The 224,778-nt window shown below is 41.8% G+C and overlaps 15 protein-coding genes across 17 annotated transcripts; 11 read left to right on the top strand and 4 right to left on the bottom strand.

Annotated features, from left to right (window-relative positions):
- The first annotated feature begins 4,670 nt into the window (after positions 1-4,670).
- Positions 4,671-6,974, top strand: LOC147233001 (odorant receptor 131-2-like). Its single transcript, XM_086149075.1, has 2 exons — positions 4,671-4,826; positions 6,186-6,974. The coding sequence occupies exons 1-2, from the start codon at positions 4,671-4,673 to the stop codon at positions 6,972-6,974; spliced, it is 945 nt and encodes a 314-aa protein (XP_086005201.1).
- Positions 6,975-10,865: 3,891 nt separating this feature from the next.
- LOC147233000 (odorant receptor 131-2-like) lies at positions 10,866-12,752 on the top strand. The gene is made up of 2 exons (XM_086149074.1): positions 10,866-11,042; positions 11,919-12,752. The coding sequence occupies exons 1-2, from the start codon at positions 10,866-10,868 to the stop codon at positions 12,750-12,752; spliced, it is 1,011 nt and encodes a 336-aa protein (XP_086005200.1).
- Positions 12,753-16,952: 4,200 nt separating this feature from the next.
- LOC147232999 (odorant receptor 131-2-like) lies at positions 16,953-18,299 on the top strand. Its single transcript, XM_086149072.1, has 2 exons — positions 16,953-17,069; positions 17,487-18,299. Exons 1-2 carry the CDS (start codon positions 16,953-16,955, stop codon positions 18,297-18,299), a joined length of 930 nt encoding a protein of 309 aa, XP_086005198.1.
- Positions 18,300-20,748: 2,449 nt separating this feature from the next.
- Positions 20,749-24,856, top strand: LOC147232998 (odorant receptor 131-2-like). The gene is made up of 6 exons (XM_086149071.1): positions 20,749-20,782; positions 21,817-22,030; positions 22,360-22,498; positions 23,149-23,574; positions 23,664-23,879; positions 24,671-24,856. Exons 1-6 carry the CDS (start codon positions 20,749-20,751, stop codon positions 24,854-24,856), a joined length of 1,215 nt encoding a protein of 404 aa, XP_086005197.1.
- A 600-nt stretch (positions 24,857-25,456) lies between these two features.
- Positions 25,457-32,748, top strand: LOC147232997 (odorant receptor 131-2-like). The gene is made up of 6 exons (XM_086149070.1): positions 25,457-25,533; positions 26,928-26,967; positions 28,775-28,977; positions 29,567-29,707; positions 30,817-31,078; positions 31,723-32,748. Exons 1-6 carry the CDS (start codon positions 25,457-25,459, stop codon positions 32,074-32,076), a joined length of 1,077 nt encoding a protein of 358 aa, XP_086005196.1. The 3' UTR covers positions 32,077-32,748.
- A 1,294-nt stretch (positions 32,749-34,042) lies between these two features.
- Positions 34,043-49,766, top strand: LOC147232996 (delayed-rectifier potassium channel regulatory subunit KCNS2). The gene is made up of 10 exons (XM_086150190.1): positions 34,043-34,296; positions 39,233-39,406; positions 39,595-39,728; positions 40,113-40,277; positions 40,591-40,762; positions 42,228-42,311; positions 43,167-43,328; positions 46,787-46,870; positions 47,821-47,913; positions 48,028-49,766. The coding sequence occupies exons 2-10, from the start codon at positions 39,239-39,241 to the stop codon at positions 48,460-48,462; spliced, it is 1,497 nt and encodes a 498-aa protein (XP_086006316.1). The 5' UTR covers positions 34,043-34,296; positions 39,233-39,238; the 3' UTR covers positions 48,463-49,766.
- A 1,128-nt stretch (positions 49,767-50,894) lies between these two features.
- On the bottom strand, positions 50,895-72,310 carry LOC147232995 (serine/threonine-protein kinase 4-like). The gene is made up of 11 exons (XM_086150191.1): positions 71,955-72,310; positions 69,040-69,117; positions 67,299-67,427; positions 66,987-67,101; positions 66,543-66,707; positions 65,790-65,957; positions 65,539-65,676; positions 64,473-64,604; positions 63,517-63,688; positions 56,137-56,285; positions 50,895-53,035 (listed from the first exon to the last, which is right to left on the bottom strand). The coding sequence occupies exons 1-11, from the start codon at positions 71,996-71,998 to the stop codon at positions 52,880-52,882; spliced, it is 1,446 nt and encodes a 481-aa protein (XP_086006317.1). The 5' UTR covers positions 71,999-72,310; the 3' UTR covers positions 50,895-52,879.
- Positions 72,311-73,595: 1,285 nt separating this feature from the next.
- Positions 73,596-76,865, bottom strand: cox6c (cytochrome c oxidase subunit 6C). Its single transcript, XM_086148885.1, has 4 exons — positions 76,777-76,865; positions 74,948-75,062; positions 74,053-74,185; positions 73,596-73,719 (listed from the first exon to the last, which is right to left on the bottom strand). Exons 2-3 carry the CDS (start codon positions 75,050-75,052, stop codon positions 74,060-74,062), a joined length of 231 nt encoding a protein of 76 aa, XP_086005011.1. The 5' UTR covers positions 75,053-75,062; positions 76,777-76,865; the 3' UTR covers positions 73,596-73,719; positions 74,053-74,059.
- A 1,130-nt stretch (positions 76,866-77,995) lies between these two features.
- Positions 77,996-127,084, bottom strand: angpt4 (angiopoietin 4). The gene is made up of 10 exons (XM_086150188.1): positions 126,486-127,084; positions 89,786-89,941; positions 89,138-89,259; positions 84,821-84,905; positions 84,019-84,166; positions 83,515-83,627; positions 83,110-83,211; positions 82,862-83,028; positions 82,233-82,366; positions 77,996-82,054 (listed from the first exon to the last, which is right to left on the bottom strand). The coding sequence occupies exons 1-10, from the start codon at positions 126,837-126,839 to the stop codon at positions 81,894-81,896; spliced, it is 1,542 nt and encodes a 513-aa protein (XP_086006314.1). The 5' UTR covers positions 126,840-127,084; the 3' UTR covers positions 77,996-81,893.
- An 8,632-nt stretch (positions 127,085-135,716) lies between these two features.
- LOC147232992 (uncharacterized) lies at positions 135,717-139,090 on the top strand. Its single transcript, XM_086148884.1, has 3 exons — positions 135,717-135,970; positions 136,082-136,312; positions 136,419-139,090. Exon 3 carries the CDS (start codon positions 136,592-136,594, stop codon positions 138,473-138,475), a length of 1,884 nt encoding a protein of 627 aa, XP_086005010.1. The 5' UTR covers positions 135,717-135,970; positions 136,082-136,312; positions 136,419-136,591; the 3' UTR covers positions 138,476-139,090.
- Positions 139,091-153,210: 14,120 nt separating this feature from the next.
- cand2 (cullin-associated and neddylation-dissociated 2 (putative)) lies at positions 153,211-172,854 on the bottom strand. Its single transcript, XM_086150187.1, has 24 exons — positions 172,691-172,854; positions 171,523-171,666; positions 171,204-171,358; positions 170,472-170,595; positions 169,942-169,999; positions 168,482-168,680; positions 168,302-168,407; positions 168,055-168,194; positions 164,404-164,720; positions 163,663-163,804; positions 163,396-163,514; positions 162,679-162,834; positions 162,031-162,252; positions 161,740-161,946; positions 160,752-160,939; positions 160,332-160,497; positions 160,116-160,256; positions 159,546-159,685; positions 155,495-155,670; positions 155,173-155,268; positions 154,179-154,348; positions 153,937-154,101; positions 153,692-153,799; positions 153,211-153,577 (listed from the first exon to the last, which is right to left on the bottom strand). Exons 1-24 carry the CDS (start codon positions 172,756-172,758, stop codon positions 153,353-153,355), a joined length of 3,732 nt encoding a protein of 1,243 aa, XP_086006313.1. The 5' UTR covers positions 172,759-172,854; the 3' UTR covers positions 153,211-153,352.
- Positions 172,855-173,667: 813 nt separating this feature from the next.
- Positions 173,668-178,512, top strand: sec13 (SEC13 homolog, nuclear pore and COPII coat complex component). Its single transcript, XM_086150186.1, has 9 exons — positions 173,668-173,809; positions 173,991-174,035; positions 174,574-174,689; positions 174,845-174,996; positions 175,517-175,650; positions 175,749-175,882; positions 176,011-176,131; positions 177,191-177,337; positions 177,812-178,512. The coding sequence occupies exons 1-9, from the start codon at positions 173,807-173,809 to the stop codon at positions 177,920-177,922; spliced, it is 963 nt and encodes a 320-aa protein (XP_086006312.1). The 5' UTR covers positions 173,668-173,806; the 3' UTR covers positions 177,923-178,512.
- A 1,780-nt stretch (positions 178,513-180,292) lies between these two features.
- On the top strand, positions 180,293-195,559 carry LOC147232989 (keratin, type II cytoskeletal 8). The gene is made up of 10 exons (XM_086148883.1): positions 180,293-180,707; positions 185,522-185,730; positions 185,906-185,966; positions 186,576-186,671; positions 190,768-190,932; positions 191,850-191,975; positions 192,926-193,069; positions 193,148-193,224; positions 193,306-193,352; positions 194,329-195,559. The coding sequence occupies exons 1-10, from the start codon at positions 180,408-180,410 to the stop codon at positions 194,433-194,435; spliced, it is 1,332 nt and encodes a 443-aa protein (XP_086005009.1). The 5' UTR covers positions 180,293-180,407; the 3' UTR covers positions 194,436-195,559.
- A 315-nt stretch (positions 195,560-195,874) lies between these two features.
- On the top strand, positions 195,875-214,053 carry rbl1 (retinoblastoma-like 1 (p107)). The gene is made up of 22 exons (XM_086150185.1): positions 195,875-196,118; positions 199,672-199,805; positions 200,622-200,825; positions 200,979-201,043; positions 201,189-201,317; positions 201,484-201,647; positions 201,778-201,842; positions 205,570-205,732; positions 206,226-206,392; positions 206,474-206,586; positions 207,048-207,151; positions 207,561-207,698; positions 208,267-208,431; positions 208,759-208,903; positions 208,983-209,213; positions 209,622-209,812; positions 210,309-210,485; positions 211,033-211,104; positions 211,194-211,281; positions 211,735-211,883; positions 212,358-212,522; positions 212,623-214,053. Exons 1-22 carry the CDS (start codon positions 195,957-195,959, stop codon positions 212,812-212,814), a joined length of 3,183 nt encoding a protein of 1,060 aa, XP_086006311.1. The 5' UTR covers positions 195,875-195,956; the 3' UTR covers positions 212,815-214,053.
- Positions 214,054-215,374: 1,321 nt separating this feature from the next.
- Positions 215,375-224,261, top strand: tmem74b (transmembrane protein 74B). 3 transcript variants are annotated; one of them, XM_086150175.1, is made up of 4 exons: positions 215,490-215,538; positions 215,670-215,804; positions 216,807-217,058; positions 217,808-224,261. In XM_086150175.1, the coding sequence occupies exons 3-4, from the start codon at positions 216,873-216,875 to the stop codon at positions 218,351-218,353; spliced, it is 732 nt and encodes a 243-aa protein (XP_086006301.1). In that variant the 5' UTR covers positions 215,490-215,538; positions 215,670-215,804; positions 216,807-216,872; the 3' UTR covers positions 218,354-224,261. The 3 variants fall into 3 exon arrangements, with proteins under 3 accessions (XP_086006299.1, XP_086006301.1, XP_086006300.1); XM_086150173.1 differs by lacking the exon at positions 215,670-215,804 and having other exon boundaries at positions 215,375-215,538; XM_086150174.1 differs by lacking the exons at positions 215,490-215,538; positions 215,670-215,804 and having other exon boundaries at positions 216,122-217,058.
- Positions 224,262-224,778: the final 517 nt, after the last annotated feature.

The following is a 224,778-nucleotide window of genomic DNA, read 5'->3' as shown; positions in this document are numbered from 1 at the left end:
GAACAACTTTATTTATCTCGAAGGAAATTGTTGTGCCAGGGTTTCAGTAAAAACATAACATAAACATAAAAACACAACATGTGGAAACAGCCATGTGCGGAGTGTTTCCACATGATGAGTGTTAAGATTGCTGCGGGTGTTACTGCAGGTCACTCTGTGTGTGTGATACTTACACAGTATTAACAAAAATAGGTTAAGTGTAGAGTTTACAATAGAAAGTACACACTGGCTATTGGGAGGAAATTGCAAAATATCTGACAATGACAGAATAATGAGGGGATAGTTTTACTGATTGCGAGATTATTTTTTCGCTTCGCTGGATCTTTTTTCAACATCAACATCTTTTTTTTACAGCCAAAGGAGCAAGCATAGACCTGAAAAAAAAAAAAAACGATTCTCCTCCATGATTGACAGTACAGTTGCTATTATGCATGTTGACTTGCATGGGACCCATGATTGAAGACGCCTTGATGTACTTTTTTAATGTAATTATTCAGATTCTGCCCCGTTTCATCAGCCCAGTTGTTTACAGGCTGCGAGACCAGACCTTCAGGCGATACACGAGAAGGTACCTGCTCGGAACAGTGAGCATAGGCAACCATCTAGCAGATGTTGCTATAGAAACCATAAGATCTGTCTTGATAGGGCCTTGAAAGTCTCATATTCACATAAATACAAAGAAAACACAATACTTGGTGATTTTGGACCTAATGGTTAAGTTCAATTGTCTGGAGTGTGAGGCCAACTGAAGCCTCCGTCCCCTCATCCCTACAGCAGCTCCCTCCAGATGGACTGGTTACCCCTTGAGACCAAAAACCAACTGCAGAATCATCATCTTCTTCTTCTTCTTCTTCTTCTTCTTCTTCTTCTTCTTCTTCTTCTTCTTCTTCTTCTCCTTTTGGCTTTTCCCTTCAGGGGCTGCAACCGCAAATCAATATTCTCCATCTAACCCTATTCTCTGTATCCTCCTCTCTCACACCAACTACCTTCATATCCTTTCTCACTATGTCTATAAATCTTTTCTTGGGTCTTCCTCGAGACCTCCTGCCTGGCAGCTCCAATTCCAGCATCCGTCTACCAGTGGAACTGTTTGTAGGCCATACAGCGTCACTGGTCTCACCACTGTCTTGTACACCTTTCCTTTAATTCTGGCCGATAGTCTTCTATCACATCGTACCCCTGACACTTTTCTCCACCCATTCCAACCTGCTTGAACCCATCTCTGTTACCTCTTTTCCACACTCTCCGTTGCTCTGGACTATTCACCCCAAGTACCTGAAATCCTCCAACTTCTTGATCTCCACTCCCCGTTCAATCCGAGTTCCTCTCATTCACAAACACATACTCTGTCTTTCTGCGACTAACTTTCATTCCTCTCCTTTCCAGCACATATCTCCACCTCTCCAGATTATTCTCTACCTGTTCTCTCCACACTACACTACACTACACTACACTACACTACTCACACAACGTCATCTGCAAATATCATGGTCCATTTTTAAAGCTGAAGATTATTATTATTCCTAGTCATCGTGGTGACCATTTAGGGTCTTAAATGGTAACTTACTTATGCAAGTCACAATCCAATACTTTGGTCAATGTTCAGGGTTAAAGTCCTTGCAGCGTTTTAATGAGAGCCATTTACAACACCGCTGTAGCATCAGTAGTGTTTTATGCCATCACATTGTGGGGAGGCACAGAGAGGGACTGAGGGTGACCAAACAACACACTCCTGCATGCCTTATGACAGCAGCAGTCATTAATACTGCCTTGACTCCACTCTCAATCAACCACACACAACACACACACTATTATTTGTATTTCTAATGATTGGTTATTATTTATGCTTCAAAATGATAACAGTCCAGTTGACATATATGGAATAACATGCACAGCATCATGTCGATGTAACAATTGTCATATGTATATCTTTTTATTGATTTTGGCTTTTCTATATTAGTTATCTTCCTTCCTACGCTGCTGAAACTAAACCATATTCTTCCTAAAGCACGTACAAAGACCATGTTATTTCAAAGTAATTTGTTAAATTAGTAGTCAATGATACTCAAAAACATTTCTTTAAAAATTTGTTGCGTAATGGTCCTGGAGCTTAATTAAATTCATCCATCCATCCATTATCTATTCTGCTTATGTGGCATTCAGGGTCGCCTATCCAATCCCTATCCAATCCCTTCAGATTTGGCAGAGTACTTTCTGCCTCATCTTATGGCTCTTCTCTGCAGTTTATTGTCAGATCAATAGGAAAATAATTCTAGCACACAAGTTACACTGACTGTAGAGAGTCATGGTTGTTGCTGCCCTGGTTTCTCAGGTTCTCGGGTTTCTGACCCGGATTTTATAGGGAAATGCGTAAATAAATGTTGACAAAAGGTTTGAATCATACAGAAAAATACTTTTATGACTCAAATCAGTGGACAAATATGAAAATGTATTTAATATTATCAATTATTTTTTTCATTTTCATGATGACAGGCTCTGTCTCACCTGCATACCCTGATCACATGCCACTTAGACTGAATAACCATTCATTCTCTCTTTCACACATCTATGCAATTTGAGATTTCAGATTGAGCTGCTGCATGGTTCTGGACTGTGGGAGGAAACTGCAGAGCACGGAGGAAACCCCCCGACAACCCATGCCCTCCCCCAATAGGGAGAGGGCATGCAAACTCCACAAAGAAAGGCCTCCTGTCAGTCGAAAGGAGGGCCTTTTTGCTGTGAGGCAGAAGCACAAACCACTGCACCACTTGTGTAATATCAGCATTTAAAAAAAAAAGAAAGAAAAAGCATCATGATGGATCCCGAGCTCTGCAATTAATGCAGATGTAGCTGGGACCCACTGATATCATGGCGATCAGACTTTTTAATTCCTCTCCATTCAGCCGCCGGCAACCATAACAACCTATCTTTAACTTAAAAACAAACAAAAATGTGCAATATCTCATTTCTGTGCAATATTCAGAAACTGTGCATTATTTCATCTCATAACAGCTACACTGTGCAATATTTCATCTCATCCCATAACTGCTACATTATAATGTTAAGACACTTATAGGTTTATCACTGCTAACTAAGACACTTTATAGTTTCACTGAAACACTTTATAGTTTATAGTTTATTTTATTTCTAATTCTGCCTTTCTTTTATTATTTATTACTGTTTTATATTCTGTAACTCTGGCACTGCAATTTCCTTCGGGATTAATAAAGTTGTTCTTATTCTTATTCTTATTCTTATCATGACATCATGTAAAACATGTCCTCAACTTCCTTCTGCAAAATAAAATCTAGAACCACAAAAAAAAATCTGGCTTATAAACTTGATACTTTAGATTGATTTGAAAACCTCACTGGAAATGTGCCTGTGTTATTTTCTAAGAAGTTATGAAAATGTCCATACACTTTCAGCCAGTGTTAGATTAAGTAAGTAAGAGATTAAAAGTTGGTTCCTTAATCCAGAACTCCACCTCTTTAACCAACAAGCCCAGTCATGTTTACAGCACAGGACCCGTAAGTCAACTAGTCGAGCTAAAAATTTATGTCCGACTAATCTCAACTGTTTTTAATCAAATTTACATGCACCACTGGCGTAAACACACTCTGTGAGGTAGGTACAGTCTTCTTCTTCTTTTCCTTCCACCTGCGAGTTAACTTCCTTCATCTCACCACATTCTTTGTATCCTCTTCTCTCACACCAACTTATGTCATGTCATCTTTCACTCCATCCATAAATCCCCACTTTGGTCTTCCTCTGGGCCTCCTGCCTGGTAGTTCCAACCACAGCATCCTGTTACCAATATATTCACTATCCCTCCTCTGTGTACACCATCTCTGTCTGGCCTCTCTGACTTTATCCCAAAAACATCTAACATGTGCTGCCCCTTTTGATGGACCCATTCTTGATCCTCTCCATTCTCATTGTTCCCAAAAAGAACCCCAACATCTCCAGCTCTGCCTTCATTAACACACATGTATACACATGTTTTGCTGCAACTAACCTTCATCCCTCTCCTTTCCAGGGCATACCTCCACCTGCTCCCTGCTCTCACTACAGATCTCAGTGCAATCTGCAAGCGTCACAGTCCATGGAGATTCCAGTCTAACCTCATCTGTCAACGTGTTCATCACCGCTGTAAACCAGAAAGGACTTAGAGCTGATCCCTAACCCGGTCCCACCTTCACTTGTTCTCCACTGTCACATCTGCAGCACACCTCACCACTGTCTAACAGCTCTCGTACATGTAGGTAGGTAAAGTCTCCTCATTATAATACTGACACTTAATTGGACTGATGTTGAAGATTATAGCTGGGAATGTGTATGTGACAATTATTTTTCATTATTATTGTTGTTGTCATTATTATTATTATCATCAACATTAGTATTATTGTTCATTATCATCATCAGTATATAGTGTGGTTAGCAAATATGAACAGACTGTGATTTAGTTCATTTAATGGAATACTAACCTGCAATTGTGAGTTGGGAAAAAGGCATAGTGTTTTTTTGTGACGTGTGAGCAGCATACAACGGGGTAAGTAAAGAAATCAGCTCAGTCAGAGCTGAATAGTTTAAGCTCAGCGCATGTAGATTATAATTATTATATTTATTAATTTCTTATCTGTGACAGAATGATTGCTGTTGTTCCAGACATGAATGTATCATCTGTTAATGGCACCTCAACTGTTGTTGAGAACCAGCGGGACGTTTTTGCCACAGCTTTGGCCAAGAACTTGATTGTCACAATTCTCTGTATCTCCATCAACTACATCAATGCTATCCTGATCCACACCTTCAGAAAGCACCAGGTAATGAATTCCTATATTACTGCATGTTGTTAAATGATAAAATAAGTCAATGAGGCTAAAGTAGAAAAGGTGGATTCTATTTGAATTTTTCTTCTGCAACTAATCCGAATTAAATTACTACATGAATAAAAATAACAGACTAAATTATATGAAAACCCAAGCTTTCCCTCTCCATTGGTCAGTTGTTTTATTTTTCTATGTCAACCATGTGTCTTAATATGTTGGACTGGTGCAGAACATGTACAGGATTCTGGCTGTGGGACACCCTTCTTGTTTGCAGGGGTGATGGACATGCTGACAGATGAAGTATGAAAGGAAAGGAATGAAGGTTAATTACAGCAAGACAGAATATATGTGTGTGAATGAGAGGAGCCCGGGTTGTACGGTGAGGCTACTGGGAATGTAGATCAGGAAGTTGGAGTATTTCAAGTACTTATGGTCTGGAGGTCGCAGAGATGAAGATGTTGAGGTTCTCTTTGGGAATGACCAGAATGGATAGGGTCAGGAATGGGTGTATGAGAGGGACAGCCCATGTCAGATGTTTTGGAGAGCAGGTTAGAGAAGCCAGACTGAGATAGTTTGATCATGTATAGAGGAGGGATAGTGAGTATATTGATAGACGGTTGCTGGAATTGGAGCTGCCAAGCAGGAGGTCTAGAGTTTGACCAAAGAGAAGATTTATGGATGTAGTGAGAGAGGATATGAAGGTAGTCGGTGTGAGAGAGGAGGATACAGAGAATAGGGTTAGATGGAGAGAGTGGATTCACTGTGGCGACCCCTGAAGGGAAAAGCCAAAATGAAAAGTAGAAGGTATCAGTCATCTTTTGTATTGTGTACTTAATTGTGTCACAATATACCGGTTTTAATCCATCCATCCATTATTTAATGCTTATCCTGCACTTCGGGTCACAAGGATACTGGAGCCTATCCCAACTGCAAATGGACGAGAGGCATCGTCCAGCCTGGCTGCCGGTCAAATGCAGAACACTAGTTTTACTAACCGAGGTATTCTGACTGAATTCTGATCAATGGCTTGAAATAATTCAGAAAACAAGGATCAACTATAAATCACTATCTGCTATCAGTGGTTTATTGACAAAACATCAGTCTGATGATGTCCGGGTGATGTTGTAGATAATCCTGCATTAGTACCAATGCAAAGAGCATACTTTGGTCAAGCATCCTCTGATTAATTTTTTTGTCCTGGTAATTAAGAAAACTTGATATTTTTGCAGTCTGGAGGGAAAATGTCCTTTTTTCCTATTTAGTAAATAACTATAATTAACTAAATAATGCTATGGATAACTTGACACAGATGTGTATACTGTGGTAACTGTCTTTACTTACATATTCCTCCAGATCTTCAACGCAAACGCTCGCTACATTCTGTTCATCCACCTGGTGATCAACGACATGATGCAGCTCTTCCTGTCCACGCTTCTCCATGTCATTAGCTACGCAGTGTTTGTGATCAGTGTACCTCTCTGCCTTGCCTTGCTGGTTATTGCGATCCTCACCACCCTCAACACACCCCTGAACCTGGGCTCCATGGCAGTGGAGTGTTACATCGCCATCTGCTTCCCCCTTCGACACGGACAGATCTGCACGGTCAGGAAAACCTACATTCTGATGGGTCTGATCTGGTTGGCAAGCTCCGTCTCCATCTTGCCCGATCTGATGATCCTCTTGGTCACCGAGCCGCTGCAATTCTTTCACACTAAAGTCTTTTGCGCGCGGGAGTATGTGTTCAGAAATGACTACAGCATTAGAAAGCGCAATGTATCCCATATCGTCTGTCTTGTCCTGGTTTGGCTCACGCTCTTTTACACTTACATCAATATTGCATTTGTTGCTAAGGATGCACAAATAGATCTGAGAAAAACCAGAAACACAATTCTCCTTCATGGTTTCCAGTTGCTGTTGTGCATGCTGACTTACATAAGACCCATGTTTGAAGACGGCTTGATCTACTTTATGCCCAGACAAGTGGTAGTTTTTTTCTCCTATGTCACTATCCAGATCTTGCCACGTTTTGTCAGTCCAATCGTCTACGGTCTTAGAGACAAGACCTTCAGAATGTACATGAAAAGATACCTGTACAGTGAGCTTCAGCAACAACCTCGAAAACGTCACGGTAACAACAACTAGGCCTGCTTTTGAAAACCTGTGAGAGATTCTTACGATACTTGTTTTGGTGGGTTCACAAATATTTTATGGTTACAGTTGTACGCGACCCATAATCGCTGAACTGTTAATTGATTATTTGATGCAGTTGCAACAATATTCAAAATAAAGGTACAGTAAGACCTACATATATGTTAAAAGCTTGGATTGCAATCCCAAAATGTCTTCATCGCCTCCCTTCCAAACAAAAGTGATACTATAGAAAATAAAAAGAATATTGTGATAATAATAATCTGTAAGATGCTGGATTAATATCAAACAAAAAGGCAAATAAAATGTGGTAATAAAAAACAACTTGTTTTTTAAGAATCACATTTAACAGGAAATGTTTGTCAATAAATGACATAAGAAACTGACATATTAGGTTTTCAGAAGTAGAATGTCAAAATGACATACTTGAGGGAATTTGTTATAGAATGTCTTATGAGAAGAGGGGAAATAAACTACCAGACACTTTTTTCCTGCCATGAGTTTCTGTCTCCATGGAGACAGTTCCTGCCATCCTGCTTTTATATATTATGTGCATATTGTTATCTTTCCATCTTTCTTTGCAGCTGTAACACAATTAATTTCACTGTGAGAAGACTAACTATATTTTATGTATTGATTATGTGGTTTCGTAAACACAGAGGCAACTTGTTCGAGAATAACATTAGATTATTGAATTCAATTTTACAATCTGTAGTTTCCTGCATTAAATTGATAAAAGTTTGATCCATTTCAATCAGTTGAGATTTACTTCTTTATGTGAGCATAAAATTCTCTGAAATGTAGTTATTTATAAAAGCAGGTTTTAGAATGAACCTTGAAGGTGCTACTACAGTTGCTAGTAGAATGCGGTTTTGTTCTGGCCTCACAAGATGTAAAAAGGGGCCGGGTGCTTATCTTACGAAAAAGACAACAGGGGGGTTCTTTACGCTGAATGTTCCATTCATTTATCCATTCGCTGACCCAGGGGGTCAGGAGGATCATTTGATCCCTATACCTTTGGTGACTGCCATGGAATGTGGTCTGTCCAGTATGCTCATAATATGGCAGCTTCCTGCTGGGAGTTGAATGCAGTTTGTCCGAGGAGCTGCTCTGGGGGGGGGGGGGGGTGAATCATGGATACATGGATTACACATAAACAATGGTAATTGTAACTTCATTGCTTTTGACTGTGATATTCCACTTGAAAGCTTGAATGTTCTTGTTTTTTTTTTTGTGAATATTCTGCATTGCTTGATGCTGGATAACCACATACTTATCGTTTTTGTTGAGTTCAATTTAGTAAGAGACATGAAAATAAGGGAATGGAAAATATACAAAGTAGAAACTTTGCTTTTTTCGGATGGTCAGTTTATTTTTTGATACAACATTGTAACAAAAACACAAACAAAATTCAAACTTTTTTTAAAACTGTGCTCGGTCTGAGCAGACCTGGCACTCCCACTGCACTTCTTTTGTGCATTTGCCACACGTAAACTTGTAGCAGTGCACACATTGAATAGTAGCAGGGTTCTTTTTGCACCGGTGCTGGACTTGGCGTTTCTTCCTTTTGCCGAGTTCAGCTGGTGTGGCGGCCTATTTGCGAAGACAGCTCTCCTCTCCTCCTTTGATACAGCACATGGCCATTCAGGGCTGCCTTGTCAACCATGTTATAGAACACAGTGACCGGCCATCTTCGTGTTCCTGCCCGTACGCTGTAGTCGCGCACCATCTGATCCATGGCATCGACACCGGATTTTGTGGAATTGTACTGGATGATGGCGCTTGGCTTTCTTTTGCGGCTGTCCTCAGTCTGAACCACACCGTGCATACTGCTCATAATGTAGACAGTCTTCTTCTGGCTGGCTGCATACACTGTCAGGGTGGCGTCAGTCGTTGAAAAAGCCTGAGTGCTGCACTCGTTGAATTTCATCTCTTGAGCCGAAGGGGGAGTGTCCCAAGGAGGGTAGTTTACCGGCTGATCAACGTTTTTGCAAGTGAAATGGAGGGGAAAAAATTATCCTTTGTGACAGTTCTCCCCTGGTCCAGAAATGGTCCGATCAACTTCATTACCACACTCTCGGACAGTCTCTCCTCTTTGGGACGAACAGGTTCTTTGCCAACATATGGAAAGACGTCGCAGATATATTTTGATGTCAAGTCGCAAGCCACCCAGAACTTGACGCCAAACTTATCTGGTTTTGTAGTAATATGTTGCAGAAAAGGGCAACATGTCTTTGATGGGTAAAGCTGTTCATCAATTGTGATGTGACGACCAGGTCTGTAGAATGTGAAGACCACAAGAAGACCAAGGCCTCACCCACATTTCACACCTTGCATTGTACTCCCAGCAAGTGGCTGCCTGCCATTAGTGATCCCTGTTCGGTTCTTAAAAGAGTACCCAAAAACTCCAGTCTTGCTAGTGCTAATCTATAATACTGAGAGAAATCGAACGATTAAAGAAGCATTACTTCATACCAAAACTTGCATAACTATAATCCCAGCAATATATGGTAGCTCAATGCACCACTTCTCATTAACACCTCTAAAAACATGAAATTGTGCTTAAACGCTTTGCACCACGCTAGCGCTAGTATGAAACGCTAACCGTGAAGTACATACTAATTCAATGATAAACGCCTAGCATACGATCACTAGCATACTAATGCCATAGAAAATTATAAAAATTACCATACATTGACGTCCATCAGAGAACACCAAACTTTTCCGTCACAAATAACAATTTGATTGCAGTCACATGCAGATTGGCTTCCCCAAAACAAAGGAACATCAACATATCACATTCATGAACGGTAAACTTGCAGTTTTGTGTGAGCCAAACATCACTACCTGTCCCTCTGTGTTCCTATCCTAGATGCCAAATCTGCTCATCACTTCTTCATCACCTCTATTGCCTGCACCAATATGTCCACTGAACTTACACCAATTACTACTCTCTTATCTCAGGGGATATTCTGCTTCGCTTCATCTCACTCATTCCAGAACTTCTCTTTCTCCTCTATCTCACATCCCACCTGTAGGGCATAGCCACTGACAACATTGAAGATCACACCTTCAATTTCCAGTTTCAGACTCATAAGTCTATTTGACATTCTTTTCACCTCTAGAACGTTCCTGACAAACTCCTCATTCAGGATAACTCCTATTCCATTTCTCTTCTTATCAGTACCATAATACTGCCCAAATGAAAAGCTGCCTTATCAGTGACAATGTGGATGTGATATGAAATTATTTTGCTTCTGCAATTAAGAATTATGTGTTTATTGCAGTTTATTTTTTAGATTTATTTAAACCCTTAGCAGAAAAACAGACATGTGTTATTTTTTGAAGAAATTATGAAAATATCCAAAGGGCCTCTCTCAGGCATTGCTAAAAGTACATTGTAAAATGTGCTTAACTGTGCATCTCCGCCCCTTTCACCACCCAGCCTGTCACGTTTACAGTTACAGAACCCAGAAAACATTTTTTCCCAAGTAATCCCAACTGTTTTCAGTCACGGCATATATAAACTCTGTGTGTAAAACATAGCAGATGATTGCCCTGACGGAGTGTGAGGTAGGTACAGTTTCTTCATTATTAATACTGAGATTGAAGTTGACTAATGCAGACAGCTAGACATGTGCTTATTATTATGCCATTCATTATCAATGCATAGTTGTTGTTTTGTTTTTTTTTTACCAAATTTGAACAGACCTATTTTGATTGAAAAAATGCTAACTTGGATTGTGGCAAGGAATTTTTCTCGTGATGTTTGAGGAACGTATACCAGGGTTATTGGGGGAACTACTTCAATATTTGTCGAACACTCAAAGATGAGGACATGCATATAGATAATTATAGTTATACCCAGTTCTTTTCTGAGGCAGAATGAATGCTGTCGTTCCAGACATGAATAATGGCACTGTTAATGGCACTGCACCTGTCAAATGGAATGAGAGGGATCTTTTCACCCCAGCTTTGGTCAAGAACTTGATCGTCACGATCCTCTGCATCTCCATCAACTACATCAATGCAACTCTGGTCCACACCTTCAGAAAGCACCAGGTCTCAAATTTCTAATTTAGTGCAGTATCGTATTTCATTTTATTACTTCAAAAATTAAATTCAGGAGAAAATACCTTCTTCTCAAATTATCTTAATCACTGAAATCACTGACATGATATACACGCCTTCGAGTAATGTTCTAAGGTCATATTTGACCCAAATATTGTGAATCAGATTTTTATTTTGCAAGTAGCGATTATCATGGCCTTGGAGGAAAAAGACCTCCCTCACCAGGGGTTTAAGCACAAAGACTGCTTTTTCAAAACATATTCACTCCCTGTATTTGTATGTAGAATAATAGTTTTTGGATTTACATAAGCAAAAAAAAACACCATGATCATTGCAAATGCATTGATATATTTTTCACATTTCAGTATTAGATGATATTTGCCATTCTGACTTCCGTCACGCTCAAAATAATTTTTGCCAGGACAGTTGTTTCAATATGACAATCGTGTAAAATGTAATTCAGCATAAGAAACAGCTTTTGCAGTATATATGGGTTTAATGACACGTTGTTTGTGGACCTGAAGAAGGTATAAGATTGTGTCTCACTGAGTGTTCTGTAAAGAAGGGGGCGCAGGGCACGAGGTCATGATAATGAGCCACTGGGGTCACTGTAACAATGCTTTGAGAGGTTTTTCCGCAATCCTAGCATTATGTCAAGCATGTTTCTGTTCTTGGTCTCCATGAACAGAAGCAAAAGCCGCCTCAGAGGCCAGGACTTGTATTTTATCATTATTATGATGGTGTGCTCTCCATACACACTGCAATATGACAATATTCCTGCTTTTTTTTTGTTCATCATGAAAATCATGTTGATCACAAAAATCTGATATTGTGACAGCACAGGGATTTCTGATTTCTTTCCACCAGATCTTCAACACAAACACTCGCTACATTCTGTTCATCCACCTGGTGGTGAACGACATGATGCAGCTCTTCCTGTCCACGCTCCTCCATGTCATCAGCTACACACTGCATGTGATCAGTGTACCCTTCTGCCTCATCCTTATGGTCACCACCGTCCTTACCACCCTCAACACACCCCTGAACCTGGGCTCCATGGCCGTGGAGTGTTACATCGCCATCTGCTTCCCCCTCCGATACGGACAGCTCTGTACAGTCAGGAAAACCTACGTTCTAATGGGTCTGATCTGGCTTGTTAGCGCCGCCTCCGTCCTGCCTGATATCATCATCCTGATTCTCACTGAACCACTCCAGTTCTTTCACTCTAGGATCTTTTGCGTCAGAGAATATGTGTTCAGAAGTGTATACAGCATGAAAAAACGCGACATATCCCATATAATCTTTCTTGTCCTGGTTTGGCTCACGCTCTTTTTCACCTATTTCAAGATTATTTTCACCGCCAAGGGAGCAAGCATGCACAAGGATGCACAAATAGATCTGAGAAAAACTAGAAACACAATTCTCCTCCATGGTTTCCAGTTGCTGTTATGCATGCTGACTTACATAAGACCCATGTTTGAAGACGCCTTGATGTACTTTTTTAACGAACGGGACATCTTATTTGGCTCCTACGTCATCATTCAGATTTTGCCACGTTTTATTAGCCCAATTGTTTATGGGCTTCGAGATCAGACCTTCCGGAGATACATGAGAAGGTACTTGCTCTGTACGATGAACTTGAGCAAAAATGCAACAGATGTCACCATGAAAATCTCCAAATGTGGTGTGAAAAATCATTGAAAATTTCTGTCAGACATTTCAGAAGATCACTGAATCTCTTGTGCCTATTGCGCAATTCTTTCTTGTATTAAGTTACTGTGAAGAACATTTTGTCGTCTGTGCATTCATAAAATAAATCAAAATAAAACAGAACAATTAAGACGACAAATATTATGGCTCCTTGAAGTTCCTGCGAAATGGACATCATCAACTTCCAAAATTAGCTTGAAAGATGCGAACGGTCATTACTGTTTAGAAGAAGAATCATATCATTGATAGATAGCTCTGATGAAGCAACTGAATGATTTTTATGGTGTTCTCTAAATAAAATATATCTTTTTTATTCATTACCATTATTTTTGTTATAGCAGTTGGAAAGCAGGAACAACAATTTCTTATTTCTGACTGTCACAATCAGCAAGAGATAGATGCGTGGTAGACGTGAGGTAAAGGAGGAGGATCAGTTGTTCCTGTGCTTTGTTGACTAACAGTGGTGAGACTAACTACAGCCCATTGGAGAATTCCCGCCCATAGGGTTGTTCACTCTCTTCTGCAGGGAGTCACATCAACTATAAGCCTATAAGATACTTATGATTGCAGGATTCATTTAATTGTCCATGAAAGAGATCTGTTTGTCATCGTTGCCTATTACTAATTTGTAATCCAGTAAGTAACTTGCTTTTGCGCCGACAACTTGAATGATAGCTGAATCTGTGCTTTGGGGGCTAACCCCGCAACATTATTAGTTCTTTCTTCAGACGACAGTGCTAGGATAGTTAGCATGCAAAATGTTGGTTTCGGTCTTTATGGCTACACAGATCAGGCCAGCGATGCTGGAAGGAGCTCCTCAATGTGTATGGGGATCTGGTGTTAAGAAAATCACAAAAAATAATCATTAACTATCCAAAAATATATCAAGTGAAACATACTGTTCACAAAAAAGAAGTTGTAGACCTGGAGTCAGTCCTCGGAGGAAAGCTCAGCGGTCAGTGTCTGGTTGTTGTGCATCAACCAATGGGGCCCTCTCATTTATTCATTCATTGCGTTGAACTCGGCCTGCAGGAGCCAATCCAAAGCATGTTACATTTTACAACTGCCCTGTAGGCCAACCACCTGCACACCAAGACATTTTAGCCGGATGGAATGCAGTGGCTTCTGACTTGGAGCGTCTGACTCCCATCCTGACTACTTCACACTTGGCTTCAAACACCCTAGGGCCTTTTGAGGATGACACGGTGAAGAGATAAGAATGTCACCCAGGTAGGCAAATATGAAAATGTTCAGAAAGTCAGGGAGTACGTCATTTATCGGGCCTTGAAACATAGCTGGGGCATTGCAAAGCCCAAAGGGCATGACTAGGTACTCAAAGGGTCCACTGAGGGTCTTGAAGGCTGTCATTTGCCTGGCAGATCCAAACAAGTTGGTAAGAGTTGGTTGACAGATAGACAGATGACAGACAGATTACGGTCAATTCAGTCTGCCATCACATTTGCTCCTGCAGATGTATCTGGTCCGCTGTCCCGGCCACGCTGCAGCGAACCTCCGAATCTAATGAATCTCCGAATCTTTGCGAATCTCAGAATCTTTGATAATGTTTGGAGACGGATTATAGCTCCTGTCTATTCGCCTGGACAGAAGATTTGGCCGTCATCTAGTGACGTTCCTTTGAAAACTATCTCCCGGAGATTGGCCCCGAGATTCATCAGTCCGTATCAAGTAGAGCCCGTAATCAGCCCCTCTGTGGTTTGCCTCCGCCTGCCTCCTTGCCTCCGCATTCACCCAACCTTCCATGTATCCCAGGTCCTACCTCCCCTTGCCAGTACCCTGTGCCCTCCTTCCGAGCCCCCTCTGCCCATCCGGGACGTTGGGGGGTGCTCTGCGTACACCGTCCGTTGGATTGTTGACTCCCATTGCCGGGGAGTCGGGGATGGCAGTATGTTCTGGATTGGAAGGGCCATGGCCCTGAAGCCCACTCTTGGGTGCCTTGTTCCTCCATTTTGGATCCATCTCTAATATCGGACTATCACTCTTCCCTTCTGTCTTGTTCCACCGGGCTGCCTGGTGGCGCTGGTTAAGCTGGGAGGTAATGTTGGGATCCGGGGTTATCGGTGTTCGCGGTTCTCCATCAGAGGCTCTTGTGAAGCAGCAGCCGTGCAGGAGGGTGGACTCCAGCAAGTGTGCCGTGCATCACCAGGCCTGAGAGGAGCCTGCTATCAGCCCTTCGGTGCCAGATTGTCGGTCTACTGCTCACCTTTTCCTTGCAAGTCCCTCGTTTCAGAGATCTACGTCTCACCAGCTTCCCCGCAAGTTCTTGAGACTTCCATGACTCCAGAATCAACCCAGATCCAATGCAGTCCCCCATTTGAGTCCTCGTAAACAATCCCACTGAAGCGCCTTACCTCCTCAGTGTTCTTGCATTCGCCGAAAAACGTGACATTCACAGACTGACTGCCTATGTTAATATTTTGCATCTCCCAGGCCATTGCTACTTTTTGATAAAACAGAAAAAAATATGTGTGTCATATATGGCATGGGATTTTTCTGTGCACCATGAAAATACTTGGTCTGAAAATGAATTAAAAAAAATTCATACAGAGACATTTAATTTAAAACAATTTTGGCAAATCTTCACTTTGGATTTATTAAATGATCATTTAGCTTCTGCGTTGTTGACAGCAGCCACTGTCTCTGGCATGTTTTTCTTTTTCTCCTCTAAAGGTCAACTTGGGCAATGACATAATCAATTAAGCATGTAATGCAGTTCAAAGCGTTTATAAAAATACCACTCTTTGGGAGGCCACAATGCAGTAAACAGTTTGCTGTCGTCCTGCCAGATTGTTTACTCCTCATGACTGCAATGTAATTATAAAGAAAAGATATCATATTTAAATATATTTAACAGTTTTGCAAATATTTGGAAGATGTCCCTTTATTTAGAGGACTCTTCATGTAATCTGATATTTGGTTAGAGAGTGATTTGAACTGAACTTTGCAGAAGCAGTGATTTTCTTAGGACCACTGTAGTTATTTGTCCTGCACTACATTTAAGGTAAAGTTTCACTTGTATTGACACTTTCACTTGCTTTTTCATTCAATGTGTTATTTTTTCTATCATTTGCATGTGTTGTACCAAAATCGTAATTAACACAGCTTTAAAATTCAGATAATGTGGACATTATAGACCAGTATTCCGATTACATTGCTACTATATATTTTATTCTTATAATTTTTCTCAATATTGATAATATGCATTTCTATAGAAAATATTGCTAAAATCTGGGTAGAAAAAAGGAGAGCTAGGAATGATGGAAGGATACTGTATAAAACCAAAATTGCATAAATTCCAGATGGTAAATATAATATTTTTCTTGTTATACTTAATTTAAGTGGGAATACTCCATGGCAGATGTAAGACCAAACTCAGCTTAAGCTGAAACAACAGCCAAATCGCAATCATAAAAGAAGCTTGATTTTTTAAAAATACAAATTAGTTTGGAGTTTTAGAGAAATGTGATGGACAGTCCATATAAGCATTTTTATATGGATTCTCAGTTTTCCAAATTGTCTGGCATTCTTTTGTACTATCATGGTTTCTTCATCATGTTGAAATGCCTCGGGAAAATGTTCTGTCAAAAAGCTGACTGAAATATGTACATTAATGTATTCCAGCAATCTGTTTTCTCTCCATCGGTCAAATATGAGATCAAATGTTGGTCCCGGAGGAAACGCCACTCTTACTCAGGTTTGGTGTTCTCTTATTGTAAATCATCTTCAGCAAAAAGTGAAAAGTTCTAGTGACAGCATGAATTCCTAATGACGAAACATGACCATTTTTTTTTTCAGACAACAGTTGTGTGGAGCTTTCTGAAGTAAACAGTGACAAACAAATCAATCATAAATAAATTTTTCATCAACATCTTTATATATGTAGTTATCTAGATGTTAAAATATGTCCTTAAAAAAGGCCTTTTGTAATACATTACTAAATAGTCATTTGCATTTTAATAACTACACTTGCAAGATTGGCATCTGGATATTCTTTGAAGTATCTATTCTTTTATACAACTTTTTTTACAACAAAGGGATTTTTTTAATGTTTTTAAATGTAATTTTAAAAAATATTAAAAAACATTAAAAAAAACAAGAGTTGGAAGCGTTGTATTGTGATCCTGCACCTGTTTATTTCCTTCTCTTTGGCGCCCTCTGCTGGTGAGCCAGTTCATGCTGGTCAGAGACACATTAACCGCTGCTGTAATGAAGAACCTGATCGTGGTTCTGCTGTGGCTCGTCCTCAGTTACATCAATGTCACCTTGGTCGTTACCTTCTTTAAACACCAGGTATGCATCATCCTCACACACAAACACACACACACACACATACGCGCACAATTTGGTACGCTGAGAAAGGAGTGAACACAACAGTCACATCTTTGATTTTCTGCGCATCAAAAGGTTGGCGATTGAGGTGTTGAATCTTTATCATTTACATAATGGGCCTGAAAATGTACCAACTTCAGTCTTACTCAAATCTTTAACCCTAGATAAGCAGCAGAGGATGGAGTCCATAAGGGACATTAAAATCATTCACTAATAATCTATCGTTTTGAATGGAGGTGTTTACCCTGTGTGTGACTGGTGCTTTGTTACTTTTTTATTTTTTAATAGCCTCTTGGTTGCTGATGTGTAAATGCAATAAACACCGCCTTTTGCAAACCGTCACAGACTATGCTGATACGCTTCTTTTGCCTCCTGCAGACTTTTTATGAAGACCCTCGCTACATCCTCTTCATCCACATGGTGATCAATGACGCCATCCAGCTCTCGGTCACCATTACGCTCTTCATCCTCAGTTATATCTTTTACAAAATCAATGTGTCCCTCTGCTGCATTTTCATCCTGGTTGCCGTCTTCACCACCAGAAACACCCCCGTAAACCTGGCCAGCATGGCCATTGAGCGCTATATTGCCATCTGTGACCCACTGCGCCACCCACAGATCTGCACCGTGCGGAGGACTTACATGGTGATCGGAGTGATTTGGTTTATATGCGTGGCTCCGGATATTACCGACCTGTTTGTTACCTTGGCGATGGAGTCCCTGAGCTTCTTTCGCGGGTCAGTGTTCTGTCTGAGATCCAACGTGTTCAAAGATCCTGTCCTGGCCATGAAACGGCAGGCCTTCGACATCATCTACTTCTCCTGTGTCTTCCTCACGCTGGTCTTTACCTACCTGCGGATCCTGTTCGCGGCCCGATCACTTTCCACCAATAGAGCCTCAGCCAAGCGAGCCAGGAACACCATCCTGCTCCACGGCGCCCAGCTGCTGATGTGCATGCTGTCCTATATCTCCCCCAGCGTGGAGATCATCCTGCGCCTCGTATTCCCCGGCAGGATCCTGGAAATCAGATATGCAAACTACCTCATCGTCTACTTCTTGCCCCGCTTCCTCAGTCCCATCATTTACGGAATCCGCGATAAGAAGTTCAGGAGGCATGTCAAGATGCACCTGCTGAGTCATCTCTGCGGGCCGGAGACGCAGACAGTGGTGAATATTAAAGCAGCAGTATGAAGTTTAAGTAATCTCTACTCAAACTAAGGTCTGAGCAGCTAGTTGATTTACAAGTACAATTTACAGTAGTTCAAAATTGCTGCAAAATAATATATGATATCTGTAATCCCTATTTATCGTATTATCATGAGAAATTGCACACCAAATGGCAAATAATCAACCTAACATTAGATTGTAAAAAACATCAGGACATTATTTGAAGAATTGGTGCAAAAATGACACAAAAAACATCTGGAAAAACAATGTTAGAAATAATAAAAATCACACAAATGTGTGTAATGAGTCCTTTTATTTTATTTTTTGTTAAGTTTGAGAGCCGTTAACAGTTTCAAAACATCAGATGTCATGGCAACTATATTGAAAGCGATACATGAAACTGAGAGCTGAAATGAAACAAAAGCTGTAAAAATTAAAGAGAAAGAAGACGGAAAAAAATGCAGGGGCCTGTTTGTGTCTAAATTCATATCGAGGCGTATAAACTTGTTTTTACAAAGCACAGAAGGATGACTCTGTTAATGTATTTACAGTGCTTTGGCCTTTATGCCTTGTAAAGGGGTGAAATTGGATTTTAAGACCGCCTGTATCATCCATAAAAAATCGTGTTGCATCGCTGACCAAGATGATTTGCTACAATATCTTCAAGTGAAAGACTCACGGAGGTAAGGACCTCTTTATGTTACATTACATTACATTACATTACAGTCATTTTGCAGACGCTTTTAACCAAAGCGACTTACAAGATATGCAATTCAGTCATCGAGGATCCAAAGTACCAGTAGTATCTCTTGATCAAAAACTTATGAAACATCAAAATCACTTGTCCTAGTCCTAGTTTTACCATTTACCATAAATCTGCAAACCTACAACAATATATTAAAAACACCCAGTTCACCAGGGAAGAGACACAAGAGGAGAAGGAGGAGGAGGAAGAAGAAAAAGAAGACGAAGAGTTTGAGTTTAAAGATTCCCTTCATTCAAACGCCGGTATATGGAGTACATTCAACAAGAACAAGTAAAGATACTCAGTATACTCAACTCGCCATGGTTCTTTACAGAACACAAAACACCTCCTTTATTCATCAGAAACCTCTATCTTGTTGAAACTTATTGTTAAAGTGGCAATATGATTTGACCTGTTGGCCATGAGTCGTGACTTGCTCAAACAGATATCAGAGATCAATGCTCTCTTGTTTCTGTCTCTTCCGCCACTGATGTTCAAAGAGCCTATCCTGAGAAATGGGATGAATGGGGGAAGCGAGACAGCAGGGCGAGAGGCTGGACAAGGGTGCTGACCGATTTGATAAACTTATCAGTGTCACTAAAGTAAACAGAGACATCTAAGAAGTCATTAATGTCCTCTAAGGAGTAAAGATCATTCCGTAGCTTATTGCTTCTGCTAACCGAAACAGCGTCCGACTATGAACCACATTCCATGTCATCACCTTCGCCTAACTGGCTTCCTGTCTCACCTATATCTGCGGTAGCTGCATCATCTGTGCAACCCAAAAAGCTTGGGAACTTCACTTTCCCAGCTGTTCTCAGAGAGGAAGTGGTCTAACGGCAGTAGACCGGAGACGGGGATCCATGTCGAGGGTACAGAAAGGGGGGCATCTGCACGAAGGTATTGCCAAAGACCACTTCACTAGCAATCAGCTGGTGGACGAGCACTTCCGACTTCAGGAAGGCAGCCATGGCTCAGTTCATTCTGGACGCGTATATCAGATTTTCATGTCTGACGTGCTCACTGACTGCAAACAGTATTCGCTCCACGGATATTGTGCTGTCAAGGCAGGATTTCTGTACTTCTTTGCCGAAGAGACGAGGGGGGGGGAGCTCTGTGGACGCCATGTTTCTGGTCCCAAACAATCGAATAAAGCAATCAAACAGTCACAAATGTGAACAGAAAACCACAGACAGAAAAGGAAAAAAAAAAATTATGGTGAAAAATGAAGATTCTTTCAATCTCCGCCTCCCTCTTGCGCACTGCACGGGTAGAAGAAGAGGATCAGGAAATAACTTTGAACCTACAGACAACACTGACTCAGTTCTGAGCCCTGAACCCAAACCCCGGTCATAGTTTATTATGAAACTGTCATATTAGATCTTTATCACCATGGTAACTAGTTGGGCAGGACAGGGAAAACTCCAAGGCTGTGTAGAATTTGTAACAGAAATATCTGGCCCGGCTGACACGAGGCCTCCATACATGACCCATGACGTCACAGATGCATCTCCATGACAACTTCATGAAAACAGTCACACACACGCACAAACACACGCATATACACATACAAGAATACACGCACATGCACACTCACACACACACACACACACACACACACACACACACACACACACACACACACACACACACACACACACACACACACACACACAGTCATGCGCACACACACACACACACAAACAAAAATCCTCATATATAAGAAGAATGGGAGGCTGCTGCAGAATCAGTGGCTGCACAGGTGAGGGGCCGCTTTCTTCTCCCAATACTATCAATCATTTGTTTATTTACAATTCCTGTATTGTCATTATTGAATGATCTGATTGAATGAAACTAGTTTAAGCATTTGGTTTGGAAAAAACACTGTTGTCATCAAAAATTTATTTCCTGTGGTTTGATCATAGGGTTTTAAAGCTCCCTCATCAGAGGGAGCCTTGGACAAGCCGTGCAGGACAGTCATGTGACGACAGCTGGACGCGTCAGGGTTGAGGACGTTTCAAGGTCAGAGGGTTGAATGTATGTTGTATGATGTATGTTGAGTGGTAAAAAGTGTAAAATTGTTTGTGTGTGTTTGTGTGTGTGTGTGTGTGTGGAAAAATGATCATAAATAAGTACAGAGGAGGGATGGTGAATATATTGGAATTATGAATATGCTGGAATTGGAGTTGCCGTGCAGGAGGTTTCGAGGAAGACCAAAGAGAAGATTTATAGACATAGTGATAGAGGATATGAAGTTAGTAGGTGTGAGAAAGGAGGATGCAGAGAATAGGGTTAGATGGAGAAGGTTTAATCACTGTGGCAACCCCTGAAGGGAAAAGCCGAAAGGAGAAGGAGAAGACCCAGGCTGTTAGTCTAATAAATTCAGTGTTGGAAGAAATGTTCAAGTCCGGTTAAAAAATACTATGATCTCCCATGAGTACTTTGGGCGTTTTTCTGCACAGATAAGCAAGAATGCTCTCCATGTCATCATCACAAATCCAGCGTTTTATCACCTCGCAAGTGTCATATGTGAAATAATCTGTGCAGAGCTTTGTAATACTCGTACACTATCAAGCACTCCAGGACACAAACATATCACATTTTCAATATAACCAACATATTTACACTCAAGGAATTCAACTTCTCGAGTGAAGTATTGCATCATGTAATGAAATGCAGTAGCTGATGAAAATTTACACAAATGAATTCTTTATACTACTGTTAATAACCTGTGTGTGTGTAGTAACATCATAAACCTGTGACAAATAAGATTTTATTTCCTTTTTGTCCCCTCAGGGGAGAAGATGGGATCATCAGCGGTGCAAAACTCCACCACCTTCGGCCTTTCTGAGCTGATCGGCAACAGCAACTCTTCGCCAACCTACAGCGCCGTAGCCTTTCTAAAAGATGGCTTCTCCACCGCCTTGACCAAGAACATCGTGGCCATGCTGGTGTGGCTGACCCTCAGCATCATCAACAGCAGCATGGTGCATACCTTCCTGCGACACAGGTACCACACACACCGACCCCTACCCAGACAGCGATATAGAATTATAATGTCTAAATAATGATTTGTTGTTTGTTCTTCACATTTTTAGGTAAATTGTCGTTCTTGTTTTCATCCTTTTTTTCATCCTTTCATTAAATCAGCAAAATGCTTAAATCAGAAATCATGCTAAAGAGCAGCAGCAAAACAGGAAACAAAAGTGTGTGCATTGTATAAACACACTTTTGTGTATATGAAAGGAAAACTAATTATTCAGCACTGGACTGAGGCTGATATTTGTATTTATGTTTCAATTCTTGCCCTAAATCGTGCTTCACCACGTCTGATTCCAGTCTGTTCTACGAGAACCCACGTTACATCATGTTCATCTGCATGGTGATTAACGACGCCCTGCAGCTCAGCCTGGTAACGGTGCTCTACGTGGTCAGCTACATCTTCAGGAAAATCCATGCCTCCGTTTGCTGCTTGCTGGTAAAGCATCAACTTAATTACTTTGCAATTGGATGCCAAAAAAAAAAACAATTTACAAGCGCAGGTTGGAACTCAGGGAAAGATTCATCCAGATACAGCGTTTCATTTTTTCATGCCACTTATCCTAATGTTCATCCTGGCTTTTTGTTGGAGAGGTCAAAGTGGGTTCAAATTATTCTAATTGTTTTTCTAATCTTTCAGAATTTTTTTTTCCACCTCTGTAAATTTCCAATTTTAAGATTTCTCACAGATTGTTACATGACGTAATGCATTTTTCAGGTGAATCTCCATGTGTTTTTTTTTTTTAATTTGGGGAAAATTCTGATGTAAATGGTTAAATTAGCTTCTAAATTGAGATGGTCATGCTGTTCCATGTCGTCCAGATCAGAGCTGTGCAATTATTGCACGTGTCAGTGGGGAAAGAACATTTTCGACCGTAGCTCTAATACTTTTTAATAATAATGATTTACCTCAGTAGGCAGTCCCCCTCTCCGTCCACTTAAATGGTCTTAATACGTTTTAAATTCCTTAGTTTTCGACACAGCATCATTTTTATTGAATTCATCGATTGATTTATTATGGATTCTGTTTGAGTTGATCTTCCCTTTAAAATCAAGAAAGTGAAATAATATAATTTGAAATTGTATTAGATCATGAGCGCTGTCTTCACCACCCGATCAACCCCATTCATCCTGGCCGGCATGGCACTGGAGCGCTACATTTCCATTTGCTTCCCCCTCCACTACAGCCAGATGTGCACCGTCCCACGCTCCCTTCTCCTCATCTGCGTCATCTTCATCCTCTCGGCCTCCCCGCCCGTTACCGACCTCCTCATCACCGTCATCAAGGAACCCCCGAGTTTCTTCCATACCTCTATTTTCTGCGACCACACGCTCCTGTTCCGTGATCGGTCCATCTACTACAAGAACTGTGTTTTCGACGGCACCTACTTGTCCTTCGTGGCGCTAACGCTGCTTTACACCTACTGCAAGATCATGCTGACAGCCCACGCTGCCTCTATGGGTCTGGCCTCCATCAAGAGAGCCAGGAACACCGTCATGCTTCACGGGCTGCAGGTACCTCAATCCCGTCTGTGCCACTCTGAATATTACAGCAAAAATAAGCAATGAAACTTCAGAAGAGCGTTTGTGTGCTTCTTTTCCAGTTACTGCTCTGCATGCTGGCCTTCGTTGTTCCCACCTTGCAGGCCACACTCATCTCCCTCTTCCCGCGACTCAGTTTGGAGATCCGCTACATCTTCTTCCTGCTGGTTTACATCATCCCACGTTTCCTGAGCCCTGCCATCTACGGCTTCCGCGACGAGCAGTTCAGGAAGTACTGGACCCGCTACCTAGCGTGCCAGAGCCACAGCAATGCACGTGTGAGAGCGGTATGATGTCCCAGGCAGAAGTGTTAGCATTACACAGCTAATGGCTACAATTACTGCAAATATCTACAGGAGGGCTTGCTGCCCAGGAGCATTTATTTATCCATGAAAGCAACCTTCTGTACGTCGCAGATTCAATGTGAAGGATCAGTCAAGGTCGAGAGTTAAAAGAGCCAAATAAGATCGAAATAACTGGTTGGAGAGACAAACGAGTGAGGGTATGAAACCTCTGATTCACATGACTCTCAGAGAGAGAGCAGGGTCACCATCACTTGAAAAAAAAATGTAAAAAATCTTTGAAGCATGAAAATTGCCAGACAAAAGTCACTTGTGCACACGAGGTTCTCAGAGGTTGTAAAGCGCTAAGAAAGTAACTTTGAAAATCTATTTTAAACTCCGCCAATGCAGGAATCTGCTCCAACCACATTATATATTGTTATATGATTCCACAGGGGGGACTCATAAATGAAAACATAAATGATATCCCACCTCAGCAAACAGTCTGATCAAAGCGGAAAGTCCAGATTACCAAGATAACGTGCACCAGAATTCTGTGACGCTTGCTCATTTTCAAAACACATGTCGCAACAAGAGCCTTGTTTTTATGCACATATCCAGACTGGTTTTATTTATTCTAGTTTGAATATCACATTAGAAATTCACATTAGAAACATTATCACATTATCACATTAGAAATTCTGGAGTTGCCCCTGGTGAGAGGCGCCAGGGAGGTGTGGGCACCTCAGGCTACAGTTCTTTGATCGACCTTGCGGTCGTATCGTCAGACTTGCGGCCGCCTGTCCTGGACACTCAGGCGAAGAGAAGGGCGGAGCCGTCAGCTGATGGGGAACAATGCCGGTCGGACCCGGCAGACCCAAACGTCATGTGAGGGTCTGCTGGGATTCAACAAGGGATTCAAGCTGAATTCCCTCTCAAAAACCCTAAAACCCGCTGGTGGACCCCAGAGGTGATGTATGGTCATGTATGGTTGCTGAGGCAAAAACTCAGGCGTGGGGGGAGTTCGGGGAGAACATGGAGAACGACTTCCAGTGGGCGTCGAGGAGATTCTGGTCCACCATCTCGGGAGGGGGAAGCAGTGCTCCGTCAACACTGTGTGCAGAGAGGGTGGGGCGCTGCTGACCTCAACTCGAGACATTGTAGATCGGTAGCAGGAATACTTCCAAGACCTCCTCAACCCCGTTGAAATGCCTTCCAACGAGGAAGCAGAGCCGGGGGACTCTGGAGCGCAGACGGCTATATCCGGGGCTGAAGTTGCTGAAGCAGTCAAAAACTCCTCAGTTGCAGGACCCTGGGGGTGGATGAGGTTCACCCTGGGTTGCTCAAGGCCCTGGATGCTGTAGGGCTGTCCTGGCTGACTGCATGGATGTCAGGGATAGTGGTGATCCCCCTTTTCAAAAGTGGGTTCAGAGGGTGTGCTCCAACTACAGGGGGATCAGACTTCTCAACCTCCCTGGTAAGGTCTATTCAGCAGTGCTGGAGAAGAGGGTCCATTGGGTCATTGAACCTTGGATTATGGAAGAGTAGTGTGATTTTTGTCCTGGTCGTGGAACATGGTGCTCAACAGGAAACAGGTGGAACGCCCACTCCAGGTCGGGGAAGAAGTCCTGCCCCGAGTGGAGGAGTTCAAGTATCTTGGGGTCTTGTTCACAAGTGAGGGAAGGTTGGAGCGGGAGATGAGCAGGCGGTTCGGTGCGGCGACTGCAGCGATGCAGACTCTGACGTCCGTCGTGGTGAAGAGGGAGCTGAGTTTCATCCACGGGGTGGTCGGACCCTCCCTTGGAGATAGCGTGAGAAGTTCGGTCATTTGGGAGGAGCTTGGAGTAGAGCCACTGCACCGCCGCAAAGAGAGGAGTCAGATGAGATGGCTCAAGCATCTGGTCAGGATGCCTCCTGAACGCCTCCCGATGGAGGTATTCTGGGCATGTCTATTTAAGAGGAGGCCACGGGGAAGACCCTGGACATGCCGGAGAGAATATGTCTCCAGGCTGGCCTGGGAATGCCTTGGGGTCCCCCCAGAGAAGCTGGACCATGTTGCTGGGGGAGAGGGAGGTCTGGGCATCACTGCTCCGACTGCTGTCCCCACCACCTGACTCAAGATAAACGGGGGGAAGATGGATGGATAGATGGACAATTAGAAATGTCTGATTTGGGGTTTGAGTTAAAGAAAATGAACTGGGCAGGAGACAGCGGTCAATGCCCTCCTCACTGTAAGAAGTTCCCTAGTCCATTTTGACTTTCTGAGTGGGTTTTCCATAATCTCCAGCCCACGTACTCTCCAGGCTCCAGTCTAAAAAACAGTCAACAGGTCACTGAAGACTCAAGAAACAGAAGAAATTTGCTGTTTGAGTGAAGGCCAGTAAATTATTGAATGTCTCTATATTGACAGCTGACCCTGTGTTTGACAGCTGACTTGTCCAACCCCCCTCACCCTTCCACACACACACACACACACACACACACACACACACACACACCTGCAAAAGCACACAAACAACGCACACAATCTCACAATGTGGAGCTTTGACATTACAGGGGCATGCAGACATTAACCTGACATTTCTTAGTTGGGGAGCATAAAAACAACAAAAAGTCATTGGCATAAATAATTTATGAGAATGGAGTGCAATCATTTTTGTTAGAAAAATACATACATATATATATATATGTAAAATATGTGCGTGTGCGTGTTTATATAAAGATGACTTTATATTGTGACCTATTTTTGTTCTGAAAAGTGATCGCAAAGTCATCGAAAACTATTCGATTTTGTGAGTCAATTCCTTTTCCTGATGGTTTGAAATGTTTTGAGGGAAAGTGTGTGTGTGTGTATGTGGGTGGGGGGATGAAAGAGTCCCTCTGAAACCCCCAAAAGCATTAATAGACAATAAATGTACACTCTTAATGGTGACATTTGACTTTGCATGCCTTCCCATATCTCTCCCCCCTCCACCCCAAAATCTCTCCTCCCGACACGGAAAGCTCTATAAGTGCCCCTCTTCCCGTTTTTCCTGTGACTTACAGCCGCCACCTCAATCTTCTCTCCAGCCTGCGTGGTCTCAGAGTAAGTTTCACTTTCCCTCCTCGATAAATCCTTCTTTTCTTCTCTATGATGGAGCCTTCCCCTCCCTTCGCTTTTTGTGGTCGGTTAAAAACTGATCTTATTTTATGTGAGATGAGAGACACTACATATGAAAAAAGTCAAAGCTGCTTAAAGTTGCATTTAGTGTTCAATTTGCTTATAACCAAATTGAATACATATATGTATACATATATATTCAGATTTGAAAAGGAAGTTTAATTTTTATTTTTCTGAAGAAATTTGTTACAGGAAGTCAAGTGTTTATGGTAAATGGATTTCAATGGGTTTGTATTTTGTTGTACACATAAATGTATTGGAAATAATCGTCAGGAAAATACTATACAATTGATAGAAGCATAAAAGAGGTTTGTTTATTTGGTCATTTTATGAATGAGAATCTATTTAATTTTGAAGTTGTGTTTTATTTTGTTAAATTGGTTTATTACTGTACTACATTAATAGTATTATTACACTTGCCTTACCTGGTTATTTCACTGAAGAAAAAAGTAGCATCACAAGAGTGAACGTCAAAAGGGAGTTGAATTATAATTTAGAGAAACAGAGGCAAAAATATGAATTTCCAAGCTTTATTTGTATTTGAATATATCAGATATTTCAAAAGGTTTGTCTTGAATACACTTCTTCTGACTTATTCTTTTAATTAGTTGTTCTTCTTGAAATGTTCACACTTCATGGATTTCTTTGTTTTTACCAATCTATCCATCTCCTGCCAACTCAGGGTCGCAGGGGATGCTGGAGACTATCCCCGCTCTCATCGGGCGAGAGGCAGGGTACACCCTGGACTGATCGCCAGTCAATTGCAGGGCCACATATATAGACATACATTCACTCAGTCACTCATTCAGGGCAATTTTTCCCAATATTTTCCCAAATAACCTGATGCATGTTTTTGGGCTGTGGGCGGAAACCAGAGAACGCGGAGAAAGAACATGCAAACTCAACATAGAAAGGTCGGATATATGTACCGAAAAAAAAAAAAAAAATTAGGCTATTGATTTCAAAACTGTGCAACTCTGTGTTTAGCCCTCAACATACACTCAGTGAGGATATTTGGTCGCCAAATGAGCAACACACACTTATTTGCTGTTTGTGGCCAGGATGAAGAGCATGAAGCAGCAGGCAGTGACGCTCAGCTTAACAGTGTAGGTCAACATCTGCAGCACCACAGACATAGTCAGCATTATCATGTCGCTGATCAACAGGTGGATGTACAGCACGTACCTGCAGTCCGCGTGACCACACACACACACACACACACACACACAGGGTTGTGCACATTCTATCTATCTATCTATCTATCTATCTATCTATCTATCTATCTATCTATCTATCTATCTATCTATCTATCTATCTATCTATCTATCTATCTATCTATCTATCTATCTGTGAGGCAAATGCCACTGTGCCACCTTGTTTTTTTACTCAACCAATGTACCGGGTAAATAGAAATGTGATTTAATTTAGGGATTGAAATCTTTTGCTTAAAAATCAATATTCTAATCTTTGCTTCTTGTCCTACTGAACAAATGTACATAAGAAAGTGAATAATAACGATGTGCTGCAAATATTTTCAGGATTGTGATTTTGATTCTTTTGTAATGCATTAATCACTGGTTCACTTATTTTCACTGGTTCAATTATTTTATTCATACGTGGTAAAATAATTACTATTCAAATATTGACTGAAAATGTTAGCATTGTTTTGATGAATAATCAGGGATACCCCCCCTTTTTTCCTCCCATATTTCCCTCATTGTATTTCTTCTAGCTCCGTGAAATCTGGGTCGCTGGCGACTGCAGCAGCGGAGCAGGACTCGGGTGCGAGATGAACTCCAGCGTACGTCAGGACAGCTTCAGTGACGCTTTCACCAAAACCTTCTTCACTGTGATCATCTGCTTGGCAATCAACTCTGTCAACGGGGCCTTGGTCTTCACCTACTTCAAAACTCCGACCTTCCAGCAGGACCCCAGGTGGTGAAGGGGATGAGGTCATCCCAGTTTTATCTTTCATCTTCTAGCTAATTTTTTGTTGCTTTTTTTACTCACTTCTTCCTGCTTTTCAGAGTGATTTCCGAATTTCTTTTCCTCTGTGTTAGAAAATCTTCTGATGAGTTTATTTGATCAGTTTATCATCAGTTTATCAGTCATTTTTTTAGTAACATTTTTGTAAGTTACTTTACTGAACAAGATATTTTATTTGAACAACTCATTCAGGAAAGATCTCAAGCACTTTATATTTGTTTTAGAAAAAAATAGATAGATAGATAGATAGATAGATAGATAGATAGATAGATAGATAGATAGATAGATAGATAGATAGATAGATAGATAGATAGATAGATAGATAGATAGATAGATAGATAGATAGATAGATAGATAGATAGATAGATAGATAGATAGATAGATAGATAGATAGATAGATAGATAGATAGATGTACACAACATAAATATAATTCTGGCCAGAATTTGCAATTGTTATAATCATATCTCCTCCCCCCCTCGTGTGTGTGTGCATGTGTGTGTGTGTGTGTGTGCGTGTCTGTGTGCACGCGGACTGCAGGTACGTGCTGTACATCCACCTGGTGATCAACGACATGATAATGCTGACTATGTCTGTGGTGCTGCAGATGTTGACCTACACTGTTAAGCTGAGCGTCACTGCCTGCTGCTTCATGCTCTTCCTCCTGGCCACAAACAGCAAGTAAGTGTGTGTTGCTCATTTGGCAACCAAATATCCTCACTGAGTGTATTTTGAGGACTAACGAGAGAGCTGCAACAATTTGCTGGATGTTGTTCAGAGTCAGTTTATAAACCCAAGTCACATGTTTGAGGCTGTCCAATGTTCTGCGCTTTTTCCACAATTTTCTGGCACTTTGTTTCCAAAAGTAGTCATACTGTATATACTGTTTATACTCTTTATATATTGTCATATTGCAAAGGTGCAACTTATTAATGCAAGCCCTACCTGATTATATATATTGTTAACACTGTTTATTGTTTATTCCCAGTTTCTCTATTTTTTGATAACTTTTCTTGGACTGATTGAATGATTAAAGGAATATTCTATTCTATTCTATTCTATTCTATTCTATTCTATTCTATTCTATATGTTAACTGGCAGATTCATAGTAAAATTAATTACTTGGTTATTTACAGACTTTCAACAGGTAAGAGAAATATATAAACCATTGCATGTGTAAATTAAAATACATAAAATTTCATAAAATACGGTCTGTAAGTTGACTCGTGCTGGCATTAATAAATGTGTTTTGTTCAAAGCAGGGGCAAGGTCTAAAACTACTGCATGTAATATGTTATCTAAGAGGTTGATTTAAAGAAAAAATAAATAAAAAAAAAAGAAAGAATCCAGCACAATAAAGAAATTTATAGCTTACCCAATACATATATCAACATAAGCCGTAGCAGCTAGCTGGTAAAGATGGCGCCTACATGATTCATTTGTTAAGACACATAAATCAGTCCAAAATGGCTTCAGGCAGGAAGGACAGGGAAATCCTCAAGAATGACGACGCTCTTAGTAGTTCTGAGAGTTTACAAACCCCAATATTCACTAGGTTGCAAAAGTATGTTCCGAACAAGAGACATTACCCTTAAATTGTAAGGTCTGCACAGCAGAGACAAAGTTCTGTCAGACAGACAGAAAATAACTGATAGCAATGGCAGCTTCAGTTGATATTCTCTACAAAAATCACTGATGATGCAATTAGCTTGTGTTTAATGGCTAATAGTTTCAAATTAAATATTGTCCACTTCGTTGATGATTCTTACTTGTTCTCCTTCCCGTTTCAGGATCAGCCCACTAAACCTGGCCGGCATGGCGGTGGAGCGCTACATCGCCGTGTGCTGGCCTCTTGATCACGTCCAGATCTGCACGGTGCATCGGGTCTATGCCCTCATCGCCCTCATCTGGGCCGTGTCCTGCATCCCCTCCGTCTGCGACATCATCATCTTCGTGACCCAGCCCCGGTCAGAATTCTCAACGAAACTCATTTGCTACATCAGCACCATGTACAACACGCCGTACCACAACACCCAGCGGATTGTCATCCAGGTCTGTCCACCTTTTCACAGAAAATTTCATATAGAGTTAAAAAGTGTTTCTAACCTGACAGAAAAATTTCCTATCACTTGCTGAAGATTTTCTTTTTTTATCAAGTGTACTTATTTTTCACTTCATCCATCCATCTTCTGCCGTGTATCCTGCACTCGTGGGGGATGCTGGAGCCTATCTCAGCTCAGTCAGTCACAGGGCCACACATTTAAATATTCAGTGCAATTTTCCAAATTTTTGGACTGCTGGAGGAAATCGGAGAACCCGGGGGAGAACATGCGAACTCCACACAGAAAGGTTGTCTGAATCAAACCAGGGTCCAGGAGGCTGAAGCACTAAGCACTGCACCACCGTGCCACCCTTAGTTTTCACTCTTAACCTCAAAATCGCACAAGCACTTCATGAAGTTCTTAAATTGTGCAATACGGAGGAATCTCTATGGTGGAAGCATTTGCTCGTTCTCGTTCGGCGTTTTCTTCTTCTTCACGTTCGATTCCTTTTTATTGTTGTTGTCAATCAACAAAGTATTAATAACATGTAAGGAAGGAAAGTGAAGGATGCTCTTTCTCCTCCTCTTCCACCATGACCCCCAGGTCCTCCTTTTCTTCTTTGTCTCACTGACGGTAATCGTCACCTACCTCAAGGTGGTTTTCTCCGCCCAAGCGGCGTCCTCCTCAGAGCAGGCTTTGAGCAGAATCGCCCAGAGGACCATCCTTCTGCATGGCGTCCAGCTGCTCATCTGCATGATGTCCTTCACCGCACCAATCCTCAACCTGACCCTCATTCGTAAGTGGTCTTTGCATCGGACCACGATCACGTTCAGCACCTTCATGCTGACCAACGTGCTCCCCCGCCTGCTCAGCTCGCTCATCTATGGCCTTCGTGACAAGACGTTCAACAGGCACATCCGGACGCACCTCCACTGCAGACACTACTGTCCTCGCGTAAAGAGTCGGAAACCGATAAGAAAGGTTTCTGCCAAGAATATGTCATTGTGAGTCGGCCTGAAACAACGGGCTGGAATACTTTACTGGATTTTTTTGCCGAGTACTACAACATTTTGCAACATGTTTAGAAAAACAGCACTAGAGGAAAGGGAGAATGCATTTATATTGTATTTCATATTTTAGCTTCTAACTAAAATGTAGCTTAAAAGCAGAAGGTAAAATGAACATCTCGAAGCTAAACGAAGGAACTACGAGGTGAATTGAAGTGAACATATGTGTATTTCATCTTTTAAGAGGAATGTAGCACACTTTACGTTCATTACTTTCAAGGGTTGAAATATAATACTTTTTTTTAAAAAGTAAAGGGACAAATTTCATCATAACTATTCTATTCTAACTTTTTACCAAATTTCAACTGTCTTGTTTAAAGCTAACTTTTAGGCCCTTTGTTAATATTTAAGGAAATTTCTTGTTTGTTTGCTATTTCTCCTTCATTTTTTTATGATACACAGTTGATTTTATGGTACAATGGTATAAAGGATGCAATTTCCTCTTGATTTATTACACTTATCATTACCATTACCATTGTTGTTGTTGTTAATAACGATAAAAATTATTGTTAATAATAATGTAAATTAAAAAACTGTTTTCAAACAATCCCCTTGATATGTGAAATGAAAATATTAATTGACCAAAAAATGCACTTCCACATTTTGTATCTATTTCTAATAATTTGTGTCTATTTCTTGTATTTGCAAGTGTTATTTGCAGTGCTTATGTCCTCTATTGTAAGTCGCTTTGGATAAAAGCGTCTGCCAAATGTAATGTAATGTAATCCCTGTGTAACAAAATAAAATTGACTCAATGTCAGAAAGAGTGGCCTACATTTGCATCCATTGTCCAGAAAATAATTTATGTTCAAAGGAAATATCAAGTTAAGACATGCAACTGATCTCCGATAAATTTGTGTTTATGACGATCAAACCACATGGAGGTGCAACAGGAGCCTCTGGCCACTAGAGGGCGACGGTGTCACAGAGACGCTGCTTTTCAGAGGCGCGTTATTTCATGTAAAATCAGCGCTTAATTATTTTCTTGCGCCCCCCAGGAAGAAGAAAACATTTCGGGTCCCTCCCTCTACTCTCAGTTGCAACTATAAATATCATCAGTTGTCTATAAAATTGTTATCTGTACATCTCTGCGTAGCATTGTATCCTTAGCAACTTTAAAGAAAAAAAGAAAGAAATATTGATCAACTTGCAACAAAGAATAACTTTATTAACAAAGTTTCTTAGTCTGTAACAGAAAAGATTTAAAGTGTATCAATTTAACTGAAATGTAAAACAAAAAAATCCTTATTTAAATTATAAACATTTTTGGACCGACTGAACCATTTGATACTGAAAAAAAAAAGTTAAATCAAGTTAATAAATGGAAAATAAGCATGTTCCCCAGGGTTACACCTGCCCCCTCAGGCATTGCACTATACTCCACTACTTGAGAAGGAATGTGTTAAATTGACCTTCCAAGGTCTGAACTGTAATATTTATCATCCTAAATTTCTTTTTTTTTTTAAACATATCAAGCACTTCATTGTTTGCTTAAGGACTATTACCTATTCATATTTCATATTTGAATACTTTCTCCTATGAAGTCACTTCTTACCACAGTTAAGCCACTGCCATGCTGTTTCCTGGCTCCCTCAATCATTTAAAATTATTTTTGCCTTAAAAAAGCGAATATGGAAAATCCACAAATTTGACATTTTATCTACGATAGCAAAGGGCTAAAAAAATAAATCAAACAGAAGGAACTAATTTTCCTCTTCCTATTTTGATCATTTAAATTCTTCAAATTGAGATGAGCCTATCTTTAAATCCCATACATGAGCTTAACATAAATGAAATAAGAAAACAAAAGTATTGACCCTATAATGGGTGACGACTGACCCGAATATGAGAGGCAATAAGATGAAAATCAACCTTCTTCGGGAACCTTTTCCGGAGTTTGACGGAAACAGCCGAAGTGTCCGGATAGGGACGAGAGAGGAGAGGCTCCTCCACGCAGACGGAGGAGGAGGAGGAGGAGGAAGAGGAGGAGGTTCACGCTCAAACTTTGGGAGGAAATAACCCTCTTCATCCTTTCTTGACGCTCCGATGGACGACGGTGATTATTTAAATTAAAAAAAAAGAAAGAAAAAATATGTAAATAAAAGCAGCGGACGCATCATGGGGTGAGAACGTGGACGATGGATCGGTGATCGATGCGAAAGTGAGTGCGGATTTAAATTCGATGTATTTATCAGAATAATCTGAGACAGAATGCATTTTTTAATTTGAATTTTACTGCTTTTACTGCTTACTTTTATTGGTTTGGGGAAGTTTGCGGCCGTTTTCCTTCAGCCGCTGAAGGTTGTTGTGGAAGCTGCCATTCACTGTTTAATTATAGATCAGCTGTCTGAGCGCACACATGCACAGTCAAAGAGAGAAAACCCATGCTCGCAAAATCAATGTAAAACAAGGGTGCATCATTTTAAGAGACAGGAATTTAGAAATGACATCATTCGGGGTAAGTGTTAGTGCACATTTTAAATCACGGTGATGCAAATGTGCTAAAATGGTCTTATAATTCAGTGGTATATGAAGTTGGAACCATGGGGGTCAGGGGGGTCACAGGAAACTATTTGAAAGGAGACGTCAATTGTTCAAATATAATGTCATCGTTTTACTTACATGTATTCAAATTCAAAGCTCTACAGGCTTCTACTTGAAAACAATTCCATTTTTGCATTTTTCAGTTATTTCTGTGTCTATAGATTTTTTCATCATGTGTCGCTTTTTGCCTGTATTCTTACAATATAGCTGGGTATTGAGTGTTAAGTGTATGTCGGATTCCAAGTCCCATTATTCCTGCGGGTTGAGCCGATACAAACAGCGCACGTGAAATGTCTTTCCCATCATTACTGATGAGGGTCGCCAACGGGCTGCAGAAACCACTGGCATCTTGGAGACATAGATTGTGAACTGTAGGAACTCCAGCAGGTGTTTAACTGCACTGTGGGAACGCCTGAGGAGGAAGACTCAAGACATGAATGAAGGCCACTCTTCCCAACTCTGTATCCAGTTCTTTTCTATGGGACAGAGATACAAAAATTTTAAAAAAGTTTAAAAATAAAAAAAAAGATGGAAGAAAAAGAATGATGTCCGTAGGTGTGAATTAAAGAATGAGTGGCTGGATATCTCTAGACTGTCTCGGAAAATAAGAATATTGTGATCTTCTGTAATGCAATTAAAAAAACAAGAATTACTTTGTCATTATATTCTAATATTTTAGGATAGGATTTGTGAGTTTTCTTAAGATGTAAGCCATAATCAGCAATATTAAAATAATAAAAGGCTTGCAATATTTCGTTTGATTTGTTATGAATCCAGAATGTATGACATTTTTGTTTTGCGATTGCATTACAGAAGATAAAGAACTTTATCACAATACTCTAATTTTCTGAGACAGTCCTGTATATGATTGACAGGTGACTTGTACAGGTTAAACCCCGTCCCTTGTCCCAGTGTCAGCTGGGATTGTCTCAAGCGCAGGATAAGGGTATAGAACATGAATGAATGAAAACAACTGAAGGTAGATTGTCAAAATGTATTAGTCATCTGACCCTGAATGCAGCAGGAAGACAGTGAAGTATCCTGCCTCGCAATCAACACCATTAACTCCCCATGAATTTCACACCTGTGTGTGATCCGCTGCGCCATTTCCATCGCAGTTATAGAACACCCTAACCTCATTACATCATCTTAGTGAGCACTTACCACCGCTCCAGATGGAGCGTCCATCCTTTGGGGGCCAGGGTACCATCATGCCAAGGAGAACCTGAAAAACTCAGAAGGAAAGTGATTATGCAACACTTTGAGGTACTTGTTGCTAAGTGATATTAATCTAATAGAGAAAAGAGAAAATGATGATCCTGTTTTGAGAAAAATAGTCTTTAGTATTTTATGTTCTAACTTATCATAAAACTGTCAATGTAACGAGAACATTTCAAGAATATATGAGGAAAGGAGAAAAATTTGGAATGCCAAATATTTTAGAGATGACCTGAAAACTATATTTATTATGTAATTTAAGTAATTGCAGAAGCACAGGGACTCGGAATTGAAAAAAAGAAAAAACATTCATGAATACAATGTAATTTTAATGGTTTCTTGGCAAGGATTGTAATTTTTATCGAAAGAAAGGAGGAAAGATGGTTGTATTAAAAGGTGAGCCGAGAACTGCCATCTGTCTGTCTAAAGAAGTGTTTCCTTACATTACATTACATTACAGTCATTTGGCCAACGCTTTTATCCAAAGCGAATTACAAAAGACTGGTGACTGGTGAGCGGTTTATATCCAGATCCAGCAGTGTTATTGTCAGCAGTGTGTGTGCTGGATGTACACGTGTTAGAGGCTGTTTCTGGCTTCATCCCTGTGTGTGTGTGTGTGTGTGTGTGTGTGTGTGTGTGTGTGCGCGCATGCGTGCATTGTGTGTTTAGCTGAGCGGTTAATATGCTTTGCAAAATGGAACAATCTGTAGTATTTTCACAAAATATGAAAATGAAAGATGTGATCCGGCCTCCAAATATCAAGACACAGAATGACGCCCTCTTAGCTTCTAGCTAACTCCAGTCCATTAGCTTTAGTTTAGCTTCTGGTTGTTTCGTTGCGCTTCTTAATTTGACTTTTTTTCTTTCTTTTAGCTTTGTTATAATTCAGGGCAATTTCTTTAAGATATTTGTTATACTGTCAATTTATCCTCTGCTTTTTTTAGCTTCTGGCTTTTTCTTTAAGTTTAATTTTAGGTTTTAGCTGCCTCTTTTAGCTTTTAGAGGTTTCTTCCTGCTGTCTCAGCTTCTTGTTCTTTTGTTTAGCTTTGAGATGTATAAATTATAATTTTAGTATCTGTCGTTACGCCACATATTAGCTTCTAAGCATTTGTTTTACTTTCATACTACCACTTGTGTTAGCATATAGAGCTTCCATTTGCTCTTTTAACCGCAAGATTTTTATTTCAGCCTCATATTATCATCTGTTTGTTTTTTCTGTGTACATTTTAGCTTTAGATTTTATGTTGTGGCTTCATGTAAGCTCACTATCGCACCACTTTTAGCTCAGTTGTTGTTTAAGGTAGTTTATTTCAGCTCCTATCAGTTTTGTACATTACTTTGTTTTATTTTTTCAGCTTTCGTTCAGCCACATGACGACTCAACACTAATTTTACCTTCATTGTAATTGCCAGTTTTCTTTTGTTTTGAATTATCTTAGCTTACATTTTAAAAGCTGAAACAGAATACCGCAAAATTGAGAAAAAATGCAAATTCTAACAAATTGATCCAAAAAATAACCAATCAAGTGACAAAAAATGTTGTATTTAAAATTTGGTCCTGATGCCCTTTTAAAGGCCTTTCATTCGCATGTCATATATATATTACCAGAAAGACGATAAATCTGGATTGGCTGAGGTGGGATTTTGGGTCTCGTTCACACCCTCAAGGGCATGTTCCTGCATTCGTATTCAGGCTGTAAAGATAACAACGGTATCCTGGCTCTTTGTTGGACTGCTTTTTGTAACTGTGCTTTAGAACCTCAGCACATTGAGCAAATGTCTAGCAATTTCGCTTTATTCGCCGCTATGACGGTTGATTTTATGCTGCATTGCAACAAAGACGCTCAAACAAATGGCAAAAAACGTTTGAGTGATGAAATGAATCCAGGCCTCTTGTTGCCAGAAAGTTCTGCTGACTCAGAGGACGCAGGAGAAAGGAGACCTTAGTCACTTCAAAAGTTCAATGTCAGCGGCTCGTAAAAAGATACGGTAGCTGTTATTCTAGATTTTGGATTTTGTCGCCAACGGGCACAAAACAGCTATTTTGGGCATTTTTTCATCAATAAATCTTGTCTAGAAACCAGATGAGTTTGTTTTCCTTCTGAAAGACGATGCAGGCGCTGATATTAATGCCCTCTGGGTGGAGGTTTGGTGAAAGAAGGCTGATGTCACATGACTCCTCTCTCAAAAGAAAGGAGTCAAATACACTTTTGTTCCTCATCAATAACTTTCTATTTCAAGATATCAAATAGGGATTAAAAAACAGTTTTACATCCCATAAAGTTCAAATCAGAAACTAAAAAAAAGGATTTAAAAGTCAAGTTAACTAAAGAGAGTTGCTGTTCTCAGTGTGTGGTTTGTTTGACCTTGTGTTGACCTTGGAGTTCTTGAAAACTGTCCTGAAATCATTGGGAAAATTGCTAGAAATCCATATAAAAACAAACAAAACAAGCAAAAATGTCTGCTTTCTGTCTCTTGATACACTGTGTGTGTGGACATGTGTGCGTGTATGTGTGCCTGTGTATGTGCCTGTGTGTGTGTGTGTGTGTGTGTGTGTGTGTGTGTGTGTGCTTGTGGGATTGATAGAAGTCCCTAACCTGTTTTTATAGCTAGTCTTAGTTGCTGTTTATCTTGTGCTAAAGGCCCTTCCAGGGACGGGCAGGGAAATTAACTCCATTACTACTGCCATGCCTCACCCTCCCAACACACACACAAACATATATATTCAGTAAATCCCCACTGAATAAACATGGAAATTAAACCTATTCATCATTCACTGCAGCAGCACAAAGACCTGACCTCCATCACCTGAAGCTCGCTGACGTACCGGGTGGTTCCCCTGATACCACTTCCTGTTGGCAGAAATATTTCAACCCAACTGCAGTCCCAATCGGAGTCACATACAGACATCGTGTTCACACTGATACACAAACAATGTCACTTTTACTGACACTTCAATTAAACACCTGGCCTTATCATTTTAACAAATGCAAAACCAAATAAAGTAAGATAGCCTTCTTCCTTTTTAATATACCAGCACAATTATATGTATTTTCAAATCAACTGCTGAATATAACTCCTTCCTAGTTGTACCACATCCACAGAATGTGGTCAGTTTGGTGTATTTTCTTTATATTTTAAAAGATTTAGGATTTTTTTCCCAAAGCTTTTTAAGGTTTCTATTAAAATAGAGGGACTTTTTCGTTTTGTTTTTTTTTAATTTATTTTTTATTTTACCTTTTAATTTTTTCAGATTTTTTTCCCTTATCTTCACCACTGACTTGCTCCTTAGGACAAACCTCTCTCACACACACTGATATTTGTTATGGTCTGCAGCCTAGGATGGTGAAGGAGCAGGGGGCCGGCTGGATCCAGGACCTGGACAAGGGTCTGGTCCGAATCAATGTTGGGGGCTTGAAGAGGAGTCTGTGTTACAGCACTTTGATGAAGTTTCCCGACACCAGACTGGGGAAGCTGCTGGCCTGCGACTCGGAGGAAGACATCCTGCAGGTCAGGGTCAGAACTGGTTCAGGGAAAAGTCAGAGACAGTAAATATCTTCTCTTAATTATTTCTTTATAACTTCTTCTCTCTCATTTCCTGTCCCATCACAATCTCCTTTCCGTCCTCCCTGCACTCCTCCCCTTTCTTTCTCACCTATTTCTCCCGTGTCTCGTCCTTCTCTTATCCCCCCCCCCAGGTGTGTGACGACTACGATGTGCAACAGAAGGAGTTTTATTTTGACAGGAACCCCAGCTTATTTCCTTACGTCCTTCAGTTTTACCAGACGGGGAAACTCCACATCATGGAGGAGCTCTGCGTCTTTTCGTTCAGGTGTGTCCGGGAGAGACCCGCTTCGATTGGCTGCTTTTAGGTTGGCGCTTCCTGGAGAAGATAAAAAGAAAGTTTACCCAGAACTTAAGGAAAGGAATTATATCAACAAAAAGAAGTTGAAAACCTGGGAAGAAAAGTTAACCATGAGAAATGACCTAAAAGTCACCAATTTATAATTTTGATTAATCAAGCCAAAATGTACACATACATTTTATACATTTTTTTTTCAATCCGTTACTTTTGTGTCAGCCCATCTGCAGAAACTGAAAAGCGCATTAGGTCCTTGTGTCGGGGTCACAGTGTTTGTCTTTACCCCAAGGTGTCACCACAACACATAATGCATCTGGGAATCAGCTTTAAGAATGAGGTGACTTTGTCTTTCAGCCAGGAGATTGAATACTGGGGCATCAATGAGTTCTTCCTGGACAGTTGCTGTAGTTACCGTTACCACGACCGCAAGCTGGAGAGCAGCCGCCATCGCAGCTGGGATGACGAGAGCGATGTCAGCAGCATCGACACGTCCGTCGACGAGATCTCGGACCTAAACAGGTGTGGCATATGATCTCCAAATGGAAATCTGTTCTTTATTGATGGATGTTAAAATCCTGAATATATGAAGGAATTTGCTGATATATATCTACCAGTGTCTTTAATTGTAAAATAATGAATTGGTACACTTTAGAACAAAAACAGTGTTATTAATTTAAATATGAAAAAACAAGAAGTGTATATAGCCATAAATTACAAGACAAAAAATCAATCAATATTTAACAATACCGATCAGGTCTTTGCATCCGCTGGTGCAGAACGTGTGTCTGTGGTTCGGGCTCTTAATATTCTCTGCCTTCCTCTTCCTTTGTAGAGATATTCAGCGGTTCCAGGAGGTCCGCTACGGGAACCTCAAGAAGTGTCTGTGGCTGACACTTGAGAACCCAGGGTACTCCATCCCCAGCAAGCTGTTCAGCCTGCTGTCCATCAGCGTGGTCCTGACATCCATCGCTACCATGTGTATCAACAGCATCCCTGAATATCAGGTGACCGTATAATGACATGATGCTATGAGGACATCAAAAAGAATTGAAGAACATAGCTTAGATTGTTTTGTGTCTATAAGTGAGTGTAAGAACATTTCCGTTACATGTAATTGCACAGAGATTGGTCTTTGTGCCTCATGAAACAGCTGACCTTGATTTTTGACTTTGGTAATGCTCACCCCAAAATTCAGACACTGCCAAGAGTTTGAAAGTCTCTCTGATGCTGACTTTTCTTCTCTGACATCCTGAAATTGAGCCCATGCTCTCTGGCTGTCTGCCACCGAAGTGTTCCTCAAATGGAGGTCAGACGAAGGTCAAAGCCGAAATAAGGAAATCCTTCTGGATGTTTTCTTCAGTCTGATCAGATGTGGCAGGAAGGGGATGAGGATGGGGAGGGAAACAAAGGAGAATTGTAAAAGACAACCATTCAGCTGCTTTTTTTTTTTTTTTTTTAAAGCCATAAATAGACTAGATATGATAGGATGCACAGGGGTACCAGTCAAAGTAGGATTTTTTTTTCCTGAATGTGCTGTTTGCAAGTGAAGCATAAATTGCAACATCAAATATATTGTTTTATTAAAAAAGGCACTTTTTTGTCATTTTCAAGGATTTCATCTCCTAATTTTATGCTTTTATTAACACTTTTTTTCTGCTTCTTTTTGCATGCCAGTTTTTACTTCTGACACTCTTGAATAGAATAAAACGGTTGTATCGTGCATTGATATTCTTGCATGGCTCTCAATTTCTTTTTTTTTTTTTTATAAATGATTTGGGCAAAGAAATTCAAGCCCATCTACATTTTTATGCAGATGACACGATTGTCTGTACAAAATCTGCTCCCTCAGCAGCAGAGGCCATAGAAGAAATTCAGACTGTACTTCAGTCATCAAGAGCTTCGAAGGATCTAAAATTGATTTTTATATGCCCAGAAAATGCCCAGAACACCTTGATAGCCTGTTTATGTCATCGCTAGAAGCCTCAATCTGCATACGTCTAAGAGATTGCTCTGACAGCGATAGGCCATCAAGTGTTATCCTGCTATGCTCCCTGGTCATGCAATAATCTCCAAAAAGCTGTTAAACTAAAAAATGCATATTGATTAATTATTTGAATTGTATCATTACAAATGCAATGAAGCAGGAACGTCATGGCTTCTCTTGAGAGGCCACCATGCTTGAATATCTGAAATTCTGTTTTACTGAAAAACTATGTATTATGTATTTGTATCATACGGTAGATTTGAATTTGTGTGGTCGCTACCTTCACCAGGTTTCTCTTGTTAAAGCGATTTCTGACCTCAATGGGACTTTGAGATCCAGAAATAAATAAAAATAAGTGTGCAGATTAACAGAAAAGCACAACAATTTAAGAGTATGTCAAAATGATTTCAAAGAATTAAGGCAATAATATGTTGAACTAGCAATTTACTGATCTGTCCTCACCATGCCTCTTTCTGCTACCACAGTCATTTGACTCGGAGGGGAAGCAACTAGATGATCCGAACATCCAGGTCTTGGAGGTTTTCTGCACTTGCTGGTTCACGTTTGAGGTGAGAGTCACACACAGTGTGTGTGTGTGTGTGTGTGTGTGTAAAACAAATCACAAACTGATGGTGAATATCAATTAAATGAAAATGTGTAGGCCATTGCACGATTGACTGACCGGATGTGTATTCTATGAATGATGGATGGATATATGTATATGTATTCTGCAAGCGGGGACTGATTGCAATGGAATGATTGCCATTTATTCACATGGTTATACGATATATAGAGACGACCAACCATCCAAACACAGAGAGAGCATGGAAACACAGAAAGGCCCTCATAATCAAACCAGGGACCTTGTGAAACTGAGGTTCTTACAACTGTGACACTGTTCCCGAAATACCGTATATACAATATATATATATATATGTATATATTTATATAAAATATGCTTAAAACTTAACCTCAGAATCCTAGTGATGTAAACATTTGTCATTTGTCAAAAGAAATTTTAAAAGTTTTGAAGTTTCAAAAACTGACTTAGAAGCTAGCAAACAAAAGAAAGATTTATTGAAATGACAAATGACAAAAAAACATTAGAAATCATTAGTAGCCTTGAAATTCAGAGAAAATAAAATAGAAAAAAATGTTGAATCTTGAAAAGTATCGGAATTAATTAGTTGAACAACAAAATTATGTTGAGAACTTCCTGAAAAATTTGTATATGAAATAAAAATCCAAGAAACAACCAAACAAAAACAAAAGACATTGTTCTAAATGATGCTTCAATGTGACATAGAATTATCAGGATTTGAAGAAATCAAAACAAATGCACTTTCCAGCTTGAGAACAGATTGGTTTGTTTTGTGCGTTGACGCCTCTCAGTGACACATCGGGAATCTCCTCTATGTCCAAAGGTGGTCACACGACTGCTGTTGGCGCCTAACAAGAAAAAGTTCTTCCGTCACCCGCTGAACATCATTGACATGGTGTCTGTGCTCCCCATCTACATCACGCTGCTATTTGACCTGGCCGTTGGCTCCGAGTCCGAGCTTGGGGACCTGGGACGGATCATACAGGTTAGACAATTCCCCACAGTATTTTACTAAGTAAAGGTTTCAGAATTGATCATTTTTGATCTGTCAAGAAACAAGAAAAAAATGGTGTTCGTTTTTTAGTAAAATCATCAATTTCAGGAGTCAAACTTAGCCAAACATGTCCAGGAGGGTCACTGAGTATCTTGGTGGACATAGCTGGGAGTGCAACACAGCACAGATGTAATGCTTTGTTTAAAGAAAAACAATATCTAATTAATTAAAGTGATGATTTTGTTAATATTAGTAGTGTTTTAAAGAGAATTTCAAGAAAAAATTGGAATTGAATTTGACTAGAAAATGTAGTGTTCATTTTTATATAAACAGCACTTATTCTGAGAAGGATATAGGCAGGGCTTGAGGATGATGTCATAGATGAGTGACACTAGTTTTGTTTTTTTTTGGCGCAATTCTTGTTCTGGACATTTGGTCCTATTAAAGATGAATGTCATACTAATTTTGTGGCGAGCTAAGGGTTTTGTAAAGTAACAGTCAGAATCAAGGATAACTGCTCTCAGGATAATGCTCTTTAGAAGGGGGTATTAATTCAACAACCAACAAACAGGGCAAACCCAGGGGAGCTCTTTCTCAGCTCTAACAGTTGGACTGAAGGTGCACATCCCTGTTATGACAACTAACGCTGCAGGTTAGTGTCATACATCAAGCACACCATTGTACAACTATTCACAATGTAGTTCTTTCACACAGAACCATGAGAAACTCCCAACGGTCATCATAACTCTCAAGTGATTCTGCCGGCCAGTCCCCCCAACACACATTACATCGCCCCACCAAGCAGGTTAGCTGTCCTCAGCAGCCTTAGCATTCATAACAAAGTCCTTAAAGCAGGTCGGGATCCTACAGTGTCAGCGAAGTCGATTCGGTGCCTTCCGAGAAGGCTTAGAAGTGATGGCGGCTTCTAGTGGCTAGTATCCAGTCTCTCCTTCTGGTTGGATTCTCCCTCTGCCACATGTGGACTCACTTGGCAGTCCTCCCTTTGTGCCCCCCAATGGAGCTGGCTTCTTCGGCGCTGGCACCGGGCAGTAGCGTGCAAAAAGGCCTGACTCCCCAAAAGCACTGCTCTGTCAGGTGTTTGCCAGCTATACTCAGTCTCCACTGTCAAAAGTCTCAAAAGTCGGGTATCCTTGGTGGGCATAAGTCTGGAGATCTGCTGTATAAGTCCCCAAGTTCTCCCCCGTTCTCCTCTGACAGTCGGAGACCTCAGAGAAGAGATGGTCACCAAACCGCTGGTGCAGGGCCCCTTCAATGGCCTGAAAGCGGAACCATTTTGGAGGCTGGAGGTCAGTAACTATTTGGCAGGCCTTACCCTACAGGGCCAGGGCAACCTGGGTTGCTCTTTCCTCAGGGGACCACTTATAGACCACTTATTATGTCACCATCCACACCCGGATAGGTATGTCTGTGGGGGCTCTTCTGCATTGTAGCGTGGCAGCTTCATCACACCTCGCTTGGGATTGACTTGTAGTTGTGGGGCTGATGACATGTTCCTGGCTATGGTCATGTCTGCTGCCAGTGATGATGACGGGCATTTTCCTGCCGTTATGGGAAAAGTTCTATAAAAGAGTTGTTACTCTTCACGCCGCTGCCGTTCATCCTCGGGTCGCCTCCGCTGATCTTCGCGCTGCCGCCAATCATCATGCCGCCACTGCCGATCCTTGGGCAAGCTGTCGATCCTCGCACCACCGCTGTAGCCGATCATCCTCGCATTATCCCCACCTCCAATGCACTTCTGATTCTCATGCCACTCACAAACTTCTGTGCCTCAATGCTTCACTTAAGCAAAGCCAACTCTAGTTCTGGCGGTTGCGTCATATTCTCCATTTCTCCGCATAGGGTTGTCACTTTGAAATTCCACTTCTGACACCCATGTGGCGAGCTCGGGTTTTTGCAAAGTAACAATCAGAATCAAGGATAACTGCTCTCAAGATAATACTCCTTAATTCAACAAGCATGCTGAGAAGTTTTCATGCCACAGATGCCACAGATCATGGCCCAAATGGCTGACAGACAATCCCCTGTACAACCTCTGCGCCCCTGTGCAGGAAGGTGGCCAACCAGGCCAGTGCGTTCCAGGACCTGAATGACATCGCCACCAGGACTGGCCATGTATGATCTGAGCAAGGAGTGCGAAGTCTCAGCTGATGCACAGTCGTATGACCATGCTTTTCCAAGAGGTGGAGGGAGGCTGGCATATATTGCGGTCTCACATCAACAGAGCAGAGATATGCATAGGTCAAGAAGGAAGCCTCAGGCTTGACCTGAGCATGTGAAAGCTTCTGCAGCTTCCCCATCCACAAGCACTTCCAGATGGAAAAAAATCATAAGCCTCTCCTGAGCCTCCAAGGCTCCCAGCCACTGGCTTAAATATGCTATTCTTACTCGATCATACATGTCACAGCGAAGAGGCTGTGGGCAGTAGATACGCTGTTGAGGGCTCCTGAGAAGAGTGGAGAAACACTAGATGAGAAATAGACTATACTGAGCCAACAGCTAAATGAGTTGGTCTCAACTGCCAAACATACAGTAAGGAGAGAAAGAACAGTAAGGAGCTCCTGATGCCATCTGAATACCCAGATTGACCATGGCAAAAGGTGGGAGCAGATTTGTTCCCACTGGGGAGGGAAAACTACCTGCTGGTTGTGGAATATGCTTCAATATATGTGGAGATTGCCCTGCTAACCCCTGCAAGATCAAAAATCAATCTCTGCACAGCATGGCATCCGGCAAACTTTAGTGACAATGGGCTACAATTCTTGGGAATGGCCTTTGCAGCATTTGCAAAGTCCTACAGATTCGGGTATGTCACAAAGAGGCCATAGGACTATGGGGAAGCTGAGCATGCAGTCAATACTGTGAGAGATCTTATTAAAAAATAGCTGACCCATACCTCGCTCTGCTGCTGTACAGAAAAACCCCACAACAAAACGGGTAGAGTCCAGCACAAGTACTCATGGGGAGGAGGCTTCGCAATACCTTTCCAAAGCTACCTCTGTAGACTCCTATTCTTCCTGACAGCTAGGAAGTGATTCACAAGGAAAGGGAAAAGAGAATGTGTGATGTTTATGTGTCTGGGTACTGAGTCTTGACAAACTTGGTCTGGGGAAAAAAAGTATGGACAACAGTTCAAGTTGCCACAGGTATTGTGGTTGAGTCACTTTATACGTTTGTATATCGTGGAGGGACCCCACAGGACTGTCAGGTGAAACCACTGACATCTCATCCCTTTGGAGTCATAGCTGGAGCATCATAGCAAGGTGCAGAACAAAGTTGGCTGTGTCCCGGGAAGGAGCTCTGCAGAACCACCACAGCAGACCACCCAGAACCAACACCCACTCCTTGAACCATGACTGGGGGCGCTGTAGTGAAAACCAACGGCGATTTGAATGATAGAATTAATTTGAAGTTGTGACTTGTGTCTCCAGGTCTTCAGGCTGATGAGAATCTTCAGGGTGTTGAAACTGGCGAGACACTCAACTGGTCTGCGTTCCTTGGGAGCGACGTTGCGGGTGAGTTGTTCTTGTTGCTACGTAGCTACCTCCTAGTGGTTCTTTGACAAAGAATGTAAATATCTAAGAATTAGACAAGCAGAAATAATAACAACAACAACAACAACAACAATGACGCATCACTTGATCGATTCACCATCCATGGGGGGAGGGGGTGTTTGAACCTATCCTAGCTGTCATTGGGGGGGAGTCAGGGTTCACCCTGGACCAGGCAAGCACTGCTCACAGGGCCACAAAGAACCATTCACTCTTTCATTCACATGTCTAAGCAATGAATCCATTGAGACCACTGCATGTTTCAATGCTGTGGGATGAAACCAGAGAACCCATCCATCCATTCATCCATCCATCCATCCATCCATCCATCCATCCATTCATCCATCATCTTGCACATATCTTACTCAGGGTCGTGGGGGATGCTGGAGCTGATTCCAGCCACCATTGGGCGAGAGGCAGGGCTCAGCCTGGACTGGTTGCCAGCCAATCGCAGGGCCACATACTGTATACAGACAAACAACCATTCACTCTCTCAGTCACACATTTGGGCAATTTTCCCAATTTTTCCAATTAACCCTCTGCATGTTTTTGGACTGTGGGAGGAAACTCGAGAACCCATTGGGGTTAATGAAAAGTAATCCATCTCATAATTACCTGATAATTAGCATGGAATTAAAAGAAGCTCACGATAAAATAATCTCAGAAACATCAGGGGAACACTTAATTCTTATACAAAATAACTCATAGAAAACAAAGTCTTTACAAAATAGTTGTAATGGCCTGATTTTTGAAAATTATTTTTGAAAGTTTTGCCAAGCTTTCAAAAATAAACAATATCAGATTCTGCTACTGACATTATGCTAATGAAGGAAATGTAATTTTCTTTAACCCTTCATCTGACGATCAGTCGGACTAAACAGCTTGTCATCTTCATCATGTCTGACTTCCCACAGCACAGTTACCGCGAGGTTGGCATCCTGCTGCTCTACCTGGCTGTCGGAGTGTCTGTCTTCTCCGGGATCGCCTACACCGCCGAGTACGAGGAGGTAACCTCTGACCCATAGACCCCCCCCCCCATCTGATTTCTGGAATGAGACGACCAAAAAAGAAAATGTTTGTGTAAGGTAGAAAAGGAAGCTTTGTCTCTTGTGTCCATCCAGGATGTGGGTCTTGACACCATCCCGGCGTGCTGGTGGTGGGGGACGGTCAGCATGACCACAGTGGGCTATGGCGACGTGGTTCCTGTCACAGTGGCAGGCAAGCTAGCGGCCAGCGGCTGCATCCTTGGCGGCACCCTGGTGGTGGCGCTGCCCATCACTATCATCTTCAACAAGTTCTCCCACTTCTACCGGCGACAGAAAGCGCTGGAGGCGTCGGTGAGAAACAACAACGGCAGGCGGCGGGAGGAAGAGGAGGAGGAGGACGACGATGAGAGGTCAGATGGGGACAGCCGGTGTCTTGATGATGACAATGTTGACGACATGGAGGAGGAGGAGGATGATGTACAGTATGAAGATGAAGGTGGTGTCATCAACTACAGCTACGTGGAACATCCTTCCTTCTCATACAGCATGAGGGAGAAGGAGCTGCTCTGAGAGCTTTAGGTTTGGATTCGGAAAGATTATGCCACCTGATGTCCGACACAAAAAACACATTAATCAAACGGACGCCACAGACAAGAGGCTCATCCAGTAACCGTAGTCCTCCTCGAGTTTGACTCCAAGGAAATAGCTTGTTAACCAAATTGTAGCGCCATTGGCTGATTCATGTTTACTAGCACACCCATACATTTTCTCTGAATCTTCCTGCAAAGCCAAGTATTTTTGATTTGTGTTTGGATATAGTAAAGGGCTTGGAGGAAACAAAAATAAAAAGCATGGAACCTGAGGTTCCTGATAGCAATGGAAAGAGGTCCTGCAACTCAAGTTCAAGAGGCAATCCATCACTAGGTGACTTCATCCTGAGGGGAGTGGACTTTTATGCGATGTAGTGCATTATTTACTGGGCTTCCAAGACTCTTCCAAGACATTTGGACCTTCCCTATCCCCCTTTCCCTGTTTACTGTCTTCCACGGTCCTCAAACACTTTACGGGTTTTACTTTCCATTTTATTTGGGCAAAGTTTAAACACACACGTGCCTCGGCTTCTCTGATCACACCTTGGAAAAATTATTTCTACCATTAGTTGTTACAAATGTTTCATTGTAACTTCATGATTGATAGATGGATAGACAAAAAAATATATATTGCTTGTCATTTAGGATAGTAATTTTTTTTCAACGTGGGATCAGTGGTGCTGATCGGAGCTGTACTCAATTGTTGGATGAAAGTTTGATCATTAGCTATCAATAGATATTCCTATACAAGGATCATCAGGGGTCCAGTCCATCCAAAGCATGAAAAAGAACTTCAGGCGGGGTAATGAAGAGCAGTGTTTCTATGCCATAGTGTATTTACAGAGACATGAAGCGAAATGTCCCACCCGTTCAAGGCTCATTTTGAATGAGGGTTTCTGAAACTGTAAAAATTTTAAGAAGCATGCACTTAAAAAAATAAAAATATAATGGATCAAAGAAGTTGTACTTTTGAAGGGGCAAAAAGAGGAAGTATGTAAAGTACAGCTCTCTCAGAAAGGTGACAAGGCTGCGCTGGCCTCTAGAGGTTGGAGTGATGACCACGCCCAATGTTAGTGGGTCCACGGGTTTTGAGATGAGATGAGAACAACTTTATTAATCCCGAAGGAAATTGTTTTAAAAGGTCCCTTTCAATGTGCATTCGTATGCTTCTGTGGATGATGAGTCCCGACTCTGAAAAGGAGTCTTCTACAGCTCCGCCCACACCTGGGTCAGACCTTCTTTGTTTACATATTCCTTTCATTAAAACTCTTGTTTTTGTTGAATGTTGACTGTAACGCCAGTTATGTTGTGCTGCCTGTTTGCTCTGGAAGCAGCCATAGTCTGAAGGGTCTCAGCTGTCAAACTGTCATTTCGCATCAGTCAGCCCGCTTTTAGAAGATTTGTACTTTACTGTTTTTTTAAACCCACCTCTTCTTTCACTCTCTCTCTTTCATCATCTTGTCTCCTGGCAGATTAGAAGCTTCTAGAAGACCCCCTTTGTCACCATGACGATCAAATGAAAAACAGATCACAGAACAGTTTGGGATAAAAGAAAATACAGATTTGAAGAAACATTAAATTGCTGATTAAAATAGGTCACAACTAAAATTCAAATAGACTCAAAAGGAGTAAGAAAGTGGCACTTCCAAAAATGATGATGAAAATGGTTGGACAATTATATGTAATATCCCCCCGAAAATTTGAAAAATTAAGCAATACCTTGTTTTGGTGATTCCCTGGGAAAAAAAAAACCTTGACATTTAATGTCAGTATTTAAAAAAGCAGAGCAGTTGTATATTTTTCAAAACTGGTCCAAGTCACTGTATTAGAACTATTAGCTGACGTCATTGACGGTTAAATATAATCCATTTTCTTAGCCTCGCTCAGACAATTCATATAAACATGACTGATTGGAAACAGATAATAAAAAAATAAATGAAATAAAAAAAGGAAATAAAGGCGCCGGTTTTAGAGCAGGGGCCCCCGGGCTATACTGGACTAAGCTTTTACTTTATTAGATCAGAGAGGATCCAACGCATGGATAAATCTTGAGTGATATAAACATAAATCATCTTTGCTTTTGTCCGGAACATTGGAGACACTGCACTGGAATATCAATGGATTTGGGGAAGAAAAAAAAACTCCTGACCTCCACATGAAGGTTGTTGTTTTTTTAAGCTGTGCAAGGCGCACAAAGTGCTTCTGAGGTGCTTAATAATAATTTAAACATTTGGCCAAAGTACAAGGAAGCACAGGAGAAGTGAAGGGGTTTGAGAGATAAAGAGAAAGGATTTGATTGGAGGATTTATGAGTGATGTTCATCCCATTTAGACTAAACCTTCTGAATTATGAAGGGGAAACAATTAAGATCATTCAAGCATACATACAAAAAAAAACATTTCCACATATATATTTCTTTCCAGCATTTTATTATGTTTCTTCAGACAAGCTGACACACACACACACACACACACACACACACACACACGCACATGCACATGCACACACACACGTACAAACACACACACACACACACACACACACAGGTAACAACAGCGAGCGTCTGACTTCACACTTTAAGGCCCACACGCTTGCAACTAGCAACCGAACACCAAGGATGAGGGCGTAACGGCAAAGAGCGAGGGCAGAGAACTTGACCTTATACCTGAATCTCAGCCCATGTTTCAGCCAATGAGGTGCTAAGAGGGACAGTTATTCAGAAATGAAGTTCTTTTGTTGGGATCATTAGAAAATCGGGTGAAAAAGACATCTTCAATGTAACAACCAACGCTAAGTCCAGATTCCAGGGCCCCTCTGGGCTTTCTTAGATCAGAAGGGGGGTTACTTTCACTGAGCAACAAAAAACAAGTATATCGCTTTAACATTTGCCAGAAGTGAGTTTGGAGGTCTTCTCCAGCCCTCCTCAGCTGGTTGGATAACCTCTCTTTTCCAAGTGTTTAGGGTGGGAACCCTGCTAATGTTCCCTTTTTTTTAACATACAAATATAAATATAAATGCGGGGAGGACTGCATTCAAAATTATCATCAACTTCCAACTGATATTTTCAGGTTTGAAAATCTTAAAGTCACCGCTTGGAACCAGGTGACCCCTACTGTGTTTACAAGGAAAAAAAATTAAAAAGAAAGCTTCTGATGTGACAGAAAAACACTTTTTTTGGGGGGGGGGGCAAATAATGACAATGCACAAATGCAACCTGTGGCGCAAATATTTAGGCGACTCTTTTGATTTTACACCTGAAGGAGTTTCCATGGGCTGAGGAGGAAGCCTGTGAGCTGAGCCAGCATGACCAGCTCAAGAGAAACACCGGCGGCGGCCGGGATGTCAGGACAGAGGTTGGAAGAACGGCGGTGTTTCATGGCAACAGGAGAGCAGATGAGTGGACGAGCTGGGGGGGGGGGGAGAATTTTCCCTCCATTGTGAATTCAGTGCTGGGAAAGGAAAGGATGCTGCGTTCAGGCGCCTTTCACCCCCACCCCTTTCAATGGCCTTCCATTATTCCTTACATATTTAAAAGTAACTTCTTGTGTTACGTAACAAGTAATGATCTAAAAATTCCTTGTGATTTCCAGCTATCTAAAATTTTAAATCATTTTTAATAATTTTAGCACCCTCATTTCCAGTGTATTTCTAGGCTAGGAGCATCTGAGAGGATCCAGTGATATAACTAAAAAAAAAAGGGATCAGAACCAAAACACAAAACAAAAGAAGATTCAGTAAAAGGTTTCAGTAAAAAAAAAAAAAAAAAAAAGAAAAAAGAAAAAACAATCCGCTCAATGAGGTCAAGAGTTTGAGGACGTGAACGGATGAACGCCCGGCCCTACCTGAGATAGTTCTGTGCTTTTCTTGGATACGTGACGTATCGGCTCGGTTTATCAGCTGATTTACTGATACCAGACGTCGGATCGCAAGCTGTCAAGTTAACCAGTGGCTCGGCAGCTGCTTCCTGTTCAACCTGGAGAAATCAGTACAAACGACTGAATTCCTTTTGCCTCTTTCGTTGCCATTGACTGTGAGAGCAGATCGATCCATCTGCCCGTGATGATAAATTTTTGTCCTTATTTACCCGTCAGGAAAAAAAAATAGTAAAACGATAGCACATGATGCATCCTGTGCGTTCACGCACTTGTGCTCCTTTTGAGGTGCAGAAGGAGCGCGACAAGGGGAGCAGCTCCAGCAGGACCAAGACAGAGTACCAAAAAACTATCCAGTACCTCGAGATACTGGAAAAAAAAACTGACCACAAAACAATCCTCCTGACGCCAGGCTTCTCCAGAACAGGAGTTCGTGAAAGTTCCTCCAACAAGAAAAAGGAAAAAAATGAGCAGTGTGTTAGTTCTAACCAAAGAGTCACAGGACAAAACCTGAGGTCCTGATCATTAGTTGTACTGTCGGCGTTTTTTGGCTTCGATGGCTTCCAGTATGGGCTGCCTCTTGGCCTGGTACCGCTGCCGGATTTCCATGATCTCCTGCTCCATCTGGGGATCCAGGGAAGCCAGGTGTAGACGTAGCTTCTCCACCGTCCAGGTTCCCACCTGCGAGTGGAGAGAGGGCAGGTGGGGTGACGGATATGTCAAAACTGTATTTAGCAACCATTTCTACAGTGTCATTTGTTTCAAATGTCGTCCTGCCTGTAGAGGGAGACAAAACCAAACTACCGCTTTTTATTACCTGGTTTAGATACTGTGTGTTGTGTATGTACACAATACATACACACACACACACACACACACACACACACACACATACACACACACATTGATACTTCTGTAGATTGTAAGGTAAGATTTGACTGATTGCATGAGCAACTTCTGTCTATTATTAATGTTAGTGTTTTACTTATAAGTTTTTAGTATATTTCTTGTTGATGATTTAGGAAACTGACTCACTGACTTTAATTCTAAATCCAGGTGGGTGATTTCTTAGTAATTTCACCTGACTATTTCTTTAGTTTTATTAGATGATGAGAACCTTTCTGGTTAAATGCTTTCCCCTTTAGATGACCTACAGTCCCTTAACCCCTGTCCATCCAGTTTGTCCTTTACACCAGAGAAGTGATCCCAATGCTGGTCCTGATTTCATTGGACCTCTTTATCCGCCTTCTCCGTACATCTGAGGACACAGATGGGAAAAGCAGCGGGGGACTCTTGGGCTCCACTTGGGTCGATACGGTCCATTACCCATGTGGATAGTGATCTGGCCGCCAGGTCTCCCTTCACAGATGCCGCCTATGTCCATTAAGGACATCGGCTAACAATACCTGATGACTGGATCTATTTTAGTAGCTTTCAGCGTCCGTGTCTATTGACATACATTCAATTTCTGGTGCTAAGGGGATGCTGTGTCGGCCTCCTCTTCTGCCCCAAGGGATTCCCTTCTCAGTCTTTACCATTATCCCTCCACACCGACGCTATTTATTACCCCCTCCACACCCTGATCGATGCAGATAGAGTAACAGCGGCATCCTGCTGCTGCATCACCTAGAGCATTACGCCACCGGCATCCCGGCACAAATCTATTTCGTGCAAATGTCAACAAAAGTCAATTAAGGTTACTTTTTTGCAGGCATTATGGAGGAATGTATTATTCCCTAAATATTATTATCAATATTAATAATAATAATAAGCAGATGATTTCTTCTGGAATGTTGGGGACCTGTTACTTGGACTGTCTAGATAATGATGGTGTTTGGCTATTTCTGTCACCCTGGTTACTGGAAACCCAACCAGATGCTGTGCTACACACTTGCACTTTGTTTTAGAAACACTTCTGGGATTTGTGCAGGTGTCATTTACTGATATCTGGAGGAAAAGAAATGACTTTCACTCCAGAAAACATCTGGATAACACACTTAGTAATATGGAATAACAATTTGTCAAAACCCACCATTGTAGGCAATGTCATTGGCCTGTGCCGGGATGGTAAACGTAAGACTAATATTTATTAGTAAGAAGTTCTATTATCCCAGGAGATTTAAGGAGGAAAAAGGTACACACACGCACACACACACACACACACACACACACACACACACACACACACATTTTGTGATCGTGTTACAGCGTTTGATGTTTTTTGGTTGAAGATTTGCCCTATTTTTGTCATATAAAGAGAAAAGCGGAGAAGACAACGTGTGCACAAAATAAAGATATAAATGAAATGGGAGGATAAAAATAGAAAATAGAAAAAGAGCGGAGAAGCAATGAAACAGGGTGGAGGTTTCATCAATAATGAACCACTCAGCTTTTTTCTCTCCACATTTGAACCGCAGCTGGGTCACATGATCATGCTTCAAAATGACCCCAACCCAAGGAGTAAAAGCCCACTTGGTAATGCCGGCGGCTGAACATAAGCTCTTGAGCATCTACACGCAATATGATCAAAAAAAGTAAAAAAAAAAACCTGTGGAGGAATAGTTGAAAACACTAGTTTAAAATAGAAACAAACGCAAGTCTGCACTCCTGCTGAGGGATGGGTCTCCTCCAGAGGAAAATAAGTTTACACCAGGGGGCATGCTGTGGAGGTGGGACACCTCCTGATTGAATCTTTTCATTTGATCAGGAGTTTAAGGACAAAAGAAAAAAAAATAGGGTGGGTGGCTCTTAGCGCTTCTGACTCTCAGCAAGAGGGTCCCAATCGGGGGCCTTTCTATATTAAGTTTGCATGTTCTTCACATGTCTGCATGGCTTTCCTTCTGGTTTCATCCCACAGTCCATAAACATGTAGCAGGATGACTGGAGACCCTAAATTGCCTTGACGTGTGAATAAGAGGGTGAGTGGTTGTGTATCTATATTGACTGGCATTGAATGAGGACTGGCCAAGGCTAGCCTCCGCTCCATCATCCCTGCCACCTTGACTGAAGGATATGGGGTGTGGATGATGAATGAATGAATGAATAAATGAAGCATTATGTGAATAATTATTAGGTTTCTTTGTAATCGCCCTAACCCTATCACAACAATAACAAAATCCACTTTCATAAAGCAGCGTCTTGAAACACATGAATTGGCTTCTAAGGAAAAACAAGCTAGTAAATTTTTTATCAAGCCATTAGACTCTGCATCTCCTCCTTTCCTGGTTTCTGAGGTAGAGATTCAGCTTTCAATCTTCATTTAAGTTGCTGTTGGCTTCACGCTCATCATTGAAGTAAACAGGATGGGCGAAGAGAGCTAGCATGAAATGTTGCAGGGATGGGAGCGATTGGAGACAAAAACAACAAAACAAACAAAAAATAAATAAAAAAAAAACAAAACAAACAAGTAACTCAAGTCAATATGTCGTTTTCCAGACACATGTAAACACTTATGTGTTTATAATGGGTTGTCCGCTTGGCTGTGAAAGCCAACGAAAGAGCTTCTCTCTGCAGCAGCAGCATGGGGGGGGGGGGGTGGGGTTGGGGGTGCGGATAAGAGATATAACCCTGTATCTAAAAAGGTCATATTTTTAATATTTAATTCCCGCAGCAGCCATTTAGCTCAGCTTTAACATCCCCCGCAACAAATAACCCTGCGCGTGCGCCTCCTGATGTATTTTTTCCACTTGGGGCGCAAAGGTTATATGATCGATACTCGTAAATATACCTTAATCGATACTTAAAACAGACAGGCGCACACACACACAAAAACAGAAACTGACCGATTCTAGGTCCATGTCAGAGGGAAGTCCACGGCCGTCGCCGTTGTTGACTCTTGGCCCCCCATCGGGTTGATTGTTGGCCTCCTGCTCCTTCCCCTCAAAGTATTCCAGGAAGGACGGCTTGGTTGGCTGCATTGTCTCGTCTCTCCCTGAAATAAGGCAGATTTAAGTGAGACAAGCATCGGAAGTGTGAAACAAAATCAAAACAAACAAAAATAAAACAGTTTGAAATATTGGTCAGAATTTTAAAAGTAAGACAGCACCTTTTCACAGTAATCTAGTAAGACTAGCTCTGGAACATTGCAAGACACAGGCCTGATGATCCTTAGCTTAGCCCAGAGGACATCGCTAGTGCTAGCCTAGCTCTGTGGCATTACAATACAAGCTGCATCACTTAAAACACACCGATGTCTGTAGTCTATTCACTGTATTATTGCAAAAGGATCAAAATGATGCAGAATTCAAAATATTGGAACGCTGATTCTTGGTAAATATGGATTCCTGTTTTGTCCCATCCCAAGGCACTATAACAAGACAATGAATTTCAAAACAGTTGTGTTCAAGGAGGAGTTAAGATGAACTGAGCGTAAAACTTGGCAAAAATGTAGTATTGTTTTTCAGGACTTTTTTTCTCATTTAGCTTTGATTTTGAAGTTCCGATAACCCAGACACACTTTTTCAAATCTGCTTTTCACTTTTTCTCCATGTTCCAGCATTTCTCTTATAGCCAGAGTCTTGAACATTTTTAATGGTTGTGTTTACTTTTTGTTGGTGTTTTGCCATGTCAGGCACTTCTGAGATACTTTTCTATATGAAAAGGTGCGATTCATAAATATGCATGGAGTGTGAGCTACGTGTGGGCATGCGTACTGTATGTCTGCAGCTTGTGACAAAATCCCATTAGAGTGTGCAGAAAACATGGAAATGCCCAGAGATAATGAGCGGTCAGGCAGATATTTGTTTATGTTTTTCCAATTGCTCCAGATACATCAGGTTGGCTTATTTTTGGACTTGTCACCTCCATAATCATCCGCTCCTGCCATAGACACACATGCGCGCACACGCACGCACGCACACACACACACAAAGACTAACAAGAGGCAGAGATAGGAAAATCTGGAACCTCCAAGGCAGTTGAGCTGAAGTTGAGGTTTCAGCTCAACTGCCTAGTTATTTTTGCTTTGCAAGAAAAATATGATTATTTGCATTTTTCCCTGGCCAGCCAATCCTCGCTCTTTCTCTTGTCTGGCTGGGTTTTGGAAAATCTGATATCACCATGAAAATGCTTTATGAGCGTAATTAAGTTAAATTAAGGGGCCGGCGATCTGGTTTTCTAAGTGTAACAGAGTTTAAGTGTCCATTAAAGGAAGACTCATTCATATTGGGATGCAGCAGACTGCGGCGCTTAAGATGTACTGCTCTTGTAATGAGCCGCTAATGTAAATTTATCGTTCCAAGAAATTATAAATAATATCTTTCATTTGTTTTTAAAAATAGGAACCCTCAAGAGTGAGACAGGGAGGGGATGAGCAGTATAACTAATCAAATTGAAAGCTGTGACGCTACAAAAAGTCAAAGGACCAAGAAACTCACCTGAAAGATGAAAACAATTACACAGTAGTGGTGTTGGAAGTAACGAAAGTATGAAATAAAGGAAATGAGGGTGAATAGACTTGAATTCTGAATAAGGTCAAAGGTCAGAGCTTCAAAACTATCCTAAATACCTATTCGTTTTAGTTGTTGTGAGACTTGACCAGTTATCTGCACAGTCGGACTCTTTGCACCTTTCGAGGTATGGGTTGCTATAGCAGCCAACGGCATTTGGGCCAATGGGCTCATGCAGAGATTACTAGGAGTGAATGTGTGAGAGTCTGTTTGTGTGTGGGTGTGTGTGGTTATTGCTTTGGTTATTATTGCTGCACATACTGGAATGCAGGACGAAATTTATTTGAACAAACAAATAAGACTGTAGTAAACAAATTGATTCATAATAAAAGTTAAGGCCTCAAACTTTTCTGTGATGGATTGTGGATGAGGCCCCCTCATTACAGGCAACGGGCCCTGCTGCGTTGCCAGGTAACACTGTGATGCTACTAGTAACTTTGTAAAGGCAGCGATCCCGAGAGGTCAGGAGTTATTTTTAGAAGAAATAGCGATTGAAGGGCAATGAAAAATTGTGCCCTTGACTTGTACTGGTTGATCAGCAGGTGGACAATCTGTCTCCAAAGACAGGAACACTGGCTGAGGTTCAAAATCAAAGGCTTTTCTCAAAGTTGGGACCAAAAGAAAGTTTGATCACATTGAAGATCGTTTCCATGATAGAAGTATAAATATTGAGAGAATGTTTTTGGGGGAAAAAAGGTGGAGTCCTTATTTTAGCTGATGCAACTATATTAGAGCTGCTCAGGGCTTATTTGAACAGGTTCTGGTTGAACAATTAGATTGCCCATTCGGGTCTGCATCCCCTCATTCCTTTGAATTACCCAAATTTGTCTGAGCTTTAATTTTCCGCATGAACAGAAGAACGGAAAAAAATAAATAAATAAATCGAAGCTGAACACAGGATTAGTAAGTGCTACACGGGTAGGTAGTTAAACATACCATGGGAGGTTGAAAGACAGAACTTTTTACTTTCCACGTCAGACTTGACAGGAGTACAGCAATTGTGGCAAGCACTTAAGACAAACTCTGGAAAAAACAGATGTCTGACCTTACATGGTAGGCTTTTAATTTTAAATGTCTCACTCTGAATTTTTTATCACACCCAATAAGAATGGCTTAAACAGCTCAAGTCTCTCAGCCAGATCTGTAAACATGTCTTAGACTGAAGTCGCTCTCGAGTTGACGCGAGGAGTCAAAATAGGAGAACCAAGTCCAACTTCCCATTGAATGAATAGTTTATCAAACATGACGTTTTTTTTTTCTTTCTTTTGTTTTCAAGGGTTTCAGATGTAAGAAATACAGTACATGAGATGTAACCGATCAACGGATGCTACAGAAAACTCAAGGTTGTGGATTGGAGTTTGCAAATGACTGATTAGGAGCTGAGTCACTGCCACGCCTGGCTTCCCACTCACCAAGAAATTTCATTTAGGCTTCTTTGTTCCTGCCAGTGTGACAACAGATGGTCAAGGCTGCACTGGCGGGGGAAATAGAAAAGAAGTGGGTGGGCCGCAGTCATTTTACTGGAAGCCGCATGAGTGTTTGTTTTTTGTTTTTTTTTTTACTTTATTTTGACATCAGATCTTGGCACGTGAGTGTTTCGACGAATCCTCGCCTTGCTCATGAGCTCATGCGATTAAAATCAAGGGGAACACAGGGATTCGAGTTTAGCATCTGTCAGTTAGTGACCAATCAGATCCCATGGCACAAATGATCTGATTTGTCTTCAACGCTGGAGCGTTTCACAACTGAACATTTAGGGAAGGTAACACTTCCTTAATATATTACATTTTCATCAATTAACACAAACAGTAAATATGAACTCTTCTTTTAGAGAGCTGCTTTAAAATTCAGATATAAACAAATGTCACATGCACATTGTGCATGTGACCTTCAACCAACTTGAACTCTAAGACCTTACTGTCAAGGCAGAAATAGAAAGTGCAACCATTGAACTTGCTTCATTTTGAGTTTTAAAATAGATTATGCTACTTCATTCATTCAATTGTGAATCGTCAATCAAGCATTTCTGCATATTTGAATCAATCATTTTCTGCACCTCTAACACACAAGTACGCAACCACACACACACACACACACACACACACACCAGCTGATCGCCATGCACTGTTTCCTCCTTGCATCACATATTTGAAATTTAACACATAATAAAAAAAAAAAACTTCAAAACAATGTTACTTCTATGAGAAGAATCCTTTTTGTCTTTACATTTTACGCCCTGATTTTCCTTCAAGTACATGGAGCCTCAGCATAAATATCACAAGTGTGTTTATTTTAGGGGAAGAAAAACATATCAAAACATTTGAATTAAATAAAAAGTATAGGATTAAATAAGTTACGATGCGACACACGGCAGATCGAGATTGCAAGTGATATTGGATATTAGGATCAGTCGCTCCAAAATCAGCTCATCGAGGGGTGGGGGGGTGAGGGGTCAGACTGTTCCTGTGAAATCTCCAACGTACCAGAAAATGGTTTGTAAAGATGAACCCAGCTCATGTGACTGATATTTCTAAAAAAGTAAAATAGGGACATTTGACATTGGGTAATCAGTATCCACCCACAAACCCCGGTATTTCCTCCAGAAAAAGTGTCATATTTATTCTTTAAACAAACTGAATCACTAAACACAGGATACACTGCAATAGCAATACCATAAATATTTCTTCTTCTTTTTTTTTTTTTTTTTTTTGCAGAGTCTGATCTTCTTGCCCAGGGGTCCCCAAACTTTTTCCTGCGAGGGCCAAATAAGTTTTCCCTTCTCTGGCGGGGGGCCGGGCCAGTTTGTAACAAAAAGTGTGACGATCGCAGGGGTGTCTGAACGTAAACATTTAGTGTTTTCCAGAAAGCAAAACATACCCAAAAATCAACCCTTTCTGGGATCTTGAGAGGAGAAAAAAAACCCAGAAAATACATAATAACATTATTAATGAAATAAATAACACTATTTATGACATAAATAATAACAAAATAACCCTTTCCTAGTTTTTCACAGATAAGAAGACCAAGGAATACTAACTTTCTTGTAGACACAACTGTTTGCAGCTCTCGTATCAAATTCACTGTGAAAACCAGAAAGCAAGCGGGCAATGAAACCGAACTGATACCAACATCTACCAGGTTAAATACCCTGCCTTCTGAATCTATTTTACTCTTACCTAATCTTTTACAGCTATTCCGTGTTATTTGACAGGGATGTGTCCAGGATTTTTTTTTTTTGAGGGAGGGGTTTCAGATAAGGCACAGACTGCAGAAGGGTGGATTAGAATGTTATGTTCTATGTATGTACAAATCACAATTACGTGGCCAGAATGAAAAAAAAAAAAATCATAATGTATCTCTTGTATTGTTCAGGGGCCCGGCCAAATGTGGAGACCGGCCGTAGTTTGGGGACCAGCGTTCTTGCCCAAACTGCTTGAATGGCAGGATGTGTAATGAAATTATTTCTGATATGACACATTAGGGGGAAAAAACCATGGGCTGGTCAAACTTCTTTTGAGCACATGGGCCAGATGTGAGAAAATTATGAATAGATTATCTCGACTCTGACACTGCATTTTAAAAGCTTTATTATTGAAAAAAAGAAATACAGTGGACATTTGTTTAGTTTGCACCCCCGTCCTGTCCTTTGTCAACAAATGGTGAATCACTCCTTCCAGAGTATGAGTAATGATTTCCTTATTTTTTTTTCCATGATTGCAAGTGATGTCATTTAAACAGTTCACTTAACCGTCCAAGATATTTGACTTTCACTTTTAACAAAACCTCATTTTTGGCTAAGATCACAGCTGTTTACGCCAGAACTTCTGCCCTTCAAATACGAGGCTGTGAATCCAAAGGGTTTTAAAGCCCTGGTATGGATCGGGGTGACATAAAGGACTTTTTTTAAAAGGAGCTCCAAACACATAGCACACTCCTACTACTTCTCCGTGAGTGCCAAGAAGGTGAGAACATCCTACTGTGCTGATGATGAAGAGGAGTAACAGCAAGCAAACAGACCCGACCGGACAAAGAAGAACAAAAGGTAACAGCCTCAATCTTGGTGTATCTGAAACTACCAGACACACTTCAGGTGGTCGGCTGCTGCTCACACTGACCAGACACCAGCTCCACGATCTCTGTAACATCTGATTCTCCCTTCTTTATGAAACTTAAATAAAAAATACAGCGGCGCGAGATGAGTCCCTTCAGTAAGTATCTTAAAGCATGAAAATTTTTGTGTCTGTTCCTTCTTCAAAAACACAGACCTGTTGCCTGGTCATGTATTTTAAGGACAAAATGTGACCTTTTCACGAGCTGAGTTCTTTCAACAGGACACACTGAATGTTTATGTTTTATTTTGTAGTTTTCTGCAGTGACCTTTAGTTTAGTTAATTTTTTAAGTCCTTTTTTGCGATTTTCTTCAGATTCAGGTGCAGGCATTCAGGCATTGCTAGGACAGTGAAAGTCAACTCCTGGGAGTGAAGGTTAGCCGGTTCAAATTAAAAGGCTTTTATTTTTCTGTGCCATTAGTGACGATCAATATCTATCTGATCTAATAACTTTATCTTTATCTCATTAGCTTTGGATCCGTATGGACCCCCAGCTTGATATGAGGGCATCAAAAGTCTGGGCTTTACGTAATGGCTCTCTCTCTCAAACACAAACACATGCACGCTCAACTGAATGATATTAGAATACTAATGTGATCATGAAACCTAAATGTTCCAGTGTTAATTCAGTTTGAACTGCCAGCAGTGGATCCATACTAACCTAATATCCAACGTCAGACCGGAGGCTCACCGTGTGTGTGTGTACGTGAGCGCACGTATGAGTTATGAGTTTGTTTGTGATTTATGGGAGGGTGTGTCGGATACGCGGATGAGAGACGAGGGGCGGCGTGAAGAAGGACATTGTGACATCAGACTATAGAGTAATGAGAATGATACGCAAACTGGAGAGGACACAGGGAAGGGAGACGTAGTACAGAGCGACAGCAGAGACAGAGAGGGGGACTAAGGACAAAGGGAGGCAGGGATCAGAGATGAAGACTGGAGAGATCCGGTAATCAGTGATCCACAACAGAGGGATGAGGACAGACATTCAATTGAACGTGTAGCTCAGCGGTAGAAAACATGCTTCGCACATATGAGGGTTCAATCCCTGGCATCTCCGCTGTCTGTCGCATTGGATAAAAGCGTTGCCAAATGACTGTATTCTATTAAGAAGCTACTGGTGCGGGGCAGAGAGACATGGTCAACAACGACACAGCAATATAGGACAGTTGATGGTAGGACAGCGGAATGCAAAAAAGAAGGAGCAGAAACGGAAGAAAAAACAAAGGACTGAGTAGCTTTGCTTAAGAAACACACACATAAAGATAAGACACTGAATTTAGTCAGTGTAAGAGGTGATCAATAAAATACTTGATATAAGAGTGTGCCTCCCCATCAGCAACAGTGGGCGGGTAAGAGGAAGCTTACAAAAAAAAAAAAAAAACACATATAAAGGCCACATTTAAAACACACCCACAGGCACAATGTTGCTAAACCTCAGTTTGGCTTGCTTTAATAACAGTACGATGATTGCATGCTGCCCCCTGGTGGACACAATAAAATCCGCAGAAGTACTCAATCTACGCTTCCTTTTTTTCCATTGTGTAAGAGATTTGTTGCATTTTGCCAAACGGACGAAATAAGTAACTAAATGAGCGCTTACTCTTCATGGTACCCTCCTCTTCCTCCCTCTCATCGTCGGAGATGATGACCATAGTTCCGAGCAGCATGGTTCCTGTGTCCTCTTCTTCAACCATGGTGCCCGCAACGCGAATAGTCCCCAAGTCGTCCGTCCCTGCCCGGACCATGGTGCCCTGGTCCACCTCGTCCTCGCCCTGAGACACAGCACAGCCTCAGATTACTAGCTTTCAAAACCAGCTGCAGGCCAAGAACATATTACAAGTTTAAACTGATTGTGTGTGTGTGTGCGCGCGTCGTCGAAGTGGCAGCGGTAAAAACGGTAAAGGGGAATTCCAGTCCCACACCACTTGTGTGTGTAAAGACCCCAAAACGGCTCCTTTCAAGAGACACTCTTACGACGCAGAATTGAAACTCAAGGCTATCAGTCACGCAGTAGAACATGGGAATAGAGCAGCAGCGAGAGAATTCAATGTGAACAAATCAATGGTGCGGAAGTGGAGGAAGCAACAAGATGACCTGCGCTTGGTAAAGAAGACCAAGAGGGAACAGAGCGAGATGGCTACAGAGGACTAACACATGAACTCAACATCAATCAATTTAGAGACGGTCCTTCTTGGTGCTTTCGTTTTATGAAACACTTTGAACTGTGACAAATTGAGTTGGATATACATTGTTTTCAGCGAAGGCGACACAAATACCGGAAAGAGCTACCGGTACATACAGTACCATATTGTGAATGCACTAACTTGTTTTGGGAGTGAACGGAGTTGTCATAAAGTTGGTTTGTATTCTATTAATAAAATTTGACTGACTTATCTGACTGTTTTGTTGAGATTCCCTTTAGCGCAGCTCCATTTAGTGGGTTCATAACGCAACCCCAGTCACTACTGTAGCTTCTACTCTATGCGCCTTATAGTCCAGTGCGCCTTATAATGCGGAAAATACGGTAAGTAGCAGTCAGCTGATGTATTTCAGTACCGAATTGTCGTCGTCATCTCCATCTTGTTGTCTCTGCTCAGCCTCTTCCTGCTTCTTCAGTTTGATCTCCATGGCGTCATTAATCAAGCCTCGCAGGAAGGAGCAGGGCTTGGCGTTCTGAATAAACTGGTGCTGAAACAAAGGTGAGAAGGTCCTCGTGAGCAGCAGTCACCTCCATTCAGCACCTCCCCACGTCACATTCATTATTAACCCCCTTTGTCGTCTCCGAGCATATCTCCGAGCAACAAGACCATTTCTTCATCTGATGCCCAGTTTTCAAGCGCTAAAATGTGGGTTTACTGACGAGAGGCTTGTGCGAGGAGCGAAAGCTGATCTTTCAAAAAAGTCTGAACTCCCAAGTGCCAGGACAGACAGTCAGAGAGCAAACACATTTCAGCTTTATTTTATCGCTTTTGACTTTTGCTTCCAACAGGCCATGAATTGTGGGAGGCCGCTGTGCTTCCAGGAACAGAAAAGCTGATGGGGCTTTGACTGAAATCTCCTGACGAGGTCTTTTATGTTTTGGAACCAGTTACATGAAGCCCATTTTCATTTACTGCACTCTTTTTCCTATCCTGCTGACTAATTGTTCTTCACTTGCCAGCAGGGCATAAGTCCACATTATCATAATGCAAGCAACGTACTTGCAATTCTACAGATGAATTAAACCCAATGATGTTTACATACCGTAAGAATACAAGTCATTTTGTCAAATTTGGGATGCTTACAAAGGTCATATAAGGGTGTATAATTTGTCCAAATTAGATTACCCTAAACTTCATCTGGCTGTGGTAGTTGAGGTAGAATTTTTCTTATCAATATGAAAAAGCCAAAACTTAATCTTGAATATATTCATTTTTTTCAATTTATATCTAGTTCAAATGGGAAATGAATGGCAATAGTTGTCCGTCTATCAGGACAAATCAAACAGCTCTTCATCCTACAGAAGACAATTGATCATGTTTTACATGCTTATTTACATGTTACTGAAAATCTGCTTTCAGAACATTGTGAAGTCATCATGAAGGGACATCAAAATGCCAATATGTGTGTCGTGACCTTTTACCTGTAACAACTGTGTCGCTGTTGATCTGTTCTCTGGGTCCTTCACTAAACATTTGCTCACAAAATCCTTGAATGACGTGGACCAATTAGCCGGATGCTTAAATGTAGGTGGGTTGTTGGTGGGAATCATAAAGATAGCCTGGTGGAGGATGGGAGAAGGCAACTCTTTTAAAAAAAAAAAGGCTCCCACACAAAAGCACACACGCACACGCACACACTCACACAAACACACACACACACACACACACCTACCCTCATGGGGTGTATGTCGGCGTAGGGCGGCTTCCCCTCGGCCATCTCAATAGCCGTTATTCCCAGGGACCAGATGTCGGCCAGGCAGTTGTAGCCGATCTCCTGGATCACCTCAGGTGCCATCCAGAATGGTGTCCCAATGACTGTGTTCCTCTTCGCCATGGTGTCCTGACAGACAGGGAGATGGATGATTATTAATTTTGCAACTTTTGGTTGGATTGTTGAGTTTGGATGGAAGAGCCTTCCTCAAACAGTTACAGTCTGATCAGCCAGCCTAATGTAACAGTATCTTTTTAGAGACCAGTTCATTCCTTGTATATTTTCATTCACTTGCGTTAGTCAGATGAACAGATACACTGGGACACAACTGCGACTGGGAACAGGCCGTTCTTTGCAGCCATTGGGAGCATTTAAAAAACAAATTCTATCACTCTTTTGACATCACACACCTGTCTCACCGACTACTTAATTATACTGACAAAAAAAAAAAAATAACCAATGTGCCTTCGAATTAAAAATGACACTGCCAATTGGCAAGCATCTGGGTATGAAGCAGAGAATACATATGATGTTACACACATCATTCTAATAGATCTGTATCAGGTAGCTGTGGCTAGTTTATCTATAAACTGAAAGTTGACTCGCTGTGGCAACCCCTGACGGGAAAAGCCGAAAGAAGAAGAAGAAGAAGAGTTTATCTTTAAACTGAGTAGACACGGGTTGGCGTCCGGGGGACGAAGGAGTGTCTCTTACCGTCAGCTGTCCAGCAACTCCAAAATCTGCTAGTTTGGCCTGACCCTCAATGTTGAGGAGGATGTTTCCCGCCTTGATGTCTCTGTGGATTTTCCTCATGAAGTGAAGATACTCCAGACCCCGGAGGGTTGAATGCAGGATGGAAGCGATCTCCTCCTCCGTCAGCTGTTTCACGCACAGACACACGAAGACGGGTCAGCAGCAGGTCACACATAGCTGAGACCGCTGTAGTGCCCAATAGAGGTCTGGGCATCAAAACTGAAAATCGTGATACAGTTTGCCATACAGTTGATTGGCATTATGAAATCAACTGATAATGTGTAAACAACCAGTTCAACACACTAAACCCTTTGGTACATGACATACACACAAACCTACAGTACGATTTATGGAGAGGTGGGAGCGTGTGCGTGCGTGTGTGTGTGTGTGTGTGTGTTTACGAACCGTCTTATTGCGTATCCGGATGATATCAGACACGGATCCTGCTCCGCAGTATTCCATCACAATCCACAAGTCGCTGTTTTTGAAGTAACTGCCGTAGTAGCGCACTACGAACGGACTGAAACCAAAAACACACTGTTTTAGGCTCAGTGTCTCCACCAGGTGGACATTAATAGGCAGGCTTATTTTTATAGAATTAATATCATAGGTCGGCTGGTGCTGAAATCCCCAGTCTTTCCATTTTTCCGCAGTTTGCGTTAATATGGAGGACACACACATCCATGTGCACAAATGCATTCATACATACATACTAACCTGTCGCACTGCTGCATGATGGTGATTTCCTTGATAATCTCCTCGAGATCAGACTCCACAGGAACCAGTTTGATGGCAACGATCTCCCCCGTTTCTTTTTTGTGCGCTTTGAACACACAACCATACGACCTGGTAGGAGGGAAGAGTGTTTTTGGCTGCACTAAAAAGCAAGTGTTCTAAGAGAAAAGAGGCAAGTCGCTGGCTCAGAGCCACTGTCCAGGCAATTGCCCACATTGCTAGATCTTCTAGAGCTGGAGTAAAAGGCCTTATCACAGATCACACTGTTTTTCCTGGACAGATCTGCCCCGCACTGTGACTGGATTTAAACCCTAATACTTTATCTTACCAGTTTCAGTACTGAAGCCCACAAAAATAAACAGGGACAAAAACAAAAACAGACCAAGAAAGTTACAGCTAGAAAGCCATATTTAGACATCGAATTTAGACATCACATTTGGACTATATTTAGACATTCAATAAAGTGAAAATTTTCAATCTGGTGTTGAGAGTTGTGGAAATCGATATTCATATTTGTCTTCTGGGATATGATCAACTAGGTCTTTTAAAAATGCACTTCAGGTAAAAAATTCTTTGTCATAGTGTGCTGGTGGGGTAGTGCGAGGACCGGTGAGGTCAACAGGCTCAACAAAACAGTGAGCAAAGCCTGCTTGGTGGTGGGACTGAACCTGGATCATCTTTGATCAGTGGCAGTGGGGAGGGTGAAGGACAAACTGGGAGCTATCCTGGATCATCCTTCCCACTTCGTGGACGACGAGCTGTGGCTGATGGGCAGCTCTTTCAGCCAACGGTTTATCCCACCCCAGTGCAGAACCGAACGCTTCAGACGCTCTTTTGTGCCCACGGCCATCAGCCTGTGAGGCAGCCGTCTGGACAGCACACAATTCTGATCGGCCTGAGTGCACCTGTGCTGCTTCCACAACCTCACTACCTCACCCCATTCATATGTCATGCCCTTACTCTGCTGTCTTTTTTTTATTCTTGCTAGTCTCAGCCAGCATGCATCCTGCCTATTTTTGTTTATTTATTTGAATCTTGTCATTGCTATTGTCACTCTATTTATATTGTTGTTTAGTTTTGGTAGTTCATCCAGTCTGTTGTCCATTCTTATCCCTTATGTTGTTGCTGTTATTGTCCTCCCTGCTGTCTATTTATTCATGGATGTCTTTGCTATCTTCTGTCTTCTGACTGTCTCTCTATTTTTATTTATGTTCACATTTATTTTTGACATTATAGCTGTTACACTTCTGTGACAAAGGAATTTCCCCTATGGGGGTCAATAAAGCTTATCTTATTTGTTGAATCCACACTCATTCTTATCAATATCCATCTCTCAGAGTCGAACTTCCCTTCCCCTGTGAGTCTTTTACAAACATTCTTTGTTGGTTCTCACCTGCTAGAACCACCTTAAGGGAAAACAAATCTTGAGGAGAGAGGGCGGTGAGCTTCTTTAGGTACAGGAGGAAGGGAAAGGCAGAGGAATAACAGTGTTGGCAATCAGTGGGTGCAAGTGTAGACAATGATGTCAGTGTCAATCTTTGGCTTGGAACAGGAAGTGTGCTAAGAAACAGGATATACAGAATCGGTGTTTATGCTGATGGGCAAGAGAGGGGGAGGGACATGTTGAAGGCCCAAATGACAGTTGAAAAGAAGAGCGACAGAGTGACTGAACGGATGGCTGACTGTAACATTCTACTTCCTGTCGAACAGGTGGCAGACTTACCCTTCGCCCAGCTTCTCCAACATGTCAAAGACTTCCTCGGGTTGCTTGATAAGGTTGTCTTCGCTCAGTCTCACCTGTCTGCACACACACAAAGACACAAATCACAATTGTTGACAAAAATGAACAATAAAACATCTTACTGAGCAGGGTAATCAGGGAGGGGTGTGTAATTTGAGGAGAAAACACAATGAATCTGGACTTAAGTGTAATTCTGCCCTTCTGACTTGGAGAAAGCATGACAGGATCAGAGAATGACGTGGACGAAAGAAAAAAAAACACTGTTTCTGAAAACATTGAAAAATTACTTACATTGTGTCTTACTATTTTATTTTAGTCAAGCTCATGGCCATTTCAACTGTTTATCAATGGTTTCTTGACAGAGTGACGTCGGGTGGATGATGTTTCACCTAGGGTGACGGTGATGTCACGGCACACTGACTAAAGACCAGCTTCTAAATGTTGTGTATTTGTCCAGACGGACAAACACAATAATGTACTTAATATGCAAAATATGTCAAGTTGCTTTGCATCCAAATTAAGCTGTATTAACCAGATGAATCATTACAATCTGTCATTACATTTACAGACAGGAGCAGTGCTTCAGGAGAAATATGCTTTTATTACATCATCATAAAGAGCAATAATTATCATTACTATTCTTTTCTTCTCACCAATATTTCTGGACAGATCTAGGGCGGGATCATTTTAGAAATCTGAATATTTCCTTCCTATTTTTAGGTTGCTGCTCACCTTTGCTCTGTCTGATCTATTTTGGTTTCTTTTCCCTTGCTGGGATACAACACTTACAGGTGACAAGGCTTCAAGATTTTAAATGAAAAAAAAAGTTTGATGTATAACTGCTCTGATTTCTCCAAACGAGCATGCATTACATTATATTTCCTACATCACTATTTAAGACACATTGATTATTGACTACAATATCTGATTTTTATTCTGTCTTCTATGATCGGCACCCATCTTGCTGGAGAGGAGAAGAGGTGAACTCAGGATAATGCAAAACAAGAATACAGGCAGATACTTCAATTTTTAAAATTAGTAAACTGCTTCCTTTCTCAGCTACAAGACACTTATAGTCCGTAACAATTGTGTAAAAATGTTGCAACTGAATTTACATAGTTAGCTGTTCATAATAAGAATAAATAAATAAATAAATAGATTTAGCTATCATGAGCAAGAAAAATAGAGCACAAATAAAAATTATCAATTCTGAAAGAAAAAAAGAGAAGGTTGTTTTCTTTAATGGAGGCTGAACACTCCAAATGAGCATGGCTATTCTGGGCTAGTTTTGAGGGTGGGAGATGCTGTGGATTCTGACCTACGCAAGCATGTGGCAGACAACGTGGTGACAGGAAGTGGCAGAGCTGAGAGGAAACACTGAGTTCAGTTTCCATTTAATGAGTTTCTAAGTTCATCTCTACATCAGAAGACGAGAAGGGAGAGGAAGGTCTTCGCAGCCGCTTCCCTTATAATTAACAGCAATAGGAGGATGGAGAAACCAACCCTGCTTTTGTTTCTTTCCATATTTAAGTTATTTTACAGAATAACCACTAACAAATCTCTCAGAAATCATTGGCATGAAATTCACCAAGACTAGAAACTGTGAATGGGAAACCATATTGAAAATAATAGACATTGCATAAAAAATGACATAAACTAACTCAATATGATTTAGAGATCAGCTAAGTATCTGCATGGAATAACTTACATTTCAGAATACTGGGACCGAAAGTGGAGGAAGCATATATTTATACATTCAGATTCTTGATTTTTGAAATTATATACCATGTCATTTTTTTTTTTGCTTGTCAAAACAAGAGTGGCTTCAGTACACCCCAAGTTGGAGGCCAGTTGAAAAAATATATTCTATATTGTTTCATTTTTACACCTGAGGATGTGAAAAATGTGCTTTCACCCGGTGTCTGGAACTCATAACTGCCTATCCTCTCTCTCACACTTCTGGGAAGATTTTTAGTGCTAAGAGAGTAACTGGGAATGAAAAAAAAAGAAAACCATCACAATGTTCACCCTCACAGGTGGGCTCTTAATAGGCCAGCTCAGCATTTTGAAATTGAAATTTCCCCTGCTGCGATTCTGCGACGAAAGAGAAGCTCACACTTCATTTTATGCACTCACCTGCGCTGCGGACCGTGTTGTCTGACTCTTGTTGCTATGGAAACCCAACCCACCAACCCGGGTGTCTCCCATCTCTTCCGTCAAAAAAACAAAACTGGAGACGCACGACTGGCTCCCGCCCCTGCAGTGTGACTTTGTAATCCCTCAGTAATTACCGATACAAGCAGCTGAGACCGTTTTAACAGGATAACGGGGGGAGGGATGGTGTTACTAAGTCATGCACCTGAAAATCTAAACGAGGGCATTTAGTGAAAAGAGAAAAGAAAAAATAAGAATGCGAAAAATCCCGTGAGCCTCTGCAGGTGTCGGAACGCAAACGAGTTCATTTGCAAAATCTCTTCCTTGAAACTGCCTGAATTTAAGGAAAAAACGTTACTAAACGTTACTAAAACTGTCTCTGTTTCATTCTAACTTTTACGAAAAAAATGGTTATTTTTATTCTGCTCGTACTCGATTCTTCTGTCAATTCAAAAGACTACCATTCGAACCAGGGGCAAACATGAGAAAACGGGAGAACTCGCCTCACCGGCCGCAAAAAGCCACCCTTCTCCGGATTAGAAAAGCCAAAAGCTTGGATCGTGGCTCGTCTTAATCAAAAAGCGATTTTGAAACGTTTATTACGCGAACTTTGTCAGCCCCGGAGGTTTTGAGGAGTAGCTATCGGTCCATCTCGGCTTACTTCACCCAAGCGCTGGATCGAATCATTGGGGGGTAGAGGGGTCAGGTACGTCTACCTGTTTCCCTTCCCCGGAAAACGGTACCTTCGAGGGTGGTTCCTCATCTGCACTTTGTCCGTGTTCTCCATGTCTTCCTCGTCGATAGACTCGAGGCCGCCGCAGCTCCTCTTCGGTCAAACTTGACCAAGCTTGTCCAACTTGACGATGCTAACCCGCAGCCTCGCTCAGCTAGCCCGCCGGCTAGCAGCTAGCCCGTTCCGCTTCACGGCGGCGGCGTTCCCGCTGCCCGGCGGCCCCGAAAAACATCCCCGCGTCCGCGTCTCAGTTCGCGAAGTAAGGCCGAGAAAGTGAGCAGACTTTATCCGGTTGGGACGTTTTCGCAGACGGAGGACCGATCCTCGCACTGGGGTTAACTTTGGACTTGTTTGACTTGACGGAGCGCTCGGTGAAACCAGGAAGAGCGAGCGACGGCTGGGAGCAGGAAGGCGGTCCAAACAAAGGGCTGCAGTATGAACGCCGACCGACAGGGGGAGACAAAAACGCCCAGCATGTATATCCATCCATCCATCGTCTGCCGCTTATCCTGCATTCAGGTGCACTCAGGTGCAGGATAAGCTTTGGTGCTAACCACTGCGCCGCCTTAACTGACTAAATACGAGTGAACTATGAGTTGGTTCTTGGAAATAATGGTGTCACAAGAAAAAGTAAAATAGTGGTGTTGCAAGAAAAAGTAAAATACTGCAAAGTAATTGTGGTAATTGAAAACACTGAAAGATATTTCATAATGGTGTCGCAAGAAAAAGTGAAATAGTGGTGTCGCAAGAAAAAGTAAAATAGTGCGAAGTAATTGTGGTAATTGAAAACACTGAAAGATATTTCATTTTTTTCCCCATCCAAATCACAGTATTTAGAGGAAATTACTTTAGTGTCAAATTCAGTTATACAAAGAGCACATCAGTGAAATTTAACCACAGCATTTAACCCATCATGGCTGAACCATGAGCAGCTAAGGAACAGTGTCAGGGGAGCAGCCGGGGATTCAGCGTCTTGCTCAACACTGTGACAGGCTAGGAGGAACCAGAAATGTTCAGTTCCAAGGTCGCCCGCTCTAACCCTGAGCCACACAGCCATCTTAATGTGTTAATGTGTTAATGTGTTAAATTTGGCAGGGGCAGTTTACAAGGTGCATATTGAAACAAAATGGCTTCTATAAAAAGAACTATATCGGATACATCTAAAATTCTTCAGATACACTTTTTTTGTAATTTGGACCTTTTTGTTAAGGGTACATTCAATCTCAACATTCATAGAGATTCAAAATGATTGCCGTAAATGCAAACGGGCCAATGCAAATTGTTTTCCAAAGGCATGAGACAGAATAAAAAAATAAATTAAAAAAAAACGCTATCCCTAGTCAATAGCTTTTACTTTCATCATCACTCACAACATTGCATCAGTTCAAAAAAACTGAAAAACCTATCTGGCGTTACTTCCCTATGAACATCTTTTACCACAGGATATGGTTTCAGGCTTCACTTCTATGATTGTTACTCTGTTACAAAAGCATAACAGGGTCATGGGTCACAATTTGAATTTTCATTAAATATTTTTCTGACAAATCCAACAGCATCAATTTTGAAAAGAAATGTAAAAAATTGAGAAGCTGAACCCAATAGGCCATGGTGATTAATCTGGTCAAACAGCGGGGGAATAAATATGCTTAGCTCATGTTTTTAATAGTTTATTTAAGAGGAAACTTTCAGCAGAATGAATTGGCCATTTAATTACATCCGGAGGGGCAAGAAACAACGTCATCTTCAGAGCAGGAATGCAATGACAGGAGGAAGAACTGGGGAGAGAACAGCACACAATGAAATAGATGCAAACAAGGCCAATAAATAAAAATGAGAAATGTCTGAATAATCAATTTTGAAAACTATCAGATTTTCAAAATAAGTTTTTATAATTCGCACTGATAAATTTTCTCAACAGCTTGATAATTCCTCCCTGACACACTATACAGTTTTAGCAGACTGTAAAATTTTTCTTATGTTGGTAAGTCTCGCCTGTGCGTACCAAACAACACTAATATTATGCGCTGATGAGCCTCCCAGTACTGGTATTCATCAGGATTTAGCATCAGCTCCCAAGACCTCACGGACAGATTTCCCCTCGGCCTCACCGTGTCTTTACTTCCCGGACGGCTGCACACTCTCAAAGATACCGGCTTCCTTCATGTTGTTAAACTCCTTGACTGCATCGTACTGTTTGTAGAAGTCAGCATATGCCTGTTTCCTTGGCTCCGTCACGGCGTACTGTTTCGAGAAAGACAGGCAGGGGACACGAATGAAGGATAAAGCATGTTCTTATTGGTCAGGAAGTAGATTGAATGCTCAATTTCCTCCTACAAGTGACTCCCAGGACTTTTGAAACAGTTGTAATGTAATTGGCTTCGGTTGTAACAATGCATGCTTACAAGAATGACAATATCACACAGCCTTCTGATTCTAAGACACTGTTTTAAAAGTACAAGAGCTTGATAATTTCATTTCGGTTACCAAACTGCAATTTGTTGGGTCATCTATGAAAATGCTGGAGGTGAGATTTTATTTTTATCCGCCAGGCATTTCCAAAGACAACCAAAAAGAAATAAAAAAACATCAAGTTGCCCCTCAGGCCTTCACTTCAAAATTGACAGAGCAAAAATACATTTAAATATTTCTAGAAAATATTGTACAAGCAAAATCATACCCATATGCAAAAGATAACCAACACTTGTTTGACAAAAACAAACAAGGGGATTCGTACCACTGACCTGATTTGACTGATTCACAACCAGTATGTCATCACAATATAATTAATCATACAGTTAAAGTCTGCTCTCTGCGGGACCACAATAAATGGTAAAATGTCACTTTGCATAATGTTGTATCACTCATGAAACAAATGGTTAAAACCCTTGGGGTGCAAAATCTAACTTTTTTTTCCCAAATTCTGATTTAAACACAGAGAAATTCAGGGATGTTCTCCACTAGCTTTGTCTTGTCTGACTTTCTCCTCGCCACAGCAAAACTCACCTTGAACATTCCTGCTGCCACAATTGACAGAGTGAAGGCGACAGGCAAGTGGAACCTCAGCCGTTTCCCCAGCAGACCTCTCATCACAGGCTTGGGCAGAGACATGATGGACTTCCTGCAAAGAACCCCACAACTTTAGTGCACATTCACCGAATGCCACATTTCAGTGCTGAAAGAGAATGAACCACAGACCATCAAAATGAAAAGAGGACAAAGATCTTGTTGCCTCAATTGACATACTTTCTACACCTGTTTTTCAGCTATACAGTACATACCGGCATCATTAGATTTACAATATGACCTCGTATTTGTATGCCACATAGATCAAGAGGCTGGAGGACTTCAGGTACTTAGGGTCAACAGTCCAGAGCAAGAGTGTGGAAAAGAGGTGAAGAGTCAGGTCCAAGCAGGTTGGAATGGGTGGAGAAAAGTGTCAAGGGTACTATGTGATAGAAGACTATCAGCCAAAATAAAAGGAAAGGTGTACAAGACAGTGGTGAGACCAGTGATGATGTATGGACTAGAAACTGTTACAATGACCAAAAGACAGCAGGCAGAACTAGAGGTTGCAGAGATGAAGATGTTGAGGTTCTCTTTGGGAGTGACCAGGATGGATAGGATCAGGAATGAATCTATCAGAGGAACAGTGTATGTTAGATGTTTTGGAGAAAAGATCAGAGAAGCCAGAATGAGATGGTTCGGCCATGTACAGAGGAGGGATAGAGAATACACTGGTAGACGGATGCTGGAATTGGAGCTGCCAGGCAAGAGGTCTCGAGGAAGACCAAAGAGAAGATTTATGGACGTAGTGAGAAAGGATATGAAGGTAGTTGATGTGAGAGAGGAGGATACAGAGAATAGGGTTAGATGGAGAAAGTTGACTGGCTGTGGCGACCCCTGACAGGAAAAGCCGAAAGAAGAAGATTTGTATGCCACGTAACATCTTTTGATTACAGCTCTTTCTCAAGCCAATTACAGTATATATTAAACAGATGTTTAAAAGTTAAATCAACTAATAATAGGTTTGTAAATGGTCTCTGTGGAAGAGCACGGCGCAAATTAAGCAAAGACGTTTGCCTACATGGTGTTTTAACGGTCTTTAACCCTGCTACATACGGAGTTTATTTCGTTGTCTTTCTGACACAAGGTGCTAGGAGCAGAGATTAATAAGTAGCCTTGCATACTTCCGCCCGTGAAGTTAACGCGACCGATCGTTGCAACAATATCGTGATATCAACACTTGCGTTGGAGACGACCTCTGATTCATTGTGTCCCTGAAGGCGCCATCAAGCACCGGAGCCAAGTCAGGTCAGCAGGAACAGACACTGCCGGGTGACCGAAAGAGACACTGACTTGGATCGGTTCGGGATTCAAAACGGGACTAAAAGCTTGGATCAACGCACAGAATTAACACTATTAATATGAGTGACACAGAGAGCTAAGGAAAACGTGGAACAGCTAAGAAATGGCTGTATTCAATCTATTCAGGTTCAGCATCACAAAATATTACTTGAAATGAAACCTCGACAAATAAGCGAAACTTGTTGGCCTCCTCTGCTCGTTAAAGTTCAACTGTGACCCAAACGTATCTATTAAAGTACACTTGAACATGTCGAACTTTCGATTTGCCTCTGGCTAACGTCAGCTAACATGACGTGCTAACGTTAGCAAGCTGGAACAGACAGGCTTACTGCTAATCAACCAGCGATGTCAGAAAAGATCGGCGAACACATAAACTATTATATCAGGACCAGATGGCGTTTAACAAAGGAGTCGGTTTTGATTTTTAACGTACTCGTGACGGAATACATAGTAGAGAAAGTACTTACAAGTTATACTCGCGACCTTCACAGACAGATCAGCTGCGGTTCTCTGAGGGAGCGGAAGAGTTTCTTCTTCCTGGCGCTTTGCCTCCAGCACACTACAGAAGAGCAGCGCCATCTACTGTACTGGAGCATAGCAGGCTTCTCCAGTGAAGTGGAGTTTAATGGCTTATTTCACGCAACAACATCTATTTAATGCAGGTTACACGTTAGGTTGTTTTTTAAGTATCGTTAAAAAACAATTATATCTGAATAGATCAGGAACATCACATAACTGACCTTCAAAATGAACTTTCAATAACAAATCATTTTTAGAGTTGATGTCTTTCTATTCTAATCACAAATGTCATGCAATTTTCCAGTCACTTCTAAATAAAAAAAATAAGTCATTGAATTTCTCTAAATTTCCCATCGGTGTGAATGAAAGATTGCATGGTTGAATGTCTTTCAATGCAGAGACTGATAGGTGACCTGTCCAGGTCAAACCCCGCCAACTGTCAACTGAGGATTGACTCCGTCCTCCCGTCCGACCCTATGCAAAGGACAAGTTATATAGACAATCAATAATTGAATGTTTAAGAACTGCTGAAGGCAGTTTATTGCTAATATGTGATTGGTTTCAACCTTTGATCGACCTATCGGTGAAGTATGTGCTGATTTTTTAAGTACATTTTTGATTCATTTGAATATTGGTAAATTCACTTTTCACATTCAAATGCTTTCTACTAATATTTTTATAGACCGTATCCAAAATTACAGTTTTTCATATTCAAGCTAATCTTCATGAATTTGAGATCAGATTCTCAACAATCAGTGTACATGAGTGTGATGTGCAGGAAAAGTAACCGAAAAGCATGAAGAATGGAAAAATGTAATGCTTTTTTAGTTGCTTAGAGGAGGGTTCTTGTCTCCTCCTCAGAGATGTAGAAACACCTCTGATGACACATTTGATCCATCACAGAGGGCAAATATTCAGATCCCTTCTCCAAAATATCTGCTCGGATCAAACTTCTCACAGGTGTTATTTCAATCGCCTCAGGAGGGCGCTAGAAAGGCGCAGAACGGAGCTATCAAAATCTTTCCCTTGCATATAAGTGTTTTGAATTATACCCAGGCATACACACTGTCGCCACCTGAGACCAATAAATTTAACCGTTAAAAATAAAAACAAATGGATCTACTTTGTTATTTTACTTTATACTACGATTGAACATCCACGCCCGTGGTTCTGTGCTCGCCCTCATGAGGGCCCAACCCAATTTTTGACATTTATGATGGACTGAGATTTATTTTCTTGAAAAAAAATTGTGCAATAACACGATAATTCAGTACTTAAGTGCACTGTAACACGATATTTTGTACCTCGTGAAGTAAACCAGAAGACATGGAAAAAGTACACACACGCACACAGACACACACACGCACACACAGACACACACACACACACACACAAAGAAAAAGGTACTTGTGCTTATTAAAGCACTATTAGAACACTTGGCTGCAAAAACACAACAGGCTTTCATCCCTTTGTTAAAATCCACAATGTAATAAAACCAATGTTTAATCAAATTCAGACGCTCTTGTGTTTCTTGTGAACAGCAGCAAGAATAAGCAACTCCCTGCTGTAAGGTCACCTGTTTCAGGCTGCTGCCTTGTGAGAAATACATTTCCTACAAAATAAAAACACAAACCGAAGCCTTTCTGAATACCCGAAAACAAAAATATCACATTCATCACCACCATAATCTGCACAGACTAACACCAGCCGCCCTTTACTCAGGGTTTATTTCATCTGGACCGTGTTATTGTTATGATCAGAGTATTTTTAAGTTTTTCCGATGACAGAAATAATAAATATATTGTCATTTATGCCTTTATTCTGAAATCAAATGCAATGTGTGTGTGATACAAGAACACAGAACTCAATAACTGACTGATGATATATCCATTTTGACTGCTGTTCATTACAAGGTGTCAATAATAACTGTCACACCTGATCTGATTAAATGTGTAACTGGATGTCAAAGGGACAAGTCATTCTTCCTCAATGATTAATTCCTTGAATTTTTATTATATGCAACTGATTATAGAGTGTACTATATCAACTTTTCTAATATTACTCATTCTTTACAGTTCAAATATTTGTAGGGTAGATGACAAAATAATATTCACTCACACTCATGCAGTTTGGCTGTCAGATGTATTCTACAGATTGCAGTGTAACCTACTGAAACGGTCGCTTGGTCCAATCCTAGCTGTTACTCTGGCAACAGGCAGGGTTTAACCTGAACGGGTCACTTTTCAATCGCAGGGGGATGTAGGTGAATGTTCTACAAAATACTTGAGTCAGTCTCGAATTTTATTTTGATTTGACTAGGAAAAGTAATAACCTCTACTTCCTCTTTTGATGGAGAATGTGTACTTGTAATCCAGTAAAGGATATGTGTACCTACTTCACATGATGTTTCCAAGTGTTTTTGTTTAATTTATGTCTCGCCCAAAGCAAAAACATGTTTCTTAACCTGTGAGGTAGTTTAAGCAGGATAGCTGTTTTCCATCAGTTTCTCTCTGTTTGTTGATTTCCTCCCATGTTTAATTATTTCCTTTGCGCCGTCTCCAGATTTTTCAACCCAATTAAACACACACACACACACACACACACACACACACACACACACACACATACACACACACAGAGGCAAATACCAATGTGTTCTTTTTATTATTCTGTTTTTCTCACTAACTTGCTGTCAGTGTAGAGAAACACAAAGCAGTTTACCTTGTCTGTCCTTGAAAAACTGAAGCTAGATGTTATTAATCATCTATTAAACATGGCTCTGTTTTGTTTCTTTTTTTCTTTTTTTTTAATCTCTGGAGTAGGTGAAACCATGATGATTTGGGAACTTTTATCCCACTGGTTCCCAACATCTCTCAAACATGTGGAAACCAGCATCACCTCTATTGTTTCGACATATTGTGCCCCAAGGATGGGTGCTGGTCCCTAAGAAGTCCACTGGCACCCCCAACAGGGTGGAAAAGTTGGACCCCAAACAATCAAACATGTCAGGGATGTGTTACAATGTACACCTGAAAGCAGCAGCGGATCAAGGCAGCCCAGATGGACAGGAAGGGGGTGGAGGGTTGACACCTGAAGCTCAGACAATGAATGGACAAAAAAAGACACTGCTAACATGTCAACAAAAAGTATTTTTTAAACCCAAGCCCTATTTTCTCAATGTAGAAGTATCAAAATGATTGACACACACAAATATTAGTGCTAATGCAGTCCTCAGCTAGACTTCATGTAATATTGGGGTCATTTCTACACAGCAAGGTCTGCCAACTAATTTAGCTGTTTTTTTCCCCAAGAGACACTTTTTGTTCTTTTCCCAGGAATCTCTTTTGCCCTCAGAATACTACCTTACTAAATGCGTACTTCTTACTCAAAGTTTTAGTGTGCCAAAATCAAACACACACACACACATGCACACATGATTTTACTTCATGAAATGTGACTTTGTAGCAGAATTTCTTCTCTTGTGTGACAATGATCACTCACTTTAAACATATGAGTCTATACTACATAGCCTCTGGGAAGGGGTCCCTCGAGGCAGGGCTTGTAATTTGGATACGACTGCAGTGTCTTGGTCCCCTCAAGTCTGGATAAACTTGGTCAACATCATGAGTGATCTTGCAACAGCATTCTGAGACGTTCAAACACAAACAGATTGATTCTTATTGTCATTGGAAAACATCGTGCTGTTGCTATGATCCTTTTTTTCCAAAGCTGCGATCCTGCATCGACACAATACCCCCCCTGAGATCGGCACAAGGCAACTGTTAAACGCATACTCTCTTCCCGCCTGTGTTATGAACATTATGTTAAATAAAAACAAGCTGTTTTGGCAGAGGTATTTTGCCCTGTACAAATACTTTCAATATTATGTTGCGTCCATTTCACCTTGTGAACTTGGTGTTCGCACTGGATACTGGATTGGTTTCAAAATATATGGCCTATCAATCATTTTGACATTTGCGCAAGGAACAATAGACGCCGGGTTGAAAAAAAAAAGGAAAAACTGAATTTTTCTTAACCCTAAAGGAGAAACTGCTGCATAATGTTTCTCCAAAAGAGAAAAAATGATACAACACATACAGTTTAAGCAGCAGTCATCAACATTTCATTGGATACATTCCTCTCCCTGTTTGGAATCTGTTCCTCATCTCTGGCTGAGCAAAAACATGTAGCATCACTTTTATTTTCCCCGCATCCTCTTTCCTGCTTCATATTTCACACCCGTAAACGGATGTGGGTGTTGGGAGTTACGTGTTACCGACATCATGACCGTGATCTCAACAACATGTCAGTGTTCATGAAGTGACAGACGCTTTCCAAATCAGACAGCAGGTCACAAAGCAGCGACAAAGACGGCAGGATGTATTTTCGGATATTTTAAATGTAACGAACAAAGAAAAAAAAACAGTGATTGATGCATGTGTGTCCCCGGTCCTGCAAGAGTAGCAGTTCCCTTTAATCACAGTCACTTCCTGGACACAATCATATCATTGTGAACCTGCTGTAGAGATGTACCTTCAAAGCAGAGTAGCTGAGGAGTGACCACCCTGCTGGCGTTCAGGGGGACATGAACTTTCTCATCACCAAAGAGAAAGTTTAGAAAAGGTTTGATGAGTCCGAGGGTATTGAGTCATCACGGTGGCATAAGGGCGCTCTTTCACTTTCAAGTCACAGTGTCAAACCATCATGGCTGCGAAGGGATGGTGTAAGAAGTTTATAGAAAGGTCATATCTTCATCGCGGAAGAGGGTTGTCAGAAGTTGTTGGGATGTACCATCATGGAGGCAAAGGTGTGTTTTCAGAAGATAGAGCATTGTCAGCAGTCATAAGGTCATGTGCAATCTGAGAGGATGTTCTTATAATACATACAATCATACCATCATTGTGGAAAATGGGTTTTGCTAGAAGACAGATCATACCAAAGCCACCATGATAAAGTGTTGTTGCTATGATGGTGGTAAAATGGTGAGAAGGTCACAGAAGTGTGTTGACAAAGGAGTTTTTTCAGACATCTCACGACTGGACCAATACGGCTGCGAAGGTGTGTTTCAGAAGTCGTAGGGTCGTACCATCATGGAGGTGGCACGCAGGGAGTAGCTGGGGCCTCTGAAGTGATGCCACTTGATGCCGTTGAGCTTTCTGATGTTGTGGCCAACGGTGTAGTAGATTCCATTAAGATTAGAGAATCCACAGGCGTCGAACCACCAACCTGAGGGAAAGGGGGCGGGGAGCAAGTTCTTATGGCTGCATTTAATACAGTCAGAAAACCTTTTTTTACAACTGCATAAGATAGCTTGATTTTTTTTTCTTACCGCACTTGGTAAAACTGTCTCCGAAACAGGTGAAAATATTCCAAAATACCCTAATGGAAGAAGTGTGTGTGTTACCTCCGGTGAGCATCAGGGCACACTTGCAGTGGTCACAGTTGTCGTTGTCCCGGTCTCGGGTGCTGAAAGCAGCTCCGTGCGTAGTCAGGCTGCTCTGCCTCCCCACTGTGCCGCTATAGCCTCGCAAATACAACCTGAGCCACGGTAGAAACGGGACTGATTCGCTTTTAAATAGCCTTTTTAATAAACCAAAGTTCATGTTAAAAGAGGGAATTTCTGATCTTTACAGAAATCGACGCATTTCTAATCTCTCTGATCTACACCTTTTAAATGTTAACAGGGCAAATAAGGGTGTTATGAGTCACTGATCTCATCTAACACATGACTTTACTGATTAATATTTCAACATAGTGTACACATCAATCTAAGTCTACATCTTTAAAGCAAGCTTGTTTCAAAAAACAACACATGATGCGTTGTCTGTATTTGTTATTAGTTGTTATAATGGGAATAAATGGGGCTTTTTTTCGCTTTGAGTTCTGTGTGACTGTACTCATGACAAGATGATAAATAATTGCTATGATAAATTACCGCTTGATGTGTTATCACCTTAATTGTATGAGTTAAGTGTCTGTTTTGGACTAATTACATGCTGACTACCCATGAACTAATGGTTGGTTTTCTGGTACCTGTACTGTTGTCTCTCGCTGGCCAGTGTGAATCGGTCATACTGAGAGTGAGCAGAGCCTCCCTCCCAGTCTCTGAGCTCCACTCTCAGAGAGTACTGGCCCTGACTGGTCAGCAGATATAAAACTTCATTTCCCAGCCAATGTTCGCCAAACATGTCTCCGAATCCCTGCGAGAAAGGTGACAAGTTGCCCACATGTCTCTCACTAACCTTGAGTTTGATGGATGGCTCTTGTAAAGATATACTGACCATTTTGTACTCCTTCCAACTCCTCTGGAAGTCCACACTGCCATTAAACCGCCGCTGGAAAACAGTCCATCCGCCACCACTCGTCTCCATGTCACAGTACACCTTCATGGAGAAAAGTATACAGTCTGGACTCTTCAATCCATCATTTATCCCAAAACTTGGCTGCTGACTTAAGAATAAAAGGATTGGTGTGAAAATAACATTAAAACAAAATCCATTTCATCCATTTATTGTAATAATTCCAGACTTAGATATTTCCCCCCTAAAACGTATCAGAAGTGATATTGGCAGCTACCAGTCCAGATGTTCAATAATATAGATTAACATATATGAGGCACAAAATCGCTATAAGGGCATTTAGCTGGAATTCAACTCTCCTCTTTTAGGTCTGGTTAAATGACCTACCTGCACCGACTCGGTTCTGTTCCCCGGGTAGATGTGATACAATCCGCTGACTGAGTGACCCGCCTTGTAAGCGTCCGCACAGTCCCTCCATGTCTGGGTAGTAGGGGGTGACCCTGCACAGACATTCAAACAAGCACGCAAACAGACACACACACACACACACACACACACACACACACACACACACACACACACACACATACATACATGTTCTAGTTGCAGATACATGTACTGTCTGTTGGATGTGTGTTAGGTTGGGGTTCCTGTGGGTACCTTCTGTTGAGGCCATAACGTTAATGGGTGTGTGTTTACCCATTGTATGGCCACTATGTTGGATGTGTGTGTGTGTGTGTATGTGTGCCTGTCGTGCTGACTGTTGATTGTGTTTATCCTTAAATCTAAACCACCATGTTCAAATAGTATTTACCTGTCATGCTAGAGATAGTGTTACTAAGTGTGCACTTTCCATATTAGCCAAGGTACAGGGTGTGTGTGTGTTTGTACCTGTTGTGCTGGTGACCATATTAATGAGTGTGTGGACTGATTCCATCAGCTGAGACTGCTGCTTCTGCAGAGCCGTATTGTTGCTGCTGGCAACTCGGAGTTGTTTCTCCAAGGACTCGATGGCTGCCATCTGAGTCCTAATGACAGACTGGAGGGAAAGTAAACAAAAGTGAACCAGCGTCATCAATATTTTCACACATACTATACAATTATAAGTCCCGAATTTTGTGAATTACCGGTACATAAAATTTCAATGCAGTTGATGATTAGATCATCTATCGATCTGTCTACCAACCTACCCACCTATTCTATCATTCTATTCTATCTTCAGTCTACGCACACACACACATACACACACAGACACACACGCACTCGCTCTCTCTCTCTCTCTCTCTCTGTCTGTCTCTCTCTCTCTCTCACTTACTCACTCGCACACTTAACTTTGGGGGAAACCTTTGAATGAAAATGTAATGTGTTCTGTCATAGACCGATTCATACACAACATATCACAATATGTTAGATGGAGGTGGTCGAATTGCTGTAGGAGTAGCCGAAAGAAAAAGATTAAAATACTGTATATAATGTCCAATATTGTTTGCCATTTCATGAAGTGGTTTCATATCATAAATTGTTTTTCAGTGAGATATTTCAGGACATACATAAGGTCAGGGATGTGGATCATTTCTTTGTCCCCAGATGTTTTACCTTATAAATGTAAGATACAGGCCTTCTGTTATTAAAGCTAAAATCTTATAAATTGTCAGATTTACAATGGACATGTTGACATTGGTACAAGTCATACCTGCAGTCTCTTTTTCTCTTCCCTCATGTCCTCCAGCTCTCCTCTCTGCTGAGACTCAAGCATCTGTACCTTACTTTCCAGTCGGCTGAAAAAGACACAAGCGGAAACCAATCGAAATAAATAGATAAATAAATATAAAACATTTTCAATACTGGCATTATCTTTTTGCCTGAACATAAATGGGAACTAACTACTGGCCTTGTTCCTTTAACTGAATGTTTTCCACAGAATCATTAAGCTAATATGAGGTAACATTTTCTGACAGGTCTGCTAGCAAACATTTTGTTGTTTCCGCAGTCACATATCAGTTAAATGCTCTCTGCAATGTCAGGTACCTCACATGATATTTTTTTTTTCTATAGACTCAGGTAGCTTACTAAAACATATTAATCCCTGAGTGTGCTAATTAACCTTTAATATTTTGGCCTAATTTTGCCAGCTAATGTGTTTTTCTAGTCCATCAGCAAACATGAGCTAGCATCTTCTCTTGGGTTAGCTGTCTTCCACTAATGCTTCTTGCTGTTTTTGAAAAAGTCTTGAAACTAAAAGTAATACTTTCTGCTGTCCAGCTTGAGTTAAGTTAAGTTAAGGATTCAATGAATGGAGGATTTTCTCAGGAATATGCTCACCAGACAGGTATAACAAACTCTATGAACAAAATTTACAAAAAAAAAACCAAAATGAGACTTGGTTGATAAAAAAACAAAACATTACCATGCTTATTGAGTTAAATTAAGTTACATATTTTATTGATCCCCAGCATTTCAATTATGATTAAACACTCTGTTGTCATTATTACATGTCTGAAATACACACACAATCATATCCAGAACTTGTAAAAATGCATCAATGATAGATGACGGAGTGGGAAGCTTTCCCCTTATAGGCGCCAGTGTAGAGGTTAAGTGCCTTGCTCAAGGGAATGCTGATAGTGTGCAGGAATTGAATCCCCACATATGATGTCAGACAGATTTGGCCCTGCTCTCTCTGTTGTTATAAACTAAAAGCAGTGTGTCAGGTGAAGAACAGCTGAGATATACTCCCAACTGAAGAAAAATCACTTACTGATAGGTCCACTCACTTCTGGACTTATAGTTCTCGCAACTCGGTATCATTTCAGCACAATTTGGCACACTGTTATCTTGATTTGACAACCACGCTTTCGGCCAATACTGCTAAATGAGGCACAGCTCGAGGGAACAAAAGTGACAAAAGGGGTGTATTTTCATCAGAAAATGTCATCCGAGTGTTCAACATGAAGGTTGGGCTCGCTGCAGGAAGGAGGTCTGTTTGTACAACAAATCTGTCTGTAATAGACCAGAGGTTGTAACTCCTGAGTTACTCCCTCTTCTAAGAGGAGCCATAAAACACAGGAATAAAGATTAATAGCTGGAGCGGAGCAGACAGTGGTCAACGTTATCAGCACAGCTGAATCAGCAGCAGAGACACTGAAAACAGACGCCGGCCCACAGTTGGATCAACAAGGCCGGAGCCAAACGAATGAAACCTGATGAAGGAGTGGCAGTGGTTTCAGAGGAGATGCAGGACAGGGGAAAAGGCTCAAGGTCCAGATTGCGCTCTCTGAGAACAGAATGTGTGGTGTGATGGGTCTCCGGGGGGTCCGCAGGAAATCGGCCAAGATCCCAGATGTTTCCCAGAATAAGTCGAAAACGCACATTTGTTGATACTTAAGGTGTCATATATCAAATATATTCGTAAACCCCCGTCGAGCGAACACAGGGAATCGTGTTACTCATTTCAGGTCATATAAACAGAAGGATAATTAATATGATGCTCCTGTTTTAATCAGGTTTCACTCTGTATTATTTGTTTTGAACCTCATCCTCATAAACGATGTGCCAAACCCCTAATCAAATAATATTAATAACAGTACACAATATTGTTGGAAGTAGAGAAAATATATATTTTCTAAATTTATATGTATGATTCAGGGTGGCACGGTGGCGCAGTGGTAAGTGCTTCAGTCTCACAGAAAATAGGACACTAGTTTTACTCCGACAGGGGACCTCTCGGTGTGGAGTCTGCATTTTCTGCTTGGGTTTCCTCCCACAGTCCAAAAACATGCATGCAGGTTAACTGGGGAAATTGCCCAGATGTGCAAATGAGAGAGTGAATGGTTGCCCTGCGATTGACTGGTGACCAGTCCAGGGTGTACCCTGCCTCTCATTTTTTTTCAGAATTGTCAAAAAGAAAAGAAATTGATGGGTGGATCCTTCATTCAAATATTATAAGATGTATCATGTAATGTATATTTCATTCATTCATTTGATTCACACAGAAGGATCTCCTGTCAGATTCAAACCAAGGACCTTCTTGTGCTAAGGCTGGAACGCTAACCACTGAGGCAACAGGTCACCTACTTGTATGCTCAGTGGCCAAATTTGACCTTTAACCAACCGTTGTAAAGAGGTCTAAGTTTAAGTCAATCATCAACTCTCAATTTTTGATTTGTAACTATTTTTTTCTATTCATTTCTTTTTTTCTCTGCCAACTCAGCAATTATATTTTTGCCTTGTTCCAAAAAAAATTCCCAAAAGACAAAAAAACAAAAACAAAACAAACTGAATTAGTTGATATACTTAAGGAATTTCAACAGCTGTCATATCCTATCTTAACAACAAAAGCAATGGAAACATTATCACTGTTTGCAGATGGCATTGTGCTCTGAGCAGCTAAGACCAACAATGTCATATGGCTCAAAGACAGTGGGAAGGAAAAGACGAGAAGCAGAGTTTGAGGTTGCAGAGATGAAAATATTGAGGATCTCTTTGGGAGTGAGGAGGATATATAGGATAAGAAATTAATCCATCAGAGCGACAGCACATGTTAGATGTTGACTCCTGATGAGAACAGTCCTAAGAAAAATAGGTAAAGCTATTATGTGAATGAATGCTAATGGATGTGAAAAGTTCCAAATGTTTCAAATGTTTTTTGGAAGTAAATGGAAAAAATCTTAATAGCTACTGAAATGTTTCACACACACAAACACACAATCCCAATGTTAACGCACATCTGAAAGTGCGCTGCGTTTCTCTGCAAACAAACACACACACACACTTGCACTGTGTGTTTGTGTGTCTGTGTGTGCGATAACTGTCACTGTAAACAGAGGAGACACTATAATTACTGCATGTTTCACCTCAGTGTAACAATAGAGGCCATATTGTCACTATAAATATTAGGTTGTGTGACATCAACAGCAGATGTAGACCAACCACAGCCATCTTTGATAATCAGCTTCACGGGGAGGGGGAGGGAGTGGGTGGGCAGGTTAGGTAGGGGTCAGATCAAATGTGGGTCAGCTGGGTCCCCCCCCAAAAAATATCCATTTTTAACTTTCAGAGGACCTAACACAAATAGAGTGGCGGTGGCATGCGAGGGTAGGCGGTGAAGTTCAAAGTGGGTCTGGAAAACACGGACGGAACAAAAAGGTAAATCCTGGCATTCTACTGTTTGAAGCTTCTCTTAACTGAGACTATTTGACAGTCGCATCTGTGTTTGGCTTGGCAAGCGACCCTGGAACAAGAACACAACAGAACACAATTTAAATAAAACCCAAGACCGAAACTGTATGGAAGACCAAAAAAGGCATGTAAGAAAATAATTTGACGCAATCAATCTATCTATCTAGATATCGATTTATTTATATATTTATTAATGTCAAAATTCATTTGGCCAATTAGAGCAATGTTTTTGTCACCTCTGTAACCCATGATAAGATAAATGGATCTTTACTCATTTCCCTATGGTTGTTGTTCGTTTTTTAATTTTTTCTAATTTATTGTTGTAATTGCAATTTTGGTCATAATTAGCAATTTTTTGGGCCCCTCTTTTTAATGGTCAATTGAGGCTGACTACTTTTCATCTATCAAATTAGCATAGCTGATGGGCAAGATCTGTAGTCTAACAAACATATACATATATATATATATATATATATATATATATATATATACATTTATGTTTTGTATATGTTATGTTTCCTATAATAATAGGAGGCAACCAGGTTTCCTGCTATAATATCAATTGAAAAAGTAGAAACGCACCACTAACCCATGTTCTACAGTCTGTAGGAATGCAAAACTGTAATATTGTATACTTCAATATGCATCTGAAATGCTGCGTCAGTGTTTTTATCACATAGTGTTTTGAAAAAAAGAAAGTGAATACCATTTATGTGACAACACATCGACATCACTCAGAAGAAAAAAAAAAGAATGCAATGAGTGTTACTCGCCTCACCGGGGTTGTAAAGCAGTATGAAAAAGTTTAGTGTTAGTGGGTGTTCATTCACACCTGTTTTTGTCCCGGAGCTGGCTGATCTGGGACGTCTGCAGCAGCAGCTCCTTCTCCAGCTTGTTGGTGGACAGGAAGTTCTCCAGCAGCTGGATCTCGATCCGAGACGTGTGGTTCAGCACCTGGCGGGGGAAACGATAGCTGTCCTCGTCAGTTGACTACTCTGTCCTGGCTGATGATTGTGATATTTACTTGAAAAAAAAAAACAACCTATCATCTTCTCCGTATTAAGATTAAATTTTGAGCTTCTTGGCTATTTTCCCACTTTACATGTAATCTAGTCTTGTGACTCTGAGGAAAAAAAGAATCAACAACAAAAAAAAAAAGAATCAACAACGAATATCACTGCTGATCAGATGAATTATAAAATATAGAAAAGACTAAAATCTTGATTGGTCTGCTTCTTAAATAGTTATCATATAGATTATTAGCTTATTACTATAAGGACATCCTTAACAAATCTAGCCGTCCACGTTAATCTGATTTCATGTAAACCATGAAAGTCTGTGAAGGGGGTCCGAGGGGATCTACCTACAATGATTTGTAATCAGAATTATCTAGAAATAACAAGTAATAAAAATGTTTTGTTTCCGGCGAATGTTTGGTTTATTTTTTTTTCAAGGGTTGACTGGATGTCCTGCTAGTCACCTTGGCCTCCACCACGTTCAACTTGCGGGTCTGCTCGGCCGAGTGCGTGAGCAGATTGGTTCCGATCTCCAGCATGGTGGCCGTCTGGTTGTGGACCAAGTGAGACGGAATGTTGGTGGCGTCCGGCTTCAGGTTCCTCTGGATGAAATTCTCCAGCTGCAGACACGGGTGGGAGGTTGTTCAAAGTAAAAATGCACCAGTCAGAAACAGAATGTATAAATGTAAACGCTTGTGCCCACCCCACCCCCTTAGAAAATAGAAAAAATACAATAAAACTGTACAATTGAAAACTTAATCCTTGGAAAAATTGTTAAAAATGATAATATTTTTCTCTAAGGTCTCTAAAACATCCCGCCATTTATCCATATCCCTTCTAGCTGAAAAAAAAAAAACATCTGGGGAATTTTATTGAGTTATTTCTCCACAATTTTCCAATATATTTTGTCTCTCTCATGGTTATGTTTGAAGGCACTGTCTGTGAACTTTTTTTAGACATATATCAGAGTAGGTAGGACAAAAACATACACAGAACATCATGAAACCATTTGGAAGTCAAACAGATTTTTGTTTTAAAAAAAAAAATCATAATTAAATCCCTATTATTGTCTAAATGTTTGCTGAAGGGGGCTGAATTTCAAAATGTCAAAAAAACAAGAGAAAGTTATCATGTATTCACATCTCATAAAATTCCTGAAAATTACATAATAAAAAAAAACTACACTTATTTTTATTGTTTGTGTGTTCTTTCTGAGCTGATGTAAACTCACTCCTTTCACCGGGGTTTCTGCTAAAATACAAACGGCGCTTGAGCAACCCGGTTCAGGAGGTTCTGGGACCGTGAGCTGCAGGTCCTTCCATCTCTGGGAACGTCACTTCGTGCCAACTAGCACGTGACCTATGAGCCCCGGGAAATAAATAATCCGTGCCGGTGTCCCCGGGAGCTCCTCGTACCCAGGATATCAGTGGCACTCAGTAAATACATTCTGCTGCAGCAACAAACACTGGGTCCCAGCGGGTCACTCGTCGCCTGAATCCTTGCCTTTACTAAGGACTTTACTAAAACATGAAGCACGGGAGCAAACAAATACACATCCCTTGGAAAAAGGCCTGTTTATCATCACGTAATAACAGATTATCACTGACAAATAACCTATTCTTTGCTTATTATTAGTTTGGGGTGTCTTTTGCTTAATATAAGGGGATCAGCATTTACACAAATATTTTTTGCCAATTTATAAAATGTACCTTTTTCAAATGAATCAAGTAAGTCCTCTGGGGGAAAACAATGTTTTTGCCATTGTAAATAAATTAAGATATAATCAAGCATTCCTAAATATTACAACAAAATTGTGCTTATTTTCATAGGTGTTTTTTCTTAAGGGTCATCAGTAAAACTGAACCAGATTTCTGAATCAGCCGGAATAAAAAAGTCCCAAAAACTGGGCTCTGTCGCATAAAATCCCATGAGATGAGAATTCATCCGAGAGGGGATATTTTCTGGAACACGAGGCAGAAGAATCAAGGATGGATGGAAATCGATGATCAGATGCCGTTGAACAAAGGCCCACTTTTGTGATTATGGCCGTCTCTCTTCTGTCCCCCTCTACAAACCCGATCCCCCCCGACCCACCCTCAGTGTCAGATAACCCTCACTCAGGACTCGCTTAGATCTCGACACACTCCGGCCTGTCACGCTGCACTTGTTACCCCAGATTTCTATCGCTGCTACTTGCCTGCGTCAGTACCGTTATCAGGACTCTCTGGTCGCGCCTAACACTCAACACACACACACACACACACAAACAAAGTGAAGTCACCAGAGGGCCACATCACAACTAAGGCCAACATGTGGTTTGAGTTAGCGAGCGCCGCTACGTACATGGACACGTCTGTGTTCTCTCAGCTCACTGCTTTATAATTACCACTGTGTGCATGTTAGCGCTTGTGTGTGTGTGTGTGTGTGTGTGTGTTTGACAGAGAGAAGAGGTTTCATGTGTTAATGTATCCACCTCCGCTCCTAGATAGAAGAGATACAGGTTCATTCTTTCCAATTTTTTTATCTGAATCTTGAAAGTAAAACAAATAAAATGCTCAGCTGATATGACGAAGCCAAAAGAACTCGAGTCTATAAGTGATGGTAAAATAAACACATACGTCATTTGTGTAAATGATTTCTAACTTATAGAGTAACAGAGTGTGCCCCAAGGGTTAAATTTCAATGGCAATGAAAAATTCAATCGAATGTTAAATTTATTATGATTTTTTATTTTCATTTGGATGTTTTTTGTAGCTGGCCCCGTGATTGATGACCAAGCGCCCAGTCCAGGGTGTACCCTGCCCTGACAGCTGGGATCAGCTCCAGCACCCCCGACCCTGAGTGCAGGATCAGCAGCAGACGATGGATGAATAAACGGATGTTTTCTGTGGGTTTTTTGTACCCTCTGGGCTGACGTACATGAGAAAAATAAATCAATAAACATAACTTGATTTAAGAAATCAATTTGAAAGCTGAGAAAAAATGGAAGAAGATATGAATTATAATAATACTAATAGTAATGAATATAATCTTACACTAATACATTTTTAATCACAATCATACAAATACAAATACTCGGAAAACCGAGTCACGAATGGGACAAAAACGATCGCTTGGACATCAGTGGTTCCTGTTGTTCACGTATGCTATACTAATGTATTGTGTATTATAATTTATCCTATTCTATTTTTATTCCTTAGTTATTTATTTTCATTTTTTCTGTAATATTCTCATTCTGATTCTTATCAATTCAAGGTATTTTATTTTCATCATGTATCCACTGCCTCTTATTGCTTTAACAAAAACACTAACACTTGCTAATTTTCCCACTGTGGGACATCTAATCTAATTGAATCAAATCAAATCTAATCTAGTCTAAACTAAATGACAATGTGGGACGTTCAAGTGTAACAGAAATTACAGTTAACCTAAATAAACCTCTATTACATTGGAAAAATATTAGAAATAATTTTTTCGATTTCCACATGAGAAGCTGCTGCAGGAGGACACCTGATAATTTCATTGTTTAGTTTAGTTTTTTTTGGTTATTTCACTTTACGTCATTGGTGTCTTAACACTCGTCTTTGAAAGACTATTTTTGCACTGCCGACCCTCTTGTCTGTTTGCAGATGGAAATGAGTTTGTCTATGGCCTTGATGGTGGGGGGGGGGGGGGTCAGAAACCCACATCTACGCGGGGTGAGGGCCCCTCCCAGAGGGCTAATTCGATTCCTATCATTATGATTGAACGGAGCGACGCTCACTTAATGGAAATGCGAATTGAACCAGACTAAACATAATAGCACTTGAGTAACTGTAATTGTCCAGCGAAATGAGTAATGCTCTGTCAGTATGCAGGGGTGGGAGAGAGGGGTGGGGGAACTGGGGGGGTTGAGAAGGCCGGTAGCCGATACGGGCAGATCGGCACGCTTGGAAGAAATAAAAAAAGCTCAAAATCAGATTTCTGTGAAAAGCAAGCCAGCTGTCATAACAAACACACTGCGGTGACACTATCGCGGCTTTGCATCAGTTTGAGGGATGGATTTCAGTGAGGCTCTACTACCTTCTGTAAGTCTGCCAGCTAATTTGTGAGATTATTTGGAAAAAAAAAGGAAAAAAAAAAACAGGGCCATTCAAGATACCAACAAACTCACCTGGGACGCCTGTTTAAAATGTAATAACATGTTTGCCAGAGAAAACCTATAGGATGCTGTTAGGTCTCACACTTACTGAAATGACTAGAGATTAAAAACTGACCAAAAATTCAATTTAAATTTGACTACACAAATAGGATTGGCTATTGGCGTTCATTTTCTGACCACTATCTAGACCTTTTAATGATAATGATTTCCAATTTTCGCCTTGTTTTCTTTTTTGTCTTGTAATAAACCTTTATGGGCTGTGAGCTCATAGGCACTATCACAGCAAGATAAACTTTAAAGAACTTTAAAGAGCAAAATAAAGAGATATTGCTGAAAAAACATCACTGTTTCAGAGGGTCATACGACAAGATTGTGGAAGCTCAGGTCGAGTTGTTGGAAACGGTGACATCCTGCTTCCCTGGAAGAGCCCGCCTTAACTGTAATCCACATTTAACGCCATTGTTTCAAATTTCTTGCTACCAAAAATGGAATATTTTTTACATGGCAGCAAATTGAAAGAAAATCCCAACCGACAAATTTGAATCTGCTCTGTGGATAAAGAGGAGGAGGGCTGGGTGAAACCAGCGATGCCCTTCGTATCCGTGCGAGAATGAGACAGTAAATGGTTGAATTTCTCTGTATTTGGCCCTGTGATTGACATATGACTTTTTAATATCAGGTGACCCATCTAGATTAAATCCCGCTTCTTGCCAGCTAGGATCGACTCTGGCCCCACTTTGACCTTGAGCGCAGGTGGCACAGACCATGAAGGAATGAATGACGGAATTCTGAAGGCAGTAGCCAAATGACACTACAAATAAAAATACGCTAATAGAGAAAAACTCCCCCATCCTCCTGGCCTAGGAGGACATATGATCAACTGAGGAAACCAAACGGGTCTGCACACCAGTGAGGCTGAGCAGGCGTGGATGGAATATTGATGAGTAATTGGATAACAGGGTCACCGAACACTTTCTGGAAACAGTTTGCAGCATCTTCCTGGCGGCGAGATTACCTGTGGTCCCAAAATGAACGAGAGGCAAATCTGCGCGCACCGTTCCAAGCCTTCGTTATATTTCCCCGCTTGGAGAAAAGTAACAAGGGATGGGGAAGTCTTGTTGCTGAGATGCTCAGTTTCACAGCACAGATGTCTGGCTGCGGCTCAAAAATGCTCCGACCCGATTGGATCAAGTCGATGGCCTGAGGCTCCTCTGCAGGGCTTCCACTGCTTCCCTTTTCACTTTCTAGATTCTGTTTCTCACACAGGATTTCTTTCATGATACCTCAATATGGGGGATTCGGAGAATGTAAAACGCTGCTCTCCACGGACCGGAGATTTACGTTACTTTTCAGAAAATTGATGCTCCTCCTGCGGCCGTTCGGCCTCAATGTGTCTACTCGGACCAGGTCAAAATTGCAAAACAATAATAAGCCAGTATTGTTTACCCAACATGCCAAAATAAGTCTTTAAGCCAGGTTGGCGTAAATTGCGCAAGTCCTGCGGTGAGAGACTGCCTCAATGCTTGTGGGAAGCTGAATGATGATAAATTTACTGAAATAATTCATCGGTAAAAAGAAAATAAATGGTTAAAATGTCTCGCCACAAAGATTAAAATGAAGTACAAAATGGTGTGTGTGTGTGTGTGTGTATATATCTGTTAGTAAATGTTGTACTTTTTAAGTTTTATTTACTGGCTTGTGAACAGTGTCCCTTAACAGAATATGCGTGATTTATTTTGTTTACTGGTAAAATGTTTGGCAAATACCAGATTAATATGATAAAAACATTATCACTATGATTATCATTAATATTGAAAATAAAGGTTAAAATGATCAAAACCAATATTATTAAATCTTTGACCTCTCATCTCAACTGCCTTGTTGTAATAACACTGATCAAATATATTAAGGCTTGTTTATCTCTTTTCAATAATGGTTAGGTTGAGCAAAGTTGTAGTCATGGGTCCAAATATTTGAACTTTAAACCTCAAATCATGTCGCCACGTAGTTTCCAAACACTACCTGTCAGTGATTTGAAAGCTGGGACACTGGGGAACGTCCAGGACCAAGCTCTGCTGGACCCCAACCCAAATTAGACCACGTTTGTTCAACACTGGGACCGGGGCCCGCGCAGAACAGAAATGTTTTGGAGACTCTTTAAAAGATAAGACGTGCTTGAATTCAAATTACACGCATACACACACACGCTGTCTAATCATAGCCCAGACCTCTCAGATCCAGTCTGGTGTTACACATTAAACAGACCCAAGACCCGTGGTAATAAATCGGTCGGACTGTAAAAATATGGCTCTGGAGGGAGAACCCACCAAGACTTTAGCAGCTAAGTTATTAAGGAGTCGTTTTCAGCCGCATGGTTGAGTAAGTTGTTTAAAAAACAAATAAAACAAAAAAGTCTTCATGCGGTTTCTACTCGGTCGTACACGTGATCAAGCATATTACCGGGGCGATGTTGGTTCGACGGCTCAAAATCCGCGTGAAAACATCTTAAAGCTATTTCAAACTGTTTTCAGTCAATGAGGAAATGACAGACTTTGAAATCCATCCATCTTCTGCCGCTTATCCTGCACGAAGGGTCGCGGAGGAAGCTGGAGCCTATCCCAGCTGTCATCGGGCGAGAGGCGGGGTACACCCTGGACTGCTCGCCAGTCAATCACAGGGGCATATACACAAACAGACAACCACTCACTCACTCGCTCATTCGGGGCAATTTCCCAATTTTTACTTTGAAATACAGCCAGTGCAAAGTTTTTTGCAAATTCACATAAAACTTTCCAAATCCTGGCAATTGTGTTTCAAATCTGCTATTCCTGTGTACGATGTGCTGTAACTTCCGAAGGCACTTGAGGGGGGTATTTTTTCTCAGAGTGGGCAATCCAATTTCTGTAGTACGTCAACAGGTGGTGTGAATTATTGATGTGAATCACATTTTCCTCCAAATTGTCTTTACTGCGTCGGCTTACGATGATCTGCTACATATAAAATATCAAGAAAGGTATGCTGATGATGACGGACAATTGGTTTGGTCTAGAGTTCTTTGCCTTTGTTTCCAAACTCTGAGAAAAACTTGAGCATGATTGAATTATTTCTTATTATTTGACTTTTTGTTAGATTTATCTCCGAGTGCTAGTTTCTCTAGATCGATATTTATAACTATAACACAAAAATAAAATCAATATCAAATTGGTCCTTTTTCTGTTTACAAGAACTTGGTGTTCTGCGGTTGTCTTCTGCCTTGCTGTCCAACAGCTGCAATGAGTTTGATCTAAGTCCCTGGGTGTCAGTATTTTCTTTAAATCTCAAGAACGTTTAACACAAACAGAGCCTCTGCGAGCCTGAAACCAACTGACATGTGTTCACACTCCATCTCCTCGTGTGTGTGCTCAGGTGTTCTAAGTCATCAGAATAATGTTAAGATCGAGTCTCTAGTGACTTGTGTTTGAGATAAAGTCAAGGTTTCCAGCCTTTTATGTGCTGTTGAATTAGTTTAATTTAAATCTTGCAGTTACTTGTTAAAAAAAAAATTGGAAAAATGGGTTGGATTTGTCCTGATCTAATGGCGATATTATTCCAAAGAAAAATAAATTGTCTCATTTGGGTGACATGATGTCCAAGTAATGCATCATGATTTGTGGTGTTCCCCAAATTGATACTAGGGCCTCATATATCTAACCTTCAAATGCCCCAAAGTCAGTTAGAAGCCCATTTAGATGTGCATCACGCATCCCTTCAGGAAATAAGGTCAAAACCACGATGACAAGTAACAGATGAAAGCTAATGGTCTCAGCGTTTCCGCCTGAGGTTTAAAAAATAAGAAATCTATATGTAATTTTAGACTCTTACATGAATCATGACTGATATCCGGACAAGTCTTCAATGAAGCAGTTGTATTTGTTTAAAAAAATATCGTTTCTAGATTGAAAAATTAGAGCCCTTAATTTTAAATCCTGGACCTCCAGGACATCTAGACTCCATTATATTATCATTGATATAACTAGACTCCATTACATATTATATATTTCATTGCATTTCTTATTCTTCCTCCTTTCTACTATCATCCATTACAATTATGTTTTTTACTTGAAACTCTGGCACAACAATTTCCTTCGGGATAAATAAAGATGTTCTCACCTCATCTCTCTCATCTCATTAACAGAGCCCAGGAGATGGTACAACGGTGTTCAATTATTAAACCCTCATGGCCGAAAACTAGTTTTCTGAACTTCTCAGAAAATTGAACTGGGGCAAGGTGGTAGTTAATTATTTTCTATTTTATTATTCCCCAATTTTGCCTTTTTGTGAAGCAACTTGAAATGCTGCTGTGCTTAAAATGTGCTTTTTAAAATAAACTCAACTCGGCCCCATGAACTCCCGTCTCTCTGACACCGTCAGGAACCCGGAAGTTGGCCTGTCGAAACAAACGCAGAGACATTAGCGTACTTCATTTCCTTATCCATGTGGCCTGCGACCTGGAGATCATCAGGATAAGAGAAGCAGACAGGAGAGATGAGAAAACAACCGCTTTGTTTTGGGTTCATTTCGGACGTACTGGGATGTGAAACGGGTTTCAGAAAAACGACGTGACAATTCAATCATGATTGAATCCGGACATATAAAGAGACCAACATTTCTCCTGAATGTTCATGTTTTGTAAGATAAATCAGTTTGAGGGAACTTGAAAAAAAAAAAAAAAAAAAATCAAAATATATGTTATTTATTTCTATAACATGTTGAGGTTTTATTACAGGATAATAAGAAGAGATTTACATCGGTCAAGCTAAAGTGAAAGCCAGTCAGCCATTTCGGTGTTGTCGCATCACAGCTGCCTTTTTTTAGCGTTCAGGCTAGGAGTTGAGCGGAAAAATTTGCAGGCTTGCACTTTAACAAAACGTTAAATGTTTATGTTGGCTGGCAACTAACTCTGTTAAAAAAAACATGAGAGGAGGTTGATGTCGCAAGTTGAAATGTTATTGATGGAGACAGTTGATTAATTTATGCCAATTTCTTTCTCAGTTCTTTCTCTTTTTTTCTTTCCCTATTAGACTTTGCGTTTATTTTCTTGTTTTCATAATACTTGGACGCATAACTTGTTCCATTTTTACTGAACCCTTTCCCTGTAATCCATCCTCGTGATGCTGAATCTAAACGATATTTTTCTACGAGAGCTGAGCTATTATTTCAATCTTTATTAGAAGGGTTTTTTTAAACTAAAAATTCCAGTTTGTCGAGACAGAAACAGATTTCAACTTGCAGTTTCTTCAGATTTAAGGTGACTCTAGGTATATATATAAATGTTTATTATGGGAAAGAGGTAGGTGTGGGAAAGTAGCATTAAGGACCCAAGTAAGCTGTTATTTTTAATTTGGTTCCAACGTCAGACATGGGCTAAACACAAACACAGCAGGTCCAGATAAAATGAGCTTAGGATCGTAATCAACGTCACATCATCGTTCCACTGTGATCTACAGAGATGTAGGCAGCCTAACGTCAACCTTGTAACCAAGCACACGGGTGCAGTTGAGCCTAATTTCACTTGCTCCAAATTAAATCAACTTATCATTTGTTTAAATGCCGGTGCAGATGAAAGAACGCCTCAGCGGAGCGAGAAAGAAATTCACCCGCAGCTTAAAACTGACATTCAGAATGCATGTTTTGGTGCGTGTGCGAGCATGTGTCTACGGGAGTGAGTAAGTGTGTGTCAGTTGGACTGCAGGGTCACCACTACCCTTCCCACAAATGAGCCACGAAAATATCTCAGCCATCTGACCACAATCAGGACCAGATGGGCTGAGTCAACACAGGAGTGTGTGCATGTTAGTGTGTGTGTGTGTTTGTTCGGCTTCATCTGAATGTGCGTGTGCATGTTCTCATAACTGTCATTTATTTTTACAACTTAGTGTGATGTTACAGCTTCGTTTAGAAGACGCGTTTTTTTTTTTTCTCTCTGGAATGGACAGGATCCTTTGGATCAACTACTGTGGATTCATCTGGAAATCAGCAAAATCTGCAAAATTGCAAAAAATGTCAGCAGTCATTGGACTTGAAACATTTTTCCCTGGAGACGTGCTGAAGAGAGTAAATCCCCTGATGAATATTTTCTGAAGTCACAAACAGTGACATGACCTGATCAACCCCATCTGAGCAGTTTGGTCTGATAATGTTTAGAAAGTTTAAAAGAGTAGTGCGTTAAACAGCTATCTCCATTCGAAATGAATCAGATGCTAACGTCGGAGCTTCAGGCATTGCGGGGGCCTGCCTTCCCCAAAACGAAACCTCCCAGGTCAACGCTATGGGCTCGCTCAGGTGAACCGACAACCCCAAACTGAGAAAAGGAACACGTCATGTTATATGCCAGTAAGATCAGCGCAAGACTTGCTGTAAAGTTAAAAAAAAAACAACATTTTGAGGTCTCCCAATGCTGATAGGTTGGCAGGTGTTCATGGACTGTTCCTCTGTAGCTGCTTAAGGTTTCAAAGATGTGTGGGAACGTCTAGCATCACTACGGAACTACTTGAACAAGTCAGTGACTATTGACTCTGTGTTGATGCTTTGCGTTTACTTTGCTCCGAATCCCAATTTCAGAGTACCATGGAAAGGAAGGGCGAGAACATGGGTTGCCAACCTGCTGCCCAGGAGCCACATGTGGCTCTTTGATCCCTCTGATGCGGCTCCCTGTGGCTTTTAAAAATAATTGAGTATTTAATTAAAGTGTATTTTATTTTAGTTCGTTCATTTTTAAAATGTTATTTTAAATTTGAAAAGATTATGGTGATCTTGTAACATATAAATAAAGTGTGTTCAGGTATTTTTTTTGCTCTTAATTACAATTGCAAAAGGCGTGATATCGAAAACCTACCCAAACAAGACAAACTTGTGTTCAAAACTTGGAATGCTATCCTTGACGTCTATGTGAACATGAACAAGTATGTCCTGACGGTATTTGGATCCACACATGTATGTGAGCAGGTGTTCTCCCACATGAATTTTATTAAAACCAAACATTGCTGACGCCTCACAGACGACAGCTTACAATCTTATGTGTGTGCTGAGGTTCAGAAGCACATATCACATTAACTAAGTATGATAAATATTATACATAATCAAATATTATCCATAATCAAGTATGATAAATATTGAAATTGGCCATTATTTTGCATGTATTCATATTTTTTCATTGTTCAGTGAAATAGGCCTTTTATTATTCAGGTTGACAGCTGACTGCAACAGTAAAAGGATGGCAGCACACAGACAGAGGACAGCATTTTGGTTTGCTGCCAGTGGATAATTTAAATTTGGCATTTTTTCATAAAAACAAGAACTCAAACAGACATTGCTTATTTGATTAAAAGTAACCTTCAACCCAATGTCTTTTTTTTTAAGTTCTACATATTTTGTTGCATTCAGAAATGTAATTTGTTTTCTGTGCAGTTGTTCATTGATTGAAAAAAATGCAACCGATATTTTGTTTATACATTGCATAAGGGCCAAAAAAACCAAAAAAAACCAACTCTATATGCCGTGTTAATTCATTTTAAATTTTAAATTGGCTCCCGCTGTTTTCTCTACTGTGGGGAAACAGGTCCAAGTGGCTCTTTGAGTGTTAAAGGTTGCTGACCACTCGACGAGAAGATGCAAGAGATGGTACTCGTCGCCAAGGAAATGGGACGCAAGTATGATTACATCATGCACACAACACAGCGGGAGATGCCTGAAAACATGGTGTTTAAATAGCTATTGGACAGATGAGAGTAAGAATCTACCAGAATGATGGGAAGAAGACAGTTTGGAGAAGAATTGGAACATGATCCAAAACACACCACATCTTCTGTAAAACATGGTGGAGGCAGTGTGTTGGCATGGGCACGTATGGCTTCAAATGGCACTGGCTCACTTGTGTTTATTGATAGTTTGACAAAAGACAAAAGCAGCATTGTGAATTGTGAAGTGTATAGGTGTGTATTGTGAAGTGTATGGGGATATACTTTCTGCTCAGATTCAGCCAAATGCAGCGAAGTTGATTGGACGGCGCTTCACAATACAGATGGACAATGACCCAAACCATACTGCAGGAGCAACCCAGGAGTTATTTACAGCAAAAAAGTGTTATATTCTGCAATGGCCAAGTCAATCACCAGATCTCAACCCAGTCAAGCATGGGTTTCACTTGCTCAAGACAAAACCTAGGGCAGAAAGACCCACAAACAGTCCAGTAAAGGCCTGGCAAAGCATCACACAGGAGGAGACCCAACGTTTTGATGATGTCCATGGGTTCCAGACTTCGGGCAGACATTGCCGGCAAAGGATTCTCAACAAAATATTGAAAAGTAGCATTTTAATCAGGGTTATGTTTATTTGTCTGCTAATTGTTACTTTTGAGCCCCTGAAATGAGGAGTATTATTAAAAAAATAGCTACAATTCCTACACGTTTAATCATATACTTTTGTGTCAACGCCTTGAATTAAACCTTAAAGTCTGCACTTCAATTCTGTTATATCTGTTTTATTTCAAATTCTATGTGGTGAAATGCAGAGCCTAAATCATGAAGATTGTGTCACTGTCCAAATAGTTCTGGGCCTAACTGTGTATTCATCCAAGTTTGGAAGTTCTGGATGGACATCCTGATTTATCTCGATAGCTTTGAAGAGTAAGAATAATCAGCAAAGGTCAGATCTTTGAATATTCCGGATCATCTCCATTGGTTTGAACATTCTGGATCATTTGCAGCCATTTGAACATTCAGGATGAATATTGCGGATTAACCAAGAATGCTAGAACCAATATGACACTTGTGCTGCTACTTAAAAACACAGAGGAAGAACATTCTGGATTATCTCTGGAGGTTTGAGCATTCTAGACTGACCCCCAGAGGTTTGAACATGGATCAATATTTGACAAAAATCTCCTGGGGTGTTATCATTTAGGATCATCTCAGGAGATTTGTGATTTCTGGATTGTTTCAGGAGATTTGAACATTCAGAAGACATTTTCGGAGTCATCTTTAGAAGTTTCAAAGTTCTGGATCATCTCTAGGAGTTTGAAGATTCTGGATTATCTCTAGGAACATTCTGGATCGTGTCTAGAAATCAGATATGGATGTTTTTTGAAATGCAATGTGTTCAGTTCTCCCTCCGGCGTCTCCTCTGCAGCGAAATTTGACCTTGGAAGGGCTTTTAAGAAAGTGAAAACAGAATTACATATAACAGCCTCCGCAGCTGCAGCGGAGGATGGAGACACAACAGGATGAGAGACGGCAAGTGGAGAAAGACATTTTTCGCCAACGCCGGGCCCGTAACTTCCCCCCCTTTAGACTGAGACGGGTCAGAACTCTTCGGTAAAAGACCTCAGTTTGGGTTCCAGTGAACAACGACGGACAGAAGCAGTGAATACGGTTCTTAAATGTCATCCTGCCCGCGGAGACCGACCATAAGACAGGAGCGCAGAAAATAAACTCAAGAGTGTGTTGAAGGAAAAGAGTGGGCCGGTGACAGATGGTGTGTTTAAGATTATTTCGGTATCACGGGGGAAAAAGCGGTTTTGGCTTGGGGGGGAAGGGAAGACGGACAGGATGGAAAGAGGAGAAGAACCGTGTGGTCGGCGCGGTTTGCCTGGTCGAGCAGTAGTTTCATATGATTTATGGTCACGCGGTTTGTAAAGGTGCCAAAACTACACTTTGTCTTCATGACAGTGGAGAATAGATGAAGTACCAGCTTGATCAGGTCAGAACCCGGGGGCGGCTCAAACCTCAAGGGACTGGGACTCCTAAAACCAAGGCCTCACCACTGTTTATATTCCTGTGTTGGACTTTTTAAACCTCTTATTTTTTTAAATGAACAAAAAGAGATGTATCATGGCCGGGGCCAAGTGAAGAGTACAAATGTATTTTTACTTGTGAATAAAAATCAATGGATTGTCGGCATTAGAGTATAAGGAGAAGCAGCGGCTCTACTCCTCCCTTCTCCCGAATGACCGAACTTCTCACCCTATCTCTAAGTGAGAGTCCGGCCACCCTGTGGGGAAAACCTATTTTGGCTGCTTATATACGCAACTCCTTCTTTCCGTCACTACCCACAGCTCGTGACCACAGGTGGCACAGTAAACTTCAAATAGTGGAAAATATTACAATGAAATCAGCAAATTTCCATCAACTCAATTAATGTGAATGTGCTTTGTTTGTGCATGTCAGATGTACTGTTATTTACGGACGATGAGCCGCGACTTTTTTCACTTAAAGAACAATGCGGCTTGGGAGGGGGGGGGTAACAAGTTTCACGCCGCGAAGAAATGTATCCTCATCACATCGGTCCGATGAAATGACCTGAAATTTCTGAGTCTCTTCAACTCCTTTGATGGTTTTAGTGCGCAGGAAGAAGCCCATGATAGCGATCAGCTAGCCGGTGCGGCTTATATTGAGGTACGCTCAATAGTCCGGAAATTACGATACATATGCATATTCTGCTTATGTGTGCACAATTTGCATGCGTTGTTTCATTTAAGTGTATGTAATTTGTTCTGTAACCTACTGTAGCATGTGCTCTGTGTGTGTGTGTGAGTTGTACAAGTGTGCGAGACACAATTGCAATGCAATGCCACACATGTAGTGTACATGCATTACATATTAGATTACAAATATGTACTGTGTTGCATTGTTCTAACAGTGATTAATATACGTGTGCAATTAGTTATAAATGTGAGTACCGTGCTTGGCTCTGTGCTGTCTGGCTGTCAGCCATTACTTACCGGGAACCTTGACCCCTCCCGCCTCGCTCCCACTCTCTACTGTTATTCCTCTGAAACATCGTCATCCATCTTCTCCCACATCCTTACACCCCCTTCATCTCATCTACCGCTCTCCTCACTTGTCCTTCACCTCCACACTCGTTGCTATCTCAGTCCTGACGCACCATGACCAATGACTCTTTTAGACTCTTAGCCTGACACACACACAGGCACGCACCACACAAACACACAGAGTTAGGAGAAGCTCTATCTTGCTGATAGCAGCCCATCTGCTTTGCAAACAAATTCTACAGCCTTTTGAAAATGAGATTAATCTCACTTACCGTCATTTCGGTTTCCTCCTGCAGGATATTCGTCATGCGGCTTCGTATCTCAGTGTCTGCCTTGGGGCCCTCAAACATGACTCCGAGACAACAATCTGAGCGACTTGCAGGTTGAAATTCGACACAACTTTTGGTGAAAACTTCAGTTTTAAGAGTTTAGCACTTCATTTTATTGTGTCTACAAAGTGCAGCTCAGAATACCCCCCATGATGAATAAAGGAATTGGACCCAATTTTTCCCTGCCTGGACACGGCTCACCAGAGCGCCCCCCCAGAACCAGACCCAGGGGCCTGGTGGCCAAGCCTTCATGGGTGCTATCCCATAAAATTGTCTATAAAATTGTTATATATATACAAGTCTGTATAAAATTGTATCAATATTGAATTATTGAAAGAAAGGAAAGAACAGAAAGAAATGTAGATCAACTTGCAACAAAGAATAACTTTATTAACACTGTTTCTTAGTCTGTAACAGAAAAGATTTAAAGTGTATCAATTTGCCTGAAATAAAAAAAAAAAATCTGAATTTAAACTATAAGAATTTTTTGACCGACTGTACCACTTGATACTGAAAAATAAAATTTAAAAAAATTAAATAAAATCAATAAATAGTGATAATAAAATCAGATTGATCACCAACATTAACTAAGGGCACTAGACACACCGGCCCTTTCTTGTCTCCAACCGTAGTCACAGTGAAGCCAAGCGCTACATATGATTTGTCGAATTTTTTCGTCTAAGCTTTTGGATGACTTTTGTTTGTCTCATTATCTCTGTCTCTCACCACCTTTCTTATCATTCCTGTTAAATATTTTTCCATGCTGTCGCAGGGGGGGCTTGTTCAGTGCGCATGCTCCGTGCAAAAAAAAAAAAACTATACCATAGGGCTAATACTTTGCACACACTCTGACAAGGAGAGCAACCACTGCCACCTACTGTGGATGTGACATTTGAGAAGCAATGGACTAGGCAGACCTAAACATAACATGAGGGTCTGCAGGCAGAATCCCCTGTCAGAAGCAGTTTCAACTCCCACCTCCGGCAGAGCTACAATCACGTCCCGAGGGAGGCAGGGGACATCGAGGCTGAATGGCTCATGTTCTGTGCTTTTATTGTCAAGGTGGTGCAACCGTAAGGCGGTCGGCACTTGTTAGGGCGGCAACCCTAACAAGGCTGATGGACTCCATCAAACTGAAGAACTGCTATCATGCCTTTCTAGCCTGTGGGGCTCTAGAGGCAGCTGACAGGTGTCAGCAGGCCAAGTGGCATGCGGCTTCAGTGGTCATCGAGGCAAAAACTCAGGCACGGGAGGAGTTCTGGGACACCATGGAGACCATGAGAATCAGCACCTCCAAATCCTAGACCATGGTGCTCAACCAGAAACAGGCGGAGTGCCCACTCCAGGTCAGAGAAGAGGTCCAGCCCAAAGAGGAGGAGTTCAAGTATCTTGGGGTCTCGTTCAAGAAAGAGGGAGGATGGAGCAGGAGATTGATAGGCGTCTGGAGTCTGTACCGGCCTGTTGAAGTGAAGAGATTTACCGGTCGATCTATGTTCCTACCCTCACCTACGATCACGAGCTGTGGGTAGTTACCGAAAGAAGAAGATTGCAGATACAAGTGGCCAAAACGGGTTTTCTCTGCAGAGTGGCCGCCCTGAGAATAGGGTGAGAAGTTAGGTCATCCAGGAGGAGCTTGGAGTAGAGTTGCTGCTCCTCAGCATCGAGAGGAGTCAGATGAGGCGACTCAGGCTTCTGGTCAGGATGCCTCCTGGACGCCTCCTGTGGGAGGCATTCCTGGCATGCCCATCTGGAAGGAGACCACAAGGAAGACCCAGGACCTGCCGGAAAGACTATGTTTCTAGGCTGGCCTGGCCTTGGCTCTGGCTGCTGCCCCTTGGACCCGACTTTGGATAAGTGATGTAAGATGGATGGATGGATATATCGTGTTTATAAGATAGAAGAACACATACCCTGTAAAAAAAAAATCGGACTTTTTATTATTTGCCATAGTAGAAGTGCAGGAATCAATGTCCTTAACTCTGCTAGAATAACAAAATTTAAAGCGTCAAACAGGGACCCCTCTAGAGGCAGATGATTGTACTGTAGGGGGTATACATTGAATTTTGATTAGGAAATGTAATCAGTTTATATTTTGTCATGGACGTCTCTGGCTCAATATCTCGTATTGCCCCCAAACCCACCATCATCCTGAGTGCACTGAATGAAAGAATGAAATGCAGCTAAATACATAAATACTCAAAATTAGGCTAAATAATCATTCTCTTGTAAATCTTTGTGGACAGTAGAACTCTTGCAAAATCTGTCCCTGCTTGAAGATGATGGGACAAATTAAAAGCCCTGCTAATGGAACAGGAGGACAAGTGAAAACGAGTGTAATGCAACCGTGGTTGTGTTTGTGCAGCTGCTGCAACTCGTGTTTGTCAGAGCAAGGAGTTCACCAAGAGGAAGAGTGGATTCGTGGATTCTTCCTCCCCTAAATGGATCTCTTTTAACCAATGCAGAAGTAATTAATTTTACTATACTGATGGAATCATGAATTACAATCTGATTTATAATATTTCATTTCTTGATTTTTTGTTTAAAAATGAATTTTTGACTTAATATTACCCTGACTAATATTGAAAATATTATTAATGTGATGAATAAATAATAACGTATGAAGATTATGCTAAAAATAATCTTTTTAATAAGATGGGCTGGTTGTCTACCCTTTATGAATAATAAGCTCCCGCTGTAAAAAATAATTAAGAGCAGGAAAAATGATCGCTGCTCAGAGTAATAGCGCAGATGACTGATATCAAAGGAGTGTTTCCAGAGAGGAAACATTTGTCAGCTGCTCTTTTCAGAGCATATTTTACATTTTAAATTTATACTTTAAAGATAACAAACGCAAACACATACATAAAAGTAAATATCGGGATTGGAGCCTCATGCGTCCTGATGGTTTTATCGCCTGTGACCTGCTGTTGTCAGATTCTATGCACTGATTCCCTTCCTTGGGCTGCAGAAAGAGAATAATAAATCCACTCTAAACCTTTATTTGTCATCTTCCTAACACTTTAAATCTTCCTGACGGCTGGTCTATAATCCTGTGAGGTCCGGCAGGGGCCGAGCTCCATGTTAAATATTTGTTTAATGTATTTGTTATCTGAGCCCCAAGATATAATTTTTTTTTAAAAGCAAGCCGACACACTCTGCATGTTGAAGAAAAGCAGATATGGAGGCGTATCGGGAGCTGACGGCGTGTGTTTTAGGAGGCAAACGCACGCTGATCGCCAGCGGATATTGAACAGGATTGGGGTATTTGTGACGTATGGTGGTGGGAATGTTTCACCGCGGGAAAAGTCAGCCGAGAATGCGTTAGACGCTCTTTATCTGAACTTGTTGGTTTGACGACACACGCTATCAACATACTGCATGAGTTTGTTCTTTTTTTCTTTTTTCTTTTTTTGATCAAGTAAATTTACAGAGAGAAAAGTAGCACTGCGGCAAATACTGAAGTTATCAAATGGTAAATAAATAAATAGATATTAATATTGTTATGTAAATCCAGATATCGTGTTTACATGCAGTTGGAAAAAAGATAACAGAAAATGTTAATTCAGTGATGCATAATAAATCATTAAAATTAAAGATGAACAAATAATTGGTCCACTTATTTATGAATTTATTTTGAGTTGATCTTTTGCTTTTGGTCCTGCTTATTTTTTCAAAACCTTTATTTCTTTCCTGTCTGTTTTGTTGTTTATATCGGCGGTCCACAAACTGCAAATCATTTAGCACAGTTCTGCAAAGGAAATCTTTCTTGGTACAAATTACAGCTTTTTCATTAGACCTTCCGGATCTTATTTTGGAAAAATGAATTATTTGTTTCCGCCTTTGTCTTACTGTCGCACTTAATATTGTAATTGCCTAATATACAGTGTAATCGTTGTATTCAGATTATATACATTAGATATTTGAATCCCTGTGCCTCTAACCGGTCCATGGAAAGGTTTTCATGTATAAAATTGTACAAAAAAGGTTGGGGACCGCTGATTTACATGATCAAAGTTATCAGCCCATATACTCAATATGAACTTTAAGATTCTGCAAAATTGATTGTTTGACTAAAAACCTTTTTTTTTTTTGTTGGAGGGTCAAATCTTTATCGATCATGGGATATCAGAAATTCAGCCTTATGTTTCCCACACATGACATCCATTTAGAAAGCCTGATAATGACCCTAATAAATGCTTTTTGTGCGAAACAGTGACTAACAACCCCTTTGCACACATCGAGGCCGAACACTTCAAAATCAGAAGGGTTTCTCTTTTATTGCATCCTGAAGAAATACTCTGTCTTTATGATCCAAAAAAGATTCTTGGCTGAACATTTGAGGCAAGGTGAGGGATTTTACGGCGCCAAACAATAAATTCAGGAATAAAATGCTGGTGTCGAATGGCGATCTGAGACGGAGGATATTAAGAACCCATAGCTGAGCTACTTATTTCCAAGTATTGCCTTGATGGATGTTGGTGGTCTACCGGTGCAGGACAGAGACCCTCCCTCACCTGCTCTGGGAACGCTGATAACATACAAAAACAAACCAACAAATCTACTATCTGACCTTCCCATGATGCTGTCGCATCCTGGGGGGGGGGGGGGGGGGGGGGTGAAAGAACAGAGCCGAAACTCAAAGAACATTCTTATTTACCCCCACAAATGTTTTTTTTTTGGGTTCCACGGCCTACATTATCGACAAAATAAACAACGAGTTGGGATGAGTTTCAGAGTGATTACAAAAAAAAGAGTAGAACTCCATGTTCTGATGCTGTTTCAAGATTTCCGGGTAAAAGGAGCGGAGTACTTCGTATAATCAACTATTTAAACGTTTACAGTTGTTACTGAGTATAGTTTATGATGGGGACGATTGTAATACATCCAGACAGTTACTGACCCACAAGCCCAGCGCCACTTTGTTCCACATCTGGGATCAGACGGATTTGAAGGAGAATAAACACAAAGTAGTGTGTTTCTATATAAGCTAGTTTTCACAATGCAACTATGTCCTCATAGGGGGACCATCCGACTGCAGTGGACTTACACTGAACTTTTGTTTGTTTTCGCTCTGAATGCCCTGCAAGAAGACCCCAAGCAGACTCATGTGGGGTAAAGGGGGGTGCCAATATAACACCAGAGTAGTCGGTTTTACGCTGTTTTACAATGTAATTTAAAAAAAACAAACACAAATCTGTCATCACTATACACCATACACACAATTATTTTGAGGGTTTCATTTCTGAGGATTCATTTCATTTTTTTTTTTTTTGATTACCGAGCCCTCGTTCAAATAAAGCTTAAACCAGAATATTTAGGAAAATAAAAGTTTTACAGTTTTATCTTGGCGTTTCAACCGATGCGTCTTGTTCAGTGGTGGTCGGATTTCAGCCTTACCTGTGCCATGTCTCTGAGAACTGAACCTATCTGGGTACTCCAGATAGGTTACGATTCTGTAATATGCAAGCAGGTGGAGGTGAATGGGTTCCTAGCAACTTCACGCTTGATTTTTTGTAAATCTCTGGCAGTCAATTGCCAATTCTTTATTGACCGTGTTGACTTTTAGCAACAAAGATTTGAACGTTCTTTGATCACGACCGGATATCTCTGCAACTACAAGCGGGCTTTATCCCGCTGAAAGATATTGTACCATTTTAGACTTTTCAGAGACAAATAAATCTTTTTCAGCCCATTTTTCATGAGGAAATAAATAATCATACACACCTTGAAGACAGTGATCTCCTTGGGCCACATGGTCCATTGATGTTACAAGCTGCATTCAACCAAATATCAATGTCTAAACAATGCCGATGGCTGGCTGGGAATATGGATAAAACAAACTTAACATAATATCTTATAATATGTCGGATTGCTCAATAATTTTACATGTAATCTGAGAGCAGTAGCCCTCTTGATGTCTCTCATAACAAAAAGGCTGCGTGGTAACAAATCGTAACTACAGACTCCATGTAGCCCCTTGGCACCAAACCTCATCTTACGGAATAATAATTCTTCTATAATTAATCTTGTGCTCCAAAGTGATGTCGTCATATGTGTCTTGTTCAATGAAAACTATCGTTAAAAATAAAAAATTGGACTGTCACACAGGTTTCTTTTGGATATCTCACAGTAAAAACCTCAGAGCATCGTCCAGTTGTGTCTGGCCTGCAGCTAGCTATTAGCACAGTATCAGGATGTACCGCCGCCCTTTTATTAATGCCAACATTTTTGTAATGTGCCATGCAGACACGTCTCCTCCTCTGTAGCGCTGCGAGCAAACAGTATGCGACGTGCAACGTGATTCGAGAGCACAAACATCTTCCAGACGTGCAGTAAACACGCCCCACCGTTTGTTTTGTTCTGAAGCGGTGATCCCACCCCCTCTGTATGCTCTGTAATTACAGCGAGGTGCAGGGTTAAGGCTACATTTGATTGCGCCAGCAGATTCCAGCCGATTAATTATGTGTTATCATAAATGTAGAACTGAGCCTGAAGTGGATATTGTGTTTTCTTTGCAATTCAGATGGTGCTGCCCCCCCCGCCCCCCAAACTGGGCTTGAGTGCTTTGACCCTGCTGCTCGAGTGGGAATGGGGGGTGGGTGGGTAGGGGGTGAACAGCGCCAGGCCAAGAGAAGAGATTCCTCTCTCAGGCTCACATAAACAAACACTGTACGGTCGACGGCTGGATTAAAAAGAGGAATGAAATGCTGAATTGGGGTCAGAAGAAATGCTACTTTAAATTTTCTGCGTGTGCTTAACATGACTGCACATTATTTGAATGGGTTTATTCTGAGGGAAGGACGTACAAAGCTAAAGAAGCCTTGACCATGAGACAATGTACTCACACGGGAACAGAATACCTATTTTGATGATTACACCAGATCTTTTTATAGGGCATATTTGTTACCTGTCACCTGCTATCTCTGCTGTCATCGGGCAAGACGTGGGGTTTGCCAGTTAACAGGGGTCAAGGTCACATAGTGGGACATTCATCCATTAACTCTGTCATTCATACACTTGGGCAATTTTGCATCTCTGATGAACCACTGCATGTTTTTGGATTTTGGGAGGAAATTTGAGGACCTGGAGGAAACCTCCACGCAGACACGGGGAGAACAAGATACTCCACACAGAAAGACCACCTGTGGGAATTGAACCGGGATCCTGCCGGGAGTCCGAAGCGCTAACCACTGCGTCACCGTGCCACCAGTCCCAAGTCCAGTATTTCCTTATTAGCAGGTGTGTGGCTTACCCATATGATCAAGATGAACCAAAGTTTCTGCATATCAGGGTCTGACGACGGTTGACTTGATCCACAACATGAGCAAGAAGTTCTGATGCGGAGGTGAAGATCCGCAACATCATGAATCCAATCTTAATCCTCAGACGTAAATTGATCTTTAATTCGACAGCAGCTAACCTATTCCAAGATTCCTTTCCCTCTCTAGGATCCCTATCCCCAACCATTGCCAGGTCTGGTTAAACCATTAGCTACTTTGACTTGCAGCATTCCTCTTCAATATAGCAAGCAGGTGAGGAGAAGCAGAGCTGCTGGCAAAACACTACGTGGACTGGATTCGGGCGCCAACTGGATCCTGGAACCGTTACATATTGAGTTCTTCTAAGAGCACTGGCCCGAGATGTCCAACCCGAGATCTGGCGGGCTTTGCCTCTAATGGCTTCGAGATGCTTCCAGGTACTGATGGATTTTCGGATTGCTTTCCGTCCTCGCCTTCGCTCTCACCACCAATAAACAGAGGTTTTCTCTGTTTCTCTTGGCAACGCTCAATGGTTTCATCCAAACTGCTTGGGCTGCTTTCATCACATCACAACTAAGAACACACATAAAAAAATCTGTGCTGCCCATGAATGAGGAGTTTCTTCATTTTTTTCAGCTGTCAGGAGCATTGATCTTTGTTTAGTATTTGTCCAAAAACGCTAAAAATACAACTCTTTCAACAAGTGTTTTTTGGGATTTGATTCTTTTTTTAAACTTTTCTGAATTTTGGAGTTCCCAGCTACTTGAGGTAAAAAGATTGAAAAAAAAAACATGTGACAATAGGATGTTACATTCAAAGCGTGGGTGGTTTTGCAGTAAAAGGGGATTATAGTGGAGGTTTTGTCCCAATGGAGCCTTGGAGGGAGTTTCAAGTGTTGTTCCTTTCCTTTTTTTTTGTATCATGTGTCTCTGACCATCTTTTCATAGAAGGGTTTGATGCCCTGTCCCCATCCCTCCCACGTCATTCATTCTGATCAAGCCCCATATTCCTGCTTTACCAAACATCCAATAAAATTAACTCAGGGAAAGGTCTGTTTCTGACACTGCGTGTCACACACACACACACACACACACACACACACACACCGCTGCCCTCACTATGCCTCCCTGCTTTGTGACCCCCTGATAACGTAACACCCTGATGGAGTCATGATGCGTTTAAAAATACTCAAAGAAAAGCATAAGACTTATGAGTTACTGCTTTGGAAAAACATTTAAAATAGTCGCTTTAGGAAGTGAAGTTTAGTTCCTGTGAGAAACCCAGAACGCACGCACACAGACACACACACATGAACGCAGCACAAACACACACACACTCCTCCTAACTTAACTGATGAAACAGAGTACATGTCTTTTATAAGAGAACCAGCATTAAATTACAGCTTTTGACTATTGTTTTATTTGTGTTATACTGAGTCTAAGTCTCCCCATCTCTTTCTTACACGCATACATCCACCCACCCACACACATACATATATGCTCTCAATTTGCAGCTATAGGATTATAGTATTATAATTGGATTAGTTGCTGATATGTCATAAGCACACACATGATTTTACTGTGTATGCAGCAAGCACTCACACACACACACACACACAAACACACACACACTGGGAAAGCTGCTGACTGTTGCTGTGTTTCTGTTCCAGATGTTTTTCTGGGAAAGTGAACTAACAAACGAAGCCAGTAAATGCAGAGATCAGAGATCTGTGGGTAAACAGCTGATTACAGGAATGCTGTCGCATGGCAGGAATGTTCTCTATTGATCAGTGCCTGTATGTGTGTGTGTGTGTGTGTGTGTGTGTGTGTGTGTGTGTGTGTGTGTGTGATTCTGCATCGGGGGTAGAGGAATTGAATCTCTTTCCAGAACAAGTTTTAAATTCACCCTCAGTTTCATGTTGCCTGTTAGAGCATCGCCCTGGTTCATTTTCACTTCTTAGTTCAAATCACAGTGTCTGTCCCCTGATCTTATTCAAACATGAGAAAAAAAAACTGCAAATCGTGGACTGAAATTTGAATTCCTTCATCTCCCTATATATTCTCTCCACTCTTCATCCAGCTGATCTACAGGCTCTCCCTTTCCTCCCATCCTCTTCGCCACGGTCCAAAATCTGCTCTAAACTCTTCCCCCTTCATGCCTCCTCCGTGCCTGTCTGATGGTTTCACCCCTGTAACCCTCTTTATTCTTCTTTTTTTTTTTTTTTGTCCCCTTCTCATCTCAAGCGTGAACATGCACACACACATACGCACACACACTTTCACTCCTGGTGGTTTCAATGACGCACTTGACCCGCCCTTCTACCTCTGACACCAACCAAGAAGATAAAAAAAGATTAAAAACGAACTTTCCAAAATGATGGATGCCTTGGCCGAAAACTCCCAACAGACACGAACACCCTGTATCATGTGACCTGACCCTTAAATGACTCCCATGGTCCGTTCAAGGGCTTCTCCAATGGCTGACTGGAGGTGTTGTCACTTGAAATCACATTTGTAGACTATTAACAGGAGAACCCTGAGACAGACATCCCAGTTCCAAATCAGAATTGGACCAGTACACCTCTGAGCAGATCAGATTATCTAATCAATACCAAACTTATAGGTAGAACTGGTTCAAACACCCAGCACAGCTGGAAGAGGAAGAAAAATATGTTGTTCGTGTGACACGCGAAACACCAAAATGTCCGGCAGCGGGTTGAAAATCAACCGGCCCGGGATGCGGGTTTAATCCTGCTATCTGCTCCTACCTCTGTGTCTCCGGCTCCCCAATCCCTTCCTGGTTCTCCCCACCCGTCTCCTCCCGGCTGTTTGAAGTTTGTCTCAGGTTCCGTCTGATGATAACAGATCGCTGATAAAAACCACAAATTGGCTCCGAATGAAAGGAAACCTCTTCTTTTTCTCCCCCTTCTTTGGTCAAGGGGAAGCGACAAGGAGCCACATGCTATCAGGAGTAGGAAGTCGGCCATGTATGCAGGCCGACCGGCTCATTGGGGTTCTCGGATTGATAGCGTGAGGAGATTTTAAAAACAGAAGCCTGACGTTAGGACTCAAACAGGCTGGTTGTGACAGATCGGCTATAATCCGAAGTATTGAGTGACTGAGAGGGATTAAAGACATGGCTATGATTTTATTCAGTAATTTGCAAAATTCCTTGTACGTTTTCTGAATTTTGTGATTCTTTTTCTTTTATTGGTGACCGTTATTGTGACAGCTTGCATGGTTATTACTAAACGTGAATAAATCATAATAAATCAGTGTGTTGCTTTTAATGACTAATATTCCTCTCCTGGTCACAGACAATTATTCGTGTGACTAAGAGCAGATTGTAATTCTCAGACTTTTAGTCAACTCAAACTGTAATATACAGAAACCAGACAAGGCTGACTGTATATGATATAATCCAAACACTGGATTAGATTACAGTGTCTTTGAAAAACCCTGTCTCTTATTACTGTAAGCAAGTTCATTACAGTGGTTTGTAGTAAAAGTAAAATCACATAAAAACACCATGAATAAAGCTTTAAGTATTAAATATGATTTATAATCTAAGTATTAAATATACTGTATTAAGCTTTAAATATTTGCTGGCAAAGTTTTTTTTTTGTGTGTGTGTGTGGGTGTGTGTGTGCGCACGCGTTAGTCCTGCTCTCCCAAAAGCTAAAGCATCAGGTTTAGTCTTATTCGTGCACAGACGCACAAACAAAAACACACACCGTCAGGCCGCAGAGACTTCCTGTATGAGACCACTCGTACGTCTTTTGGGATTTTATTGTCATGATGTGTTTTTTACAGTCTCAGCTCGTTCTCCTTGGGGAGGAAAGCGCGACCGCACAGCTTTTATGACTGTGTTACAACCAATGAAAGAAACCACTTTTATGTGAGACATTAAGAGAGCAACAGCTGAGCAGGACTGCTGCCCAATAAACTGAGGCCCCGAGGGTAAACCGGCCAGGGGGGCCCCTTTAGAGGACAGGTTGTAGTGTCTAACTTTGAATATAGTTTGTTGTTGATTTTTCATTTCAAGCCTTAATGATTTTTTCTGTAATTGGCAATGTTTTTCTTTTTTGGAAACATTTTGAGGATTTCCTGCAGTTTCCTTTTTTTCTTATTTTTCATTAATTCATCTTTCGTTTTAATTTTCTTGCTGAATGTAAAATACTATCCTACAGATATATATGAATTTATATATATATGTTTGTTTTGTGATTTATTTTAAAACTGTCGCTGATTTTGGACATTGTGTCTTTTAAAAATGTTTCTGTCAACCAGTAGCTCATTGTGGACATACTTGGAACAGCTTACCAAATACAACCATTGGCCAAAATCTGGAATTAAAATCGTTTAGAAGAAAAACAGAAGATGGAATTACATTTATAAAAACAAATCTTAGATGTGTATGAATAGTTTACCCTGGAGTGTGAGGAGATCCTTCACCTCTTTTAAGTTTTCTAGTCAAACCGCAACCAACATTTGGACATCAGTGTTCTGCAGTTGGAACACTGAGCCTGCGAACTGTCAGAGAATTAAGATGTCAATACTGGGAAACTTTCACTCCTGGCCACAATCTGCTTCCACAAGGGTAACGCAAATGGTATCAATCAGCCGCAGGTGAACGGAAACTGAGAGCAACTGACGAAACATCCCAGCATGGGGGTCGGGGGTAGGGGTTTCGTGAGACAAAGCGGGAGTTGGGTACGAGGAGAGGTATTTATTCCGATTTTTACTATTAAACTAGAGGTTTCCGTTTGGTTCAGTATCTGTTACTGTGTTATTAACATCCACGTGACCAACGGAAACAATAAAAAAAAAGCTGGTTCTGGATGAGCTGCTCCTTTTTCCCACTCCTAGCCGGTTCTGGGTCTCTGAAACATCTGACCCACCCAATCCAGGACTCCCACGGTCCCCTGTAGAGTTGCAGTTAATTTATTCCAGATTTCTTAATTCAAGTATTGTTGGTTTTTGGGTTATCTCAGATAGTATGTGGACAAGTCTTGTTTTAGGGGAACCAACAAAACTTCTTTTTGTGATTTCTTGCTTATTAGTTTGTTGGAGAATTTTTGACTGAGATGCTTCTTTGAATCTATGCCTTCCAACAAATTGGCGAGTTATTTCCTTTAAATTTTTTTGTTGATTTCTGACTAATTATAGATCTGTATTCATGTTTGATTTCCTCACCCTTCAATTACATCAACGGGCGAGAAATTCCACGCCAAAAAAAATGTGATAAATCTTAAAAATGTTTGCTTAAGCAAAAACTACAACTGAGACAATACTGCGTTCTATTTCTGGAGTGTCACCTCCCATTTCCTGTATTGATATTGGAAAAAAAGGGGATATGGAAGGAGGATGAGCGTGTCCTCCAAGGATTTTGTTCATGGATAGGAATAATCTGGATGACACCAATGACAAGAAAAAATTAGGAAACTTGGATTGTAGAAAAAAAAAAGAGAAAAGAGACAACGTCTCCAGCAGGGAGAGAGTTATACCAGAAGCAGGATGAAGGCTAAGCTTTTTTTAGCGGCTGATAGTGGCCGCCATTAGGGTGTTATTACCACTGTCAGTGATCGAGCAGCGGCTCGGGGTCCAGGTGTTTCTCTGAACCGCAGACACCCCGTCGTACCCCAGATAAAAACCGCTGACAGACGGGAAGTGATTGATTCAGCCACTTAGATGAGAATCTGGAACATTTGCCTCCATCAGAGACAAATCCTGGGGGATACAGAGAAAATCCGCTGTCTCATGGAAACAGCTGATCTGGATTACAACCAACATCGGAACAAGGGAGTTTTTCTAGAAATTACATCAAAAACTAACTGCAAGCCTCATGTCTTTAACAATCCTGACGTTGAGACGAATGGAAGTACTTTGACAAAAATGCTGCGATGAAAATCTCTGCGGGCGGGCGCGCGCACACACGCACACAGACACATACACACACACACATGTCCTGCTATATAAGGTGTCCTAACGGCTGAAAAAGCAAACAAACTTGCAATATCAGTACTTCAAAGCAAATATACTTAGTTGACGATGCAGTTTTCAGAAAAAGAGGAGTTTTTAATTCACCCCGGTTTCAGTTTGCATGTCAGAGCATCACCCTGGATCCTCCACGGCCCAAGCGTGAGACTTTTTCAGTTATTTCAAATCACAGTGTCTGTACCCCCGTTTTATTCAGACATGAGAAAAAATTCCCACAAATCATGACTGAAATGAATTCCTTCTTCCCTTATATATTCTCTCCACTCTTCATCCAGCTGATCTATTGGCTCTCTCCAGCCTCTCATCCTCTTTGCCGCTGTCTAAAATCTCCTCTCACCTCCTCCCCCTTCATGTCTCCTCTGTGGCTGATGGTTTCACCCCTGACATCCTCTTTGTTCTTCTACGCCTGTTTTAAGGATGATCAGGCGACTCGTCTGGACACGCGGGCTACAATTTCTTTTCTTTTTTTTTTTTTCACCCTCTTCCCATCTCATGCGCACGCACACACACACACACACACACACACACACTTTCACTCCTGGTGGTTTCAATGACGCACTTGACCCGCCCTTCTACCTCTGACACCAATCAAGAAGATAAAAAAAGATTAAAACAAACTTTCCAATATGATGGATGCCTTGGCCAAAAACTCCTAACAGACGCGAACACCCAGTATCATGTGACCTGACCTTTAAACAGTGCATTCAAGGGCTTCTCCAATGGCTGACTGGAGGTGTTGTCATTTGAAATCACGTTTATAGACTACTAACTTGGGGAACCCCAAGACAGACATTCCAGTTCCAAATCAGAATTGGACCAGTACGCCTCTGAGCAGATCAAAATATCTAATCAATACCAAACTTAGAGGTAGAACTGGTTCAAACACCCAGCACAGCTGAGACCTAGAACCAGAAAGCAGGAAGAGGAAGAAGAATGCGTTGTTTATGTGACACGCAAAACACGAAAATGTCCGGCAGAGGGTTGAAAAACCAACCAGCCCTGGATGCAGAATGTGAGAATGCAAGTTTAATCCTGCGATCTGCTTCTTCTTCTTCTTCTTCTGCTTCTTCTTCTTGTACTTAAGACCTTCTTAAGACATTCTTATTCTCCCTCCTTCCTACTATTATCTATTACTGTCATGTTTTTGCTTGAAACTCTGGCACAACAATTTCCTTCGGGATAAATAAAGTTGTTTTCATCTCATCTCTCATATCATTCCTCTGTGCTTACCAATCCCTTCCTGGTTCTCCCCACCTGTCTCCTCCCAGCTGTTTGAAGTTTGTCTCTTTACTTGTGATGAATATTTTGATACTCATTCATCCTCCAAAACAGCCATTCTGCTCATTGAGCAGGAATCGGGGGTTTGGCTGGTTATAGCAAACGACAGCTGATATCGGGGCGAGAGGCGGGGTTTAACATAGATAGGTTCACCTGTCAATCACCGAGCCATAGAGAACAATTCACCCGCGCATTCACACTGGCAGAAAATTTTGAGTCTTCAATGAGCCTGTCGTATGTTTTTGGACTGGAAGGTGGACAAAACCTGAGAGAGAATCTAGTCAGCCACCGGATTAGAACCTAGAACCTTTATGTATAAGACAACTGTCTAAACCGACAAGCCGCACTATGACTGTAATATGAAAACTAGAAACACAAACAAAAGTGATGGATGGATGGATAGATAAGATAAACAGATAGATAGACAATCACCTGTTTACATGGAGCCTTCTCTCCATGGCCTGATACCAGTTTTGTGAAAAAATAAATGTAATAATCTCTAAAGAAATATAAAAAAAAAATGAAAAACAGGCAAGTCAAAATCTGAGATTATCATCAGATTGATTTCAATAAATCTTTCCCTCTTTTTCTGAGACAAATTGAATTTTCAGTCACAAACAAGAGAATCGGTTAATGTGATTAACCATCATTCAATTATCAGTGTTCATGGTAATTAATATTTATATGAACCAATTCAACATCCACCAAACCTCCATAGAACTGAATTTTGAAGTTTTCTTGGTCGCATCATGTTGGGGGATTGAAGCCCCCAAAAATCTACTTCTTTGCTTCTTACTGATTTCTTTTTAATTCAAATGAATGTTCATTTGACTTTGAGTTTCAAATGCAAACAACTTGAACTTTTTGAAAATTTTATTTCCGCCACCAAGCAAAAATTGTGAGACCCTCCTCACCAAAGCACCAAATGCCTCCTCTTTCCCCTCCGGCTCAAACTTCTAACTATTTGTCGCAACGGAAGTCAAGTGTTTCATATTTGGGCGACATTTCCTTCACATGTATATTTAACTCTTAAATATGTGGGACATCAAATTAGACATTAAGTTATTTCGCTATAGGAAGAGCAGCTTCTGGTAAAACAAAGCTCCCAACACCCCCCGCCACTGCTGATCATCTTGGCGACCTCTGACCATGTCAAATTCCGTTGCGGAGGCTGATAGCGGCGCTTGTGATCTGACCACAGCGCCATTGTCATCTCTCCCGGGTTCAGCTCCATTTGAAGCAGCTCATTTAGCGGAAAGCTAAACAAGCCCCCAATGAACTCCCTCCCTCACCACCGCCTCCAGCCCTGCTGCTCCAGCTGTGACTGCTGTGAAACAACCACACCATGGCGGTTGTTGGGCCACATGTCAAGTGATATCTGGACATTTATTTTAAAACACACTCTGAAATGATTCAGCAAAGAATCAATTGAAATGAGGCTGTAATAATACATTGGTAATACAATATGATTGAGGAACAAAAACAAAACAACTTAGTTCCCATATTTGTCATCCGTGAGTCTAACTTTACATTGCTGGAAAAACAAATTCACAAATTCAATGAAAACATTTGTAATAAGCACAAAAAAATGAGTACAAATGCCAAAAACCCAATTGAAAATGTCATCAAACAGAAAAAACAACAAAATATGAACTTTGAGGATTTTGCTCTGAAAAAGTTACTTAAGCTCCCTGTGACATGAATGGGTTTTTACTGCAAATGATATGCATTGATTTGATTTTTATCAATACAGGTCCAACTTGTGTGAACTTGTGTGTCAGGTCTCTTCTTTGCTAGACATTTCAGAGTGTCCAAAACTTGAAAAGAAAACAATCCCATGGTGTTCTCTTTTATCCCAATCCAGCATTTGTGTGATTATACAGTAGTCGGATCCAATAATTCATTTTTTCATCAGGACAATTAATGTCCCGATAGAGGCTTTCCAGAGCACAACCACCAGGGGGAGACTACTGTAGAGAAATCTGCGGATTTCCCAGTGAAAATGCGGGAAACAGTGAAAGTTTGAAGTGACGAAAGTGGGAAACGCTTCAGGTTGGGTTGTTGGTTTTTTTTTTTTTTTTTTTCCTGTCGGACAGCTGCCCCCCGGGAGGCGAAACGTCACCGCAGACAGACGCTCCCTCATCTTTACTGCCGTCTGACTCAAGCAAGAGGCTTTAAGATGTGATTTGTGATTTCCTGAGCTCTGAGAAGAAGACGCTCAGCCACCAGCCAGCGCCTGAGAAACCCGACAATTCTGAGGTATTTGGATAAATGGAGGGAATCCACAGCATCTCGACTAGAGGGGGGGGGGGACCTCCTCCGCCTGATACAAGACAGCTGCCTTTTCATTTCTAAGATTCCTCCTCTTCTTCTGCGGTTTACTGAGAAAACACCAAGCACGTCCAGAGACGTCTGCGCGTACATGTGGCCATGTTTTGCGACAAACCCGAGAGGAAGCTGTTACTCAGTCAACCGTTGAATAAAAATAGAGAATCTGCTTTTTTTTTTCAGAAACCTTTTTTATCAAGTCTTTGGTCTTTGACGTTTGAGAGGCTCCGGGAAAAGACCAGATGACTGGATTTACAGTATTTATCCTGCGGTTAACCCGAGACGTCTCACTGAGATACAATATCTCTTCAGTGGGGCAGGACAGTAGCAAACGGCCGATTTAGCTCTTTTTTAATGACCATGTATCGAGGAAATAGAACTAGCCTCTTTAACAAATTGCGGGGCAAGTTGTATAAAGAAATGGAGGGCAAAATTTACTTTCAAAAAACTGAAAGCCCTGACCAACAAACACACTCCTGAAAAGGCTCTTGCTCTCTCCATCCACATGTCAGAGCCAACCACAGAATGTCTTTACGCTGAACTTATGACAAAAATTGCAAGAAAGAGAGGATGCTAATGCCCCCTCGACATCCGACCGCTGGATGTATTATTTTGCCACAGAACTTGTGCTGGTCACATTGTTGTTTATTTTGGCTTTAACATAGGAGCCACGTTTTTTTGTCAAACCACCTGCTACCTATAGTTGGATTTATGACCTGATTTAAGCCCGATTGGATCAAATGATGTCAATGATGTTGGGCGTCCAGGTCCAGTCATCCAGGTTTTGGTTCCATGGTACAAGAAAAATAGACAGTTCTTGGGATACCATTGGTAGTTGGTAGATCTTTATTGTTATTGTCAGGTGTACAAAAACATTTATAAGGTTCTACCAATCAGCGTCTCATACATACTCATTAAAACAAAATTAATAATTAATAATTTAGAGAATAAAAATAAAGAAAGAAAAAAATAAAAATCCAGTTCGACCCTCAGCTGTATTCGCTAGTCTTGCATCTCTGCTAGACTTTCCAAATGATATCGGACCAAACGGGTCATTAAATGTGTTGTGACTCTCGAAAAGAACTAAACTCAGCCGAGGGCATACTAATAAAGTCAAAGTCAGCTTTGTTGTCACTTTATCCACATGTATTGGACACACAGAAGCAACGAGAAGACATTTCTCTTTCCCAGGGGGGACGTGAAATTACCAAATTTATGGTAATACTGGTTTGAGCAAATCACCAATGTGCATCCCTGAATTCAAGTCCATCTTTCTTTTGCCTGGCAGGAATTGAGATGCTTTCAAAAATTGCCTGGTCAAAAAAAAAAAAAAGAAACAATTTGCTGCACAGCTGTTCAGCAAATAGCCAGCTTGCAGCTCTCCCTTCCACCAGGAGGCAGTAAGGGGTCTGTGACTGGAATTCAGAATGGGAATCCTGGAACACAGCAGATACTATTTTCACATCACTTTTGCAGAGTTTGGCAGCTAAGCTGCTTCAAATGGAGAATCTGACAAAAGAAAAGATGAACATGAGAGGAACGTCAAACATCTCAACGGGACTCGTTTTTGAGCTCTCAGAAATCGACGAGCCAATCAGAGACTTGTCTCACCTTTGACCTTCGACGCTGCTTCAACTGCCGCCCACGTGGGAAATATGTGTAAATATATGCAAAGCATGTTGGATTTTTTTTCATCGGGTTGGTATTGAATTTCCTACGAAATACAACGAGCTGTCAAAACACATGTAGATGTTTTCCCCTCTACTGATGAGGTAGTTTGGCAATCATGACTACAGATCCACTACCAGATCCTGTTTAAGAACCACGACAAAAGAACGGCAACCAAAGAACCGCAACGAAACAATCCTGATCAAAACCTAACAATCCCAAAAGTAAAAAAAATAAAGCAAGCCCATAGACCTACAACCAAAGAATCTCAACAGAACGAAGTTGATCCCAGAACAACCGGTCAGTCCCGACCAAGGAGCAAAAACCGAAAAACCCAAACTGAAGAACCACAACGAGAGAACCACAACCAAACAATCCCAGTAGAAGATCGATGACTACAGAATGACAACCACACAAACCTGGCTGTGGAACTACAATCAAAAAACCATGACCACAGAGCCACAAACTAAAAACAATCGACAAATCCAACACATAAGACGAGAGACATCGGTGCAAAGACAAAGAGGCAACATAATCATCGTCATCGTCATCCCTGATATGAGCAGAAGCTCTTTCTGAAATATTTCAAAGAAATTTCTTGATCATCTATTGCAAGTCTTCAGCGGATAAATTGATTGTTTACTTTCTGGAGTAAACCACCAGGGGTAACGGCGTCCTACAGACCAGAGATTAGACACTCGGTCAGCGGGGGTTAAAGGTCAACAACAATCATGGATTTCTCCCTAGAGCTTTAGAAAACTACCTGACATATCCATGCACGTATACATCACACATGGGAAGGCTGTTGCGGAAATGTGGATGCTAATCCACTGGCACACCTCTGAATATACGGCGGCAGATTACGATCTGTGGCCAGTAATTGGATCCGAGGAGCAGCGGCTGTGACGACGCCGGTGGTCGACAGAATAATGAAGCCCTCGCTCGCTCCATTTACGCTGGAATGTTACATATCAATCAAAGCAACCCGTCATCCGTCGAGGTGTTTATTTCTTCAGCTTCCAGGGAGCCACTTCGACCCCGCCACCCTCCAGCCCCCCCGCAAGAATATTTCTTTGCCTCCATAAACACAGAGTGCATTTCTTTTTTCACTCTCTCTGTCGCCTCTTAAAAATGATTTGCTTTATTTTGACATAAAATGTGCCGCTAGTAAAACAACACAACATGGATAAATTTCAGTAAGCTCCATGTGTGTGCACGTGCGTGTGAGATCATTTGCAGCTTCAGCCAGTTTGCGTTGTTGTCTTGCTGATATTTTATGTCAATTCTTGTAAATCTTCAATTTATTTCTTGTGGCTTGGGGGCAATCTTATTTTTCTGACTGTAAAATATCATGCAGGTGTTTGAAAGCACAGCGTCATTAATTTGGTCTTTTGCTTGGAGCATTTGATGGTTTTGAATTTTGTGACAAAAAGGAATCAGTAATGTGCGGTTCTCTAATCCACTAATTTCTAGGCTGTTAATCTCACAAACCCAGAAAAAGGGCTGAAAGACTCATATTTATAACATTTCACATTTGTTCTGAAAAACTGTTGAAATACGGTAAGCGTATTCCTAAACATGTCACAATTTTAACCACATACTTTTTGAATACGATGTTTTCGGGTAAAAGTCAAGAAATGACTTTGCGTAATGGAAACAAATGGGCAAATTACCCTGAAGTAATTGAGAAACTGTCGGAAAAACTTCAAATTTGCAAGAAACCTCCTTATCAGAGATATGTGACTCTGAAAGTCAGAAAAAGATTCCAAAAAGTGTAAATGTAAATAGAAATCTGAAAAAACACACACAAAAAAAATCAGAAACACATTTTGTTATATTATGGTAACATAAATAAAAAAAAAACTGAAAAAAAGAAAAAAATGTATAACTAAATGTATGAATGTAGAAACAAATCTGAAAAATGTAAATATAAATAAAAGTGAAAAAAGCAATTTCATTTGATGTAATAAAAAATTTGAAAAGAATGTGTAAATAAGTGAAATCTTATTATAAATAAAAATCTCAAATATAATTCAAAAACACCGCTAAGGTTTCCCTCAGAATAAGCAAGAAGACAAATAATGGCTCATCTTACTAATACAGGATTCATTCATTTTTCTGGGAATGAATCTGAGGGGAGATTAAGATTATCAGGGAGCAGATCTCTCCCCCTGATGGATATGCACATTTGGAGAACCGGATAAATCCCGGAGTGAGCAGTTACTGGCGGTGTCATTCACGCCTCATTCCACTGTAAATCTCTCTGAGCAGGATAAACCCAGAACATTCTCTTTTGCTTTACGGCTCTCGTGTCATCGATCAACATCCCCAAGTATCTGCGCTCAATCATCCCAGCAGCCGCCGTAGCTAATCCAAATCACACCTCCTGAACTGACCCATCGGGGCTGGTTGCCGTGGAGACCATTGGAAATGTTTTGATGATTAGGAGGAACATTGAGACATCTACCACAATTGACTCTCTGGGTAGATGATTTAAAGAAATTACAAAAAATGGGAAAAAATAAGCAGGAAATGGGTGTTAAGTAAAACATTAATGCAGAGAAAATATGTAAAAAAAAATCCTGTTCAAAGAAAAAAAAGTTGCGATGAAATTACCAAAAAACCCACAAGGAATCTGTGCCAAAAAAACTATTGAAATAACAAAGAGGGCACTTTAGAATCGGGGAAAAAAAATCCCGGAAGCAGAAAATCAACCAAAAGAATCATCACTGTGTAAACCAAAAAAAATAAGGAATATATATGTATTTTTCAAAAAGGCAGGAAATCACTAAAAGTAATCAAAAACTTAGCTGAGGTGTTTGAATGACTGCGATCTGAGATTGTGTCTCTTTAGTTATTGATCAATGTTTGCTCTGATCACACAAATCCGAAATTGTGCCTCCTGTCAAGGCTGTCAATAGTACTATGAATGTTTTTTATTCAAAACAAAATTCAAAATCAGAGCAATGAAACAATACGTAAGGTTTATAAACGATCATTTCATTTCTCAGTATTGCTGTTGTCCAGGAGGCCCCTATTGAAATAAATTAATAAATTACATTTATAATGTGCACCACATCTAAACTTAATGGGAATAAGACAGATCCCAAATCCCCAAAATAAAAGAAAAATATACTAAAGACATGGAAGGGAATTGTGTTAAAATACTTGTCCTTGTTTGTTTAAAATAGTACTATTAAACTTGTCAATACTGCTAGAAAAAAAACGGTAGACTGTGTGTGTGTGTGAGTGTGTGTGTTGGAGGGGGGGTGCAGAAAAAAAAAAACACTCGGGGACTTTGTATTTGCCGCCCACCACCCACGCACGGCGTGGGGCACGTCCGGGGCTGTCCTACCTTCCGCAGCCACTGCGTGTTGTTCTCCATCGTGCTCTCCAAGAGCTGCAGCTTCCGGCTCGACCAGCCTCCGGCCACCGGTGGAGAGTCTCCCTGCAGGACCCCGTGCCGCTCCTCCGCCTGCGTAGGCAGACCCACGCCCGGACAGCCCTCCAGCTCCGGCAGGATGAAGGTGTAGCTGCACTGGCCGTGCTGAATCCGGTGGAACCTCCTCCTCTTCTCCGCGCCTCCTCCGCCGCCGTTCCTCCTCTGACCCCGTCCTCCGCGCTCCGAGCCCGCCACACCTGCCGCGTCGAGCGCCGCCGACAGGGTCCAGAGGAGCAGCAACACCCGGCCCACACGGGAGCCCGTCATGACGGGCGGCTGCCCGGTGGGTGGGAGGGGACGTGGGGTGCTTGTGTCCGGTGAGGAGGGGGGTCAGTTCACTCTCCGACCCGGGCAAAGGGGGTGGAGGCGACCCGGGGGTCCGAAGGCACCGGGGAGCATCACCTGTGAGCCCTACGGGAGGAGCTGCGTGGCATCCGGCACTCCTCAATCTCCTAAACTATCGCGAGGTCTTGTCACCTGACGGGATTTGGAGAAGAAGCCGGTACTCTCTCTTCCCATCCTACTCCGCTGACTCCCGGCCGGAGAAGTGACCGAGGAGGGGAAAAACTTCTGCTCCCCCTTCTGCCCCGGGATGGGGGGGCAGGGAGGGGGCTGAGGGAGGTCTCTGTGGGTCTGAAGAAGAAGAAGAAGAAAGAAAGGAAGGAGACGCTGGGGGAGGAAAAAAAAAAAAAAGTAAAAGTCAAGCCCAGATAAGAAGAAAAAAAAAAAGAGGAGGAGTAAAGCAGACTGAGAATCCGGCGATACAGCTTTAAGATTCCCAGATGATTAGCAATGTAATTAGAATTTGAAGTGTTTTCTTTTATCGGACGCATTTTGATGCAAATTTATGTTTTAAAAAGTATCAAACTATTTTTGACATTTTTGATATTATTTATTTCCTTATTTTATATAAAAAGTTGTAGGTCTTTTTCTTTTAAATCAATCCAATGATGTGTTCTGGAATTTTTGAGTAATTTCATACATTTACATTGTATTTTTTTTTTGGATTTGACTTGGAAGTTTTTATATATGTTTACAAACAAGATTTATACATATTTATATGTATTGTGGCAATCTGGAGTTTATCTTAGGAACCATCAGAGTCATGGCTAAATTCCTCTATAGAAGATCAGGGGGTCTCCCTCTCACCGCTAACAGTTAGCCTGAGGGTGCTCTCCCCTATTATGGTAACTGACACCGCAGGTTAGCGTCACCTATCAAACACAATGTTTTATAATCGTTCATCCATGGAGTTCTCTAACATAGAACCAAGAGAGGCTCCCAAACATCAGCATCATCATCATTCGCAAATGATTCTGGGTCTCCGCTGGCCAGTCCCCTCCCAAGCTACAGTATATATCTTGTGTTTTTGGTATATATCTGTTTTTTGTTGTTTTGGTTTTTTTTTTTTAGAAATTGCAGGTCATTTTAGGCATTTATTGCATTCAAATAACTTTTGAGGACATTTGTTGCAAATTACATTGGTAATATTATGCAACTAATAATTATGCAACTCCTTGCAGATTTATAGGCATTTTTTATGTATTTGTTTAACCCATTTTTAAGTTGCTACTCTAATGTTTCTCTGTGGTTCATTTCTAAGGTCACTTTTCAAATCATTTGGGTTTCTTTCTCATTTTGGAATAATTATTTGAACAGATTTAGCCAAATTTCGGCAATCCCCCATTGATTCTGAGGTGATTTCTTGCAGATGGATCAATTTTCCACTTGACTGCTGTGAAAGATCTTTGTTGTGTTGATTGTCAGCACCTGTTCCCCATTCCAGAGTCATCTGATATATGTTGTGTGTATCCCTTTGGTGGAGGTTAGCTTTTTACTGGTGTTTAAGTGCTTATTTCCTTGTTCTCATGCCTTTTTATTGTTTTCTCAGTATCCAGTCATCTGCTGCTTTGAGACATAAAAGTTTTTAAGAACTGCCCCGCCCGAATTTCAATCTATGAACCCCCTTCTCCAGGGGAACCTAGTAGGACACGGATGGGTACCTGTGCGATGCAAACATCTGCGATATGCTGCGCTACATTCGAAAATAAATCCTTGAAGAAGAAGAGGAAGATAAGACGGACAGCATGGAGAGTGAATTTGCCACGGCATTCATGTTTTGCATGTTGGGAATAATAATCAAATCTACAGTGGGGAGAATAAGTATGTGATACACTGCTGATTTTTCAGCTTTTCCCACTTGCAAAGCACGTAGAGGTCTATAATTGTTATCACAGGTACTCTTAAACTGTTAGTGATGGGATCTAAAACGAAAATCAAGAAAAACACATTGTATGTAAATTTGCAGTTGATGCAATTAATTTGCATTTTACTGCATGACATAAGTATTTGATTCCTCAAAAAAAACAGAATTTAGTATTTGGTACAGAAACTTTAGTTGGCAATTACAGAAAGCAGTCATTTCCTGTAGTTCTTGACCAGCTTTGCACACACTGCAGCAGGGATTCTGGCCCACTCCTCCATACAGATCTTCTACAGATCCATCAGGTTTTGGGGCAGTCACTGGGCAACATGGTCTTTCAGCTCCCGCCAAAGATTTTCTTTTGGGTTCAGGTCTGGAGCCTTGCTAGGCCACTCCAGGACCTTGAAATGCTTCTTTCCCAGCCACTCCTTAGTTGCCCTGGCTGTGTGCTTCGGGTTGTTGTCACGCTGGAAGACTCAGCCTCGACCCATCTTCAAGGCTGTTACTGAGGGAAGTAGGTTGTTGACCAAGATCTTGCCATACATGGCCCCATCTATCCTCCCCTCAATACGATGCAGTCTTTCTGTCCCCTTTGCAGAAAAGCATTCCAAAAAATGATGTTTCCATCTCCATGCTTCACGGTTGGGATGGTGTTCTTTGGGCTTTACTCATCCTTCTTCTTCCTCCGAACACAGTGAGTGGAGCTTAGACCAAAAAGGTCTATTTTTGTCTCATCAGAGCGCATGACCTTCTTCCATTCCTCCTCTGGATCATCCAGATGGTTATTTGCAAACTTCAGACAGGCCTGGATATGTCCTGGTTTGAGCAGAGGGGGGCTTGCATGCGCTGCAAAATTTTAATCCATAACTGTAGAGTGTTACTAATGGTTTTCTTTGAGACTGTGGTCCCATCTCTCTTCAGGTCATTGACCAGGTCCAGCTGAGACCAGGTCCAGCCCAGAACTGATGCCCTCAACTTCCTCATGATCATTCATGCCCCGTGAGGTGAGATTTTGCATGACTGACCGTCATCTTGAACTTCTTCCATTTCCTAATTATTGTGCCAACAGCTGTTGCCTTCTCACCAAGCTGCTCGCTTATGGTCCTGTAGCCCATCCCAGCCTTGTGCAGGTCTACAATTTTATCCCTGATGTCCTTACACAGCTCTCTGTCTTGGCCATTGTGGGGAGGTTGGAGTTTGTTTGATTGAGCATGCAACAGGTCGAACAGGTCCTTACAGGTAAGAAGTTCAAACTGGTGCAGTTAATACAGGTAATGAGTGGACGACAGGGGGGCTTCTTAAAGAGGAACTAATAGGTCTGTGAGAGCCGCAATTCTTACTGGTTGGTAGGTGATCAAACACTTATGTAATGCAATAAAATGCAAATGAATTACTTCAAAATCTTGCAAAAATCATCCGTCACTCACAGTTACCTATGTACCTATGATAACAATGACAGACCTCTACATGCTTTACAAGTGGGAAAAGCTGAAAAATCAGCAGTATATCAAATGCTTGTCCCCCCCACTGTATCTAATGGTCGAAGTGTCTTTATTTTCTCCCTGTACTACTTTGCTGTGTGAAGACCCCCGCCGTTAGCTGACCCCGTACTTATTTAGGCAAAAAAGTGAGCTTAGACCCCTTCGTCGGCCCATCTCTCACTGGCTCTGTCCATATGCTGTAAGAAAACAGCTGACCGGTGAATACGATAGTATTTAAAGATGACGGTCCACTAGAAGTGTCAGGTAATGGACGTTGCTTATAAGTTCTGTCAAGTACATACCCTGCCTTGGAGCAGGAGCTAAAATGGTTCACGGAAGTGAGGTCTCTGGTTCCAATGCTGTCTGATTGCACAGAGAAATGGCCTTGTTCCTGAAAAGGTTGTAGAGACTGCAAAAAGTCCTTACTCTGCGAAAGGGGTTATTGTCAGGTCATTGGATTTCTAGGTTTGGAAACAGTTTTCTATTATGTTTTATCAAAGATCGTTAAGATGACACTTGCCCAAGGTTGTGTGTTTGGGTTCTCCTAAACCTCACTATATCACTCAGTCAAGTCCTGACAAATCCACTCTTTGCCCACAGATTCTTAAATGAGTTTTCTGACGGAGACATTTTCCTGGTTTTCAGGTTTTCCAGTAGTTTGTTCTTAAATATCAGAAATATTTATTGACATTTATTGATTTACTGATGGCATTTTCCTCACAGTGGCAGATTATTTTACTGATTGTGAGAAGGAAAAATCTGATTTCTGCCTCGCAGAGATTAGTTAGACAGGGGGATTATGAAACATTAGCTCCATGTGAAGCGTGTATGCGTGCGTGTGTGAGCGCGCAAGGGTCGCTCATTGGATTTATTTGTGCAGCAGTAATATGTTCTGATGGAAGGGAAGTGAGGTTTATGCGCAAAAAGCCAAAGAGGGAGGGAATCCAAGGCTTAGTTTCAATGTTAAGGACAGAGAGAACTGAAAACTGCATTTTCCCTGATTTAATCCCCAGAGTCTTTATTTAATGGTCATTAATCTTATACTAAATGTCAAATCACATTTTCACTTCTCAAAAATGTCATATATGCAGAAAAAGCCTTTGTGCGTCACCAGCATGACAAGGGCTGACTCCTAAATGGAGGGTAAATAGGCAACTTCTTACTTTTAAATATAATGGAAAACGAAAATGTATAAATAATTGTGATTTATATAGAATGGTTTAGATAAAGAACTGAATGAATGATCAGTTTATTCGAAGCAAGTAGACGATCCTAAAGTACCCATCTTTTTTTTCTTGTCCTTTCAGCTGTTTGCAATCCATACAGCATCGCTGGTCTCCCCACTGTTTTGTACATCTCTCTTTTCAGTCTGGCTGATAGTCTTCTATTGCATAGTACCCTTGAGACTTTTCTCCACCCATCTCAACCTGCTTGAACCCATTTCTTTACTGCTTTTCCACACTCTCCGTTGCTCTTGACTGTTGACCCTACATACTTGAAGTTCTCCAACTACTTGATCTCCACTCCCTGTACCCACACTGTTCCACCCAGGTTCCTCTCATTCACACACATATATTCTGTCTTGCTGTGACTAGCCTTCATTCCTCCACCTCTAGAATTTCCTCAACCTGTCCCCTGCTCTCCATACAGATCACAATGTCATCTGCAAATATCATGGTCCATGAAGATTCCCGACCTTATCTGTCAGCCTGTCCATCACCACTGTAAACAAGGAGCTCAGAGCTGATCCCTGATGAAGTCCCACCTCTACTTTGAACTTCTCTGTTACACCTACAGCACACCTCACAGCTAGGATACATGTCCTACACCAGTCTAACATACTTTTCTGCCAATCCTTCCTCATACAATACCAGAGTTCCTCTCTCTGCACCCTGACATATGCTTTTTCTAGGTCTCCAAAAGCGCAATCCAGCTCTCTCTGACCTTCTCTGTACTTCTCTGCACCATCACACTTCTTCTCCATTCCGCAGGCATCCTCTCACTCTCTAAGATCCTGTTGAATATTCTAGCCAGAAACTCTACCGCTGTTTCTCCTAGACACTTCCATAACTTCACAATACTGTCAGGACCAACTGCGTTCCCACTCTTCATCCTCTTCACTACCTTCCTGTCTTCACGTTAACTAATCTCTGCTATTTTGGGGTCTACAATCGTCACCTCCTCTATCCTTACCTGACTTTCATTTTCCTCATTCATTAGCTGTTCAAAGTACTCTTTCCATCTTCCCATCACTGTTCTAGCATCTGTCAATACATTTCCCTCTCCATCTTTAATCACCAAAACCTGCTGTGCATCCTGTCAATCTCTATCTCGCTGTTTTACCAATCTGTGTAAATCATTCTGTCCCTCCCAAAGGTCCAACTGAGCATACAAGTCATCGTATACCCTTTGGTTTGCCTTTGCTACCTTTTTTTTTTACCTTACTCCATATCTCCCTGTACACCTGTCTATATAAGATTCTTGAGTTCGATTTGCATATTAGGTTTTGGCTCAGGTTTCATGCCAGATGCCTTCATGATGCAACCGGCTGCATTTATCCAAGATTGGGACTGGCTCAGAGAGACATTGTCTTGTGCTCCCCCGAGGCCGCATTGGTCCTATGAAGTACCTATGAAGAGCAAAATTGACATGTATTTCAAGCTCCAACCACTAGAGAGCGCATCACTGTGTCCATTTTTTTTTAGACATGATGAAGTTTTATTTCCAGCACAGTCTGACCTCAGGCCACTGGCATGCGTCTTTATCCCGGCTCGGGTCGCTCACTCCTGTCAGCCCGGAATGAGGGTTGGGGTGGGGATGTGGGGCGTGTTCGGAGGGGTTTCCCTGCCCGTGGCTTCTGCCCCAGCCCGAGGTCATTCTCATGGGAACAAGAGTGGACAGAGAGGCCTGGCCACAGAGCTGCCGTGCACGGAGCCACTCAGCCAATCAGGATCCAGGCCCCTAACCGTTTCATGTCCCAAGTGAGGAAAGTACACACTCGCACACACACATATGCACACGCATTCATCATTTCATTCAACTGACATTTCAAAATGCGTATGGCCTGATGGTCGAACAGGAAATGAAAGGGTTAATGTACGGGCTTGAGTCTGATATGAGGTTTCTTTTTTCAGTTAAATAAATCCTTAGAATTGTATTTGTCATAAGATCAGAAAAATGTTACTAAAACCTTCGTAGTTAAAATATGAGCGAGGCATGATCTCTGCTTGGAATCTGTCAATTGTCAGTTCCTAAACCAACAAACAAATCTCTTCTTTTGTTTTTCCAATGAAAGCCCAGCCTCGGGTCTCGGGCCTCGGGCCTGCTCGGGCAGATTATCTCACTGATGATTCAGACCAGATTATGTTCCTGTAAACTCTTCTGTGGTGTACGGAAGTCTCCGAAAACCTTACTTAAAATCGCCTCAGCCGGCGAGCGAAGATATGGGAAGAGGGCAATCCAGGCAGCCAGATGTGGGCAGGTCCCTGTCCTAATCTCAGACCCTGCCTTCTGTTTTAGATTAAGGCGGAGCAGATTCCAACCCTACAACTGAGAAAAGTTGTAAAGTCGTATTCCTATGGATCTGTTCGTATATCAGCACTTGGATTTTTATTTCAACGATGGCCACTAATGGGTTCGGAGGGGCAAAGAGAATCAAGGCAAAGTGATTTTGACTTATCTAATGTCCCCACAGATTAAATTTTATCGGAGGTGACTCAAAAATCCCATTTCCTGATGCAGCAGAGGGCCTTTAACATTTGTATAACCATTCTCAGAATGATCTACAAGTCCTTGTAGGCACTGCTATCGTCGATGCTGTGGTGGCGCAGCGAACTGAGGATAGCAGGTCATGACAGACTGAACAAGTTGATCCACAAGGCCAGTGACGTTGAGGGAGTGCGGTTGCATCCTCTGATGGGTGTGTCTGATAGGAGAATGCTTCACGAAGGGAAGGTCATCTTGGACGTTGTGTCTAACCCACTCCATGACATGCTGGTCAGATACAAGAGTTCTCTCACCCCCAAGGCACCACAGAGTGCCATAGAAATCGTTCCTGCTTGTGGCCATCGGAATTGTGTAACCCCCCTCACTCAGTTGGCGGTTGCTGGACTCATCAAGAGCAATAATATCCTTCTGTGCATTATCAGGAAGATCAATTTCACCCTTGGGAATCAATAAAGTATTCAGATTCTGATTCTGACCCAAACCCAAACAAAGTTGTGTAAAAGTTCCTGATTAAAAATCTTGTCTCCTGCCCACGGAATTCCTTTAACTATTACAGTAACTGAGGGCCGTTTCCTCAAAACAGTGAGCGATTTGGCACATCTTCATCCTGGTCAGTAGAAGCTGTTAACTGGTCGGATGAGATTGTTTTTTTGGCAAAACTTTCATCATCTTGTCAAAGAATTGGACATCTCGGAGTATGAAAAGAGAAAAGCTCAAGTCGTCCCTCCTCTTCAACTCCCATTTGGGGAGATTTCATTTGGTCGGATGAAGGCGCAGTGGTAGAAACCACAGAATGCTGGAAAGATCAGCGGCCTGGGAAGATTGGAGGACAATAGATCTTCACTCACTCAGCATGATTAGAAACATAGCGGTTCTCTGCTCGATCATTGTTCATCACCACGTCATCATCTTTGGCCCCTTTCAGACAAAAGGCTTCTTTAAATCCCCATTTCCATGACCTAGCTAGCGTCAAAGTCATGAACATGGCTAGCAACAAGGTGGTGGGGAGGCGGGGATTACAAATCAAGAGTTTGAAATAAAAGACAGATTGTTTGACAAAAAAAAAAAAATTACAAAAACTAAAATCAGAGAAACATGTCTGGTGGTGTTTGTACTCTCTTCGGCTCAGTGCTTGTCTGATCCACTCGGGAATGAACGAGTGGGAGCTGCTGAGTCAGAACCAACCCGTCCTGGGATTTGTTTCTGGATATGCATTAACCCTTTTTTTCATTATTTAAGAGTTTTCTGAATTCTTTTTGTTATATTACCTGCTTGGTTTCGTCAACAACCAGGTCAAAAATGCCAGCTTCCTCAAGTGCAAAATTATGTTTTATAGATAGTATAGACTAATTTATAGGCAGTTTTCACATAATTTGTGGTTAACTTCTGAGCTATTTATTCCTGATTTACTTGTTTATTGATAATAAATTGGATTCAGGTTTTTTTTTGTTTTTTTCTACAGATGGACTGAAGGATGTCGCCCTGCCTGGTAAGCATGAAGCAGCTGTGGATCCGGGTCGTGAGCCATTGGTTACCTGACCAGGGACCCGCTCGCTGTTTCAGGGAATATACCGGGTTTTAGACGGGATGATTTGTATGGATGATGATTGACCTCATCCTCCACCATCCCCACCTCACCCAACGCTTTTTAATTTTTTTTTTTTACAATTTGATACCAGTTCCCTTAGTTCTACATTGTACAAAGCATTTTTACCCCTCTGGATTTGCTTACAGTTCATCAAATCCCACATCTCCTATCGAGATTAAGGATTCTGGATCATTTTCAGGTTTCCTCTTGGACAGAAATGGTCCTTCTGGACCGACAGAGGATTGGGACTGAAAGCAATTCAGACAAAGCCACGTCTTCATGAAAGAGGCTGATTTCCCTGATTATCAGTTGAATTACAGTAACTGACAAATAAGGAGTTCATCCCAAAAAATTAAGTTTAACCAAAAAGGTGTAAAAGAAAAAAAAAGAAAAAAAAAAGGTAAATTATAATGATTTTGCAAAAATATTGTAAAAAGTAAACAAAAAAATGTATGTTTGCTTGCTGCTGCTGTTATTTCTACTCATTTGCATATCCTTTGTGACATCACAGCTTCCCTTTTCTCAACATCCAGGGACCCGATTAAAGCGATTTCTTGCTGCGCTGGGAGCTGCTGGCCATGACCTCACAAAGCCAAATCCTTCCCCTTTATGACATCATGGCTTTCCCCTACCCAATGTACCAGAACCTAAACTTCCCTTTTATAGCCGTAGAAACAAAGGGTGATAATTCTTGAAGTGGTGCAACTCAACGGCTGGGCGTTCTATTCTAAAGGCGACAAAGGTGTGCTGCCCCTTTCTGACATCACAGCTTCTCCTTTCACAGTTTAATGTCAAAGGATTCCGCATGATGCTTTGTTATTTTGAGTGTTTTTTTTTTTTTATCTCAGCAAAGGATCTAGATGCCTGATATCAAAAAAAAAACAAAGAAAAGTGGTCAGTGGTGAGCTCACAAAAAGAGAGGAGGGAGGAGAAAGACAAGGAGTTTGAGTCGAGGTAACTCACAACGTGGGTTTCTGTTTGGTGAGTTTTCCGATAAAAAGACCGAAAACAATCTTCGACAATGGAGAGAAGCCCGGAGGAGGCGCAGCAGGACAGGCACAACAGGAGGAGGAAGAGGGACAACAAGGAGAGCAGAAAACCGCCCGAGCAGTTGATGGGAAAGGACGGAAATGTCCAGGAGAAGGAAAGACGGAAGCAGGAGGAGGAGGCGAGGCAGGAGCTGGAGGAGGAAGACAGACTGGAGCGGCGGGAGAAGGAAAAGCAAGAAATGGAGAGGAGAAAGAGGAAGAAGGAGCGGTACAGAAGAATGTGTGATGAGTGGCTGAGGAGGGCTAGAAACAGCAAGGAGAGGGACAGACTGGAGCAGGAAGAAAAGGAACGACTGGAGCAGGAGGAGAAAGAGAAACAGGAGCAGGAAGAAAGAGAGATCGAAGAAATGGAGAGGAGGCGGCGGAAGAAGGAGAGGTACCGAAAGATCCGTGATGAGTGGTTGAGAAAAGAGAGGGAGGACCAGGAGAAGGAGATACTGGAGCAGGAGGAGGAACAAAGACAGAAGCAGGAGGAAGAGCAAAGATGGGAGCAGGTGGAGAAAGAAAGACGGGAGCGGGAGGAGGAAAAAAGATGGGTGGAAGAGGAGAAAGACAAACTAGAGCAGGAGGGAAGAGACAGACAGGACAAGGAGGAACAACAAACGCTGGAGCAGGAGGAGGAACGAAGACTCGAGCGTGGGGAGCAACAGGTTCTTGAAGGGAATCAAAGCAGGGAGCAGGAGGAAAAAGACAGATTGGAGAATGGTGAGGCTGAAAGACTGGAGCATAAGGAGGAACTGGGACAGGAGCAGGAGGGAGAAATAAGAGAACAGGAGGCGAAAACAAGTTGGGAGCATCAGGAGAAGGAAGGACCAGAGCAGGAGGAGAAGGAAAGACATGAGCAGGAGGAGAATATAAGTCGGGAGAGAGAAAAGAAGGAAAGACAGGCGCTAGAAGAGGAGCAAAGAAAGGAACAAGTGGAGGAATCTATAGGAGAACAAGAGGAGAAAATAAGCCGGCAGCAGGAGGAGAAGCAAAGACAAGTACAAGAGGATGAGCAAAGATGGGAGCGGGAGGAGAATGACAGATGCAAGCAGGAGGGGAGTAAAAAAACAGACCAGGAGGAGACGACAAGTTTGGAGCACGAGAACTCCAGACTGGAGCAGGAGGAGAAAGCGAGATGCGAGCCGGAGGAGAACAGGAGTTGGGAGCAGGGGGAGAAACGAGAGAGCCGGACGTCCGACACGCTGAGGACAATGCAGCAGGAGATCCTCTGGTGGGAGGAGGAGCGCTCCCGCCTGCAGGAGTCTCTGGACGCCGTCAGGAAGACCCTGAAGGAGAAGAGGAGGTCCAGCTTCATGGAGCGGATACAGATGCTGGAGAGGCAGGTTGAGGAGGAGAAAATGCAGAAGAAGAGGAAATCCTGGTGGAAGGAGATTCTCGGCAGAAGAGAGAGGGAGAGGGGCGAGCAGGAGGAGAAAGTGAAGCAGGAGCTGGAGGAGAGGGAAAGGCGAGAAGCAGAGAGGAGGAAGAGGAGGGAGCAGAGCAGAAAATTACACAACGAGCTGCTGAGGAAGGAGCGAGAAGGTCTGAAGAGGGAAATGCTGGCGCAAGAGGAGAAAGAACAACGCAATTGCAGAGACGGAGAAAGAACGGAGCGGCAGGAGGAGGAAGGGAGCAAGAGGTCATCGCTGGTGGAGAAGAGGTGCCGGGGAACGACCATCCTCGGGAAGCAGCAGAGGAGGAGACGCGAACCGGCCTCGCAGACCCGGTACAGAAACTGGAAGGAGCGTTGGAGGACGGGCAGGTGCAGAAGGAAGAGGAGCCCAGAGTGGGAAAACTCCTCAGACGGTCTGAGTACCCCAGAGCAACCCGTCGCCCCTGGCAATGTCCAAAGTCAGACTGTTGTCATTTAGCCACAAAAATTTCAGTTTCAAATCTCAGAATTGTAATTGTTTTTTGCTCAAGTAAAGACAAATAATTGCTGCTTAGGCAGAAACTCTTCTTCTGGTCACAAATGTTTTTCAAAAGAATTGAATAAAATGATAGAAAATTATTTTTCCTTGTTTAAAAAAGTAACAAAAATATTTTTAAGTGCCAAGTGAATGTTTCCCTCAAGAAATTTCTAACTAGTTAATACATTTCTTTATTTTCAGTGCTTCACTTTTTTTTTCTGCTGTTTAATTTTATTTTATTTTATTTTATTTTATTTTATTTTATTGACACATGGTCAGGAAATTTCAGAATTGCTCATTAATTTACAAAATGTTTTCTCACTTTAAATGAAACTGAACTGGTGTCGGGACATGTTTACCAGCTTTGCGACAAATCCTGGGACTTTTTTTTTTTTAAATCCGTAAGTGGCTAAGTATCACATGTTTTGGGAACTCTGAGAAGGGAACTCAAAAATGTCAAATTTATGTAATTTTCAAGAAAACCAGATTCCCTTTGGGTTACACCTTTCCAATGTAGAAGTGTTGGGATATAGGACCTTAATATGATCCTTTCTACAAGTAATGGAAGTAATCATTCAGTCATGCATTAAGTACATAATTCATTTGTTGTGTATGCCACATAAGGCTCTATTTTAAATAAACATGCATGGAGCTTTCGGTCTCTCCTCTGTCTTCATATCCTACGCCATTCTGTATTTTTCAGGGAGCTTCATAACCATTTACTTAACGCAGCAAATGGTGCAGTACCACTGGAAGTCATGGATGCAGTGTAGTTGCAGTATGTTCAAGTACAGCAAAGGGGAAGACAACATGAAATCAGTATAACCAGTCTTACTCAGTCTACATGCTGCCATGTATTTAAAGTCCACACAGACCACCAGGTCGGCCACTACACTGCATCTTTTTTAAAACATCATCACAAGCATCTCCGCTCTCGCCATGTTTGTTATTGTCTGAAACGGAATGCAGAACAAGGAACTTAACAACCATTGCAGCATAAAGCACATCAGGGAAATATGAGGGCAGTTATGTATAACAATGTTTGAAATGGACAATGTTACGAACATAACGCAAACATAAATGCGCCCTTATCCCGCACGCAGTGTCACAATGGGCCACAAGCAGAGACATCCTGTAGCCAATTTGAATCATTAATCCTATGATGGAACAAATGGCACACCGGTGACATGCAGTCAGTAGAGGCAGGTGAGGCCGGGCCTCACCTGTCATCACGAAAAGAAAAAAATGCAAAATGAAAAAAAAAAGGTTATATTTATTCAGTGATTTGTACTATGAAGTTATTTTCCATATAGCTTCACCACTTTTAGTTATTTTTTTTCAAAATCGCTAAAAGAAAAATTCACATTTACCGTTCGTATATGAAGAAGAGACACGCTGTGACGCAGCAACCAGCTGAGCCCACTATGGATTGCGCAATGATTCTGCTAACTGTGCTGGCATGCTACGCACTGAGAGCATAGTGTTGTCTCTGTGGATGTCACTGATAAAAAAACACTTTTAATATATGAACTAAATTTCCATAGTTTAGCTGATGTGTCCAATGTTTTTCGTCAACAACTGTAACATGTTTCTCGTGTTTCCCGTAACCATAAAACAACTAAAGAGGCATTAAGTGAGGCATGCAGTGACAGGGCCTCATGCTAGGGGGCACCGCTGATCCCAGGGATCCTTCGGCTACAGAATAATACAATTAGCAATAGCAAGCTACAGTAAACAGTAAGTCAAGTGCAGCCATCCAGCTATTTTTTTGTCGATCTCATCGGGCTGTATAGCTCACAAACGGTGAGGGATGAACGTAAATCCCCTGGGCAGCTTCTCAACTTTTTGGCCCAGAAGGATCTGATTCAAACTGTTCCTGAGGCGACAAAGTTGCTCCGACCGGTGGTCACCGTTCCAACCACGACAGCATCGGTGGAGCGCTCATTCTCGGCACCGAAAAGACTCAAAACATACAGTCGGAACAGGACCGATCAAGGACAACTGTCTTCATTGGCAGTGATTTCCATTGAGACAGAGAGACTTTCAAAACTGAAGAAAGAAGTGGTAGACTTCCTCGACGAAGTTATCGCTGCTTCTGAAGGAGCGGCGCATGGACTTAATTTATAAGTAAAGGTAAGAGATAACGTTTTTTTTACATGTGCTTTTTTCTATGCTACAGTTTGTATATGTAAAGAATGCTGATATGATATTTTAAACAAAACACGTTAACTCCTGCCAATAAAATGTTGAAGAATGTACTCTGTAGGGTTCCTATGTTTGTAAATCTGACTGCAATGACGTCAGTGCCTCACCAGCAATGAACCTCACAGCATGTCACTGTGGCACACCTGCATTTCAGGTGACTTATTTCTACAGCTAACTAACTTTACCTTTGCTCCAAAGCGCTGTTAGGGTCTTGAGATGCTCATAAATATGGAGAAACAGGTTTCTGTAAAAGCATCAGGTGGACAAAAAGTCCTGATCGAGTGTTTCTGTGCTGGACGGGGGGAGACAAGAATGCTTTCAGGGAGGAAGTTAAAAGGTATTCGCTTGAAGGGATTTCAAACACAGAGCTTTAATGGAGAAACATTTCCCACCATTAGCGGTGATCTTGTTTATCCTGCCGTTATCCGCTGCGCTCTGACCGTTATCAATGACTCACTCAGAATCCCGATAAGGTTGCTGCTGTGATGATCACCGTGGCCGTGCAGCGAATTAATGGACATTGATGGGGCTTGAGGCGAGGGGGGTTGGGGAGGGGTGAAAATCATTCCTCAGAGAGCATTTATCTCACTCCTCGAGCGGCGCTTCAGATAACAAATCCAGTGTCGATGAGGGTGGAATTGTAGGATTATTTGTCCCAGGGGAGGGAGGAGGTGGTTCGGGGAGTTCAGGGGCGGGGCGGGTCTCCCCCGGTTGATGGGTAAATGTGTTTTAAGTGAGATGGAAGTCTCACCCTTCTCACCCCAAACTGACAGGCTTTTAAACTCCTGTGTGAAACACTGTGCAGCACCAGTTTCCTGGCCCGGGGGGGGGGGGGGGGGGGGGGGGGGGGGTTGCACCAGCCCTCCGTATCGGCGAACAGCCAAGGACTGCGGACTTCGTACTGCCGGGCATTGTTTGGCTCTGGTCCGCGACCTCAGCAAAGGCCACGCCGACCTTAGCTCTTCAATCTTCCATTGCTGGGGCAGGGGATGAATGGCACCCGAAAGACAGAGGAGGAAAAGGAAGCGGGAGAGATCGCCCAGGGTCATTATTGTGTCATATTATATTTATTAAGTTCAAGGAAGAAAAACATCTGTCATTTTAAATCACATTTTGCCACTGAATTTCTTTAATCATATCAATATGTTTGACATTTTTCTTATTCCATTTCAGTGAAGCTCAAAACTAATGTTCTCAGGCAGTGAGGGGAGGCCAGGTAATGACAGTACAGCAAATTAAAATATAGTTTGTGTGTCTTCAGGAAGCTTCTAAAATTCAAGTTCAATGCAAAGACAAAGCAGTCGCAGCACACTGATGAGGTTCATGTCCTCCTCATTAATAATCAATGCTCAACAATTGGTTTATAACCTGCACGATCCCTTGAGATTCATCTGCAGATGTTGGCGGGCGATCAAGACAGTGGTTACTCAGCATTTTAACAAAATGGTAACTCATTCACAGATTTAGACGAAGCACCACCTGACGTTTACCTCAAGCTGTTTTACAATAGACAGTCGTTTCCATCAAAAGAACTCAGTGTCGTTTCTGAGACATTACGGCTTGTGTGGTTGTTTCCAGTACCAGATGTAGTGACCTCCAAGTAGACCATAGAACAAAATTGCTGAATTATTCCTCATATTCTTTATTCTACTTTCCAAAATTGCAGGATTTCTTACAAATGGAAGATTCTGTTTCTTCCAGCGCAGACATGTCACTCGATAGTACTTTAACTGTGAGTTTGACACAGCTAACAACATGCTAATGTAGCTAAAATCAACATTTTTAGCAGTCAAAGAGCAAGGCTATATGCTGCCGTTAGCATTTACCTGGTGGTCAGTATTTTTGCTATCTGCTAATATTAGCCCTCCTGTTTTTTCACTATCTTGGTAATTATAATCATTTATAGTTCAAAAAAATAAGTTTAAATCCCCAACAGATATGTATATTGTCCGCCAATTCATACATTTCATCACAAAAATCCTCTCTTTATCCTCTCTTTACACTATAAACCCTATAAAGTTTCAGCCGGCGAGCTGGAGAGTTAGCTAAATAAAACAACTGCACTGGAGTTAAGCAAAGTAACAATCAAGGTCAAGGATAACCTGCTCTCATGATTATGCTCTTTAAGAGATGGTTGTAATTCAGCAGTCAACGAAGAGGGGAAACCCACAGGGCGTCTTTCTCGTTGTTACAACACCTAACGCTGCAGGTTAGTGTCTCACATCAAACACAATATTGTACAGGTATTCAACAATGGAGTTCTCTAACACAAAACAATGAGAAGCTCCCAACAGTCATCATCACTTGCAAAGGATTCTGGGGTTCCACAGGCCAGTCTCTCCACTACACGCCACCGTATATGACATACAGTGTATGTGATACAATTTTTGGTGCATGTCACACACCAAGATGAATCAGATGATCTGTGTGTTTCATCCATTGTGACGATGCTATCGCAGTGGGCATCAACTGGCTTGCATCCTCACAACCTGAGTAGCTTCAATTAGATAGTTTCAACTTGGCAATGTGATCAGTGTTCCATTAACCTCAGCCTCACAGACATTTCTCTGTCAGGGATTGATGTGTGGAGACACAATCCTGGAAATATTATCAGGAATTTAAAAAAAAAAAGTAATACCCAAAAATTCACAACTGTCATGTGTGTACGTTAGTCTTACAAAATACTATCTTGTGGATTTCCTCGAGCGCCATATGAAATTAATGGGAATTTTTCTGTCAGAGCATGTTATAGACTTGCAATATGACAGCATGTGTAGCTTATAAAAATGACCTGATAAGGGAAAGAAAAAAGTGGATCTTGTTAAATAATAAAAACACAACCAACAAACTACAAGGTTGAAAAAAAAACCTTCACATATACAGTCACTCTCTTTACAGTTTTAAAGCTCGTCACTTGAGCCAAGACCTCAGTTTTTACTCAAATCTCCCATGTGAATTTTCTGCTCCGAGCCTGCTTGTAAATAACCAATAAATCAGAAATAATCCCGGCCAGAATCCGTACACGCCAATCAGCTCTGCGTTTGAACGTCAGATCTATGGCGGAGAAAAAAAAAACTCTCTGGTGTATAAAATCACTATCTTATCTGTGTTTTCCTTCTTGATTGCTTGGCTGCCCCAGCGATCGCAAACACACACATAAACACAAGGTCTGTCATTGTTCCCCTGTTTAACTTGGAACAGATGACACTTTATCAAGAGTCCGAACCCGCAGCAGCGGCCAAGAAGCATTTAGAGGAAAACAGCCAGCATCTTTGCCAGAGAGGGGAAAAAAAAGCATCTGTTATTAGTTGCGAGAGACGGCCTTGAGTTGTAGATTTCAACACAATCCATATTACGTGATGCTGACTGTGTGTATGTGTGCGTGTGTGTGTGTGTGTGTGTGTGTGTGTGTGTGTGCATGGGTGCATGGGTGCGTGGATGCGTGCGTGAGTGTGCGTGTGTGAACATTGAGTGAAGAATTTGGACCACGCTTGTTCGCGCTTGTCGGTTTGCATGTTCACATGTTGTAAGATCCTAGCCAGCGACACTTTGAACAAGGATGCTTCGTTGTAGAGCATGTTTCCGAGCAGGCGTTTTTCTCGGAGGACATGAAAAGTCATTCATCAACAGATGCTTTTAAAGAAGTCAGGTGTGGAGATAAACTTGATTTGTATAGAAAACCCAAAATGTCTCTGTACACAAATCATCTGCGCAAATAATAATAATAAAATAATAATGTGAGTATTTCCACCCGGTTCTTCTCTGGGTTAAAGCTACTTTTTGAAGTGTTCTGGAAAAAACAAGACAGTCACATGGTAAATTTGAGGAAATAAATCAGAGCTTCCAGATTTATCCAAATATGATTGTAAAGCACTAGCCACAAAAAGATCCCCGGGATTATAGAATCCCAAACCACAACATTTCTAGTATAATTTAAAGATGATAAAGCCTCTTCTTTTCCTTTCGGCTTTTCCCTTCAGGGGTCGTGACAGTGAATCAACCCTCTCTATCTAACCCTATTCTCTGTATCCTCCTCTCCTCTCACACCAACTACCTTCATATCCTCTCTCACTACGTCCATAAATCTTCTCGTTCGTCTTCCTTGAGACCTCCTGTCTGGCAGCTCCAACTCCAGCATCCGTCTACCAGTGTATTCACTATCCTTCCTCTGTACATGACTGAGCCATCTCAGTCTGGCTTCTCTGACCCTCTCTTCAAAACATCCAACATGTGTTGTTCATCTGATAGACTCACTCCTGATCTGATCCATCCTGGTCACTCCCAAAGAAAACCTCAACATCTTCATCTCTGCGACCTCTAGCTCTGCCTCCTGTCTTTCAGTCATTGTAACTGTCCATACAGCATTGCTGGTCGCATCACTGTCTTGTAAACCTTACTTTTCATTCTGGCCCATAGTCTTCTATCGCATGGTAGTAGTACCCCTGACACTTTTCTCCACCCATTCCAACCTGCTTGAACCCGTCTCTTCACCTCTTTTCCACACTATCCGTTGCTCCGGACTGTTGACCCCAAGTACTTGAAATCCTTCAGCTTCCAGACCTACACTTCCTGGAGTCTCACCATTCCACCTGAGTTCCTCTCATTCACACACATATACTCTGTCTTGCTGTGACTAACGTTCATTCCCCTTCTTTCCAGAGCATACCTCCATCTCTCTAGAGTTTCCTCAACCTGTTCCCTGTTCTCACTACAGATCACAATGTCATCTGCAAACATCATGGTCCATGGAGATTCCTGTCTAACCTCATCTATCAGCCTGTCCTGATGGAGTCCCAACTCCACCTTGAACTCCTCGGTTACCCCTACAGCACACCGCACCACTGTCTCACAGCTAGCATACATGTCCTGCACCAGTCTAACATACTTCTCTGCCACTCTGGATTTCTTCATACAATACCAAAGTTCCTCTCTGGGCACACTGTCATGCTATTTCTAGGTCTACAAAAACACAATGCAGGTCCCTCTGACCTTCTCTGTACTTCTCTGTTAGCATTCTCAAAGCAAATACTGCATCTGTTGTACTCTGTCTGGGATGAAGCTTTTCTGCTGCTCACAAATGCTGACTTCTGCTCTCAGTCTAGTTTCCACTACTCTTTCCCATATCTTCATTGTATGGCTCATCAACATTATCCCTCTTAAAAATGGGCACAATCATACTTTTTCTCCATTCAAGAATCAAGAATCAAGATTTCTTAATAGTCAATGTCCAGGCACAATGAAATTTTGTGTTGAGAGCTCCCTGCTCAGCACATGTACAGGTTTTTATACAAAAAAAGAGGGGTTATTTACACAGTGCGTTGTTATAAACATGATGCAGATAGTATGAAGGGTGATATGAATATGAATATGAATGAATTTAAAGCGCAGAAACTTAGTGCAAGATATTGTCTTTGTGGGGGGGGGTTGTCAGCAGGGAGTCATTGTATTAGTGTGCGGCTGGGCGTGTTTGGGTCCAGGTGTGAATGTGAGTGCCCCTGCCAGTGGTTGGCTGTGGTAACGTGCGAGGGGGGAGGATTTGGGGGAGAGATTGCTTTTACAGCTCTTGGGAAGAAGCTGTTTTACAGCCGAGATGTGTAGGCATTGATAGTTTTGGACCGATTTCCAGATGGAAGCAGTACAAACAGGCTGTTGCCCAGGTGGGTGGGATCCACTGCAGTGTTCTTAGCCTTCTGCATCCGGGCTTCGTAGCTAGAGTCCAGATCCAGAAGAAGACAGCCCACGATGCCCTGCGCTGTTCTCACCACCTGGGCCAGCTCCTCTCTGGCTCGGGCTGTGCAGCCGCCATACCACACTGTAGCACTTGGACAGAGGATGCTTTCAAATGTCAATCTGTAGAAGTTGATGAGTAGCTGAGAGGAGAGCCCAGCTTTCTGAGGAAGATGAGTCATTGCTGAGCTGACGTAGGTGTTGGGGCGTTGTAGGTTGGACACGGCTGTGTGAAGTGCGAGCGAGACAACATCTTCTGTGGAACGGTTCTCCATGTGGGCAAACTGTAGGCTGTCCAGCCCAGCAGGGATAGCGTTCTTGATGTGTCTGAGATTGATCCTCTTGAAGCACTTCGTGATTACTGGTGTTAGGGCGACAGGACAGTAGTCATTGAGGCAGGTGACGGTTGATTGCTTCGGCACAGGCACAATTATTGTGGACTCGAGGCAGGCACGGACCGTTGACAGTCGAAGGGACAGATTGAAGATATCCAGTAAGACCCCTGCCAGTTGCCATGGACATGACTTCAGGGTCTGGTCTGGTCTGACACCCCACCTGGTCCTGCGGCCCTGTTGGTGTTGATCTTCCTCATGGTAGAACTGATGCACCTGATGCAATTTCAGGATGAGAAGTTGGTGCAGCACTTGCAGACGTGGAGTCTACATGACATTCATTTCACCTCCACAACATTCCTAACAAACTCCTTCATCTCCTGCAAGGTAACTCCTGCATTTCTCTTCCTGTCAGTACCATGATAGTACAACTTAAAACCAGCCCCTAAGCATCTAGCCTTACTACTTTTCCACCTGGTCCTCTGGATACACAATATATTCACCTCCCTTCTCTGCATCATGTCAACCAACTCTCTACCTTTTTCTGTCATCGTCCCAATATTCACACTCCCTTCTCTCAGACTCCCATACCCTTTTCTCTCTTCTTCCAAACACGACTTCTTCCCCTCCTTCTTCGACTCACAGTAGTCCAATATCCGCTGGTAGATTATTGGCACAAATGGCGATCATTGTTTACCTGGGCCTTGACCAATATGAAATTCTTAAGTTCGATTCGCATATTTGGTTTTGGCACAAGTTTTACACCGGATGCCCTTCCTGACACAACTCTCTGCATTTATCTGGGCTTGGGACCGGATTTACTTATTCAATCATTAGTTATACAGCTTACTCTTCTCATGGGGTCACTGGGGGGTGATATTGGGCAAGAGGCGGAGCTTAAACCTGCACTCGCAACCCGTCAATCACAGGTCCACATATAGAGAACTCCAACCACCCACTCACTCGTTCAGAGCCAATGCTGATTTAATTGTGAGGTAACCCTCTGACAAATCATGGACTTTGGGCATAATGAATGAATGAATGATTCTTTTCACCTCTGTGTGTCTTACTTCCTCTCATTTGCACAGCCCTTTAATGAAAGGTGCTTCATATACATCCATCCATCATCCACCACGTATCCTGTAGTTATGGTCATGGGGGATGCTGCAGCCGATCCCAGCAGTCATTGGGCGAGAGGTAGGGTCCATCCTGGACCAGTAGCCAGACCATCACAGGGCCTAATATAGACAAATATTCACTCTCTCTTTCACATATCTGGGCAGCTTTTATCAAATTATCATTTCCAAGTATTATGTAACCTGGAAATGCTTCTTGTCTGAATCAAGGTAAATGTTTTTCAAAAGTGTAGAATACAAAGAGAATAAGAAAAAAATCAAGAAATCTTACATACAGAGAATCTCTTTGATATAAAAAAAATCATGACAATAATGATGATTTTTAAAAGGAAGAGGCTGATTGACTGCGGCAAAACCTGAACCTGAACCTGACGAGTAGCCGAAGTAAAAAGAAGAATAGTGCATCAAGCCAAGTACTAAAGCTCTATATTATGGCTAAACTGGAACTAATGAGCAATTTTCTCATTTCAGTTTCTGCAGAAAAAGTTTATGTAAAAGTCTGTTTTCCCAACATGATGAAGTTGCAAAGATGAAGATTTGTGACAAAAACTCCATATTTTTTTATTGACTGAGTTTTGTTCTTTTTGGTTGTTTTTTTTTGAGTAGCAGGTGTAAAATGGAAATAGATGTAGATGTAAGCAGGTGTAAATTAAATACAATCAAATATAAAAACATCTAAAATAAGATTAGCCTGTAGTATTACACACTTCAGAAAGTTATATTCTTCCATTGCCTGTTCTTTATTCCAGAGAGCAGGATCTCATCCTTATCCAAAGTCAAGTCCTGTGTGGGAAACTGGCTCCAGCTCACCTGCAATCACCCCCGAGACCCCAGACCTGCCCGAAGGTGGGGCTCATCACTCCTCTTTCACATCATCAGGACAAACGAAATGGTGGAGCAGGGCAAGGGGGGAGTTTCATTTTTACACAATGCAGGGAAGAAACTCCACAGGTGTCGCTGAAACGACGACTTTGAGTGATTTTGTGAACGGGGATGTCGGGCAAAGCACGGGAAGGCGGCGGTGGAAATCGGTAAGACTCTGCAACGAATCATAGAGATGATTCAGAACATTCTGTCCTGTGCTGAGACAAATAACCAGTCACTTATTCACACATCTGGGCAATTCTGGGTCCCATGGTTTTGGACGATTGGAGGAAACTGGAGATCAGGTTTCTTCTCACAATCCAAAAACATGAGGTTGTTAATGAAAGACCCTTAATTACCAATGAGCTTGAATGAGAGAATGATCAGTAAATATAAGAAATAAGATAAATATGATATTTGAAGTGTGTTGTGTTTGTCCGCATTCTATGCAGAGGACGACGATGAATCTCAGTAACCAAAGCAACAGCTATTGCCATTTCCTGTATTCTTATCTGAAAAATACAAGGATTCCACCAAGTTTGTTAGCGAGGACAATTCTTCAGCCTGTGACGAAATTCCACCAACGCACACCGCAGGACCTCCATGTTGTCCATCATCAACGCCTCATTGCTACACGAAGGCCTCCACTTGTGTGGAGTGAAACCACGGGGAGAATCAACCCACATCGCTGTCAGAAAAATAGAGCTAAAGGTCCAAGGTGGGGAAAATACAGCAAGACTTCATGTTCTTGGGGCCATCTGTTCCTGGGGTTCAACTTTCCTTGGGTGCTCCAAATAATACTGCACATGCGACGCTGAAGGATAACTTCAAAAGTATTTCCGTCAAGTTTTTACGATCGAGGGCTGTGTACAGCAAGGATTCTCAACTCGCTTTTGCTAGGAATCATCCCTCAGGTTGATTGTTTCCAACTTGAAATATTCCCTGAATCTTCTTAAAATCCACTTTTCTGTGAATTTAGTGTTCTGAGAAGCCACTGCTTCTTCAATGTTCTTTGGATTTTTTTGTTGCCTGAAGGGGACCTTCACAGATGATTCCACAAGGTCATGGTTTATAAGGTTTGCTTTTCCGCAGATTAATAGAAATCCTAGTTCCTGGGATATCTGGATATCCAGTGCTTTCAAAAGCCTGGTGCTTCCAGTGTCAGATTTTAGTGTTGCCATGGTAAAAGTCTCCATGTGTGATTCGTACAGCGCCAACTGAAGAAAGGTTGAACGTGGTCCAGGTTCCGTGATTCTGACGACAAATGACTGTTAAAGGTACTGCGTGTCTCAGCTCCATCGGTATCGTCCATTGTGAAACAGCAACAAAAAATAATATTTTACTGCTTTCACCTACAAGTTGAATGTGTTTTTAGCTCCCGGGACATTACCCACCACATTTCTTCCCCCCGTCACATCTCTGACCGCTGCACCTGCCGATCGTCATGGCGAGAAAAAGATGATGTTGCTCAAAGCCAGATGAGACAAGCAGTTCGACGATATCCGCAGTAACAGAAGTCTAATAAGTCGGCCCATTGTTTGTGGTGCAGGTCTGTCCTGCGAAGTTATCAGTGTTGCCTTCATAACTGGAATGCTACTGCCTGCCAACGTTCTGCTTATCATCAACAGGGGTATGTGGTTGTTTCTTTCTTTTTTTTACTTACTTCATAATTTTTTGTGTAATCTATTACAAAAGGAATCCACTACACACTGGAAGAAGAAGTGGTGTCAGTGTAGGAAGCCGTCAACGTCATATCAGTGCTCCAAAATAAAAGCAAAAGGGCTAGATGCATGAAACCAAATCAATCTGAAATGTTTGCACACTCTCTTTTCTCGCTAGGATTTAAAAGTTTAAAGAAACAAAGACCCAAAGAGGAGAAAGCCACAGAGGTCAGTGAATTGTTTTTTTTGCGTGTGTATTGGAGGGAAAAGGGTCAATGGTGTTGTATATTTTGCAAGTGAGGTCATCTTTGGTCAGGCCAGGTTTGGGAAACCACGTCAGACATTGACGATTACACAACGAACATGTCTAACATGATGATATTTAAGTCTGCAATTATCAAACATATCACACTTCACTCATCTGACCTTGTCATGGCTAAAAAAAACATTAGTAAATAAATATTATACTATTGCATCAGGAATGTTGGATAGGTATTGATAATCTGGGTTGACAATTGGCATGGAAAAGTCAACCATTTCAGTGTCACATCACAGATTTAAAGATGAATATTTTTCTTAATATTCTTAATTATTCCACGAGGTACCGCCTCCGCCTCTTGAACTTTTCAATCCTCTCCTCCATCAGGAACACTGGTATGAAGAGATCCAGGAGCGCCCTCCAATGACCAACTAAGGAACTGTGCTTAATTCCATCTATGTCATCGCCAGCTTTTCCACCAACCCCATTGCCTTCAAACTTCCACTCCACAATGTTAACAGGGACATACATGGGTGTGTCAAGACTCCCGGGAGCTGTCCTGCCGACAGCAGACGGCAGAATTGATCCGCGTCAATATCCAGGTCTCACTCAGTCGAGACTTGGTTTAAACAACAATCACATACAAAAAAAAAAGAAACATCCCCAGACACTTGAACCTCTGTAGTCAGTGCCCAACTGATTCAAAACTCGAGAGGTTTAAGGCAAAACAGGGATCAAAGACTTGATATTTTCAAGTTTGGGGGTTTACCAAAGGAACAATAAACACTTTATGTAGCTCCTATGTGCTAGCAGATGTCCCTCCTGCTGCTCTGCGTAAACAACAACAAACCACATGAAGCTGCATCCCCATCAGGACAAGTGCATGGATGTCTGAAAAGTAAATGACATGACTTCTTCTTCTTCTTCTTCTTCTTCTTCTTCTTCTTCTTCTTCTTCTTCTTCTTCTTCTTCTTCTTCTTCTTCTTCTTCGTCTTTCGGCTTTTCCCTTCAGGGGTCGCCACAGCAAATCAACTTTCTCCATCTAACCCTATTCTCTGTATCCTCCACTCTCACACCAACTACCTTCATATCCTCTCACTACGTCTATAAATCTTCTCTTTGGTCTTCCTCGAGATCTCTTGCCTGGCAGCTCCACTTCCAGCATCCGTATAAAGCATCTCTGTATATACCAGCATGTATATTCCAGCATCTCTGTATATACTCCTGCATTTCCTCATTCCACCACCAAGTCTCCTTATCTACTTTCCTTCCAGATGACACACCAATTAGAATGACACAAGGAGATATATTTCCTTTTGAGGGAATATACACTACATGCACAATTATTAGGCAAGATCTATTTTTGAGGATTAATTTTGTGACTGTACAACTACAGTGCTCTTGCTCAATACAAAATGATAACAAACCACCAAACCTGAACATTTAAGCAGTAAAAGTGAGGTTTCGGCTTTTTTTCTTTTGAAACCATTTTGAAAGCCATGCCTTGCGAGTAAGGCACCACCCAAGACCTCCCATCCAACCCAAGCCTCCCCACTCCACAACACCACCGTCAACTTTACCATGCAAAAAGTCAAGCGGAGCAGTGATGGTCCTGTCTTCGCCTCCACCGCCTGCAAATATTCTGTTTTGAAGAATATAAATAGAAGAATAGCCCCTGCAAAGAGCTTTCCACATCTGAGGAGCCACTCTACTCGACAGTCAACAAGTCCTGGCCAAGATGAGCCTGCCATCATCCATCATCATCAACATGGATTGAATGACATTTTTAAAATATTTTCCAAATGTCCCAAGATTAATTTCCATGTCATTTCTTTTCAAAGAAATAAGATAAAAATAAATTTACTGTTTTCAGATCTTTTTACTGAAATTGTTTTCCACATCTAGAAATCTTGATATAAAGTGAAGCTTAAATGGAAACCACTGCTGCAAAACCAGTTCTTACTCATAATTCAAAATAATTCTTACGGACCCTCCAGACCCTTAGCGTAGTTCCTTTCTTCGTATTCATTTAAGGCCCGATAAAACGGCCCCTTGGGCTGTTGACAGCAACTGAATATAGGAAACAGAGACTAAGGACGAGACCAAACAGCTCACGCTTGTCTCAGGCTAGCCAAAAAAAGCCATGCGTGGGCAGATAAACAAGTCCTGATCAGTTGAAGATCGGGAGTTGGTCTGTGGCTGGTAGGTGGGCGTGGTGAGCCTGCTGGAGCTTGATGAGGCCGTGACAAAGAGGAACTTCTGTTTTGAACCAGAAGGAAATGTAGCGGTAGTAATCTGACTAATCCCTTTTGATACATTTTACTCAAAATGTTTCTCTATGCTTCCAACAGATGTAAATAATAATGGCCGGTGTGTATTTTTACCCCAAAATATTGGCACTGCCTCTTCAAAATGAATAATAACATAGGATCCAAATTTAAAAATTGATGTCCCAATGTTAGTAACAAGGTATGCTTTTCACATAAAATGAACAACAAGAAGAAAACAAAGGTGAAGCTGAAACTTTTTTATTTGATGCACAAAATGTTATGTTGTGTGAATTAACCCTTAAAAAATGGGAGACAAGTCAGAAATTATCAGTATTCAAAAGGAAACCTGAAGTATTGCTACCTCCTGTCCATGTCAAACCAAAGCTAGCTCATGTCCATGCTCTCTGGAGGTCCCAGGCCCTCTTCCCCCTGGACACTCTGGTAAATCGACGCCATGTCAGCGTTGGTTCTGATCTGGTTGACGAAGTCTGCCATGCAGGGGCTCCTTTCCACTTCGGGCACAGCCAGCAGGGCGGCGACGGCACGCATTGCAGAGCGCCGCAGCTCCTCCTGCTTCTCGAACTCTTGCTTCACCGACCCCGCTTTCACCTGCAGACAATACTCATGAGTGTAACAACAAACGGTTTCAGGCTAGTGAAGCTCAAGTGTCTGCACATTTGTGTGTGTGTGTGTGTGTGTGTGTGTGTGTGTGTGTTGGAGCACCTTGCTGGTGCATGTGGCTTTAAGCGGCTCCACCAGTCTATCCAGTCTATTCAGAACAGCAGATGGACACAGGGACGCCAGTCTGGCCAGCATCAGGAAGGTTAACATCTACACACACACACACACTGTTTAGTTTAAACCAATGATTAAATCCAGTCAATTCTATTTTAAAGGTGACTGTCAATATCCTGAGATGATTGACAACTCTTCAAAATTCATCAAAAGGCAGGAAAAGTTGGACTCACCCTGATATCGTAGTGATCTTTGAGTCCTTCCTCCACATGATCCAAGAACTGCAGGACATCCAGCCCCTCCAGACAGCTGTCCAGCAGTGTGTACATGCACTCAAATGCTGCTTTACGCACGTCCAGGCCATCATCTACCGTGTGTTTGAACGGGCCCATCTCCACCTGCGATACGCAACCTCATACGTGAAATGGCGATCTCAACGACAAAGGACTTTTTTGAGTATTCCCCGCCCACTCACCTCTCGTATGAGATCTTTCCTGATCTGTGTCTCCTTGTACAGGTGGGGCAGCACAGTCGGCAGGAGGCCGCGGATCAGCGAGGGTTTGTTGTGGGCTGCCGAGTTGAAAGTGACCAAGGCGACACGACGGACATTGATGTCGTCATCCTGCAGGGTCTTTAAGAAGTCACCTGCCATACACAGATACTGTCACTTCTTGAGGATGAAACCAAGACTGCAAGTTGTAACGCAGGTGGGTGTAGGAGCGCAACCGAGCAACGCAGTTGCTTACATTTAGGTTCGTGGCGTTTCATACCTCATCAGCATTCTTCACATTCACACATTTTAGTGTAGATTTGCTCTGCAGCCTCTTTTGTGTTCCAAGCAATTCATAGTGGTGTACAACACAATTTTCATTTTGACCCTGAGTGGAACTTTTAGTCGTTTTTAAACTTAAAATTCGGGTTTTCTAATCAATGTTCGTACAGGTTGGTCATCAAGAGGATGACAAGAAAAAGAAGAGAATAATTCACTCAAGGTCTTTTTTTTTTTAAATGCAAGATTTTTATAACTTTTTCTTGTGTCTCACTGAAAAGCATTTTGGTTTTACCCTTATTTGCATTTGTAAGTCATGCACCTATCCTGTGCAACGAAAAGCTTTGTTACTCTGTTATGAAAGTCCTCCTTATTTTGTTTTACCTATCTTGATTTTTTTTTTTATCCGGTATTGCTTATAGAGGGCCTGCAGCAACAAGCACCTGTCAGACACCTGTACCCCATAGCCCGACCTACACTGTAATATATCCTTTAACCGTGCCATAACTACCACCATTACCTAAACCTACATTGTAACCTACACCATAATAATGTGGATCCTTATCCTTACATAGATGGTGATTTAATCTCTCAAGTGCGACGGTAAATAGTTGACCTCAAGATTTAAGTCATGTCCCACCAAATGTTTCAGCGATGCAACTGCAGCTTGACAATGTGACTGAGTCTGTGTGTTTCTTGCCTATGCAATCTTTCAGGAGCGGGTCCACAGTAGCCGGGTGGTCAACAATGGTGAATTTGATGGCTGTCACCATAGTGCAGCGAGCCAGAGGAGACCCTGTAAGGAAGAAGAAAGCGCTTGTTTTGTCATATTCAGCACAGCGTCAGTGATCAGCCCTCGGACTGCCATGGTCCCCTGCTTTGGCCGCGGCACGGCTCACACTTTATCCAACCCTCTTGGCCCTTCATGTGGGCGGTGAATACGTTTTCAACAGTGGGAGCAATATCGGTGAAAGAATGAAAAGGCAAATGTAAGAGATTAAATGAGCGATGAGAAATCCTACCAGCCTTGAGCTGCTGCCTGAGTCGGGGTAAAAGCTGCTTGGGGTCGACCAGGGTCAGCTTCCCTAAACATTCAGCCACCAGGTTCCGGGTTCCCTCCTCTGGACACTGGCAGTTCTGGAAGAGGAGGGACCAGATGGACTCCACATGGGGGGACAGACTGGTGGCTGGGCAGGCGCTGGGCCGGGACCGACACAGGGTGTGATCGGCGTCGGGAAGGGGGGACAGTCGAATTCATGGGAAGGAAATATATTTATCACGAATAGCAGACAAAAGATCCAGATTTTAACATACTACAATTTCATGTCTTGGGTTGAAGCGAAAAAGCCTCAGATTAGTATTATTTTATCGAAATCATGGCCAGCCTAGATCAGTGGATGATCTGAATGAAAAGAACTGTGGCAAATTCTTGAAAAAAAAAAAAGCTCGATATTCAACCAATCACATTGAGGATTGAGGTTTTTAGGTTAAAAAACATCCTCATCACATTGGGCAAAAAGTTTAATTCACTTCAAGCCTTTGAGAGCAACAAGCTTTTCAGATGACAATTTTGTGGTTTTAAGTCTCTTAAGATTGATTTTTGAATAATTTTCTTGGGCATTTATTTGTTATGAATGTGATTCTTAAAAAATATATTTCTGGTATTTTTTTTAACTTTTCATTTCAATGCAGTCTACGAAAATAATTTGATTATATTTATATATTTTTATATATAAATATATTATATTTATTATATTATATTTATATAAAATACATCTTATATTTTTGATTTTATCTTTACAATTTTCAAAGATTGTTTTCCGTGATTGATTTCCTAATTGTCACTCGTAATTTTTATACAGATTTTTTATATATCAAATGTTATATCTGGCAGTTCTGGTAACTGATTTTCACTGCAAAAATCATCAACATTCACTTGTACCTTGCTTCAAACCCTCATTTCCGCATCTCAGCTGACTTTCACCCAGAAATCCAAGCAATCCATCTGTCAACTGGACCTTCTGTCAGGATCTCCTCTCGGCAGGCGAGAGGCCAGCTGCCGCTCATCAAGATCTCTATAAAGAGCAGTGGCACGCGCCGCCTGGCGCCGGAGAATTGCGATTCTCCGCCCGACCCTGCGAGACCACCTTGTTGACCACCGGACCCCGACCCTGCGAGAGCCCCCTCTGGACCTTCGGACCCCGAGCCTGCGAGAGCCCGAGTACCGGTCAGAAATAGAGACTCGATCTAACTCCAGTTCTGGTGGTGTGGTTCCCCGCCCGAGTCCGCCCGACCCGTGACAGAATTCTCCGGCCAGTATGGACCCGGGGAGCCCACCACCGGGGCCCGATCCCAGCCCCGAGGGCGATCTGCTAGCAGCCCTGACCATGCCAGACCAGAGGCTTGGACAACAGTAGAGGACACTATGCAACCTCTCTGCACCAAAAGTCAAAGCCAGATTGAGAACATCAACGCCCAGTTGGGCCGGATCTCGATTCTAGCCCAGATATCGCAGCAGCAGAATCCACCCGCTCCACCGGCCCCTGTTTTGGAACCAGCCCCTCGACATCCTCCCGTGAAGGAACCTCATGTGCCAGATCCCCCGCGATACTCCGGAGACCGAGGTGAGTGTGGTGATTTCTTGCTACAGGTCTCACTGGTGTTTGGTCTGCAGCCGATGACCTACCAAACGGACGAACAAAAGCTCGCCTATATCATCAGTCTACTCACCGGAGCTGCACTACGCTGGGGGTCGGCGGTGTGGCAGAGGAACGGACCGCCGTGCCGGTCCTATGCCGCCTTCACCGCGGAGATGAGGGAGGTCTTCGACCACCCTCTCCAGGGAGACGACGCGGCGAAACGCTTGGGCGACCTCACCCAAGGGGGACAGAGCGTGGCCGAATATGCTGTCGCGTTCCAGACCCTGGCGGCGGCGTGTAACTGGAACGACTCGGCGCTGCGATACGCCTTCCAGAGGGGACTCAACGAGGAGCTGAAGGACCAGCTGGCAGCGAGGGATGAACCATCGGACCTGCATGCCCTGGTCAACCTCGCAATCCGGATAGACAATCGTCTCCGCGAGAGACGGCGGGAGAGGAGGACCCAGGGTCCCCCTCCGGACCGTGCCCGTCCTTTGCCCTCGGCCCCGAGTTCCGCCGCGTCGGGGGAGGCGCCCATGCAGCTGGGCCGAGCGCACCTCACCGCTGAGGAGAAGACTGCCCGGCGGCGCCGGAACGCCTGCCTCTACTGCAGTGAGGTGGGCCACTACGCCACCACCTGCCCGGCCAGGAAGGGAAAAGCCGGGGGCCACCAGGGACGGGGGGGGTCCTGGTGAGCCGTACGGTGATCTCCTCCCCGCTGGCTTACCTACGGGTGCTGGCCTCGCTGGAGTGGGGCATGTACCAGCGCTCCGTCCCGGCACTGGTAGACTCTGGGGCAGAGGGCAACTTCATAGACGAGGCCCTGGTTAAAGAGCTCCTCATCCCCACCACAGCCATTCAACCGCCCCGCTGCGCCGTGTCACTGAACAACCGCCGGCTGGCCCGGGTTCAGCGCCAGACCGTCCCAGTCCGCATCCGGATTTCAGGTAACCATTCAGAGTCAATCTCCTTCGCCATCTTGTCGGGACTTCACTCCCCCCTGGTGCTCGGGTTCCCCTGGCTGCAATATCAGGGTGGACTGGGAGGGCTATGGCCCGGAGGAGAGGTCCTGGGTTCCGGCTCGGCGGATTCTGGACCCCTCACTAATCTGGCAGTTCCACCCAGGCCGGCTCCACGGGGCACCGGGAGGCGCCCGTTGAGGGCAGAAATAAAGAGACTCTATCTAACTCCAGTTCTGGTGGTGTGGTTCCCTGCCCGAGTCCGCCCGACCCGTAACACCTTCTCCTCACACAACTTGTTAACGCTTGCTTCCCCTCTGTGGCATTTCTGTCATCATCCACTCTTCTCTCATCACTGAAATTGTCCCTACATCCTTTAAAACTGCTGCCATGACCCCAATCTTGGAAAACCCTCGTGCCAACCCCTCCAACTTCAGCAGCTATTACCCTTTCTCCAATCTACCTTTAATTTCAAAAATCAGTTGCCTCCAAACTCCCCTCTCACCTATCCCAAAATAACTTGTATGAACAGTTGTGGTCCAGTTTTCCTGAACCAGCAGTCCTCAAAATCACCAATTACCTCCTTCTTGCAGCTGAGTGTGGAGCCCTCATCATCCTTGACCAGAGTGCAGCCTTTAATACCATCTGTCACAACAACCTCATCAATAGGCAACTTCCACTGGCATCATCCTCACTCCGATAGATGGTTTATGTCACTGGCCATTGGTATTACTTCATTTGCTTATTTCCATCTCCAAAAAAATTAACCCACCCCCCACATCGTCACCATCCTTGTCACTTTCTGTCTGGATGCAGCAACACTCTCCTCACAAATCCCTTCATGAACGTCAACAAGTCCAGAATTCAGCTGCACCTATCATCACCCAAACCCCCTTCCACCACATCAGACCTGTCCTCCAGCTGCTCTACTGGCTCCCGGTTCAATTCCATACTAAATATAATATTCTCCTTTTAACATACAAGGCCATCCACAACCTCGCTCCACCATATCCTGCTCACTCAGATCCTCTGCTACCTGTCTGTCTCCGCTCTGCTCCCTGTCTCTGGAATTCATTCCCACCCCAACTCAGAAACATCACAACATTCCCCAACTTCAAATCAAAACTCAAAACACATCTGTTCAAAGTAGCCTATTTCATCTGATAGCAACTGCTCTGTCACTTATTTCATTTATATGTATAAATGTGTACGTGCGTGTGTGTGTGTTTATATATATATATTTTTTACCACTTTGTCAATTTTACTGTTTTTATTTCTTTTGTGTATTTTAAATCTGTATTTTTTCTATATGTTTATGTCTGTACAGTGTCCTTGATTGTCAAAGAATGTATTATTGTTATTATCATATGCTAATTTGAATGTAATATTCTGCCTTTTTGTATTTGATCATCATGTTTGTAATATGGTAATTGCTGGCTATGGCCATTAAGGGATTTATTGAGCCATCCTCTCACCTGATAACCTCTCTGAGGGACTGCAGGAGCAGATACTGTCTCCGCGGCTGAGACGACACCTCCTTCAGCAGGAAGGGAAGGTAGTCGTCCAGGCTGCCAATGGCCATGCTGCCCAGAGCGCAGGACGCAGCCGTCTTCACCTGATGTCATGAGGAAGAAACATTTTGTATCCGTTTTGCATAATGACCCAGGAGAACATAGAAAAAAATATCACACGAAAATAGTATAAGCCTGAGGAAGTTAATCACGGTAAAAAAAAAAATAGAACACGAAAATGTGACATGAAGAATGAAATGATAAAATTATGAGTGTACATAAATACCTATTTTAGTTTGAAATCTGTGAAAATGGTCAGAGAGTCTAATTAATATAAGTATGAATAAAAATGTAATCAATACTCAAATAAAAGTTTAAAAATGGAACATTGGAGTTGAATATTGCTGGAAAACACATTGATATCAATGCATAGAAGATAATACATTATACATTTAGAACAGATAACTAAGATAGTGAATGAATAGACTTTTCTCAGTACATAGATGTGGTTGGAAACACTTAGGTGAGTCTTACCTCTTCACTGGAGGAGCCAAAGGCATCCAGGATGACTCCCTGCACCTCCTTATGCCCCCCCAGACTGCCACTCCTCCCCACTTCCCCAAGACACAACAAGGCCAGGACCCGAGCTGACTCTGGGGTGCCAGGATTTTTTACCTAGAGATGCAAGAGGACACAGATGTAGAAGGGCTGGACAAAATAAGAGGAAAACCAATTTGACGAGATATGGACCTCCTGCAGGAGTCGTGACACTGTCCCTGCTCTCTCTGCTGGCGAGGAGTAGCACAGGGCCGCCACACAGCGAGACACAGAGATGTATGACTGCCTATGGAGGACCACATTGTCTGATGAAGAGGAGGGGCTGGAGAAAGGACCTGTGAGAGACTTTAGCAACTGGCTAGAGAGGAGGAAAGGTGAAGAGATTGAAAAATACAAGAAACAAAAAAAAAATTAGTTTGATTTGTATTCATTGCAATACTACTTGAAGGACTGTGCGGAGAGTTAAATATCATAATAATTCAAAATTCTTCTGATAAAAAAAATCTGAATTATGTTAAACCGTCATAAATTGAGGTGGAAATGAAAACGTTTTTTTTTTTTTCCAGGGGCATGAATAAAAATAAACCACTAACAGACAGCCAAAGCGCTAACCTGTAGCTCAAGTTAGCGGTTTTGGATGACACCAGAGCCTGCAGGAAGTTCAAGATGGCCGCAAGAGCACCGCCCTGCAGCAGTGGGGAGTAAACCAGAACCAAGACCCTCTCCAGGATGGAAGAGCTAATCTTGGCCAGAGAGGACGGGCAGGACATGGCCATGCAGGTAACCAGGGCGACAGACACCTGGGGATACGTGAGACAGCTGCTGTCACTCCTCAAAATTTAAACTCTGGGATTTCACTCTGCAGTTCTACATCTACACCTGTGACATCTGTCTGCATATTTCTATGAAAATACATATATATACAGTTGTGTTCAAAATAATAGCAGTCCAACACGACTAACCAGATAAATCGCTGTTTTGGTATAAATCATATTACTACATGGCAATTAATGTAGTAAGAGTCAGAGAAACCAACAGACCCAACATTCATGATATGAATGCTCCTCAGTCTGTGTGATTGAATAATGAAGTGAAAGGGATGTGTTCAAAATAATAGCTGTGTGGAGTACCTGTGTGTGGTCACTCATAATTTGAAAAAGCAGGTGTCATTCAGGTGGCCATTCATGTGCGCTATAACTCTATATCTATGCCTCTATCAACCTGCCCTTTAACACTATATCAAGGTTTTTTATAAATTGCTCCACAACTTTATGATCTGGTCTATAATTCAACATCCATCTCATTCCTTGGCTCTATAACTCCATGTCTATGTCTATGTTGAGCTATAATTTTATATCGGTCTTATGTCTCTATATCATGGTCTATAACAGTATGTCTGTCTGTAACAGCTGCTCTAGAACTCCATATCTGAGCCTCTATCCCTCCATCTATCCCGTGTGAATGTCAGTTCAAAATAACGGTTTAGAGTATTCAAGAGGAAAAACCTAGTTTTTGTATAGCATGCTGCTTTTGCCTCTTTTCTCCGTCTTGAAAACGGTTTTCCACGTTTTCTAGAACATTGTATGGATTTGGACTCTACCTGAGAAACATGCATGTCCCTCTCGTCAACCAGCGCGGGGAGCGCATTCAGAACCGGTTCCAGAGCCGCAGGTTTGATGGTGGAGGCATGATGTGTGATGAGCGCGGTCAGACACTCCAGCGTGCCAAGCTTCAGGGCCCGCTGGTTCTTCTTCAGGAATGAGCCCAGCAACGAGAGCGACTCCGATAGGATGGACGACACATCGATCTGGACCACGGGAACAGAGGAGGAGAGTCACGGTTTAAAGTGACTTCTCAATAATTTAGCTCTGAAAATCAGGTATTTTGGGACCTTGAGATGGGAAGCAGCGATGAAGGTGAGGGTCCTGACTGTGGAAAGCCTGGTCATTTCATTCTTCAGTCTTTCCAGGAACACGGCAAGCACACCCTGCAGCTCAGCACCCAGGTGGTCGCCCAGGTGGCAAACTATGTGACCCATGCAGGAAATGGCCCTCTCTTTCACTTCCTGATCAATGTCAGTTGCTTTAAGCCTCTTCAGTGTCACAGGAAGTACCTTTTAAAAATAAAAGTATGTTTGTTTTTATTGTTTATAAATCCATTATGCTGCCTACAAATGATTATCTTCATTTAATAGATATCCGGGTACATTTAGCAACTTTAAATTTTACAAAAATGCGCTGCATCTTTCCAGTAAATTATAATGATTTGCTTCAAAACATTTTTTTTTCTTAATTATGTGGCAAATTTATGGCAAGGGAATGATGTTGTGGTTGTTGGTACTCTGTAAAAATCGATTCCGGTGGCTTTATACGGCTAATTTGTTCAAATCTCCTTTTCAAATGAATCAACTTGCCAAAAGAAGAAGTAGTCAAGAAATACATATCCATATAAATAATGAAAGAAATAAATTCAAAAATCAAATTAACTTAACAAATGCTGGAATGTCAGCTAGTAGAACGGGAGATTCAGTGGACAGAACCTGGCTGATGAAGGCTCGAGGGTCGCAGGGTCCCGCGGTAGCGCTCTGCCCCGGGGGCCTCATCACTCGCACAAGCTGCTGGGTGACCAGAAGAGCCTCCGACGTTATTTTATAGAAAGAGTCTTCGACACATGCCACCACCAGGGGTATCAGCACCTGCAATGGCAATATATTCAGGTCACATCCCGAGTACGCACATATTTATAAGAAGTAAATCGGAAAATAATTGCAAAATAATGACTATAATATTCTATAAGGAAAAGGGCATCTGACCATATAGTTGTTTTTAACAATAAGATGGTAAATTTCAAGGATATGACAGAATAAAGTTCCAATAAGTTGATTTTTTTTTTTTAAATATAATGGAAATTAAGTTAAAATTTTATATTTTATATCATTGGATTAAGAATGATTAAGATTAAAGATGATTAAGATTAAAGTTATAATACTATAGACAAAATTGTAAATTTGTGATATTCAAACTGGAACTATTTGAAGAAAAATGAATTTATCTGAATAAAGTTGTAAGAACTATCAGTTATTAAATTGATTCTAAATTATCATTTTAGTTTTTTGGGAAGACACTTTGCCAATATATATTTAATTAAAAAAACAAGTTATGAATAAAATAATTTGACAAAATAATTAATAACAGGTAAATTCAATATATGATCATAACTGAGAGGTTTTTAGAGGGGTGTAGAAGGATAAGCGGACCTGCATGTGGGGTTGAAACGCTGAGGGTGGGTGAGAAAGGAGGAGAACATGGAGAAAGGACAGGGCGTCGATCCTCATCGTGGACGACGTGGACTTGTCTGTCAGGGAGAAGAGCAGGCCTGGGGGAAGAGGAGACAATCGAGAAAAGGAGGATTGGATGTGGAGGATTGGATGTTGAGAATTTCAGTGCGAATTAGGAAAAAATATCAGGGCAAGACACGTCGGCATTGGGAATTTGTGTGCGCGCGTATGTCTGTGTGTGTATACCGGGTATCAGGGCAGGTACATGTGCTTCCAAGCCTCCAGGAACAGTATGCGCCAGTTCAGTCAGCAGACAGAAGCAGCCGTGTCGAGATTTAACGCTCTTCTCTTTCAGCTGCCGGTGAAGAGCCTTCACTATCACTGGCACCTGGACACACACACACACACACACGATAAACTGAATCATGTGTCATCCACACTGTGCCAGACCCAGTGTGAAATGAAACACCAAACGAAGCAGAAATTGTAATAACAATAATAAGACACTTATAGTTTTATCACTTGTTTACTATGACACTTTATAGTTTCACTGAGACACTTTATAGTTTACAGTTTATTTTATTTCTAATTCTGCCTTTTCTTTTTAATATTTATTACTGTTATATTTTCTGTAACTCTGGCACAACAATTTCCTTTGGGATTAATAAAGTTGTTCTTATCTTATCTTATCTTATCTTATCTTATCTTATCTTATCTTATCTTAATAATAAACACAGTTTATCACATTGCTATATCAGCAATGCCACCATTATGAAATATTAACTACAAATATGTTTTGAACTGTTTAGCAATGCAACTATGAATGTCTCTGACTTTCCCAAGGGAATAAAATACAAAATGTTGGACTGTTTGCTTGACTGAGCAAAGTCAGGAGGGATTTTATTTGTAGTCCTATACATTTCATGGAGTTTTATAATTGGAAATGAATGGTCTCTGATGACACTGTGGTCGACCTCCTTCCTGCACCTGTTTCTTCAGCATGGCGATTGCTGGTTCCTCCTCTTCCAATATGCCGCTCCCAGAATCCTGACCCGCTGCACAGAGGCCTCGGTTTCCGGACCCTCCTCGGATTTGTCTCAGCAGCGTGGAAAAAGCAGCGAAGACGTCGGTCCGCACGTTTTCTTCGCGCTCTTTGAACCTGGCGAGGAGGGCGGGGCACACGGAGGGGTAGAGGGAGAGGAGGAGGTCCCTACGGCTGCTGATCAGGGCCTCCAGACACTTGATGGATGAACGCCGTACCTTCCAGCTCATGTCGTCGTCGTCACTGTACTCATCGTCCGATGCTGGAAGACAACAAATCTTCACTGTGTTTCAATAAAAGTTATTCATAGTAATGATGAGTCGGGGTTCCTACGGAGAAAAGAAAAGCAACACTAAGCCAGAAAACAACCATAAATTAATAAAAAAGTCAAATGAATTAAGGAGCTGAAATGTGGCAAATTAATGATATATAAATATATATAAACACACATATATACATATTTATCTCCTTCTCCTTTCAGCTTTTCCCTGGAGTTGCCACAGCGAATCGACCTTCTCCATCTAACCCTATTCTCCGTATCCTCCTCTCTCACACCAACTACCTTCATATCCTCTCTCACTATATCCTCTCTCACTACGTCCATAAATCCTCTTTTTGGTTTTCTTCTAGACCTCCTGTCTGGCAGCTCCAATTCCAGCATCTGTCTACCAATATATTCACTATCCCTCCTCTCTACATGACTGAACCATCTTCGTCTGGCTTCTCTGACCTTCTCTCCAAAACATCTACCATGTGCTGTTCCTCTGATAGACTCATTCCTGATCTTATCCATCTTTGTCACTCCCAAAGAGAACCTGTGCGTCTTCATCTCTGCGATCTCTAGCTCTGCCTCCTGTCTTTTCATCATTGTACCTGTTTCTAAGTCATACAGCATTGCTGGTCTCACCACTGTCTTGTTCACCTTTCCTTTCATTCTGGCTGATAGTCTTTTATCGCATAGTACCCCGTGACACTTTTCTCCACCCATTCCAACCTGCTTGAACCCATCTCCTCACCTCTTTTCCACACTCTCCGCTGCTCTGGACTGTTGACCCCAAGTACCTGAAATCCTACAACTTCTTAATCTCCAATCCCATTAGTATCACCATTACACACGGGTTCCTCTTATTCACACACATATACTCTGTATTGCTGCGACTAACCTTCATTCCTCTCCTTTCCACAGCATACCTCCACCTTTCTCGATTTTTCTCAACCTGTTCTCTGCTCTCACTGCAGATCACAATGTCATCTACAAACATCATGGTCCATGAAGATTCCTGACTAACCTCATCTGTCAGCCTGTCCATCACTACTATCGTTTTTGTGGATGAGCAAACAAGAAGGGGCTCAGAGCTGATTCCTAATGGAGTCCCACCTCCACCTTGTACTTCTGTGTTACCCCTACTGCACAGCGCACCACTGTCTCCCCGCTAGCACACATGTCCTGCACCGGTCTAACATACTTCTCTGCTACTCTGGATTTCCTCATACAATTCTGAACCCCCCCACGCACCCCCATATTAAAAAATTGACGCCATCACACTTCGTCTCCATTCTTCAGGCATCCTCTCACTCTCTTTAGATCCTGTTGAATAATCTAGTCAGAAACTCTACCGCTGCCTCTCCTTGACACTTCCACACCTCCACAGGTGTATCATCAGGACCAACCGCCTTGCCACTCTTCAATGCCTTCCTCACTTTACTTTTACTAATCTCTGATACTTAATACTCTTTCCATCTTCCCATCACTCTTCGAGCATCTGCCAATACATTTTCCTCTCTATCCATAACCACCCGGACCTGTTGTATATCCTGTCCATCTTTATCTCTCTGTTTCGCCAGCCTGTATAGATCATTCTCTCCCTCCTTATTGTCCAACCGAGCAAACAGGTCATCGTACACCTTTTGTTTGGACTTTGCTACCTCTATCTTTACCTTATGCTGTATCTCCCTGTACTCCTGTATGTTCTCTTCAGTCCTCTCAGGGTCCCACTTCTTCTTTGCTAACTGCTTTCTCTGTATATACTCCTGCACTTCCTCATTCCACCACCAAGTCTCTTTATCTATTTTCCTTCCAGATGATACACCAAGTACTCTTCTACCTGTCTCCCTGATAACATTAGCTGTAGTTGTCCAATCATATGGAAGCTCTCCCTGACCCCCCCAGAGCCTTTCTCAACTCCTCCCTGAAAACCATACAACACTCCTCCCTTTTCGGCTTCCACCACTTCGTCCTCTGCTCTGCCTTTTTCCTCTTGATCTTCCTTGTCAGCAGAGTCATCCTACAAACCACCATCCTATGCTGTCTGGCGACACTCTCACCTACAGCTACTTTGCAGTCACTGATCTCTTTCAGGTTACCACGTCTATACAAGATGTAGTCTACCTGCGTGCTCCTACCTCCGCTCTTATAAGTTACCCTATGTTCCTGTCTTTTCTGGGAAAAAGTGTTCACTACAACCATTTTCATCCTCTTTGCAAAGTCTACCACCATCTGTCCCTCTGCGTTCCTATCTCGTATACCAAATCTGCCCATCACTTCTTCATCCCCTCTATTGTCTGCACCAACATGCCTATTGAAGTCTGCACCAACTACCACTCTCTCACCTCTGTGGATATTCTGCATCACTTCATCTAACTCATTCCAGAACTTCTCCTTCTGCTCAAACACACATCGCATGTGTAGGGCATAGCCACTAACAACATTGAGCATCACACCTTCAATTTCCAGTTTCAGACTCATAAGTCTATCTGACATTCTTTTCACCCCCAGAACATTCCTTACAAAGCCCTCATTCAAGATAACTGCTACTCCATTTCTCCTCCTATCAGTACCATGTTAGTAAAACTTAAAACCTGCTCCAAAGCTTCTATCCTTACTACCTGTCCACCTGGTCTCCTGACACACAGTATATCCACCTTCCTTCTCTGCATCATGTTGACCAACTCTCTACCTTTTCCTGTTATATTCCCAATATTAAAAGGCCCTACTCTCAGTCCCAGACTCTCTTGCCTTGTCCCTCTTCTCTCTCTGCCTCCGAACACGCCTTCCTCCTCTCCTTCTTTGACCTACAGTAGCCCACTTTCCATTGGTTCCCTGTCAGCCATCGGTACCAATGGCGGGTTGTTAACCCGGGCCTCGACCGATCTGGTATGATCTGGGTATTACGTTTGATTTGCATAATTGGCTTTGACAAATGTTTTACGCCGGATGCCCTTCCTGACACAACCCTCTGCATTTATCCAGGCTTGGGAACGGCTCAGGCACCAGCCCGTGTTGCCCTGAGGCTATATATATACATATATATATGTGTGTGTGTGTGTGTGTGTGTGTGTGTGTGTGTGTGTGTGTGTGTGTATGTGTGTGTGTGTTTGGATGTTTCTTGAAGTTTGAATGTTAATATCCAAGCGGATACATAGCCCTGAGGCTATAAATATGTGTGTGTGTGTCTGTGTGTGTATGTGTTTTTGCATATTTCTTTAGGTTTGCATGTTAATATCCAAGGGGGTCTGTTGTTAAACCCTTTCTGTCTGTTTTCTTGGCAACAGCAATATTTCAGGTGGATTTCATTCAAGGCCATTGTCGCACAAACCTTCATCAAGCCCGTCCTCAACGTCCATGCTCTCTTCCTCATCATCCTCCTCATCGTAATTGTAGTTCGGGTCAAAGGTCATGAATTTGAGACAAAGCTGGGTTACCGTGGCAACGTGAGGAGACATCTCTTTCGGACAGCTGTCAGTCAACAGGCACATTAGAGTAAGATGGAGAGTCACAACCGTGTTTTAATTTGTGTGTGTGTCTGTGTGTGTGTGTGTGTGTGTGTGTGTGCGGCCACACACCTGCGTATGAAGGCTTCAAATGCCTGGAAACAATATTCTCTTAGCTCATCGTCCTCCATGCTGGTGAATTTGACCACCATGGGGATCAGCTTCTCCAGATGCTCCCCTGCAGAATACAAACGTCACGCGATCGGCTTCTAACAACATGGACGCCCTCACGTCTTACACCCGAGTCCTCACCGACTCGATGGCCACCCTGGCGACTGATCGTAGCCAAGCACTGGATGTATGTTCTGGTCAGAGAGGTAGATGGAGCTTTGGCCAGCTCTGTCAACAGGTGTTCTGTCAGCTGAGAGAAGAGGGCCGGGCTACAGCAGGGCACCAAGTGGCCAAGAGCCAAGATGGAGCGCTTCCTGACGGCCATTCTGGGGCTAGTGAGCTGAAGGAGCGTGTGGGTGAGGAGGGAGGAAAAGGACAAAAAGGTGTTGGTGGAAAACAGCAGCTACTATGAAAGCATTAGTACTTAGTTCGCTGACTTTTACTAATTAACTACCTATAAGTCTTTTCTTTCCATTATTGCTGGTGTAATACTGAAACATTTTATTTTCGAATCTAATGTGGAGTTTTCGAGGTTTAGAAATTATTCAGTTTCTGCAACCTATTAACTTGATTTTTTAACTTCTAAGCACCTGGTGTGCCCCTCTTTTATTTTGAAGGACTTCTTCACTCTAGAATTGGAGCTGTCAGGCAGGAGGTGTAGAGGAAGACCAAAAAGAAGATTTATGGACGTAGTCAGAGAGGATATGAAGGTAGTAGGTGTGAGAGAGGAGGATACAGAGAATAGGGTTAGATGGAGAAGGTTGATTCACTGTGGCAACCCCAAAAGGAGAAGAAGAACAAGAATTTAAACTGTATTAATCCGTCGTGGGGAAATGATTTCTCTGCATTTAACCCATCATGGATGAGCCAGAAGGGCAGTTAGGGACTCAGTCTCTTGCTCAACAACACTTCAACACACTAGGAGGAGGGAATCAAAAAAAGAATGTTCGGTTCCGGTGATGATCACTCTACCTCCTGCGCCTCCCTCCACATTTGTGGTTTGACTTGGTTTTATTTAGAAAGCACTTTTCTCACTGTTCTGCTGTAGAATTATATATAGAATAACTAGTTATTCTACAGTTCATCCATTCATGGCTTCCATTAATTTCAGTTTCATTTTTTCATGTTTCTGTCTGTTTCTGTTCTCCTAACTTCCAGCTGTAATTTGATATTAAGCAACTCATCTGAGTTCACTTCTCTAATTGTTCGGTTTCTCTCGTTTTGTTTTTTCCCTCCGCCTTTCTCTTTCTTTCACCTGCATTCGGTCTATTTTTAGGTCCTCATCAGCCTCCTGCCTGCTCACATGTGACCCCTCATTCTGTCTTGTCATTTCTGAAGTTTGTATTTTCATTGTCGGTTGTTTCAGTCCTTGTCAGATTGTTTTTGTGAATGAGCAAATTACAGATTTTCTCTGTGTTTCCCTAAAGTAAAATAAATTGGAAAAATATTTCAAGATTACAATAAAAACTGTTGGTGAAGGTCAAGGGGGGAAATATATAATGTGTATTTATTGTATGTAGAAATAAATGTAAATATATATAATTGATCTAAATATAAATGAGTAAATGTATTTATAAATAACTAATGAAGCTGGTTCTGACCTGAGGCAGGAGGGTGGACAGCAGAGAACAGTGGAAACTGGCCAGGGTGCCACTCAGACTGCAGTAAAACAAAACAAAACAAACAAAAAAAAAAAAACAATAAAACTTTGTCCCCTCTGATAGCTTTTGTCAGTTAAACCAAACCTTTGTTTGTTTTTTGTTTTGGAATCTCTTATCAATTCTACTGACAGCTCATTATATTTGCACATAGAATGCAAACATGTTAAATCAGAAAAATATTATGCATACAATGTATTTGAATATATGACTATTTGAAACTTTCAGTTCAAAACAATAATTAAATACCATTCACAGTTTTAAAGGAAATGTTTTAAAAGTGAATCATGTTTAAACCCAAAATGCTTTACAGTAAAACTGACAAAGACAAATTGTCTCAAAACCACAAAGAAAGTGATCCATTTTAAAAATAGTGAATGTTAAACTTGATCTGTTTGTTTTTATTAATTTTTTTGTTTTTATATTTACAACTTTGTGGTAAAAAGAAGAGATAGCTGGGGCCTGGGACTCACCGCCCCAACATGTCCGACAGGATATCTAGTGCCTCAAGCTGGACAGACACATCTTCCTGTTTCCCCATGGCGTCTATCAGCTGGGACGTGATCTTCTTGCACACGCTGGCTGTCAGGGGTAACCCTGTACACACACACACACACACACACACACACACAAACATACATACACATCCCATTGTGCTTTGCTCTTATTTGTTTCATTCTGTGTGAACCGGTGATCAGATCTTTTCATGCCGACTGGAGGCTATGCTTATTGTCATTTCACAGGAACAGGGGTTTAACCTGGACAGGTCAGCTGTCAATCACAGGACAGTATAAAGAGACATCCGACCATTCACTCAGTCACTCACACCTCCGACATTTGAGAGTCTATGATAAACCCCCTGGCTGTTTTGGCTTGTGGGAAAAAAGACAGGCAACCTGGAGAACCCAGTTAGGGGGCATGGAGTGAACACATAGAAAGGCCCAATGCAAAATCGAACCAGGAAACCCTTCGATGTGTGTATCCTTTCCATTTTTTTGATACTCAGCTCAGAATTAAAAGTGCAGCTTTACTACAACACTGTATGTATGCTGTATGCATCTTTCAGTTGGACAGTGGGAAAAAAAAAATGGATTTTATAAGATTAAATAGTGTTTTAGATGTCATCCCTTGTTTTTTTTTTTTGTCTGAGTCACACATTCAGTTCCTCGTTGGCTAAATGCAGCCCAGGCAGGTGAGGGTCTCACCTGCTGAGGAAAGTGGCAGCTCGCTGATCACCGTCTTCAGTCCGATGCTGGAGATGTCTCTCAGCTGCTCCTTGTCAGACATCATGTTGGAGCACAGAGTGTCTACCATCGTCTCGACCTGGGCTTCTTTCACTTTGCTTACCAAAGGTGCCAGGCTGGAAGTCACAGTGAAGTGAAAAGGGTGGGGTGGGTCTGCTTTTTTTCTTTTCATATTTCATATTCAATGTGCTTTTGAATTCTCAAAATCCACCTGTAGGTTTTATACGCAGAACTAGAATTTTCCCCGGACTCAACCTAAGCTGATCTAAGCAATGCTTACCATTTAATGGCCAGGTTCTGTACCTCACCGTTCTTGTCCTCCATTAGCTTGAGTAACATGGTTACCACCTTCCTCTCGCTGGTCTCGTCCAGCTTGATGCTGTCCTTCTGCAGCTCCAGCATCAGGTCGTTGGTGGCCATGAACCTGCAGGCCAATGCATACACATGCACGCTGGATGCAGTCAGGACAAAACAGCCTGCACTGACTTAGACTGCGATTTATTTATCCATCCATCCATCGTCTGCCGCTTGTCCTGCATTCAGGGTCATGGGGGATGATGGAGCCTATCCCAGCTGTGATCGGGCGAGTTGGGATACACTCTAGACTGGTCTCCAGTCAATTGCAGGGCCACATATACAGACAGGTAACCATTCACTCACTCACTTATTCAGGGCAATTTTCCCAATTTTTTCCAATTAACCTGATACAGGTTTTTGGACTGTATCAGGAAACCAGAGAACCCGGAGGAAACTCACGCAGACACGGGGAGATCATGCAAACTCCACACAGAAAGGTCGAACTAGGGTCCTTTGTGCTATGAGGCCGCAGTGCTAACCACCACCTATTCTTGATTTTTTTATTCAGGGATTGCAGTTATTAACTGTTGTGCAAAAAATATCAACTCTGCTCAAGTGTGTACATTTTGATGTAAATTTTCACTTATTCAAAGAAGAGCAAAAAACTTTCAGTCCAATTTGTTCCACCTGCTCAGTGGGCTAATTCTCTGGATATTTATTATCTCAGTTGTTTTGGATTGATAATACCATTGATTTGTTCAACTGACAATGCAGAGTGTACATTAGGTTGTAACTGCAGTAGTCAGCATTCATATCTATGGCGCCACTACTGATGTGTGTGTGTATTATTCAAAAATAAAAACAAATCAGACTCAACACACATGAGTTTTATCACTTACAAACTGGTGAGGATCAAAATGTGTGACTGTGTTTTGTGTGGTCATTCTTCATTTGTTCACACGCGCAAAGGATTACTTAAAGGAAAGTTAATTATGTATTTATTTACTTTCAAATCTCATATAAGTAGGTGTGTGTGCACACAGTATATATACAGAATTTCTGTGTGACTGGACTTGTCTATCTCTCCTGGGGAAACAGGACACTTCTATCCGAAAAGAGACTAAAAAAAATCAAAGTGAGGTCAGTCCTACCTGAAGTCCTTGTCAGTGGACATCATCTTGTCCAGCAGGTTGGAGATGTGGTAGGACACGTTGGACATGGTGGTTCTCTGGAGAAGCTGTCACGTTACTGGAACTTTTTTTTCTGCGCCACAGAAACAAAGCTGGGTGGGTGACAGATTTGACCCAGCAACATGGCCGGGGGTTGGGAGGGGGACATGCAGAGAGAACTGGCGAAAAACCTGACACCCGAATCCCTCGGTTATATATAGACATACATAGCCACGAATGTGTCGTGTTTGTGGCGCCGTTGTGTGGACAAATGGAGTATGGCTCGCCGGTCGTCAGACAATCTTGTCAAAACTTTATTGATATGGGTCAAAGTTCGGGGGTGATAAAACGAAACAAGGATTGGGTTACTTTCATACGGCAAACTTGTGTTTTTATTTTTGCACTGAAATATACATCTAAAAATTATGTAAAATGTATAAATAATTAAAAAATAACTGACATTTTTTAAACGTATGATTTATTCATATATTGATTCAATTGATTTAATTGATTTACATTACATTAATTTACATTTTTATTTGGTGAAGACTCTTATGTAATGGCGCAAGAAAGAAGAAGAACAGACTGTTGAATTCAACAACATAAAACCAAAGACATTCATGTCAGATCCAAAAAGCTAAAATTATAATAGAAGCTGTTGTCGTGATCTATTAGTATTAGCAGCAGCATCAGTAGTTGTAAGACCACTTGCTACTTATGATGATGATGATATTGTTTTGTTGTTGTTGTTTCAGAATATCAATATGTCTATCAGTGCGTATATCAATGTATACCTACTGATCAACAAACCTCATACAGAAATGATTAACCACCCATTAATTGTGTTTTTATACTATTACCGTGTTTGTCTAAGTTACTGTGATACCTCACACCGCCTCTCCAACAACGTTTCTTGCATGCGGAACCTTTCATTGCTCAATTTGTTTCCACCGGAAGATATTGATCGAATGTCCTTTAGGGGGAAGTGGTCCCTGCGTTTGTTGCCACGTCGGAATAACACGTCGATAAGCGGGCGGATTCCGCTAAGTAAAGATATACGACTTGTTTTATCGGGGTAGTTGGGGACTTGCCGCAGTCATGGTGAGTAAAATTACTTCGGGGGTTCTTCAACTTATCATCGGTGCCTTATTTTCATCGCTAGTTGCTGACGTGCCCTACTAGCTTCCTCGTTAGCACACCGGCTAACGCAGAACGGCTGCAAAGTGGCGCTTAAACTAAATTTTGTTGTCATCTCACTTTTAAACATATTTTCCAATCGCAGGTTTCCGTCATCAACACGGTGGACACCTCGCACGAGGATATGATCGTAAGTTATTGCTGGATTTTACCCTCACAATTTTATCCATCCGTGTCACGACGCTAGCGTTAGCATTTCTACTTAGTTTTCAGCTGTAGATTCTGGCATATTGTGCATAGGCTTAAAATTAAGATATATGGTACGTAATTTATGATTTTCATCCCTCTTGCCATTTTAGCCTGAGGCATGAATTAAACTTTAGTCGAAGATTTTGAATGGGGTTGGCATGTTGGCAGTGTTGCCATGGCAGCTCAAATGTAGAGAACGTCAAAGACGTTGACATTTTCTTCATTTTTTGCGAAATATAGAGACATCCGCTAAGTTTGACGCTGCTCAGTGCGTTTTTTAAGCATCAAGACCTACAATCTACGAAGTGTATGTCCAGGTCAAGGCTTACGTTCTTTTTTTAACATTGCCATAGTTTGCAGTTTGTAATGATCATGTTAGAACACCTACATTTTAATATATATGTGTAACAAATTGGCACTCGTATTGACTAATTCTTAAAGTATCGGATACAATGGTGTCACTGCTCTTTGCACTCCAGCATGACGCCCAGATGGATTATTATGGGACCCGTCTGGCCACCTGCTCCTCAGATCGCACAGTGAAGATCTTTGACGTCAGGAACGGGGGACAGATACTGGTTGCAGACCTCAGAGGGTGAGATACTACATTCACCAGAAAACTTAGCAAAGGCTCACATCAAATTCAATTTTTAATCTGATATATCAAAATTATTTCTAAACTGTGAGAAAAGGAAGCAGTTGCTGTCATGTCAGATCTGAGCCGTTAAAGATACATTTGCGCATGTTCAGTCACGAGGGTCCAGTGTGGCAGGTGGCCTGGGCTCACCCCATGTTCGGCAACATCCTGGCCTCCTGCTCCTACGACCGCAAGGTCATCGTATGGAAGGAGGAGAACGGAACCTGGGACAAGATGTATGAGTACAACGGACACGAGTCCTCAGGTCAGTGGGATGACCCTGTGCAGGTCTGACCTGCCTGTCTCTTTGACAGTGATCTTAATGTACCCAGGTTATGCACCCATGAATACACACGCACACACCTGCTACTATTTTATTAATATTTAGATTTTGACATCAACAACATTCATTTCATCATAAAATGTTGTCAATTTATCGGTACATTCCCGACAATATCTAAGTAAAATCCAATTTATTGATTATTTGATGAAAGTTTGTTGGCAATTTTACTCTTAATTTCTTGCCAATATATGTATGACATTTTTCACAATTTTGAAAACAGAATACTTTAATAGCTTTATTTTAACGTATCTTTTTATTTATTTATTTATTTTTATTAGAGAAATGCTAGCAAAATAAAATCCTGTCACTGTTTTTATTCAGGTTCTGTGTGGAATACTTTGCTACTCTGACTGGAGTTATTTGTAAATGGATGCAAATCCAGGTTTGACCTCAGAACCCTCTTTGTTGAGGCTTTCTCTTTCTTTTGTTTGCATTATCTCAGTGAACTCTGTCTGCTGGGGTCCATACGACTTTGGCCTCATCCTTGCCTGCGGCAGCTCAGATGGGGCCATTTCTCTCCTATCCTTCACCGGAGACCAGCAGTGGGACGTGAAGAAGATTAGCAACGCACACACCGTAAGTCATTTTGACTTCGTCACAGTGAGAGTTAAACCTCCTTCAACAGCGTTCAGGACGCCCCATGCACTCACTGTACTGCCCCTGCTCCATTGTAGATCGGCTGTAATGCCGTGAGCTGGGCTCCCGCTGTGGTTCCGGGCAGTCTTATCGACCAACCGTCAGGACAGAAACCCAACTACGTCAAGCGTTTTGTCTCGGGGGGCTGTGACAACCTGGTGAAACTCTGGAAGTATGTTCCCTTCATTTCTTAACCGTGTCCCAATGCCACTGTGGAAATACTCCACCCAGTACCTAGCTGCTGGTATGACTTCTAATATTATTACAACCATTGATTTGTGTCTGACTTCCTGTCATCAGAGAGGAGGATGGCCAGTGGAAGGAGGACCAAAAGCTGGAGGCCCACAGTGACTGGGTGAGGGATGTAGGTTGGGCTCCATCCATCGGCCTGCCCACCAGCACCATTGCCAGTTGCTCCCAGGTGGGTTGTGTCCCAGCAGTAGGGTGGCTGAAGAGTGATCCACTGATGCCTGAACACCTGTAGACTATCGTACTCTCCAGCAGAAGCAATATTTAAGGGATTATTGCTTTCCTGAGCAGTTTGAACTATAACATAAACGCGAAAGGGATCAAACCTTTTATTAATCCTGTTGCCTTCTGTTGAAACATTGCCTTTAGAACTTCTGTCTCTTTGAGTCCGTCTTCTTCATTTCCTTTCGGATTTTCCCTTCAGGGGTCACTACAGCAAATCAGCCACCTCGAACTAACCCTATTTTCTGTATCCTCTTCTCTCACACCAACTGACTTAATGTCCTTTTTCACTACGTCCATAAATCTTCTCGTTGGTCTTCCTCTTCCCGCCTGGAAGTTCCATACTCAACCCTAACCCTGACAATATATCCTCTATCCTTCCTCTGTACATGACCACACCATCTCAATCCAGCTTTCTGACTTTATCTCGTAAACACTCCCAAAGACAACCGCGGCATCTGATCTCCGCTTCCTGTTTTTTTTTTTTTTAATGCCACTGTCTCCAAACCATACAGCATTACTGTTTGCTCTCAAATCTCCGCAACAGGTTGTCCATGTTAATGGAGTTAATAATGGCAAACCTTGGTCTCCCCCTGCACTTAACCCACATATGTCAAACTCAAGGCCTGTGGGCCAGATTTGGCCTGCAGTGGGATTACCTTTTTGCCCGCAGGATAATGTTTAATTACTATTAGTGCTGGCCTGCCAATATGTTGCAACCACCATTAATACTACATTAAGTCCCACCATGCACTATGAGTGCTATGGCAGATTTTAACTGCCATAGAAGTTAGAATCTTAATCTTAATTTAAGATTAAGATTTTAACATTTTGGCCCATTGTATATTTGACTTTGTCACCCCTGACTTAACCAAAAAGAAACCACACAGGCCCCTGCAGGGCGCAAATATATCACTAGAGGGCAGTAGACAGATGACAGAATCTGGCAAAGAGGAGCCTGGTTTCATCTCGGCTGTAACACCTGGTCTCCTTGTTTGCCTCCATCCAGGACGGACGGGTCTTCATCTGGACATGTGACGACCCAGCGGGAAACACCTGGACAGCCAAACTGCTGCACAAGTTCAATGACGTGGTTTGGCACGTCAGCTGGTCCATCACTGGGAATATCCTGGCTGTTTCCGGTGGCGATAACAAGGTACACTCGCTGACGCGGTAACCCGACAGCTGATTTTGATGTGTTGTAAATGAGGTGTTAACTAACCAAAATATTAAAAGGAAACCCACATAACTTCCATATAATTTTGATGTTCAACATTTTGCCTTTCACTTTTCTGAATATCAATCAGGACTAAAATAAACATGATCATTAAAAGTATTTTATTTATTAGCATCACTTCTAGTATTTTTTTAGCACCTGTCTCTCACTCGTTCTCCAATGCAGTAAAAGAATCTCAGCTGAAGTGTGATATTTTTCCCAGCTGTAGTTTGTGGTGATACCAGGGATTTGGGAGAGGGATCACATGACCCAGAGAGCTTAATCTGATGTGTGTGTGTGTGTGTGTGTGTGTGTGTGTGTGTGTGTGTGTGTGTGTGTGTGTGTGTGTGTGTGTGTGTGTGTGTGTGTGCGTGTGCGTGTGCGTGTGCGTGCGTGTGTGTGCGCACTTTCCAGGTGACTCTGTGGAAGGAGTCCCTGGACGGTCAGTGGGCGTGTATCAGCGACGTCAGCAAGGGCCAGGGGGCCGTGTCCAGCATCACAGACACACAACAGACCGAGCAGTGACACACACACACAATTCAAGCGTTGACAGTAAAGGACACTTTGTCTGGAAACATGCTCATCCTCTTCGACTCATCTGCCCCACGCCCTCCAGCGTTGCTACTTCTTGCCCTGTTGGGACTCTTGATGCCTCTCAGCCCCGGACGCTCTCCTCCCTTGACATTCCACCTCCAGCTGAGGAGGAACACAATCTGCCTCCGGTCAGTACAAGCTCTCCACTTAGCAAGAACCTTGTTTTTCTCCTTCTTCTTCTTCCCCTCCTTCGTTGCATTTGGAACTAAATCGAGAGTCAGACCGGACACAGACAATTCCATGATTCTGCCACCTCTCTGTTGGCATGTAGATGAATTTGATAATTATTACGTTTCAATCAACAAATTTCCTTAAACTATCAATAACCGAGACAAAGGAGGTGAGCTGCTGTTTCTAAATGACGTCTTACAGTGAGCAACCACATTGCCACGGCAACCACAAAGCAAATTGTCAAGCTGGAGAGACGAGCATGAAAGTATAATTGTACATCGTTTTGAGTGTTTTCAGAAACAGGGAATGCGTTTTCATATTTTATGTAATTAAATTACCTAAGATTCAGACAATGAGTTGTGTTTTTATTCCTTTGTTCGTCAATATATTTTTCTGGAAAGTTTTTAAAACCTTTCTATTATTTCTTGAATTAGCAGACTTCATCTCAATACGTTTGTTAATGTCCTTCAGTTTGATATGAGGATTGAATTAAGATATTTTTAAAGGTCTCAGCACTGTCTCAAATCTCAACATCAGGACTTACATTGATATTAAGGCTAAAATCAGCCAAATTTGAATTTGAGTATGTATTATAATATTAGAATTGAATGGGGTTTACACTGTAAAATGTGTGACAGTAATTTGTCAAAACTTTTCTTAAATCAGATTTAATCGGTTATAACTCATTAAGTTTAAAGTGTTTATCTCACCAAATTGATTGCATTTAGGGCTAATTACCAGTGTATTTATAATTACTAATTTTCTCTTAAATTGATTTGTCATATTTATGAGTAATTAATGCAACTTTTTTAATGCTAAGCAAAGTAAAATCTCCAAATATGAAGGTGATTTGTTGCCGGTTTGAATGGAAAATTGAGTTTGAAGAAAATGAATAAAACAAGTGCCTCCCAGTTGTCTCATAACCTAACAGCGCTTTTTTCCTTTTTTTTAAATGTTGGCGTGACATTTGAAATAGTTCCTGGCCATCGGTCTGCACTTTCAGTCTCAGCCCTTCAGTCTAGCATGACGCATCTTTCATTCAACTCAAATGGCCTGTGTACTTCATCTTTTAATAATTCAAATCATTATCAAAAAGGAGAAATGCCGTGTTTTTTTCACAAGTAGAAAAAATCAGTGATCACTATCCTGTGGAAGTGGAGCTGGAGTTAGATCAAGACATTCCCCAGAGGACAAAATCCTGGGAAAAGTATGGCTTTGCTCACTGACTCCACTCCAATGACATTCAATCAAGGGTTTTTGTAGCTGAGGTTGCTGCAGGCCCTTCAGACGGCAATTTCAGGGTCACCATCCCGGGTCCACTGCTCTGACAAGTGCTGTCATTTATTGATACCAAATCCGGAAATTGCAGCAAAGACAGGGTCTTAGACTTTCGGCTCCCGAAACAGCAATCTCTATATATGTGAGAAAACAACGTCACCATGAGGCTGGTGAAGGAAGGGAGCACTCAAATGTGACGGTTGAATAACAGAGAAGAAAAACATTTACAACCTCAAAAAGTAGTTTACCTTGAACGAATAAGAGAAAAATAAGGAGCAAACAAAATATAAAACTTCTCTTAACAGCAAGTATTTTTCTATATGAGCTGAGATAAAATACCCTCCATAGATGGAGGGTATTTGTTTTGTTTCTTTACTGTGTCTCCTCCACTTATAATGCAACTTGAACCTTAAAATATGATTACGTGACTTAACTGCATTGATTCAAAATTGTCCAATTGAGAATCTTGATGCATCTTCGAATCAATAATTTTCTGAACCCCTATGGTCCCCTGCGAGTGGTTTGGGGACTCTGGCTCATAATACATTTGATTCACAAATCTAAGGAAAAATGAAAACACCATTTTAGTTTGCGTTCATTATTTATTTGATTCATTTCAGTCCCGTGTCAAATTTCCTTATCGGGGGCACAAGTATGTTAATTCCTTCAGATAAAACTGCAACTCCTTCAGTGAAGCTGGAACTTCCAGCAGCCCTTTTGTGGATATTTGACACCACAAGGTTCCGGTTTCCCCTCCTCTCCCCTTCTCTCCTCCCCTGACAACCCAACAGAGGAGCTTTAAAATCCTCCGACACGCCTGCCAAAGTCAAAAGTCTCACCTGTTCTCTCCCGTCTCTGTTTCTGAAACCCTTCTTTTAATCTACCCATCAGCATATCTTCTTGTTTTCTTCCTCCTTCCTCCACCCGCTCCTCTGCTTCCTCTCCATCTTTCCACCTGCACGCCAACATGAGTCTGAGCCGAACCAAGCGGATCAGCTCGAGCACCTCTGTCCGGATGGGCGGCTCCCCACGGAGGCTGAGCGCTCAGGGCGGCTTCAGTGGCATCTCCCTAAGCAGCAGCTCCCTGTACGCGGGCGCTAACGGCCACCACCTAGGCCTTGGAGCTCCTCTGGCCTCCCTGTCCGTCAACAAGAGCCTGCTGGCGCCCCTCAACCTGGAGATTGACCCTGGCCTGTCCATGAGCCGGGCACATGAGAAGGAGCAGATCAAGAGCCTCAACAACCGCTTTGCAACCTTCATTGACAAGGTACACCAAACTCCCGTGTGAGAAAAAAAAACTGACCTGATTAACTTTTTGACAAGTAGCAATGAATTTGTCATATTGAATTCCATTTAAGTGTACCATGTTGATTTTCTGGGCTTTCCAGGTCAATTGCAGTTATAGAACCATATGATAGGATATATTAGAGATTACAGTTATAATTTAATCATATCATTGCCATTAAAATCCAGCTATTGTAGCAAGTGGAGGGTCCTTAAACATGAAAAACGTTGTCCTGAAAATATAATGAGTGGATTTTTCCAGGATTCACCTACAACATCCTCATGAAATTAAAATCCAGGTGGAGAGACAATGAGTTAGGATCTGTTCTTATTTCCAAAGTGAGCACTTAAAACTCAACATGCCCCCTCCTGGTCATGTAGCATCAAGGTGCGTGTCTCAGAATGAGTTCCATTCAGTCAGGTGTGAGTGTACTTGCACTGCATTCAGTGAATTCACCTATGTGTCCGACTTGTATTATTATAAACAAGGAATACGTGAAAATCTTAATGTTTACACCATCAAGGGTTGAAATTTGTCAGAGCGTGATAAAAGATTGTCAGTTTTGTCCTATGTGTATGATTTATTTGTAATAATATCCTGTCAGAAGATGTGTCCCTAAGAGGTGCTTTTAAGGTGGCTAAAGTGGCAATTTAGAAGGCAACCCTAAAGACTAGAAAGCCTTTAACCCTCATATTATGTTAAGGGTCAATTTGACCCATTTCACCCATTGACCCAATGGGTCAAATTGACCCTTAACATAATATGAGCGTTAAATGAGTTTCATGAAACAAAATGAGGGAATCAAGTAAGACACTTCAAAAACACTCTTAGTGTGGGACAATGATAAGTTCCCTAAAATGCAATATAATACGACTTATTTTTGTCCAAAAAAGGTCGAAGTACTTTCGAATGTCAAAATGAATAGAGTATGCTCCTTTTTGCAATTGGTTCTTATTTCAGATTCTCTCCACTATGAGCTCAAATGACTGTTTTGAGCCACTGAGAGTTGTGTAATGTACGCGCTGCTTGGAGGTCCCTGAAGGAGTCTGGCTTCACGTTTCCCACAGGAGAGGCGACTGGCTCTGCGATAATGTCAGACATCGATACCCTACTTGGGGGAAAAATTGTCGCTTTCTCACGGCGTTGGTGACACACCCTCACAATGGATGCTTTGTCGGCTTCACACATCATCACAGATGCATTTTAGACAGCGGGCCAGGCATGTAACACACTCGACTTGTCGTCCGGTTGGATTCCAAATTAAACCTAATTCACCACAGGGGACTGTGACTTAACAGTGCTCCAAATTTCACGCCTGTCCTTCAAATATCCTTTTTTATCTCTTTTTCAAAGTGTAGCTCCCCAGTCAAATGCTAGCCTGAAACTGAATCATTGTGAAAATCTGCATGTAAAGTTTGTCATAGGTTGTGGAAAGACATAAAAATAAGATGGTCCGTTATCTCAAAACAGGTTTCAATGGTGCCTCGAATGGTGAGAAAACATTCAAAGGCTCGACCTTCCACCCTGAGTGAGATCTGACTTCCCAGCTACCAGGAAACAGGAGTCCCTTTTTGCTCTTTTAGTGCAAGAAAGGCAGGTGAAATTTAAACCGGGCACTCTCTTGAAAACCTATGTTTTGTTTCAGTGTGAGAGCAACAGACACAAGCGAGCATGTGGTTTTAGCTTCCCGTTTTCGCCAGCCCAACCTTCGTGTTTTTTTTCCATTTGTTTTTGTCAATGCAAAATTTTAAGGTTTGTGATCTTTCGTAACTCATTTTATTCTCTCGATATGATCTAAAACCCTGCTCACATAAGTGATCTTTGGCAGAGGTGATATAAGCCACCAAAAGGTCTGCCAGTGTGTTGCTAAATCTGAAAGACTTAATAATGTGCACAATGCATTTTTGTAGCACGCAAAATACCCTGATAGGTTTCAAATTGGTCCGTAGCTTTGTATTTGTAATCCCAGGACTTGGCCACATAGGAAAGAATATCCATGCATCCATCTTCTCCCACTTATCCTGCACTCAGGGTTGCGGGGAATACTAGAGCCTATCCTAGCTGTCATCAGGAAAGAGGACTGTGGACTGTGGAAAGAATATCATAATACCATAATATTCATGAGCTTCAGTTATGTTAAACAAAGAAGAAATATTGTAACAAAGATATAATAAATATAAATAACACTAAGTTTTATACTAAGTTTTCATACACACTGTGATGTTCATCATGTATGTGTGCGTTTGTGTGTGTGTGTGTGAGAGAGAGGGCCTGCACGCGGGAATGCGTGTGTATGTTTTTTTTGTGGTACCACTGAATCACACTGCAGCAACCCAAACTCAAATCTGACATGATATTTTCTGTATTGAAAAGATTTATGAGCCAATGTTTTGTATCCTTATTTTGTTATTTCAAAATAACTCATGATATCATGATTATTATCAATATATTACCCAGCCCTATCTGATCCCACTGTAGTAGAATAGATTATACGCTTGTTTCCTTGCTGAAGTCTTCTTGTCTTGGCAACTGGTCTTGAATTTCTTCGCTTGAAGACGTTTCACCCCTCATCTGAGAGGCTTCGTCAAAGAAGCTTCTTGGATGAGGGGTCTTCAAGTGAAGAAATTCAAGTCCTGTTGCCAAGACAGGAAGATTTCGACAAGAATTCAACATGACCCGGATGACTGACAACCTCCACTTGTTTCTTATTCTTTATGTCTTCTAATTTCAACTTAAGCGATTTTCAATCAGTCAATCAATGCGGTAAACTGGTACCCCCGCACCTCTCGTATTATTAAACATGATGAAATGTAAGCCAGCTGATATAGAATTTGACCTTGCCATCTCTGTGGAACCCGAACCCCTCCTGCCCTCCACCTCAATTAAAAATTAAAAAGCTGCTTCCCCCCTGCAGAGCAGCAGAGTAAGCGAATACGGTCAGGTGGCAGCATGCTCACCTACATCCAGACGGCTTCAACTAAACTTTGACAACAATTGAAAAAACAATCAGATAGGAGACGTTTGGTATTACTGAAAGTTGGGTGTCAATGGTGAAATGTGGAAATCCAGTTTGGTTGAATGTGAAACATCTGCGTGGCTTTTTGCTGCGTGATTTGTTTGCGTTTCCACCAAAAAAACAAAAACGTTCCCCATTGTGTTTGTGTCCTTACACACAAATGCACGCACGCAGGCACATGTATACAACAATGTCTAAATGAACTGTATCCTATCTATCAGACTGCAAATTATGTGTTAGCATTACCATTAGCTTCTAGCGCTAGTACATGATTGCATTAGCATCTTCATGATTCTGCGAAAAAAGGTATCAAAATTAGACAGTAAATGGTGAGTTTTCGCCGACTAAATAGCAAACGGGTGCTAAGAATTGTTTTTCTGCTTTCTTTACTTTTAACTTGTCCCTGACGAGAGGGAAATGAGCCTGTAAAACATCAGAGAAGTGGGGGGAAAAAATACAGTGAATGCATCAGGTATTTGACTCAGCCATTAACCTCTGAATTAGCGGGTATTCAAGCTATCTGCCCCATTTCACTCAGTAGGGCAGTAATAGAATCAGGTCAGACATGGTTTACTTCTGTCACAGACGAGTATTATTGAAGTCTGTAATGAAGGCGAGCTTTGTGTTGGAGGGCATAATAGGCTCCGGATCTCCGGCTGCAGGCAGGAAACTCGAACTGCGCAGATCCGGGGCCTGGAACACAATCCCGTGTTGACAATGGGCTGGAGCGGGCTATCGGCTGGAGTGACACCGATTCCATACCCTTCAGGTTATCCAGGGAAGGACTTTATTTATTCATAAATAAAAATGTCCCCAAGGCTCCTATAGCTTTCTTGGGTTTCGTTCGTCACCACTCTCACTGTTTGCTAAAACATCTTTACACTCTTGGGCTGATGTAAACAAACATGGGTAATGTGGGATTTAAAATTTGAACTTGACATCAGCATTAAATGTTTCGCATTTGTGAGAATTATGCCAGAGCATTCAAAAAATAATCGAGTGACTTTAACAACGACAATTGACGATGAGCTCGAGCTTGGTCTTCTTTGATGCCTGCCGTCATCAGACTGGATGGAAGCAATGACTTTACTACTTCATTACTTTCCACGTCTGATACTCTACTTCATGCAATGTTTTCACTTTTGTGCTATTCTTTTATTAGCATGGTATCTAAATAATATGAATAAATACCTGTTGTAAATATTGTAGTAATTGTTCTTGTAAACGTTGTTATTTGTCCAACCTGTCTTCTGTGCTGTGCCTTTTGCTGCTGTACCACTGGTATTTCTCCACTGTTGGATCTTATCTTATCTTTTTATTTTCATTAAATTCACCACCAATTAATTTTTTGACCTTGTCAGTGAGCGGCAGGTGTGTAAGATGAATGAGGGACTCCACCATATTTACACCCTCATTTGATTGGTCGAGTGCCTTGAAATTACGGAAACATTACCTTTCTTTTTCTTCACTCCCACTGAAATATCATACTTCTAACATGTGTCTTGTGTGTCCATCTCTGCAAAAAGCTTGCATTTCTGCTGGTGTCATGGCATGCATGTGATTTGGTGTCCAGTTAGGACTGGAAAAATTGTTACTGCAGGATAAAGCTGTGATATTTAGGAGCAATTTCTAGAATAACATTGCATGCTCTGTCCCTTGATTTTTACATCCCTTGTCGTGAATAGTGAATAAGCCCAATGATAACGAGGTATCCACGATTTGGAATGAAGAGACATCGTCCTGCCAGCTATCTCACTCTTCCCTCCTTTACCTGGACCAGGTTCGCTTCCTGGAGCAGCAGAATAAAATGTTGGAGACAAAGCTGGAGCTGCTGCACGGCCAGGAGGTCAGCCGTTCTAACGTGGAACCCCTGTTTGAGGCCTACATGGCAGGTCTGAGGCGCCAGATGGACCTGGTCAACAATGACAAGATCAAACTGGACGGAGAGCTGAGGAACATGCAGGGCCTGGTGGAGGACTACAAACACAAGTGAAAACTGATTTTATTCTTAAAGCAGGAAGGAAAAAGATCAACGTGTAGTTTAAAAAAACATTTGAAAACAATACAGGGTGGAAGTTTAGATGAACTTATGATTTTACTGTTCATTGTCAAGCAAACTTATTATTGTGCATGTGCGTGTGTGTGTGTCCTTTCTTTAATCTAGATATGAGGAGGAGATTAACAAGAGAAACAACTTGGAGAATGACTTTGTCATCCTGAAGAAGGTCAGCTGACAGGCAGAAACACACACACACACACACACACACACACTCATACACGTGGACATGTTCAAATTTACTTAACTGCTGCAGGTGCGCTGAGTAAGTTGAACCACTCTATTGTCATTTTCCTTTGTTTTGTCCCCTCTGAGCGATTTTATCAATCCGAACCCATAAACATCATGAAAGACTCATGAAAGGGTCAGTTGTCAAGGTAACAACACTAATGCAGTTTCAGGAAGTCCTACTTCGCAAAAGAGGACAGGTCAGTGCCGCGGAGGTTTCCCAGTCTTTTCCAGGACACCGATGTAAGGTTCCTCAAATTCAAGGCCTCTACATAAGAGATTTTATATCACATGATCTTAGATCTGTGAGGAAACAGGTGTAATGGAGATGTGTTGGAAGGCTTTGGTTTCTTTTGTGCGTTTGTACTTTCTTGAGTGTTCGGGGAACAAGATGTGTGCGTGGTGTGAGTGGAGATTACGGTTTCAGTAACATGGTTGTTAAAAAAAAAAACTGACACAACAATGTACTTTGCTCTACATTTTTAAAAAACGCATTCAGTAAAACCTTGGTGTAAAACGTGTCTTTCTGTGTGTGTTTATGCACATTCAGGATGTGGATTCAGCATACCTGGTGAAGGCAGACCTGGAGGACAAGGTGGGAGCTCTGACTGATGAAATCAATTTCCTGCGGAATGTCTACGAGGAGGTACTGAACATCCAAGACTCATCCAAACACACACTTTGTGTAAATCCCATCATGTGACACCACCCTCATTGTTTCAGTTCTTTGAAAATGACAAACTCAGGCCTTAAATGTCTCTAATAGATGTCAAAATAAATGCATCCTTTGGTTTCTGCAACACACTTGCTAATGTGCCTACACACACAACCACATACACACAAGCACACACAAACACAGACACACACATCATGAACATAATCTTAGTCACAGCATCCTATCTGGCAATGTTTTTTTTATTTCTATTTCCATCTCGCCACTTTTACTGCTGTTGTCCTATAACAACTTGTCAATAGCAGCATAAATCCATACACACACACTCTGTCTTGGTTGTCCATCGTGTCCAATGATGACAATCCTGCCTCTGCTATTTGTGAGTCTTGCTGTGTCTATAGAATCCATCCCAATCTACACTGTCTGCCGCAGTCAGAGCAGGTGAATCCACAGGCTGGGGATGTAAATATGGTGCTGGCTTCATGTCTCCTTGTTCGTTTCTTCATCCATCTATCCGTTCGGTCCTTCTCAAGTCTGTGCACTCCTTGTTGGCAGAGCCAACGGCATGGTGGAGCGGCGTGGTCCATCTGGGTTAGCTTCAGGCTGAACTTCTTCATCAGGATTTTCAGTTGGTCTTTGTATCGCCTTTTCTGGCCACCCTCAATGCGGTGACAAAGAGAAAATTGGCTGTGGAAAACTTTCCATGCCAGGGGATTTTTGGGCATCCTGATGACATGGCCAACCCAGCGGAGTTAGTGCTGGCCGACTAGGGCCTTGATACTGACGCAGTTGGTCTTGCGGAGTATTTCTGTGCGGGAGACATGGTCTCTCCAGGATATACCCAGGATGCATTGTAGCCATCTGATGTGGAAGGCCTCGAGCATTATTATGTGTCGTGCATATAATGTCCATGTTTCACAACTGTAGAGGAGGGTTGTTAGGACTTTCGCTTGGTAAACAGACGTTTTAGTGTGGAGGTTGTGGTGTTTGTTCTGGGAGACCCTATGCCTGAATCAGCCTCAAGATGATGATGCTTGATTGATCAGGTTTTGTATCTCCCTTTCTGTGCTTCAGTCATTGGAGAGGAAGCTGCTGAGCTATTCAAAATATTCTGTAATTGCAAGGAGCTTGTCTTAGATGGTGAACGTTGGTGGGTGAGGTGGGAAAGTAGGTGCCCACTGGCACAGTACCTCTGTCTTTGTGATATTTAGAGAGACTCAGTCTACAACTCGAAGTGCTTCTGGTGAGTAGGCCACAACTGCGCAGTCGTCTGCACACTGTAGCGGTTAGTAGAGGTTATTTTCATGGCAGCCTGAATCCTTCTGATGTTAAAAAAAAGCTTCCATCAAACCTAAAGTCCTCTGTAATCTCACTGTCCTTCTTGATATTAAAAAGTACTGGAGCAAGGACACATCCCTGATGTACACCAGTACAGACCCTAAAAGGTTCAGATTGCTTGCCTCCAGTAGCGACAGATGCCATCATGCCAACGTGGAACTGCTGAGGGTGTGTAACAAATGTTCTTGTGCAGCCAAATTTCAGGAGGGTACTCCCTGTTAACAATGTCAAAAGTCTTTGGCAGGTCAATGAAAGACTTAAAGAGGTCCTGGTTTTGTTCTCTGAACTTCTCCTGAAGTTGCCAATAAAGTTGACTTTGACTTTAAAAAATATACATATATATATATATATATGATTGTGACACATTAGCCTTTGATGTCCACCATCAGAGGAACAGCACATGTTGGATGTTTTGGAGAGAAGGTCAGAGAAGCCAGACTGAGATGGTTCGGTCATGTACACGGGAGGGATAGTGAGTATATTGGTATACAGATGGTGGAATTGGAGCTGCTAGGCAGGGGGTCTAGAGGAAGACCAAAGAGAAGATTTATGGGGAGAGAATATGAAGTTAGTTGGTGTGAGAGAGGAGCATACAGAGAATAGGGTTAGATGCAGATGGTTGATTCGCTGTGGTGACCCCTGAAGGAAAAAGCCGAAAAGAAAAGAAGAAAAAGCCTTCGATGTCTATTACTCATTCTGCAGGGGACATAGTCTTGACTGGAGCTCACTCCTACATGTCAGCCACTTCTGCCGGGGTGAAGCTGATGTGGAGTTGTTGAGTTCGACACGGTGCGCTGCATGCTTTTGCTCAAGTATGGTGGTGATAACACACACACACACACACATACACACACACATACAATATCAAGAAGTGTTCAAATTGCAAAAAGTGTAAAATGCAGTTTGTTCTTGTCAAAATCTTCTTGTTTTGGCAACTTGACTTTCTTCACTTGAAGATGTTTCATCTGAGAGGTTTCTTCAGTTCCAATGACCCGGGGGGTTCCAAATATAAGTGTCAGGTTGTTGGATGGGGCTAGATTATGGTGGCTTGTGTAAATGGAAGAGTTGATCTGCAGAAACTAGGTGTAAGGGGGGTTTCTAATGGGGGTTCGTTGGAACAAAAGATCAATTTAGTGGGATTACTTTGAATGTGAATAGGTAAAGCTAAAGGAGGACCGCAGAGTCATGTCCAGAAGTGGTAGCTCTCCTGTGTTGGGCCATCCATTTGTGCAGAGGTTGTTTGGTCTCTCCAATGTAGATGTCATCACAATCTGTGCAAGTGACAGCAAACACCACATTATCTTGTGCCTGGGTGTTTTGTCTTTGGGGTGCACAAGTTTTTGCCTGAGGGTGTTCTTGGGTTTGAAAGGTACTGGTATGTAGTTTTTGTTGAACACACTTCAGAGTTTCTCCGAAACACCAGCCACAGACTGTATGATGGTGTTTTTTCATCTGTTGTTGTCTTCCTCCTGTTCTATGTTCCTGCTCTAGTGGTTTCTGATTTGGAAAAAGTCCAAGTAGGGTAGCCACAGGGTCTCAAGGCTTTCCAAATGTGTTGCAACTCAGTCTTGCTTCCTTCGACAGTTGGTGGGATGTTCTTGGCCCGGTGGTGTAGAGTTCTGATTACCCCCTGTTTGTGCTCAAGGGGATGGTGTGAGTTGAAAAGTAGATACTGGTCAATGTTTATTGGTTTTCTATAAATCTTGATGTTCGACTTCTGTCCTGTTGGATGTGAACACAACTGTCCAGGAGTGGGAGTTGGTCTGCAGTGACATCCTCCCTTGTGAATGTGATGTGGGCATCGATCATGTTGAGGTCAGTGGTGAACGCTTCTACCTCATTCTTCTTGATCTTGACCCATGGGTCATCTACATACCTGAACCAGTGGCTTGGTGGCGTTCTCCTGAACGAAGCAAGGGCCTAGCTCTCAAACTCCTCCATGTATAGGTTTGCCACTATGGGGGATACAGGCGAGCCCATGGCACGTCCATGTTTTTGCCGGTAGAAACCGCTGTTGAACTGGAAATAGGTGGTTTGTAGACAAAAGTCCAGTACAGTGCAGATATGATCAGTGGAGAGTTTTGTTCTATTAATTAGGGTGTTGCCCTCAATGAGATGTTGCCCTTATATTCAGAAACTCTCATAAGTCGTTAGAACTGAAGAGGCCTCTCGGAAGAGTGGTGAAAGTCCAGTTGCCAAGAAAAGAAGATTTCAACAAAAATTCACTGTGACCTGGATGACTGAGAATCTCCACAGACAAAATGCAGTTTGAATTATAATTATTAATATCTTATACTACTACTACTAATAATAATAACAATAATAATAATAGTGATAATAATAATAATAATAATAACGGTAATAATGATAATGATAATAATAATATGGTAATGAAGAAAAGACAGGGAATGCAACAGGAGTGAAAATATCTTAATTTTATCAAATTCTTTTAAATGTCAAAATTTAAGATATATGCATGAGCTAGAATTGAGTAAAGAGATTACTTGACCTCATAATACGACACATCAGGATTTTCATTTTTGTTTTGTCTCTTAAGATTTGAAGCTTTAAACTCTGCAAGAGAAAACATTGACACACAATTCCCTCCGCTGCAGTTACTTTAAATTAGGAGCTGATCTTTAAAGACAAGCAACTAGTTGCTTGTTGTAATTAAATATAGACAAGAGCTCGGGTTTGAAAGGGACATGATATTAAACCTTCTCATTTTTAGGAGCTGCGGGAGCTACAGGCCAGCATTAAGGACACATCGGTGGTGGTGCAGATGGACAACAGCCGCAGCCTGAACATGGAGCAGATAGTGGCGGAGGTTAAAGCCCAGTATGAAGAGATTGCCGCCCGCAGCCGGGAGGAAGCCGAGGCCTGGTACAAGAGCAAGGTGAGACTTATTACCTTCCCCTTTCTTCATCTAAAATCACAGATTCATAGAAGCGGAATAAAATTTACACCACATTTCTCTCGCCTGCCTCAAATTCAACCCTTGAAAAAAAAAACATCAAAATGTGTTAAAAACAAAAAAATGCAGAAAAAAGATGATTAAGCAAATAATGATGATTCTAATCATTCTTTTCTACTTTCCCTATAATGTGTTCTATTTTCTACTCCAGGCATTCACTCTCCTCATAGATTTTATGATAAATTAATCTTTAAGAAAATAAAATAAAAAACACTTGTGCCAGGGGGACAATATTTTAAGGTTTCCTATTTCAAGTCCTTACATGATCATCGTACACTGCTTTTGTGGGATGATGGATTTTTGCAGGGAGGCCCTGGTGATGACAGCCATGATAATAATGATAATAATAAAACAATTCATATTTACATTACAGGACTCTAACTTCACTTTGACATCCAAATGTGTAATCTGTTATTTACAGAGTGAGTAGATTTGGTTATGCCATCAGCTTTTACTGTTTATAATAGTTATCTTAATGGTTAGTAAGAATGCTATGTTTCAAAATTTTAAACATTCTTTCATGTATCAGCTGAAAATGTTTTTTGAAACATTGAAAGATGATTTCTAACTCAGTACATCATTAGCCTTCATATTGAAATGAAGTTTCTGTTCCATTTTATCCTGAAGCTCTTTTTACATGAGTTCAGGGAGTTCACGCTGCCCTTTAGTGGTCTTAACTGAAATTACATAGCGATGTAGAACAATTGGATGGGGCGATTTGAATTTTTTTTTTTTTTTTTTTTTTTTAAATGCCCTCAAAAAAGAATTTGGATAACTGAATATGATAATGAATATTAAACAGAAAATCGCAAATGTAAACTAAATCTGTCTCCCTGCAGTTTGACCAGATGTCTGTCCAGGCCAGTCAGTACGGAAACGAGTTACGTGTGGTGAAGGGAGAAGTGGCCGAGGTCAACCGTCTAATCAGCCGCCTGCAGAGTGAGATCGAGGCCGTCAAAGCTCAGGTTGGTGATGGGGGAAGCCAACAGGTCTCCGAGTAGTGCTGCCTGTTCTCGGTTTTGTGTACCGAAGCTTTGTGAAGTTAAAGTTTATCGACATGGATGGTTTGGATAATCCTCATTTAAATTGATTATCTTTCTCTGAAATACTTTTGTTGACATGTATTTACAAGGCACTGTATTGACAGATTTATAGAACAAATCGAAGGGAAACAGAGTGAATTCAAAATGTAAAATAACATTATATTATTATGTGTGCAATATATTTGAAAAGCATTTTTTGCTCACATGGGCCTAATGAGGAGGTTGATAATCTTGCTGTCAAAAAGGAAAATATTGTCTGAAACCGATGGAAATTAAGACAAGAAAAAATGTAATTAATGTTCCCGTTAATTTGATGGAATACATTTATTTGGTTTAAGATGTCCCAACAAAATCTTTCATCCACATCTCCCAGCATAAGTTCATATAAGACATCCAGCATATATTTAGATTACCTAAATTGAAATCCAAGTACTGAATTCAGTAAATGTTATTTACAAGCATTGAATACATTTGAGAAATTCCCGTTACATCGCACACTTCACCGAGAGCCCTTTGACTTTTCCTTTCAGTTCACAGTACTAAAACTGTGATTTTAGTCCCCAGCAGTTATATTTTTGGCTTTTATTTAAATAGTATTTTAATGTTAATATTTTCCGATTTTTTCCCTTTAAAGTTTATTAGACTTTTTGTTCCAATTCCATATTTTTTGTTATTGTTACTTTTCATATTGCCACCATTTAACCAACAAACAGTCAAATGCCATTAATTTAAGATGCTGGATTAGAAATCTTTGCTGGATTGGAAAATCTTTTAGGCTCGTGGAATTAATTCAAGTTTCAGGTTTGAGTTGTGTCATCGTCTAAGAATGTCACAAGGATTTTCCACACTGAATGATATTTTGCCCTGCTCAGCGCGGAAGCCTGGAAAACCAGCTGGCCGAGGCGGAGGAGCGAGGAGAGCTGGCTGTGAAGGAGGCCAAAGCCCGCACCCGAGACCTTGAGGAGGCCCTGCAGAGAGCCAAGCAGGACATGGCCCGCCAGCTCAGGGAGTACCAGGTCAGGCAGGAATAGGCTGCTCATATAGCCGTACAACACTTTCAGACTGTAAGAAATTCACCTTCTGTTCACCCACAGGACCTGATGAATCTCAAACTGGCTCTGGACATCGAAATTGCCACCTATAGGAAGCTGCTGGAAGGAGAGGAGGACAGGTGAAATTGGGATGGACCAGGCTTTGGATCTGTCTGTTTTTACAATAAAGGAACTGGTTAACTGTTTCTCCTGTCCCGCAGGCTTGGACAGCAGTCCATTCTCAACATCCAGGCCATTGCTAGCTCCAGTAAGTAACCACTAGTGGGCCCCAGGGAGGTAAAATCTTTGCCAAACACTTGGTCAGATGTGGACGCCTTCAATCCAATATTTGGAGTTTAGCTGTAGGGGAAGAACAAAAAAGCATATGTACAACAAAAGCATATCAGCATGTTCTGATAAATATTTCTATTCCTGCTGGACATTTCTTTGGAATTTAAACCAAATGGAAGTATTCTTCTTCCATTTTCAATTGTATTTCTGTCATTTGGCAGTTTTGCCATTTGAAGGATGGGAAAGAGTTGGGAAAACTGGAGAGAATAGTGCAATGCTTAATGGTTTAGAAACAGTGACACTGAAGAAAATACAGGAAGAGGAGTTGCCTTGAGGCCTCTAGGCCTCCTGCCTGGCAGACTGAAGAGAAAATGTATGAATGTAGTGAAAGAGGATATGAAATTAGTTGGTGTGAGAGAAGAGGATGCAGCGAACAGGGTTCGATGGAGGAGGTTGATTCGCTGAGGGGATCCCTGAAGGGAAAAGCCCAAAAGTAAAGAAGAAGAAGCAGCCGTGGTAATAACAGGGAAATCCAGATCTGGCCCTCCCAAAAGAGTTGGGCTGATATTTTTGAAAAAAATAATCCCTAAACAGTCAAGTTATTATGATATTATTAATGAAACGTAGTTTAATTCTTTTGTAAAAGTCAGACAGAATTAGGTGGGGCTTGGGTCAACTTCCCCGAAAATCAAATCAAATATACAAATTAGAAATGTCCCATAAAAGAGAAAAATATCAAGAAATGAGGAAGAATAATGACTGTTTTTTTTTTTTTGCAAATTATCATTTGTTTAATGATGATTTTATCTCCCTCCCTCTCCATCTTGCCCTGCCACCGCTCTCCCTCATCCCCTCACTGTGCTCTCCCGCTCTCTCTTGCTCTCTGTCTTTTTCTTTCCCCCTGACTCCTTACCTTTCTCACTTTGTCACCACCACGGCACGCCACTCTCCAGCCAAGAGCACCAACGGGCCCCTCCACAGTAGCACCGCCTCTTCTCCCCCAAAACTTCTCATCAAAACAACTGAAACCAGGGACCACAGCCGATACAGCTCATACTGACTGACGCACACATAGGCAAACTCAAACAGACACATGCACACTACTAACTTTTAGAAGAATCAGAGAAGAAATGAAGGCGATATGCATCTAAGTGATAAAATTTTTCGCTGTTTATAGAGTATTTTACACTGTTTAAACACTTCAGCTTGTTTCCCTTTCATGTTTCATTTACACTAAATTTGGGAGTTAGATTTATTATATGCCAATTTCTGGTGATGATGTTACTCTGTATTATAGACCAGAGGATCCTATGGTGTAAACTGAGATTAGAGGGTCAAACAGACAGTTGTGAAGGAATCAAGGTATTTAGAAATCAAATCAAATATCAAAATGATTAGGAATAGACTATTTTACCAAATTATTGACTTTACTTTTACTTAAGTGCAGATGAATATGCTGAAAAATAATATAAACGATATATATATATATATATGCATCAAGAAATCCCCTAAAAAAACATCCTCAAAATTGGCCAAAGATGATTCACCAAAAGATACAAAAAGTATCACTTAAAATGTTAAGGGAAGTTACTCTTTTGAAAATAAATTATTAAAAAATAATGCAGGAAGAAATCATCCTCCAAAAATAAAGCACATCACCTTTAGACTGTGATAATCCCTTGAAGAAAATATATTTTTAACTATTTATATGTATTATATATATTATATAAATAAATATGCAGTTGCAATTCCCAAAGACTCTGAAAATTCACACGAGCATAAAATCCTGAGAAATTCCCCTAAAAATTAGCATAAAATCACTGAACCATTGTCATGATTCACTTACAACTTCGGCAGCAGGGTTAAAAGATTTGTTTATTTTAGGGACTTGAAAGGTTTGTAGTCTTGTTTCTCTTTTTTATGTCATGTGTGGTGAATATTTAGTATTTCATGCAAATCACATCCAAGGGTTGGTATTTTAGGTATACTTTTCATTTAAAGTGATGTTTTATACACAACAGACTTTTGTGACTTTCGGCTGGACTTGACTGTTTACTTAACTTTTCAAAAGATGATAAATTCTTATTATTCTAATTATCTTATCTAAAGATGTAACCTCTAGGAAGAAAAATAAGCTACTTTGTCTTAATTCTGCTAACACACATAATAAACAAGAATTATCAAATGAGCAAACTGTCTCTCTCTCTCTGTTTCCTTAAAAAATAAAAAAAAGTATTTCAGTTGAAATTCTTTATAAAACTTAATGTAAAAATAAAGAGAAAAATAAACACAATTAATCATAAACGCAAGCGGAATCGTGACCAACACGTGAGGGGGCGGTTTGCTTAGTAACGGTTGGCTCCCAGGAGCGCGCGGGCGGAGGGGGGCGGTGTTGTGCGCATGCCGGCCCTCCTCTCTCCTCTGATTGGTCACCGCTCTCAGTTTTGGCGCCAGTGTTAGCGGAAGTCTCACCAGCGGCGCGTCGGTGAAACAGGGAACCGGAGGGGCGTCGTGTTTTGATTCACGGGGTTCTTTAATAGTTCTTCAGTTCTTTCTTAAGCTTGCGGGGTAGTTCGAGCACATGCGGGGGGAAGAGTCGTCGGACTCCGAGTCGGGTAGAATGGAGGAGAGCAACGTCCGGAGGACCTTGGAGGCGTTGTGTCAGGAGCTGAACATGGACGAGGAGACGGCCACCGAAGCCATGGAGAACTTCACCGCGATATGGAACACCTACACACTCGAGGTGAGCAACGTCCGGACACTGAAAACCACCGAACGTTGACATCGAGAAATACCCTACTCTCTGAAGTAGCCAAACAAGAGTAAACTCCCTATCATACCTTCCTCCATGTTTGTATGTGTGTTACCACAATGTAACGTGCTAATATCCGTGGCAGATTTAGCACCAGCTTGGAGCTTTGAGCTCGACTTTTGTACTTCTTGTCACTACTCATTTTTCTCATTTAATGTTGACAGTTATTATAAGTACATCATTTTCTAAATCAGAGTTCAAAGTTTCTGTCATTGCAAGAGATTTTCATACATGAGAAGCACATGGGAGAAAATTGCAATTTCTGTAACCATACAGATAAATTAAACATCAAACGTTTATATTGTTTATGGTTTGACAAAAACTACACAAGGTTGTCAAAACCAACTCAACTTCAAACTTCACCAAGCTGAACGATGGTTGAGTGATGGAGGGAAAAGAGGACAGTGCCTTCACCAAATTTCACCAGGTGGCATTTTAGCTGGGTTCACCTGTCATCTGTGTAAGGGATGAAGAGTGGGAGATACAGGATGCCTTGTAGTGAGCAGGTGGAGGTGAAGAGGGTGTCAGAGAAGTTAATGTTAGCGGAAAACCTCTGCGACCCGTTGGTGAGAAGCTGATGAACCACTAAGTGAGGTGGTGGTTGCTTTTCTGCTAGTGTGTGGGTTACAGGATGTTGAAGGCTGAGGAGAAGTCTGCAACCAGGAGCCTAACTGTGATGTGCGGGGTTTGTGGATGGAGTCTGAGATGAAAGTCTTAGCATCATCCACCTTTCTACTTGCTCAGTAGGCAAATTGGAGAGGCTCAAACAGGGAGTTCAGTTACTCAGGTGATATGGCTTTTTACATTTCTCTCCATGGCCTACATCACCAGAGAGGTGAGAGCTACAAACCTTAGGTTGTTCGGGGCCTTTGTGGTACCCTTTTTTAGGACGGGAATCACTGTTGAGCGCTTCCACATCTGGGACACTGTGCTGGAGGATAGGGAATTGTGCCTAAGGGTCTGTCTGGAGATGTTGTCTGGTCCAGGCACTGTGTTGCACTAAGTTTTTCTAAGGGCTCTCACCACCTCCTGTGTTGAAAGCCAGGGCAGGGCTGTCTTGTTTGAGCAGGGAGGTTAATGCCTCTGGCTGGGCTGTTGTCACTCTAAAACCATGTGAAGGAGTTAAGTGGTTGGGGAGTGATTTTTGAGATCTGAATTGCTGAATGAGTGGAGGAAAGAGTGTTCAGTGCAACATGTATTTGAACCCCTGCCAAGCTTACCAAAGGCCCCCCTTGTTTGCAAACATGGTGACAGGGATGATTCAGTCTACACCAGGGGTGTCAAACATACGGAACCGGTCCCCAAGGAGGTTTGATCAGGTTTGATCAGGATAATTTGAAAGTGAAAAAATGCATAAAAGACAAGTATTTAATTTTTTTATTGAAATGCAATTCACGAATTATCCGCTAGGGTCAGAGTAGAAGACAAGCCGCATCACTGAAACAGCCATCTGCTGCTTGTTACGATGTTATTTCTACCCTGTTCTCTACCTCCCCGCCACAGTCACATCAGCCAAAATGTCATTATCAAAACAGAGAAAAGTAGATAAAGAGTGTAGGATTTTCAAAGAAAAATGGATAATGTCCTATTTATTTGAGGAGACGCACAGGAAACCTTTGTGCTTGGTGTGTTTGCAACAAGTTTCGGTACTTAAGGGATATAATATTTGGCGCCACTATTAGACTCATCACAGCGAAAAATATGACAGCTTGCAATGACAACTGATAAGACAAAAGATCAACGAATTGCTGGTGGGTCTGAGGAAACCGCAGTCCACTCTCACCGATAGCCAAGAAATCAGTGAAGCAGCGATAAAAGTCAGCTTTGCCAGCGAAAATGTGCAATCTAATATTAGTCATCAGCTTCACTACAAAAGAGTATGGTGGAATTCTACTGTTCATGCAACTCCATACATTTTCAGTACGTATTGTATGTGTATGCATGTTTCATGTATGAAGTTTACACATTTACATGACAGGCAAATACTTTCCTCCTTACACATTTAATAGCACTCTCTTTTGTTTGTAAGGGGTAGGCAGGGATTCAATTTAGATTTTATATGCAGATGTGTAAATGGTTTAAAAAAACTTTCTTTATAAGTCTCATTTAATCTTAAAGTGCTTTAATATATTTTTTTAAAGTTTTGTGCCTTTGTACGATCAGTGGGATCAGTTGCAATGCATACACGTGAATGATAAGAGACATGTTTTTATAAGGAAATTGAGGTTTTCATGAAATGTTTTGTAAAAGGATTATTCATTAAATTCCAAGATTTTCCTAATGTCCTTGTACTTCTTTTCACCAAATCAGAGGAAACATGATTTTTTGGTTATTTATTGCTGAGTATACTATAATTTTTATGGTCCAGCCCACTTGACATCTACCTAGGCCGTATGTGGCCCGCGATTAGAAATGAGTTTGACACCCCTGGTCTACACAGAAACACATGTAGGATGAGACTTCCTCCAGCTGCTCACTGATGTTACTGGACAGGGATCGAAGGTTATCCCTGTCCGTGGGTTCAAAGCACTCCTGAGGCCTGGCAGTGTTGTCTGGCCCCCGCTGTTTAGGTATTTTTTTGTCACTTTATCTGCTATTCTTACCACTGGTAAGTAGGAAGGAGCGAGCAGTATAGCTTAGGCAAGGGGGGGGTCTGCAGTTTACATACTGCTGGAATCCTTTTAGAGCTTTGTCCGGTGAGCAGTGATTGAAATCACCCATAAATAAATTATGTTGACTGTTCAAGTTAAAGAGTAATTGTAGCACTTGCCAAGAAACAAAGCCAGTGACACAGCTCAAGGTTACTTTTGTCGATGTTACATTCACAGAAAGGAGGAAAAAATTGTCTTGACAATGAAAATTGAAATCCATCAATAAAGCCCACTTGATATTCATGTTCTTTTATGATTAGTGGTGGGGAATTTATAGTAGAAATAGAATATTAATTTATATGAAGTAGTAATTAATAAGTACATCTTAATTATGAACAGTACATGGGTTGCCTGACAGAAAAATTTATTTTGAACATGTTTGATAATGCAAATATTAGCTAAGTATCAGTAAACAATAATAAATTAGAAAGAAGTGAATTGTTTCATTACAAATTTCTCAATTAGTGTTTTTTCTCAACATATTGTTACGAATATCTGTACCATTTGAGAAGCATTGAAATGTCATTTTAGCTAATTTACATACTCTAATGTCAACTTCATGTCAGAAAGACATACAGACATAAAATTTTAGTTTAATTTTGAATATTGAAGTTCAAACAAATAAGGTGTGTGTGTGTGATTTTTTTCTACCAGTATATTCAATCATAAATAAACATGAAATAAGAATATTTTAAGCTGAAAACAAACAAACAAACAAACCACTCTAAATTGAATTAAAGATCTGGTTTTAACCATGCTTTGCTTTTCATGAATGTCATATTAAAACAATTGATTGAAGTACTCCTGTGTGTGTCTTGTGTGTATCTGGGTAGGGGGAGGTAGTCCACTGGCTGGCTTGCTCTTTGTATGCTGCCTGCAGAAAGGGCTCCACCCCCACAGTGGGAAAAGGCCTGATGGAGGGTAATTGTGTCTCACTCACGAGGATCCTGCGCTCTTCAAAACTCAGGTGAGTCGCACATAAAGTGAAATATCGAGTACTTATAGTGGAGGAGAAATCAATATAGATGCCCAGTGATGATTTTGCACACATAATTTAACCATCTACTTTAAGACAGGTTAAGAGTTCAATAGAAATCTTGTATTTGATGCTTATAACTCTGATTATTGAGTAAATAATCCTTTGCCATCACTTGATTATAGTAATAACTTATACTTTATTAATCCCTCATGGGGAAAGTCCTTCTTTGCATTGAACTCCTCATGGATGAACCATGAGGAGTTGGCTGCCATCTCTCATCTCCACTTTCTTGCATCTCTCAGCACCAACAGTGCTGTTGTCTTGCTCAACAGCACCTCGGCACACTAAGATGAGTAGGGAATGGAACAAGGAGTTTTATCTGGTACCAAGGACAAACGGTCTACCTCCTATGCACCTGCCCCCCATATTCACTGTTATCATTGTATAAGCATTAATCTGCTTTTGTACATCATGAAATCATAGACAATGAGCAAAAATTACTATAAAAAGTCATGTAAATGTCAGCCATTTATTGACTTTGAATATGTACAAGAAAGTGTGTGGGTTGGCTAGAGGGTTTAGGTGAGTTTTAAGGGGACTAGGTTCAAATGTAGTCTGGAAAAAGTCCCTGCAAACAAGCTGAAGAAAACATTTTTCAGCAGAACTTATGAAAACAGGAATTTAAGTGAAGTTAATACGACCTTTTGCAATGATTTGTGTCTGGCTCAATGTATCTGATCACTGTTTGGAGTATTTGAATATGTCCCAGTCTCGTTCAGTGAAAGGGTTTGTCTTTTGGTCTAGTCTGATCCAGTTCTTCTCTAAGATGAGGAAGTGGGTCGACATGTCCAGCCTCCCCCAGGACTTCTGTCTGCGAATGGACCAGCTTGAGCGCATCTTCGAGGTCTCCACTGTCATCTTTCGCAAGTTCCAGCCCATTTTCATGGACATGTTTCAGAACCCGCAGGGAGGCGAGCCTCCACGTCAGCCACGCAGCAGGAAGCACAGGCATGATGCACTGGCGCACACACACATGCTTCTATGCGGCAGGAAACACAGGCATCACACACAAAGTCACACTGTCAAAGTAGAAAATATAGCCACACACACACACACTCATTCATGGCTAACACAGTGTGTGTCCACTTTCTTGCTCTACAGACGGCTCCCATGTCACATTAGTGAAGTGTTCAAGTTCTGCTGGACTCTGTTTGTTCACACTAAAGGTAAAGAGGCATTGGTATTCTGCCTGTCAGTGTCTAACATTGTAAATAAAGCCTTATACCCGGTGATTGTGATGAACTTCATGCTTGCTTGTCTGCTTGTATTTCCATGTTTTTTGTTTTTTTTTTGTTTGTTTGTTTTTTTTAGGGAACTTCCGAATGATCGGCGATGACCTAGTGAATTCATACCACTTGCTGCTCTGCTGTCTGGATCTTGTGTTTGGTAACGCTCTCCTCTGTGCAAACAGGAAAGACCTCATCAACCCTGCGTTCCGAGGTGGGATCCCCACACTTTGTGCTGCTGTTACTGAAACACGCTCGACACACTGACACATCTGCACTCACATAAGACCTTGTTATTCATTTTTGCCAGAATGAAATCATAATGGAGAGTATCAAACAGGTTGATGACATGCGTGTGCGTGTGTGTGTGTGTTCTCAAGGTCTGCCTGCTCATTACCAAGCCGACGGCAATGTATCGACAGATGAGCCTCCTCCCTGTGTGCTGGAGAAGCTGTGTGAACTGCACGACGGCCTGGTGGTCGAGGCCAAGGGCATTAAACAGCACTACTTTAAACCATACATTCAGAAGCTGTTCCAGAGACAGGTATGAACACAGAAATACACACACCAACACTATCTATACACCTTCTGCACAACCCGTGACCAATGAATTGTAATAAAACTTGAAACTGCTGATTTATTCACTCAAATAATCCTTCTTTTCTATCAATCAGATCCTGAAAGGGAACACAGAACTTCTGACTGGACTGTTGGCTCCTCAGAACTTTATTGACAACAAGTAGGTGACCCTGTGCGAGACACCTGGGGAACGATTTCCTTGTCCTATTTGGGGGGAGGAATATATATTTACATACATACACACACACACACACACACGTATATATTCTGTCAGGTCAATAAGTATTTGATCCCCCGTGAATCTGCAAGTTCTCCCCATTAGAAATGATGGAGGGGTCTAAAATTTTCATCATTTGTGCATTTCCACTGTGAGAGGTAGAATTTAAAAAAAAAAAAACAGAAATCACATTGTATGATTTTTTTTAACAATTTATTTTTAAATTTCAGGGTCAATTAAGTATTTGATCCTTTGCTTATCAGCCAGATTTCTGACCCTCAAAGACCTGTTCCTCTGCTTTTAAAGAGTCCAACTCCACTCTGCTCATCATTCTAATTGACTAGCACCTATTTGAGGTTGTTAGCTTTCTCAAAGACACCTGTGCACCCCGCAATCTGTCAGAACAGTAGCAGCCAACATGAGTAAAACCAAAGAGCTGTCAAAAGACACAAAAGACAAAATTGTAGACCTTCACAAAGCTGGAAAGGGCTACAGCGCAATTGCCAAGCAGCTAGGTGAAAAAAGAACAACTGTTTGCGCCATTGTCGGAAAATGGAAGAGGCTAATGATGACTGCCAATGTCCCTCGGACTGGGTTTCCCACATAAGTTCTCTCCTTGTGCGGTATGAATGATGCTAAGAAAGGTGGAGAATCAGCCCAGAACTACACGGGAGGAGCTGGTCAATGACCGCTGGGACCACAGTTTCCACGGCTACTATCAGTAATACACTGAGACATAATGGTTTAAAATCATGCATTGCACGGTAGGTTCCCCTACTTAAGTCAGCCCATGTCAAGGCCTGTCTGAAGTTTGCCAGAGACAATCTGGATAATCCAGAGGACTCATTAGAGAAAGTTTTTTGGTCAGATGAGACTAAAAGAGAACTTTTTGGTCTTAACTCTAACGCCGTGTTTGGAGGAAGAAGAATGAGTATCATCCCAATAATACCATACCTACAGTGAAGTATGGGCTTGGAAGCATCATTATCTGGGGGGGGGTTCAGCACAGGGTCCAGGACAACTGCACTGTATTAAGGAGAGGCCATGTAAGGTGAGATAAAGGGCATACTCCTCTTCCCTCAGTCAGAGCATTGAAATTGGGTCATGGCTGCGTCTTCCAACATGACAATGATCCGAAGCACACGGCCAGAAAAACCAAGGAGTGACTTCGTAAGAAGCATATCAAGGTTCTGGAGTTGCCCAGTCAGTCTCCAGACCTACATCAAATAGAAAATCTTTGGAGGGAGCTGAAACTCCATGTTGCTAAGCGACAGCCCCAAAACCTGAGAGCTCTAGAGAAGATCTGTATGGAGGGGCTAAAATCCCTGCTGCAGTGTGTGCAAACCTGGTGAAGACCTACAGGAACCGTTTGACTTGTAATTTTTAACAAAGCTTTCTGTACCAAATATTAAATCTGTTTGATACAAGGGATCAAACACTTTTTCACCCCGTAATTTACAAATAAATTGTAATAAATCATAGTGTGGTTTCTGATTTTTTTTTTTTATTTATTCATTTATTTATTTTTTTTTAGATTCTGTCTCTCACAGTGGAAATAAACCAACAATGACAATTTTAGACCCCTCCATGATTTCTAAGGAGAACTTATACACGGGGGATCAAATACTTGTTGACCAGATTGTATATATTTATAAATATATACGGTATATGTATATATGTATGTGTGTGTGTGTGTGTGTGTGTGTATATATATATATGTATGTATGTGTGTGTGTGTATGTATACACACACATTATATATATATATATATATATCCATGTGTGTGTGTGTGTGTGGATATATATATATATATCTTCTTTCAGCTTTTCCCTTTAGGGGTCGCCACAGCACATCAACCTTCTCCAGCTAATCTTATTCTCTGTATCCTCCTCTCTCATACCAACTACCTTCATATCCTCTGACTACGTCCATAAATCTTCTCTTTGGTCTTCCTAAAGAACTAATCTAATCTGTGCTACTCCGTTGTGTACAATAGTCACCTCTTCTACCCGTGGCTCTCTTTTCATTTCCCACATTTGTCAGCTCTTCATAGTACTCTTTCCATCTTCCCATCACTTTTCTAGCATCTGTCAATCCATTTCCTTCGTTATCCTTAATCACCCGGACCTGCTGTACATCCTTTCCATCTTTATCAATCTGTTTCAGTAACCTGCATAGATCATTCCCTCCCTCCTTACTGTCCAACCGAGCATACAGGTCATCGTACACCCGTTGTTCGGACCTTGCTACCTCTATCTTTACCTTACGCAGTATCTCCTTGTACTCTAATCCTCTTCAGTCCTCTCAGTGTCCCACTTCTTCTTTGCTAACCGCTTTCTCTGTATATACTCCTACACTTCCTCATTCCACCACCAAGTCTCCTTATCTACTTTCCTTCCAGATGATACACCAAGTACTCTCATATACTCTCTCCATGATAACATTAGCTGTAGTTGTCCAATCATCTGGAAGCTCTCCCTCACCAACCAGAGCCTTTCTCAACTCCCACCTGAAAACCATACAACACTCCTCCCTTTTTAGCTTCCACCACTTTGTCCTCTGCTGTGCCTTTGTCCTCTTTCAGGTTACCTTGTGTATACAAGATGTAGTCTTAACTGCGTGCTTCTTCCTCCACTCTTATAAGTTACCCTATGTTCCTGTCTTTTCTGGGAAAAAAAGTTTTCACCAAATACCAAATCTATATATATGTATACCAAATCTGTCCATCCCGTCTTCATCCCCTCTATTGCCTGCACCAACATGTCCACTTAAGTCTCCACCAATTACTGCCCTCTTATCTCTGGGGATATTCTACATCACTTCATCGGGCTCATTCCAGAACTTCTCCTTCTCCTCAAACTCACATCCCACGTGTAGGGCATAGCCACTAACAACATTGAGCATCACATATTCAAATTCCAGTTTTAGACTCATAAGTCTATCTGACTCCAGCACATTCCTAACAAACTCCTCCTTCAAGATAACTCCATTTCCCTTCCTGTCAGTACCATATTACAATTTAAAGCTTCTAGCCTTACTGGACACATTAAAGTCATTTTTAACCAAAGCAACTACCATGGTAAAATGGTGGGGATTGAACCCAGGATCTCATTCACGCTCTACCTCTGCACTACATAGGACTCTACATGTACATATATTCATACTGTGCGTATATGAGCTACATATGCACACAGTATATCCCCCTCCTTCTCTGCATCATGTCGCCCAACTCTCTACCTTTTCCTCTCATAGTCCCAATATTCAAAGTCCCCACTCTCAGTGCCAGATTCCTCTTGCGTTTCCTCTTCTCTCTCTGCTTCTGAACACGCCTTCTTTGATGTATGTATGTGTGTGTGTGTTTGTGTGTGTGCGTGCGTGCGTGCAAGGCGCGTGATGATACAGGAAATGTTTTGGTAGCTCAGAAAAAGGTTGATAATCCCTAACTTGCTCTTCAAGAAAAGCAATTTGCATTAAATTTAGCAGTGTTTGAACAATAAGAAGCTATGAAGTCTGAGTAGATTTCAACTGAAAAATTACTCAATAAAAATCCTACATTCCATGCATTACTAATGTTAGATGACATTCAATCACTTGTTCAGTCCTGACTGTGGACACATGGACACACATCAGACTTTTAGCAAGTGGTGTGTGTGTGTCTTTCTGTCATTAGTAAAGCCATAAACAAGGAGTATGAAGAGTACGTGTTGACCATGGGAGATTTTGATGAGCGGGTGTTTCTCGGAGCCGACGCCGACGAGGAAATCGGAACGCCGAGGAAAAACATACAGGAATCTGCCATCGGTCAGAACCAGCTGCAGCAACATGTAGAGAAGGTAGATACACACGCGTACACACATACACACTGCATGCTTGGGATTCAGTACTTCTGCTTTTGTCAAATAAATTGTTAATAAATGAATAAAGTGCCATAACATCACACGCCAGGACCAAATTAGTTCAAGTCAGCACTGAGGATTTTCGAAAGTTCAAAGAAAAACACAAAGTCAGGAACCCCACATCAACTTTGTTCTGTTGATGTGGGGGGACAGGAAGCACACCCGCCATTGAAAGTAGATTTTATCACGTAGAGCTTCTGCAAATGCAAAATGCACAGATGAAACTGGAGGGATGTTTTTTTTTTGCTTTAACTGACAAAAACTAATAAGCGGTTCATTAAGCCTGAACACAGATGCTGATGACATATTTACCCAGAATGGTGTCTAAGTCAATTTCAGCCCATTCTTTTTTTTTTTTTTTTTTTTTAACTTTTTCATCTTTAAGTCATCACAACTTCTCTCAAGCTCTTCTATCTCTATCAACCAACAGTCAGGGTCTCGGGCCCCATCCACCCCTCTGACTGGGCGACTCTACCTCAAGGAGAAAGATCTCCTCGTAACGCCCGTCTCCTCTGCGACACAGAGTGTCAGTCGGCTGCAGAGCATGGTAGCCGGTCTAAGGACGTCCCCCAGTGAACAACTGCAACAGATCTTCAAGTCAGTCCCTGTTCCTGTAGCAGGAATGTGTGATGTCACTGCGATACTCCTCAATAACCACACTCATTCTTTGGATTTAAGGTCCTGCTCCAGGGACCCATCAGACGCCATCCTGGCCAGAGTGAAGAGCCTGGGACAGACCTTCAAAGAACATTACACTAAGGACACAGAAGATTCCCCTGGTTCTCATATTGGTACTACATGCACGCACGCACGCACGCACGCACGCACGCACGCACGCACGCACGCACGCACGCACGCACACACACACACACACACACACACATACATACATACATACATACGCACGTATGTATGTACACATACTCACACACACACACACACACACACACACACTCCGAAAAGAAGGCAGCAAACATCTGAGTTCAGAGTCTGCAGCTTTCTAACAAACCGTAAAGCAGAAAGTGTCCTGCCCTGATTTACATTTGCGATCTTTCCTCATTATCAGACTGTCAATTGGCCAAGTAGGATGCAGAAGCATACATAATGAAAGTGAAAATCCATTTTGATTTTCAAACATCGTACAAATCCCAAGGTTGTTACAGTCCAAGATGGCAGAGGATACGCAGCAGGATTCCCATCAGCCTTACAACAACAAATTGAAAAACCATATACATATACATTTTTTTTACAGACTTTGCAGAGAACCGGCTAAAGCTGGCCGAGATCCTCTACTACAAGGTCCTGGAAAATGTCATGGTTCAGGAGATTCGACGGCTGCAAGGCAAAGACATGAGTGTGAGCTGCTTACTCGCTGTTGACTTTCATCTCATCTGTTTTTACGCTATATTCGCATGTGTGTGTGTGTGTATTATAAGAGACAGAGAGATAATTCTCCAGTCTTGCTCCATTTTAATCTACAGTAAATTGGTTCAATTGTGATTCAGTGATTTCTTGGGTTGTTAGAAAAGGTCCCTTGTAATGGTTACTTTACCTGTAACCAAGGAATGTGTTTTTTTTTTAATTTTATTAAAATGCGGTACGACATCATTGGATTCTTTGGTTATTTTTAGTTGTATTTAAATCTGTAGAACCTACCCTCTTTTTTCAGTCTTATTACACATTCTGTACACGTCTCATCTTTATTACCGTCATTCACAGCCTTGTATTGTAACATGGGTTCTGTGCGGTGTGTTTGCATCATCAGGTTCTGCTGGAGCAGGACATCTTCCACTGCTCGCTGATGGCATGCTGTCTGGAGGTGGTTCTGTTCTCCTACAGCTCCCAAAGGACGTTCCCCTGGATCATCAACATCTTTAAACTGGCACCCTTCTATTTCTTCAAGGTCAAACACACACACACACACACGTTGCACACAAACCACACCCACAAAAGGCAACTCCAGTTAAAAGCAATCCTGTGTCCACCCTCTATTCGTAGCATGAAGTGTATACATTTGAAATATAATAATATATATGAAATATAATAGGACAAGATAAACTTTATTGATCACCATAAAGGAAATTCCTTCATAATAATAGCCAAGTGCATAATATAAAGCATGGTTACAAATAGCTAACTGTTTGTGGATCCTTCAAATAACATTATTGTATAAATATTTGGAATAAGAAGTAATTGAGCAGTTGACAGACACTAAATTTGTCTGTATTTTATATTTCTATTAGGGGGATTCGAGCTTCTCTGTGGGAACGTTCTCATTTTGGCTTTGCTTTAGCTGTATGAATTTACAAGTAAAGGAATAAATAACACATTGAAACCCGATTCTCCGGAGTTTATTTGTGAATACAGCTTGGCACTTCAGGTTAACTCTCATGCTCCTCAACTCTTTTCATGTCAGTCATTTTTTTTCTAACTATGCCCCCTTGTGTGCGTGTGTGTGCATGTGTGTGCAGGTAATCGAGGTGTTCATCCGCTCAGAGGAAGGCCTGTCCAGAGACATGGTTAAGCATCTGAACCTGATCGAAGAGCAGGTCCTGGAGAGCCGAGCCTGGACCTCAGACTCTGCACTGTGGGTGGCCCTGCAGGCTGCCGACAACAAGATCCCAACAGTGGAGGAGGTCAGACAGCACTAACACACCCATGTGCGCACACGGCACCAAATGGATGGACAACAGGATTTAAATCTGATATTTCTATCATATGTGTCTTGACACATATGATAGACCCTAACCCTGTGTTAAAGTATGTAAACTACAAATATCAACCTGCACAGAGTTTCATGTCACAACAGGAGTTGAGTTTTACGTTGTTGCGCTTATTCAGCAGTTACAACCTTTTCATGACGCAGGTGCTTCTTTCAGCGACTTCAGTTTTAGAGAAATAGACTCAATGACCTTAAGTATTTTATTTATCAACTGTATGTACTCCATCCCTTTCTTCTCTAGGTGAATTTTCCCTCCAGTCTAGATTCAGGCAACAGTTCTAGTTCTACCAGTGGAAGTCAGTCTCACCTGCCTCTGGTCGCCCTCTCACCCATCATCCACCCACGCATCCGCGAGGTCAGATCAGGCCTGGGCAGCGCGCGCAAAGGTTTGTGTCCGGCCAGGTGTTTCCCTCGATGTCACGAGCGCTGCGACCTGGATCTAAAACACTTTCAACCCCCACCCAGACGTGCCATCCTCCCCGCTGTCCGTCCACGACCGCTACAGCTCCCCAGCCGCAGGCAGCTTCAAGCGCCGTCTCTTCAGCGACGACCAGCCGACCCCGGTCCCAGCCTCAGCCCAAGGGGTTACTCTCAGCCCTGTGTCATCCCCCACCAAGAGGCTGACGTTCAGCTCGAACTGTACTCTGAAGATCGGATCCCAGCCGCAGACAACTGTCCTGAGTGTCCCACTACAAGGTGTTTGGCGCACTCACACACACGAGGGGCTTCACAACAGCAAAAATAAACAGATAAACATAAGACACTAGATTTGATATTTCTAATTAAACTAAATAAAGTAAAGAATAAAAGCCACGGGTGCCCCACAGTTAGTGTGGGTGCATGTGTGCGCACATATGCGCAACCACATGTTCCAAATAACAATTTATAGAAACCTATTCTGAAATCATAGTGGGGAAAAAGAAGGATTAAGCTATTAAGCTATTTTACCAATAATATGGTTTGCTTGTTTTTTAAGCCCAGTTTCATAATCTTTGAAAACAGAGCCTCGTCCATTTCGTTTGATGTTTTAATCAAAGATTCAAGATTAGTGAACCTCTCTTACTGAATATCTTAAGATAAGCTGACGGCATAAATTACCTGCAGGTGCCACCGGCAGCCACACCATCAGACTGATCCCAGTCCAGCCCATCCCTTCCTCCGGTGCTCCTCTCACAGCTCAGTTGTTGCTCAACGCGTCCCCCAGCCGCGTCATTCCCACCCTTGCAACTTCCGACCCCCAGGCGGGAAGCGTCCGCCCTCGACGCACCGGGTCCCTGGCGCTGTTCTTCAGGAAGGTAGAGCCGCAGACCCTCTCATCTCCAAGCAGATTATCTGCGGCATCACTGGCAATAAATCCAGAGATTTGAAACGACGTCCTACTGTCTCGTGATGACAAAAACTTTTATCATGATTGCTTGGCAAATGGAGTTTGGCACCGGCTTTTATCGTCCTAGTGTTTGATAACATGATTAGCAAGTGAGCCAAGAACTGCGTCAAAGAACTTCTGAGGACTGAAATGTAAATTTGATAGCAGGCATTGTGCCTCATTCTGCTGAACAGAGAATTGACAAATGCCTATCGTCTCTTTTACCAGATGGAAAGAGATAATCTGACAGTTTTCCAAAATAATTTCCATTAGCGGAAATCCTGTCTGAGTAACTTTAATTTGAAATCAAAAATAACTTTTGGGATCCAGGCAGGGTTTTTTTTGTTGTTTTTTTTTTTCTAAAGTGTCCTGATGATGAAGATCCACAGTTGTGATTGTGTCTTCCTCCATGTCTGGGTTTGAAGGTATATCACCTGGCCAGCGTCCGGCTCAGGGATCTTTGCACCAAGCTGGACATCTCGTCGGAGCTGCGGGGGAAGATCTGGACGGGCTTCGAGCACTCCCTGGTCCACGTCACTGAGCTGATGCAGGACCGGCACCTCGACCAACTCCTGCTCTGCAGCATCTATATCATATCCAAAGTAGGAAGTTCTTTTTTTAAATGCTCCCATGGTTTTAAGGTTTGGGGAAAATATTTCATGAAACCCCTTTCTGTAAGAAATCAACAAGTGCAAACATCTAAACCATATTACCTGCAGTGGCCGATCAGAGTGGCCGGAACATGCAAAGTCCTGATGTCACTCTTTGCTTAACATGTATTGCTGATCCGAAGATTAGAAGGGAGGTGGCGATTGGTAACTTTTAAAATTGCCGATTGAAGACACAACCCCCCGTGTGTATGAAGCCCGAAAAACCTTCTCACAAAGTGTATTTGTGTCCTTGTTGAATGATTTTACACCGAACAGGCACATAACCAGCAAAAACAGAACATCTGAGCACAAATGTGACTTTTAATCCTGACATTCGACTTGGTCTTTTAAACTTAGTAGTTTAATATGTGAAAGGTGACACGTCACTCACCAGACATCAGCATCCAGATAAGAGCCAGGTTCAAAGATGGCAGAGGAGACACACAAGGATACTCAATAACAGCGGCTTCTTGCTTTCTCCTTTCCTACCCTCCTTCAGATCACCAAAGAGACTCGCACCTTCCCAGACATCATGAAGTGTTATCGCAGCCAACCTCAGGCCAGCAGCCATGTGAGTCACACACACACACACACACACACACACACACACATACACACATTTCTAATAATCGCACTCCTAACCTGTGTGTGGGTCTATAGGTATACCGCAACGTCTTGCTGCATCACACCCCCAGAGAGCAGGGAACTGACGAGAACATGGAAGTGGACCCTGCTTCTGGTGGTGAATGTAAGAAACGCAAAGCCTGATGAGCCTTATTCCATTTTAACACCAGTATTACTTGTATTGTATCATAAAAATTTGCACTTAATTCTTGTAACTCATCACAATAGGGATGTTGTTTGTGTATCCACTCACTTCCTTTGAAACAATTCATATTTTTGATCACTAATTAAAATCAAGTATGAAGAAGATTCCAGCAGATACCACTCATCCACCAGCCTGTAATAAAATTGATTTCACAACTTGGTGAAGATCAGCATTACAGGCCACATTGTCCAATTAAGGCATGTCTTTTGATTACCACCCAAGAACAAATCAATCATCTACAATGATTATCAGTTGACCTGTTCATTTTTTCGGCAGCTTGCAGATTTGTTTTGTTGTGGTTTTTCTAAGTTAAGTTTAGCAGTGTCAGCACAACGCCATCAGACAAAAGAAATATACTGCATCTCCCTTCAGCTGCAGAGAAGGCCAATCAGAGCTCAGGAGCTGCAAAGGCCAGCCAATCAAGACAAGAAGAACGCAGCGACCTCATCCAGTTTTACAACAACGTGTTTGTCATGAAGATGAAGGGCTTTGTCATGAGATATGCAATGCAGGATGGCAAGGTAAGACAGGCTAATTCATCAATATGAATTGATTATGGATTTAGACTATGTTTCTGTAGTCACCCAGGTGCTGATCAAATCATTTTCAATTAAGTTAGAACGTTTTTGAACATAAAAAAAAAATTGTAAAAAAATTTGGACAAAAAATTGGACTTCATAAATTGGACGGTGAAAGAATTAAACTTTAAAGTAAGATTTATCACAGGGTTGCTATGGATTGTTTTCGATTCATTTAGATTGCTATTAGTTGTGCTTTTTTATGGGGCAAAGCAATTCATAACCAAAGGCGATATATATATATATGTGTAGACACGCATACGCACACACACACACACACACACACACACGTACACTTATGATGTGTTTTACTACGACTAAAGGATGGTGTCCAGATCAATTTATGATGTATTAAGAGGTCATATATTTGCAGAATGCGTTAAGAATTCCTCTGGGTCCTTTTGTGTGCATCTGCAGGCAGACGCTCCTCCTCTGTCTCCCTTCCCATCACTCAGAGCTCAGCCTCTGTCTCCTCGCCGCATCTCTCAGAGACACTCGCTGTACATTTCCCCCCACAAGAACTCCAGCAGCTCCCTCACACCAAACTCTTACACCTACAGGATCAACAGCAGCCCATCCAAGGTGAGCATGCGCACACACACAAAAATGTTTTCTGTTGCACAAATGAATAAATACACACATACACCATGGTGATGTTGCCATGTGTCTTCGCTGCATTCAGGAGCTGTCCAACATCAACCGAATGATCAGGCAGAGCTGCATGAGCCGGAAGAGGGCCTTCGGCATGGAAGGTGACGTGATGATGTCATCGGCGTGTGACTCCCCGAGCAAGAGGGCATGCCCCGAGAGCAACAGCCCGGACGTGCTGCTGAAGCGGCTGCAGGATGTGGTGTCGGAGCGCCAGAGTCACTGATGGACGCTAGACTATTTTGCTGGCATACAAAAGTTCCAGCGGCGGCTTTTGTTTCCGATTTTACACCCTTTATCGATGGGGGGGGCGGCAGAGAGCAGCAACATCCAGGAATTGGACTGCTTCTGCACAAGCCCAAGGCCGAATCTCATGATATCCCTACTGCAACCATCTGTCAAAACTCCGGACAGAAAAGCTCTCTGGAGGCGTGGATTTGTTCTGACTCACCGTTACCTTTTCGGGAACAAAATGGTTCTACGAGAGAGCTCAGGCCATATAATACCTTTCAAAGCCAGCAGGAAATGGGTCAGCTCTCTTTTTTACAAGCCAGTGTTCATAACGAATGATGTGTTTGTAGCACATCATTCCTGCGGCCGTTCAAGCTCGTATTAAAAATGAAAGAGGATAAATTAGAAGTAGGGAGGAAGCTTTGAGCCACTAATGTTTATTTTACAGTCACAAAAGCAGCAAACCAAAAACAATTTTCCCTCAATTCAAGGTTTATTGTAAAAATGAATCTCAGGACACAAAGCAACTGAATTGAAGTTACATAGCATTTTAACACATACAAAAAAAACACACGTCAGACCTAGCTAAAAGGAAGTCAAGCTTCTCACCCTCAGGTGTAACAGTACTTTAAATGTGAGACTTTTAAGTTATTGTGGTGAACTTGACATGGCTGATAAGTAACAATCGAGAAGCAGTTGCTCCACTTTTGTTGTCGTTTTAAAATGTATTTATAACATGTTTTTCAGAGTTTTAGAACATTGAAAGGCTCCGGTCACAAACTGTTGTGCAAGTGTTCCTTCGGGTTAAATCTAACCGTATATGTCTGCTTTCCCCTGTTTCTAGAGATTTTATTGATGAGGGACAAATCTTTTTTTATTTTTCTTCCTGGACTAAGGAGCATTACTGATTCTTTGCATTTTGTAGCATCTGCACATTTTCATTCATTCACTGTCTACACTTACATGGTGAAAAGGGTGGGCTGGAGGTAGGGCTTTAACCTGGACTAGTATCATTTGTTAATCACAGGGTCATGTATAGCCATTCGGCCACTGGAATTTTGCCGGGAACCTTCACTGTCACAAAACTTTTAACCACGGCAACGCATGCAGCCCATCCAGACGTTTTAAAAAAAATGACTATCTTTAGATTTGGGGAAAAAAATATGTGATGGACATGGCTTAATATCCGCTTCGGTTTGTAAACTGATGAAAATTAAACTTAATTTTCCAGTTAGTTTTGTAAATGTATTTATTTTCATTTTCATTCCAGTTATTCACAGTTTAACAACTTCTTGTTGTAGCAACCGGATTTGAATTTCTTCTCTTAAAGAAGTTTCACACCTCATGGCCCATGCGGGAGTTATTACTGCCACGGTTTTGGGCGGGTCTAGGTTATGGTGGCATGTGATGTCAATGTAGCAGTTGATTGGCAGAAAGTAGGTCTAAGGGGGTTGTTAGTGTTAACAACAGTCATTTTCAGAAATTCCCCGCAGCTCATTCGAACCGAAGAAGCCTCTCGGGTGGTGGGTGAAAGGTCTTCAAGTGAAGAAATTAAAGTCAAGTTGAAACAATAAGAAGACTTCGACAAGAATTCACCATGACCTGGATGACTGAGGACCTCAGACATTTTAACATTTATTTAACCTGGTCAATCGCAGCCGGATGAATGGCATTTAGAACACTGACTGCAACGTAAAATATCGAATAAGAACACAAGCTCTAGAAATATTAGTTTCTCCGAAACACACTCTGGGTTTAACCCTGGATTTCATTAAACCGTGAAGACAACATCTTAAAACCAACTTGTTTTTTTTACCAGGTTGCTGGGAGGGGGGATGCTGGCCATAGAAGCTCCTGCGACTAAAAAGAAAATCTTTGTCCTTTTATTTGTTGTTGTTAAACACGGGCCAAGTCTCTACTACGACAAAGGGAACAGACTCATGATCCATATCGTCACCCTCTTATAATAATCGCCTAAGTCTTTTCTTTTACAAAAATGTTTTTTTTTGCCTGAATCATCTCCTCATGATGCTGACCACCTCTGGCAAAATTGCCTACATCCTCAGTTAAAACAGATTGTGCCATTCTACCCCTTCAGTAGAAATTGCCTATGTCAAGAGAGTGTCAAATGGTCCAGTTTTTTGTATTTCCTGAAAAATCTGAAAAAATTACTTCGGCAATTATTTTAAGAGGGTGACTATATAGTTCTATGTCCCACCCGGCCCTTGGATCTCTGCGTGAACCAGTGACAGGAAGGTCTGGATGAGGCCTGCAAAGCCTCCTCCCACGGGGGGGGGGATCCCAGTACACAGGCTTAGAGAGACTAAAGTAATTAATTTAACATGCTTTACTTACAGTCGACTATATATGTTTGAACACCATAAGAATGTTTTTGATTTCAGTTACAAACGTAACTTGATCCCCAGCCCTACAACATTGTAAGTTGCATGTAGCTTTTGCGCATTGAATGACCGCGTGACTGTATTTCTCAATTCCACAATTAATTGTGCCGTGGCGTGTGTCCGTGGAGTTTAGCGCCCCCTAGCGGCCGACCTGGTCTCACCCACGGACAACCAGCTGGGAAACTACACGCCGCTTCGCGCAGGCTCAGTGTCAACCCACCTCATCCTCCGCTCCGCTCCTGTCACATCTTCCAGCAGCCTCCATCGATCCGGATGTTGCCCGTCGTCCGCCTCTTCATCTCCCGGCTCGGCTTCAGGTAAGACCCGCTCAACGACCGGCTCTCCGTGTCGGGTCCCGGTTCACCGACCGGCGGCGCTCGCTCAGGCGCGGGGTGGTTGCTAACAGCCTGCCTGGTTACCGAATCAAGCTCCGGTGTTTCCCCTCTAGAGGCATCGGAACCCGAAGAATCGCCTCCCTCCCGGCAGGAGACCATCCGGTGTGTCACTGTCCACCCACACACACACACACACACGCACACACACTTTTTTCCTTCGGCCATCTGGTCCACTCAGTCGATAACGCGTGAGTCGGTTTGGTGTTTCTCTGTTCTGGCTCATCCTGATATTATCACGCACACGCACACGCACAGCGTCGTTGGTCGAGGGTTTGGCCACTTTGGCGCAAGGTCACGTAGACTGTGACGGGCGAGCCGCCATCGTGGCCGTGGACGGCGTGGATCTCCGTGCCGCGGATTCCCGCAGGCGCGGGGCTTCGCCGGAGGGGAGCGGGGGGAAGTGCAGGGGCGGAGATAAAGGCGCAAAGTTGCGGGGTATCTTGCGGGCTTGCGTGTGACGGTTTTAAGAAAACTAGGCACGAAAGACAACGGATTATTACTTAAAAATATAGATTTCTTAACTTTTTTTTATTGCCGCGGAAAGCCACAGATATTGCTGAGCTTCCCTCGGGGGGATTCTATTCTTTATTATAATTCTTTATTATATTCCATTGTAATATAATAAAGAATTCCTATTAACAATGAAACATTGAAATATTTGTATTATTATTGGTATTGGGATTACTGTAATTATTATGCCAATCATTATTTGTAATTGTCAATACATACAATTTAAGCTGCATTTTAAGTGCAACCTGTACTTTGGGCCCACCTTGAAACTCAGTGTGTGTGTGTTTGTTATATGTGTGTGTGTGTGTGTTGCTATTGACTGATGGTTCTAGGATTTAGTACCTGGTTTTCTCTCCATCAACAGCAATAAAAGGTGTGAGATGGAAATTAATTATAAAAACATGGCGAAATTGGATGATGTGACTCAGATGATGTTCATGGTGTGTGTGTATGTGTGTGTGTGAGTCATCCACACCAAAGCTTCATGATATCTGGGACCGAGAACAGGTCACTTGAAGTCAACTTTGAAAAAAAATGCAGAAATAATTAAAATCATCAACAATTACTGTTCCTGCCCCCCCCACCCTTTAGAATCTACTCAGGGGCAGTTTGAGAAATGCTGCTCATTGTAGGAATTTTTCTTGATTTTTTTTTTTTTTTTTCTTTTCCTATCACTGAAGTTTTGTCCTCCAGGAGGGAGATGCACCCTCAGGTGTTGAAGACATGAGCTCCTCCATCAGGTTGCCATGGAGTCTCTTAACGCTGTAGAGCTGCAAGAGCTGGGTGGAGGCGTAGAGGCCACGCCGACCTCACTGGGCTGCTCCAACAGGGGCATTGAAAACGTCTCCTACCTGCAGGATGACGAGGCCTCCGGCCACCAGGGGGCGACAGAGGGGACGATCTGCCCGGCATCCACCCCAGGCAACAACAAGGTAGTGTTTGCCGATCGGCGCTTGTGTTCTCCAAAAAGTTAATCCGTCTGAATGCCGTCATTTTAAAATTCCTCTTGAAATGTTAAATCAAATCTTTGTTTGGACCTCAAGAGGTCAAAGGCCACAACACCTAAACCAAACATTTTTGTGAGCAACACTTGATTTGAATTGTTTCATTGCTGTTCTCTCATTATTTTCCTTTTTTTCTATCGGTCTTTATTCATTTTTTTTGCTGATTTTCAAATAACTTGTGCAGTTAATTTACGTCTTTTTTTTTCCCCCCACAAGAATTTCTATTAGTCTTCATTTTCATGCTCTTAGATCCCTTAAATCCCTTTTCATATTATTTTTTGTCAGATGTTTTTTTTTGCACATTTTTTCAAAATAATGCATCAAGTCTGTCAACCATAAGTGAGAGACGTAAACTGCCACCTTGTGCCCCGGAGTCTAAATTTTGCATTTAAATATATTATATATTTTTCTATATATCCATTTCTATTTCATATTTGTTATATTGTGCCATGTTTACACCTCATCTGATAGAAATGTAGTGATAACTTACAGGGATTCTTTCACTTTACTAGATTTGTTTTCCCGTTTTACTCATCTTTGACCCTTTTTCAGTCAATCCGGGACAGTTTTTTTTAATGAAGATCTATCGTTGCTCTTCCTCTCCGATGGCCTCTGACCCTCTGAGCGCTCTGTCATGGCTGTTTCATGTTTCAGTCTGCCGTCCGTCTTTCTCGCAGTGTCAGGAGGTCACGCTTCGCTCGTATGACGAGGAGGAGGGAAGGGCAGAGGAAAACCAGGACCTAACCGAGATCCACTCAGCGGACGACCACACCGCTGACTATGGCTTCATCTTCGCACTTGTGTTTCTGGTGAGCGGCATCGTGCTGGTGGTCATCGCCTACACCATCCCCAGGGAGGCCAAGGTGGACCCGGACTCGGTGTCTGCGCGGCAGATGGAACGTCTGGAGATGTACTACGCTCAGTTAGGCTCCCACCTGGACAAGTGCATCATCGCAGGCCTCGGCCTGCTGACTCTGGGCGGCATGTTCCTGTCGGTGCTGCTCATGGTGTCCATCTGCCGCGGGGAGATATACCGCCGCAGGACCGCCTTCGTCCGCCCAAAGAGGACTTACGGCTCCATTAACATGAGGATGAAGCAGCTGGTGACCGGAGAGGCGGTGGTGGGCGAGGGCGGGGACGGAGGTGAGGACCTTTTGGTTGAACAGGTAGAGAGGCAGAGTAATGCCCAGCCCGGGACGAGCCAGGACTCCAAATCAAACTGAGTCTACTTCCCGGCCCCGCTACTGCTGCTTCTCCTTCTTCTTCTTTCTTCTTTATCAGCTGCTGCTGCACACGGAGTCCAAACAGACTCCTTGCTCTTCACCTTCCTGCAAAAGAGCTGGGGGCAAAGGTCAACTGTCAGAGCTGACAGGAGAAGCTCGTCCTCGCCCTCAAATTGGTGCTTGAAATAGCCGAATTTCAAGACAGGCGAGAAACAGGTCGGACGGATGTTGGTTCTGATCATTTGCTTGGGGTTTTAACAGGGTGACGATGGAGCTGAGCCCCAAAGGGACAACAAAAGAGCACATTCGGACACGGGAGAGTCATATGCGATTGTTTAGAGGACCATATGTAAATCGGAGTATCTTAAACAAAAAGCACATTGTTGATGCAGTAGTGTCGGCTCAGCGGAGGTGCTCACAACCGCCGCCCTCAATATCATGATATATTTCTTGCTGCTGCCGGAAGAGAAAGCGATATAGGAATGTGTCAGAGCCGACCATCACTATTTGTCTGTTTTGTCTTACATTGAATGTACTAAACTGGCTACCATGCTGTTAGGTGACCACCCTCTGACTGGTTTGCTGCTTCCAAAACAGTAGAAGTAGAAAAGAAAAGAAAAAAAATTAAGTCAGCACTTGTGAAGTCTTTTATTGGATAGCTATATCAATAAATACATTAATGCATTTATTTAAAAAAAACACATGATCGTTTGATGCAGTTACACGGTATGTTCATATCTAATACAGGTACATTTGCCCTGTAGTGGCATGTTGCAGAACTACAAGAAAAAATCATTCATAAATTATAACCATTTTCAACCACAGGATCAGAACCTCACGAACAAAGTTACCTGATGCTGTATTGCTAACATTACTACTACATCACAGTAATCTTACATTGTAATCCTGCAGTAAATATCACATAATATGGTAATTATATATTACTTTATTCAGATAGAAGCTCATGCAAACAATATGTCGGTGTTGTTTGTGTAGAGTTGTCCAGATGGTGGAAGAAAAGCTTGAAGATGAGAAATTGTCGGTTAATACAGTAGCCGAGAAAGATCGAATATCAAAAATAATCAATATGGATCCAAATATCCAGACCGCTGTCGTTAAAGTCGACCAAACACTGCCTGTCTTTTCGAGTTCGCTCATTTGTTTCAAAGTGAGTTGGACAAATAGATTGGCTTCATCGTTCATCCGACAGAATTACGAGAAGGAAAATCCTCCTGGCATTTTTTTACCGTCAATCTCCCAATTATCCTAGCTTTATGTGCAAAGGCAGTATCAACGCTGGAAATGCTATAGAGAAATAAATAAAAGCCTGACTCCGGACAAGGTTGCTCGGCAGTCGCCTCCGCCAACCTCCTGCAAGCAAAAGAGCAGGATCTCCGTTGTAAAGATACACAGAGGAATGTGACTGATGGAAATGGTGTATGTAAAAAAAAAACAACCATCGGCAGGTGTCAGCATGTTTTTTGGTTCTTCAGCTCAGTCGGACCGAATGTAGTATTTAAGAAGCAGTAGATCACGTGCGACCGCGTAAATTGTATTTTACACTGACTTAATCGAAGAGGCGGTTGGTGCTCAATGGTGAGGAAGTTTCCCTGACAGATACCCTGGTTGTTTTCATGTGAGTGCAGGCAGCCCATCGCAGTGATTGGGTTGTGTTTTGGGAGTTTTGCTCTTTCTTGTGGTTTAAATCTGCTTCATGTGCCATTAAAAAAAGCGATGGACGCAGTTGATTTTGCCCTCTGAGGGGAAACCGAGGCGTAGATGTGTATTTTTCAGTGAATGGACAAAAGGGCTTTGTTGACAAAGGACACGACTGAGGTCAGTGGCTGCAGGACTTAAATATGTCTCTGTTGACGGTGAAGAGTCCTACTTGATTTGACACTGGTAGCCTAAAACAATTTCCTCTGCTGACCCAAACCTGATTTGTCAGCATTTGTATTTCTGCCTGTGTAGGATAAAGATGATTTATATTCTGCCATCTGCTTCCAGATCAGTTCAGATTTTTCCACAGTGAAATGAGTTAGAACCGCACACATGTCGAGACCAGGATAAATCACATATTCAGCTTGAAGCCATTCATTTTTAGTGAATGTGTTCAGTCGACCACATCTGGAAAACATGCAGGAAGGTGGTTTGTTTCTAAAAGTCACGCCAGTTTGTGCTATGACAGATACTGGCTGAATGTCAACGCCGGAAATATGATTTAAAATGTTAAATGGGTTTCATGGAAACATTAGAGAATCCAATAAACTATCCCATCCTGCCTGATAATCAGTTATTTCTAATCATTTCTACACACAGTCAATCAACCACTCCTGTGAGGGCAGATGGAAGTGGATGGTGTTTACATGACATTTAAGTGTTACACTGGATCATAAGACTAGCACGGGAAATAATAGAAGGAATGGCCGATGGTTGAAACAGAAGCAACGTTTTAAAAAAGATAAATACAATTTAAAAAAAGGGGATCAAAATTAAGTTAATGGGTTAATGGGGAAAAACAACGATGACTATTCACAGGCTTGTAAGTCAGTAAAGTTCACATTACAGTTGGTTCTTGTTGTAGATACTAAAAGTGTGAAAAACAGTCTGGTTTTGACTTAACAAACCTTTATTAACAAAAGCAGCTACACGGTATTATATGTGAAGATGTGATTTATGTCATAAATGGAGAAAATATGCCTTAATCTCAAATACTGTAAATTCTCTCTGACTAAATATTGTTATGCTGATACTTTCTGTTTTGTTGAGAGCCATTGGCCAAGGGCAATGTAGCCACACACACACACACACACACATACACACACGCACACACACACACACACTCACACACACAGAAAAATCAAACTAATGTTGACATACCTGAAACCTTTATCCCTTCCGATATTGTACTGCAAAAATCCGATTGTCAAAGTTAAGTGACTAGTTCTTAGTCCCGCCGGTGGTTTTGAGGGTTTTCCACCCAGCATGGACTTAAAATAGTTCAAACTTTTCACATTTAAAATATAATTTTAGATGATTTCGTCGTCTACATCAGGGTTCGGGAACCTTTATGGCTGAGAGCCATGAAAGCCACATATTTTAAAATAGATTTCTGTGAGAGCCATATAATATTTTTTTAACACTCAATACAACTCAGTGTGTGAATTTTCAAGTAAGACCAACAATATTAATAAGTCTCTTAACTGATTCTTTTTAACTACATTGTTGTACTGGACTTGACTAATGATATTTAAAATACTTCTTACCATTAATGCAACTTCTGGTGCTACATGGTTTTGGTGATGGCTTTGCAGTCAAGTTGGTACGTAGTGAGGTTAAGCTTCATCCATTCATCTGTGAATGGCTTTCCGTTCCTCACTGCTGCTAAAGAACCAGCAAAGCCAGACGAATTCCAGTCACATTGTCGGGTCCATACACAGAATTGATGCTTGCACTCTTGGCATGCTTTCCGCCCGCTATCCCCCCGCCAGATATTTCGAAGCAAATGTGGCGTGGCATGTCTCGAAGTGTCGTTTTATATTTGACGGTTTTATCTATGAAATTTTATCAATGCATATTAGACACACTGCAGAACCTGCTCGCTCTACAAGGGCGAATTCCTCGGTCCGTTCCCGTTGAAATGTAAGGTACTTTTTGCCGTTCTCATAGTCAGAAGGGTTCGTTCAGCATAAATTCGCTAGCTGACTATTTCAGAAAGTGGGAAGTTTACTTCTTGACCTCACAACAACTTGTGTAGACAGCAGCATTATCCAATAAAAATAAGAGTTTTGAAGTCGGACCCTCCCGTACCCTGAATTACAGCTGGGATTTGTCTCCAGCCATCCGCAACCCTGAACAGGTGTGTTATCAAATAAATGTATGGATGTAGGCGGAATTATTTATCACGTTTTTATTATGTTAAGATTTGTCAACTAAGATTTATCTGGAAGCCAGATGCAGTCATCAAAAGACCCACACCTGGCACGCGAGCCATAGGTTCCCGACCCCTGGCCTACATGACGCCGTCACTGTTGAGGATTCAAATATGGCCTTCAAAACTCTACACTTACTCACTGAGCCTGCATCCACTTCTTTAATACAATGTATTAACTTACTCACACACACACGCACACACACATTTACTCGGCAGTTTGTGCACCACAGAGGGCATTTGAAGTCTTGCTTTTGGACGTCAATATGCAATCCCAAAAAATGTCCATAAAGGTCAGATGTCTGTACAAATCGTTTTGTGGGTTTGGTTTCTCAAAGTCAGTGTCGGCGTCAGCTATTTTATGGCCACATGCCTCTGCGGACATAAACACAACACTGGCACAACTTAGTTTCTGTGCACGTTTGATAAAGACAATTTACTTTAAAACTGTGCTTATTAATAGTTTATGAGAGCAAGGTAACGCACGGCAGAGGACCATTTTCTTACAAGGACCTTCATGTTTGTTTCACCAAACACAAAAAATGTCTTAAATGTTGACCGTGGTGCAACGTAAACTTCTCCCACCACTTTTGAGTCTATGTGAAAATGGGATGACAAAAACACACCGGGTTCATTGTGAAATTTGCATCATAGTTACTTTAGCAGCACTTTCTTCCACAGCGTCGACGCTTACATAGCAGCTAGCCTCGCCCTGTGGACGCTAGGCTACCAATCCTTTAGCCGGTGTTCGCACAAAGCCTTTTCTTTTGATATAGTCCTTGGAAATTTCGACAAGTTATTCCAGGAAAAATGTGGAAAACTTGTTTAATTTGTCATCTGCTCATGTGATTGACCAACACGAGTCAGGAGTGTTTGCCTGACGCACGCCTTGCAGATGTGACCTTAAACATGCCCTGGTCAGTTATAACATTAGCATGTTAGCACCCAGAGCTTCACATCTTTCGCAATACTTTGAACACAAACTAGTTTCTCAGAGCACATCGCCCAGCTGCCTGGGAACATCCTCTCGTATCTTTTCTTTTCCTTTGTTGTTGTCTGTGTATTTATTTTATAAGTTGTTGTTGTGGCTGTTGTTGTTATTGTTGTTGATATTGTTGTTGTTGTGCTGTAGGTGCGCCGCCCATTAATCGTGACCTGAGTGTATGGGGTCACTGGAAAACACAGGAAGTTGTGTGTTAAAATGTACATTTTCATGCTTGGAAATGAGCTGAATCTGTCGTAGTGTCCTTAAGAGCCACTTAAATCTTATTTCTAGAAAAAGAAAAACTCATTTTTATTTCTTTCAGAAAAGAAACAATCAATGCTGTGTGTGAAATGGCTTAAAGTCAGAATGTAGCGATGAATGTATGCATGTCCTCGAGCACGCCACGCATTGAAGGACATGTGAATATATAAAGCTGTGCCGGAAAGATTTTTATTTATTGGTACAAATACTGACAGTAAAGGTGAGCAACAAGTTGAAAATTGTATCTTGAACCCTCCCGCCACAAATTACAACAATGTTTTCTTCGTCTTGTTGACAGAATGATCGTGTGTACATTGAATTATTTTAGTGTTTTGTTTAGTTTTTCACATACTGTTTTATTACGCTTACTTTCACTTGCAAAGAAATTGTATTGCAATTTATGTTAACATTATCTGCTCATGACCTCTTGTGTGTTTAAAAAAAATCATGTATGTTCATGTCCTCCCTACATGACATGCTTAAATAAATGACCAAATCATTTCCTGTGAATAGTAGATGTGAGACATGCACACAACTGTCAACACCAATGTTCTAAAAACCAAATATACATATCAGGTGTGCAAAAACAGTTTAAAACACAATGCTGCCAGTCAATTATCTATCTTTCATGCGAGTAATTCATCACGTGAAAAAAAAAGCAAAATAATGTAAACACGAAAGCAAATAACCTGTGGATTTTGTAACTGAACAATGAATTATTACATTTTTAAACATGCTAATGTTGTAAGTACTTGTTTTATTTGAATTAAGCTGGTGCGTGGTAAGTAAAACACCTTCCCAATACTAATCGGGAAAGGGATCACTTTCTTTATTTTAAAAATACAACAATAAATACACTGAAATGTGCACAGCAACCCTTTTCCCCCCAAATTTTGTTTTCCCTGTTATCTGTGATGCTACACATTGCTGTGAAAGATATGCTCACTTTTCAAGTTTTAGGGTAAAATTTTAGAAATGAAAGTGAGACATTAGGTCTGAGAGAATCATCGCTCATAGTAGGTTTGAAATAATCCATATATTATTTTTTTGAGAATATGATTTATAGCCAAAGAATTCTCTCAAGAGGAAAAAAAAAAACATTTTTTATGTATTTCCTCTCACAGGCTCAGTTTGCATTCTTTCAGCGGCTCCCCTTAATCTGGATTACATACCAAAATAAAAAAAGTAAATACATTTCATCAGATATAATCTAACCCAAATAAATAATCAAATAGTCATTTTATCTTT

Source organism: Fistularia commersonii, chromosome 7 (assembly GCF_037954325.1).
Source record: "Fistularia commersonii isolate RoL2024-O1a breed Wild chromosome 7, RoL_Fcom_v1.0, whole genome shotgun sequence".
NCBI classification, from domain to species: domain Eukaryota; kingdom Metazoa; phylum Chordata; class Actinopteri; order Syngnathiformes; family Fistulariidae; genus Fistularia; species Fistularia commersonii.
The sequence above is the reverse complement of the archived record's forward strand: the minus strand, read 5'-3'. Positions and strand labels throughout refer to the sequence as shown.

Excerpts from the sequence above, each read along its gene's own strand:
- LOC147233001 (XM_086149075.1), top strand. The coding sequence starts at position 4,671 with ATGAATGTATCATCTGTTAATGGCACCTCAACTGTTGTTGAGAACCAG. Across the intron at positions 4,827-6,185 it reads ACACCTTCAGAAAGCACCAG|ATCTTCAACGCAAACGCTCG; the intron begins GTAATGAATTCC and ends ATATTCCTCCAG.
- tmem74b (XM_086150173.1), top strand. The coding sequence starts at position 216,873 with ATGGAGTCTCTTAACGCTGTAGAGCTGCAAGAGCTGGGTGGAGGCGTA. Across the intron at positions 217,059-217,807 it reads CCACCCCAGGCAACAACAAG|TGTCAGGAGGTCACGCTTCG; the intron begins GTAGTGTTTGCC and ends TCTTTCTCGCAG.
- rbl1 (XM_086150185.1), top strand. The coding sequence starts at position 195,957 with ATGCGGGGGGAAGAGTCGTCGGACTCCGAGTCGGGTAGAATGGAGGAG. Across the intron at positions 196,119-199,671 it reads GGAACACCTACACACTCGAG|GGGGAGGTAGTCCACTGGCT; the intron begins GTGAGCAACGTC and ends GTATCTGGGTAG. Across the intron at positions 210,486-211,032 it reads GCATCTATATCATATCCAAA|ATCACCAAAGAGACTCGCAC; the intron begins GTAGGAAGTTCT and ends ACCCTCCTTCAG.
- LOC147232997 (XM_086149070.1), top strand. The coding sequence starts at position 25,457 with ATGGTGCTCAACAGGAAACAGGTGGAACGCCCACTCCAGGTCGGGGAA. Across the intron at positions 28,978-29,566 it reads ACCTTCCAGCAGGACCCCAG|GTACGTGCTGTACATCCACC; the intron begins GTGGTGAAGGGG and ends CGCGGACTGCAG. Across the intron at positions 29,708-30,816 it reads CTCCTGGCCACAAACAGCAA|GATCAGCCCACTAAACCTGG; the intron begins GTAAGTGTGTGT and ends TTCCCGTTTCAG.
- LOC147232995 (XM_086150191.1), bottom strand. The coding sequence starts at position 71,998 with ATGGAGAACACGGACAAAGTGCAGATGAGGAACCACCCTCGAAG. Across the intron at positions 67,428-69,039 it reads TTGGAGAAGCTGGGCGAAGG|GTCGTATGGTTGTGTGTTCA; the intron begins GTAAGTCTGCCA and ends CCCTCCTACCAG. Across the intron at positions 67,102-67,298 it reads ATCATGCAGCAGTGCGACAG|TCCGTTCGTAGTGCGCTACT; the intron begins GTTAGTATGTAT and ends TTTTGGTTTCAG.
- LOC147233000 (XM_086149074.1), top strand. The coding sequence starts at position 10,866 with ATGAATGCTGTCGTTCCAGACATGAATAATGGCACTGTTAATGGCACT. Across the intron at positions 11,043-11,918 it reads ACACCTTCAGAAAGCACCAG|ATCTTCAACACAAACACTCG; the intron begins GTCTCAAATTTC and ends TCTTTCCACCAG.
- cand2 (XM_086150187.1), bottom strand. The coding sequence starts at position 172,758 with ATGTCCAACGTGTCCTACCACATCTCCAACCTGCTGGACAAGATGATG. Across the intron at positions 164,721-168,054 it reads TGAGGACGGGCTTGATGAAG|CATCGGACGATGAGTACAGT; the intron begins GTTTGTGCGACA and ends GTTGTCTTCCAG. Across the intron at positions 160,940-161,739 it reads GGGACATGCATGTTTCTCAG|GTGTCTGTCGCCCTGGTTAC; the intron begins GTAGAGTCCAAA and ends ACGTATCCCCAG.
- angpt4 (XM_086150188.1), bottom strand. The coding sequence starts at position 126,839 with ATGACGGGCTCCCGTGTGGGCCGGGTGTTGCTGCTCCTCTGGACCCTG. Across the intron at positions 83,628-84,018 it reads TATGGTCACCAGCACAACAG|GGTCACCCCCTACTACCCAG; the intron begins GTACAAACACAC and ends ATGTCTGTGCAG. Across the intron at positions 83,212-83,514 it reads ACAGAACCGAGTCGGTGCAG|GTGTACTGTGACATGGAGAC; the intron begins GTAGGTCATTTA and ends TTCTCCATGAAG.
- LOC147232989 (XM_086148883.1), top strand. The coding sequence starts at position 180,408 with ATGAGTCTGAGCCGAACCAAGCGGATCAGCTCGAGCACCTCTGTCCGG. Across the intron at positions 185,967-186,575 it reads ACTTTGTCATCCTGAAGAAG|GATGTGGATTCAGCATACCT; the intron begins GTCAGCTGACAG and ends ATGCACATTCAG. Across the intron at positions 193,225-193,305 it reads CTGGAAGGAGAGGAGGACAG|GCTTGGACAGCAGTCCATTC; the intron begins GTGAAATTGGGA and ends CCTGTCCCGCAG.
- cox6c (XM_086148885.1), bottom strand. The coding sequence starts at position 75,052 with ATGTCTCTGCCCAAGCCTGTGATGAGAGGTCTGCTGGGGAAACGGCTG. Across the intron at positions 74,186-74,947 it reads TGGCAGCAGGAATGTTCAAG|TACGCCGTGACGGAGCCAAG; the intron begins GTGAGTTTTGCT and ends TTCTCGAAACAG.
- LOC147232996 (XM_086150190.1), top strand. The coding sequence starts at position 39,239 with ATGGTGAAGGAGCAGGGGGCCGGCTGGATCCAGGACCTGGACAAGGGT. Across the intron at positions 39,407-39,594 it reads CGGAGGAAGACATCCTGCAG|GTGTGTGACGACTACGATGT; the intron begins GTCAGGGTCAGA and ends CCCCCCCCCCAG. Across the intron at positions 43,329-46,786 it reads ACCTGGGACGGATCATACAG|GTCTTCAGGCTGATGAGAAT; the intron begins GTTAGACAATTC and ends TTGTGTCTCCAG.
- sec13 (XM_086150186.1), top strand. Across the intron at positions 174,997-175,516 it reads CAACGGACACGAGTCCTCAG|TGAACTCTGTCTGCTGGGGT; the intron begins GTCAGTGGGATG and ends GCATTATCTCAG. Across the intron at positions 175,883-176,010 it reads AACCTGGTGAAACTCTGGAA|AGAGGAGGATGGCCAGTGGA; the intron begins GTATGTTCCCTT and ends TCCTGTCATCAG.
- LOC147232999 (XM_086149072.1), top strand. The coding sequence starts at position 16,953 with ATGCTGGTCAGAGACACATTAACCGCTGCTGTAATGAAGAACCTGATC. Across the intron at positions 17,070-17,486 it reads TTACCTTCTTTAAACACCAG|ACTTTTTATGAAGACCCTCG; the intron begins GTATGCATCATC and ends TGCCTCCTGCAG.
- LOC147232992 (XM_086148884.1), top strand. The coding sequence starts at position 136,592 with ATGGAGAGAAGCCCGGAGGAGGCGCAGCAGGACAGGCACAACAGGAGG.
- LOC147232998 (XM_086149071.1), top strand. The coding sequence starts at position 20,749 with ATGGGAGGCTGCTGCAGAATCAGTGGCTGCACAG. Across the intron at positions 20,783-21,816 it reads CAGAATCAGTGGCTGCACAG|GGGAGAAGATGGGATCATCA; the intron begins GTGAGGGGCCGC and ends TTGTCCCCTCAG. Across the intron at positions 22,499-23,148 it reads CCTCCGTTTGCTGCTTGCTG|ATCATGAGCGCTGTCTTCAC; the intron begins GTAAAGCATCAA and ends AAATTGTATTAG.